Consider the following 275,000-nt stretch of genomic DNA (forward strand, 5'->3'; position numbering starts at 1 on the left):
TTTTTTCTTCTTTTGTATTAGTGTATATATATATATATACTAGCTGTTGGGGTGGCGCTTCGCGCCACCCCAACACCTAGTTGGTGGGGGCGCTTCGCGCCCCCCCCAAGCCCCCCCGCGCGCGTAAGTCGTTACGCGCCATAATAGTTACGCGCCATTGTAGTTGTGTCCCTATGTCCCACCTGTGAATATAGATAGATATATATATATATGGTTTTAACTACGTAAAACTTGCGAATATACAACATTCTTTGCTGTCCCATTGTCTTTGCATATAAATAGATTGTCAGGTTTACCGACTCTTGAACATGCAACATATAATGGTCCATGGGAAAACAATCTGTATTCAGATCTATACCTCATGATTCTAATGATTGCCCTTGAGCTTTGTTGATGGTGATTGCTAATCGACCATTCCCTGTCCCGGTGTCCCGGTCGTCATTTACATCCCCCTGTTTCCCCCGGTGTCCCCGTTGTAGTTGTGTCCCTGTGTCCCGGTCGTCATTTATATTCCCTGTGTCCCGGGTCCCGGTCGTCATTTGTATCCCGGTGTCCCGGTCTGTATATACATTCGTTTTTTAGTTTTGTTTTTCTCCTTTATTTTTTTCCTTTTTTTTTCTTTTTTAGCTTATTTAGATTTTTAGATTTTTTAGTTTTTTTATTAGTTTTTAGTTTTTTTTTCTTTTTAGTTTTTTTGTCCCGGTCGTCATTTATATCCCCCTGTTTCCCCCGGTGTCCCCGTTGTAGTTGTGTCCCTGTGTCCCGGTCGTCATTTATATTCCCTGTGTCCCGGTCGTCATTTGTATTTTTTTCCTTTTTTTTTCTTTTTTAGCTTATTTAGATTTTTAGATTTTTTAGTTTTTTTATTAGTTTTTAGTTTTTTTTTCTTTTTAGTTTTTTTGTCCCGGTCGTCATTTATATCCCCCTGTTTCCCCCGGGTCGTCATTTATACTCCCTGTGTCCCGGTGCTTTGTTGATTGCTAATCGAACATTCCTTTTGTCCTGGTCGCTTTCTCTTGAGTGTCGTCATTTATTTTTTTCTTTTTTAGTTCTTTTAGTTTTTACCTTTTTTAGTTTTTTTTTGTTTTTAGTTTTTTTAGTTTTTTACCTTTTTTTAGTTTTTTTAGTTTTTTTTAGTTTTTTAGCTTTTTTATTTTTTTATTAGTTTTTAGTTTTTTTGTAGTTTTTGCCTTTTTTTTAGTTTTTTTAGTTTTTTAGCTTTTTTATTAGTTTTTAGTTTTTTTTGTAGTTTTTGCCTTTTTTTAGTTTTTTTAGTTTTTTAGCTTTTTTATTTTTTTTATTAGTTTTTAGTTTTTTTTGTAGTTTTTGCCTTTTTTTTCTCTTTGAGTGTCGTCATTTATTAGTTTTTTCCTTTTTTTTTTAGTTTTTTATTGGTTTTTACCTTTATTTTAGCTTATTTTTCAGTTTTTTCCTTTTTTTTAGTTTTTTTTATTTTTTATTTTTTTTAGTTTTTTACCTTTTTTTAGTTTTTTTAGTTTTTTAGCTTTTTTACTTTTTTTATTAGTTTTTAGTTTTTTTTGTAGTTTTTGCCTTTTTTAGTTTTTTCAGTTTTTTTTTTAGTTTTTTATTGGTTTTTACCTTTATAGTTTTTTTAGTTTTTTAGCTTTTTTATTTTTTTTATTAGTTTTTAGTTTTTTTTGTAGTTTTTGCCTTTTTTTAGTTTTTTCAGTTTTGACGTCACCTGATCCAGTTTTTTCAAGTGACGTCACCTGACACATCCATCCATCCATCCATCCACAGACAACTTATTTTTATATATATAGATATATATATATATATATATATATATATATATATGTATATACACATATTTTCATATATCTATATATATAAAAATAAGTTGTCTGTGTGTGGATCTGTGGATGGATCAGGTGACGTCATGTTTGTCCGCATATGACGTCTGAATTATTTCACACTAATACAAAAGAAGAAAAAAACTAAAAAAGGTAAAAACTACAAAAAAACTAAAAGAAAAAAAACTAAAAAAGCTAAAAAACTAAAAAAACTAAAAAATGGTAAAAATCTAATAACTAAAAAAAAACTGAAAAAAATAAAAAAAGGCAAAAACTACAAAAAAAATAAAAACTAATAAAAAAACTAAAAAAGCTAAAAAACTAAAAAAACTAAAAAAAACTAAAAAAAAAGGTAAAAAACTAAAAAAAACTAAAAACTAAAAAAGAAAAAACTAAAAAAAAGGAAAAAACAGAAAAATAAAAGAGAAAAAGAAAACTAAAAAAATATGAATAAATATATATAAAAATAAGTTGTTTGTGGGTTATGTCTGTCTGTCTGTCTGTCGAGTGACGTCGTGTTTGTCCGCATATGACGTCTGAATTATTTCACACTAATACAAAAGAAGAAAAAAAACTAAAAAAGGTAAAAACTACAAAAAAAACTAAAAAGAAAAAAAACTAAAAAAGCTAAAAAACTAAAAAAAACTAAAAAAAGGTAAAAAACTAAAAACTAAAAAAAACTGTAAAAACTAAAAAAAGGCAAAAACTAAAAAAAAAATAAAAACTAATAAAAAAACTAAAAAAGCTAAAAAACTAAAAAAACTAAAAAAACTAAAAAAAGGTAATAATCAAAAAAAAACTAAAAACTAAAAAAGAAAAAACTAAAAAAAAGGAAAAAACTGAAAAATAAGAGAAAAAGAAAACTAAAAAAATATTAATAAATATAAAAAATCTATATATATAAAAATAAGTTGTCTGTGTGTGGATCTGTGGATCAGGTGACGTCATGTTTGTCCGCATATGACGTCTGAATTATTTCACACTAATACAAAAGAAGAAAAAAACTAAAAAAGGTAAAAACTACAAAAAAAACTAAAAAGAAAAAAAAACTAAAAAAGCTAAAAAACTAAAAAAAACTAAAAAAAAGGTAAAAATCTAATAACTAAAAAAAAACTGAAAAAAATAAAAAAAGGCAAAAACTACAAAAAAAATAAAAACTAATAAAAAAACTAAAAAAGCTAAAAAACTAAAAAAAACTAAAAGAAACTAAAAAAAGGTAAAAAACTAAAAAAAACTAAAAACTAAAAAAGAAAAAAAACTAAAAAAAGAAAAAACTGAAAAATAAAAGAGAAAAAGAAAACTAAAAAAAATATGAATAAATATATATAAAAATAAGTTGTTTGTGGGTTATGTCTGTCTGTCTGTCTGTCGAGTGACGTCGTGTTTGTCCGCATATGACGTCTGAATTATTTCACACTAATACAAAAGAAGAAAAAAAACTAAAAAAGGTAAAAACTACAAAAAAACTAAAAAGAAAAAAAACTAAAAAAGCTAAAAAACTAAAAAAAACTAAAAAAGATAAAAAACTAAAAACTAAAAAAAAACTAAAAAAAGGCAAAAACTAAAAAAAAAACTAAAAACTAATAAAAAAACTAAAAAAGCTAAAAAACTAAAAAACTAAAAAAACTAAAAAAAGGTAAAAAACAAAAAAAAACTAAAAACTAAAAAAGAAAAAACTAAAAAAAAGGAAAAAACTGAAAAATAAGAGAAAAAGAAAACTAAAAAAATATTAATAAATATAAAAAAGTAAAAAAATGGTAAAAACTACAAAAAAACTAAAAACTAATAAAAAAAACTAAAAATCTAAAAATCTAAATAAACTAAAAAAGAAAAAAAAGAAAAAAGGAAAAAAATAAAGGAGAAAAACAAAACTAAAAAACGAATGTATATACAGACCGGGACACCGGGATACAAATGACGACCGGGACACAGGGAATATAAATGACGACCGGGACACAGGGACACAACTACAATGGGGACGCCGGGGGGCACAGGGGGATATTAATGACGACCGGGACACCGGGACACAAGGAATATAAATGACGCCCGGGACACTCAAAGAGAAATCACAGACTGGAACTCCGGGACACAAATGACGACCGGGACACAGGGAATATAAATGACGACCGGGACACAGGGACATAACTACAAAGGGGACGCCGGGGTGCACAGGGGGATATATAAATGACGATGGCGACTCAGGGAATGGTCGATTAGCAATCACCATCAACAAAGCTCAAGGGCAATCATTAGAATCATGAGGTATAGATCTGAATACGGATTGTTTTCCCATGGACCATTATATGTTGCATGTTCAAGAGTCGGTAAACCTGACAATCTATTTATATGCACAGACAATGGGACAGAAAAGAATGTTGTATATTCGCAAGTTTTACGTAGTTAAAAACATATATATATATATATATATATATATATATATATATATATATATATATATATATATATATATATATATATATATATATATATATATATATATATATATATATATATATATATATATATATATATATATATATATATATATATATATATATATATATATATATATATATATAGCCTATATATATATATATATATATATATATATATATATCTATATATATAAAAATAAGTTGTCTGTGGATGGATGTGTGGATGGATGTGTGGATGGATGTGTCAGGTGACGTCACCTGAAAAAACTGGATTAGGTGACGTCAAAACTGAAAAAACTAAAAAAGGCAAAAACTACAAAAAAAACTAAAAACTAATAAAAAAAATAAAAAAGCTAAAAAACTAAAAAAACTATAAAGGTAAAAACCAATAAAAAACTAAAAAAAAACTGAAAAAACTAAAAAAAGGCAAAAACTACAAAAAAAAACTAAAAACTAATAAAAAAAGTAAAAAAGCTAAAAAACTAAAAAACTAAAAAAACTAAAAAAGGTAAAAAACTAAAAAAAAAATAAAAAATAAAAAAAAACTAAAAAAAAGGAAAAAACTGAAAAATAAGCTAAAATAAAGGTAAAAACCAATAAAAAACTAAAAAAAAAAGGAAAAAACTAATAAATGACGACACTCAAAGAGAAAGCGACCAGGACAAAAAACTAAAAAAAAAGGCAAAAACTACAAAAAAACTAAAAACTAATAAAAAAAATAAAAAGCTAAAAAACTAAAAAAACTAAAAAAAGGTAAAAAACTAAAAAAACTAAAAACTAAAAAAAAACTAAAAAAGGTAAAAACTAAAAGAACTAAAAAGAAAAAAATAAATGACGACACTCAAAGAGAAAGCGACCAGGACAAAAGGAATGTTCGATTAGCAATCAACAAAGCACCGGGACACAGGGAGTATAAATGACGACCAGGACACAAGTAAAAAAAAAAATTAACAAAACTAAAAAGAAGGTAAAAACTACAAAAAAACTAAAAGAAAAAAAAACTAAAAACTAATAAAAAAACTAAAAAATCTAAAAATCTAAATAAACTAAAAAAGAAAAAAAAAGGAAAAAAATAAAGGAGAAAAACAAAACTAAAAAACGAATGTATATACAGACCGGTACACCGGGATACAAATGACGACCGGGACACAGGGAATATAAATAACGACCGGGACACAGGGACACAACTACAACGGGGACACCGGGGGAAACAGGGGGATATAAATGACGACCGGGACAAAAAAACTAAAAAGAAATAAAAACTAAAAACTAATAAAAAAAACTAAAAAATCTAAAAATCTAAATAAGCTAAAAAAGAAAAAAAAAGGAAAAAAATAAAGGAGAAAAACAAAACTAAAAAACGAATGTATATACAGACCGGGACACCGGGATACAAATGATGACCGGGACCCGGGACACAGGGAATATAAATGACGACCGGGACACAGGGACACAACTACAACGGGGACACCGGGGGAAACAGGGGGATAACCTGACAATCTATTTATATGCAAAGACAATGGGACAGCAAAGAATGTTGTATATTCGCAAGTTTTACGTAGTTAAAACCATATATATATATATATCTATATTCACAGGTGGGACATAGGGACACAACTACAATGGCGCGTAACTATTATGGCGCGTAACGACTTACGCGCGCGGGGGGGCTTGGGGGGGGCGCGAAGCGCCCCCACCAACTAGGTGATATATTTTTATATATAAAAATAAGTTGTCTGTGGATCTGTGGATCTGTGGATCTGTGGATCAGGTGACGTCATGTTTGTTCGCATATGACGTCTGAATTATTTCACACTAATACAAAAGAAGAAAAAAACTAAAAAAGGTAAAAACTACAAAAAAAAACTAAAAAGAAAAAAAACTAAAAAAGCTAAAAAACTAAAAAAAAACTAAAAAAAGGTAAAAATCTAATAACTAAAAAAAAACTGAAAAAAATAAAAAAAGGCAAAAACTACAGAAAAAATAAAAACTAATAAAAAAACTAAAAAAGCTAAAAAACTAAAAAAACTAAAAAAAGGTAAAAAACTAAAAAAAACTAAAAACTAAAAAAGAAAAAAACTAAAAAAAAGGAAAAAACTGAAAAATAAAAGAGAAAAAGAAAACTAAAAAAATATGAATAAAAATACAAAAAAATAAAAAAGATAAAAAATACAAAAAAACTAAAAAGAAAAAACGAAAAAAAACTAAAAAAGGTAAAAAAATAAAAGAAGCAAAAATCTAAAGAAGGTAAAAACTACAAAAAAAAAAGAAAACAAAATAAAAAAATCTAAAAAAGCTTAAAAACTAAAAAAAAACAAAAAAAAAGATAAAAAACTAAAAAAAAAACTAAAAAAAGGAAAAAACCATAAAATAAACTAAAAACTAATAAAAAAAAATAAAAAAAGCTAAAAAACTAAAAAAACTAAAAAAAAACTAAAAAAGGTAAAAACTAAAAGAACTAAAAAAGAAAAAAAACTAAAAAAGGAAAAAACTGAAAAATAAAGGAGAAAAAGAAAACTAAAAAAATATAAATAAAAATAAAAAAACTAAAAAGATAAAAACTTCAAAAAAAAACTAAAAAGAAAAAAGAAAAAAACTAAAAAACCTAAAAAAGGTAAAAACCAATAAAAAAAAACTAAAAACAAAAAAAGGGAAAAAATTTAAAATTTATTTCATCATAAGTTTTCAACTGACGAAATTACAGACCGGGACATCGGGACACAAATGACGACCGGGACACCGGCACATAGGGAATATGAATGACGACACTCAAAGAGAAAGCGACCGGGACAAAAGGATCGTTCGATTAGCAATCAACAAAGCACCGGGACACAAATGACGACCGGGACACAGGGAGTATAAATAACGACCAGGATATAAGTAAAAAAAACTAAAAAAACTAAAAAAAAGGTAAAAACTACAAAAAAACTAAAAAGAAAAAAAAATAAAAACTAATAAAAAAACTAAAAATTCTAAAAATCTAAATAAACTAAAAAAGAAAAAAAATAAAAAAGGAAAAAAATAAAGGAGAAAAACAAAACTAAAAAACGAATGTATATACAGACCGGGACACCGGGATACAAATGACGACCGGGACACAGGGAATATAAATGACGACCGGGACACAGGGACACAACTACAACGGGGACGCCGGGGGGCACAGGGGGATATAAATGACGACCGAGACACCGGGACACATGGAATATAAATGACGCCCGGGACACTCAAAGAGAAATCACAGACTGGGACACCGGGACACAAATGACGACCTGGACACAGGGACAAAACTACAAAGGGGATGCCGGGGGGCACAAGGGGATATATAAATGACGATGGCGACACAGGGAATGGTAGATTAGCAATCACCATCAACAAAGCTCAAGGGCAATCATTAGAATCATGAGGTATAGATCTGAATACGGATTGTTTTCCCATGGACCATTATATGTTGCATTTTCAAGAGTCGGTAAACAATCTATTTATATGCACAGACAATGGGACAGCAAAGAATGTTGTATATTCGCAAGTTTTACGTAGTTAAAAACATATATATATATATATATCTATATTCACAGGTGGGACACAGGGACAGAACTACATTGGCGCGTAACTTATATGGCGCGTAACGACTTACGCGCGCGGGGGGGCTTGGGGGGGCGCGAAGCGCCCCCACCAACTAGGTGTTGGGGTGGCGCGAAGCGCCACCCCAACAGCTAGTATATATATATATATATATATATATACATATGATATATATATATATATATATATATATATATATATATATATATATATATATATATATATATATATATATATATATATATATATATATATTTATCTATATATATAAAAATAAGTTGTCTATCTGTGTGTCTGTCTGTCTGTCAGGTGACATCATGTTTCTGTGTCGACTGACGTCATGAAGTTAGTTGTCGTCATTTTTGCTATGACGGTGACGTCATTAATGGTATCTAAGACATGCGTTCACGGAAAAATGTTTAATTGTAAAATGACTGAAGAACCTACAATGGCAACAGCCGAGGAAGCTGCTCAAAGAGTCTATGCCAAAAAACTTGCTGCTGATAGAGAAAGTAAGAAAAGAAAGCGTGCCGAGGAATCACAAGAACAGCAAGAAAACAGGCTTGCAGCTGATAGAGAAAGTAAGAAAAGAAAGCGTGCCGAGGAATCACAAGAACAGCAAGAAAACAGGCTTGCGGCTAAAGAACGCAAAACCGCGCAGTTAGATGAAAATCCACCTGGAAAGCGAGAGTCAAAACATATCAAAACTGAAAATGATAGCGATGATGATTGGGTTTGGGATTTTGACTTGGATAAGGTCATCAATGCCTACCAGATTTAAGTTAAAAACAAAGGTTCGGCGATATGTACTTCATAGTGACGCTGAAAAATAAAGAAGAAAAAAAACTGAAAAAATGTAAAAAACTAAACAAAACTAAAAAGAAAAAACACTCAAAGATAAATTACAGACCGGGACACAAATGACGACCGACACAGAGGGAATATGAATGACGACCAGGAACCTCAAAGAAAAATTACAGACTGGGACACCCGGACACAAATCACGACCGGGAATATAAATGACGACCGGGACGCAGGGACACAACTACAACGGGGACGCCGGGGGCACAGGCGGGATATATAATTGACGACTGAGACACAGGGATTGTTTGAATAGAAATTACAGACCGGGACACCGGGACACAAATGACGACCGGGACACTGGGACACAGGGAATATAAATGACGACCGGGACACTCAAAGAGAAAATACAAACTGGGACACCAGGACACATATCGGTTCGGCGATATGTACTTCATAGTGACGCTGAAAAATAAAGAAGAAAAAAACTGAAAAAATGTAAAAAACTAAAAAAAAAACTAAAAAGAAAAAACACTCAAAGATAAATTACAGACCGGGACACAAATGACGACCGACACAGAGGGAATATAAATGACGACCAGGAACCTCAAAAAAAAATTACAGACTGGGACACCCGGACACAAATCACGACCGGGAATATAAATGACGACCGGGACGCAGGGACACAACTACAACGGGGACGCCGGGGGCACAGGCGGGATATATAATTGACGACTGAGACACAGGGACTGTTTGAATAGAAATTACAGACCGGGACACCGGGACACAAATGACGACCGGGACACTGGGACACAGGGAATATAAATGACGACCGGGACTCTCAAAGAGAAAATACAAACTGGGACACCAGGACACAAATGACGACCGGGACACAGGGAATATAAATGCTATTTATATGCACAGACAATGGGACAGCGAAGAATGTTGTATATTCGCATGTTTTACGTAGTTAAGAATATATATTTATATCTATATCTATTCACAGGTGGGACACAGGGACACAGCTACAATGACACGTAACTAATATGGCGCGTAACGACTTACGCGCGCGGGGGGGCTTGGGGGGGCGCGAAGAACCCCACCAACTAGGTGTTGGGGTGGCGCGAAGCGCCACCCCAACAGCTAGTATATATATATATATATATATATGATATATATATATATATATATATATATATATATATATATATATATATATATATATATATATATATATATATATATCATATATATATATATATACATACATATATATATATATATATATATATATATATATATATATATATATACATATATATATATATATATATATATATATATATATATATATATATATATATATATATATATATATATATATATATATATGTATATATATATATGATATATATATATATATATATATATATATATATATATATATATATATATATATATATATATATATATATATATATATATATTTAAATATATATATATATATATATATATATATATATATATATATATATATATATATATATATATATATATATATATATATATATATATATATATATATATATATATATATATATATATATATATATATATATATATATATATATATACATATCTTCTATATATATAAAAATAAGTTATCTGTCTGTCTGTCCGCATATAACGTCTGAATTATTTCATCATATACCAATTCAAAAACGAAAGTATTGAAGCCGCTGTAGCTGAGTTGGTAACGCGTTATGTTCCAGGCTCTAGGTTCGAGAGGTTCCAGGTTCGAACATTGACTTAGTATTAATACAACAGAAGAAAAAAACTAAAAAAAGGTAAAAACTACAAAAAAAAAAACAAAAAAAAAACTAAAAAGAAAAAAGAAAAAAAATAAAAAAGCTAAGAAAGGTAAAAACCAAAAATAAAATCAAAAAGAATAAAAAAGGAAAAAACAAAAAATTTATTTCATAACCTCCCATAACCCTCCCATCTCTCCCGACCAAGGCTTTCTTAATGTTTTAAATACTTTTCGCGTTGACTAAAATTAGAAGACCCTGAACACAAATGCATGAAAATCGCTTGCGTTCACTTTATTCATATTTCCTGGATATTAGTAATCTGACAGTATCGAACAGATTTATTAATAATCTTCACCTTATTTTTAAATATGTAATTTAAAAATTCAATCTTCGCTTTACATGAGGGAAAAATTTTCCATGAGGGATTTGTCTGGAGAGGAGAATTTTCCATGTGAGGCTGAGAGAAATATTTGGGGACAAATCTCTGTTAGGAAAATGTTGGGACAAATTTTTTTGCAAGTTGGAATTTTCTATAGGGGAAATTCTTTAAGCGGGGGAAGGAGTTTCCACGGGGTGGGGTTATTTCGAGGGTGAATTGTCTGAAAGAGGATTTTTCAACTACTTTAAATTAATACAACCGTTAAGGATACGCAAGCGAGGAGGCGGGAGGGGGGTTTGCCACGACAGAGAAATTTTGCATGGAGATTCTTGGATACCATTGATTTTTAGGTTACATTAACATATAAGAAATAAACTAGATCCAAAAAAAAAAACAGTAGTTTAAGCTAATAAAGTTTAAGCTGAAGAGTAAAATGAAAGAAATAGATCAAAGAATGTGCCGAAAAAAAACTCAATCGAATTCAATCGAAAAATATCTTATCAGTCATATTATAGTATTTGTTAAAGAGGCAAAATAAGTTATACTTAAACAGTCACCAACACGATTTTAAGGATATATGTTACCAAAACTTACTGTCTCATCTACTGTAGCAAATACTAACGGAATTGCAACAAAGCAGAGTTAACACGAAAAAAATAGTTGACAGAATAATATCATAAAACCTCAAAATACCTGCCCAGGATAACCTGAGAAAAACTAGAAAGTAAAGAAACATTGAAATCATCTCGTAAGCTTGGTTTGACAACCATTAGAAGACACAGTTTTATATTTTTATCTAAGGCAAACACTGATATCAGAGTAATTTATAGGGATGATTTCATGGATCTAACTGCACATCAAGTCTATTAATTATCAGTTCTGTCCGAATAACAAAAAAATGATAAAATTTTCTGGGATTTACTATAACTAAAAGGTTCTTTTTAATAGTCCACAAGACATTCAAGAATTACGCTGCGTAAGATCTGACAAATCCGGTTCCCCACTCTGAAATCGGTTATGATTTGCTTACTTAAAGTGAGAAAACGATGCAGTTATATTTTAATTAAATATTTATTATATTGATGGAGTTAGGGATTAGGTTAGGTTTTAATATTATGAGTTCTGCGCAATCCACTTTCCATAATTCCTTGTTGTAGTCTCCGCATTTTTGTTTCTAAAGTTTTATATTATCATCGTATTTTGGTATGTTTCATCGGGATTAACTTCACTTGTTAAGTGTGTTCTGGATTGTTAATAAGTACCAATTAGAATTCTAGAGATTCAGTAAGTTATTTAATATATTCTTTGTTTACTTTCTACTACTGCTAACTCATTGCAACACTAAGCCACATAGGCCAACTTAGCTACGTACACTCCCACTCCTTCCCATTATATTTAAAGCCACCATCTTTACACCATCCCACTAGGTTCATATTGTCTTTAGATCTTTCTTTACTGAATCATCCCAATCCCAACTTACACGGTGGGCCGAAAAGGACAATCTTTGGTAATCTTTCATCCGCAGAAATTGCTCTAGCCACCTCAACCTTTCTCTAATTGTAACTACGTTCTGAGACCATACTGGCTATGCATGACGTATGAAAACAAAGAAAGGAAAATAATAAATGAAAAGAGGAAAATAAAATAGGTGAAAAACGAGGATTTTATCAGCCAGAAGCAAAATATGAAAAACAAGCAAATATTTCGACAAGGACCTCCGCCAAGTCGTCCTCAGGGCTCAATTGTTTTTCCTCTCGTACAGTTCACTTAAAAAGGTTAGATTTTGTTGTTGTTTCTTATTTGTTTCTTTTTTTCCTCTTTCTTTTTTTTGAGCACTGAGGACGACTTGGTGGAGGTCCTTGTCGAAATATTTGCTTGTTTTTCATATTTTGTTATTGAAAAGATTTTCCTCTTTTCATTTATTATTTCCTTTCTCTGTTTTCATGCGTCTAATTGTAGCCCTAGAAAGTGGTATTGAACCACACTTTTCGTACAGCTTATTGTTTGAAATACTGTGCACGGTGCACGGAGTCACTGGCGCACCCACCCAAAACAATCCGCAGACAATTTCAAATGTGCAAGATACATTTGAGTGTGTTCCTTTTACGTTCAATAAATTTTATCTTTGTTTTCAGTCCTTTATTTAAACAACAAATACGTCTCGTCACTTTAAGAGCCCTTTATTAGAGAAAGAAGACCTTCCCACTCAAATTTCTTGCAAGAATCTCGATAAGTGCTTTCCTTTTATTGATTTTTTATCCTTATTATCAACCCTATTTACATCTGTAAGTTTCAATTGTAAGACTTTTAACTTTGATGTTTCTGAAATTAAACTTTTTACAAATTTTCAGATGTCTGCAATTACGATCTTCAGAATTCAGCGAATTAAACTTTTAATCAATTTGTGACAACAATTCTGTTTTTGATAGTAAATTCTTTACATTTAAAACATTTAATCCTTTTTTATTCATCTGGGCTTCCAAGATATTAAGTTTTCAGATTTATGCATCAAAACTCCTTAAAATTCAACCAATTCAGCATATGTATCACTTATGATATTCAATTAGCGTTCTAGTTTTCTCTTAATTCTCATTAATACTAGCTGTTGGTGTGGCGCAGACACACAGACAACTTATTTATATATATATATAGATATATATGTGTGTGTGTGTGTTTTTAACTACGTAAAACTTACGAATATACAACATTCTTCGCTGTCCCATTGTCTGTGCATATAAATAGATTGTCAGGTTTACCGACTCTTGAACATGCACCATATAATTGTCCATGGGAAAACAATCCGTATTCAGATCTATACCGCATTTTTCTAATGATTGCCCTTGGGCTTTGTTGATGGTAATTGCTAATCGAATATTCTCTGTGTCCCTGTCGTCATTTATATATCCTCCATGTGCCCTTCCGGCGTCCCCGTTGCAGTTGTGTCCCTGTGTCCCGGTCGTCATTTATATTCCCTGTGTACCGGTCGTCATTTGTGTCCCGGTGTCTCGGTCTGTAATTTGTCTTTGAGTGTCCCGGTCGTCATTTATATTCCCTGTGTCCTGCTTGTCATTTGTGTCCTGGTGTCCCGGTCTGTAATTTCTCTTTGAGTGTCCCGGTCGTTATATATATTCCTTGTGTCCCGGTGTCCCGGTCTGTAACAAACGACAATAGATCAATTGTGTTGTAACTTTGTTCACGACCCAATTCTACACATTCAGAAATAGAAGCAGTACGTTTAGGTGAAGGCATTCCCAAATTCTTGAGAGGTTTGTTTGCAATAGATAAGCACAAATCTTCAATCATAGCTAAAGTGCGGTTATAAATTTCTGTTGTAAAGTCCAAGGTCATTTCTAGCCGTATTCGATGGAGTATATTCTCGGCCATTTGCAATTTGTATTTCTCCCATAACTCTGTAGGAGATGAAGGAGAGCAACTTTTGCCGGAAGGCACGGGCCGTAATGTCATGTCTATGAACCGGCGATTGTCCAGGATGTAAAAGCTATTGTATCTAATCCCAAGATGGTTTATATATAAATGTAATAAATGACGAATCATTAATCTATAGGCATAATATTTCATTGCACTGCATTTCTTATCCATTTCTTTGTTAGTGGCTTGATTTATCAATTTAATATGAAAGTGATAGCCGTCGGCTCCATCTCAAAAAAATGATAGAATGTTGTAGGGTATCGTAGCATCGATGAGTTTAAAAAGAACTTCTCTTTGAAATGCTTTCTTATATACTTATAATGACGTCATATACAAAGCCTTTGACGTCATATAAAAAATCACCGGCAATAACGATTGCCACTTTGTTGATAGGTATCACTTTCAAATTGTTTGGTTTGTTTTACCTTGACTTGTCTTTCGTCACTATGAAACACATATCGCCGAATCTTTGTTTTTTTAACTAAAATCTGATAGGCATTAATGACCTTATCCAAGTCAAAATCCCAAACCCAATCATCATCGCTATCATTTTCAGTTTTGCTACGTTTCGACTCTCACTGTCCAGGTTGTTTCAGGTTGCTCTTGTGATTCCTCGGCACGCTTTCTTTTGGTGATTTCTCTTTGAGACACAAACCTGTTTTCACGCTGTTGTTGTGATTCCTCGGCACGATTTCTTTTCATACTTTCTCTATTAGGCGCAAGCCTGTTTTCACGCTGTTGTTGTGATTCCTCGGCACGCTTTCTTTTCTTACTTTCTCTATTAGCTGCAAGCCTTCTGGCATTAGCTCTTTGAGCAGCTTCCTCGGCTGTTTCTTCTGCCATTGAAGGTTCTTCTGTCATTTTAAGATCTATAGTAAAAATTTCTCTTTGATGTTGTGATTCCTCGGCAAGCTTTCTTTTCATACTTTCTCTTTTAACCGCAAGCCTGTTTTCACGCTGTTGTTGTGATTCCTTGGCACGCTTTCTTTTCTTACTTTCTCTATTAGCCGCAAGCCTTTTGGCATTAGCTCTTTGAGCAGCTTCCTCAGCTGTTTCTTCTGCCATTGTAGGTTCTTCTGTCATTTTAAGATCTATATTAAAAATTTCTCTCTGAAAGGCCTTCCTATATACTTATAATGACGTCATATATAAAGCCTTTGACGTCATAACAAACATGACGTCAGTCGACAAACAACTTCATGACGGCATAATGCTCAATCCTTTAATGACGTCATTCGAAAAACATGCATGGTGTCAGTCAACACACAACACACAAACAACTTATTTTTATATATGTAGACTAGCTGTTGGGGTGGCGCTTCGTGCCACCCCATAACCTAGTTGGTAGGGGCGCTTCGCGCCCCCAAAGCCTCCCCCCCCACGCGTAAATCCCTACGTGCCATCTTAGTTGCGCGCCATTGCAGTTGTGTCCCTGTGTCCCACGTGTGAATATATATATATATATATATATATATATATATATATATATATATATACTAGCTGTTGGGGTGGCGCTTCGCGCCACCCCAACACCTAGTTGGTGGGGCGCTTCGCGCCCCCCCAAGCCCCCCCGTGCGCGTAAGTCGTTACGCGCCATATTAGTTACGCGCCATTGTAGTTGTGTCCCTGTGTCCCACCTGTGAATATAGATAGATTTATATATGTGTTTCAAACTACGTAAAAATTGCGAATATACAACATTCTTGGCTTTCCCATTGTCTGTCCATATACAAAGCCGTATGTACTAATAATGACGACATATGCAAACGCTCTTTTTACAAACAAACAAACATGCATATACACAACTCGTTTTTATATAGATAGATAGATAGATAGATACAATACAAATTAACTACGTAAAACTTGTGAATATACAACAGTCTTCGCTGTCCCATTGTCTGTGCGTATAAATAGATTGTCAGGTTTACCGACCCTCAAAGATGCAACATACAATTGTACATTGGTAAAGCAATCTGTATTAAGATCTATACCGCATTTTTCTAGTGATTGCCCTTGAGCTTTGTTGATGGTGGTTGCAAATGCTAATCGAATTGGGAATTGCAATCTTTTAAATTGAAAAAGCAGATCCGTTGGAATCATGGGAATGCGAGGAATAAGAACAGCCTCACCCTCATAAGGCCCTGTCAAGATTGTGGCCTCTATTAGGTTTTCCATTGTTTTTTTTACGGCAAGTCACGTGCCATTGCAAAGCTTTGGTGGGTTGATATTTCTTAAAAGTATTATTGGTACGCCTATTTTTAGTTGTAGCACGTGTGGTGGAAACCCTGAAGGATCTATGGAATTTAAAAATTCAGATGGATAATTAACCGCTTCATTTGGTTCCAAAATACAAATTAACTGCGTAAAACTTGCGAATATACAACATTCTTCGCTGTCCAATTGTCGCTGCATATAAATAGATTGTCAGGCTTACCGACCCTCGAACATGCAACGTACAATTGTCCATGGGAAAAACAATCAGTATTAAGATCTATACCACATTTTTCTAATGATTGACCTTGAGCTTTGTTAATGGAGATTGCAAATGCTAATCGAATTGGGAATTGCAATCTTTTAAATTGAAAAGGCAGATCCGTTGGAATCATGGGAATGCGAGGAATAAGAATTTTTCTAGTGATTGCCCTTGAGCTTTGTTGATGGTGGTTGCAAATGCTAATCGAATTGGGAATTGCAATCTTTTAAATTGAAAAAGCAGATCCGTTGGAATCATGGGAATGCGAGGAATAAGAACAGCCTCATCCTCAAAAGGCCCTGTCAAGATTGTGGCCTCTATTAGGTTTTCCATTGTTTTTTTTTTTACGGCAAGTCGAGTGCCATTGTAAAGCTTTGGTGGGTTTATATTTCTTAAAAGTATTATTGGTACGCCTATTTTTAGTTGTAGCACGTGTGGTGGAAACCCTGAAAGATCTATGGAATTTAAAAATTCAGATGGATAATTAACCGCTTCATTTGGTTCCAAAACTGTGTCGACTGACTTGTAAAGGACTGCCTGGTCTCGAATCTTGGTCAAAACAATATTGTTGATTTCGTGGACGTCTATATTTTTGGGTGCGAGAATCGCTCTTTCACTTAGCCATTTATTATTTTTATAATTTTTTAGAATATTTGGAAATACTTTTTCAATCAATTCATTTTTGGACGTCACTAAATTACAGAAATCTGCAGGTAGTTGTATACGTCCTGAAATTGAGTCTACTGGGAGCTTTCCGTTTCCCATTGCCAGCAATTGATCTGAAAATGTTTGACCAGAGTCATCGTTTTGCAATCGGACACGCATATTTGTAGTTAATTTTAATGTTTTTACGTGTGCCCATAAATTAGAATTTTTCAGGCAAGCATTCATTTCGTCTGCAGGAGTTGATCTAGGTATTATAGGTAATGTTTGCCTGAAATCTCCCGCAAGCAATATTAATGTGCTGCCAAAGGGTTTCGACTTCCCTCGCAAATCTTTCAAGCATTGATCCAGAGACTCGAGCGATTTTTGTGTGCCATTGTGCACTCATCCCAAATAATAAGTTTGCATTGCTGCAATACTTTACCCATCCCAGATGATTTGGAAATATTGCACGTGGGAGTTTCTGTAGAATGCAAGTTCAGAGGCAATTTCAAAGCGGAATGAGCAGTTCTTCCACCAGGCAGCAATGTTGCGGCTATTCCGGACGACGCAATTGCCAACGCTATATTATTTTTTTATCGAATTGATGCCAGAATCAGTTTTATCACAAACGTTTTACCAGTACCTCCTGGCGCATCCAAAAAGAAAATTTCTCCAACGTTGTTATCGACACAATGCATTATCGTATCATAAATGTCTTTTTGTTCTGACGTTAACTTGGAAATGTTATTTTGTACATACGACAATAGATCACTCGTACTGTAACTTTGTTCACGATCCAATTCTACACATGTCGAAACAGCAGCGATACGGTTAGGTGAAGGCATTCCCAAATCCTGAAGAGGTTTGTTTGCCATACGTACGCACAAATCTTCTATAACAACTAAAGTGTAGTTATAAATTTCTGATGTAAAATCAAAAGTCATATCTGACGTCTCTAACTGTTTTCGATGGAGTATATCTTCGGACATTTTTGACTTATATTTTTCCCAAAACTCTGTAGGAGCTGATGGAGAGCAAGTTGTTAAAATGATGCAAAACAATGCACGAATTTGACTTGGCGTTGACGTTTCGCACGCGTCATTGATGCAGTTATCCCAGTGTTGGTCATTCTCCAATAAATTCAGAGCTTGGCATGCACTACGGTAAGTGTCATGTATAGTACCATTTACAGTCCTCAAATACTCAAAGGATGTCGGACCGGGTACATTCACCAAAAGCAGGCGTAGAAAGAAGCATTCATGTTGATTGGGGTGAACGGTGTAGAGTCTTCCTATCGTGGTATCTTTGAAGATGGTAGGTTGGCCGTCGACTGACTTACCCTGTTTTCGACGTTCAAATACTTTATTTTTAGTATTCCACGTGTAATACGAAGGCACTTCAGTATACAGCAGTTTTTTTTAAAAAGAATCATTTTTGCAAAGCGAAAAAAAAAGCTGTTAATGTTGTATCCGGTGGATTCAGGACTCTTTGTTGCACGTTGGTTTCCGTGAAATAAACACGTTGACCATTCTGTAAATGTACCGCTAAGTGAACAACAGCTGGACTACGTTCATTTATCGGAAATGAAAGAATTCGCCAAACAGCTTCATTACTGCTTATGTATCTTCCAGCCTGATATTGTACGATTTCATCGAAATCTTTGATTTCGGGCTGCAAGCCCAAAACTGCCATGTCACTGCCTTTGTTGACGTATTTACATATGTATTTGATTGCCTTTACGGAGTTACAGTATTCAACGTTTATGTGTGCATTAAATGTTTTTGATAATAATGGGGAATATGGAACAACCCACTGGTTATCTACTTCGATGGTGGTACCGTTACGCTTCTTTATTATTGCTGTTTTACCGCCATCTTCAGCAGATCTTCTTCTATATTGTGGGTAACCATCATTGCCAGTAATTGTGTTTGATACTAAAAGTCGAGGATATTGCTTTGTGCATCTTCCTTTGGCCATGCATGGTGAATTTTCATTCAGTGCACCGCAAGGTCCATGTATCATATTTTTTACAATAATATCATGTAACCCCTTATCGACATTTTTATCAGGTATTTCAGCGGAAATCACATCATCAATTTCGTTCGAAGTAATTTTTTTATGTAGCCAGATTAGTATATGTGCGTGTGGCAAACCTCGTTTTTGCCATTCCACTGAGTACATCCAGCATCGCACTGACCCAAACACTTCAAGTTTTACAATGTAGTTTATCAGTGATTTCAACTTTTGCCGGAAGACACGGGCCGTAATGTCATGCCTATGAACCGCCGATTGTCCTTGAAGTAAAAGCTGCAGTATCTCGTCCCAAGATTGATTACATGTAAATGTAATAAATAAATCTGGACGACCATAGAGACGAACATACGCAATAGCATCTTGAGCATATTCATGCATATGACGGGGACTGCCAGCATATGACGAAGGTAAAATTGTTAATCTTCCAACGTTTGGTGTTTTGTCAGCGGAAATAACAATTTTATGCGTATCAGTAGGCATCAAATCGATGGCTGTTTTGAACAGACGCACTAAATTATTATTTACGTGGAAAAGATGTTGCAATTGGGAAACGATTGTCCTTTCAACGTTGGGAGAAATTTCGCAACGTGCATTCAATTCAGAATTTCTATCACTGATGAAGTACAATTGTAAAAATTTATGATTCTCGCCTGAGAATGGTAGAAGGGACCCTGCTCTATGATAAATTTGCCCTTTTACTTTGAAAGTAGACATAAATTGATCTGGATATTGGGTTTGGGCTCCAAACGACGTCATTTGGAAACATGAGTTGTATTTTCTGATTTTTGACAAAAAACGCTTAGATTCTGACGTAGTTCCAGTAAGGAAAGTCTTCAATGGCTCTGGTGGTGCAGCCAATAGAGGAAGTTTAACTTTTCCTGGGGCGCAACACATTCCCATTGTTTCACCATTGAATTTCAAGGCCTTGCAATAGGGACAAATTTTAGACATTGTCCCGATTTGAACACATCTACTCAAGCTATAATCATCGACTGGGTTGTACCTGAATGCCAGGCGATAACTTTCAGGTTGCTCTGATGCCTCGGCACGCTTTCTTTTCTTATTTTCTCTATCAGCAGCAAGCCTTATTTCTTGCTGTTCTTGTGATTCCTCGGCACGCTTTCTTTTCTTACTTTCTCTATCAGCAGCAAGCCTGATTTCTTGCTGTTCTTGTAATTCCTCGGCACGCCTTCTTTTTTCACTTTCTCTTTTAGCAGCAAGTCTGCTTCCGCGTTGCTCTGGTAGTTCCTCGGCACGCTTTCTGTTCTTTCTTTCTCTATCAGCCTCAAGCCTGTTTCCTTGCTGTTCTTTTGATTCCTCGGCACGTTTTCTGTTCTTTCTTTCTCTATCAGCCTCAAGCCTGTTTCCTTGCTGTTCTTTTGATTCCTCGGCACGCCTTCTTTTTTCACTTTCTCTTTTAGCAGCAAGTCTGCTTCCGCGTTGCTCTGGTAGTTCCTCGGCACGCTTTCTGTTCTTTCTTTCTCTATCAGCCTCAAGCCTGTTTCCTTGCTGTTCTTTTGATTCCTCGGCACGCTTTCTGTTCTTTCTTTCTCTATCAGCCTCAAGCCTGTTTCCTTGCTGTTCTTTTGATTCCTCGGCACGCCTTCTTTTTTCACTTTCTCTTTTAGCAGCAAGTCTGCTTTCGCGTTGCTCTGGTAGTTCCTCGGCACGCTTTCTTTTCTGACTTTCTCTATCAGCAGCAAGTTTTTTGGCATAGACTCTTTGAGCATCTTCATCGGCTTTTGCCATGGTAAGTTCATCAGTCATTGTAAACTTAAACATTAATAGATTTCTACGTGAACATATGTCTTAAATATCTTGAATGACGTCACCGTCAAAGCAAAAATGACGACAACTAATTTCATGACGTCAGTCAACACAGAAACATGACGTCACCTGATCAACAGACAGACACACAGACAGACAACTTATTTATATATATATATATATATATATATATATATATATATATATATATATATATATATATATATATATATATATATATATATATATATATATATATATATATATATATATATATATATATATATATTGCGAATATACAACATTCTTCGCTGTCCCATTGTCTGTGCATATAAATAGATTGTCAGGTTTACCAACTCTTGAACATGCAGCATAATTGTCCATGGGAAAAACAATCCGTATTCAGATCTATACCACATTATTCTAATTATTGCCCTTGAGCTTTGTTGATTGCTAATCGAACATTCCCTGTGTCCCGGTCGTTATTTATATTTCCTGTGTCCCGGTCGTCATTTGTGTCCCGGTGTCCCAGTCTGTAATTTCTCTTTGAGTGTCCCGGTCGTCATTTATATTCCCTGTGTCCAGGTATTCATTTTTGTCCCGGTGTCCCGGTCTGTAATTTCTCTTTGAGTGTCCCGGTCGTCATTTATAGTCCCTGTGTCCATTTATATTCCCTGTGTCGCGCTGTCCCGGTCGTCATTTGTGCCCCGGTGTCCCGGTCTGTAATTTCTCTTTGAGTGTCCCGGTCGTCATTTTTATTCCCTGTGTCCCGGTCGTCATTTGTGTCCCGGTGTCCCGAGTCTGTAGTGTCATCTTATAATGATGTCATATACAAAGCCTTATATACTTATATCGCTGTCCCATTGTCTGTGCATATTAATAGATTGTCAGGTTTACCGACTCTTGAACATGCAACATGTAATTGTCCATTGGAAAACAATCCGTATTCAGATTTATACCCCATTATTCTAATGATCGCCCTTGAGCTTTGTTGATGGTGATTGCTAATCGAACATTCCCTGTGTCCCGGTCGTCATTTATATACCCCCCCCCCTTTGCCCCCCGGCGTCCCCGTTTTAGTTGTGTCCCTGTGTCCCGGTCGTTATTTATATTCCCTGTGTCCCGGTCGTTATTTGTGTCTCGGTGTCCCAGTCTGTAATTTCTCTTTTAGTATCCCGGTCGTCATTTATATCCCCTGTCTCCCAGTGTCCCGGTCGTCATTTGTGTCCCGGTGTCCCGGTCTGTAATTTCATCAGGCGACAAACATGACGTCAGTCGACAAACAACTTCATGACGGAATAATGCTCAATCCTCATAATGACGTCAGTCGACAAACATGACGTCAGTCGACAAACATGACGTCAGTCGACATACATGCATGACATCAGTCAACACACAAAGAAACAACTTATTTATATATTTATAGAAGATAGATAGATTAACAGGTTGCTGAAAATACTCAGCAGTATTTTATACTTCCCCCTGACAAATATGGGAGTACCTGAATTAGTAAGTTACATCCCTAATTTTGCACCCTGAAGGCCACAGACCGAATATAGAAGAATCTGCTTACCTGGTAGAAGGAGCTATCTTCATCGAGACGTTTTCTGATAACATGGTATCGTATATTGTTAAGTTCCTAGTGCCACGGATGTAGGCACCAAAAAGGAATAAAAGTAAAAATACCGCCCATACTCAATATTTTCTTCCCCATTTAAAACTTTCTATCTACCATCAATACTATCTTCGCATCCATTTCGCATCTAAACATGAAGCAATAAAATGACAAAATTCTCTGCAATTTATTCTTCAATGTGTAGGGGGGGGGGATTTCGCTACTTTTTCAGTCTTCTAAAATAAATACCCCAAAATAATATTTTTCAGTCAAATGCCCAAAACAAAGATATTTTTCGATATTTGCAAGTAGGGGGGAGGTAAAAAGCTAGGAAAGGGAAGAATTCTCCCAATTAACATTACTGCGTAGGAGGCAAATTGTTGGGCCACAAAACCATATATAATTGATCTTAGATTGACTTATCTCTAACACAGCAAAAGTTAACCTGATTACAGTGAACAAAGGGTACGCAAATTTGGAAAAATAGTTAATTAGTTTAATTCTAATTTTACATCTAGCTGGACAGTATTATTATTATGTATAGTAAAGTATGACACACGCCCCTACACTCCCCTCTACATTTCAAATAATGAGTTTTTTGGAGGGTGTTTAATTGAAAAATACATTTTTTTAAATTTTATTGTAAAAATTAAAAGAATATTTCAATTATGTCCCACCCTTTCTCTAGGTTTAGAAATTTAAAGTATGCCATCTCTAAATATTCATAAATTACCGCAACTGAAGATAAAAATAGATTCATACCCTGGTCAAATATCTTCCACTAATAGGTCAGTAAAGCATGCACTGGAGAGAGGCATGTTTTGGCTGGAGCACTCCCTCCGAAAATCTCGAAATTTTTATGATTCAATCTAAAATTTCTGGCATTTGTCATATAGTGGCAATATTTTTTTTTTTAATTGCTTTCCCTACTCCTTAATTCCTTCCTAAGAATACTCGCAAATGAGCCTGAACTGGAGCCTAAGAACACAAGGCCTATGAGCACACAGTTCTACTTTAAGTGGTTTAAAAACAACAATGATAAATGCAGCGACATATTATGCTTAATTATTTTATCTTTCTCAAGGGTTTCTGTCTTTCCCTCTTTCGTGACTGAAACAATAGTATTTTCTCGCGAAGTCGCACATTCTTTTCATGAATAAAGGAGTTGAAATATTTCTACATATGGGGCTTTCTTTTCTCTTCTGGCACAGCCTGATCTTCAGAAAATTGCAAGCATGATAAGCGCATTCTATCTTTTCGATTGGATTCAATTTTTCCCCCGCTCTTTTTGTCATTTCTCGCTTCGCCTTTCCGTTTCAATAAGATACTCATGCAAGGTTTTTTTCAAGAGAAATACCGAATTCGTTTTCATATTTTGTAAAGATTATTAATTAGGAGTTGTTCAAACCCAAAGCAGAACAGAATTCTTGGAACTTTGAGTGGCCCATCCCAGCATGTATTGCACCAACTTCTTCTTTTACATTCTTTTTACCTGTCTTTATTTTACCCTTCTTTATTTTTAAAAATTGTTCAAACTGATTTTCATTTTATCGCTTGATGCCGGTAGCTGGTTCTAGGGGGGGGGGCACTTTGGCCTCCTCTATTGCTTGTGCTGAGTTTGCCTCACAGTTTCTTACTCATATTTTTTTCTTCTTTTTTTTTGATAAGTTGTTCGGTGTGTGTACTAATTTTTTCACTACATGACTCGTATTTGAAAATAAAGCGTCCCCTAAAGGCTGCTCTATATATTCTCTGTTGAACATCATATTTGAAACATGCTTGATGTACTTGCACTTGTAAAAACAAATAAGCTGGAAATTTTATCGAGAGTTCAAGAAGACATGTTTAAAAGGTTGGCCAGCGTTGACTTTCATGGAAAATACTGCTACACGAAAAATACCCAAATTTATCTCTATTTACCCAGCGTTTACTTTCATGTTTAAGCATATTAATTTGGTTTCAGGAAATGGTAAGGGAGATCATCAATTGATTGAAAATGTTAACCAAGTTTTACCAACCAATTTACAACTATAGGTACAGACACTGTAACAGCAACAAATAATTTTAAATTCCCTTTCTAATGAGTATCTGGAACTATCTACGGGAAATACGAATGGAAATTATCCAGGGCTGGAGAGATTTTTCGCAAAGGGGAATACGCCAGGGGGAATATGCCTACACCCACAACATGCATAGACTACTAGTCAAAGCGCCAGATTCTGTATCTCGCATATTTCGATTAGTACCCATGCCGGAAGGTACAAAAATGTTATGGGTGAATACAATGGTAGGCGACCATGCTGAAAATGAATATCGTTGGAAACATGTTCGCCCTTGGGATTTTCTGAGATATAGGCCGAAAACGCCAAATTTGGCCTATAATGGGTTTGACGATTCTAAATTTTATTTTTTTTTTTACAGATAAGATTGGTCAAATCGAGCGTACTCTTACATCAACAGAAAGAAGAGACTTGGGGCTACACGAATAGGATTTTCGTTTATAAGAAAAAAGTACACCTTTTACTGCAGTTTAAAAAAAAATCAGATTTGTGTCAACAAATTTCTAACAGAAAAGCTTAAAAACTCGAAATTTTTTCAAGAAACAATATTTTTTTGAAATTGATTTGTCGATATTTAATCTAGAATAGTTGATACTTGCCGGAGAACAAGTAGTAAATGTGTTCGTGTTTGTTTTTGTACTTATTTAATAAAGTAGTCAAAATTACAACACAAAGTGGCCAAAGGTACATGGTCTATGTTGTACCTCTGACCAGTTAATGTATATTTTTTTTTTTTACCTGTATTTACTCTAAAAAAATTATGCAATACATGTACCAGAGATGAAATGTGTGTTTAAAGAATAAATATGTCTTTAAGAAACTTATCCCGTTTGTACCAGCTGGGTAGTGTCATTGAGCTATTCAGGACTTCATTGGCAAACAGTGCTAACGCGCGAACTGCACTTCAGGAGGCAAACGATATCTTAATCACTTTGGCTCCCATAATGAATGCCTTCGACAGCCTGCAAAATGCGTCACCCACGTTTGCTTTCTGGCGGCAGTTCTTGGAAATACTTAAAATAGTGATGCAATTCATTCATGCTGAACAAGACTGTGACTGGGAGTCTCATTTGACAGCAACTGCTCGGATGTTGCCATACTTGGCGGCGGCTGACCATCCTCAGTATACAAGATGTCTCACACAGTACCTATCAGAAATGCGAAGTTTACCACAAACCTTTCCTGATGTACACAGGAAGTTCGTGAAAGGATACTTGATGAAAAGAGAAGGCACACCAGGGTGTCTCATGAAAGGAGAACGCACACCAGGTTCACGGCCACCTGGTCCAATCAGATACTGGAATGTACAGTGAACAAGGATGCAAAAACGACGGCCGGAATAATAGGAGAACAAATGGATGAGAGACAGACTGGAGCTTTTATTCTTACCTTACCGATTTCCGCTGCCATCAGCAATGGTTTCCTGCAAGAAGTCAACGTATCCACAGAGACATTGAAACATCACGAAGACAATCAGTCGACGACGACGCGATTACAACTTTCGCGAGATAGAGTTCAAGATATTTTCACTCCATGTGGCAATCCGTTCAGCAGAGTGGACATCGACCTAGTGAAAATTCTGACGTCAGAAGTTGTGGACGATGAGAAGATTGTTTCTGATATTACTTCCGTAGCCACAAAAGGAAAAGAGGTGGTTGAGGAATTTCTGTGCAACAGGAAAGACTATGTAAAAAAGTTTGCATTCCAAACTTTCCCTTCAGAGAGAAAAACTCAGAAAATGAAGGGTGTCCCTAGAACCGGTCTCCTGAGCTCTGAAGTAAAAGCCTTTTAAGAGAATCATTACTACTGAGTTGAGCTACGGCGAAGAAAAGGAGAAGGCAGTTGCAAAGATCCTCACAAAAGAGATTCTTCCTTTCCCTCCATCCATTTTTGAACATCTTCCGTAACAATCAACCGAGACATCCTCTGGCTGGAAAATGAGGGCGGGGAACAAAGCTGTGGTGTTGAACCGCTTAAGAAAAAAAGGAGGACTTGCAGCTTGGCCGGTGACTTTGAAATCCAAAGAAACAACATCAGCTACAGCACACATCATTGACCTAATGTCCAAGATAAGGTCATATTGGCCAGCCAGGTTTGAAACAGTCAAATCCTTCGCGGAAAGATTGATTCTATCATTGCTGAGTGATCTTCCGGTGGGTATTCCGGAAGTCCACATTGTTGCAGATCGTACGACGGGCTATTTGGGAGGCTCACGGACACCGGAGAGTCGATCTCCTTGAAATCAGCATGCGCACTCCGACGAGGATAATTAATTATTAATTACAACAGGTCCCTAATCAGTTACTACTACCCAATTTTACGGGCAGGCCGAGTAAGACAACTCCAGATCACCGACTGAATTGATTTGTGAAGCAGAATTCTTTCATGTAGTAAATAGCTCAGTACTAGCAAATCAGGTCCCAAAAAGGTAATTGCAGACGCTTTAGTACAACAGAAAACATATTCGTCCATTCTAAAACAAAACACCTTTTTTAAGTCAATATTTTTTTTAAACCTATTTTTATTTTTAGGTAAAAGTTAAAAATTTTAAATAGTTAGGAAGTTTGAAGGATTCCTACCTTTTGAAGTTTAAAAAAACATTATGTCTCTTTTCACGATACGGCTAGTGATCATTTCAGTGACACTATAAAAAAAAATCGCAGACCTTTTAAGAATAAAAATAGCTTATATTTTTTACCTCAAATTTTACGGAATTGAATGAACTTTCTTTTCGAATATGAAAAAAAAATGTTTGTTGCCTTGAAGAAATTTCGAGTTTTTAGCCTTTCTTTGAGATATTTGTCGAATTTTATTGCACTTATTTTGAAACTGCAGTAAATAGAAAAAAAATGGCGTTTTTTTTTCAATTTAAAAATCATATTCTTGTAGATCTAGATATCTTCTTTCGATTGATACAACATTACGCCGGATTCCTCGACCCAATAATTCGCAAAAAAAAATGCTGGATCGTCACAGTTAGTTATAGGCTAAATTTGGCGTTTTTGGCTTATATCTCAGAAACGCCCCAACAGCTAGCATGCGTCCTGCGATATTCGTTTTCAGCATGGTTGACTACCCTAGGATCCATCCTCAGCATTTTTGTTCCATCCGGCAAGGGGGGGGGTGCACGACACAGAATATGGAGCCCTAACTATACGAATAAATTCATTAATTTCCACTATTTGAAACTTTTTCAATGTATGGAGTGTATAAACACTCCACATGGAGTGAATGTATATTATGGTGATATATATTTACTTTCAAGACTGACGTGCAGTTTTATTTATTTTTCGGTTTTGTTTACAGATGTATCTCAGGCTGCCCTTGTAAGCTGTCTTATTTCGTCCCCAGGTTACGGTAGTCAAACTCCAATGTAAAAATTTCCTCTATATGACACTTGAATTAGAGAGCTCGAACATAAAAAGTCGTCAAACCCCTAACGAATAATTATCTTTTTGATTAACCGCTTTGAGCCCAACCTCCATGGCTAAGTTCTAAGCCTTGTATCCAGAAGATGAGGGGACGGATAACCTTTTTATGGCACTTGGTATCTACCAAGTGACATATAGCGATCGCAAATACTGTTGGTCGGTCGCTAGTCTGTCTATCTGTCTGTCGGTCTGTCTGTCTGTCCCGATTTTGCTACTTTCGGTACTTCCAGGTAAGCTAGGACGATGAAATTTGGCTGGCGTATCAGGAACCAGACCAAATTAAAATATAAATTTTCATTTCCTGATTCGACCATCTGCGGGGAGCGGGGGGACGGTTCAATAAAAAAAATTAAAAAAATTGAGGTATTTTTAGCTTACGAACAGGTGATTGGATCTTAATGAAGTTTGATGTTTGGAAGGATATAATGTCTCAGAGCTCTTATTTTAAATCCCGACCGGATCCGGTGACTTTGGATGGAGTTGGGGGGGGGGACCTAAAATCCTGGAAAACGCTTAGAGTATAGGGATCGTGATGAAACTTAGCAGGAAAAATAATCACAAGCTTTAGATACGTAATTGACATAACCGAAACGGATCCGTTCTCTTTGGGGGAGTTGGGGGGAGGGTTAATTTTGAAAATTAGAAAAAATGAGGTGGTTTTAACTTACGAAGGAGTGATTGGATATTAATGAAATTTGATGTTTGGAAGGATATCGTGACTCAGAGCTCTTATTTCAAATCCCGACCGGATCCGGTGACATTGGGGGGGAGGGGTTAGGGGGGAACCTAAAATCTTGGAAAACGCTTAGAGTAAGGGGATCAGGATGAAACTTGGTGGGAAAAATAAGCAAAAAATCCTAGATAAGTCATTGACATAGCTGGAATGGATCCGCTCTCTTTAGGGGAGTTGGGGGGGGGGGGGGTTAATTCTAAAAAAATAGAAAAACGAGGTATTTTCAACTTACGAAGGAGTGATAGAATCTTATTGAAATTTCATATATAGAAGAACCTCGTAACTCAGATTTCTTATTTTAAATCCGACCGGATCCAATTTCATTGGGGGGGGGCGGAAATCTTGGAAAACGCTTAAAGCGGTGAGATCAGGATGAAACTTGGTGGGAAGAATAAGCACAGGTCCAAGATACGTGACTGATTTAACGGGACCAGATCCGCTCTCATTGGTGGAGTTGGAGGGTGGGGGTAATTCGGAAAAATTAGAAAAAATTAGGCATTTGTAACTTACGAACGGGTGATCAGATCTTAATAAAATTTGATATTTAGAAGCATCTTGTGCTTTAAAACTCTCTTTTTAAATCCCGACCAGATCCGGTGACGTTGGGGGGAATTGGAGGGAGAAACCGGAATTCTTGGAAAACTTGAAAATCGAGGTATCTTATGAATGGGTGATCGGATCTTCGTGAAACTTGATATATATAAAAATCTTATGTCTCAGATCAGATGCTCCATTTTCAATTTGAATCGAATCCTAGTACATAGAGGATTGAAGGGGGGAAACAGAAATCTTGGAAACCGGAAATCTTGAAAAAAATTTAGGTTGGAGAGACCGCGATGAAACTTGATAGGAAGAATAAACATTAGTTATAGATATGTGATTGACATAATTTGCAGAAATCTATTCTCTTTGGGGGAGCCGGGGGTTGTCAATTTGGAAAAATTAGAAAAACTGCGGTATTTTTAACTTATAAGTGGGTGATCGGATCTTAATGAATTTTGATATTTGGAAGGATCTCGTGACTCAGAGCTCTTAATTTAAATCTCGACCGGCATTAAGCCTCTGATTTTCTTTTTAAAGGAATCTATTGATTCTTAGTGTTTTTCTAGAGCTCATACTATATGAGCTCTTGGCTCTTCCGACCTCATCACTAGTGCCATACGAGCTCTTAGCTTTTCTTTTAGCCATTCTGTCAGTCAAGGCGGGTGATAGCATAGAAAATCCCAATGCGGCAAGATCAATCAAATGATATATCCTTTGAACTGATTTTCATAGTTTTTTGAGCAGGTAGGCTAAAATATTTTGAAGGACTGATTTTTCTAGAACTTAAATTTGACAATTCTGGTTCGATTAATAATAATAATAATAATAAAAAATAGAATACACGCTTATTGATTATGTAAGTCTCATTAAAACTGAATATCTATATATCAAGCTCAAATTAAAAAAAAAGGGTTTTTCTAACATATCTCGGATATTCTTTGTCGACCTTTAGTTTTCTTTCGTTTATTCAAATCTGTTATCCAAGTTCTACAAGTTATATCAAGGCCGTCACCATAATTCTAAATAGTTCGACCATAAAACGTTTATAATGAACGAGATAGTGCAATTCTTTGAAGTCTTGATGAGCCTTAATTAAACTAAAACACCTTTAAGGTACTTCAGATGGGAAATCTTCTAATCAAGGATTTATAATTTCGAGGCAAAGTAATTGGCTTGTTGAAACGAGAAAATTTTAAAGCCAGACGTTTGTAAAGCCGAAACATGGAAACGAAACCAATAAATTTGGAATCTTAAAGTACGAGAAAACAAGAATAGGCTTGCATAGTAAAAATATTAGGTATCGTCGGTATGGGTGTAAAAAATTAATTTCGAGTTTGTATTAGACCATTCAATGCTTCTAGTGTACTTCGCACTCATGGGCATTAGGAACTAAATAAGGAATAGTAATCCAGTTTCATACTACTCAGCACCATCTTTTCCATCCTTGCATCAACTTTCAACCCTAAGAAATTTTTTATTGCTCTATAAATAATATATTAAATATCAATGCAACAAATGTTGAATTTCACCACTTAGTTCTAGAAACCAATCTCTCCTAAGCTCATCAAGCATTGTCAAAGAATTCAATGTCCATTCTGAATACAGATAACCTTAATTTGAGTTTATTAAAAACAATCTTTTGTACGTTCTATTACATTAAGAAGTAAGTTATATTTTTCTCTATTTTTGTTATATGCTTTCTCCCTTGCCCCTGCCATTACTATGCCCCGATATAAGCTTGTCGGGTTGGAGCAAGATAGGCCATTCATCCAGTCGTTCCCTTAGCTTTTCAAACCCAAGTCCTTAATAAGAAAACAAGGATCAGAAGCAACACTAAAGCGTTGCCTATAGTAAAAGCAATAAGGCTTCAATGTTTTATCATTTGTTTATTTTTTCACAAAGGCGCTTCATATGAAGTTCGGTCACATAAACTTCAGAGGGAATTCACTCGATTGGAAATGGAAGAATACAGTGCCCTTTTTAAGAGTCATCAGAGATTGGAGGGCAACTATTCCCCCTTCCCACCCTTTTTTCCCAAAATGTGCCTGAAAAAAAAAATTATGATGGCCATTTTGTTAAACATAATTCAAAGATAAAATAGCAAAACTCCAAGGTCCTCCAGAGCCCAGGGAGAGGTATAGTAAGTTATGTCTAGGGGACACATAAGGTTTTTTAGAAGGTTTTTTAAAATAGTTCAAAGATAGGACAAAAATTAAAAAAAAATATTGAAGACGTGTTTCCAAAACTAAAGGGAGCTGACCAATTGCCCTCCATGACCTGACCCCCCAAAAACGTATTACGATATTTTATTCCTAACTTGTGGGATCTGACCCCTGGAAATTCACGGACCAAACCCCCACCCGAAAACTATATTAAAGATAGTTTATTTTAAAAAAAGAATGAGAACTAAACCCTGGCCCTCCAAGGCCGGACCTCTAAACAAAAACTAATAATTGATAACTTCTTCTGAAATTTTCTTGGGCTGACCCATGGCCCTCCAAAGCCCACCCCTCTCCATTAAGAAATTTTTATGAACGATCTTTTGTCACAAAATTAGAGGAGCTGACCCCTGGTTCTCCATGGCCCAACCCCCTCCCCCAAAAAGTCTATAAAGGAAGTGTTGTTCTCAAACTTAGGAGAGCAGACCTCTGTCCCTTAATCCCCCAAAATGTTAAGAACGTTTTATCAAAAAACTTATGAAAACTACCCCTGGCCCTCTATGCTCCCCCCCCCCAAAATGTTTTTTTGTTACAAACAATATGGGACCCAATCCCTTGCCTGAGTCTCCCCTTCCCACCAAAAAAATACTATACAGATTTTATTCCAGAACTAACGGAGGGCTGACCGCTTATCCTCCAAGGCCTGACCCCCTCCCCCCAAAAAATGAAGATAATTAATTCTATAACTTAAGGGACCTGACCCATTGCCCTCCAACAAGTGACACCCCTAGAAAATTAATAAAAATATTTGATTTCAAAACTTAATTGAGCTGTCTCCTTCCCCTCCATGATCCAAACCCCCCTCCCTCCTGGAAAAAATTAACGATATTTTATTTCAAAAAAATTTGACCGTTTCCCCTAGTGACCCTCACCCTCTATGGTCTGATATCCCCACTCAAAACAAAACTTAGAGGAGATAACACCTTGTTCTCTACTGTCCGACTTCCCCCCCCCCCAAAAAAAAAAAATAATCAATTGCTTATTCAAAACTTATTGGATCTGACCCATTGCCCTCCATGGCCTGACCCCCCCCCCAAAAAAAAAAAACTACCAATATAAACGATGCTTTACTTCAAACCTTATGAATACTGCCCCTGGCCCTCTATTGGCTGACACCCTCAGAAAAAAACTAAGATATTTTTTCTAAAATATATGGCACCTAACCTAAGGCTCTCCACGGCCCAAGCCCTCTCCCATCGAAAAAAAAGTCATTTTTCCATTTTTTATTCAAAACTTGTTGAGAGCTGACCCCTTTACCTCCATGGCCTTAACCCCCTCCAAAAATTTAATATTTCTTATTCCAAAACTTATACAAGCTGACAACCGGCCTTCCGTGCCCTAACCCCCCATAAAAAATTTGACAGTATTTTAGTGAAAACTATTAATATTAATAATAAATTATTATCAAAAAAAAATTATTATCCTAAAAACTTATATCCAAAAACTTATTTGAGCTGACCTCTGGCCCTCCATGTCCAAACACCTTCCACCAAAAAATACTTACGACATTTTATTACCACCACCCCCCACATAAAGAAACACAATTATGCAGGACATGATCCGAAAACCCTCCCCCAAAAATAACATTATTTTATTCCAAACTTTTGGGAGATGGTCCCCTCCTAAAAAAATTCATTTTCGATTATTAATTCTTTAACTTATTAGAACTTATCTATGACCCTCTATGGCCCGACCCCCCTCCAAAAAAGCTTTTTAATGGATTTTTTATCACAAGACTTATAAGAGCCGCTCATAGTCCTCTATGGACTGACACCCCCTCGCCCAACAAATAGTTAATGATACTTTATTCTAAAATATATTGGAAATAAAAAAAAATATTATTGACGTTTTATTCCTAACCTTAAGGAGGACAGGCCGCTTTCCCTTCATGGCCTGACCCCACCCAACCCCACCCTCACCAAAAATAAAATTAACGATGTTTAATTCCAAAACTTAAGCAAGCTGACTCCTGACTCTCCATGGCCTTATACCCCCCCCCCCCCCCGAAAAAAACAGTAATGATATTATATTCCATAAATAATGGAATTTAACCTCTGGCTCTCCATCGCCCGACCCCCTCCAAAACGAAAACCGATTCTTAACGACAATTTATTCAAAAATTAATGCGAGCTGACCCCTGGCCTTCCATCGCCCGATTCCCCACTTCCGAAAAGAATGCGTAGAGTGCCAGGACATTTGAAACTAGAATAAGAGCTTTTCACGAAACTGAGTCACCACCTGGGGTTGACATGGTACTGCCCTGTCTGCAAACAAAAGACCAGGAAACTACTCCTAAGGTGATTAGGAAGATTGTAACTGAATCTTTCACTGAATTTAAAACAGATTTGCATAATGGGCTGGAACTTAAATATCAAGCTCCACTGAAACTATTTGATGAAAAGACCTAGAAATTAAAGCAGAAATTGCCGATAAATGCTCAAAAGGCGAAGTAAAATTTGAAGTTATGCAGGAAATTTCAAAAGTAAAGGAAAGACTACGTGAAGATCCCTCGAGCACCCTAGTAAAGGCCTCTACACATTCCACTCAAGTAGTGCAACGTGAGCTCTGTGATATAATGCAAAAACAGAACAACCTTATACTGTTCGGATTAGAAGAAAAAGGGATGGCAAGTCAAAACTCCAAAATGAAGCTGATTTACAGTTCGTTAATGATGAAATGATGCAGAGCTATTCAGTTAATGTTCTTTTTTGGTGCGGTTGGGTCATTAAACAGGCTAACAGAAATAGACCAGTTAATTTAATAATTAAGTCACCAGTAGACTGTCATTCAGCCGCCTTCTTTTTTACCAACATCGAAGCTGAGCTTAAAGCGAAGATTCCGTATTTTTACATTGCGCATGACAGGAGTGATGCTGAGCTGGTATTGGTTGGAGGATTAGGATTCGCAGGAGTGAGCCGGAATTAGTTCAAGAATAACGGCCTTTTCGTCCCCAAGTCAAATTTGAAATATCGTTCTCATCACCTTTTGGTGCTTTACACTAACCCAGATTGTCTCTCCTCCAAATTTGCAGAATTTAGTGAGTTAGTTATTGAGTAGTTAACACATTATAGTTTAGTGTTTAACAAATCATCTTAAAGAGGGATTTATGTTTACATTCAAGAATCTTTAAAGATGTCTGTGGTAATTGGTCCATTAGTAGATTCAGTGCAAATATGTTTGGATTGATACCATACTACCTTGTCAAAGTAGTTATATGCGTATTGCTGTTTTTTATCGGAGTCCTACATCCAATTCTTACAAGCCCTATTAACAATGCTAATATTCTTGGGTGCCTTTCTCGTATTCCCAAATGTTTTTCCAAATTACTTATTTTGTGTGATTTTAACTTACCGTGCATAGATTGGAATGTCCATGGTACAAGTCAGCCAAGTCTGTCTTTTGAACAGCAGTTTTTACACAGAGTGGATAATCTTCACTTGTACCAGTACATTAATAGGCCAACTCGAGCCAGAAAGGATGCTGCCCCATCTATTTCGGACTTTTTATTTCTAAATTTGTAGATAATGTTTTACAGATGTTTAGACCAACTGCAGGTAAAAGTGATCATGTTGTCTTTGATATTTATATGAATACTAATCTTCATAGAGAGGGGGTTAACACTTCGAGGCGTAATTATATAAATGCAGATTATGAATCTTAATATCCATTTTAGTACCCAACAAAAATTTGATAAGCAAGTTTCAGCGATCATAAGAAATGCAAACTACCGTTTATCATCTTCGAAGAGAAGTTTCGGAAAATTCAATCTTAGAAATTTTCTTTTGCTTTATAAGTCTCTTGTTCTCCCACTTCTCGAGTATAATACTTCCATCTGGTTTCCTTTAAATGTAATGGATGAGTTTCACATAGAAAAGATACAAAGGAGGATGTCAAGGATGATTCCTTACCTTCAACATCTTTCAAACAGTTCGTGGTAACAAACTGTAGTAAGGAGCGACCCGGCTCAATAGTAACCAAACTCTAAAAAATGAAATTTTGATACCATTAGCTACATCAAAAGAATTGCATTTTAATGCTGATTTTAAATATATAAGTTTCATCAAGTTTAGTTTTACCCATCAAAAGTTAAGAGCCTGAGAAAATTTGCGTTATTTTAGAAAATTGGGGGAAACACCCGCTAAAAGTCATAGAATCTTAATAAAGATCACACAAATAGATTCAACGTATCAGAGAACTCTACTGTAGAAGTTTCAAGCTCCTATCTACAAAAATGTGGAATTTTGTATTTTTTGCCAGAAGGCAGATCACGGATGCGTGTTTATTTGTTTGTCTTTTGTTTTTGTTTTTTTTTTCCAGGGGTAATCTTATCGACCCAGTTGTCCTAGAATGTTGCAAGAGGGCTCATTCTAACGGAAATCAAAAGTTCTAGTGCCCTTTTAAGTGACCAAAAAAATTGGAGGGCACCTAGGCCCCTCCCACGCTAATTATTTTCCCAAAGTCAACGGATCAAAATTCTGAGATACCCATTTTGTTCAGCGTAGTCGAAAAACCTTATAACTATGTCTTTGGGGACGACTTACTCCCCCACAGCCCCCGTGGGAGGGTATACAAGTTACAAACATTGACCAGGGCTTACATTTAGTAATGGTTATTGGGACGTGTACAGGCGTTTTCAGGAGGATTTTTGGTTGGGGGAGGGCTTGAGAAGAGGGAGATATGCTGGGGTGACTTTTCATCGAGGAATTTGTCATGGGGAAAGAAAATTTCCATGAGGGGAGTGCAGGATTTATTAGCATTACTTAAAAAGAAACAATGAAAAAATAAATATGAAAAAGTTTTTTTCAGTTGGAAGTAAGGAGTAGCATTAAAAATTAAAACGAACAGAAATTATTACTCATATGAGGGGCTCACCTCCTCTTAATACCTCGCTCTTTACGCTAAAATATTTTTAGTAATTTCAACTATTTTTTCTACGGCTTTTGTGATTCAGGGGTCACTCTTAATGAATTGGGACAAAATTTAAGCTTTAGTGTAAAGAGCGAGGTACTGACGAGGGGGCGAACCCCCTCATATATGTAATAAAAATAAGAGAATACAAAAGTTCTTTACGAAAGCTAATTTATAAGTTACGTATATCTATTACTAATAAAAAGATTCGTAAAAAATTAAAAATTCTAGTTGCCTTTTTGATTAACTGAAAATCGGAGGGCAACTACGCTTCCTCCCCCACTCTTTTTTTCTCAAAAATCATTCGATCAAAGTTATGAGAAAGCCATTTAGACAAAAAAAATATGCAAATTTCGTATTAATTATTCCTCTGCGGAGAGCTAAAATTAAAACATGCATTGATTCAAAAACATTCAGAAATTAAATAAATAAAAAGTTTTTTTAACGGAAAGTAAGGAGTGACATTAAAACTTAAAACAAACAGAAATTACTTCGTATATGAAAGGGGCTGCTTCCTCATCAACGGCCCGCTCTTTACGCTAAAGTTTTTTACTGTTTTAAAAAGAAAAGTTGAAAGAAAGAGTCAAATTTTAGCGTAAAGAGCGGGGTGTTGATGCGAAAGCAGCCCCTTTCATATACGAAGTAATTTCTGTTCGTTTTAAGTTTTAATGTCGCTCCTTACTTTCAGTTAAAAAAACTTGTTTTTTTTATTTAATCCTACAAAGAGCGACTCCTTAGGTCTGGTATTCGGTCGTTACATTTCAGACGGTGTCACAGTGACCTTGACAACGTGTTCCGTATTATCAAAGGTATAGACGACGTCAATTTTGATTCATATTTCAAACACAGTCACTATCATTCAACCCACCAAAACCATTACAAACTGCACCATCCAAAATCAAGTAAGAAATTAGAATAATGTTCATTTTCCAGTAAGGTCGTTTCACCTTGGAGTAGTCAACCAGTTGAAGTCGTGGAAGCTGGGAATGTACAGATATTTAAACGTCCTTTAGTGGAGACACCTTTCTATTTTGTGAGTTTTTTATGTTTAGTTATTAGTTACAAGTTGATCTTTCAGTTATGAGTTTTAGTTTGGGTTTATGAGTTATGAGTTTTAGTTTGGGTTTATGAGTTTTGAGTTTTAGATGGAGTTTGGAGTTTTTTTTTTCCTTTCTTCTTCTAACATTTATAAGTGTTGCTAGTGTTGCTAATTAGCTTATATCTTGTTTTGTTTCTATAGCGACAAGCATTATTGCTTATTGTTTGATATATTAATAAATAAATGAATAAAAAAAATTTAATTAATTTCTGTTCGTTCTATATTTTCATAGTCTTCTTTAAGGAAAAAGAAAAAAATAGCTTATATCTTTTCAAATTTTCTTTAAAATTTATAATTTGGCTTGCTATTTGTATGCTGGAAAAACTTTTTCAACAGTTTTTAACAACAAACTACCTTTTAAATATCTGGACACAAATAGTAGTATTTAATTTAGCCGTATACTTCCTCTCGATGACCTGAAAAATAAAACTTGATATCATTTGCAAAACATTCAACCTATGCTCTTTGATATCTCGGATACACTTACACTCTTTTAGTTTAGTTAAATTTTAAGAGAAGAAATAGTAATAGAAGGAGCCCCCAAAGTTTGAACATAATACACTCAGTTGTTCATGGGATATTACCGAGATCTTGATGACCATTATAATATATACAATGCGTTTTGATTTAATCATTTAGTTTTGTTTTGTTTAGTTTAGTTTTAGGCAACATTTAGTTTTTGAAAACAAGTCAACTTAATATGCCCTTATTGTCATTAGCTAAAGCAACCGTAGAGGTAGTACTAAAAGTATTCACACAGTACTTTCTGTCTAGTTCAAAATTTGCTACAACTGAGTCTGAAAGGTCTAACTTAATAATATAAGCCATTATTTTGACATTGTTTTGTCACCCTTTCGACAATCTAAATGATCAGAGTTCCTTTTGATTTAGTTCGACATCCGCCTAAGTATTCATTGAAGGCTTTCCCGTATTGACCCTAGCTTGTGAAGTAGCAATAGTTGTAACAGCAATAGTAGGATTAGTACAGTATGCACATAGCACCTTTGTTCCTTTTTCACATGATGAAATTTTCAGCTTAATTCCATCAACTGGTCCTGAAGCATTGCTGATACAACCTCTTGACAGCATGTGTATAGATGAATTTCAGTACAGTTTCAATAGTGTCCAACATATTTGCCTTAATACCCTTAGGTGTATTAGCAGTAGTAGTAGCAACAGTAGTTATAATAGTAGCAGTAGGAGTAGAGTTAATAGCAGTAGTCTTATCTTTAGTAGTACTAGTAGTAGTAGCAGTAATAATAATAGTAGCAGTAGCAGTTGTTACAGTAGATGTAGTTGTATTATGATACACATATTGTCCTTTGGTTAGTTCAACATCCCCAACAACAAGCATTGTAAGTTTTAATTTGACACAAGAAACTGGTTCCTAATATATTGCTCATATGCTCTTTGAATACCTGCATACGGGTGGAATGTTTTCATACGTACAAGAGAAATTTTCAGAAATCTTTTTTTTGTCTTAATGATCTTAATCTTACAAGTAGCTGTGATAGAAGTAGTAGTTGGAGCAACAGTAACAGTAGCAGTAGAACTAGTAAATGTTGCAGTGGTAATAGTCTTAGTGAGCAAGTATTGTCTCTTGGTCAACGGATCTTTCCCTTTAAGCATGATCTGAGAGTTATAACCTAATACACAAATCAATTCTTCAGATACACTAGATACGCAGAAGGAATAATGGTAGTAGGCAGAGAATATTTCAACTCCATACCCTCAGTCAATTGGGGATATTGCTGAGATGTCTTACTGGTAACCAGCATACGCACATAACCATTTGGTTTCACTTTTAATTCTTAAAAAGGCCACTGAAAGTTTTAATTTCCAATCGAATTAATTCCTTTAAATGTTTCAATATACCCTTTTGAAAACCTGCATACACACAGTTTTTATCGTTTAATTGAAACTCTCCCTAAACGTTTCTTAAGGTTTCACCTTAGTATACTAAGCGTCAATAATTAGAGTAATCGTACTATCAGTATTAAAATTATACACTTAGTGCCTTCTGGCTGGTTCACAATCCACCTAAACTTACCCTGGAAAGCCTAACTTAATAATATAAGCATTTCTTGGGATAGTGCTTTGTCACCCTTCTGACAATCTACATACTCGTAGTTTGTTTTGATGCGGCTCATTATCCGCTTAAATATACTTTGAAAATTTCACTTTATTACCCTTAGCTTGCAGAGTAGTAACAATTATAGTTGCAGTAGCAGCATTAGGAGCAGTGTGCGCATAGCACCTTAAGTTTCCTTCAACAGACACAGATAGTTTCAGCTTAATACTAAGTAAAACAAAACAAGTGTTTTCAACTAAAAGTAAGGAGCAACGCTAAAGCATAAACGAATGAAAATTAGTGCGTGTAAGTGGGGGCTTCCCCCTCCCTCTTCAATACCTTTCTATGTATAATAAAGTTCAAATTTTGTTTTGAACCAATTCTTTAAGAATGACTCCTGAATAAAAAAAAGTCATTTAATTAGAATAAGTAGCTCTTTTGAATGTACTAAAAAACTTTAGCACAATTAGCAGGGTATTGAAGAGAGGGGGGCAAAACCCTAATGAATGAATGAATGAATGACCTTTATCACAGGGGCGCAATAAGCGTTATAAATCATGCACAAACGTGGTGGTTATAACGGCTTTTGTTTGGGGATATTTTTCCGTAAGTGACGCTTAGGTTTTTCACGGCTTGATTCATTAGGGATGAACAGGAGATGGAAAGTGTTGGACCGAAACACAGACCAAGCCAACTAACTAAAGAAGAATATGGCCGAACTGAAGACCCAGCAATGAATGGAGCGACAGCATAAGGGCAATGAAAACCAATAAACCCGCATTTAGACTAATTAACTGACAGTCCAATCTTAAACAGTTCATTGGTTAATTGATATTACTCATTGGCCATTCCAGGGAAGCAATCCACGGCGAGTCCAGGCAACAAGAAGAATGTTGTCAGTATATGCAACGGAAGACAAACCAATATTACCGTAAGAAACAGAACTTTAAAGGGGACGCATGCACGATGCAAACACGCATTTAAATAAACTAGGAGACAACACGGCCCCTTGCCGAACTCCCTTATTAATTTTTTTACCTGGTCAGATATTTGGCCATTCCAGGGAACTTGAATTTTAGACTTCGAATACCAAGAAGACAATAAACATAATACTGAAGGATTAACACCTGAAGACGCAAGGGAAAATAGAGCCTGAAAATGCACAATATTGTCGAAAGCCACAGAAATGTCAACAGTAAGACAGTATAAAGACATTTTAGTTTTACGGCATCTTTCATGAGTCGGCTTAAAACATGATGTGCATGGGAGCAACCGAAACTCATCCTAAAACCAAACTGAAAAGGCATAAAATCACAATTTGACTCAATTTCTGATAGTAATAAATGTTCAAGCAACTTACTTAAAAACTTAAAAAACACGATATTGTAATGGGACAATAATTTACGCATTACGTGGGGTCCTAGCCTCGCTTTTGAATAGACGCTACACAGCCACAAAGAAAACTATCAGGAACAAGTGACTGTGCTAAGCAAGACTGGAAAATATTTGCAGATGGTTAAGTAGAGCAGGAAAATCATGAGCAAAACATCATGAGTAAAGAAAACTATCGGTAAGAAAGGCCGTCACCATCAAGGCTATTTGAACGTTTGATTTTTCTTAAAGCTCGGCAAATTTCAGATACTGCTACAGCCTGGCCATAAGCCTGCATGAGACGGTATGGTAATAGCGTTTTAAGCAACTTATAATAAAAAGACTAAAGAAAACTATTAAATACACTGAACACACGCTTATAATGATCAACAAAATTAGCTAGCTGGAGACAAGATAGGGCGGATGGGGAACATTTCTCACTATTAATAACTTTATTCCAGGAGGCCTTATCGGTGGGGCCTGGCCATGCATTCAAGCGTGCTCTCTTCAAACTGGCCTTATATTCAAGTTTACACTTTTGTTTCACAGAGAACAAAGCTCCGAACGATGGTCGGTCACATGATATCCACATACGTAGCCAAAATTTGGTTTTTAGCTTAGCACGTTTTACTTCAGGATCAACATTCCAATTAGGCTTCCTTGTACCAATCCGAACTTTATCCACAGGCACTGCAGCTTTGGAAGCTGATTTAAGACAATGGACAATTTGATAATAATAACAATTTAGGTCAACTCCACTTGAAGGCGAGGAAACCGAAGTTTGCAGCAGGTGATATGGCCCTTTTATGGTCGACAGTAAAGCATTTAGCGTAGCAAGGGGACATTTAGTACGATCCCAGTTCAACTTCCTATGCCACTTCGGCTGAGCTGAAAGTGTTTTGCCAGATAGCTCACGGGATAAATTACGGCTAAGATTAAGGTGATCATCATAAATCTTCTCTTCGTCCACTCTGACAATCGATGATAATAAGCTGGAACGGGAAGTGATCACGTGATCCAGGTTCGACTTTGAACAGCCTCTGTTATGAATATACGTGAATGGGAGGCTCTTATCTGTGACGTGATGTCAGCTAGAAAGTGATTCTAGCAAGAGGGTTGACCTATCGGAGGTACCAAGAATGTCATAGTTAAGGTCACTAGCTAAAACCCAATTTAGGTCTTTTAAACGCAAACTTTCGAGTAGAGACCTTAAACTGGAGCAACATTTAGCGAAAGATGTGAACGATGCTATAGAACGTTGATCGCAAGGTAAATAAACGTTTATAAAGGCAGTACTGTCACATTGAATTGCTAAGATGTTATCATCACAATGAATTACAGAGGGCTTTGATGGGGAACGGAAGGCAATTGCTAGACCACCAGAAGAGCAGCCTCCAGTTTTCTTGGCCTTTTGCAAAAAAAAAATGGTGAACAGAAGATCACTTTAGGCTAGAAGCGATTGAATTGGTCAAAAGATGCTCTTGCAAGAACAGCATAACATGGACTAATAATTCGTTAATTAACAAGTCTTTGTCTTTTGTGCCGTTAATATTGAGGGAAGCGAAACTTAAAATTGTTGCTTGGTTCATTTTGGAGCAGAGTTCAGAGCGTGTTTGAACACTGGGCAATTCATACTATAGGAAACATGAGCTTCGCCGCAGTTGGCACGTTTCGGAGCCTCCAAGCAAGGATTGTCTATAGTATTGGAATAGCAACCAGAACATTTAGAGCACTTCATCTCATTCGGGGCTCATGGGCAGTGAGCTAACGAATGATGGATACTATGGAATCTAAGACATCATCTGCATAGTTCCTTGCATTCCGATATTTTAAAACACTTGTAACCCAAGCGCAGATCTGTAGTGATGGCATATTTTAGTGCAGCGAAATCAAGGAACTCTAAACGGAATGTATGAAAAGAGCCGATCTGGGTTGCATCAACAAGACCAAGAATAGCGGTGATGAGTATACTGCTAGAAACACTATTGGGAAGTCCCCTAATTGCTCCAAGAGGTTAGCGATCGATCACTTTAGCAAGAATATTTGGATAGTTCGCAACAGCAGAGGCGGCATGAGAATTGGCATAAACTTTATCCGCGTGATAACAACCCATGTTTTCCTTACCGGACCGGACTTTACCGACACATTTCTGTCATGTCCGGCAAAAGAATCAAGCTTTTCCTTGCGAGAAACGGGGTCTCTTAGTTCTGGAGAGGGATATTTCAGAACGACGGTGTACGAGGGTTTTGCGATTGGTAGCCTTACTATCTACGACCAAAGAACTATTTATAGACGTTGCTAGACTATTGAAGTGAGCAAGCGATTTTAGCTGATTAAGGCACTGGTTGACTTTGGCGGCAAGGATAGAATAAGCTGACACCAGAATACTGTGGACTTCAAATGGGGATTTGATCACTAACTCTGGAATATCAATATTTTCTGCAAAGCAGCAAGAAAGAGTAGCGATGTCCGACAATGAACTATTCTTAGCACTGGGTCCTGAACGACGAGGTATAGGCTCATCTGGGAAGCATTTGCTATATAAAAGTTTCGTAGTGCCAAGAACGTCTTCACAGGGGAAAAATAACTAACGTATCTCACAATCGACTGATGGTCCAATCCCTTATCGAGATTGTGCTGAACAAAGTTCAGAACAGGGCAATTACAAAGCGCACTGGTATTCCAATTGTCCATGATAAGCAAATCTTACTCACGACTCGGCATAAGTCCAAAAATAATTAAGCGAAAACGGTATATCCACAGAGAAATTCTCGATAAGCACAATTATGAAATGATGTGCATTGGCTGAATGAATGCAATAAGAATAAATAATAACTTATCTTTGAGTGGGGCAAGTAATCCAGTATTTTGCAAGTAATTGCAAGTAATCCAAGTATTTCAGTGCTCGACTCAGATGATAGTAGCGCTGAATAATAACTCAGAACCGTGTTTGGGGGTATAATGATTTTTATTCGTTTTAAGTTTTAATGTTACTTCTTTTTTTCAGTCGAAAAAAACTTACTTTTTTAATGTAATTCTTGATAATTTTTCAAATAATGCTAGAAAATACGCCCCCCCCCCCTTAATGGAAAATTTCATTCCCCATGAAAAATTCCTCCATGGAAAGATACTCCAAAGTATTCTCCAAAACAAATTCATTATGCCTTCTCTACAAGCTCCAAATTATTACCAACATTTATTCTTAAGATACGCCCTTTTGACAATCTGGAAGCATATAGTGTAATTTGATTTAATTCAAGCTCCCCATCTATACTCTGTTAAATTTTCACCTTCATACGCGTAGCCTTAATAGTAGTAGTATCGCATTAGTTATGGTAGTAGTAGAGCATTAGTAGCAGTAATAGTGTTGCATTAGTAGTAACAGTAGTAACAGTAGTAGCAACAGTATTAATAGCATCAGTAGCCAGTACATGTTGTCTTTTGGTCAGTTTAGCATCTATCTCGTTATACAACCGGACTATCAGTTTGATACTGTAAGCTGTTCAAAAAAAATTCTCAAAAAAATTCAAAAAGTCAGTGTTTTCAGCCTTGGTACTACTCGATACAGACACAGTAGTTTTAGTTATAGTAGCAGCAGTAGCATTAGTGGTAGCAGTAGCAATAGAGTAGTTGTAGTAATAGTGGTTGTAGCATAGGAATATTGCCTTTAGAGTCAATTGATCATCTTTATTATCATTTCGTATCATTTCTTACCATTTCCGAAAGTTCCAATATCAGTCATTCTAAGCTACAAAAGTTACGAAAAGTCAGTCATTCTCGAGTTACAACCTTTTGACAACCCGTATGAACATTAGGTGTTTTGATTTAGTTTCCCACTTCCCTCAAAATTCTCTGAAAGGCTCACTCGAATGTCCTTCGTCTTTTTAGAAAGTAATGGTCAAATATATTACCTTTCTCAGTAACATATACTATGTTTAGACAATGAGAAAATTGTATAACTTACATTGTAATAACTGTTAAATTGTAAAAACTGGACTCTTCAACAATGCTGAACAAAATAGCGGTCTTAAAATTTCTAATTATATGTGTTTTGTGCAAAGATGGACATGGAAGGGGTCTTGTTGAACTCCAATCATTTTTGACTCTAAAAGGGGCACGATAATTTCCAGCTTCCAATCGCATGAGTCCGGTTCGGAGCTTATTCGACCGCCCATTCCATAAAAGAAACGTTAGATACCCTTTGGGCATAACCTAAAACCCTCTCCCCTAGGCTCTAGGAAATTTTTTCAACCCCAAAGTCCTTACTATATAATATTTAGACTATTTTAAACAAAATAACTATCTTGAAATTTCTATCGAATGCTTTCGGGAAAAAGTTGGCGCGTTGGGGGGGACCTAGTTACCCTTCAATAGCGTTTGATCCTTTGAAAGGGCACATATACTTGCAGTTTTCGATTGAATGAGCAACTTTCGAAGTTCCTATGAAGAGTCCTTCTGCACGAAGTGCCCTGGTCCAAAAAATTGTACATTTTGCCCACATCTCTCTTTTTAGCAGGACGTTTCAGGCAGGGTTGGAATGGTCTGGGTGATTTGGGAGATTTTCCTCAGGAAAAATTTTCAATTGGGGAATTTCCTTCGGAGAGACTTTTCTTTGAGGGGGGGGTGCATTTTCTGCAGAATTTTCAAAATGACCAGAAATAAAATAAAAAGCAATTCTTTATTCAAATGAATGTATTCTAAGGGGAATTTTCTAGATAGAATAGTCCACAAGATATTTTCTGGGGGGGATTTTCAGCAAATATGGAATCACCCGAGGAGAAGAGCTTTCCATGAAGTAAATTTTTGTGGGGAGGGAGAATTTTCCCCAAAGAGGAGACGGATTTCCCGCTATTAATTGAAAAACGATTTTATATTAGCAGAAATTAACATGAGTAGGGCTCTAAACCCCTATGCCTTCCACAGGCCAGAATATAATTGGCACTACTGGAAAAAAAACAGAAAATTTAAATTTTTTTAATTTTATAACTTTAATAAATCAAATATAATTATTATTTTATGAAGTAAATATCTGCATTTGTATATTAAACCGACATTTTTTTTGTTTCTTTTTTTATTTTTTTTTATTTTTTAGTAAGGTGCATATTATATTCTGGGCTTGGAAAGGCATAGGGGTTTTGAGCCCTACTCATATTAATATCTGCTTGTTTTGGATTTGACTTGGTTATTGATTTTGTTTATTTATCGATGTTTATTTGTGGTAGTTTTACGCATGGTATATTATTTGATTCTATTTATGATAATGTTTGATTTAATGGAGCTCTTTACTTTTTTTTGAAATTCTACCCCACTATATCCAATAGTCGTTTTTCAACTTTGATTGTTCATCGTGCAGCTTCGCTATTCAACTTTTACATCTTCCTTATTTACACCCTGTTTGCCATATTTTCTTTTAATGTCGAAAATAATAAAAACAGACAGAAAAGTAAAAAGTAGACGAAGTGTTACAACAACCTTTATTTGAACGACATCAAAACAGTTACAGATGCGCCTGTATCGAGGCATTGATGCAAAGAAATACTATGATCCAAATAATCTTTATTTGAAGGACATCTAAATAGTATTATACGCAGGCATCCTACATACAACTTTAAAAGTATAATCTATACCATAAGTTGCATACCAATATCCACTATTCTGAATATAGCCAATAGAGTGACCGGTAAAATCATTTGGATACCAGTTGTCATAGCTTAGGGACGTGCCATCTACCCAGTATGTTGAATCATACGATTTACCTATCCAAGCTGGATTACCAAATTCCCGAACAAAAATATTTTCTTCGGATGAGTGAATTGAAACCATATCCCCACCCTCACTTCTACAAATTGCAATACCATCTCCCCAGAACATTTTTGATTTTACTGTATAGCAATAGCAAGTATTATCGTTAAAGCATTTTTCTGTGTAATTCTGGGGACAAGGGCCCAGTTGTGCTGTTGTTACTGATTGGACTTGTGGAACTATTTTACATACAACAGATGCAGCATCATTTGTGTGATTTGTTGCATACCAATATCCATTAGTTTTACTGATCAAGCCTGTGGAATAACTGGCATATGAAGAGGTCCATATGCTATAATCTGTACGTGAACCATCTACCCAGTAAGTGGAATTATACAAACGGCCGATCCAAGCATTATTCGGTATTATATCTTGAATATAATTATTTTCTTCACTAGAATGGATTGAAACCATATATGCCCCTTCACTTCTACAAATAGCTACACCGTCTCCCCAAATCATGCTCGGTTTCACCGAATAACAGTAGCAGACATTGTTTTCGAAGCATTTTTCTTTGTAGTTTTCAGGGCAGTTATTAACTTGTAAAGCTTTTACTGGTTGGGCATTTAATGTTTGTATTGGAAGGGGCTTCTCACACATTACTGGACGTAGTTCAGTACAAGGACTATGAGACCATTTGGATGGTTCAATGTAATCTTCGTCTTCATAGCCCACGTAATGAACACAATTTCCATAGCTGGCTCCATTCCTAGGTTTAGCATCATTCCAGCTTTCGTATCTCAAAGTCTTTCCATCTATCCCCACAAAAACTCTATTCTTACGCTTCAGTCCTATCCACGCACCATGCTTTACGTCACCTGACAATATGTAAATAAGGTTGTTCTTTCCTTCCGAATGGATAGATGGAAGATCTCCTCCCAAGCTCTGACATACCTTCTGAGCAATCTCAAAAGTAAAATTAGTGTCAACGTATTGAAAGCAGCTGCAGTCGTCTTTAGTACTGCAAATTAGCTTCCACTCACCAGCACAATATTCTCCATTGTCTGAAACCTGATTGTGAGGGTCTAAAAATGAAATACATCTTTAAAATCATATAATCAGCCAGATAATGGTTCCTTATAGACATAAAACATAAGATATAGCACATTTAATAACCAAAAAACATAATATATATTTTGCTCAAGTAAAAAAAAAACAGGATTTAAATTCAGTACTCAATAATTAAGTTTGAAAATAACAACAAAGTATAAAAAAGAAAAAAAGGATAATAAAAGAATTTTTATGTTTTTTGAAAAATATTACATTTTTTACATATAAAGTTTCGAATTTACTATGTTCCAGCAAAAACAATGCGAGTGATTCGATACCGGAACGTGTCTTCTATGGATCAAAACTCGGGGGCAGCAACTTGGAAGTTTGGATTCCCATAAAAATTAATTGTCTACAAAAATCAGGTATGCTAATTGGTAATTTCAGTGCCTATAAAAATCAATAAAATAATGTAGATAGCATAAAAGTGCATCTATTTCCCTGGGATCACTGCTTGCAAAGACCATCTAGCTAGGAAAGCATATGTCAGTAATATATATCTAAGAAAATACGGAACATGTATTCTTGTGTACAATAACCCCATATTTCCCATCTTAACAACCCCCCTAGACCAAGAAATGTAAGACCATAAAAATAAAGTATTTATGCTTGCAATAATGTATTTAAGTTTGTTTTCTAAAAGCAAGAATTGACACAATCGACTATACCAGATTTGGATGGTTTGGGGGTCTCAAACTTAATGAACTTCTAGAGCACTGGCCCTAGAACCAAGAACCTAATTTTAGTGAGAACCGTGACCCTGACTCTAAGGCAAACTGATTAGTTACAAAATTGGTTGTAATTGAACTATCGAGTGCCACTCTTATGATTGGAAGTGGGTCTATTTAAGTAAGAAACCTGAAGACTGAAACTTTTTTTGATAAAAACTGGATTACAATGAAAAGTTTCAACGTGAGGGCTCAATCACAATTTCATACAGATGGTGTACATCTTAGATATTTTAGTTCCTATGTAATCTTTAAATGATTAGAGAAGTAATTATTATAGGAAAAAGTATATTTATCAGTTTTCTTCTGGGGAAGCTGAACGTTTAATGAGTGCGTAGAGCGTAAGACCCAAAACAGAAATATAGTGAGAAAGATAAAAATATCATTGTGAAACCAAATTGCCTTGAAAAATAACCTTGAAAAACATATTTTAAACTAAATATAACCCAAAATAGCTAAGCAATTTTAGACAAAAAAGTCATGCATATGTTCCTTATATGACATTTTTAGTCATAGCAATAAAAAAATATTTCTTCATTCAGATTAATGTGTCCCTGTCTTAGTGCATTTTAATTTCAAGCTAATCAAGAAAAGTAAAGCCATTTTTAGTTCTCAGTTATAAATGCACCATTAATTATAAAAAAAACATTAACCACAATAATAGCCAATAATAATGCAAAAAGATTTGAATAATAAGCGCCCAAAAATTAAGAAAATTTATTATTTAAAAAGGAGAGGGGCCCCCACCAAGTACGTTCCCGATTGATTAATCAATTGTAATAAACCGTGATAAATTTTAATTACCATTAGCAAATAAGATCATTGTTATCACTTCGTTAAGCTCAGAAAAAAAAACCTTTCTAATTTAAAAATGAAGCCAAAAATACTATTTGCCATTCATTTCACTTTTGGCATGCCTTGTCGTCAATGAGCAATTAAACAGTTGCGCACTCAAAAATTTCGGAATTCTCTTCAGGACCCCAATGGAGGTGATTCTGATTTCTATTACTATGTATGTATTTAAGAGAATAAAAAGGTATCACAAACAATAGATATTTATTGTTACTGAAGTTTTAAAATATTTTATCTTCATTGAGTTTTACCCGGCCTTTTAAGTTCCCTGCCTTCAGTGACGTAACAAATTTCAGGTTCATATTTTAACTGTCATAGATCCAAGTTAGTTTCAATCATTCCGTGTTTTTTGACTATGTTAGTTTTCTTTCAATATTTTTTTCTTGAAGGCTTTGCTTTTTTTGCAATAATTAAAATCTAAAAGGGATCAAAGAAGAAGTTCAGTTTTGTTTCCTTATTAAATTCAAATTGCTGCATCATGTTTTAGTTGTATTTTAACCAGAATAAAAACGTTTTTCAACAAATTTTATGAAGGGCAAAAACTAAATATTCGTTATAGAACGAATACCAAGATTTAGACAACGGAGTTAAATACCTTATACAAAACTAAAAAGAACCCAGGAAATTACCCTGAGGAAAATCAGTTTTAACTTGAAAAACGCCAGAAGTAATAATATCAAAAAACAACAAAAAAAATGGTTGAACCTATACGAGGTTAAAAAGGTAATATCTTTATTATGAAAACTATTTCAAATAAGAGAATAACTGAATTGAACTAATCCACAATCTGAAAAAGTCATTGAAGTTTTTGATTATTTTAAAGGGGTTCACTTAAACTTAAAAGCAAATCTTATAAATTGTTCTCTAAAAACTTTAACTCGAAAGTGATAAGTGCCTATGAAAATTTTCCTTTTAGAATTAATAGTGCTTTAAGTATAGGTCAACTATCACTATTTTATAAGATTTAACAACTTAGACTATTTTGAAAGTTTCTAAAAAAATTCCCAAAATTTAGCCAAACTATATGAAAAACATGTAAATTAGGAGGGTTATGTCGAGGGAGTTTCCAAACAAAACACTAAAATAATTATAAAAGAAAAACTTTTTTTCTGTCTAGTTCTTAGGAAAGTCACGTAAATAGAAATATCGTTAACCCCAAAGATCAAGTTACCATCAAACCATGGCTTATTGGAGAAAAAGCTAAGACAGACAGTCTGAGTGATAGTCTCCCTTTTGGGGCCGTGAATCCTAATTCAGTTTCTTGAGCAGAGATAAACTAAGCCCTGACACATAAGTCGGTCTGGATTTTCAGTTATCATTTATCCAATGATACCCTAAGCCAGTGGTTCTTAAATTTATTTAGACACTGTTCCCCTTTTTACCCAAAAAAATAATTTAGGTACCCATTATCAGTTGCCGGCATAAAGTAAAATATAGCAAAAATATTAATAAAATTGCCAAACCTAGAGTTAAAGGGTTGTTTTATTTTATGTTGGCCTGCCACGTACACTCTAAAAATTTGCGCGAACTCCAAATGGGTACGCTTACCATAGTTTGAGAAACGCTGCCCGAAGTCATTATTTGAACACACTTTTTTTCTATAAAAGCAAAACACTAAGTTAAGTACCTAAGCATCGTAACTTACAAATTTACGCTTCTTAGAAGCTTGCTTGCGCACTTTCAAAATTCTTTCATTGACTCCATGATTCGAACAGCTCATTATTTTGCAACATAACATATCAGTTCAAACAAACAGTTTCCCTTGTTAACAAAAATAACTTTCTTTCTAATCAAATCAAACATGAGAGAAGCGAAAGACAGAACAAATAGTCCTGAAATATTTTTCTCTTCCTTTTCTTGCGCTTGCTTAATTAGACACCAATGCCTAGATACTAGGAGTGGCAACAGGTTCATGGGGCAAGTAAGGGCTACCAGGGTTTATTAGCCCCTCTTCTTTCCTAGAAGATCAAAGTTATTTATAAAATAGAGAATATAGTAACACTGACAAGAAACTCGGACGATTTTCAGGACAAAATATTTTGTAGCCTATAGTCCTCAGTATTTTTCGTCAACTTCAATTTTCACCTTCAGAAAATCTCGGAACATCATTTATGACCAAGTGGACTGTTTTACATAATTGAACAAGGGAATAAAATTTTCTAGTTGTTTTCTTAAGAACAAAAATAACCAGTTGTTGGTTTTAGTTTTAATTTTAAGGTCATTTCTTGTAAATTTAATTTATTTTTATTCATTCGTAGTGCTGACGACGGCTCCTAGGTATAGAGCCAATATGTTTATTTAGTTTCGTCTAGACTGCAAAGTCTGAAAATAATTGCTCGTTTTATTACCTTTTGTTGTTTGGGATTTTTTTTTTTTTTTTAATAGCAGCTATAGGTATTTTGGTAATGGTTGCGCAATGGTTTCTTAGAGTTTTTCTTAATCACTATCTCATTTATGGGGTTAAATGCATTTAAAACTACTAACTACAAAAGTTGAATGATAATAGTTTAGATTTCTTATATTTAACTTCAATTTTTGTAACTACCATTGTTCAAAATTTGGAAGAACTAATATATACACAAATGTAAATAATGATTGTAAAACATTAGGCGTGTTGCGAAACTGAAAATATTATTTTGGGTTTAGCACACAAAAAGCCTTTCAAAACTTTTTCCTTTTCTTTCGAAATACAAATAAGTGGAATCTTAGAAAAAACTAGCCATGAGTAAAGATCAAAATCCAAGTTTTCTGCTATGTTCTCTTTTTATCTTTTTAGACCTCAAGTTTCTACACCAAATATTTGAATACAGTTGCTAAACAAACCATGAGAGTAAACCGAAATATGACAAAAATTTTTTTTATCTTAGATTGCAACACTTTATTAGAAAAACAGCTAATGTTTTTTTCTTCCTTAATCAAATAAAAACCCATTAAAAATGCTTAAAGAAAAGTGGAGAGTGGAATCTAGTCCTCAAACTTAGAACAAAGAAAAATATTATGAATGAATAATCAGAACCTAAAACTAACAAAGAATAAAATGAACAATTAAATCAAATTTAAAACGACTAAAAATTAACACCATCTCGAACACTCTAAAACTAGATTGTTATTTGTTTTGTACTGAATAAGATTTACATCTTCAACAGATGGTTTTAAACAGCAATAACAAAAATAAAATCGCAATAACAATACTATCAAAGGCTAAGGCTGACAAATAAGAACAACCACAAACGAAACTTGGAGTATCGCCTCCTCAATGAGTTTTAAAAATCTAGTATCTTTTGCACTAGAATAGAATAGATTGGATAGATTGAATAGATTTTGAATATATCGGGATGGACGAGGAGCTTGCATAGCTGTGTTGGCTTCAGGTTGGTTGGTGCCAAGGTAAGTTGTTAGTAGTAGTTTTTACTCCACTGGAAATGATATTTCAAATATCCTGTTTCTTCTTAAAACAGCATTAACAAAGAAGACGAACAGACAAGAACATTTTTATTTTAACCGAAAAATTTATAAAGACAGAAAATAACAGATGGAAAATCACAACACTCATCAAGGATGCAGGAAAGAAATGAAATATTTTTAACAGTTTAAAAAGACTATCAATTTCATTATTTTAAAAGAACATTTTTTATTGAAAACCTTTGCTTTCCAGCCTATTTATTTCAAAAGAAAAGAAAATTGATACTTAAATGAAACTTTTAAAACAAACACTCACAATCCTGAAATACTCAGCTTAATTTGCTGGTGACATTTGATTCAAATGATTTGCAATCAATAATTTATATTTGAAATTTTACATATCTAAACTGAATATATTTGAAAATATGAATGTATTTACTGAAATTTATTTCATGCCCAAAATCCAAAAAATAAAACTAGATGAGGTTTTTATCCCAAAATATTATTTTGTGAATTAGATTCTCCCTAACCAAAAACCTAAAATTTTGAATCTGATTGAAAAATAACTGTATTACTATTTTTGCTTCTATTTCTTTATTTCTTTGCTTCTTCTTTCCACTGTGTTCCTTGGCTAAAGAAATGTCAGATATTATTCTCAAGTCAATGTCCTTCTTTCAGTACTAAGCATTGAAAACTTCTAGTCTTACTTAATTTTTTGTCTATAAGTGTTACCTTTTGTCCAGTAGCTTATGGGTATAGGTCTCAAGTCTTCGGAATAAAAATTAGTTTGGCCATTTCTCTAGTGTTCTTTTTAGGGGCTCTAAAATTTGTTTTAATATTCTGGCATTATACTTTTCTGATAAAAAATTTCTGGCCTTTTCCAGCTCTATTTTAAGAGTAATTTCTACCCCATTCTATTAATTTACCAGGAACACTTTATGGGAATCAAAATAGATATTCAATATTAGGCTCACATGGGCAAAGAGATGTAGATTTCATACCAATCGAAACGAAAATGTTCTTTGGTCTATTTCTGAGTCCTATTTTGGGAGGGAGAATACCCCTAGAAAACATTTCCATGGGGACCTTTGCTCTTTGTCGCTTATATTAGTGTTCATGAAAGAAATGTCTATAAAACAATAATAAAGGGAACACAACTTGCAAAAAAACGAAATTATGACCCGACAATCAGTTTTTGATATTTCTAATCTATCCCCCTTCTAATAAATATGTAAGGAGTTACCACTGGGTTATGTACGACAATCATTACAGAAGGAATGTCATACGAATTTTGAATTTCAATAAATATAGGGTTCGAAAGGAAACAAGTGACCTCCTTCACATTAAAGAAACTTTGGGACAAATAGCGCGTCGTGGTAAACCTTAATGGAAGAACGATTCTTACTACGAGAAGTTCGAACTTTGAAAGGCTAAGTTTTGGTTAAAATAATATGCAACAATGAATCTTGTTATCTATGACTACTTTAAATGTGTAAAACAAATTAATGTTTGAGTTTTTCACCAGAAGCTATTAGCAATTGCACCAGTTTAGAAACAAAAACCGAATCTCCCCTATAGCAAGATACCTGTGAAGAGAGCTAACTTTGAAAAATCACAAAAGTATGATCACATAATTTTTTAGATACCCCCTCCCCTTCAGAAATACCTTTAAGGAGAATAGTTAAATATTGTCACAAACTATAGGATGGAGAGGAAGAAGAGTACAAATCTTCATTAGAAGAGTTTTGAATCAATTACTTTAAATTCAAAACTATAAGCAAGGAAATACTATTATTATATTAACCGAAACTGTAAAAGCAAATTCCAGTTGTAATATTTACATCAACATAGTATTCTTTTCATACCATTTCTAAGATAAATTGATTCTGCAAAAGGTATCAGCATACACCTTTGTTTCCTTTTATTGGAAAATACGTTAATAATTTTCCGAAAGGGTTGCAATTCAGGTGAAAATTATATAATTTTCATAGTGAATGAAAATGTCATAATGAAAAATCATAGAGACACGGGCTACAAAAGTAATAAACTGTGCATTTTTAAATATAATGATGGTCAGACTTTTTTCGGGAGTAGGAGGAGGGAAGTAATTTTCGCGATGTCGGTAATTGTCTTATGGTTGTAGTTCGTTCAAACAAAATTTTAAGGATATACACCTATTTTAATGAAAAAATAGATAGTGCTGCGACAAAGCTGCCCGTTTTACCTAGCAATGCTTGTGAACAAAGGGCTGAAACCGGGTATATGTTGTACAAAATAAGAATTTTAGTCTGAGCAGGACTTAAATACCAATTGAGAAAAATTTCAGAACAGTTGGACTGGAGTCTAATATATTTATTTGGAAGGTTTAAGGATATCCAAACTTCACAAGGAAATTTTAAGGCTCATATTTTCGAAATGTATATGAAAGGTATATTATAGGAGGATGTTCATATACTCATCACAGAAATGTTCATATGAGAGTGATTAATATTAAACTGAATAAGAATCTCTTGCCTCTCTTCATTAGAAAGAATGTTTATATCGTAATATTTGAGTGGACATGCTTGGACATGACAGGCGTGTTCATATGAGTGCGATTAGTATTCAAGTGAATCGATATTCAATCTCTTGCCTCCCGTTATTAAAAAGAATATGTAGATAGGTGAATCTCAGAAGAAATATGCAACATAAGTGTTGAGGAGGGAAAATTTTTCCTCTTTCTGCAGAAACAACATGGAAGTCAGTTTCTTAATTTCATCGTAGTGCGATCAATTGTTGAGCTCAAACATAGAAAGTGGATATTTAACTCTCTTTCATTTTGCATAATTTTGTTCCAATTTAAAAAGCAAATTTGACTTATTTAACTCATTTCTTTATGTATTGTTATACAGAATAAAATTTAGCGTAAAATGTATGGCAATATCTATCTTCCTCATGTGACAATATCTTGATTTTCCTCATGTGGACGTTTTTAGTTAGTCTTCACCAGCCCTCAATAATTTTTTTTTTTTTTTAAATACTGTTGAATGCTAAAAATGGTTGAAACTGACAAATTTAGTGAAAAACTAAGCCAACTTACTTGGCAAATGAACCAATTCTTGGGACAGGATTTAAAATATAACAATCATAAAATTCTGCCACTAATCATTTGAAGTAGGAAGGCTTGTTATTTTCTAGATTCTTCGTATATGAAGGGGCTGCTTCCTCATCAACAGCCCACTTTTTACGCTAAAGTTTGACTCTTTGACTTAACTCTACTTTTTAAAACAGTAAGAAACAGTAAGAACGTTTTTGAATCAATGCATGTTTTGATTTTGGCTCTCTGCAGAGGAATAATTAAAACGAAATTTGCATTTTTTTTTATTTTTTTTTTTGCTAAATGGCATTCTCATAGTTTTGATTAAATGATTTTGAGAAAAAAGGAGTGGGGGAGGAAGCCTAGTTGCCCTCCGATTGTTTGGTCAAACAGTTCGTGGTAACAAACTGTAGTAAGGAGTGACCCGGCTCAATAGTAACCAAAACTCTAAAAACTCTGCCTTCTGGCAAAAAATACAAAATTCCTCATTTTTGTAGATAGGAGCTTGAAACTTCTACAGTAGGGTTCTCTGATACGTTGAATCTGATGGTGTGATTATTAAGATTCTATGACTTTTAGCGGGTATTTTATCCTATTTTCTAAAATAACGCGAATTTTCTCAGGCTCTTAACTTTTGATGGGTAAGACTAAACTTGATGAAACTTATATATTTAGAATCAGCATGAAAATTCGATTCTTTTGATGTAGCAATTGGTATCAAAATTCCATTTTTTAGAGTTTTGGTTACTATTGAGCCGGGTCGCTCCTTACTACAGTTCGTTACCACGAACTGTTTGATGTACCCAAGGCCCCTCCTTCATTTTAATGAAATGATAGAAGACACTTGTGATAACTGATAAGTCTTGGCTAGGTGCTAGGAGTTCTGAAGTGTTCAATTCTATAAGTCAGAATGCCATATTTACTATTTCAATAGATCTCCATAGAAGGCAATCCAGTTATACAATGAGGATATACGGTAATTTTTGTTCCTGGCTGTATCAATGCAATGTAAAGTATACCTGGTGGGGCCAGTGCTCCTTTATTATCGGATAAATACTCCTTTTCTCTTATACTTAGATCTACCTATAAAGTAATTTTATCTGCACGTTAAATTCTCATAGAGGCTAGCCTATGACCAATATAATAATTTCGTAATTGGGAATCAATTGGTCTGTACTGAAATTATATTTTAGTCTTTTCACGGGCTAGCTAAATCACATTGGAATATAATTTATGCGTAAAGTACGTTAAATTTTGTGTTCCCATTGATTTTATTGGCTCATGGTGTCACGTGACGGTGAAATAGGTGACGACTTTACCTCTTTTGTGTAAATACACTTTTAAGTTAGTTCCTGTTCAGAATTCAGCTGGTTGATATTGGGGTGATATTGATAATAAAAATGAGTTATTTTCCAAAACTGTATTATACTGTTTTCCCTGAACCCTTGTAGGGTTGGAGAAAGGTTATTGAGAGTAATCATGATTTTAGTATCCAACCGAGGACCAGTCTCCCTCCAAGAATATACTAATTAGTGGTTGTACAGATCGTGGCTTCTTGGGTCAAATGGTGTAGCTCTTACTCTCCCAGAGGTTGTACACTTTTTGTATCCATATTGGTTATAATATCGGCACGGGAAAAACTTATAAAACCCTTGACCCGTCTCGTCCGCAGCATCATTCCCTAGTACAACCAGACGTGGCACTGTTGGTGCCACTACAGATTTGGCATCCCCTAAAAGTCATCGAAATCACACGTCAGATTCAGCGTATCTGAGAACCCTTCTGTAGATGTTTCAAACTCCTATCTATAAAAATGTGGAACTTTATATTTTTTGCCAGAAGACATATCACAGATGCGTTTTTATCTGTTTGTTTATTTTTTGTTTGTTTTTCTGTTGTTTTTTTGTTGTTTTTTCCCCATGGGTGATGGTATTGACCCATTGGTCCTAGAATGTTGCAAGAGGGCTCATTCTAACAGAACTTAGAAGTTCTAGTGCCTTTTTTAAGTGACCAAAAAATTAGAGGGTACCTTGGCCCCCTCCTACGCTCATTTTTCCCAAAGTCACTGGATTAAAATTTTGAGAAAACCATTTTATTCAGCATAGTCAAAAAACCTAATAACTATGTTTATGGGGATAACTTAGTCCCCCACAGTCCCCGAGGGAGGGGCTGCAAGTTACAAGCTTTGATCAGTGTTTACAAATATTAATAGTTATTGGGAATGATACGGAAGTTTTCAGCGGGATATTTTGGTTCGGTGGGGGGTAAAGTGGAGGGGGTTATATAGGAGGATCTTTCCATGGGGGAAGAGAATTTCCATGAAGGGGGAGCGGAATTTCTAGCATTATCTAAAAAACAATGAAAAAATAAATATGAAAAAGTTTTTCAACTGACAGTAAGGAACAGCATTAAAACTTAAAACGAACAGAAATTATTATGCATATGAGGGGCTCACCTCCTCCTAATACCTCGCTCTTTATGGTAAAGTATTTTCAGTAATTTCAACTATTTATTCTACGAACTTTGTGATTCAAGGGTCAATCTTAAGGAATTGGGACAAAATTTAAGCTTTAGCGTAAAGAGCGAGGTATTGACGAGGGGGCAAACCCCCTCATATTCGTAATAAAAACATACGAATATAGAAGTTCGTTACGTAAGTTAATTCGTAAGTTACGGATATTTTTTACTAATAAAAACGTTCGTAAGAAAATAAAAGTTCTAGTTGCCTTTTTAAGTAACCAAAAAATTAGATGGCAAATAGGCCTCCTCCCACGCTCCATTTTTCTCAAAATCGTCCGATTAAAACTAGGAGAAAGCAATTTAGCAAAAAAAAAATGATGTGCAAATTTCGTTTTAATTATTCATGTGCGGAGAACCAAAATCAGAACATGAATTAATTCAAAAAAGTTCAGAAATTAAATTAGTTTTTTTACTGTTTTATAAAGTAGAGTTGAAAGAGTCACACTTTAGCGTAAAAAGCGGGGCATTTAGGAGGGAACAGCCCCTTCCGTATACCGAGTAATTTCTGTTCGCTTTAAGTTTTAATGTCGCTCGATACTTTCGGTTAAAATAACTTTTTTTTTTTTTAATTCATCTTAAAACTAGCAGAAATGAATTCCTATTATAATCCAAATTCAAAACGACCAGCAATTATTAATATATATGAAATGAAACCCAAAACGAATGGAAATTAAACACACAATCGGAAGAAAATATCTAGCAGAAATAAGTTTCTATGCTAATTTAAACTCAAAACGGACAGAAATTGCTATTAAAGAATAAAACAAACCCAAAACGAGCAGAAATTAAATAAAGAATAATAACAAACAAACAAACAGCAGGTACTAATATAAATGAATAATTAAGTTTCAAAGCGATTAAAAGATAAACTGAATGTGTAGATCAAGCTTAAAACAAACAAAGATCACTACAAACAATGAGTTTGGTTACTGCCCCCTTCACTAACTGTAAAAGTCTAAAGCCTATTGTGTCATTTCCGCTTTACTGAAAATCAATTATATTAGAAATTGTATTATCTTTTTTGGTTGAAATGCTGAAAATAAAAATAAAAATCACAATGAAATAGAATCTTCAATTGCTGAGCTTTCAGGAATTAACATCATTATTAATCAAATTTCATTTTCGTTTTACTAGTTCTTTCCAAGAACTGTTCAAAATACATATTGTTTTCATTAAAACGCAAATGACGCAGTATGCTTTAGACTTTTACAATTAGGAGAGGGGAAAAGGGGTAGTTACCAAACTCTATTTTGTAATGATTTTTACTCGCTTTAAGTTTCTTTTGAATATTCAGTTAAAGCTTTACCGGTTCTAAGATTTATTTATTCATCTATATTAGAACCTGTTATAGGTTTGTTTCTTACGATTGTTTATTTAATTTCTTTTCCTTTCGGGTTTCAATTATTCTTTATTAGTAATTTCGGATCATTTTGAGTTGGAATTATTATATTAATTTATTTCTGCTGGAGATTTTTTCTGATTATGTGTTTAATTTCGAATCGTTTTAGTTTTCATTTATTCATTAACTAGCTGTAACAACACCTAGTTGGTGGGGCGCTTTGCGCCCCCCCCCCCCCAAGCCCCCCCCGCGCGCGTAAGTCGTTACGCGCCATATTAGTTACGCGCCATTGTAGTTGTGTCCTTGTGTCCCACCTGTGAATAGAGATAGATATAAATATATATTTTTAACTACGTAAAACATGCGAATATACAACATTCTTCGCTGTCCCATTGTCTGTGCATATAAATAGATTGTCAGGTTTACTGACTCTTGAACATGCAACATATAATTGTCCATGGGAAAAGCAATCCGTATTCAGATCTATACCTCATTATTCTAATGATGTGTCCCTGTGTCCCGGTCGTCATTTATATTCCCTGTGTCCCGGTCGTCATTTGTGTCCCGTTGTCCCAGTTTGTAATTTCTCTTTGAGTTTCCCGGTCGTCATTTATATTCCCTGTGTCCCGGTGTCCCGGTCGTCATTTGTGTCCCGGTGTCCCGGTCTGTAATTTCTATTCAAACAATCCCTGTGTCCCGGTCGTCATTTATATATCCCGCCTGTCCCCCGGCGTCCCCGTTGTAGTTGTGTCCCTGTGTCCCGGTCATCATTTATATTCCCTGTGTCCCGGTCGTGATTTGTGTCCGGGTGTCCCAGTCTGTAATTTCTCTTTGAGGTTCCCGGTCGTCACTTATATTCCCTCTGTCTCGGTCGTCATTTGTGTCCCGGTCTGTAATTTCTCTTTGAGTGTTTTTTCTTTTTAGTTTTTTTTTTAGTTTTTTACCTTTTTTCTTTTTTCAGTTTTCTTTTTCTTCTTTATTTTTCAGCGTCACTATGAAGTACATATCGACGAACCTTTGTTTTTTTAACTTAAATCTGGTAGGCATTGATGACCTTATCCAAGTCAAAATCCCAAACCCAATCATCATCGCTATCATTTTCAGTTTTGATATGTTTTGACTCTCGCTGTCCAGGTGGATTTTCATCTAACTGCGCGGTTTTGCGTTCTTTAGCCGCAAGCCTGTTTTCTTGCTGTTCTTGTGATTCCTCGGAACGCTTTCTTTTCTTACTTTCTCTATCAGCAGCAAGTTTTTTGGCATAAACTCTTTGAGCAGCTTCCTCGGCTGTTGCCATTGTAGGTTCTTCAGTCATTTTACAATTAAACATTTTTCCGTGAACAAATGTCTTAAATACCGTTAATGACGTCACCGTCAAAGCAAAAATGACGACAACTAATTTCATGACGTCAGTCAACACAGAAACATGACGTCACCTGATCCACAGACAGACACACAGACAGACAACTTATTTTTATATATATAGAAGATAGCAATTTATGGTCGTTTTGAGATTGAATTATTATAGGAATTTACTTTTGCTGGTCTTAAAATTAATACGGCACGTAACTTCCTGTGAAAAACTTCATTTTCAGAATTGTTTTTTTTTTAATTAATAGTTTTAAAAGATTGAAAAGACTTCAATTCAATTTATTCAAATAAATAAAAAACATAACACCAATAATAATAAAGATCCTGGAAGCGAACTTGTTGAGGACCATAACAACAAAAAATTGAAAATGAAGAAGAGAGAAAAAAAGAGAGAAAACATGGGTAATTAAAGCAAATTGAATAAGAATTTAGATAATTATAATATCAAAATTTTAGTACATTGTTATACAGCGTGCGAAAACTTGTGGATAGCTCAACACTGGAGGGTATTATATTCCATTGAAGTATAGATTTATAAATGGGCGATCGCTGGGCAGAACTAGACACACTTGGGGAGACTGAAGGAACGGTTGGATGAACGGAGACAGAGGCCTTCAGAATTATTACTATTAAAATAAGATAATAATCGGGGAGTAAGATTTTTATGGTAAGCGGAGTATGCAAGAGATACATTTAATTTTTTGATGATTTGTTCAAAAGGGATAATACCAAAATCGGAGTACAAGCCCTGGGTGGGATATAGTCGTGGCAACCGAAAAACTGCTTTGACGGCGCGGTTTTGGGCAGATTTTAATTTATTGGTAACTGAAGGATAAGTGTTGCTCCAAACAGATCCGCAGTATGAGATATATGGGTAAATAAAAGAGTAATAAAGGCTGACAAGGATATCGAGAGGAAGAAAATAATTCACACGATTAATTATACTTACCTGTTGCAAGATTATGGCTCTGATGTAGGACACATGTGTTGCAAATGATAGGGAGGAGTCTATGTGGACACCAAGAAACTTGGCAACTTCGACCTGTGGGAGGAGATTGGTAGAATATTTTAGGCCAAGCGCTTGCTGAGCTTCATTTTTTTTTTTTTTTTTTTTTTTTTTGTAAGGGGTTCGAAATAATACAACCTGACTTTTCTTGCTGTTAATGGTCATGCAGTTAACGAGACACCACTCCTGTACTCTATTCAGAAGGGTTTGAGCAGAGGCGACGACGGATGGTAAATTAGGACCGGTGATGAAAAAGTTGCTATCGTCAGCAAAAAGTACTGGGTACACTGATGGACCCAGGTCCGTAACCAAATCATTAATATAAAGGAAAAAAAGTATTGGACCAAGAACAGAGCCCTGTGGGACGCCCCTCCGGACAGGTAGGGGATGTGAAGTCACCCCGCCCAGACTCATATTCTGTACTCTACCAGATAGATAAGAGCCAAACCATGAGAAAGGAACTCCACGAATCCCTAAGTTGTTGAGTTTACTTAATAAAACACTGTGATCAACCATATCAAAGGCCTTAGAAAAATCCAGAAATAAGCCCAATACAGTATTTTTTAAGGTCAAGTTGGGAACGTATAAATTGTGTGGCGTCTATTAGTGCATGAGCAGTTGAAAATTTGGAACGGAAGCCATATTGATGAGGAGAAATCAACGAATCTTAAGAATGAGTCCCAAATAAAAAGGGAGAAAGACGTCGGAATATAATTATCTCGAGCACTTTAGATATAACTGGGAGAAGTGAGATTGGACGATAATTACTTATCTCAGACAGATCGCCTTTTTTATGAATCGAAATAACAATTGCTGATTTAAATATTTTTGGGAAGACTCCATTGGTCATAGACAGGTTTGCTATGTGCACAATGGGTTCACAAACAAAGGAAGATACAGTCCTAAGAAGCTTATTACTTATGCCAAAGAAGTCAGGTGTACTACTATTAGAGAGACATTTGATAACTTGAAGCACCTCTTCACGATCAGTTGGAGAGAAAAACATGGATCCAGGATTCTTGCTAGAGTGTACTGACTGGGAGAAGGAACAGGATTTAGCATTTGGAATATTAGTGAAATGATTATTAAAAGCATCCGGTACTGAAAATGGGTCAATTAATCTGCCACTGATGTCCTTAAGGTTAATAGGTACAGATCTTGAATTCCTTTTTTTGAAAGAATTTCATTTATTGTGGACCAAATTTTTTGCAAGTTCCCTTTGCAATGAGAGATTTTTGAGTAATAATAATTTTTTTTGCTTCCCGGACGAGTTTGGTATATAAGTTTTTGTATTTTTTATAATTAGTCAGGTCAGTAACGTTACTGGTTTTGCATAGCTAATATAGGTCATTTTATCGGTATGATGAGATTATCAGGCTATTAGACATCCAGGGGCGTATATGGGTAGTTTTTCGGTTTGATTTACGAACTGGAAAGGTTGAACTGATAAGATCACTCAGTCCCTGTGTAAAACCGTTTGTGGCTGAATTAACATCCTGACAATCCAAAACCTTGGACCAGTCGAAGGATTTCAAACGATCCGTGAACTGGTTCATATTCACAGTATTATATATTCTATTATGCGTAGGGGTATTAGTTCTAGAGGGTTGAGTAGCTGGTAGGGAGGGTAGGGAGAGATAGATTGGAAAGTGATCTGATAGGTCAGAAAATATTATTTTGGAGGACAGGTGGTTTCCCAGGGAAGTGGATACAAAAATGTTGTCAATTACAGTTGCTGTAGACCTCATAGGATCAACTCTAGTAGGAAAAAGGATTGTGGGAAGAAGACCACTTGAGGTGAATGTTTCAAAGAAGGTATCAAATCATTATTATTGCCAACATTTGGTAAATTACAATTGAAGTCCCCAGAAACTATTGCCTTCTTTTGTGGTAAATTAATAAAACTAGAAAAATCATCAAACAGATTACAAAAGAAAGGTGTCGGAAATGAGGGTGGTTTATAAAATAAAGAAAAAATAAAAGAATTCTCGTCTACACTTATGTCGACGATTATTGAATAAATGCATGTATTATTTATAGGTTGCAAGAATAAGGATTCACAGTCTAATAGCCGGGTGAATTGCAGACTTGACCGGATGTACAGAGAAATGCCGCCAGAGGCCTTGGTTAATTTTCTTTCAATATGAATAGCTTGAAAGCCAGGGAGGGAAAATTCATTATTATTATTATCAATTTCTGAAAGCCACGTTTCCGTTATTCCAATTACGTCGAAAGGGCAGTAACCATTAATTAAAATTAAGTCTTTAAAATTAGCCCACTTATCCGGTATACTTCTGATGTTAAAGCAAATTACATTAAGTTTGGGCTCTTCCATTAGCTTAGGTTTCACATTTTTCACAAAATCAAAAGGGTCGAGATATTCACAGTTAATTTGGTTTAAAGGGCTATCGGGGCTAGCTAAGGGGCTGGTTGGCAAATTATTTTGGTCATCGTAATAGTTAAAAACAACATTATTGCACATTGATAAATTCGTGAGAAACGTAAAATCTTGTATAGTACACATTTAAATATCCATTGAGGTCTGAGTTTCATCATCTCCTTGATTAGAATATTGGAAATCTTCTTCAGCCGACGAAATATCATTGGTGGTAATTTTGGACTGGGATGGAAAGTTTGCTGTTTTTTTCTTAGATTTCTTGCCTTTGACTAGGGCAGTGGCACCAACTACCGTCTTGGGGGTTGTGGCATTGTCAGAGCCTATATTAATTTGATTTGTTGTTGAGTCTATAGGCTTAACTAGCTTTGATGTAGAATCTATGTCCTTTTTCATGGAGGATAATTGAGCTATAGCTGTTTGTAAGATGTCATCACCTAGGAGTTTAGTGATAGCCTTCTTCTTGAGAATATCTTTGATTTCCTCAGCTTCATTACTAACCTCAATTAAGTGACTGACTGTGAGAAAAGTTGCAAGTCTTTGCTATTCTTGGCTAATTTTAGATGAATCTTTTGGAGGACAGGATGTTGAAGTAAACTTAGGTAAGGGATGGGGGGACTGACTAGAACCTTGAGTATGAACATTATTTGCCTCTTTTAGAAATGATACTGTCTTTTCATCTTCTACAGCAACTGTTGCTTGGCTTCTACTGGGCCGATGGGGTGTGGGTTGCCAAGGGATTTTCGCAGCTACAACTGAGTAGGGTACGTTCATTTTATCAGATGTTCTAAGGATTACGACTCGTTTTTGGTGAGACGGGCAAGATTGTTTTTGAAGGGCTGTGTGTCCCTTACGGTTATAATTTCTGCAGAAAGGGTCTGACTCAGGGCATTCACTAATTGCGTGGCCTGTTTTCCCTCACTTAAGGCAAGATGGATGGGACTGTTTGCAGTGTTTTTTGCTGTGGCCGTGGGCCAGCCAGGTGGATCATTGTAGGGGCTTGGGCTTATAAATCTTGTAAGAAAGGGACATACCGTACAAGAATATTTCTCTACTTAGGTCAACTTTGCAGGAAATGAGGATTGAACGGCTTGGGTGAAAAAAACCTTCTTTGTTTACAACTTAACCTTATAGCAGTTGAAGGATTGGTGAGAAGGCCTGAAGAATCTATTAGTTCAGTTTGTATTTCCTCCACTTTTAAAAGGTATCAACAACATACAGCACATACTTGTGTAACTTTCCCACATCTTTTTTTGTGGCTAAAATTTTTGAGCCATCAAGAATTATTTCTTTGGATTTCGACAGGAGATGGTCTGCCGCCTGAGAAGACGTAAAGTAAATATTGAGTAAATATCAAAGTAAAGTAAAATTTACCTTGGTGATCAGAAAGATAGCTTTCCTAGTTTCCATTATTCGATCTTTTGAAAAGGGTTGGCCATTGGTTTTCTTGATTGAGACAGTGTAATAATTGGGGTAATCGTTAGCAGTATTTTCTTGGACACTTGAATAGAGGGGTTACACTATCACTGGCGAACGAATTTCATCCTTTTACCTCTTTTTGCCAGGCGTCTCACCTCTTTCATTGGAGTTAGTTTTGGCTAAGGCCTGAATTCCTGACAAGTGGCTAACTGTTTTTGATCGCGTAGTTGGGGGAGTTCTAGGAAGAGTTTTAGAGGTAGGTTGGAATGGCGACTGGCTAAGGGTTTCAGTGGGAGTATCCTTCTCGGGTGGTAGCCTTAGGGGCTTTTTTCCTGTCAATTATTCCGACGAGACACTGTAGATTCACGAACTGTTAATCAGTCTTAATTCAATGTTACTTGACCAAAAGTAATTATGACAGTTTTAATCAGCGATAACACCAATATATTCAATTAGGACTATGATAATTAATAACTCACTTTATACGAAGTGAGCAATCCCTCACAATTAAATCCGCAAGTTAATTGCGCGATCTAACACAGTACAGTACAAAAAATAATCCGATTAGATTCATAAGCTAGTTCCTTTTAGTTCAAATTAAATAAAAAAACAAGTTTTTTTAACTGAAAGTAAGGAGCGATATTAAAACTTAAAACGCACAGAAATTACTTCGTATATGAAAGAGGCTGCTTCCTCATCAGCGCCCCGTTCTTTACGCTAAAGTTTGACTCTTTCTCTCAATTCTTCTTTTTAAAACAGTAAAAAACTTTAGCGTAAAGAGCGGGGCGTTGATGAGGAAGCAGCCTCTTTCATATACGAAGTAATTTCTGTGCGTTTTAAGTTTTAATGTCGCTCCTTACTTTCAGTTAAAAAAACTTTTTTTTTATTTAATTTCTGAACGTTTTTGAATCAATGCATGCATGTTTTGATTTTGGCTCTCCACAGAGGAATAATCAAAACGAAATTTGCATATTTTTTTTTTTTTTTTTTGGCTAAATGGCTTTCTCATAATTTTGATCGAATGATTGTGAGAATAAAAGAGAGGGGGACGAAGCCTAGTTGCCCTCTGATTTTTTGGTTAATTAAAAAGGCAACTAGAACTTTTAATTTTTTACGAATCTTTTTATTGGTAAAAGATATACGTAACTTATAAATTAGCTTACGTAAAGAACTTTTGTATTCTCATGTTTTTATTACATATATGAGGGGATTCGCCCCATCGTCAGTACCTCGCTCTTTACACTAAAGCTTAAATTTTATCCCAATTCATTAAGAATGACCCCTGAATCACAAAAGCCGTAGAATAAATAGTTGAAATTACTAAAAATACTTTAGCGTAAAGAGCGAGGTATGAGAAGGAGGTGAGCCCCACATATGGGTAATAATTTCTGTTTGTTTTAAGTTTTATTGCTGTTCCTTACTTCCAGCTGAAAAAGCTTTTTCACATTTATTTTTAATTGTTTTTTTTTAGTAATGCTAGTAAATCCTGCTCTCCCTTCATGGAAATTTTCTTCTCCCATGACAAATTCTCGATGGAAAGTTCCCCCAGCATATCCCCCTCTTCTCAACCCCTCCCCCAACCAAAAAAAGCCTCCTGAAAACGCCTGTATACTTCCCAATAACCATTACTATATGTGAGCACAGTTCAAAGTTTGTAACTTGTTGCCCCTCCCACGGGAACTGTGGGGGAGTAAGTCGTCCCCAAAGACATAGTTTTAAGGTTTTTCGACTACGGTGAATAAAATGACTATCTCAGAATTTTGATTTGTTGACTTTGGGAAAATAATTAGCGTGGGAGGGGGCCGAGGTGCCCTCCAATTTTTTTGGTCACTTATACTGAACTCATACTGATAACTCATGACTAAGGTCTTGGGTTCTGATATTGTGGTAAATGAGTTTTGAAATACGTTGGATGTGAAGTTGGAGATAAACTACTAAACGTTTCGAATAGGGTTTCTTGAGAACGGAGGCGCCTAGTGATTATAGGAAAATTTAATTAAGCTCAATTATGAGAAAGAAGATAAGAGTGAGCGTGACAATAATTTATAGAGGCATTAATCTGATATAATAGCTTGGGGTAACGAACCTAAAGTAAGGAGCGACGCTCCTCAATAGCAATAGAAACTCTAAAAAAAAATTATGTCAATAGATATATTAAAAAGAAAGACCAGTTATGTTGATTCCAAATATAATATGTTGATTCCAAAGATTCATTAAATTTAGTGTTACCCATCAAAAGCAAAGAAACTGAGAAACATTTCCTGAAAAGAAAATTTTCAAAAATGGAGGGAAACACCCCTTAGAGTCAAGGAATCTTATCAAACATCACACCATCAGATTCAGTGTATCCAAGAACTCTATTGTAGAAGTTCCAGCTCTGGAGAAGGGCAACTAGCCCTCATCCCATCCCCATTTTTCCTCAAAGTCGTTTGATCAACATTTTGAGACAGTAAATTTTGTTCAGCATAGTTGAAAAACCCAGTAATTATGCCTTTAGGGATAGCTTGATCCTCCAAAGCCCCTGGGGAAAAGTCTACAAGTCATGAAATTTCCCCGTTATTTACGTATAGTATTTGTTATTGAGAAGTATACAGACAATTTTTGGGGGGAGATTTTCTGCAGGAGGGATTTTCCTCAGCGACAATATTCCTTAGTGAGAGAAATTTCTGGGGCTGACCTTTCCAAAGGAAATTTTACACTGGGGGAATTTGCCAGAATTCCTATACAAAGTTTTTTTTTTTATTTTTCTTATTTTCTCTTTGCCGACTCAATTTTACATGTGGGTTTTTACAGACTCGATTTTACAAATGTTAAGGGTAATTGTCCGTGGTGAAATGTTTACTGTGCTGGAACAGAATATCTATCCGTAGGTGAGGGAGATTTTCCACTGGAACAATTCTTCGTGGGGGTGTTTTCCACGTGATAAATTCTCCAGAGGGATTTTTTTTGTGGGAACAAATTTCTACTAAAGGCGGGGGGGAGGGGTATTTGCGGAATTTATTTTTCAGTGAGAGGAGGAATTCTGGCATGATTTTAAAGCAAACTAAAGGTCTTTTCCAAATGAAAGTGTGCTAACAAAAAATTTTCAGCCGGAATCATCCGCAAGAAATTTCCTGGGGGTAATTTTCAGCTAGAATGGAACTTTCTGAGGGGAATTTTTCTGGTGGGGAGAATATTTTACGTAAAAATAATTTCCACGGAGGTACTTTCCATGGGGGGAAGGAATTTACCATGGAGGAGGGGGGCTGGATTTCCCAGCATTAAAACGACAGAAATTAAATATGTAAAACAACTGAGGTAAAAGAATTAAATAAAGACTATATTTAACTGAAAGTAAGGACCAATATCAAAAATCAAAATGAGCAGAAATTATTGCGTGGATGAGGGGGGCTGCTCCTTCCTCAATAATTTGCTCCTTACACAAATTTATTTTAGAGGTTTCAAGCAAGCTTATTATTCTACTTAAACGGCCTTTGTATTTCAGTAGTCATCCTTCAAGAATTAGGACAAAAAGTCAAACTTCAGTCGGAAGAAAAGATTCAATAAAGGTCGTGAAGTCTTTAAGTGAAGGTCAGACAGTTGTCTGGTATCATCAGACCAGATTGTCTGGATATCAGACAACAACAATAACGACGATCAGTGCTATGTGTGACAATATTATGGCTGTTGTTGAGGTTAGAAGTGAGGCTGGTACCCGGTTTGGCGTTGATTCGGGTGCTACACAGAGTTATGTCCTATTTCGATTTACACGGATTGTTTTGATGGATGTTGCTCTAATAAACGCGACAGAGGCTATACGAGACCATGGGATCCAGACATCCTTAGAGAATTGGGACAAAAAGTCAAACTTTAGCGCAAGGAGCGAATTATTCAGGAGCGGTCAACCGTCTCAATAACGTAATAATTTCTGTTCGTTTTCAATTTTTTGATAATGCTCCTTAATTCAGCTGAAAAAACTTGTTTTCTCTCTCTAAAGGAATATAAGTACTTAGTATGTAATACTCATTAGACTAGGATTTTATGTAGTTGTCTACATAGATTATAGACTGTTCTCTTAAGTTATATGCAAACATTTCATTCAGCCGGTAGAAAAGCTTCAATGAAGGTCTTGAAGTCCGTGAAGTCTTTAAGTGAAGGTCAGTCAGTTTTCTGGTATAGTACATCAGACAACAATATTAACGACGATCAGTGCTTTGTGTAACAACATTATTGCTGTTGTTGAGGTTAGAAGTGAGGTTTGTGCCTGGTTTGGCGTTGAATTAGGTGTTAGACAGAGTTATGTCCTATTTTGGTTTAGACGGATTTTTTTTCATGGATTTTGCCCTAATGAACACGAATAAGGCTATACGAAAGCACGGAATCCAGTTAGAAGGTAAAAATCTCATGAATTCAGGTTATGCAGATGATTTGAGTATCCTAGATGAAACTATTTTTAAAATGAATGGGGCCTTAGGTTTTTGAAATTTCAAGGTCGAAGAATAGGTTTGAAGACTAATATTAAGAATAGTAGGTTGCTTAAACTATGATCGATTAAATAGATAGGTTTATTTAAGTAAAGTAAAACTCACGCAGTAAAACTAATAAAGATAGTGGTTGAAGTGAAGATGTAAAAGAAGAATAACCGAGATGGAAGGTCTTTTTGTCTCAGATGAAAATAGTTTGGAACAATAGGAAGACAAGTCTACGAACTTTGATTAGAATGTTGGAAACTAAGGTAATAGTAGAGGTATGGCACTAATGAGTATACAGGAATGGCTCTGAAACCGAAGATTTTTGAAAGGTAAAAGAAAAGAGGTTAAATTTTATCCGGAATGATTGTCTTAGGAAAGATGTAGTTACCCATTTGACTGACCGTTCGTCAAACATCAAACTGTACTGAAAATGTGAGTCAATCCCACTTTAAAGGGTTTAAATTAAGATAGTTTGAGATCATGGATGACAGATTGTTAAATATTATTCATTTTGGCTGTCTAGTGTTGCCAAAAACAGCGTGATTGTCTCAAAAGGGGTGAGAAAAAGCTATAAGGATGGATTTGAAAGAAATTGCAACTTCACGGGAGGGGAGAAGAGTAAAGCTATGAATAGATCTGGGCGAAGGAGTACCATGTGCCACCGTAAATTCCTTTCGAAAAGGAGTTACACAAAATGAGGTCTTTCCCAAAAAATTTTCATAGCATTTAGGGTAGCCCTAGACAATGCATTAAATTAAAAGAAATTAAATTTAAAAAAAATTCAAATCAAAGAGAGCAACAAATAGCCTACTTGGAAATAAATAGAAACTTTTAAGTATGTAACTTAGGCTGATAATTTTGAAAATCTCCACTTTTCGAACTAAATTTTGACTTTATCCCCAATGCGTAAGAACAAATGTTAAAAGACAAGGGCAATTGGAATGGAATAACAAGTATTTTTCACAATACCTCAAGAATTGGAGAACTCACTCATTTGCATTTATTCATACGTAATAGTAAATAAATAGTCATTACAATGATATGGGTTTGAAATTACCATTGAAGTTGCCCATTAACTACACTTTTTACGCTCATGAATAATTTCTGCATAGTGCTATAGTACTTTAGTATATAAATCAAGGGGGAGGAGGGTAACCACAGTCATATAATGAATAATTTATATTTGCTTTTATTATTGATGCCACTCTTTCCTGTGACTTAAAAACAAACCTGGTTTAAATTTAAAGTTTTTTCATGGTCTAACCCAAAAAAATGAGCCTTAACCCTTTTGAGTGAAAGGAAAACTATGTGACAATATTGTCGATTTTTTTTTTAGTTTTTAGTTCGCCTTAAGACATAAAATATTTATCTTGCCCATCAAGTATATAATAAATAAACAGAAGAAAAACAATAAATAAAATGTAGACCATAAATAAATATATTTATACAAACTATACATATGGTAAACTATATTTGATATAAAGTATGAACTATATAAATATATATATATATATATATATATATATATATATATATATATATATATATATATATATATATATATATATATATATATATATATATATATATATATATAAACAATAAATATAATATTAAAAGACTGTAAGTTAAAGCAGAATAAAAAAAAAGTTTCAGATACCTGATTGTGCTGAAGAAAATACAGCAAAAGGTAAGAAAAGGAAGACAGGCAACATTTTAAACGATTCCTTGACAATCTACAGTAAAGACAGTTTTATATGCGAAATCTTATCTAAAACAAACACTTTTGGCTTTAGAAATCAATCTTTAGGTCAAATATAGTCGAGTGCTGTCAATTTTTCAAAATTACGAATGCATCTAAAAACGTAGACAATAACAAAACAGATTTTGGAAGAGAAGCAGATTTTCTCTAGAGAATATGGTGAACAAATAAATCATGGAAAATTTGAGGGAGTATTGTCAAATCTTCCCCATTAGTTACACAATAGATGTAATAGTCTATCAATGAACTTCCGTAAAAAATGAAATTGCCTGATTTTGCCGAATTAATAAAATCAAAAACCAAGCTCATAAATGCAGGGAGAATTCTTAATGATCATATTTGACAGTAATTACTTTTAATATTTTTTGGTTGCACATGGTTTCTGTTGGTTTTCCTTATTACTTAACTTTATATGGTGATATAGATCCAGTCTGTATATAGGTTCCATAGTATCTTAAAGTTCAAAAATATTTTTTGAGAGAAAATCAATGTGCAAGTTCTACGAAGAGAAAAATCAACATGCAACAAATTTCAAGAACAAAAATCAGCACACAACAAGTTCCATAAATAAAAATCAGTACGTCACCAATTCCATGAACAAAATCAGTATAACGAGAAGAAAAACTAATGCACAAGTTTCACGAAGAGAAAAATTAATATGCTACTAAGTTTCACGAACAAAAATCAGCAGGCAAAAGTTTCAGGAATAAAAATTAGCACGCAACAAGTTCCACGAACAAAATCAGTTCGACGAGGAGAAAAATCAAAGCACAGGTTTCATGAAGACGAAATTGGACAAACAACAAGTTTCAGGAACAAAAAATCAGCACGCCAAAGGCTCCACTAGCGTAAAATCAGCACGCAACAAATTCCATGAACAAAGTCAGTTTCACGAGGAGAAAAAATCAACATGCAACAAGTTTCATGAACAAAATCAGTTTCACGAGCAGAAAAAGTTTGTACAAGCTTCACGAAGAGAAAAATGGAACGTACATCATGTTTCACGAACAAAAATCAGCACACCATAGGTTCCACGAACAATAATCAACACGCAACAAGTTCCATAAACGAAATCAGTTTCACCCGGAGAGAAAGTCAATATACAAGTTTCATGAAGAGAAAAATCAACAAGCAACAAGTTTGACGAGCAAAAATAAGCACGCAACTGATTCCAGGAACACAAATCAGCACATAACAAATTCCATGAATAAAATCAATTTCAAGATGAGAAAAAAATCACTGTATAAGTTTCACAAAGAGAAACATCAACATGCAACACGTTTCATAAGCTAAATCAGCACGCAGTAAGTTCCACGAGCAAAAAAAATCAGCTAGTGATGAGCTCCAGAAACAAAATTGGTCTCACGAGGAGAAAAATCAATGTAGAAGTTTCACGAAGAGAAAAATGAACATGCAACAAAGTTTGCAAACAAAACTCAGAATGAAACAAATTCCACGAACAAAATTCAGCACTCAACGAGTTCCATGAGTGAAATCGGTTTCACAAGGAGAAAAATCAATGTAATTTTACGAAGAAAAAAAAAATCAAGATGCAAGAAGTTTCACGAACAAAAATCAGCACGCTACAAGCTCCAAGAACAAAATCAGTTTCATGAGTGGAAAAATCAATGTAAAAGTTTCACGAAGAGAAAAAATCCAGCGTGTTTCACGAACAAAAATAAGAATGCGATAAGTTCCATGAACACACTTTAAAATTCCACAATGCGTTTCAGTTTCATGAATCCAAGGATAAAAAACAGGAGATCGGGAAAAATGACAAAATTTAACTTACGAAGATTATTCTTAAGCCTATTTAGCCTCAACCAATAATGAAACCTATTTACATTGTATTTCATCGATGTCAAGAGTAATTCTTCCATCTTAGCAGTCTAAATACCTAACTGAGCTAAACCAATCAAAGCAAAACCCAGGAGGGAAATACTGGCCACATTTTAAACAATTAATTTTGCACTCTTCAGTAGGCAGAGTCGTATAGTCAAACCTCTTTATCTAAAATAAACATTGTCTCTGGTGTTTATTAGGGATAAATTCAGTTCGATTAATAGGCACTAGTATTTTGCATAACATTAATCCGTCGGAAGACACAAGTATAATAAAGTTTTACCATCGGCAAATAATGATGTCATCGTATCTTTTATGATAATTGTTTTAGTCAAACTTAGCCAACAATTCTTAATCATTTTCAAAAGCCAAATATAAGTAAAGCATGGAAGCGTTTTGAAGTTTTTTCAAACAGTTCGTGGTAACGAGATGTAGTAAGGAGCGACCCGGCTCAATAGTAACCAAAACTCTAAAAAATGGTATTTTGATACCAATAGCTACATAAAAAGAATCACATTTTGATGCTGATTTAAAATATATAAGTTTCATCAAGTTTAGTCTTACCTATCAAAGTTACGAGCCTGCAAAAAATTTGCCTTATTTTTTAAAAATAGGGGGAAACACTCCCTATAAGTCACAGAATCTTAATGAAAATAACACAATCAGATTCAGCGTATCAGAGAAGCCTATTGCAGAAGTTCAAGCTCCTATTTACAAAAATGTGGAATTTTGTATTTTTTGCCAGAAGGCAGATCACGGATGCGTGTTTATTTGTTTGTTTTTTGTTTTGTTTTTTGCCAGGGGTGATCGTATCGACCCAGTGGTCCAAGAATGTTGCGAGAGGGCTCATTCTAATGGAAATGAAAAGTTCTAGTCCCCCTTTAATGACCAAAAAATTGGAGGGCACCAAGGCCCCTTCCAACGCTAATTATTTTCCCAGAGTCACCAGATCACAATTCTGAGATAGCCATTTTACTCAGCGTAGTCGAAAAACCTTATAATTATGTCTTTGGGGGCCACTTACTCCCCCACAGTCCCTGTGGGAGGGGCTACAAGTTACAAACTTTGAACAGTGCTTACATATAGTAATGGTTATTGGGAAGTGTACAAACGTTTTCAGGGGGATTTTTTGGTTGGGGAAGGGTTTGAGAAGAGGCGAATATGTTGGGGGAGCTTTCCATCGAGGAATTTGTCATGGGGGAAGAAAATTTCCATGAAGGGAGCGCAGGATTTTCTAGCATTATTAAAAAAAAACAATGAAAAAATATATATGAAAAACTGCTTTCAACTGGAAGTAAGGAGCATCATTAAAACTTAAAACGAACAGAATTGTTACGCATATGAGGGGCTCACCTCCTCCTAATACTTCGTTCTTTACGCTAAAGTATTTTTAGTAATTTCAACTATTTATTCTACGGCTTTTGTGATTCAGGGGTCATTCTTAATGAATTTGGACAAAATTTAAGCTTTAGTGTAAAGAGCAAGGTACTGACGAGGGGGTGAACCTCCTCATCTATATATATAAAAATAAGTTGTCTGTGGATGGATGGATGGATGGATGTGTCAGGTGACGTCACCTGAAAAAACTGGATCAGGTGACGTCAAAACTGAAAAAACTAAAAAAAGGCAAAAACTACAAAAAAACTAAAAACTAATAAAAAAAATAAAAAAGCTAAAAAACTAAAAAAACTATAAAGGTAAAAACCAATAAAAAACTAAAAAAAAAACTGAAAAAACTAAAAAAAGGCAAAAACTACAAAAAAAACTAAAAACTAATAAAAAAAAGTAAAAAAGCTAAAAAACTAAAAAAACTAAAAAAAGGTAAAAAACTAAAAAAAATAAAAAATAAAAAAAACTAAAAAAAGGAAAAAACTGAAAAATAAGCTAAAATAAAGGTAAAAACCAATAAAAAACTAAAAAAAAAGGAAAAAACTAATAAATGACGACACTCAAAGAGAAAAAAAAGGCAAAAACTACAAAAAAAACTAAAAACTAATAAAAAAAATAAAAAAGCTAAAAAACTAAAAAAACTAAAAAAAGGCAAAAACTACAAAAAAAACTAAAAACTAATAAAAAAGCTAAAAAACTAAAAAAACTAAAAAAAAGGCAAAAACTACAAAAAAACTAAAAACTAATAAAAAAAATAAAAAAGCTAAAAAACTAAAAAAAACTAAAAAAACTAAAAAAAGGTAAAAAACTAAAAAAACTAAAAACTAAAAAAAACTAAAAAAGGTAAAAACTAAAAGAACTAAAAAAGAAAAAAATAAATGACGACACTCAAAGAGAAAGCGACCAGGACAAAAGGAATGTTCGATTAGCAATCAACAAAGCACCGGGACACAGGGAGTATAAATGACGACCCGGGGGAAACAGGGGGATATAAATGACGACCGGGACAAAAAAACTAAAAAGAAAAAAAAACTAAAAACTAATAAAAAAACTAAAAAATCTAAAAATCTAAATAAGCTAAAAAAGAAAAAAAAAGGAAAAAAATAAAGGAGAAAAACAAAACTAAAAAACGAATGTATATACAGACCGGGACACCGGGATACAAATGACGACCGGGACCCGGGACACAGGGAATATAAATGACGACCGGGACACAGGGACACAACTCCGGTACACCGGGATACAAATGACGACCGGGACACAGGGAATATAAATGACGACCGGGACACAGGGACACAACTACAACGGGGACACCGGGGGAAACAGGGGGATATAAATGACGACCGGGACAAAAAAACTAAAAAGAAAAAAAAACTAAAAACTAATAAAAAAACTAAAAAATCTAAAAATCTAAATAAGCTAAAAAAGAAAAAAAAAGGAAAAAAATAAAGGAGAAAAACAAAACTAAAAAACGAATGTATATACAGACCGGGACACCGGGATACAAATGACGACCGGGACCCGGGACACAGGGAATATAAATGACGACCGGGACACAGGGACACAACTACAACGGGGACACCGGGGGAAACAGGGGGATGTAAATGACGACCGGGACACCGGGACAGGGAATGGTCGATTAGCAATCACCATCAACAAAGCTCAAGGGCAATCATTAGAATCATGAGGTATAGATCTGAATACAGATTGTTTTCCCATGGACCATTATATGTTGCATGTTCAAGAGTCGGTAAACCTGACAATCTATTTATATGCAAAGACAATGGGACAGCAAAGAATGTTGTATATTCGCAAGTTTTACGTAGTTAAAACCATATATATATATCTATCTATATTCACAGGTGGGACATAGGGACACAACTACAATGGCGCGTAACTATTATGGCGCGTAACGACTTACGCGCGCGGGGGGGCTTGGGGGGGGCGCGAAGCGCCCCCACCAACTAGGTGTTGGGGTGGCGCGAAGCGCCACCCCAACAGCTAGTATATGTAATAAAAACATGAAAATACAAAAGTTCGTTACGTAAGCTAATTTATAAGTTACGTATATCTTTCACTAATAAAAACATTCGTAAAAAATTAGAAGTTCTAGTTGCCTTTTTAAATAACCAAAAAATCGGAGGGAAACTAGGCTTGCTCCCCACTCCTTTTTTTCTCAAAATCATTCGATCAAAATTATGAGAAAGCCATTTAGCCAAAAAAAAAAAAAAATGCAAATTTCGTTTCAATTATTCCTCTGCGGAGAGCCAAAATCAAAACATGCATTTATTCAAAAACGTTCAGAAATTAAATAAAAAAAAAACAAGTTGTTTTAACTGAAAATAAGGAGCGACATTAAAACTTAAAACGAACAGTTATTCCATATACGAAAGGGGCTGCTTCCTCATCAACGTCCCGCTCTTTACGCTATAGTTTTTTACTGTTTTAAACAGTAGAGTTGAGAGAAAGAGTCAAACTTTAGCGCCAAGAGCGGGCGTTGATGAGGAAGCAGCCCCTTTCATATACGGAGTAATTTCTGTTCGTTTTAAGTTTTAATGTCGCTTCTTACTTTTAGTTAAAAAAAAAACTTGTATTTTTATTTAATAATAAATGGGAAAGACAGCAAATTTCTTGAGTTATTGTTATACCACCGCTTATGTGAAGGTTTCTCATGTTGTTTCGCATGCTAAATCATGGTGTAATGAGATTGTTATTAAGGCTTACTGTCTTCTACAGGGTTTCCATGGCGGTCAGTTTTTCAAGTGCTGCAATTGCCCAAATTTCCATACTACACAGTGACTTTTGGTACTACCGTAAAAAATTGACTGAAATAGTGCTAAAATAGCAATTCCGCACTACAGGTGGCTACCCTGAGAGTTTGTTACAGTGCTACACACAATCAAATAGTGTTTAATAGCACTTTTGAGCTAAATCTGGCAACCCTGGTCTTCACACTGTAACTTGATACATTATTTTGGTGAAGTTTTGATGTTTCAAATTCAATGAAACCATTACATAGAAACAGTGGCAACAGGCTTTTGTATTCTTTAACTATATTTTTAATTGATCAATAAGTTCTTGCATTTTCTGATTATATTTTTGAATAAAGCATACATTGTTGAAAAAATTGAAGTAGTCAAATTTGTAATTCAAAATATATTTCCGTCAACTAGATAAACGCCTGCCCAGCTGATTGTACAAACGTATTTTGACTTCATTATCGATTTAAAAACTACTGGAGCTAATAATCTGTAATTTATTTTTCAACCAGCCTCACTGCTTTTCACTTTATTGAAAGCAAAATATTGCTTACTTAATCCTCATGCCCAGGTTGGCGTTGAGAGCGTCGTCAACCTCCTCCACGAAGGGCGGTCAGCAGTAAGGGCATTTGCATTAGACAGCAAAGTTCCAGCATGGTCCAGGAATTTCCTAAAAATGTCATTACCCGGAAGTGAAACTTGATTTGAAAGAGACTAAGCTGGTCTTTAAGTAAGAGGCTAAGGTGGAATATGTCGACATTAATGGGGTTTGAGCGAAGTTTCAGGTTTGAATTCGTCGTCTATTAATGGATAATTTCAACGCAATTCTGTAATTGTTATTGAAATAGCTATTACTAACTTGTCTCCCTTACACTATGCGAGACTCTTAGGGCTGAACAGGCGTAAAAAATGCACTTTTATACCACTTAATCAAATTCATAGCTTTAAAATTTACTAGATATCAGATTTTGTGAGCAAAGAGTCAAAGCCGTCAATAGTAATCTGATACTTATCTGCTGTTGCTTGTATGGCTAAGGGAAAACTAATATGATCATTAAATACATGCATGGTCGGTATTGAAACATATTTGAACATTAATATGCATCAAATTTCATCCTACACATTTATTAATTATTTTTATGTTAATTAAAGATTGTACCATTAAGTAAAGTCTGATAAAAAGTTCCTAAATAGGCCTAACTTGTGAATTTTGAATTCCTTTTCCAGATTAAAGATTATTTTCTCAGCTGTGATGGTCCAGCTACTGCTCAAAGGTAATCTGCTACTTAAATCTCTTTCCCTTCTTTCCTTTTTTTCTCTCTCTCTTTCATCTTTCTTCTTCGTTTTCCTCCCTCTTTCTCTCCACCGTTTTTATGTGCTAAAATTACACTTTCAATACTCTATTTGAAATTTGTGAAACAAAAATATACGAGGGGATTCAAATTGAGATTACACAATTAGAACTAACACAGTAATCAGTCAACCAATATATGTTGTTTTAATGCATCCACGTGCGCAACTAGAATAACAAGTACCCAAGTTCTCATAATACCCAAGAGGACAACCAGCTGAGTCCTGTGAATTAAAAATATATTGCCACTGCCACTATTTCACCAAAATAGCAAAGTTACTAGTTTCAAACAAAATGCTCAAAGCAAGAATCGAATCCTGGCCGGCTCGATGAGAGCTAGCTATCCTAACCATTAGACGATATGAGGTCAATATTCATCAGTTATTTATTTTTATAATCTTTGAAAATACAGAGCTCAGGCAAGCCTTATGAAAATTCAACGGAACTTGAATATGGCCCTAAAGACAGGTACCAATGAGAATTGTTTTGCTTACTGAATGCCGAGAATCTCCAGCAGTTATAATGTTCGGGCTATATACAATACTATAGAATTTCTTGAAACTTTTGAGTGCAGATCAAAGCAAGGAAACATCAATTTAGTTCAAGAAGGCTAATGGCAGTACTGTAAATTTGGAGGGGGGGGGTAGTTTATCTGTATTTTGCTGGTAAAAAAAATATGAACCGTAAGGCACACTAATTCCTTGCTGCTCTTACACATTCTACTTATGAAGAGACTGAAGACAAAAGGGGCGAAGTTCAAACCCAATTTTGGAGTAACTAAGATCAGCGGAAAAACAGAAAACCTAATAAAATGCAGCTACTGTCGGCCTTGTGATTTGGTGAAACTTATTTTATTGACATTGAGTTTATGTGTCTAATAAAGCCCAAGGCCTGTCCCCATATTAGCTCATGGTCGTTGCTGTTCAAAATGATAGCTCAAGGGTATTCACACAAAGTTTCATAAAAAAAAGGAAATTTGTAAAATGCCAAAATCATATTTTGAAATATAATTTTTATCTAGGGGGGGGGGGGGTTAGAAAACTGAAAATGTTACGAGTCAAGATTAAATGAGATTTGCATCGAAGGCTAGCTTTGAAGACCACTCAAAGACTGTATTCATGCACTTTTTAGGTTGAAATTTTGCACTTGATTTTCCTCTAAATTCTACAACTATTTTTAATGTTTCTGAATTGTTTACTTTTTTAGCTAATCTTATCGTATTTGTTTTTTACTGTAATTTTTTTTTTACTCTGAAATGTGACTTCAGCTCATCTTCTGAGAGTCATTTTTTGGAAATGAACCTTTTCTAACGTGATAGTTTTCCAGATTTTGCCTGTATCCATACCAAAAAATTCCCGGTAATATTAAAACATCAGGATTATGATTTAGGAATTCTGGGAAATTCAGAAAAGACTGTTTTTTTTACTCGGGCTAAAGACTTATTATCCCATTCCTAAAATACATAAAGAAGATATCATTTAAAATATACCAGGAGTACTATCTAGCATAGGCACGTAGAGCTTCAACCGGGAGGGGAATATCAGAGGGTTTTACCTTGGGGGGGGAGAAAAAATGGTGCACATGAATTTCCTCCACTCCTGTCTCTTCCTATACACGAATATCAGGTTCTTTAACTGCATAAGTCTCAAAGGTATTATTAGACGGTCTCACGGTATTGATGTTTGATTGTTGAGCGCAACTAATAAAGTACACTTTAGGTATGATGTATTATCTAGAATATTAGTCAGAGTTGCAACCATTTAATTTATTGATACTAATTTGATGAACCAGAAAATATATTCAAATTTTAACTATAGGGAACAAGATAGTCAAACAGTTCGTGGTAACGAACTGTAGTAAGGAGCGATCCGGCTCAATAGGAACCAAAACTCTAAAAAATTGAATTTTGATATCAATAGCTACATCAAAAGAATCGCATTTTAATGCTGATTTTAAATATATAAGTTTCATCAAGTTTAGTCTTAGCCATCAAAAGTTACGAGCCTGAGAAAATTTGCCTTATTTAGAAAAATAGGGGGAAACACCCCCTAAAAGTCGTAGGATCTTAACGAAAATGACACCATCAGATTCAGCGTATCAGAGAACCCTACTGTAGAAGTTTCAAGGTCCTATCTACAAAAATGTGGAATTTTGCATTTTTTGCCAGAAGACAAATCACGGGTGCGTGTTTATTTGTTTGTTTTTTTTTGTTTTTTGTTTTTTTCCCAGGGGTCATCGTATCGACCAAGTTGTCCTAGAATGTCGCAAGAGGGCTCATTCTAACGGAAATGAAAAGTTCTAGTGCCCTTTTTAAGTGACCAAAAAAATTGGAGGGCATCTAGGCCCCCTCCCACGCTCATTTGTTTCCCAAAGTCAACGGATCAAAATTTTGAGATAGCCATTTTGCTTAGCATAGTCGAAAATCATGATAACTATGTTTTTGGGGATGACTTACTCCCCCACAGTCCCTGGGGGAGGGGTTGCAAGTTACAAACTTCAACCAGTGTTTACATATAATAATGGTTATTGGGAAGTGTACAGACGTTTTCAGGGGGATTTTTTTGGTTTTGGGGGTAGGGTTGAGGGAGGGGGCTATGTGGGAGGATCTTTCCTAGGAGAAATATGCCATGGGGGAAAAATTCAATGAAAAGGGCGCAGGACGAATGTGGTCACGTTAGAAAAAAACGTCAAATTAAGAGCTTAACATACAATGCTGGGTGTTCGGAGCCTCTCTATTATGGAGTATAATTTGAAAATAACACAACTATACGAGCGATAAAACATATATACCACAACCATAACTCAACTAACGAAAGAACTGCTAAGAGATAACACAACTATAAAGCGAAAACAGGTGAAAAATAACGGGAAAATAAACGAACTAAGAGGTGGAAGGGGCCCTGAGAAAAAATATAATCCTTTTTCAATTTTGAGCCTAACTTCCGCAAAGGAGTAATAATGTTAGAAGCCCCGAAATACCGAATTATTTTCTTTTCAAACAGTTCGTGGTAAGGAACTGTAGTAAGGGGCGACCCGGCTGAATAGTAAACGAAATTCTAAAAAACGGAATTTTGATGCTAAAAGATACATCAAAAGAATCGAATTTTTACGCTGATTCTAAATATATAAGTTTCAATTAATTTAGTCTTTGTCATCAAAAGTTACGAGCTTGAGAAAATTTGTCCTATTTTGGAAAAAAGGGGGAAACATCCCCTAAAAGTCATAGAATCTTAACGAAAATCACACTATCGCATTCGGTATATCAGAGAACTCTATAGCAAAAATTTCAAGCTCCTATCTAAAAAATGTGGAATTTTGTATTTCTTGCCAGAAGACAAATCACGGGTGCGTGTTTATTTGTTTGTTTGTTTTTTTTCCAGGGGTCATCTTATCGACCAAGTGGTCCTAGGATGTCGCGAGAGGGCTCATTCTAACGGAAATGAAAAGTTCTAGTGTCCTTTTTAAGTGACCAAAAAAATTGGAGGGCAAATAGGCCCCCTCCCATGCTCATTTTTTTCCAAAAGTCAACATATTAAAATTTTAAGATAGCCATTTTGTTCAGCATAGTCAAAAACCATAATTACTATGTCTTTGGGAATGACTTACTCCCCCACAATCCCTGAGGGAGGGGCTGCAAGTTACAAACTTTGACCAATGTTTACATATAGTAATGGTTATTGGGAAGTGTACAGACGTTTTCATGGGGATTTTTTGGTTTGGGGGGTGGGGTTGATGGGAGAGGGTTTTGTGGGAGGATCTTTCCTTTGAGGAATATGTCATGGGGGAAGAAAAATTCAATGAAAAGGGCGCAGGATTTTCTAGCATTACTATAAAAAAACAATGAAAAAAATAAACATGAAAACGTTTTTTCAAATGAGAGTAAGGAATAGCATTGAAATTTAAAACGAACAGAGATTATTACGCATATGAGGGGTTCTAAAAATACTTTAGCATAAAGAGCGAGGTATTTAGGAGGAGATAAATACCTCGCTCTTTATGCTAAGATATTTTTAGTGATTTCAACTATTTATTCTACGGCCTTTTTGATTCAGGGGTCATTCTTAAAGAATTGGGACAAAACTTACGATTTAGTGTTAAGAGCGAGGTATTAACGAGGGTATAAACCCCCTCGTACACATAATAAAAATATAAGAATAAAAAAGTTTGTTACGTAAGTTAATTCTTAAGTTACGTATATTTTTTACTAATAAAAACGTTCGTTGAATATTAAAAGTTCTAGTAGCCTTTTTAAGTAACCGAAAAATTGGAGGACAGCTAGGCCTCCTTCCCCACCCCTTATTTCTCAAAATCGTTTGATCAAAACTAAGAGAAAGCCATTTAGCCAAAAAAAAAAATTAATATACTAATTTCATTTCAATAATTTATGTGCGGAGAGCCAAAATAAAACATGCATTAATTCAAAAACGTTCAGAAATAAAATAAAAAAAAACTAGTTTTTTTAACTGAAAGTAAGGAGCGACATTAAAACTTAAAACGAACAGAAATTACTCCGTATATGAAATGGGTTGTCCCCTCCGCAGTCCCACGCTCTTTACGCTAAAGTTTTTAATTGTTTTAAAAAGTAGAATTGTGGCAAAGAGTCAAACTTTAGCGTAAAGAGCGAGGGACTGCGGAGGGGACAACCCATTTCATATACGGAGTAATTTCTGTTCGTTTTAAGTTTTAATGTCGCTCCTTACTTTCAGTTAAAAAAACTAGTTTTTTTTTATTTTATTTCTAAAAGCCCTCTTAACGGAAGTTCATTTCAATGTGGTTCTAAAAAATTCAGGGAACTGATTTGATTTTATTAATTCTTGATTGATTTAAGGTGAGTTAAAAACACATTAGATGTAATATCGAAGGGTTTCCAAGGGAAACTGATACTCAAAAGGCTATCTTTATTCGAACAAGTTTCAACTATTGCATATCAATAAAATACAACAAAGCTGCTTCGATGATAATTTCACCAATTCCATAAAACAATAAGAAGAAAATTGTCTATTTTTTTTTTTCTTGTGCCCCCTAAAGAAATACAAGACTGTTTGTGCATTTCCCTATCCCTTTAGTAGGATGTATATCAAACAGTCCGTGGTAATGAACTGTAGTAAGGGGCGACCCGGCTCAATGGCAATCAAATATTTTTGATTGAATTTTGATACTAATAGATACATCAAAAGAATCAGATTTTTATGCAGATTTTAAATATACAAGGTTCATCAAATTTTACCCATCAAAAGATACGAGCCTGAGAAAACTTGCCTTATTTTGGAAAATAGGGGGAAACACCCCCTAAAAGTAATAGAAGTTTCACTGTTGAAGTTTCAAGCTCCTATCTACAAAAATATGGAACTTCGTATTTTTTTGCCAGAAGAGCGATCACGGGTGCGTGTTTATTTTTCGTATCGAGTTTGGCTAAGGGAAACACTAACGTGTTTATCATATCGAGCCATTGGTCCTAGAATGTTGCGAGAGGCCTTATCATAATAGAAACTAAAAGTTCTAGTGCCCATTTTAAGTGACCAAAAAATTGGAGGCCCCCTCCCACGCTCATTTTTTCCAAAGTCAATGGATTAAAATTTTGAAATAGCAATTTTGTTCCGCATAGTCGAAAAACATAATAACTATGTCTTTTTTGGGGACGACTTACTCCTCCACAGTCCCCAGGGGAGGGGCTGCAAGTTACAAACTTTGACTAGTGTTTACAGAAAGTAATGGTTATTGGGAAGTGTACAGACGTTTTCAGGTGGATTTTTTTTTGGTTGAGGGGGGAAAGGGGAGGGAGCTATGTGGAAGGATCTTTCCTTGGAGGAACTTGTCCTGGGGGAAGAGACATTCCATGAAGGGGGCGCAGGATTTTGTATCATTATTCAAAACAAAAAAAAACAATGGAAAAATAAATCTGAAAAAGCTTTTTTCCAACTGAAAGTAAGGATCAGCATTAAAACTTACAACGAACAGAAAATGTTAGATATATAAGGGGGTTCGTCTCTTCACAATACCTTGCTCTTTACGCTGAAGTATTTTTAGTAATTTCAACTATTTACTCTACGGCCTTTGTTATTCAGGGGTCATTCTTAAAGAACTAGGACAAAATTCAAGCTTTAGTGTAAAGAGCGAGGTATTGGCGAGGGGGCAAACCCCTTCATATACGTGATAAAAATATACAAATATAGAAGTTCGTTAGGTAGGATAATTCGTAAGTTTCGTGTATTTATAAAAACATTCGTAAACACAAGTTCTAGTTCCGTTTTTAAGCAGCCAAAAATTCGAGGGTAACTAAGGCTCCTCTCCCACCTCTTATTTTATCAAAATCGTCCGATCAAAACCATGAGAAAGTCGTTTAGCCAAAAAAATTAATTTGTAAATTTCGTTTTAATTATTCATGTAGTGAGCCAAAATCAAAACATACATTAATTCAAAAAAGTTCAGAAATTAAATATAAAAACAAGAGCTAAGAGCTCATATGGCACTTGTGACGAGGCCAGAAGAGCTAAGAGCCAAGAGCTCATATGGTATGAGCTCTAACAAAATTCTAAGAATCAATAGATTGATTTAAAAGGAAAATCAGAGGCTTAATGCCGGTCGGGATTGAAAATAAGAGCTCTGAGTCACGATGTCCTTCTAAATATCAAATTTCATTAAGATCCGATCACCCACTCGTAAGTTACAAATACCTAATTTTTTTAATTTTTCCTCTCCCTTTAGCCCCCCAGATGGTCGAATCTGGGAAAACGACTTTATCAAGTCAATTTGTACAGCTCCCTGACACGCCTACCAATGTTCATCGTCCTAACGCGTCCAGAAGCACCAAACTCATCAAAGCACTGAACCCCTCCCCCCAACTCCCCCAAAGAGACCGAATCCAGTACATTTGAGTCAATCACGTATCCGATTTTCCCCTCCAAATCCCCCCAATGTCAACAGATCTGGTCGAGATTTAAAATAAGAGCTCTGAGAAATGAATTTCTTCTAAATATCAAATTTCATTAAGATCCGATCACCCACTCGTAAGTTACAAATTCCTAATTTTTTCTAATTTTTCCTCTCCCTTTAGCCCCCCAGATGGTCGAATCTGGGAAAACGACTTTATCAAGTCAATTTGTACAGCTCCCTGACACGCCTACCAATGTTCATCGTCCTAACGCGTCCAGAAGCACCAAACTCATCAAAGCACTGAACCCCTCCCCCCAACTCCCCCAAAGAGAGCGAATCCAGTACATTTGAGTCAATCACGTATCCGATTTTCCCCTCCAAATCCCCCCAATGTCAACAGATCTGGTCGAGATTTAAAATAAGAGCTCTGAGAAATGAATTTCTTCTAAATATCAAATTTCATTAAGATCCGGTCACCTGTTCTTAAGTTAAAATACCTCAATTTTTCTAATTTTGGCAAATTAACACACACACCCCCCCCAGCTCCTCCAAAGAGAAAGGATCCGTTCCAATTATGTCAATCACGTATCTAGAACTTTTGCTTATTCTTCCCGTCAAGTTTCATCGCGATCTCTCCACTCTAAGCGTTTTCCAAGATTTCTGTTTCCCTCCTCCAACCCCCTGTGTCCCCGGATCCAATTCGAGTCGAAAATGGAGCATCTGAGACATAAGATCCTTCTACACATCAACTTTATCCAGTCCGGTTATGTCATTCACGTATCTTAAACCTGTTTTTATTCTTCCCGTCCAGTTTCATCCTGATCTCTCCGCTTAAAGTATTTTCTAAGATTTCCAGTCCCCCCCCCCAATGACGCTGGATCCGGTTAAGATTTAAAATAAGAGATCTGAGTTACGAGATCCTTCTATATATGAAGTTTCATGAAGATCCGATCACCCCTTCGGAAGTTAAAAATATGAAATTTTTTCTAATTTGCAGAGTTCCCCCCCCCCCAAATAGAGCGGATCTGTTCCAATTATGTCAATCACGTATCTATGACTTCTGTTTATTTTTCCCACCAAGTTGCATCCCGATCCCTCCACTCTAAGCGTTTTCCATCATTTTATGTTCCCCCCTCCAAACTCCCCCAATGTCGCCAGATGCGGTCGGGATTTTAAATAAGAGCTTTGAGACACGATATCCTTCTAAATATCAAATTTCATTGAGATCCTATCACCCGTTCGTAAGTTAAAAATACCTTATTTTTTCCAATTTTCAGAATCAACTCCCCCCCAACTACCCCAAAGAGAGCAGATCTGTTTCGTTTATGTCAGTAATGTATCTAGGACTTGTGCTTATTTTTCCCACCAAGTTTCATCCCGATCCCTCCCCTCTAAGTGTTTTCCAAGATTTTATGTTTCCCCCTCCCAACTTCCCCCCCCCCCAATGTCACCAGATCCAGACGGGATACGAAAAAAAGAGCTCGAAGACACGATATCCTTCCAAACATCAAATTTCATTAATATCTGATGAACCGTTCGTAAGTTAAAAATACTTCATTTTTTCTATTTTTCCAAATTAACCGCCCCCGCCCCCCTAGACGGTCAAATCGGGAAAACGACTATTTTTAATTTAATCTGGTTCAGTCCCTGATACGCCTGCCAAATTTCATCGTCCTAGCTTACCTGGAAGTGCCTCAAGTAGCAAAACCGGGACCGACAGACAGACCGACAGAATTTGCGATTGCTTTATGTCACAATACCAAGTGCTATAAAAAACAAGTTTTCTTTAACTGCAAGTAAGGAGCGACATTAAAACTTAAAATTAACAGAAATTATTCCGTAAATTAAATAAAAAACTATTTTTTTTATATAATTTCTATTTAGAATGAACCTGATCCAATTGGTTGGTTGAAAAATTATTTAGAACTTGGTGACAAAAAGTTTCTTGCACTTTTATAAAAAAAAAATTATCTAGATTCTTAAAAGAATTTGATATGCTCGCAGCTATATAAATTTAGGAAAAAATTCGTTGGTATTTGATGGCAAAATGTTGGTTTTACGCGGTTTAGTAAAAGTTTTTAGTTCAATAGAATATTTTCCTGATTATACTCATATCATGGTTGCGCCAGTAGCTGCACCTCAACAAAGGATGAACGACGGTCCATAGTAACCAAAAATTAAAAACGATTTTTAAAACAGTGACTGGTGAGGAAAATTTTCATTTGCTGCCACTTCAAAATTCAAAATATAGCCTTATATTCCTTAGAATAGCTTCGGATCGAAGCAACAAAAATATCATTGGAATTTTCACGACCAAAAACCTTAAACAAGAAACTTATGGCTTGAACACCAACGAAAATCACGTTTTTCCGTGGTAAAGTTAAGAGTCAATTAGGCACTTTTACATTTAACAGTTTCTGAAAATTGTGTCAGAAAGATACAGGTAGTAACAAAACTTTTAGTCCAAGTTGGACAAATGAAGCATAAACAAACCTAAAGATTCTACTTTTTGACCACCCTTTGGAGCCAAGCGAAAAGAAGGCCACCTCTGAATAAACTGAGAAGAGGTAACAAGAAAACATTATAAAAATTGCAATTTGAAAGGGCAGAGAGTGAGCTTTTGAATTAATTAGGGCAGGGAAAAATTGCAGGCATATGTGTTGGCCTCCGACGGCTTAGAGCCACAAATTATTAGGATCAGTAGCAGTAGTATTTATTGATATACGCTTTTTCACTGAAAACCACTCGGCAGATCAAGAAAAAACTTGTGAAGAAGATTTGAAGGTCTCAAGGTCGCAAATATAATCCCCAATTTTCGCCCTATGTTTGTTAGTTTATCGTAGAAAAAGTTCTTGCGGATGTATAAAGTTAACAGAAAAAGTGTGAAATTATGTAATGGTAAAATAAAGGTAAAAAAATAAAGTACCTTACCTACCCCGGATTTGTCCAGTACGGATTGAGAGCAGGGTTGATTCTAGCTAAGCTTACCGAAGTTACACCACAACTCTAATTCCAAACCAAATAATCGGCAACACTAGGACTCGAACCCATCTCCCAAAGGTTATAGCATAACAAATCTCGGACAGTAGCCACTCGGTTATAGCGGCAAGAACTTTGTTTTAAGCTTACTTAACTAAGAAGATATTCTCTTAACTATATCTAGTTAAGATACAAATTACTTATTTTTGATGACAAAAAGTTTGTATTAAATAAGTTTGTTAGTTTAAAATAATCTTCCTCGATTAAAAGTAGCCGTGTGCTATCATCACTGTAGATACCAAGAAGAAGATCTTAAACAAGATCTAAGTTTGATCATGAGAAAATTCTTGGTTTACCTAAAATCTTTGTTCAAATTTTACTTTGTCCTTTATTATAACGAAAATGCTTATTACAAGAATTCAGTTGGACTGACTGTTCAAAAAGATCTTACAATAATTTCAAGCAAAGGAAAAAGAAAACGTCAGAAAAAAGTATTTTGTCAAATAATTAACTTAAAACACCAAAATGACAACTCCACACATAATTGCACGGACTACAGAAAAGAATCTAGGCACTAATAGACGGCACTTGTCAACTACCTTTTTTGAAGGTTCTGTTGCATTGCAACAAACCGTTCATTAAATTGCATCCTCACTGCGTCGCTTTGAAACATATCTTTATACACTTGAACAATGGCTGGGTTGTGCACCACTGGTAAGCTCATACGCAACATTTGTAAATAATTTGGAGGAAGTCCGGGTCGAAGAATCAGTCCTGGAGCGAAAGGTACAACCGGGGTGCTTTGAGGTTGATAGGGCAGCCTATGATTTGGTATTTTACGCTCTTCAAATTTAGGCGGCTGCGCACTTTCAATTGGATGGATCGTTATTGCTTTCTTTTTAGTCAAATCCAGAACTTCTGGCATTTCTCCAGAATAATTTATTTCCCCTTTTGATCTATGAACACCATTTTTCTCGGGTATTTGGACTGGCTTAACCTCAACTTTAAGATCAGGACGGTTCAGTAGCATATTCACATTCGAGATCAATTCACTTGCCTCTTTTTGAGTTTTTTCAATACTAATCAGCGGTGGAACTGGCCTCTTCTCCGGTTTCTTAGTCACGACAGGTGTTATTGAGAATCCACTTCCTAAGTTCTTCAAATACGACATGGATACCTTGGAATTAACATCCCCCGCAGATAAAAGCCCTGTCCTTGAATCAAACACTGCTCCCGTTTTAGTTTCCACTTTAGCACGTTTGAGTGGTCTATCAATCTCAGTAGATACTCGTTGTGACGATTTTTGAATATCTACAGATATTTGTTTCACAGGTTTTTCAATTTCTAAAGTTTTCTTATTTAAATTCTCAAGGGCAGATCGGCCATCAATGCCAGTAGAGATCTTTGTTCCGTCAGCAGCCACTATGGAAATGTTTAGCTCAGACAGCGTCTTCAGAGCAGGCAGAATGTCAGCTGGTAAATTCTGATGAACACCCGGACGAGGTACGTGCACATGACTAGTTGCTTTTACAGCTATTGGCTTGACACTTGTAGAACTTGGACCCGCCAACTGCACAACCTGTAAAATAAAGCGGTCCATTATATCTAACGGTCCAATATTCATTCATTATATCTACTGCTTCTAACTCACAGTTAGAGTTTGATTGTAAATGCTCTTGAGATACAAGTTCATAGGTCTTACATTTGCATATTATCGTAGACACAGACAAGTATGATCCTAAGCAGGGGGAGGGATAAGTGGTAATGGGGTCAAAAGTACAAAAATAGTTTAGCCGATGTTTTTTGAGTCCTAAAGAGACCTTCATCTTCACTTAAGTAAGCTATGATAATCATGTCCAGTTAGATTTTTCGAATAGGACAAAAAAAAATAAAATAAAACTTACAGGTCTTAAGAATCTTTTTTAGGAATGGTTTATGTTTTCTTTTCATTGGCAAGTGTGTAATTTACTTTCGATGATGCTTTTAATGCTTTAAAGGAGACGACTGGGGGGTCGGAACTCCCCGTCCCCCTATCCCAAGCTATGCCACTACAAATTCTAAATGAACTGATAATATTTCTGGGATCAACCAATCGATGGAAAACAACCTTAGACCATAGAGTGGATGATATTCTTGAATAGCTTCCTTCCAAAGTGGAAAAGAGGTCTGGACACGCTTAGGCACAACTTGACAGATTTCAAATACCAATCGTCCCTTTCAGGCAGAATTAATGGCAATAAGTTAGAAACAACAGTTAATAGCAAAATCAGGGGTAACGTTACAAAAATTACGCGCGAACCCACATTAAATTTTTCCCATAGAGCGGCGCAATTCTGCATAGTTTTATAAGGCGAGAGAGGGGACAAAGTTTCCAAAAAAGGGGGGTTTACCAGAAAGGCATCATGTTTTTTTTAACTTTAAAATATTTATCACTCTTTCAATATTTTCGTTTTTTTAGGAATATAATGATGTGCCCTTTCAGGCAAAGAGGTCATCAGCACTTAAAACAGCAGTTGATAGCAATATCAGTTGTTTGCGTTTAAGAATACACAAACATACGCGTATTAAATTTCCCAGAGAGTGGTGCTTTCCTGCATAATTTTCTGCAGTGAGAGAGGGGATGACATTTCCAGAAAAGTGGGTTTCACCAGAAAAACATCATGTTTTTCTTACATAATATTCTAAACTTTTAGTATTTTAAGTTAAACTAAAAAATTAATTTTATTTTTAAATATATATTACTCTCTATTACTTATCAGTAACATATTTATAACTTATCAGCATTTAAAAACAACAGTTAATAGCAATATCAGGGTTTCGCGTTGAAAATACACAAGCATACCAGCATTAAATTTCCCAGTGACGCAACCCTGCATAATTTTATGCGGTGGGAGAGGGGGTAATATTTCCAAAAAAGGGGCTTTACCAGAAAAGTATTATGTTTTTTTTAACATTGAAATATTTCACACTCTTTCTGTATTTTCAGTTTTTCATAAATATACAAATATGCCTTTTCGGGTACAGAGGTCATCAGCACTTAAAAACAACAGTTAACAGAAATATCAGGGGTTCGCGTTGAAAAACAAACAAGCATACCAGCAATATATTTCCCAGAGAGTGGCGCAATCCTGCATAATTTTCTAAGGTTGGAGAGGGGGTGAAGTTTTCCAAAAAGGGATTTTAAAAGAAAAGCATCACGCGTTTCTGTGAAAATACATTAAATATGAAAAAATTAATTAAACTAATTTTTTAGTTAAATTAAAAATTAATTATTTTTTTAATATTTATTACTCTCCATATTTTCGGCTTTTCAGAAACAAACAAGCTAAAAAAAATATATATATTTGTCACCATCGCCCATAACAGGTAGCCTACAAATTTACGGTGGCCGGCGTTTACCCCCCCCCCCCCCGAGGAAAATGCCCCCCAGGAAAGTACCCACCATGGAAAATACATCCCCACCCAAGCCCGCAGAAAATACTCCCGGTAAATACCCACCCCCCTGGAAAATAAAGCTTTCCAAATTTGAGATTTTTGTTTGATTTTTTTTTCCATAGGGGGAAAGAATTTAGGTACTTGTGTATCCTACGCCCCTAACTCAAGCTTACATTGTGTAAAACTCGAGAAGAAACCGGTTTCTTCGTTAGTTTCTTTTAGCTTAGCGTGAGACAATACAAAGACAAGTAACAGAATAGATTGGAAACATATAATTTGGGATATATATTTGCAAATGCGGGGAGGGGGGTAAAGTATTCGGACAGTTTGAAGTCAGAAAACAATTTTTACTTCATAATATGCAGAATAATTGAACCTAACGTATTTTAATGCAGACCCGCTATACTTTAACCCCCCCCCCTAATATGTGAATATATAGCCCTAATTTGTTTCTAAGTAACAAGAAACTAACAAGAAACCGGTTTGTTTTCGAATTTTACGCATCGTAAACTTGACTGAGCGGCGTATAATATACAAGTACTGGATTTTTTTGTGAGAGAGCCAGATTCCCCGGTATTTTTTTTAAAAAACAATCAGAAATTAAATTTAAAAAAAAACAAGTTTGTTCAACTGAAAGTGAGGAGCAACATCAAAACTTAAAACCAACAGAAATTATTAGGTATATAAAAGGAGTTGTCCCTTCCACAAGACCTTGCTCTTTTAGCTAATTTTTTAACTCTTTGTCCTTAATTCTTTAAGGATGATTCCCGAAACACACTGGCCGTTTAATAATAATAAGCTTTGTTTTAAAATTAAAAAAAAAAAATCTTTAGCGTAAGTTTCGTTATCTTCGTTAGTTTCTTTGTTATTTTTGAAACCAATTTGTCTTATATATTTGCAAATTAGGGGGGGGGGGGTAACGTATAGCGGTTCTGCATGCAAAATGTGTTGGGTACAATTATTCTGCCTATTGTGAACTAAGAATTGTTTTTTGACTTTAAACTGCCCAAATATTTTACCCCCCCCCCCTTTATGTGCAAATATTTAGTTCAAGCTATATATATTTCCCATCTGTTCTGTCACTTGTCTTTGTCTTGTCTCACGCTAAGCTGAAAGAAACAAACGAAGAAACCGGTTTGTTCTCAAGTTTTCAACAGCGTAAACCTGAGTGAGTGGCGTATAATATACAAGTACCAAAACTCCTTCCTCCCACGGAAAATAAAAAACAAAGCTCAAATAAAATTTTCAAATTTGGAAAGCCTTATTTTCCACGGGAGGGGGGTATTTTCCAAGGGAGGGGGAAATTTTCCATGGGAGGGTATTTTACAGGGGGTAAACGCCTAAAACCAAATTTACAAAGTCATATTTTAATAGAGATAAATATTTGAATCCTTGCAATCAGCAATTGACTAGAGACAGGCATATCAAATAAAATTATTTGATTTTCACCTAAAATGTAGGAGATTTGTAGACAATGTAGACATTGCGGCGTATAATGTAATAGAAGTAACCTTTTGGTAATAAAGAAGCTGGGAAGGTTGGTTGGTGTGGATGTTTCATAGATCAACCATTTTGTTAATTGGTTTATTTAGATGAGAATCAAGATTTTTTTTTTTTTAAACTTATAAGGAAATGAATTACTACATTACTCATGGCCTATAAAGGCTTTTAGTGTTAATAAACGTTATTCATATCACGAGATATATTTCCTCCATGTTGGCATAGTTGTCGTTTTATGTGACTTAAGGATGTATTGATACGTTTTTTTCTGGTTTGGAAAAAAAATAACGTAAGTAACTACAAGTTCAAATTTGTTATCCAAAAAGTACTAATTGGGTTTTCAATGCAATAAATTTCTCTTTTTTTTTATTCCAAAAAGATGCAAATGCATCCACGAGATGAAGCCACTGGGAATAAAATCTTCTACCTCTTTTCTCTCCCCCTCTTTTTCCTCAGACAAGAAAGGACATTAAAATTAGCAAAATTTTACGTTTTTCTAATTTATTACGGACCATTTATTATAACGTAGAGCATTGTGAGTGGAAGTTTTTTCTTTACTTTATTTTTTTCTTTTTTGCAGAAAAGTAATGCCGAAGCAAACTTTTGGTTTAAGTCTATTCCCACTTTCTCTTCCTCTCTTTTTTTTCTTTTTCTTTAGTGGTTGCAGATGACAAAAGAGAGGCGGGATGCACTTTCAAGAGAAATATTGAAAAAAGTCCTCGTTTTCTGATGTTCTTCTTCTTATTATAGCAGGACCAGCGCTTTCAAACCTCAACTGAGATTCAGAAGTTACTTGGGAATTTGCTTAACCATAAGCTTGCGAGATTCAAGGTGATCTACTTATGAAAAACAGATAATCTAGACTTATATATGCTTACCAATTGCTTACCAAAAGCAATCGCGAGCATGCTGCATACTTCTGAACTAAAGCAAAGTAAAAAGCAGGCAAAGCCTAACCAACAAAGAAGCATATGAATTTAAGCATAAGCCCTAAGTTCCTCTACTGTACAAATTCTTAGTTAACCCACTATGACCAGAAATATAACACACACAACTGTGAATCCACTATCACGATGGCAAGTTCCAGTTTGGCTAAAGTTTGAATATTTTGTCTAATGCTTGTTATTATCTGAGGATTTTTGTTAATGTTGTCTGAAGATTTTGGTTATAAATAATGTTTGAAAATTTTGGCTAATATTTTTAGTATTCGAAGATTTTGAATAAGAGTAATATTGAGTCAAAGACAAAATAATGGCTTCGCCAAAAGGACACAATAAATATGTATTCTTTTTTTTTCAACTGTGCAAGCTTCTGCACAAAAGCTCAGCCTTATACTTTCGTCCCGGTCTGTAATTTATCTTTGAGTGTCCCGGTCGTCATTTATATCTCCCGGTCGTTATTTGTGTCCCAGTGTCCCAGTCTGTAATTTCTCTTTGAGTGTCCCGGTTGTCATTTATATTCCCTGTGTCCCGATTTTTAGTTTTCTTTTTCTCCTTTATTTTTCAGTTTTTTTCCTTTTTTTATTTTTTTTTCTTTTTCAGTTTTTAGTTTTTTTAGTTTTTTTATTAGTTTTTAGTTTTTTTTCTTTTTAGTTTTTACCTTTTTTTTAGTTTTATTTTCTTTTTTAGTTTTTAGTTTTTTACCTATTTTTGTTTTTTAGCTTTTTTAGTTTTTTTTAGTATTTTCTTTTTAGTTTTTTTTGTAGTTTTTACCTTTTTTAGTTTTTTTTCATCTTTTGTATTAATGCTAAAGCCAAGGTTCGAACCTGGAACCTCTCGGACCTGGAACCTGGAACATAACGCTTTACCAACTCAGCTACTTCGGCTTGAATACATTCGTTTTTGAATTGGTATATGATGAAAAAATTCAGACGTCATATAATGACGTCACTCGACAGACAGACAGACAGACAACTTATCTATATATATAAAAATAAGTTGTCTGTGGATGGATGGATGGATGTGTCAGGTGACGTCACCTGAAAAAACTGGATCAGGTGACGTCAAAACTGAAAAAACTAAAAAAAGGCAAAAACTACAAAAAAACTAAAAACTAATAAAAAAAATAAAAAAGCTAAAAAACTAAAAAAACTATAAAGGTAAAAACCAATAAAAAACTAAAAAAAAAACTGAAAAAACTAAAAAAAGGCAAAAACTACAAAAAAAACTAAAAACTAATAAAAAAAGTAAAAAAGCTAAAAAACTAAAAAAACTAAAAAAAAGGTAAAAAACTAAAAAAAATAAAAAATAAAAAAAACTAAAAAAAAGGAAAAAACTGAAAAATAAGCTAAAATAAAGGTAAAAACCAATAAAAAACTAAAAAAAAAAAGGAAAAAACTAATAAATGACGACACTCAAAGAGAAAAAAAAGGCAAAAACTACAAAAAAAACTAAAAACTAATAAAAAAAATAAAAAAGCTAAAAAACTAAAAAAACTAAAAAAAGGCAAAAACTACAAAAAAAACTAAAAACTAATAAAAAAGCTAAAAAACTAAAAAAACTAAAAAAAAGGCAAAAACTACAAAAAAACTAAAAACTAATAAAAAAAATAAAAAAGCTAAAAAACTAAAAAAAACTAAAAAAACTAAAAAAAGGTAAAAAACTAAAAAAACTAAAAACTAAAAAAAACTAAAAAAGGTAAAAACTAAAAGAACTAAAAAAGAAAAAAATAAATGACGACACTCAAAGAGAAAGCGACCAGGACAAAAGGAATGTTCGATTAGCAATCAACAAAGCACCGGGACACAGGGAGTATAAATGACGACCCGGGGGAAACAGGGGGATATAAATGACGACCGGGACAAAAAAACTAAAAAGAAAAAAAAACTAAAAACTAATAAAAAAACTAAAAAATCTAAAAATCTAAATAAGCTAAAAAAGAAAAAAAAAGGAAAAAAATAAAGGAGAAAAACAAAACTAAAAAACGAATGTATATACAGACCGGGACACCGGGATACAAATGACGACCGGGACCCGGGACACAGGGAATATAAATGACGACCGGGACACAGGGACACAACTCCGGTACACCGGGATACAAATGACGACCGGGACACAGGGAATATAAATGACGACCGGGACACAGGGACACAACTACAACGGGGACACCGGGGGAAACAGGGGGATATAAATGACGACCGGGACAAAAAAACTAAAAAGAAAAAAAAACTAAAAACTAATAAAAAAACTAAAAAATCTAAAAATCTAAATAAGCTAAAAAAGAAAAAAAAAAGGAAAAAAATAAAGGAGAAAAACAAAACTAAAAAACGAATGTATATACAGACCGGGACACCGGGATACAAATGACGACCGGGACCCGGGACACAGGGAATATAAATGACGACCGGGACACAGGGACACAACTACAACGGGGACACCGGGGGAAACAGGGGGATGTAAATGACGACCGGGACACCGGGACAGGGAATGGTCGATTAGCAATCACCATCAACAAAGCTCAAGGGCAATCATTAGAATCATGAGGTATAGATCTGAATACAGATTGTTTTCCCATGGACCATTATATGTTGCATGTTCAAGAGTCGGTAAACCTGACAATCTATTTATATGCAAAGACAATGGGACAGCAAAGAATGTTGTATATTCGCAAGTTTTACGTAGTTAAAACCATATATATATATCTATCTATATTCACAGGTGGGACACAGGGACACAACTACAATGGCGCGTAACTATTATGGCGCGTAACGACTTACGCGCGCGGGGGGGCTTGGGGGGGGGCGCGAAGCACCCCCACCAACTAGGTGTTGGGGTGGCGCGAAGCGCCACCCCAACAGCTAGTTTTTATATAAATAGATATTTTATATATATAGATTAGCATATTTCAAACAATTTCATGACTTTATATTTTGGAAGTTTTTGGGTTTCATGACGCTAAAAAAAAAAACAACTAATTTTCGTGTCACAACATGGTAATTTCTTGGTACTACTGCAGGGTTTCGGCTCCTCTGAAGAAAACACTATAAAAAAGAATAGTACGATTGGATATTTTATTGAAGCATTTATTAAATATCATATTCGCTTTTCTACCAGCCCCCCTTGCCCCTAATAGTCCCAAGTATGGCCTTTATCCCCCCCCCCTAAAAAATATAGTCCCATGAACAAAAATCATGGATATGTCCGTACCTGGCTTTGAATATTTTTTCTTAGTCCTATGGATCAAATTTCAGTGCAAAAAAAAAAAAAAAAAAAAAAAAAAATCAAAATGTTAGCAAACAAATACAGAGAAGCAAGCAAAGACTCGATTTAAGATATTGACAATTAAACTGACGATGCCAAGATCTCCTTAGCAATTAAACCAAGCAAATTTTATAATTTATTCCAAGAAGACGAAAGCAAATCAGCTTTAGTAGCTTAAAAGGCTGTAAGTTACAACCAAGGCCGTATCCAGAATTTTCGTTGGGAGGGGGGGGGGGCACAAAAAGGAACTTTACAAAACGAATCAAAATTTGTTTATATACATTTTTCTTATTTTATACGAGTCGGACAAGCATTCCGGGGAAGGGGAAAATCGGGAAGCCCCCCCCTCTAGATACAGCTAGGGCTATATTGCCCAACCCAGGACATAAATCCAATTTATTGGAAAGTGACAACACAAAAAAATACCTGTTGTTTTTTATCGTTATTAACAAATGAAAGATCTCTTTTCCATCTTTAAGACAAGACAAAACAATTCCAAAATTTCAACTATTTTTGCATTTGAGAAAAACAGATATAACGCATTTAAAAGAAAAAGAAATTCCAATAAATCTTATAATTAAAATTAAAAAAAATATTTCAAAAACAGGTAGAACTTTAAAACTAAAAAACTAATCACTGTTCACTTTGTACATTTAAGCTGTTTAAGAAAGTTTGCGTAGTCTGAAAAATTGTTTATTAATAATTACTGAGACCCAGCGAAGCTATAGGAAATTTGATTAAATCAATTGATCGAGGATGTAAAATTAACAATATCACTCTAACAAAAAGCGTCACATAACACCTTTGGAATTACTGCACCCAAAATCCCGGACACACCCAATGAGTTACCTGTTCCTTTGGTACGGTTATAGCCATATTAAAGCTCCCATTAGCTGTTTTAAGAGATGCTTCTACAGAACCTCTGTTAACAGCTTTAGGTGATGTTTCTACTGGGGTTCCATCGATTGGTTTAGGAATTTCTTTCACAGCCTTTTCTCCCAATTGAGTGCTTTGCTTAATCTGAGGTGTAATGGGGTGTATCTGGGGTGTACTATCAATTTCATCAATATTTACTTTAGCAACTGAGCAACTCGTTTCTGTCTCTTGCTCCAGGTTTTCTTTCTCCAATTTAGTTGGATTTTTATTTTTCCTTCTTCGTTTTCGGCCGAGATATGGACTGCTATTGCGTGTTGATCGGGTTGATAGTTGTGGACCATTTGAAGTCAGGCTTCCGTTCTATAGAAAACGGCTTTCAAACTAAAGAGCATTCGACTACGAAGCACAAATAAAGGCAATGCACATTCAAAAATAGTAATGCAAGCAACGACTAAATAAAAATAATACATAAACTATATAATATAAATAAAATGTAAAATAAATATAGTAAATAATACATTGAACAATAAAATAAATAAAACAATAATAATAAATAATAAACTATTAACCAAAAAGAATAGGACAATTTATAAGATTTGGACCTTCAGCGAAATGTATAGGGAAAATAGGGGTTAAGAAAAGACTAGAGCCAATCACAGTGTATGCGTCTGGCGAATTTACTAGATGCGTAGAAATTTGAAAGAAAATTATATATTTGACATGGTTATTATACAATAGAACATAATTAAAATGGAATTTTCTCGTTCAATAATAATTATTGAGCCTTTTTCACTTTCAAGAATTAATTAGTTTCATTTCAGCTCATATTTGATTTCTAAAAATTTTCTTAACTTTCAATGTAAATTTATGTTATCATTCAGAATCAAGTTCTGAATCAGTCCCAGAAATGAACATGATTACCACTTTTTAGACAAGGCTAGAACAAAGGTGTCCATTTAGTTTTTGCTCTTCAAAAAACCTTAGGTTTCTCCATAATTTGATTACTTTTTCTTTTCTTTTATTACTTTTGACTACTTGTCCTATTCTTCTTAAAAATGTGTGGAAACTATCAAGGCTTTCAGAAGTCTGTTAAAATTTTGTAGACAAGTGTAAAATATCAAGGCTCTGGAAAGACTACTAAAATTTCAAAGACGCGTGTTAATTGAAAATTTGAAGGCATTCGAGAATTTGTGGTTGATTTATGACATCTACTTTGAAGTAATTAAAAAATAGATGGCATTATTGTATATTATAGAAAAAGATTAAAAAACTTCAGAGTGTGCACTTCAAAATGGTGAAGCTCCAACCAGTATATCTTAACGATTCGAAAGGAGCATTTACGTACTCAAGAGGTGACTGGTAATAGGGAGAAATCATTTGACTAAAGACTTAGCCCCTTTATTTATGAGATGCCAAAATTTACAATATATATAAATGACAAACGTCATGTACTCAAAGGCTCACTGAAGGTATTTCAGATCTTTGTATAGCAGGAAATTATAAGAAATGAAGTTGAGACTTTAGCCAACATCTCTTCCTCCCTCCTATATTTCGAAGAGCTACTCTTTTCGCATTGCATCGAAAAAACTCTTTTTATTGTTTTTTCATTGAAAAAAAAAATTCCCCCAGATTTAAAAAAAATTATTTTGAACCCCCTCCCCCACCCAAAAAAAAATATCGTGAGTTGATCTCAATTCATATTTTTAGCCATATAGCACATAGTTGAAGTTTTTTACTCGATAATTCCGAATTTCCGCTAGAACCTTTTCAGGTCACTGTCGACTTATCAATATGAACTATGCATTATATTTAAACATTTACGCGAACTGGAATTATCAGAGCTGACTGTTGGGAGTAAAATCATATTCATAAATTGAAACCATATTCTAAAGTTCGTTTATCGAATTATTCACATTAACTTTCATTAGAATAAATTATTTTTGGTTCAAAATAATATGCATTTTCACTTCTTTCACACTATCGCACATTAGATTAATTAAAGTTGTCACTCTTAATCTGCCGATGAAGAGGAAACTCATCAAGAAGCTTAAAAATTTTGCTTTGCTGAATACATTCAGTGGCATCAATTTACGAAAAAGTTGGGTTGGGGGCAAAATACGTTTCTCAAAATATGGAGTGAGGATTTGTTTTTTTCCGTGTGAAAATAAAAAAGGGCGCTTTTCAGTGGAAATATCAGATAAATATTTGTTTTTCTATAAATCGAAGGGGGCGGGCAAGAAATCTTGGCGTGGGGGACTAACACCCCCTCGCTCAATTACCAACACTAAACACATCCAGCTCATTAAAGCTTAAAAATTCTATAGTTTTTCATTTGCCAAATACATTCAGTGGCATCGACTCCCAAAAAGGTTGGGTGAAGGAGGGGGTACAAAATGTTTTTTTTTTTATGTAAAGGAGAAGTAATCCTGCCTTAGCAATGAGATAATAAAGAAAAATGTTTCATTTTCGATGAAAATACCAAAGAAAGTTTTTTTTTGAAAAATGGGGTTATGGCAAGAAATTTAGCTGTGGGGACATACACCCCATCATCCAATTGGCACCACTGAATAAATGCAGCACTGAAAAACTCGATAACTTTTTATTTGCTTGATACATTCAGTGGCAAAACTTGCGAAAAGGTTGGGTGGCAAAAGGGGTAAGATGCATTTTTCAAAATATAGGAGAAGATTTATTTTTTCAATGAGAAAACCAAAAAAGGATGTTTTTGAATGAAAATACAAAAGAAAGGTTTTCAAAATATGGGGAGGGGGCGAGAAATCTAGAAGTACGGGCAAAAGCTCCCTCTCCCAATTGGCGCCACTGAATACACTGAATATATACAACACGTTTTATAGTCTCTCTCTTTGACAAGACCAAATTAGCCTTCACTCAGGTTGCTCACAGTGAGCTTTTTGAGCTTCATGCTTTGTTTGTAAAGAATAAATAAGTCGACTGAATAACAAACCTTAACATTGATTATTTTTTTTACTAGAGATGACTCTTCGTTCTGATTTTTTTTTTCTAGCTTTGTCATTTTCATCCGCATAATGGACCTTATTTACTTTTTATTATTCTTTTTGCGCTGAGGACACCTGGCCACTGAGCTGACCACAATGTTTTGATACTTTGCCATGACGGTACGGCCAAAATATTTTTTTAATGGCTGTGAATTAACTAATTTTTTCTTTGTTCTTTGCTTTCTTGTAGTGTAAAATATTTATTATAACCAGAGTTTTGTTCAAGGGTAGGGGCAGGATCACCTGCATAAAACCTAATTAGAGTGGCACAAGACAGGATTGAGATACATATTCTTATAGACCAACAGCGCGGTCAGAAACTTAGTTTCTTTATTATAGGGCCTGATAAAGCGAACCCATCGTTTAGTAAATAGGTTTAACGCCCGTAAAATTGGGTATTTAGACATTAGGTTATACAATGTTTCGAGTTTGAACAAATAAAACGGCAACCCTCTCAATCTTTCCCCACTCCACATCGTAATAGCATACTAAAACAAAATAACTACTTAAAAAGTATCAATAAAGCAGCAAAACTAAACACAGCTTTTTCTTCAGAGAATTTATCAGGCTTAAGAAAACTGTGCACATGCACTAAACTGTCTGTTTAGCAGAAAAAATTAACAAATAAATAGAAAATATAGGACTATAACTAGAAGACAAAGAGGAGAGATGGAGAGAGGTTATGAAAACGGGAGAGAAAGGCTAAAAAGGCAAGAGAGGCTAAAAAAAAGGAGATAAAGGCTAAGAAAAAAAGAGAGAGGCTAAGAAAAAAGTAGAGAGAAGCTAAGTAAAAAAGAAGAGAGGGGCTAAGAAAAAAGGAGAAAGGAGCTAAGATAAAAGGAGAGAGGCTAAGTAAAAAGAAGACAGGGGCTAAGAAAAAAGGAGAGGGGCTAAGATAAAGGAGAGAGAGGCTAGAAAGAAGGGAGAGAGAGACTACGAAAAAAGGAGAGAGTGGCTGAGAAAAAGGACAGATGGGTGCAAGGAAAAGTAGAGATGAGAACAGGGACAGCGAAGAATAAAGATAACAAGAGAACTTTAAAAGAATGAAGATTTTAGAAAGAGACTTGAAAGTTTTTTTTTGATAAAACCAAATTAAGCCGAACAGACGGACATACCTGTTTAGGCTTAGGCTGTTGTAAACTGGGGCTTTTTGTTGAATTGGACTTTTCAGCATCAAGTGATTGACTAATCATATGTCGTTCAAATGGAAGTAAAAATCTAAAAGATAATAAGGGTACAGGATCAATACAATACAGAACATTAGATTGGAAAATGTATACTGCTAGTAATCCATAGACTACATTTTAGACTATTATATGCACCAGACAGGAGGGAGGGGGAGAGGATTAAGAAGTGAGGTGTAGGCTATTATTGAACGTAGGCTTAAGAAAAATTGACTGTCGATTTTGTGGTTCTCAATTAATCCTGGGACGAAACGACGTAAAGCGTGCTTTTGATTCCCATCGATCCATACTGCCCTCTGATTTCAAACCACATCGAGTAAGACCCGCAAGAGCAGTGGCAGAAGCTGTACCTCGTATACAGCCAATCAATGTGTCTTGAAACACATTTGAAAAGCTTTGTTCCCTCATTTGTCAAGTTTTATAACGTTACTGCTAGTAAGCAAGAATAGCAGTAGCTATAGTTCGTTAGTTATATTATATTTTGACTAGTCAGTTATTGTATATTAATTTTAACTGGACAATTGGATTTATTTCAAATTATCTCATAATTGTTGACTATAGATTGTACATGTATTTGTGTTTTGACGACTAAAACGTATATTTGTCTTGTCTGCTGCTTTAATTTGGTACTTATATTTTATTATAGTTTGGCTAGTCAATTATTGTGTACTGATTTTAAGTGGATGATCAGAATTATTTTAAATTATTTCATAAGTGTTGACTATAGATTATATACATATTTATGTTTTAACGGCTAAACAAATATTCGGCTTGTCCGCTGCCATTTTGGAAATAAATTGGATTGAATTGAAATTGATTCCCGTATTCATATCACTAGGTGGTGGTATGGAAATTTCACCGTCTTAACCATCCCTCTTTTCCAGGTAATTTCGATACATGAACATATTCCAGGAACCAAAGAACAGGTTTTATGGCACTTGGTATCTACCAAGTGACATATAGCGATCTCAAATTCTGTCGGTCGGTCTGTCTGTCTGTCCCGTTTTGCTAGTTCAGGCACTTCCAGGTAAGCTAGGACGATGAAATTGGGCAGGCGTATCACGAAACAGACAAGATTAAATTAGAAATTGTCGTTTCCCCATCTGCGGGGGAGTGGGGGGACGGTTAAATCGGAAAAATTAGGAAAAATGAGGTAATTTTGACTTACGAACGGGTGATCGGATCTTAATGAAATTTGATATTTAGAATAATATCGTGTCTCGGAGCTCTTATTTTAAATCTCGATCGGATTCGGTGATATTGGGGGGAGTTGGGGGGAACCTAAAATCTTGGAAAACGCTTAGAGTGGAGGGATCAGGATGAAACTTGGTGGGGAAAATAAGCAGAAGTCCTAGATACGTGATTGACATAACCGGAACGGATCCGCTCTATTTGGGGGAGTTGTTGGGGGTGGGGGGTAATTCCGAAAAATTAGAAAAAATTGAGGTATTTCTAACTTACGAAGGAGTGATCGAATCTTAATGAAATTTCATATTTAGAAGGACCTCGTAATTCAGATCTCTTAATTTAAATCCCGACCGGATCTAGCGTCATTGGGAGGGGGGACTTTTTCTGGCATGACCAAAATAGACCATCAATTTTGGGAGATTCGTTTAGAGCCTTAATTTTGGAAAAACATTTTTCATTTAAACGACGTCACATTCATATGCGTTTATTATTCTTCTATTTCCTTTTGATCTACAAGCCTCCTTCGCGAGAGGAATAGTGCATCCGATAGCGCATCGGACTTGCAATTCGAAGATCGCGGGTTCAGGCCTTGTAGTGTCGTATTCTTCACTAGTATGTTTTCTGTATATTCGAATTTTTCCAATATTTTTCATATGAGTGACGTCCCAAATACTTGGAATAGTTAAAATAACTTTTGCTGAAGATGGGTGTCTGTGCGGAACACTACAATTTGATTGTCTGTGGTATAGAATAATGGTTAGTATAAATGGACCAAAAGTCTGGCGCACAAAATAAAATGAAATTAAAATTGCTTTAAAAATGTCTTTTTATTCATCGAGCATGCTTTTTAGAAAATGTTGTTAAGAACAGTTTTTGCAAAATATTTGTCATAATTTCAATAGTCTTTAATATCATTGTAACTGCAAGTATATTGACGTTAAAACGTTTTAGAAGCGCCCTTTTTTAATTTTGGTTACAATGGGCTACTTTTGCCTTTTGTGGCCCGATTAAGGGCTAAAGATGGAATCCCCCCAGAATCGATAATCAAACTACTAAAGAGCATAATAGAACACATCAAGTGATGTATTCATTTTCATCCTGGCTAAATTGTGTTGAAAACTGGTAAATAAATCCATATCAAATGCTGAAATTCTAAAAAAAAAGCTTTGAAGTAACAAGAATATCAAAATAAAACAATTTTTGCCCCCCTGAAGCCATCTTAGATCTATTCACACCTGAAAACCACAATTTTACAAGATTTTTCTTTTAAATATTTATAAATACTGAAACTTTAGAGCAGTATACCATTTTAGTCAGTGCTGCCATGCTCAATCGTTAAAAGAAATAAGCTAAACCAATTCATTAAATTTGAAAACACTTTTAGCCATACGCATTAAAGCACTAACAATCTATTGATTCCCAAAACGCAACTATCAAGCAGTTCGTGGTAACGAACTGTAAGTAAGGAGCTAAGCGGCTCAATAATAGCCGAAACTGTAGGAAACAGTCTCGATAATAATAGATGCATCAAAATAATCGAATTTTGATGCTTATTCAAACTATATAAACTCACCAAGTTTAATGTTACCCATCAAAAGTTACGAGTTTGAGAAAATTTGCCTAATTTTTGAAAAAGGGGGAAACATCCCTTAAAAATCAAGTAATCTTAATATAAAATCACACCATGAGATTAAGGATATTAGAGAACCATACTGTAGAGGTTTCAAGCTCCTTTATACAAGAATGTGATTTTTTTTTTTTTTTTTTTTTTTTTTTTTTTTTTTTTTTTTTTTTTTTTTTTTTTTTTTTTTTTTTTTTTTTTTTTTTTTTTTTTTTTTAAGGGGTGATCGTATCGAACTAGATATCCTAGAAGATTAGGAGAGGGCTCATTTGACCAGAAATCAAAATTTTCATCGCCCTTTCTAAGTGACTAAAAATACTGGAGGGCAGCTACCCCCCCCCTCCAACCCCCATTTTTTAGCAAAATTGTCCAATCAAAATTTTGAGATAGCCATTTTTTTCAGCATGGTCGAGAGATCTAAAAATTATGTCTTTGAGGATGACTTGACCCCCCAAAGCCTCCAGGGGAAGGACTGCAATTTATGAATTTTGCCCATTGCTTACATATAAAATTGGTTATTGGGAAGAATAAAGATATTTTCTGGGGGGAGGAGATTCTCTGGTGGGGGAGAATTTTTCCATGGATAAGTTTTGTGGGGGGAAGAGAATTTTCCATGGGAGGAGAAGCTGGATTTCCCAGCATTAATTGAAAAATTATTAGAAATTAAACAAAAAAGTCAAGTTTTTTCAACTGAAAGTAAGGAGCAACCTAATAGACAACTACCTGAATTTTTCATGGAGAGACAGCCGGATTTCCCGGTTTTTTTTTAAAAAAAACGATCAGAAATTATATTTAAAGAAAATAAGTTTTTTTCAACTGAAAGTAAGAAGCAATAACAAAAATTAAAACGAACAGAAACTATTTACTATATGAAGGGGTTGCCCCCTCCTCAGTACCTCGCTCTTTACACTAAAGTGTTTTTGAATTTGTAAAAAGCTTATAATTCTATTTAAACGGTTCTTGTGTATCAGGAGTCATTCTTAAATAATTGTAATAAAGTCAAACTTTAGCGTAAAGAGAGGTACTGAGGAAGGGGCAATCCCCTCATATACGTAATAATTTCTGTTCGTTTTAAGCTTTAATGTTGCTCCTTAATTTCAGTGGAAAAAAAACTTTTTTTTTTTTAACCTTCAAAAAACACTACAGGTTCTTAAACTGCGTAGTGCCATATTCTTAGCTTATTTGTTTGCTCAGTTTTTGACGTTTTTTGGCTTATTTGTTATACGCAAAAGAAGCAAAAATTACTCAACTACATACGGATTCTTTTTGCCTCTATTCATTTTTTTTACCCCATTATTACATTACAAGGCAATAGTGCTAGATGTCATTCACTCAACAATGAAGGAATGTGAACGATTTGTTGTAGACAATCATGAAAGAGAAAAGTCTTATACCATATTGATCAAAAATTTGTTAGACCCACTAGTGTGCCCAGTGGAGCCAATTCGCTGAAATTTGAGAAAGGGTGATTTCTTTAATGAAGATTAAAAAAAAATCAAAAATGATAAAACCAACCAAGTCATACTTTAAAATTAAGGGAAGCAATAGCCCCTCCGACCTCCAGTTGACACCCCTGTATTAGCCATTCAAATTTACCCAACTTACTTCCAGAAAGAAGTGTATAAACTTTGCTTACCTTTCATACTGCTTCCTAGTTGCCGTTGCTGCAGCATTATTACTGCAATACCCTCCCATTTCTAAATATAAACGCCGCCAAAGTCGTTTTGTCCCAACAGCATCGTATCCACCAACCTTCTTCACGACTGTGTAGAATTTGTACAAGTTCACTAAAAATGATGAACAACTTAGAAGTAACATTCAAAATTAATAAAGTAGTATCTACCACGTGTCTTCTACCTTTTACAGTAGGATTTCCTCTATTTTGGAGGAAGGGATAGAAATTAGAGGCTTTTTACAGAGACGGTGAGGGAATCAGTTATTTTCTTTGTTTATCCATTCACTTAGATAGAGCTGACAGAGTAACGAATACACATGAAAATGGAACTTACATAAAACAAAAGCTAGTTTTAGCTATTTCTGATGGATAATTATTATACCACCCACACATGTCTAAGTTCTGAGCTAAACTAGTTTTTAATCTTTCCCTCGAAGGACAATTTAATTTCCAAACTTGGCTTTTCGGGCGTCAAAAAAGGTGAAAAAAAGTCGAGGAAGTGCTTTCTAATGCAACTTTTTGAGCTCAATTACAAAATCTAATGAGATTAATTCTAGTAACCACAATTTTTGCACTATAATTCCCTTTTTTTGTGCTAAACTTTAGAAAAAATAACACAAAATTCACTGCCAAAAAAAACACCTTGAAAATTTTTTCAACTTCTGTATAAAGATTACATAAAGAAATTATCTATAAACACTTATGCTTTCTTTAAAGTCCATAGCAACCGAACTTCCAAAAAACGGAGAAGAACAAAGGCAAAAAAAACATTACAGCACAAGAGAAATATTTTAAGAATCACAAGATATAACTATAGAAGTAACAATAATCACAACTGAACAGGGTTTCCACTCCAAAAGCCAAAATCCAAATTATCCAAAAAAAATATATTTATGTTGCTGAATTGATAAAGTGCGTTTTTGCAGTAAAGCGTCAACAGTCTTCTTTCAGATAGGTATTTAAAGAATCGTTTTCTTTCGAGAGAATTTCAACGAAGATATTAGAGTTTCAGTTTCCATTGGATACACGAATTGTCATTAGCAGATATTTAAGCTTTTTTTTTTACAAATGTTAGAGGTAAAACCATGGGGTCATTGAGCCCCCTTTCGGATTGGAGTAAAATACATTAAACAGTCCAGTCAATTTTCCATTGAAATATTCAGAAAAACAGCAGATTCGAAATTCCTCTAAATTATCCCAAAAGGTTTGTAGAAATTGATAAGTTCGAAATACAAAACAAAGAAAAATAACATAAGTAGTTTCTTCCATGTGACAGTTCCTGTCTTGAAGAACATTCCTTCAACTGGAAAAAGTAAAAACAACTTCTTTTCTCTTTTCTTCATTTTTCTCTCTTTCTAAACAAATGTCATAGTTTAAAGGATTCCCTTAAATTGTAAAAAAAATACAAAAACAAAACGAGTTATTTGAACAGATCAAATAAATCCCATCACTTAGCTTTCTTTTGGCATAGAAAAAAAGGGGGGGTAGTCTTCAGATCTATTTGGTCAATTTTGGGCAATTTTTTAATGAGTTATATATAGAACATTTTCCCGCTGATGACAGCTATTCAAAAAGTAGGTAGTCATGTCACTACTCAGTTTCAGTAAAGTTTTTTTTTTTTTTTTGTTGGATAATAAAGACCTTCATTGGCTTCTACCATTTCAGAAATTTGAAAATTTTTAATGTTTTCAAAATCAGCAGAAAATGTGTCAACCAATATATTAAACTGATCTCATTCGCACGTTTTTTTTAACAATCCCATTTGTAAATTGAATTTTAAAATTCTTATCTATTTTAAACATCCGAATTGAAGATTTTGTGAACAAGGCGCCTATTTCCGCATGTCTACTGTAAGTAGTCGCATCTCGGACTGAAATACATTCTGGACAAGAGTCAGGCTGCTTCGCATAGTGGCCACATGGACTGGCCACAGTGACCACTTCGAACTGTGGCAAAAATTGTCTCTGATCAAATATTTTACCAATAGTTTTTTTGATCAACTGACTTTTTTTCTTAACCAAGTTTTTGACCAATCATAGGTAAAATTTGTAAAACACGACCGCATGTTCGACAAAAGTTTAATTTGCTTTTCTTCTTGTTTGGATTAATATGTATACGCTTTTGCATAATCTCAGCATCGGAATCAAATCCACAGCCTAGCTCTGTGCTGCTAAAACTGAGTTATAACTCTGGGCCCTTTATTACCAACCTGAACTAATTCACTGCGCCATTACTGGGCAAAAGAGTTACAGATGAAAAATTATGACATTATTTTATAGCACTCAGGCTATAGTAATCATTGGTATAGCAAAATGGGTGCAGGAGGGAGCTAATATCCTCCGATCCCTTTTGACTTTTAAAAACGACTCTAAACTTTCCATTTGTCACAGAACGAATTTCCTCTAAACTCTTTACAGTAATCTAAATGTTTCTCTTCAATCTAAAGCGGTCGAAGAAAAAATAACACATCTTTACTTGGGCGGCGCTACAGAGTTGCCTCAGAAAACTTTTGCAGAAAGAACTTTAAAGCAAAGATAAAGCTGTTTTCTAGTGTCGCCTGTAAAACAGGTTGGTTGAGAAGATAATACATCTTTTTTTATGGGGGGGGGGGGGTAAATAGATCAAAAAATTTGTCAGAATTAGGAAATTTGCCTTTGTGGTAAGTTTTGAGAAAAAAGGAACATTAAGATTTAAATAAACAAAAAATTCTGAATAATGCATGCCAAATACCGATTTAGATGTACTTTTTTGTTCATTTTGAGTGTTTTGTTTAGTTTTCTTATATTTCAAGCTTTTCCTGTGTATTTGTTTTGTTCAGCACAGCATCAGAGCCGATGTGACATATTTTGTTCTACTTAAGAAATTTCCAAAGAATTCCTTAAAAGAAGTATGCAAATAGAAAATATCTTTATTATGCTATTTCAACTGTTTTTTTTTTTTTTTTTTTTTTACCATTAAATGTTTTTCCCGTTCCTTTTCTTTGGCTTGTTGTACGATCAAACCTTACCTTACTCGTTTGATAAAATATAAAATAAAGCATCATTTGTGAAGCCTTATATGTTTCTTTATTATAATGTTTTTGAATGGTATTTTTTCTTGTTTCAATTGTTTTGCTCAGTCGTTTAATTGACTCTCTTAATAGCTTATGTATGTTGTTCTTTTTTTCTTTTTTTTTGTAGCCATGGCCCTGCATGTTTTTGTGTGTCAAATATACTGTAGGCAACTATACTACACTTGTTATTTTACGTGGATACGTTGAAAACCACTTACACTTCTCTGTGCCAATTACTGGGAGTCTATCAATAGGAGTACCTCGACTCTTCATGAATTTGTAAAGCTTCTCCAAGAAGGTCTGTTCAGCTAATGCTGCTGCACTTAATTTCAGTGACCGTGGAGGCAAATCAGGAATAATCGGTAGAACTTTGGGTTTTGCAGGCGACCCCACTGCCAGTGGCCTATGACAGGGCTGAAAATAAAATTTGGTAATATAGTAAAATTTGATCAAATTCTATCTGATTAAGAAACAAAAATTATTTTTGACAGGTAGACATGACACCATTTCTGATTGTAACCACAACTGCGATTAAAAAAAAAATATTGCAGTCTTAGCAAAACAGATACAGTATTTGTTTTTTTACACGTACGTATGTTCTAAATAGAGGCTAGTTTCTATTAAAAATTTTCGCTTGGTAGGAAACGAAAGTACCATAACTATTCCCCCTCTCCCCGAATAGTCTCTTCTTTTGCATTGATTTATCCTAGATAGATGCGACCGTCGATCATAATTTCAGCTCGGTGAGAGACAAAAGGTGCCAAATCTCGAACCACCGCCGCTGAGCTAATTGTCCTTCCTATCCTAATCTGAAGTAATTTGACAGCTTTGAGAGTTCCCTACTGCTCTACCTGCCATGATTAAAAATCTTGCCGACACAAGATGCATATTATTTATGATGTATTTACATTGAATATAAAGCGCTTCGCATATCAATTAGTAACAGATCATATGTTTTCTTTTTTTCAAACTAGACTTACCTCAGCTTTTCAATCTGTGGACATATTTGACGTCCCGCATATTTGGGAGTTCCGCAAGGAAAATAATGGATCGTTTGTCTTTGGAATGGTCAGTTGAGGCTGAGTTTTCACAAAATAATTTATAGGTTTCGAATATGTTTAAAGACTTTCTAGTAAATACAATCTCGAAAAGCATTACTATCCATGACCTTTTCAAAATCGCTATTTGAAACTTCAGAAAATACACGTTAAATAATATATTACGATAAAGCAACCTTAGGCAGCAATGGTAACAAGGTTGACATGCTTAAGTTATATGAAACATAATTTTCATGTCACATAAGCTATATGACAAAAATCTTAACAAGGCTAAGATCCTTAAACTCAACTAATATGTGGCAACAATGGTAACAAAATTAAGAGCCTTAAGCTCTTCTGAAATACTATGAGAAGTAATAACAATTAATGGAGAAACAATATGACAAATAATAAAGTAACAAACTAAAAATACTTAATAAACATACTAAATATACAAAACATACAAAAACATACCAAAAATACAAAAATAAATAAACATATTTAGGTAGCAACTGAAACAAGACTAAGATGCTTAAGCTATTCTCAAATAAAACGACAAATTGCGAGAAAATATCTAAGGCATTAGTATTAGTAGTTGTTTTTATGAAAAAGTTTAAAAACATCTGATAAAAAAAAAGACAAAATAGATGGCGTTTATGACTGCAAATAAATTTACTTTAATTTACTTTTTATTATTTTTTCAAGTGAAATAAAAAATTTTACTAGACTTCCGTTGACATTGACTTTAAAAGTATCTCAAATGGAAGTAAGGGATTTTTGAAAGACACGACATAACTTAAAAATCGTATGTAAAAGTTCAAAACATTGCTATCTTTAGTTTATATTTTGAGTAGCATATGGTTCAGTTTAAAGCGAGAAAAGAATTCAGTTTTCTATTTAAAGCCGAATTTTTAAAATAAATCCTCATAATTCCAAAACCTAGTTATTTGGTGTTTTTAATCAGAAACAAGAGTACCATATAAAAACAAAAAAACTGGGCTTAAAATTCCGCGATATTTTTACTGGAATAAAAAATTCGATAAATTTAGGTTCTTCTCGAAATTCCCTAGAAACTCTAAATTCAGTTTATGATTCAACTTAAAGTGAAAAAAGAATTTAGTCTTCTATTTAAAGCCAAACTTTCTAAGTAAATCCTCATAAAGCCAAAACCTGGTTATTCAGTGGGTTTTTAATCAGAAACAAGAGCACCATATAAAAAAAAAAAAGCTGGGCTTGAAATTTCGTGCAATTTTTGCTTGAATAAAAAATTTGATTAAGTTAGATTTCTCTGGAAATTCCCTAGAAATTCTAAATTCAGTTTATGGTTTAGTTTAAAGTTAGAAAAGGATTCAGTCTTCTATTTAAAGCCACATTTTTTATGTAAATCCTCACAAAACCAAGATCTTGTTATTTAATGTCTTTGAATCAGAAACAAGAACACCATATAAAAGCGAAAAAACTGGGCTTAAAATTTCGCAAAATTCTTCCTGTAATAAAAATTCAATAAATTTAGGTTCATCTGGAAATTCCAAATTCATCTCAACAACATCTTATCATTTCTTTTACAATCCTTAGTGCTATAGCCTCAGACGGGTCCAGTCAAAAGTGATAATTTTGAGTCAAAACGTATTTAATCTCCTATTTGGAGATTAAAATAAGAATATATTTATGACCAAACGATGCTCTTTAAAAAAGGTAAAGAATACAGCATCGGATTTTATAATCCCTATTGGCTGTGCTGATCTGTTTCATGGCCCTACAGCAAGGAAATTCAATAGGGTTGGAGTCTAGCCATCCTGTGCTTCCACACACTCTTCCTGTTTACCTTCCCCAGATTTTTCCAGGTACCAATTTAGAGCTGGGTCGACTCTGACTCAGCTTACCGAGTCGCGCCACTGACCCCCCGTTTAATCCAAGTAACAAGCAGCAACACCAAATCTAGCGCGCTAACCAATCGGCTATCTCTTTAAAAACTAGTTTAACACTCATATATTATTAATACTGGAAGATCTTCATTCAAAATAAATCGATGATAGTCTGATGCCGTTTTGTTACTGTAGCTCAAACTAGCCTAGCTTAGAAGATCCAAACATGCTAGCCTACTAATTGAAAAGATTACCTTGATTAGGGATTGGCGCCTTGGAATTTCTTCCTCTAACTCTTCTACTTTTGCTTCAATTGCTTTCATTGGAATTGGTTTCACTTCTATTTTTATTTGTTCATTTTTCGGCGGCGTCTTCCTAGGTTTTTTATTGGGAAACTTGGGAGCTTAAAAAAAAAGATAAATAACCAAAAATAAAATGATTTCAAAGAAATACAAATATAAACATATGGACACAACCTTCTCGAACTTGGCTTTAGATTTCAGTAGGCTAAAAAACGCATCTTCATGTAATCTTAATATTTTTTTTTGTCCAAAAAACGCATCTTCATGTAATCTTAATATTTTTTTTTGTCCAGATTCTTCAAAACTAAGTAAATTACCATCCCCATCCCTCTTACCGATTGGGGACAAACTTAAACAATGCTATTGCAATATACGAAAATAGAGGCATTTTTAGGAGTTAGTTTGGGCCATACCCCACCATTTGAGTTTTTTTTGTTTGTTTTTTTAGCACCATAAAAGACACAAAAACCGTGCAAAGAATTCGCCTAAAAGGCCAAGCGTTAGTCGTAGTAAAGGATTAAAAAATGCGTAGATTACATAAGAGTTATGGAAATTAAATAGTTATTATATTAATTATATTATTGTTGTTATTATATTGAATTTTTTTATATTTACATATTAGAATTCATACGTGGTATTCTGGTATTTCAAGTTACATATAAAAACATTATATTACATGTTATTTATCGCATATTATTATTATTACATATATACACATTTCTAATAGTTATTATACTACATTATTGTTTTAAAAGATGACAAATCAATTGAGAAATATGTTTTCGTTGGTGTTGATAAGACCAACGCAATTTTAAGGTAAAAAATCTTCATATCAAATTATATTTGGAGATAAATGAACGGAAATACAAAGAAAAAGGAGATATAACAAGTTTTGGAAAACAAATTCAAATAAAAAATTATTTTGAGATCCAAATCATCAAGTAGAAAGCGGATTCGATCAATGTTTTGAGCATAGGTCGCTTAATAAGTAATCAATCAATCAAGTAATAATCAAGTAATCAATTAATTAATCAAGTAATTAATCAATAAATACTACCGAGACACGTAGTGTCAAATGGCATGCCGTTGAGTTGTTCAATTTCAAGAACAGTAAACAATGGCATACACTTTACATTTGTTAAGTGTTTATTTTGTAAAATTAATTTTAATTTACTGACCAAAATACCGAATTTTATTTGAGCACAGTAAAATACCTATCATCATTATAGCTTGCATTATTTCCAATCCTGCTATCCCATCCGTTTCTGCAATCCCATTATCACAACAGTTATGCAGGAGGACAGGATATAGTCGTAACCCTGTCAGTTTAAAATTCCAATAGGAATCATCTTACGTTTTTAAAGGAAAAAATATGAATAAGCAACAACATTTCAGAAAACTTTTTTTTTTCACTTCAGAATATAAATAACTGTATAGACTATTGTAGGTATTAAAAAGTCAGAATTTTTATTTGGAAACCCCGTGGACCATTGGCTTGGACTGGTAGGGACGCCACCAAATAAATTTTTCGCAATCTTTATATTTTACAGTCTGCTTGAAACAGTTTAGTAACTGAAACAACTGGAATTTTAGCCATACACTCTTTTAATTTGGCAAGGTGAAGAACAGTGGCACACTTTCAGACCTAACTTTTCAAGGGGTCAAAACGGCAATAAAATTTGAGGTAATATTTTAAAATAAGTAAAGTATAGAAAAACAGTGCTTTAGAACTGAATAGGTCAACTAAAAACTTATTTAAAACACACAGATATAAACATGCCTAACACCACGGGGGTACTCCTTAAACTGGTCCAAAAGACATCTCATCGCACTCTTCTTTCAAACTTGACTTAGGTATCGGAAAATAATAGTCTAACACTAAATTTATTCCACGTTTTACCCCTCCTCCAGCCAGAAAATCCTTTGAAATCATTCCTCAATCCAAGGGTCGGCCAGGTAGACGCCAATGCTCAATAATACGAGACGAAATCATGCAATACAGGTTCTCATCAGAACTTCCGTTCTCATTCAACTTCACTTTCTTTATTCAACTTTTTTTTTCCATTTTTATTCAACTTCGAGACAAAAATAACGACAAAACACAAACACACGGGTAAGAGCACCTCTTCCCCACCTCAAACTCATCGGAAATATTAGAAAATTGGGTTAAAAATAAGTTTATTCCGTGTTTTACACCCCCACCTACCCCAACCAGGAGGAATTCTTTGGACCTTTACTCACCCCAAGGGTCGGGCAAGTAGATGGCTATACTTAAGAATGCAAGACGAAATCATGCAATCCACGTTCTCATCACAAGTTCTATGTTTTTCAATGTCACTTTCGGTAATTGCAGTCAAACGACAACATAAACTTCAAATATCAATTTAATTTTAATAATTTAATAATTAAATTAATAATTAATTTAAAATTTAATAATAATCCATAATATAAATATACAAGAATACATTACGGCATAAAACATATTGTAAAAACTCCTTGCAGAGTATTATTTTTCTGTCAATGGGTCGTTCAACTATAAATGACCAAATTTTGGAGACTGCAGGCCGAATTATCCAAACGTCATGTTCATTTCAGAAAAAAAGAGAAGAAGTTTCATGACCTCATTGAAGGGATGGTATTGGTCCCCCAAGTACACCAGTTGGGGAAGTTGACGGAAGGGCAATTGCCACCACCTAGATTTTCAAAACACATTTTCCTGTATTTTCGTTAAAAAAAATTTACTCGCCCCCCATTGATTGTGAAAAAATACCTTTTTGTACCTTTATCCCCTCTTCTTTTACACGAACTGGCATTACTATAGTCCCCCTTCGCCCACCTCTGTTTAATTAAACCAAGTGCATAGCAAACTCAACTTGAAGAGCACTTACCTAAATAGTTACACAGCAATTCATGACCTTCTAATTCAGGGTATTCAAAGGTGTCCTTGCAGAAAAGAACTCTTGTATTTTCCCTGGGAACTGCAAATCCCCCAAGGGCCATCACCATTGCATTGGCAAACGCACTCTTATTGCCTTTGAATCTCTGTAATGCACCGCGGAACCGACAATAGGAGGCGTAGTTGACCACAATAACCTGTGATGTTAAACAATCTGCACCTATAACGAAAAACAGTTGAAAGATCAACGTTAATCAAAGTTAATTCTACGTTCAACGTTTCAACGTTAATTCTACGCTTCAATGTTAATTCTGTTGCAGAAAGCTATTTCGTTTCAACCCTTGTCTGAAAAAACAATGACACACACACACACTAATATTTTTTTTTTCTTGATTTTTTTTAATTACTGAGCTTGCTTAAATAGTAATATTATTTTCTGAAATGACAAACTTTTATCAAATATTTTTTTTTAAACGTAATAGTCGACTATAACCGTATCATACGGTAACATATAATATAATAAAGTTGAAAGATTGAGCTGCCAAATCAGTTCTATTGCATAATGCTTATTTGTTTTTACCCTTGCTTAATGAAATAATAAATGGAACCAACAAACACAAAAAAAAGAAAAAAGCTCAAAATGGCAAAAAAAAGTAAAATGCCTTTTCTATTTTTTTTTCCTTTGCTTAAACAAATACAAAAAGAAAAGAAAATAAGAGAACAACAAAAATGAAATAAAAATAAAAACCGAACTTGTTTGGTTTCAATTGTTTAATCCTTTCTAATGCACTGCAGAATATAGCGTTGTCATCGAAGATTTTAATATAGGTTTTGATTATATCAATGTAAAAACTATTTTAATGGAACTAATTTAAATATATAAATTATGTTGATTTAACTATACAATTTAATTACGTAACCATTTTGATTATTTTAAATTACTTGATTACGCTAAACAGATTTTAACAGACATTAATGTGATTCTGATGAGCTATGTTTGATTGTTTTGTCAAGAGAGCTTGAAAAACTTTATTGCAGCTCAACCCAAGAGTGAAGGAATTTATTTTATTTCTTTCTTTTTCTTTTTTAGCCATTCACTGCATCCTGCCGTAATCCAGTGAGGTTGTAATCCGTAAGTAGTTTTATTTTTTATTCAAAAACTACATACAAAGAAAAAATAACAATAAAAATGGTAACGATTTGTAACAATTTTTTTCTGTTTCAGCTTTCCAATCTTCTGTCCGAAACGTATAAATAGCCATGATGACGAAACTGTTTTTGTTGATGGTTGAAATTACACTGCAATGGAAATTCTTTAAAAAAAACCTTTCATTTCCTCTCCGTTGAAGCCTTACTCATAGCAATGAAAAATTAAACAAAATTAAAAATAACAAAACAAAAGCAAAAAAACGAAAAAAAAAAAAGAGTAAGTACAAGTAATCTAGAATATATCTTATTTTTAACGACACAAAAAAATTATCTGACAAAAAAAGAAATGAAAAGTAGAAATATGTAGCTTAAAATTTCTTTTTTACTTATTTTCTTTTCTTGTGTGTGGGCTTTCCGGTCCTTTCCAGAACAAGGAAAATATAAACTTTTGGTGTATTATTCGAAATAAATTGAAAGTTAAAATACGTTGATAATATGTAAAAAGGAGTTGCAATATGTGCGTCGAAAAAAAATGGCCCTCCTAAAATTTTTAGACAAAATGGCTGTTTGCCTCTTAATTCAAAATTTAAGAAAAAAAAAATCGAAAACACATCGAAAACAAACTTTAATTCTGCTATTTGTTACAGCGTTTAGTCACAAATGGCAATGTACTGAAATTATAACTCCCAAGTTGTTGTTTTTTTTTTACTTCGTTTCACTTTTAACATAGAAATGACACATAAAACTTAAATAGAGACAAAAAGACCAAAAAATTCGCAAACTGGCTATTTTCGGTTTTTGGCTTGCAATTTCCAATCTTGTATCCAAAACTCGTAAATAGCTTTGACAACGAAACTGCCTCCCATCATGCAAAGGAAGACATAAAACAAAAAAAAAACGGAAACGTAACTTCTTCGCAGTCTTGCAAAAAAATAGCACTATTTCTTATTTGTCTCTAAATTCTTTGCTTTTCCAAACCTTGCGCCATTATACCATTTTTTTAAAGTTGTAAAAAACCGTTTTCTTGTTCTTTACAGCAAACGCTGCAATTTGAAGATAGATTTCTAGCGATTAGGATTCACGTAAGTATATTCTAGGTTTTTTTCCATTAAAAAAATTGGAATTCTGGTCAAAACAAATAATTCGCTCGCAAGGAAATACATTTTTTTACAATCTATCATTGCTTTGATAATAGTTATCTCTAAACATTTTTATACTAAATATACTACAGGTAGGGGCGTCCAAAAATTAGAATGCAAGAGGGGGGGAGGGAAGTATTTTTTAAAATCTAGCAGGGGCAATTTTGTTGGGTTTCTTTTTTTTCAATAAAATATAAAAAATCGAGTATTTTTCAATGAAAATACCTTATTAAAACTATGGGGGGAGGGCAAAAAACAAGGGAGGCAATTAATGCCCCACAAACGGCGTACCTGACCCAATGGGTCTATACAGTCACACTTGAGAGTCAAAATGGCATAAGATTTAGGGCCTTGCCTAAGTCAAATGGTAATTACTGTTTTCTATTGAAGGTACACTGCCTCGGTTACGTGTGCATCTGAATGCTTATTAAGTTTGTTTTAATTTGTTATTACGTTATTTAGATTCACTAGATACCTCCTTATATTTTACAGTATTCTCGTTTTTGATTCTACCTTCTGATTGTTTTTCGTCGGTGTCCTCTTTTGCATTTGATTCTTATCCAAATTATAAAAAAGTATCAACTATAGTTGAACTGTATAGAAACAGAAAAGACTACAGGAGAAATCATTAAAACATTAATTTTCATAGAGCGGTTTTTCACTAGTTATTTATTTCCGGTCAACAAATCTGAGACCAGAAATCACTAAACGCTTTAATTAAAGAACATGTTTACCCCCTCCCCCCTCCGTCATCTATTAAATCAATAAACTACTTTAATAGAACTGCCTACCAAAGTTCGCCAATGAAGAGTTAAAATCAACTTATTAATGAGTTGATCGTGTTTTTCAAATACTTGGAGATGATGAGAACTGTCTCGTTAAAATTATTAATGCATACATAAGTAAAACATCACAAGAAATGTTTTACCAACATTTCATATATTCCGGTCATCTCAAGAAATGTAGCACACTTCACAAACACCAGCAGTGGGCGGGTGGCAAGAGGGCAATGTCTCTCTTACTGGAAAATAATGCCTTTGGTATTTAAAATACCAAATAATGGAGGAAGAGAAACATACAATTTAAACAATTGCATTTCAGGTCAAAGACTTCGACCCAAATATAAATGGGTATATTTCCCTTCTTCCATTCTTTTGGTATTTTTCAATACCAAATACCAGGAACTTTAACTCAAAGTTCCCGATAGCCATTTACTGTTGGAGAATTTCCTGGTGGCTTTTGTAATGCTACTATTATCAAAATAAAACATAGAAATATTAATGTAAGATATAATATTATAATTCATATTATAAAAATTCAACAGTGCAATCTCCTAGTTGAATGGGCAGGAGCGGACCCGTGGAGGGGGTATTTTTAGGGGAGCGTGCCCCCTCAGAAGGTCAAAAATTGCAATAATTACGGGGTCATACATAACCTCCAAAAACCTACTAAAATAGTACATCCGCTCCATCTAGCACTCCTAACAAATTAGACCACTTCTTAACTTGACAATACCAGAAAAACACAAGGTTCCGAACAAATCGCAATCAATCCTACCAGTTTCTGAAGTGTTGCCACGTCAGTTTTACCAATATTGCATATCGCAGTATAATCAGCCTGTGTTTGGAATGTATGACAAGTGTGACAAGGGCAATGTTAGCCCCTGTCGTCAGGGCCACATCCAAGATTTTTTTCTGGAACGGAGCGGGTTGCAAAATGATTTTTCCGGAGGTTTCACAAAAAAACTTTAAAAAACTCATCAAAATTTTTTCTATTTTTTACGTTTTTACGAGTTGGGCAAACATTTCAGGAGGGGTTCAAAGCACCTGCCCCCCCCCCCCTGTATATGACCTTGCCTGTCATACTTGTGTCCAGAATCCAGTCTTTCTCGACATATAATTATTATCCTATAGAAAAACTACGCTAATTTTTGATGTCCTGCCTAAACCCGTTTAAGGTCCACTATTGTACCCCAGATTCTAGATTGAGAACGATAATCTAAAGTATATCCCCTCAAAGAAGAAAAAAAAATCAAATTTCATTCCAGAAATTCCAAAAAGCAGATTTTAGGCTACTTACTTAGTTTTTGCAGTCTTGTAGACTGGCCGCATGAGGAGAGGGCCGCTACCCCAAAGTATGATATGGCTGCGGAAACCTAACTTTTGCTACCCAAGGAAAGTAAATATTTCAATTAAAATGTTGGAAATTATAGTAGCATTTGTGTATGAATGGGTAGAGTCAATATGTTTTTTTTTAGCATAAAATCTAATTTTACTCTAATTGGTTTAATTTTTACTTTCGTTAGTTAACAAACTCAGTATATATTTGCTTTATTTAGCTGATTTACTTCCTTTGTTTCAAGTGTTGTTTTTTTTTTTTTTTTGGTTTTTTTATATTACTATAAAGGTCAGCGAACACAAATTGTTATTTGAACGCTAAGTCGCACTTGCATTTAAATGACATTTTATATACATATATCAAAAAAAAATCTACACCAGATTAGAAAACACTCTTTAATAACACAATTTGACAAAATGAAATACATTATAACAAAATAGTCAAGTCTCGTCGGATGTTTAATCAGCCTTATCAATCAGATAAAAACATAAAGACCTTTTTATATATTACGGCATAAAGGGCAAACAAAAAAATTTCATTAAATGTAAATTCAAAGATGAGAGCCTATTACTTTAACTTTAAAATTGGCCTTTTTGGAATAACTTCAATAATAATAAAGAATACCTAATTTCATTATTCAAGTTTGGGATTAATGTAGGGCCGCATTTAGGGGGGACAAAGGAGACAAGCGTTTCGGGCGACACGCCCAGGTGGCGGCAAAACAAGCTAAAATTATAATCTTTATGGGCAAAAATTGTAATGTTTTACAGTATTAATCGTGCAGCAGGGGGCGTCGAAGTCAACATCCCCCCCCCCAGAAAAGCCTAACTCTGGCTCTGGATCAATGTGAGGGATAAGTACTAAACTATACCAAGCCCTGTTTTCCAAAATATTTAACGTATCCAGTACCTATTATTTAAAAGATATTGGTACTCAAATTGCAAATTATGTTTTATTCAAAAAATTGCAACAGTTGCTTTAATGATCATTCCTGATTTTAGGTTAGTCACAACGAGCTAAATCTATGTGATGGTTTTTTTCTCTATTTTTTTTTTTTTTTTTTTTTTTTTTGAAAATCGGCAGCTGACATGCCGATCAAACATATTAAGACAAAAAATTAAACTTCGGTATTATAGCTTTAGCTTTAGCAACCTGAAATTTATTTTTAGAGCCAAAACAAACGCAATCTACTCGGTTAATTTTTGTTCATGGATAACAGGCTAAAGGTACTATACTAAAAAAAGCGAGATGTTCAATTTTGGTTGACTAGATTGGAGAGTCTACAATCTGAAAGTCGCTTTTCTCAATTTTAATCAAATTTAACATTCATTCCTCTATATACAACTATACTGAAAACATATTAAAAACGGGTAAAATTATTGATAATACAAAAAAATAATTTTTAATACAGAAATAACAATAAAAGTTAAGAGTATTTCGGCTTGACATCCGGAAGCCTTTATCAACCGAAAAAAAAACTTCTGGTAAACCAGAAGATAGTTGAGGCGTATAATAGTATAGGTATAGCAGACATCTTGTCTTGTGCTTTCTTTGTTAGGTTTTTTTTTTAATATATTTTTTAAAGGCTCTTTTTTTTATAAAGCCTTCTTTATGTGAATACAAAAATATTCGGACTTTGATTATGATTTTATATTAAACACATTTTTATTATATATATATTGGTTTCAATTGTAAACGGAAATGCAGTGTTCTAAGAAATTATTTTCTTCTAAAATAAACTTCTGTGGTACAATTTTAATGATCAAAGGGCAAACTTGCCTCATTTCCCAGGTAAAATTTGGTAATCAATATTTTAAGGAAAGGGTAAAAATACTAGTTTTAAATTTCTTTAGAAGCCCAGTGAAAAATCGCAGATTAAGTTGGGTTGTTAAAATTTGTTGTTACAAAAAGTAGAAAAAGTTAATGGTTAGGCTCAGGGTAGTATCCAGGGGGCTGGGTAGAGGATTTGAACTCCCTCCCCTCTCTAAATGTTTGTCCAACTCGTAAAACGTAACAAAATGGATATTAACCAATTTTTGACGCAGTTTTTCAAGCTTTTTGTAACCCTCCATCCAAAAAATTCTTGGCCAACCATCTGGAGCCAAACGAAGAGTAAGATGTCCTTGAAAAGATGGAACCCCACCATCTCAACCTCCATACTAAGCTTTAATTTTCGCATAACAATGCTTAAAAAGAACGGTTCATTCAACTGTATCTGCTTTACAAAATATAAAGGAAACTCCCTAAAGGAAAGAGGAAGAGAACTGGAACTGCACAAAAGGGAGTAAAGGATGAAGTTTTGAACAAATTAGATTAAAGGAAGAGCGTGCACAGTTGTGTTGATCTCAAGCAGGCTGGTGCTGAAATGTTGGCAGTAGTAGCAACAGTACTAGGAATTCATTTACGAGAGATGGGGGTTCTAGCTGCAAACCAGCCAAAATGATGACTCATAAAGCAGGTGGAATCATCAAAAAAGACTGTGAGGCCAGAAAAGCTGCAAATCAATCTGGTTTCTAATGGTGTTTCATCAAAACTGAATATTTCTGTCTTCAGCGCACAACGTGAGAAAATAACTGAGTTTTCGAAAATTTCTGGAGAAAAAGGCGTCAGCCTTTAGTTTTCTGTCATTTGTTTGCAACTCTTATCCAAAATCTACAAGTTAAGACCGCCATTTCAATTCTAAGCAGTTTGTCCACACAAATTAAAATAGTTTATAATGGACGAAACAGGGTGATCTTTTAAGGCATTGGTTCTCAAACTTATTTAGACATTGAACCCCTATTAACCCACGAGATTTATATTACCCCTTCTCAGTTACTGGTACTAAGTAGACTATAACTAAATTTTGAGAAAAATTGCCAGTTCTTGAGTTAAAAGGTTGTTTTATTTTTTGTTAGCCGACCGCGTACCCCCTAAAAATTGTTGCGCACCCCCAAGGGATACACCTACCTCAGTTTGAGAACCACTGCTTTAAGGTGTCGAGTATAATTAACTTTGCTAAGTTTTGTATTAATTTTGTTGTTGATAGGTGAACCAAGTCATTTAATTTCGCTCAGTTTTCACTTATTTTTATACGGATCTTATTAACAGAAAGAAACTTAGATTAAGAATAAGAAATATTGCTTGTTTAAAAATACACATAGTGAACTAGCCATTTTGGCTAATTGCCAAATTGCCATTTTGAAAATTGCCATTTTGGAGCATATGTTTCGACAAAATTCAAAATTCAAAAATTAAAATTAACAAAACACCAAGTTTCAATGTTTTGAAACACGAAAAATCTGATGGAGGAGATACTCTATCCCCTTGGCCTTCCTACACCCTTGACAGTGCATGTAGATTAATGTTGACAACAGACATTAAGGCCGATTAATATAGTGCTAAAAAAAGAACTATAACTACCGAGCAATTTCTTCTGTTTCCTAATATTCTTCATGCACAATACTCCATTCATTTTGCATGAATAGGGTGGATTATAGTCCTTTATGGGTCCAAGGTTTTCAGAGTTCACAATATGTCCTGGTTCTAATGCAGTTCCAATCCTTCCATGTTGCCATTGATACGTTTCCGGAACTAAAGATATCAGGTCATCGATCCGAATAATCACATTTTCAGACATAGAAATTACTTCGTCCTAAAATTAAACATATACTTAGCAAAGCAAAAATACAGGTTACGATTTATGTCGAAAACCTATTTTGACTACCAAGGGCGGTGAAAATTAAACACGAGTTTTTGAATTATTTATAAGAAATATTCATATGTTTTGGGAGATAATTGAAGAAAATCTTCATGTTTCAGTGGAAAAGACTTCAACATAAAATAAGGAAGTTTTCGCTTCTAGCGTCCGTCAAATTAAAAAAAAAAAAAATATGGGTGAAAAACAAGCTAAAATTACATGACCTCAAACAGATTATGGAATTGTAGCTTTACTTTGAAGGTGTAGTTGTCTTTGAGATCACCAGATTTTTAAAATTTCGATTTTTTACGGAAAAACTGCATTGTCAAATTAAGCGAATTATTGTTACTTATTTATTTTGTAATCTAACGTAGTAACACTGACAAAATGTGGTATTGGCCTAAAAACCTGATAATTTTTAAACAATAATAAGAAAAAACCATAGAAAATCGGGGTAGGCATGAATAGACATGACATGGGTCCGCAGAACAAAAAATTACTATGAATGAACGCCCTCTTCCCCTCCTCTGTCTAAAAAACGTATCTTATGTACAGTGGGTTTTAAAATTGTACTTCAAAAGGGGTTAGACATTTTTCTTGCTTTTATTTACCCCGAATTCCGGTTAGGTCCTTCCCAAAAAACTTAAAAATTTATTAATCAGCAAACAACTGAAGACACGGGCTTGCTTATCATTTGCTATTAATTTCTTTGTACAAGAGAGAAAGGCAGCGTGACCTTCGCAATTTTTTATTTACTAAGCGAAGAATGTAGAAAAGCAATATGGAGTAAGCAAAGACGTATCCAGAATTGTTTTTCGAGGGAGGGGGCTACAAAACAAAACTTTACAAAACACATAAAAAAGTTGTTCAAAGTATTTGTGTTATCTTTTTTACGATACGGACGAAAATTTAGGAGGGAGTTCCAAACCCTGTAGCCCCCTGTCCTCTGGATACGGCCTTGAGAGTAAGATTGGGACATATATTTATTAACTTAATCAATAAGAGACAAAATAAAAATAGTATTGCAATGCGCGAGCAGGTAAACAGCTAACAGACATCTAACCTACCCCCTAGGAATTTCTGTTCAACCCTAAAAACATAATACAATACATATTAAGAAATTTTGATACGCTTCTTAAAGCTTCTTAAACTTTGTGTTGGTTATAAAGTCATTAGCTTCCAAAGTTGTGCATTGCGTATGAGGATACTCAAACATAACAAAAAAAAAATTCAGTGACATAAATTTTGATTCTGGGTTATTCCTTATAAAACTTAATAAATCAACACTACTCCGTTTATTTGTCACACAAAATCGTGGTAACAACCAAAGAATTGTTTACAGCAATGCAGGCAAAATGATATTACAAACAGCTGCAGGATCTCTTTTTTTATATTAAGATATAAAGACTTTGCACATTTTGCTATACACAATCTATATCTAGTATTATAATAACCACTCGTCCAATTTTATACTACTTCTTCTACCGCTGACATCTCATTGCAATACCAAACCACTTGAGTTCAGTAGAGCAGTGTATGCCCCTCCTCCACCACAGTAATTTCTAAAGTTATTTAAAGCTCAAACCGTGGCGCATTGACATATTTGATTTCAAGTAATAAAAAAAAAGCTCGGAACTCGGGAACCTACATCAGAAAACGACCTCCTTCATGAAATATCCGATTGTGAATTTTTGCAGTTTCCTATAATCTGCAATTCTTTCGTTTTGTGGAATTTGGTAAATATGCCCCCCCCCCCCTCAAATAGAAAATTAATCTATACTTGGATCTATATGCTACGATAAGAACATCTTTCTTTCCTCAGTCTTTCCCGCGGAAAGACTTTGTGTTCTCATGAATGAAAGCGTTTGTGTTTGAATTTTAAAGTTTTTTTCTGTTTTTCTTTTAGGCTAATATTTTTGGCAGCACAAATTATGCGGTCTGACAATAGCTAAGCGCGAAAAACATTGGACCATCTTTATGGAGAACATTATCGAATAACACGATAAATCTTAGCTTCGAAAGACAGATTTACGAATTCCAGAATTAGGGAAAAGCAAGCAAAAGAAGAAATACGGTTGAAGCATGAATATAAAAAGAGTGATAGTACAAATATAAAGAAATGTGTTGCTGCCCTAGAGAGGCAGGAGACCTAGGTTGTTGAGGGTTGCTATTCAAAAAGGACTTAACTTAGTAATTGTTAAATACAGATTCTATTGAATAGGGGGCCCTCTCTCTAAGTTGTTCGAATTAGACATATAGTCGGAATTTCACCAGGGAGAGGAGGGGGTTTATAAAATACTACGAAGAAAGAGTGGAATTAGAAGAAAACCTTTTGGGAAATCATTAATATCTCATAAAAAAGTTTTCTGATAAATATTCGTGACGAGCATCCTGATTTTTTTTTCTTTTTACGGTAGGCCTATGGTCCAAGATTATTTCAAGGTAGTCAGAATAAGCTTCTGTATTTCTCAACTAAAACTTCACGTAAATGCTGCTCTTTAGCTTTCCATCTGTAAAAATTATAAATGAGTCGAAGCAAAATGCTATAGGTTGACAATAAAGGCTGACAAAAAGAGCTACCATAAACAAGAGCACGGCAATCCCCTCCACCCTTCAAACGCTATAAAAGGCTTCAGTGTAGTGTTAGGCGATAATTTGATGAATCAATATATCGATAATTTTACTTTCGATATTCGATAATCGACACATCGATTTCGATATTTCTGATCAGTCTTTTGCTCAGGTTAACTTTAGGTTTTGGCAAAATTCAATGACAAAATTTGTAGTTAAAGAGTATTTTGCACGATTATTTCCAAATTTTGAATAAAATACATAAAAAACTTCTATTACATGAACGAATGTTACAAAAACCATGATTTGGAATTACTCGGGCTCAGGGTAAAGAAAAATATGCTACTGGCGATTTTTGGCTATTCAAATCAGCAACATGTCAATATTTTTTCCAGAGAATTGGTTCAGCATTTCAGTGATAAATTAAAAAAAAAAATTTTCAATTGTAGTGTATTCTCCTGATGAGCCCTTGTGTTGGGTTGTTGCCTCTGAATTATTTGTCTTTTTTACTGTTTTTAATATTTGGTAAATGACGACTTATACTTACTGAAGACACGATGCCTGTCCATGGATTATTCTTTATGGTTGATTGTGTATGGCTATGCTGTTTGACCTATGTAATTGTGTGGATGAGTAGGGTTAAGACCTCATTCAAGTACTGGTCTATATTAATTACTAATGTAGGAAAACAGTCTTCCTTTTCTCCTTCTCTCTTTTTTTACGTGTTTGTGCTGCTGCATTGGTGATTTCTTTTTTCATTCTATACATATATGTATGAATATATATAATAATTCATGAGGAACCTTGTTCCTAGAAACTTGTCAAGAGTCCTGCTTTTGGGTATAGTTAATTCTTAAAAAAATTCCCCCCCCCCCCGTAAACACTTAGAATCACATTTTTCTATTAATAAATACAACACTACCCTTCGTGGTGAGCTAAGCAGCTTTCCGCAATCACGAGAAGTAATGCCAGCTCTGTTTCTTCTTGAAAAGATCGATATTGTATGTTTAAGCTATCTTTCCAGTGTCAAGAAATTCATGAAGCTTTTAAGGCTATATGGCAATTTTCCGGCGTCCTTCGAAGATCAGTTTAAAGGCCTTTTTTGAAAAAAAAATCTGACCTCGTTTAAACTTTGTTTTCAAGCTTCATTTTAAAAATATGGAAGTCATGACCGTGTAGGGGCATTTGACTCCACCCATAATTTCTCTAGAGAAACTTCCTGAAAAACATCAGTCAACACATACTTTTCGACACCTTTACTGCTTTCACTGAGAAAATATCCTAATCCCTGTAGGCCTACTATCGAAGTCAATGCGTGTGCACCTACGATTAAACTTATAAACGAAAATTTCTTAAACTTAAATTTTGAAGTGACTTGAACAAATCATTCTTGGCAATTCTCCAAAGTTACCACATGGACTATATTTTTAGTAAAAATGAATATCTATGTCCCAAATTTTAGTTTTGGAAGGAAATAAAAGAAAATTTTCCATCTGATTTTTAAAGACAGGTTACACGCATAGTTTACATTTCTTTTAGTAAACCATTAATACAAGAGCTAAGAGCTCATATGGCAGTTGTGACGAGGCAAGAAGAGCTAGGAGCCAAGAGCTCATATGGTATGAGCTCTAACAAAATTCTAAGAAACAATAGATTGATTTAAAAGGAAAATCAGAGGCTTAATGCCGGTCAGGATTTAAAATAAGAGCTCTGAGTCACGATGTCCTTCTAAATATAAAAATTCATTAAGATCCGATCACCCACTCGTAATTTACAAACACCTAATTTTTACTAATTTTTCCTCTCTCTTTAACCCCCCAGATGGTCGAATCTGGGAAAACGACTTTATCAAGTCAATTTGTGCAGCTCCCTGACACGCCTACCAATTTTCATCACCCTAGCACGTCCAGAAGCACCAAACTCGCCAAATCACTGAACCCCTCCCCCCCCAACTCCCCAAAGAGAGCGAATTAGGTACGGTTACGTCAATCACGTATCAAGGACATTTGCTTATTCTATCCACTAAGCTTTATCCCGATTCCTCCACTCCAAGTGTTTTCCAAGATTTCCCCCTCCAACTCCCCCCAATGTCAAACGATCTGGTCGGAATTTGACATAAAAGCTCTGAGACATGGATTCCTTCTAAATATCAAATTTCATTAAGATCCGATCACCTATTCGTAAGATAAAAATACCCCAATTTTCACGTTTTCCAAGAATTCCGGTTTCCTCATCCAGCTCCCCCCAATGTCACAGGATCAGTCACAGAATTTAAAATTATAGCTTTAAAGCACAAGTTCCTCATAAATATCAAAATTTCATTAAGATCTAGTCCCCCTTTCGTAAGTTACAAATACCTCATTTTTCCAAGTTACCCCCCCCCCAACTCCACCAAAGAGAGCAGATCCGGTTCGATTATGTCAGTCACGTATCTTAGACAGGTTTTTAGTCTTCCCATCCAGTTTCATCCTGATCTCTCCGCTTTCAGTATTTTCTAAGATTTCCGGCCCCCCCAATGACGCTGGATCCGGTTGAGATTTAAAATAAGAGATCTGAGTTACGAGGTCGTTCTAAATATGAAGTTTCATGAAGATCCGATCACTCCTTCGTAAGTTAAAAATACGTCATTTTTTCTAAATTTTCAGAATTAACCCCCCCCCCCCCAAAAAAAAAAGAGCTGATCAATTCCAATTATGTAAATCACGTATCGAAGACTTCTGCTTATTTTTCCCACCAAGTTTCATCCCGATCCCTCCAATCTAAGCGTTTTCCATGATTTTAGGTTCCCCCACCCCAAACTCCACACAATGTCACCAGATCCGGTCGGGATTTAAAATAAGAGCTTTGAGACAAGATATCCTTCTAAATGTCAGATTCCCTTGAGATCCGATCACCCGTTCGTAAGTTAAAATCCCTCATTTTTTTTTATTTTTCAGAATTAACCCCCCCCCCCAATTACCCCAAAGAGAGCGGATCCGTTTCGGTTATGTCAATCATGTATCTAGGACTTGTGCTTATTTTTCCCACCAAGTTTCATCCCGATCCCTCCACTCTAAATGTTTTCCAAGATTTTAGGTTCTCCCCTCCCAACTCCCCCCAAGGTCACCAGATCCGGTCGGGATTTAAAATAACAGCTCTGAAACACGACATCCTTCCAAACATCAAATTTCATTTAGATCTGATCAACCGTTCGTAAGTTAAAATACTTATTTTTTCTATTTCTTCCGAATTAACGGGCTCCCAACCTCCCCCCCCCCCCAGATGGTCAAATCGAGAAAACGATTTTAGGTTTCTCCCTCCAGAATCCCCCCCCCAATGTCCTCAGATCCGGTCGGGATTTAAAATAACAGCTCTGAGACACAATATCATTCCAAACATAAAATTTCACTAAAATCTGATCAAACATTCGTAAGTTAAAATTACTTCAATTTTTCTATTTTTTTCGAATTAACGGGCCCCCCACTCCCCCCCAGATGGTCAAATCGGAAAAACGACTATTTCTAATTTAATCTGGTCCGGTCCCTGATACGCTTGCCAAATTTCATCGTCCTAGCTTACCTGGAAGTGCCTTAAGTAGCAAAACCGGGACCGATAGACCGTCAGAATTTGCGATTGCTATATGTCACTTGGTTAATAACAAGTGCCATAAAAATGTAGATTCGTGCGAGTTGAAACTTTTACGTAAAGGACCGAATATTACATAGACATGTTTTTAGCCGGTTTCATAGAATTTATTAGAGAAATGTGATGGCAATCCTGCTGGTCTCAGGTTATTAACCTCGCTTGGAGACAAAACTGAGAAGTAAAGGCAAATAGGTCTCGCCAAGCAATACCACTTATTAAATTTTGTAAAACGGAAAGCTTTGAAGATAAAATTGCTATTTACTTTTCTTCAATGCTACTTTGAGCTGCTAATTTGTTCAATACATAATGTACAGATATAAACAGGGTTGCGTACAGATGCGACAATTAAGGGGACATGGATAAAACTTGAGTGTTTTGACAATTCTATTGTGAAGGGTCTGCGCTACGATATTCCCGGGAGCGCAAAACCGCGCAGTTAGATGAAAATCCACCAGGAAAGCGAGAGTCAAAACATATCAAAACTGAAAATGATAGCGATGATGATTGGGTTTGGGATTTTAACTTGGATAAGGTCATCAATACCTACCAGATTTAAGTTAAAAAACAAAGGTTCGGCGATATGTACTTCATAGTGACGCTGAAAAATAAAGAAGAAAAAAAAAATGAAAAATGTAAAAAACTAAAAAGAAAAAACACTCAAAGATAAATTACAGACCGGGACACAAATGACGACCGACAAAGAGGGAATATAAATGACGAACGGGAACCTCAAAGAAAAATTACAGACTGGGACACCCGGACACAAATCACGACCGGGAATATAAATGACGACCGGGACACAGAGACACAACTACAACGGGGACACCGGGGGCACAGGCGGGATATATAATTGACGACTGAGACACAGGGATTGTTTGAATAGAAATTACTGACCGGCACACAAATGACGACCGGGACACTGGGACACAGGGAATATAAATGACGACCGGGACACTCAAAGAGAAATTACAAACTGGGACACCAGGACACAAATGACGACCGGGACACAGGGAATATAAATGCTATTTATATGCACAGACAATGGGACAGCGAAGAATGTTGTATATTCGCATGTTTTACGTAGTTAAAAATATATATTTATATCTATCTCTATTCACAGGTGGGACACAGGGACACAGCTACAATGGCGCGTAACTAATATGGCGCGTAACGACTTACGCGCGCGGGGGGGCTTGGGGGGAGGCGCGAAGCGCCCCACCAACTAGGTGGGGCGCTACCACCCACAGCTAGTATATATATATATATATATATATATATATATATATATATATATATATATATATATATATATATATATATATATATATAACGACAGAAGGGAACTTCGGGATACAATCAGAATAACATACAATTTCATCTCATTGAAACTTGACAAAACTAGAGGTTCGTCAATTGGATCAGATGTTGCTTTTAAACGTATATTTCTTAACTCATGAAAAAAAAAACAAGTTATGGAGTACTCGAATATATATTATGACATCAGTAGTTAATATTCCACGCCAACACAAAAGCTTACTACACGATAGATGATAGATGACAAGAATGTATTGTATTCAAGCATATAAAAATAAAATTCTTCGATAAATAAATAAGTAATCCAAGAGGAGATTAATCTTATCTTTAGTTCGGTTTGTATAAACCTCTACCTCAATATCATTAGAAACTTCAGAATTTAAAAAAAAAACATTATATTCATAAAGATAAATCGTCTCTTTTAACTTACAAACAAAACAAGTATTAATTTAACTATTATCAATTAACTGCTCGCTGATTGAAGCTCTTCGCTTTATACTTAACGGCAACACATCAGAGCAAAATTTGACGGCCGCAAGATAACGGTCCCTCTTCTAGGAGTTCATAGCTTAAAGTTGGTGCCAGGCTTATCTCCCCGGGAAAATCCCCTGGCAGAAAATTCTGCCCGTGGAAAATTCCCCCAAAATGCAAAATTGAGGAGAGAAAGTATGACAAATAAAAATAATGAAGAAAAACACGAAATTTTTGAATATACTGCCGGTATTCCAAAATACAGGCGGAATAAGTGGGTAGAATGTCTTACTTATAGAATTTATTACTTAATTTTTATTTTTGTTCTTTTTCCCTGTATCTGGGGAATTGGCTATCATAGGAGGGTAAGATAAAATTTGACACTGGGGCTGCGGGGGTGAAGTCAATCCCACAGGCAAAGTTATTAGACATTTTAAACATTTTGAACGAAACAGATTCGAAATTTGATTCGATACCACCAGACAACAGAAAAGTAACTATGTGCCCTATGGTGGTTTTTGGCCTTTAAAAGGAACCCAAATACTTTCAATTTTCAGTCGAATGATCTTCTAAAACAGCCCCTTCCATTTAAAGTGAGTGGGGGAAAAGTTTTTGACACATTTCTAGCCCTTTTCTAGGATGCATCTTCAAAGGAAGCAATATTTTTTTTCTATTTTCCTTCTGTATTGGGGTCCCCTTAGCCTAAATTTCGTATAAGTTCCAGGCCCATCATAAAAACTAGACACTTTTATGAACCCCCTATGTAAGAAGGGGGGCCAATTTAAAAGAAACCAGTCCTTTGAATAGCTTCTTGTACATTAGTGCCCTTAGCCTAAGGACTTACGGCCGTAAGTTTCAAACTGACCAGTAAAAAAGTTTTGGTGGCTCAATTCTAGGCCCCTACCTCCTCCCCTGCCCACGGCAGAACTTCAATGATCTTTCTGACCAAGAAAACAATCCTTGAAGGTTTCACGCCATTGGACCCCCAAAATCAAACATGCAACCCTTTTTCCACTATAAGTATATCTGTTAAAATTGAAAGTTAGCATAATTCACGACCCTTATCCCAGGGGTTCTGGGGGTTATGTCATCCTTGGATGCAAATTTATTGATATTGTCAATTGTCCTGAACAAAGCGAGTACCCTGAAATGTTAATCAGATGTCCCAAAGGGCTACAAAAGGACTGGATATCAAAAATGGTTCTAAGACAGGGGCTGGTTGTTCTTCCAGTCACATTTGACTTATAAAAATAAAAGAGGGTATCCTCCTCCTTGTAAAATAAATTTTACTCATTTAGGGGGTAATGTTAGTGTTTACAATTGCAAGAACGGAGTAAACCAGAAATATTCCCGGAAATCAAGAGAGATTAGACACAATTTCCACCCCCTCCTTGGGATTAAATTCTACATTTATCTGAAGGTTTACGGAGAGTTAAGATATTTAAACATTAAAATGCACTGTCTGAGGCACCCCACAGCCTCAGCCTAAAAATGATCCACCCCCCCCCCCTTTCTTCATAATAACTGATCCGCACTTACACATCATTGCATCCAATTTTACAGAAAATGAAAAAAAATCAGTTTGGTAAAATGAAGCTTCAAAATAAATGTCGAACCTTTTTCTGCAACTACAAGGGGGAAGGCGCTCTTCTAGGCATCTGGCAACCCACCCGCCTACACAATGACCCACCGCCCCTCCTTCAAAATGAATAATTATACACTTTTCTTTTTTCTTCTTATTTGTCTTAATTTCCCTTCGGCTGCTCAGTTTATACTTGCAGAGAATTTTCCAGGGGTGTAATTGTGGCGGGGGGGGATTTTCCGTGGGGACAATTTTCCGGGGATATTTTCTGCAGGGAAAAATTTTCGGGGGGTAAAGAGTGAAGGGGAAGGAGTCTCCTCCCTTAACAGGATAATTTCTGTTCTTTCTATTTTTTAGATTTTAATGCTGCTCTTTAATTTCATTTTTTAACTGTTTTCCAGATTTAATATCTGTTTGGTTTTAACGACATCCATGGTATTTGGGGCGATGGGCTTTAAAAACATAGTTTTATAAATCCATCTTTCGCACTGGAATAACTATACTTTCAATACTTTCAGTCTCACATCATGTTTTGCCACGACGGAACACATGATAAACATCCAAGACCACTGGTTCGATTTTAACAGCCCTAATAGTGACCATATTTTTGGGAGACAGTAAAGAGGAACAGAATGTCAAGTCCTTCAACCATACAGGAGTGTATCTGCCACCAATCTTCAATTCAATTTGTTGCAACGTATTCACCTCCAAAAGTTTATCTTTTATCTCTTGGGCCTATAATAAAGCATTTCCATAATTTGTTCACTTGCATAAAAAGGGAAGGGGTTAAGGATCCACAACTGTTTTTAAAACTTAGAAAATCCATGTTCCATCCAAATCTAAACAAGGAAAACTTGTGAAACACCTCACAAGATCCTCAGCTAGACAATATGTGATATGAAAAGCCTAGATTTATTCGAAAACTTATTCACAGATCCTTTCAAGTTAAATTAGCAATTCTTCAAAAACTTGGGCCCTTGCCCCGTGGGCTGCATGAGTAGCACTAAATTTTGAGCCGTATTTTTTGTTTAACCATTTTGGTCAAAAAGGTTACCTTGAAATATTAATACTACGCTATAGAGGCCTGGGGCTACAGTATCACGAGAGGAGGAGTATTTGTGCTCCTATCGGTTTTGTTCCTTTAAAAGGACATTAGAACTTACGGTCTCCGAAGCAATGAAACCCTTCTAGTAATTTTATGACCATTGGCTCGATACGATCATCAGGGTTGCCTCCCGGTAAGAAAAAATCACTAGATTTTATTGATTTTTTGGTTGATTTTTATGTGTTCCTTCAATAATCTAGTAATTCATGTGCTGATTTAGAGATTTTTGTGTTTAGGCAATAAAAAAATAACCTGTAATAGGGATACATCACTAGGAGTGGCAACCCTTACGATCACCCCGGTGACAAAAGCCAACAAACAAATAAACACGTACCGTACTGGTGACACGCACAAAATACGTCACGTAGTTTGGGCCTTGAAAATTCTGTATGCTCTTGAGCATACAGAATATGAGAAATCAGTTGCATCAAGACCAGGCCAACTTTGAGGGGTAGCCCTTATCAACTTTTTCTTGAAACCATTCAAATTTACCTTTGTTAATAACATTCGATGAGTATCTTTAAACTTAATTGACTTTACATATTTCTAAACCCCGTAAAATGTTTGTTCTTTGGATAATTATTGTCTCCAAAAATTACTCTTTTTTACAGGTTTCGATTGCGATTGGCATGGGCCCTTCTTTACTTACAGTTAAATACCACTAAACTGTTAATCTGCGTGACGTTACTAAATATTAACTTTGTCCATTAGAATTTTAAGTCTAAAGGGTTTGAAAAACACAAAGGTACAATCATAGCTACCCTTCACGGGAATTCCCGAAGATTGACCAGAGGGAAGAACAGTAAAACAAAACAAACTTTTACAACAACAAAACAAACCTAAAGCAAACTTTTTAAGACACAAGGCCCTATTGAGAATTATCCTGACCCCTACCAAAAGCGGGAATCTGTGTGAATAATACTCACCGATAGGAACGTACGATATGTATGAGGTCTAGAAAATCTCATAATGATAGAAATGCAATTGAATATGGGCAGATTCTTAGAAAAAAATTCTGCCAGGATTTATTCTGCTTTCCTGCAGACTTTATGTATACTCTTATCTTTCTTAGGATCCTGAAAGCAAACTCATAACTCTTGGTTCATAGATACAATTCTGGTTATGGGTACGCCCAAAGAGCATGAGAGTAGAACTGGCGCTAGTGTCGCAAAAAAACAGCATTATGTAGCGTTTGGAGACACTTGCCATTTTTTCCAAGCTTTGTATTCGATTTTTGGTAAGGAACTGAGATCAGATACTATTATTACACTAATGCAACAAACTACAAAATTTGAATCAATTATTCGGAGTATTACACGTAACTAAAAATTCCATGGGTCGCCAAACGCAAGATGGCATTGAGGGTTTCTTTTCGTCGACATTGGCACCAGTTCCCACTCTTGTAAAGTACCCTTAGCCAACTCTTTAGTTAGGCCCAAATGAAAAAAGGAAACTAATATGAATAATTCCAGTTTCAAAACGAAAATAGATAAAAAGCAATGAGTTTGCGTGAGACCTTTCGAGCATTTAGGTCTGACCTCTATGTGGTAAGTGGAAAAGGGTCTTTAAATTTTTGCCATGAGAATATCTAGCAGAAGGGATTATCGGATCTCACAAGGATATAAGGAAAGTTGAATGTCATGGTGCTCTGAAACACCGTATTCTATGTAGGGGATAGGAGTTGTCCTTAAATTTACCACATTAGGGCATGGATAGGAAACATGTGACATCTCAACCAAACTCAACCAAACAATGTACCTTAGCCCTTTTTACCGTCTGTGGTGGGAGGGAATCTCTAAATCCTTGTCATCAGATCTAGCAGAATGGGTTACGAGATCTTTATCAAAAATCGGAAGGATGTAGGAGTAATGCAAAGTTTAGCCGCAAAAGATTTTGTCACTATTTTCAACTTGAAATATTTTCAGCATATTCTATAAGTTTTTTTCTCTACAGCTAAACCATCATTAAGGTTTTCCTAACAACCTTATAGGATAAAGTAAGCAAGTAAGACGGCACTAGACCCTTAAGGTCCAAACCGGCGGTGCTAATCTCCGTTTCATGGCCCTTCAGCCAGGAAGTGCAGTGAGGGGTTGGGGGCCAACCATCCAGTGCTTTCGCAAGCCCTTCCTGCTTACCTTCCCCAGATTTCTCCAGGTACCCATTTAGAGCTGGGTCGACTCTGGCTGAGCTTACAGAGTCACGCCACTGACCCCCGTTCCAAACTAAATAGCTGGTCACAACTGGGATTGAACCCGTGTAGAATTCCCTCTGCACGGGAATTCCCTCTGCTCTGTGTCCAACTCATCTGTGTTGGACACAGAATTCCCAGATCAGCGCGCCAACCGCTCAGCCAGGACGGCTTATAGGATAGCTTCATCATATTTCAAATTGAAAATAGCGACCAATATCCGTAGAAAATTTCTATGCGTCAAACCTAGCCGAAGTGTCCTAATTCAGCATTACGGTAAATCGTACGTAATCCAGCCTGTTTGAGGGTAGGGTTCCTTGAATTCTTGTCATAAGAGCTTTAACAAGAAGAGGGTATCTGATCTTGAAGAAACTTTGTGGGAGCAAGAAGTACAAGCAAGTGTCATAGTCTTACTATTTGAGGATCAGGACCTCAGATGTCTTTTGTAAAAGAGGGAAATGAAGTGGGTATCCTAAATGGTTGTCATTACGATGTATAGCAGAAGGAATCATTGGATTTGAAACAAACTTAGTCAAGAACAAGAATAGATGTTCTACTCGAACTTATTTGGAGATCTGTGTACGAGCCTCTTTGAGGAGAAGAGGTCCCTAAAGTTTTGTCATCACGACGTCAACTACAACGATATCGGATCTCAACCAAGCTAGGTTGGTAGCAGAAGTAGTGTCCTAGTTCTGTCTTTTGGGAGTTTGTAGGTCATTATGACACCTACCAGAACAGATTGTCAGATATAAACTCAAGTCAGTGGGAAGTAAGAGCTAGAGTCTCACTTGTGCTATTTTTACAGTCCCGGTTCGATCACTGTGAATAAGAGAAGGAGAGGGTGGTAAATCCTCGGAAACAGGACATCTACCAGAATGTGTCAAATTACATTATGTAACACAAAGCATTTGGCAACATAAAAAGTACAATGTACCTTTTTGGGATCTCAACACGAGCCAACCCTTTTAGAGGCTGGATCTAAACTTAATGCGAAGTAAATATTAATGTACTAACTTTGTTTATGTGGGGTTTGAGATCAGCATACAAATATGGGAGGGGTAAGGGGTACCTATACTCTCATCTCCATTGAATCTATCTCAGAATATTATTGGGTCTAGGTCAAACTTAGTTGGAAATAACAGTTAACTTCATAGTCAACTTACAACAATTAATTTACTGAGAAATAAGAACTAAGCTATTAGGTATGCCTCTCAACGATATGCAGTAAGCCGATATCTATCGGAGGGGGGATTTCAATTCATCCTCCTAAAGAAACTACTATGCGGGTCGACAGAATTTCTTCAACACAAACTAGCCAACAGCTGGTTATAGTCTCGGGTGTCCTTGTTTTATAGAATCCATATACATAAGAAAGCTCTATTGGATCTAAATTAAGCTTGGTAAGGATTAGCATCTAGGGCTTGTGCGGTGTGTTCAGATGGTTCAAGTTCAATCGGATAGACATTATCGCTTGTGGGACTCGGGCAAGCAGTAGCATATCGGCACAGTCTGTGGAACACTTCACATGGCATTGACACTGATGATCTTAATTTGTCCTGTCTCTTCAGCTATATCGAAGTAATCATATACGCAAAATCAAGTAACCACGTTTCCCCTTACAGAGTACCACGTCACTCTTGGTTGGGAATTAAATACAAAAAAAACAAGTTTTTTCAACTGAAAGTAAGGAGTGACATCAAAACTTAAAACGCACAGAAATTACTTCGTATATGAAAGAGGCTGCTTCCTCATCAACGCCCCGCTCTTTACGCTAAAGTTTTTTACTGTTTTAGAAAGAAGAATTGAGAGAAAGAGTCAAACTTTAGCGTAAAGAGCGGGGCGTTGATGAGGAAGCAGCCTCTTTCATATACGAAGTAATTTCTGTGCGTTTTAAGTTTTGATGTCACTCCTTACTTTCAGTTGAAAAAACTTGTTTTTTTTTTGTATTTAATTTCTGAACGTTTTTGAATCAATGCATGTTTTGATTTTGGCTCTCCGCAGAGGAATAATCAAAACGAAATTTGAATATTTTTTTGGGGGGGGGCTAAATGGCTTTCTCATAATTTTGATCGAATGATTTTGAGAAAAAAAGAGCGGGGGCGAAGCCTAGTTGCCCTCCGATTTTTTGGTTAATTAAAAATGCAACTAGAGCTTTAAATTTTTTACGAATCTTTTTATTGGTAAAAGATTTACGTAGCTTATAAATTAATTTACGTAAAGAACTTTTGTATTCTCATGTTTTTATTACATATATGAGGGGATTCGCCCCATCGTCAGTACCTCGCTCTTTACACTAAAGCTTAAATTTTATCCCAATTCATTAAGAATGACCCCTGAATCACAAAAGCCGTAGAATAAATAGTTGAAATTACTAAAAATACTTTAGCGTAAAGAGCTAGGTATCATAAGGAGGTGAGCCCCTTATATGGGTAATAATTTCTGTTTGTTTTAAGTTTTATTGCTGTTCCTTACTTCAAGCTGAAAAAGCTTTTTCACATTTATTTTTATTTTTTTTTAAATAATGCTAGTAAATCCTGCTCTCCCTTCATGGAAGTTTTCTTTTCCCATGACAAATTCTCGATGGAAAGTTCCCCCAGCATATCCCCCTCTTCTCAACCCCTCCCCCCAACCAAAAAAATCCTCCTGAAAACGCCTGTATACTTCCCAATAACCATTACTATATGTAAGCACAGGTCAAAGTTTGTAACTTGTTGCCCCTCCCACGGGGACTGTGGGGGAGTAAGTCGTCCCCAAAGACATAGTTATAAGGTTTTTCGACTACGCTGAATAAAATGGCTATCTCAGAATTTTGATCCGTTGACTTTGGGAAAATAATTAGCGTGGGAGGGGGCCTAGGTGCCCTCCAATTTTTTTGGTCACTTAAAAAGGGCACTAGAACTTTTCATTTCCGTTAGAATGAGCCCTCTTGCAACATTCTAGGACAACTGGGTCGATACGATCACCCCTGGGGAAAAAAAACAAATAAACAAATAAACACGCATCCGTGATCTGCCTTCTGGCAAAAAATGCAAAATTCCACATTTTTGTAGATAGGAGCTCGAAACTTCTACAATAGGGTTCTCTGATACGCTGAATCTGATGGTGTGATTTTCGTTAAGATTCTATGACTTTTAGGGGGTGTTTCCCCCTATTTTCTAAAATAACGCAAATTTTCTCAGGCTCGTAACTTTTGATGGGTAAAACTAAACTTGATGAAACTTATATATTTAAAACCAGCATTAAAATGCGATTCTTTTGATATAGCTATTGGTATCAAAATTCCATTTTTTAGAGTTTTGGTTACTATTGAGCCGGGTCGCTCCTTACTACAGTTCGTTACCACGAACTGTTTGACTAGTCAATATTTCTGCCACAATTGAACTTTATCTTGCAGACCCTAATTCCGCTTTAGACACATTTAAAGCTTAATTTTGTGTCTAAATAAGGTTTCCACGAGAATATAAATTACAAGTCGACATACCAGCTTGAAATTAAAGCTTTGGGGGATCAGAGATGTGTTCCTGGGAGGGAGAAGGATGATGATATCCAGCAGTCCATTTGAGGTCAAAATCAAGTCTTGACTTACCTACCTATTAGAGTATTTCTTGACATTATTCCCCAAGGTCAAATCCCATGAAGACTAGTGTGTCCTATATCGTCAATAACTTTGATAGACATGATCTTTCATTAATCAGAATGCCCAATATTATGATAATTGGATTTAGCTTGCTGACAAGAAAGTATTCTGGCAAGACAGGAAAGCAGTTTTTGGCTCAAGAACGTTTCTTTGTGCTTCTAGTGCAATTTAGAGCTCAATTAAAAATAGGATCAAAACTTTGCCATAACCAGATGTTTTTGCGCAATTGTTTCTATGTTTAGTTTATTCACGAAATCTTTATTTTCTGAAGATTGTTGCCTATGAGAAGAGAATTTAAAGTTTTATGTCTGAATTTATAGAATGTAAGAAAAGAACAAGAGCTAAGAGCTCATATGACACTTGTGACGAGGCGAGAAGAGCTAAGAGCCAAGAGATCATATGGTATGAGCTCTAACAAAATTCTATGAATCAATAGATTGATTTAAAAAGGAAAATAAGAGGCTTAATGCCGGTCAGGATTTAAAATAAGAGCTCTGAGTCACGATGTCCTTCTAAATATCAAAATTCATTAAGATCCGATCACCCACTCGTAAGTTATAAATGCCTCATTTTTTCTAATTTTCCTCTCCCTTTAGCCCCCCAGATGGTCGAATCTGGGAAAACGACTTTATCAAGTCAAATTGTGCAGCTCCCTGACACGCCTACCAATTTTCATCGTCCTAGCACGTCCAGAAGCACCAAACTCGCCAAATTACTGAACACCTCCCCCCAACTCCTCCAAAGAGAACGAATCCAGTACGATTCTGTCAATCACGTATCAAGGACATTTGTTTAATCTATCCACCAAGCTTCATCCCGATTCCTCCACTCCAAGTGTTTTTCCAAGATTTCCCCCTCCAACTCCCCCCAATATCAAAAGATCTGGTCGGGATTTGACATAAGAGCTCTGAGACATGAATTCCTTCTAAAAATCAAATTTCATTAAGATCCGATCATCAGTTCGCAAGATAAAAATACCCCAATTTTCACATTTTCCAAGAATTCCGGTTTCCCCCTCCAACTCTCCCCAATGTCACAGGATTTGGTCGGAATTTAGAATTAGAACTTTAAAGCACAAGATCCTTCTAAATATCAATGTCATTAAGATCTGGTCACCCTTTCGTAAGTTACAAATACCTCAATTTTCAAAATTACCCCCCCCCCCAATTCCACCAAAGAGAGCAGATCCGGTCCGGTTATGTCAGTCACGTATCTTAGACGGGTTTCTATTCTTCCCATGCATTTTCATCCAGATCTCGCCGCTTTAAGTATTTTCTAAGATTTCCGGCCCCCCTCAACCGCCCCCCCCCCAATTACGCTTGATCCGGTTGAGATTTAAAATAAGACATCTGAGTTACGAGGTCCTTCTAAATATGAAGTGTCATGAAGATCCGATCACTCCTTCGCAAGTTAAAAACACGCAATTTTTTCTTATTTTTCAGAATTAACCCTCCCCCCCCCCCAATAGAGCGGATCCGTTCCAATTATGTAAATCACGTATGTAAGACTTCTGCTTATTTTTCCCACCAAATTTCATCCCGATCCCTCCACTCTAAGTGTTTTCCAAGTTTTAGGTTTCCCCCTCCCAACTCCCCCCCCCCAATGTCACCAGATCCGGTCGGGTTTAAAATAAGAGCTCTGAGACAAGATATCCTTCTAAATATCAATTTTCATTGAGATCCGATCACCCGTTCATAAGTTAAAAATACCTCATTTTTTAATTTTTCAGAATTACCCCCCCCCCCCAACCACCCTAAAGAGAGCGGATCTGTTCCGGTTATGTCAATCATGTATCTAGGACTTGTGCTTATTTTTCCCACCAAGTTTCATCCCGATCCCTCCACTCTAAGTGTTTTCCAAGATTTTAGGTTTCCCCCTCCCATATCCCCCCCGATGTTACCAGATCCTGTCGGGATTTAAAATAACAGCTCTGAGACACGATATCCTTCCAAACATCAAATTTCATTAAGATCTCATCGACAGTTCGGATTAAAAATACTTCAATTTTTCTATTTTTTCGAATTAACCAGCCCCCACTCCCCCCCCCAGATGGTCAAATTGGGAAAACGACTATTTTTAATTTAAGCTGCTCCCGTCCCTGATATGCCTGCCAAATTTCATCGTCCTAGCTTACCTGGAAGTGCCTAAAGTAGCAAAACCGGGACCGACAGACCGACAGAATTGGCGATTGTTATATGTCACTTGGTTAATATCAAGTGCCATAAAAATCAAAATTCTATTGAAATGCCATATTCACTCTATCCTTATAATATTTATTCAAAATCACCAGAAAATTTAATTTTTCGGGAATTAATATTGCTAGGAATTCAAATTTTCGGTTCGACTTCAACGGGTCTTCATAACCAAATTTGATGAGTTGAATCTCCGACTTTTTTCGCCTGTGGTATTGGGCATTGGTACTTTTTGTTACAAAGGTTTAGGACAAAACCCTTACAGCAAAAAAAAGTTGGGAGAAAAGTTGGGCTTCAAATCCATACGAAATTCTAATATTGTGACGGTGAACGATTAGGACGGAAAAAGCTGCCGGGTTTTTCCGATTTAGTACTTGAACCGTGAGATTTTCGTGGCACCAAATGGCTAACAAAAATTCCACTGAATACGAAACGCCCTCTATGGATATTCTAGAAAAACTGCCGATGGTTAATGAATTATAAAAGAGTTAGTAGACACACAGGATGAGAAGTATAGACCAGTATATTCCTTAGCAGGATTGCCACCACCGTCAGTTCCTGAAGCGCTAAAATTGCCCAAATTTACGTGCAACACAGCGATTTTTGGTGTTGCAATCAAGAAACTGACCAAAGTAAGTTTCGTGCTATTTGAGCACTATTTTGGCCGCCCTGAGCACGTGCTACAGTGCTATAACTAATAAAATAGTGCTCATTACGCACTTTCGTGCTATAGGTAGCAACCCTGTCCTTAGTCTGCTATCAGAGACAATAGTCTAGCGTTGCTTGTTGTACACAGCCATAACCCTTCAGTTTGTTATATTTTTTTATCAGTTTTTTTTCCCCAGAGCTACTTTACATGGAAGGGGTGGTCGTAAGGACTTCGGGGGGGTGGAGCTCATTCGATTGGGCACTTGCAAAAAATAGTATTTTCGTATTGTCAAACTCATTACAAATTATAAGCATCATAAGTCACGAGTTTAATCAGTTTGGGGAAATAAGAATCGCCATCAAGGAGGCTTCATAAGTCACGAGTTTAATCAGTTTGGGGAAATAAGAATCGCCATCAAGGAGGCACACTCGTGCCTCTTTAAAGAGGCGAACCACGACAATGTTAAGCGATCTTCGGTTCCAGTTTCCTTCATGGGGAAAATCTGGCCGAAAGTTTCGACCACCCAACCCCACCCCCCTTTAACGTTGTCCGATCGGGCTGAAATTCACAAGTTAAGGTCCCCTAGGGCCCAGGAGCTTATCCGCGAAATTTCAGCTCGATCCGATAACTCCTTCCCTGTTTTCCAGAAACCACGCATAGCCACTTAATGTTCATATTCTCCTTTTGTTTTTTTTTCTGCCACGCCTACAGGTCACAGCCGACATCGGATCTGGGTGTACGAAGACTCATTCGGCGCGGAATTCTCCGAGTAATTTTCCTGGAAAGTTTCGTCGGAAAATCTTAACCCCCCGATTTTCTAACTTAGAAAAACCCATTTCCCCATAAGAGCCCATGTTAATTTTTGAAATTCTTAAAAGTTATTTAAAAGTTATATTTATACACATGCAGGTATTTCGACTTCAAACATGCCCGGTTAGCTCAGTCGGTAGAGCGTGGGACTTTTAATCCTAAGGTCAAGGGTTCAAGTCCCTTATCGGGCGGTTTTTTGTCACAAAATATGAAAAAAACTTCGTTTTCTTAAAGAGTCAAAGAGGCTGCGTCCCAAAGTCGAACCTTAAAACGTACAGGAATTAGGAGAGGCAGTTGGGGGGCTGCCGCCCCCAAACCCCCCGCTTTTAAAGACTCTTTTGTACAGGTTTTTTTGTTGTGGGGGCTGCCACCCCCCTAACCCCCCGCTCTTGGCTTCGGAAAGGCCCTCTTTTAATTAACAAAACAAAAAACCTGTACAAAAGAGTCTTTAAAAGCGGGGGGTTTGGGGGGAGGTAGCCCCCCAACTGCCTCTCCTAATTCCTGTACGTTTTAAGGTTCGACTTTGGGACGCAGCCTCTTTAACTCTTTAAGAAAACGAAGTTTTTTTCATATAATTTTTTAATAATAAAATGAAAAATGTTCTAACTGAAAGTAAGGAGCAAAATTAAAACAAAAAAGAAATTACTCTGTATATGATGAGGTTTGCTCCTCCTACATCCCACACTCTTTACGTTAATATCTTAAAAGTTCTTTGAAGATATGTTTCATTCAAGCCTAACGGATCTTGTGTTTGAGCAGCCTTTCTTATAGAATTGTAACAAAAAGTCAGACTTCAACGTAAAGAGCGAGGAATGAGGAAGGGGCATCCCTCTTCATATACAGAATAAGTTCAGTTCGTTTTAAGTTTCAATTTGCTCCTTACGCAAACAATTGAAAGAAAAACTTGTTCGTTTTTTATTTAATTTCTGACCATTTTTCAAATCATGTCAGGAAATCCCCCCGTGTAAAATTTCCCCTGGAAGACTCCCCGAAAAATTCTCCTCGTGAACGCCCCCCCCTCCGCAAAAAATTCCACCCAGAATTTTTTTTATAAATTTTCCAATAACAAATACTGTATATAAACGACGGGGCAAATTCCATAGCTTACATCCCTTTCTCCAGGGGATGTCATCCTCAGAGGTAATAGTTATTGGACCTTTTAACTATGCTGAATCAAACTTCCATTGCAAATTTTGATTAGATGTCTTTGGAGAAAAAAGAGGTGTTGGAGGGGGGCTAGTTCTCCTCTAAAATTTTTAGTCACTTAAAAGGTGCACTAGAGCTTTTGATTTCCGTCCAAAAGAGTCCTATTTCAATCTTCTAGGACCATTGGTTCGACACTATCACCCCTGGAAAAAAAATAAACACATCCATGATCTTTCTTCTGGAAAAAAATACAAAATTCCATATTTTTGTAGATAGGAGCTTATAACCTTTACAGTAGAGCTCTCTAATAAGCTGGATCTGATGGTAAAATTTCATTAAGTTTACTTGACTTTTTGGGGGTGCTTTGCTCCATTTTGGAAAATAAGCCAAAATTTCTTAGGTTCGTAGCTTTTGATGGGTAACATTAAACTTAATAATTTTTTTTTATTTTTGGAATCAGCATACAAATTCAATTCTTTTGATGTATTGAGTGTTATCAAAATTCCTTTTTAAGAGTTTTGATTCTTATCGGGCCGAATCGAGCCACTTCGTTACCACAAACTTTTTGATAGTAGAAAATGTGCAAATATGCATAAAAACACAGATATTTAGACCAAAAATACAATTTTCCAGAAAAAGAAGTCAGATTTGAAGGAAACAAGCTTCTAGTTTTAGCTAAATTACATTTTAATGCATTGCAAAGCAGTTATTAGGGACCAGGAAGCTGAGAGTAAGGACAAGGCACTTCTCAACATATTTCTTTGTGAATCCCCATCCTCTATTTTTTAATTCAGAATTACACTTTTAATGCAAGTTTCAGCACTATAAAAACAGCAAAAGCTTACACTCGGTCCATTAAGGTCTTGAGCTGCAAGGATTGGGCCCCTTTCCCCTCTCGATATGGCCTTAGCCATAGCAAACTAAGAGAGCCGTGTAAAAGCTTAAATTCCCCCAATATTGGGGGAAATAATTCCTTTAATAGTCAGAAAAAAGTACATTTTGCAAAGCCCCCCCCCCAACATTTTCATGAATCAATGGCATTGAATTCCTCCTATGAAGTCTTCTGGCCCGTCAACTCTATAAGTGCCACATATGAGTGTAACACGCACGCTTACTATTGATGCACCAATTATAAACAATTGGAAAGAAAATCCTTGAAACAATTCTTTTTCAGAAGATAACAGAAATGAATATTGTAAAACTTTTCTTTCATGATATTAAGTCCCGTGTGCGTCCCTTCGTCTGATTCCCCATTTTCTATTCCAGGGAAACAAAAGGACAAGACGACAAATGATCTACAAGCATTGTCCACTGAAAGAGTTTCTAATTAATTGTATATTGTCTAATATTTAATTCTTAGTTTTTTATAATATTGATTTTTTTAAACATTTTAGGGAAATCTTTCAAGGATAAGTAAAGGGTAATATCAAGACATAGGACGAGCAGAACAAACTCATATACGTGAGTCAAACTTTAAAAATCAGAAATTATTATAAATGATTAAATGAAACCTAAATTAAGAGAAATAAAAATCAATAATCACGTCAAAAGGAAAACGTGCAGATACTACTATGAATAAGTTGATGAAACTGTGTTTTGGCTTGTCCTAGGTTTAAACATGGTTCTTTACATTTCTTTGAAAAACTTCTTTCTTGGAAATCGTATTTTCAATTTATATTTGCTCGTTTTTAACTGCCATAGTTTTATTATAGTCTAATATAAAGAATATTTGTAATTTTTTTCTTTTTAGTTTTTCTCCGAAAAAATTAAAATGTTGGATTGTTATCTTAATTTTCTATAAATGTATAAAATTGAATATAGTCAAAATTTTCGGCAATAGCAATTTTTCCCGCAAATGTTATTAAGGTGGTTACATGTTATAGCGACCATACTTTGTTCTTGATCTGTAATGAAACCAGTTTTCTGTGTCCGCTCGAGATAATCAGTTTAGCCTGAGCAAGATAAACGGTATCCATTCAGGTACAGTAACCGAAAGTCTAAAAAACAGAATTTTTATAAAAATAGTTACATCAAAAGAATCGCATTTTAATGCTGATTTTAAATACATAAGTTTCATTAAGTTTAGACTTACTCATCAAAAGTTACGAGCCTGAGCAGATTTGCCTTATTTAGAAAATAGGGGGAAACACCCCTTAAAAGTAATTTTAACGAAAATAGCACCATCAGATTCAGCATATCAGAGAACCATACAGTAGAAGTGTCAGGATCCTATAAATAAAAATGTGGAATTTTGCATTTTTTGCCACAAGACAGATCACGGATGCGCGTTTATTTGTTTATTTTTTTGTTTTTGTTTTTTTTCCCCAAGGGTGATCGTATCGACTCAGTGATCCAAGACTGTCGTGAGAGGGCTCATTCTAACGGAAATTAAAAGTTCTAGTGCCCTTTTTCAATGACAAAAAAAAGGAGGGCACCTAGGCCCCCTCCCATGCTCATTTTTCCCCAAAGTGACCGGATCAAAATTCTGAGATAGCCATTTTTTTCAGCACAGTCAAAAAACCTAATAACTATATCTTTGGGGACAATTTACTCCCCCACAGTCCCCGTGGAACCGACTGCAAGTTACAAACTTTGACCAGTTTTTGCATATAGTATTGGTTCTTGGGAAATGTACACACGCTTTCAGGGGGATTTTTCGGTTGGGGGAAGGTTTGAGGGGAGGAGGTTATGCGGGGGGAACTTCCCATGAAGGAATTTGTCATGGGAGAAGAGAATTTCCATGAAGGGGTGCAGGATTTTTTAGCATTTTTTTAAATAACAATGAAAAATAAATATGAAAAAGTTTTTTCAACTAAAAGGAAGGAGTAGCATTAAGACTTAAAACGAACAGAAATTTTTACGCATATGAGGGGTTCACCTACTCCTAATACCTCGCTCTTTACGCTAAAGTGATTGTATTAATTCCTACTATTTATTCGACGGGCTTGGTGATTCAGGGGTCATTTTTAAGGAATTGGGACAAAATTTAAGCTTTAGTGTAAAGAGCGAGGTACTGACGAGAGGGTGAATTCCCTCATATACGTAATAAAAACATACGAATATAGAAGTTCGTTACGTAAGTTAATTCATAAGTTACGTATTTTTACTAATAAAAACGTTCGTAAAAAATTAAAAGTTCTAGTTGCCTTTTTAAATAATCAAAAAATTGGAGGTTAACTAGGCCTACTCCCCCACTCCTTTTTTCTCAAAATCGTCCGAACAAAACTATGAAAAAGGCATTTAGCCATAAAAATAAATTAATATGCAAATTTCGTTTTAATTATTCATGTGCGGAGAGCCAAAATCAAAACATGCATTAATTCAAAAACGTTCAGAAATTAAATAAAGAAAACAATTTTTTTAACTGAAAGTAAGGAGCAATATTAAAACTTGAAACGAACAGAAATTACTCCTTATATGAAAGGGGCTGCTCCCTCCTCAACGCTAACGTTCTTACGCTAACGTTTTTTACTGTTTTAAAAACTAGAGTTGAGAGATAGAGTCAAACTTCAGCGTAAAGAGCGGGGCGTTGCCCCTTTCAGCCCCTTTCATATACGGAGTAATCTCTGTTCGTTTCAATTTTCAATATTGTCCCTTACTTTCAGTTAAAAAAAACTTTTTTTTATTTAATATTACTTAAGTATTATATTTTCCCCATATATTGGTATATTCCATTGTGATTAACCTAACTTCCCTTTTCTGGTGTGGTCGCTATAAACGTAAGTACAGTTACCAATTTTCGACGCAGAATGTTGGGGGGATGAGGAGGGGGATTATTGTTCAAATGGGTTGAAAATCTGCGTGATTGTTGGTTTTCTACGGGACTTCCTCGTGTTTGTTGGACACCCCTTGTCTTTGTATAGTCATTGCACAGTTGGGATCGAGCCCCTGTCTCCTCCAACTCGGAGTATCCTTGTACCGAATCACGGTTTAGCTTATTTTGCAATGGGTCTGAACTTAGCTCATATTTGCACGAAATAACACAAATTATGTGGCTTGGACTTGGATCATTTTTGCACCGAGGCCAGACTAAGCTTGCCTTATGCTAAATTAGTCTGTAGTCATGCTACAAAATTATGTAGCTTGGACTAGACTTATTTTTTTTTTTTTTTACATCAGATCAGACAGCAGCTTTGACCAAACTCCTTTTGAACGGGCTTAACTTGGATCATTTGCATAATTTAGAGCCCTTGTCTCTGTAGTGGCGTGGGTTATATTTGTAGGCAGTTTCTGGAACTTCGGTAATTTTGAGTAAAATGGTTATTTCAAGATTTTGATCTGATCAAATAGCGGTAACGGGGGTACGCGAGAAAAAAAGATGCACGAGATTGCAACGACATTGCCTATTAAAACCACGAAACTCAGAAAACTATAGAAAGGCCTAAGGATAGATCTGAGATAAATAGTAACCACAGAAATATCATAAACAAGATATCTTCAATAACAATAATAGGAAAATAATATTACCTGGCCATGGATTAAAGTCCGTCCTTCAGAAGTATGCTCTGGTAAAAAATAAAGTTTAATACTTGAAAAATTTCCGTTTTGAATTCGGTCATACCAGCACAATTGAAGTTCAGCAATAGCTGCTGTCTCTTCTTCTGGCCATATTTTCACAAGTATAAATTCACCTAGCAATACAACCTCCAATTTGCCAGACCTTTTAAACTTGAATCCCTTATAGAAGGTGTATTGGCCTTGTTGACTCAAAGAAGGTCCGAAAAATTCTACATTGCCATTTATCTTCATCCTGAAATTAATAAATACGTACTTTTAGCTTAGAAGGAAGAAATATAAATCAATATTGATAACACCTCACATCACAAGAAAAGGTCTGCAGAACAGCGCGCCCCTCATCTTACTTTATTTAAATTTTCACTCACTTTCATGAATTCCTACTTGCTTTCGGTCTTTGTAAGGCCTCTTCCTACCCCATTACCGAACGTCTTCACAAAGCATTCCAGAAATTCACTAAGTCGTTCATATAAGTTAATAAAGGCTTCTGCTGACTTTCTTAAAGCCCTTTATCACCACAGTTGGGTATAATCCTTCCCCAAATCATTCTCTTCGGGGCTCCACTCCTTAATGTCTCCCTCCCAGGAAGTTCCTGCTTGATTTAAAGCATTTTCAGGCCTCTTACCACCTCATTCAAAAACGTTCTCCGATATATGAAGGAAATCCACTAAATCGTTCATTAAATTAATAAAAACATTTCATAAAGCTCCTTATGGTGTTTGAAAGTAGCACAGTTGTGCATGCTCCAACTCCATCCTACTCTCTTCACGGCTCCACACTTTACTCCCTCCCAGGAATTTTTTACTTGATTTAAAAATTTTAAGGCCTCTTCTCATCCTATTTGAGGATATCTCCTTACATGGCGTTAATGGCATTCAATAATTCGTAAATAAAGTTGTCAAAATCTTGTGATAACTTTCTTAAAACACCCTAGGGTATTTGAGACCAACGAAGTTGTGCATGCTCTTCCTTCACTCCCTACTCTTCAGGGATCCACTCTTTAATATCTCACTTGAAGTTCCTACTTGACTTAAATCATTTTAAGGCCTCTTTGCGCCTCATTCAAGGACATCTCAAACGGCGTTCATGACATATATAGCTAATTCATAAGTAAGGGAAATCCTATGTTAACTTTCTTGAAGTGCTTAATGGTGCTTCAGACCAATGCAGGTGTACATACTCCTCCCCCACCCAACTTTCTTCAAAATTTTACTCCTTATTCCCTACCATGAAACCTACTTTATTTAAACCATTATCAGGCATCTTCCCGCCTCGTTCGAGACAACACAAGGCATTAATGCACAGCATTAAGTCGTTCATAAACTGAAAAGAGTCAAGAGTTTACAGTTAACTTTCTTAAAACACTTAATTGTGCCCCAAAAGGAGTCAGACTGGGCTTAATTTTGTCTATTAAGTCAATATAGTGGAGAAATTAATAGAGGAGAAACAAGGACGGATTTCAGAATGAATATAAAAAAAAGAATATATTGAAGCTGAATAATTGCCTTTTATTTAATGTAAGTGAACTGAACGCACATAACCTTCAAGAAAATAATATTCCTTTTCATAGACTATTTAAATTGTTTGCATTAAAAATTTGAACTGTTGGCTAAAAAAAAATCCATAAAGTCAAAAAGCCAAAACCGTTATCTCAAATCTCGATCATTTCTTTTAACAGTTCCACGACAGGTTGCAAGGCCAATATTTCCCAATAATCTAGCAGGGGGAGGGTAGACATTTAAGCAAGAATTTGTTTGGGTGAGGGGCAATATTTTTGTGGGAGATTAACTCTTTGAAACATCGTGTGAAACCTATAAAAATATACAAACAACATTTTTTAAAATGGCAAAATATTAGGGAAAGGTTCATGTCCCGGGAACCTCTTCCCTGTGTGAGCGTCTGAGGCAAGACATATACATAGACCTAAAATTCCTTATCATTGTTAAAACTGACATTTTGCAAGGCTTTCAGACCGTTTTAAATAGCTAGTCATGTGCATGCCCCCCCCCCAGTTAAGTGCACATGATTGCTCTTCAGACATATATTTGCCAAAAATCCTATAGATTGGAAACTATTCTAATGATTTGAATTCTATTCACATCCCCCCTCTCCTGCTGTAAAGTGATAACCCGCTAACTAATGAACTTGTGCAATTATTGCTGTCACTTAAATGTAACACATGCTCGTATAAAATGTCTGTCCCATCATACACCTTAGCAAAAACTTCCATCAAAGGATTATGCATACAAGCGCGTAATAACAAATAGAATAAAACTTAGATTGTTGGCATTTCATACATGGCAATACGAAGTTATCTCCATAAAAGATTACTAATCTTGAAAGTATAGTTTGAATAATGCCAACAAGTCCAATTCCGATAGGAAGTGATGTTACGTATGAGTAATTTCCCATCTGCTGCGGTACATACATTTTCAGTACATTCAAATGATGAAAACGCAATAACTTTGATAATTTAGCAGTGAATCAATCATTTCTAAGGGTTAAGTTAGCCAAAAATACCAAGATGAGAAAGGTTTTAAAAACAGGTGTCTCCTGAAAAGTTTAATTTTTTTAAGTTGTTGCAGAAATTTGCGCCTTCTGGGTATTTCTGGTCTTATAAGGGGGAGAGAGAAAAACTGATCGACATCCCCCAGGGCTAAAATAGAACTTTCGTGCTATTTTAGCAACCCTGAGCACATGCTACAGTGCTAAGCCTAATAAAATAGTGCTAATCTAGTACTTTCGTGCTATTGGTGGCAACCCAGTCCTTAATCTGCTATTAGAGACAATACACTAGCGTTACCTATTGTACACAGCCATAACCCTTCAATATTTTATCTGTTTATTTATCTATTTTCCCCATAGCTACTTTATATGGAAAGGGTGGTTGGTGAGACTTTGGGAGGAAGTCATTCGATTGGGTACTTGCGAAAAATAGTATTCTCCCATTGCCAAACCCATTTCAAATTCTAAGCATCATAAATCACGATTTTAATAAGTTTCACTTAGTTTAATAAGTTTCACAATTTCTGGTCATCTAAGGGGGAGGGTGAAAAATTCGGATCTACATCCCTCAGGGATAAAATAGAAATTTCGCGTTATTCCAGCAGCCCTGAGCACGTGCTATACCTAATAAAATAGTACTAATTTAGCACTTTCGTGCTATAGGCAACTCTGTCTTTCTACATTCCCCATAAGGTGAATTATGTTGGTTCGTGATTTTTCAGCAATGCTTGCGTTCACATGTATACCTTACACACGTACCTTAAGCTAGATTTTTGGGTGGGGGGAAGAGGTCCGATGCCACAAACATAACCATGTTTCCGAAAATTCCTGGGGAGTGAATCCTTCTAACTAACTTTTTGGATGCTCTCATTCCACTACCTGTAGTAGAATTTCAAAATAAAAACTTGGCATTTCTGAGATACGAACCAAGCAAGACCTCTAGACACTACGCCCCCGCCCCCGAAGCTAGGTCAGCTGCGAGTAATCCAAAAGATGCATAGTTATAATTCATACATTTTCCAAAAGAACAAAATTTTAGGTGATTTTCGTCGAAAAATAACACGTGAGAGGATATTTTTTTTTTTTTTTTAATCTCGAGAAGGTGAAGGCACTCATTTGTACATATCAGGACTATATTTTCAAATATTTTTGAAAGCAATAAAGGGAGATAGGCTAAGTTGTATTATGTAAAAAAAAAATTAAGTTTTAAACATCCCGAGAACCAAATGAGGTACAAGAAAACAATATGAACCATTTTATGCAGTGTGATCAGTTCAGTATCACGTAGACTATAGAGTATAGACTGTGGTACATTTTTCTGCAGCTGCATCTGATATTCAGATCAATGCTTTCTGCTGTTTCTGCTGCAGAGTCTCTAAAAGATAAGGCGATTGTGAGTCTGTTTTATAGTCGCTTTTTGTCGAGAGATCTAGCTGGTCGAGGGACACGAACCTAGCTAGGTTACGGTGGGAGAGCCAGGGACGCTGGGAGGGATGAGTTGATACTTCCGAAGAATAGAAGAAGGTATGTGAATAATAATTTTTGAATGTGTAAAGACTACTTAGTGGAGGAGTAATCACTCCTTAATGTCGCATACCTGAATCCTTGTCATATAGATGCATGTCATATCCTTAGTGGAGCCTTCCCTGAAGCACGTTAGATTTCCCCTCCGAAATCAAGCTTTCGCCAAGCACAGCTTATTAAGTGAAAAAAGATTATCCAATATAGGCCTACATTATAATATATTTTGCGGACTGGACAGTTAATGTATTCTGTATTAGGAAATTTTAGGGACACAAATGTAAGCATGATCTTCACTGGGGAAGGGAACAACATTCTTATGGTGTAATAGGACATGCAGTCGATTTTTTTTTTTACATTGGAGAGGGCTCCATACTCCTTCGAAATCTGGAGTAGTGTATGCAAAAAGTTACAACGGCTAAATGGCTATGGACAGCCGTGCTTTTTTTTTCTTTCAAACAGTTGAATAATTTCGGAATTAAAAAAAGAAAAGGGTTTAGTGGGTTGTAATAACTCTGGTGCATTTAGGGCTGTTCTTCTAGTGCGTGAAAGAAAGAAAATTACGGTACTTTCTTTTGATTAAAAGTGAGGCATTGTCTTCAAACTACATAGATTATCATATTAATTCAGTTTTTGCACATACCCGCTCAGGGTTAGTTTCTAGGACCGAATCAAATCACAGATTTTTATCTCATTTCTTCAGAAGCCATGCTATGTGTGCATAAATTGCTAAATCGGCGTCAAAACACGGCTACTTCAGGGGGCTTATGGGAGGAAGTTAAAAAAGCAATTTAAGAAAACTAATGGGGTCAAATGTGCATAAGGTTAGGCACACAAAAAGTGAGCCCTCAGATTAGTGCTCCTCATTTGAGATATCACTATTTTTACTACTAAAAAATGTTTACGTAAAGCCAAAAAAAGGAAAATAGTAAAAACGACGGCATCCTGTTACAAAATTGATTGTATTCTAATGGTTTACAATTAGGTAGGAGATAGCTATGAATGTATTTGGAAGAGGTCCTAGCAAGAAAATATTAACAGAAACTGAGACTTTTATTGTATCTTTAAGCATTTTGAGAAGGGAGGGAGAGCCCACACTCCCAGATATGCTTTTTCTCCTTTTTGCGTGCGTATGTATATATATATATCTAGACAGCTTAACTGTGCCAGCTGAAAAGAGAGTTTTTTACATGACATATTTTTTCTAAAAGAGTGGAAAACTGAAAAGTACATTTTAGGTAGTTTCTTTTTTTCCAGTGATTATATGTTCCCTCTAAAACCAGCGATTTTGCGACAAGTCTGCACCTGCAATTTGTATCAAAAGGACAAGATACTTCCATCATTGGATAGGTTAGTCTTAAATTTATTCACCGACCCAGACTTATAATACTACTTATAGTTATCCACGAGGAAGGATATAAACTTACTTAAAAAGTGGAAAAATTTTCCTTTTTACAACTAATTTTAAACGTATTTCCAATCTGAAAAACTATTTACACTAAATTTTATAAATTTAATTCAGCAGTTGTTTAGACCCGAATCTCACCTATGGAATGATATCAAATATGCCGTCCTTCGTTGATAACATTAAAACGAGAGCAGAAACATAACACACTAAAAATTGCACAGGGAACATAAACCTTAACATTCTACCCAAAAAGTAAGGATAACTTATAAAAGTGGGAACTGGCGCTAGTGTCGACAAAGAGTAACAATTAATGCCATCTAGCGTCGGGCGATACTTGGAATTTTTTAAACTTTATAATCATTATCCTGTCAGGAACTGAGACCAGACCCTTATTAATGCCCTAATTTTACCAATTACACTCATTAAATTAATTATTCTCACTATTTCACTAAAAAATGTCCAGCATCGCCAGACACAAGATGGCGTTGACAGTTTTTTGTCGACACTTGCGCCAGTTCCCACTCTTATAAGTTACCCATACTGTTCGACTCTATTAGCATGTACAGGGTGCTGTTTTACGCCTCCAAAATATGATGAAAGATTTGTTAAAGGTCTAGCTGCTAACTGTTTCTGTTTTGCCTACAAGGAAAGGAAACATTAACCTAATGCATGTTTTATTTTAAACTAGAAGTTTCGAGTTATCTTTAAAGCCCAATAATATTCGGCAAATGAATTGAGCCTGTAGGGTTTTTGGACATGGGCACTACATATCACCTTTCAGATTAACATAGCTTAAAGGGGACTTAGTAGTGTTACAAACAGTACGGTGGACTGTTCGCCCGATCGCTCACTCACTCTACCTCCGTTCCCCTTAATGTACACGAAAGTGTCCAGGGAGTCCCCACTGCTGAAGGTATCATCGTTATTATATTTTTGATAATAATGCCCCTATCAAGCCAGTCTGCTGGATTCCTCCCCAGAGCTTTCGTCGTCAATATAATTGGTGACGTGATTTGAAAAAGGCGTATTCAACAATGAAAAACTGTTTTCACATTAATTCGCCAATTGATAATTATAAAATAATTTTCAGATTCAGGAGGGAAATTTCAAACCAAGTACCCCTCCATGCCTAGGTGAGGTCTCGAATCATTCTTGAAACCAGCTTTTTTTAAACAGCAATTATACATACTCAGAGCTTTGGTGTGTTAACTCCTGTTTGCTGTACTTACTTTTGCAAAATAGTGGGTATTTGTCCTTTTATCATTGACCTGTATATATATTATTCACACACAAGTTATAATAAATGCAAACACCAATTTTGTGATTGATTTGATATTTATTTACACTGAGCAATGGTGACAAGCTAAATCAATTCAGTGATAAGAGAAAAATCCATTATTTAAAGCATCTTAATTAGTACATGTAACAATAAACTTTCTATTTTTCATTCCTGTTTCCGCCCATGACCTATCATATTTCATAGATTTCCTGACAGTGTTGCCACCAACCTTTTTCTAAATTTTCCATATACTTCGATGACCTTTAAACGAATGTTAATATCCTTCAAAATACAAATTTATTTTATGCATAACCTATTTAACTTATCTAAATTATATTGCATAGCATGCCATTACATCAATCATAGAGACATTCCTCCACACTGAAGATGCTAGGGCATACGGCCACCAGGGGATCACCCCTAGGGTTCCAAAAAGACCCTAAGGGAAAATAAACAAAGATCTCCCTGAAAGTGCAATTCTTTGTACTTTAACCAAGCCCCTCCGGACAAATCGTTTGACTCCATATTGGGCTGCATTAGATGGTACATCATTTATAATTTCAATGGTACATAATATACATTAGTTAATGTAATCCAAGTTTAAAATAACACACTTTGATCATCACATGTGCACACTACAAAAATTTGAAGGGTTAAGAAATGAATATCAGCAGATTTTTTCAACGGAGAGGGGGTGAGAGTGAAATCCCTAAAACAAAATTATGTCTATGTCACTATTCTCCCTTTCTCGGAGGCAGAACGAGTGGGGTCTTTATAGCACCACCCCCCCCCCAAACACAAGTGTATACGGCAATATATGTTTAGATTACCAGAAAAATGAGTGAGGCTGCCACTCTCTAAATCTTAAAAATGTCAAAGTGTTTCAAACGATTTACTGGAAACAAGAGGGAGGGGGTAGCGCCACTCTTATTTGTAAGTCTTGACAGCTCTCGCCTTTATAATGCTTAGGGGGCGGTAGTCCTATTCCTGTTTGTACGTAATTTGTTTGTCTTTGGTTTGATTTGAATATTCAACGTAATTTCTGCTCGTTTGGTGATTCATTTCTTCATCTATAGCGTAAGATCTTACCTTCACATTTGATGGGATTATTCATTTTAATTTATGTTCGTATTGGGTTTCATTGATATTAATTTATGTTCGTTTTAAGTTTGAGCTGTTATATGACTTATTTCTGTTCGTCATTAGTTTTAATATGACTCTTTACTTTTCTCTGAAAAACTTCTATGTAGAAAAAACTTTTAAAAACTAATAGCATGAATAAGATAGTAACCAACATATTTGTTACATCTTATTCCTACTCATTTCAAAGATGTTGATCGTTACTCTTTTTCGGAAAACCTCAGCCCTACCTTAAACAGTTTTTACGCCAAATTTCTATAATCGTCTAAAATAGAAAAAGAAGTTTCCAACACGTTTAAAGCGACAAGAATGACATCAGGCGGCAACAATGCTTACCGCCGGACGGAATTACAAACATAATTTTAATTTACCTGAAAAACATACGATCACAAGTTGGGAGAAACAGCTGATACCAATTCAAGTTTCAAAACGAAATTTTAGCTCTCGTCGAAGTCAAAGAATAATTCAAATTGTGGGTTAAATTGAAAAACAATTTCTTTTATCTTTAGTCTACTTACGGTACCCCATTATTGATTTTATAGATGAGACAGGAAAACGTAAACATATCTAAAGGGGACATTCATTTAGTAAATTATGAATCCATAGCTAAAACTCATGTATTTCGTAATGTTTTCAAATTATAAATTAGCTTGACCGTAAATAAGACAATAAGCTGCGTAACAAATGTAGGCTAGTCCGATCCTACTTACTAGGGCTACAATGAAAGGAAGATTATAATGGGCTACAAGGTTATAATATTGCCGAAAATTAGTGAAGGACTACAAGGTAACACTATTTCAGAAAATTGTATCTTTTGACCATCCCACTGGGACAAAACAAATAAGAGATCGTAGCCGAATGGGGCGAGAAGAGGTCATAGGAAAGAGCTTAATCAAACTGAAAGTTCATGGAAGGGGATAACGAGTAAAGCTTTAAAACTAATGCCACAGATAAGGAGCATGCGGAGCTTTTAGGGTCTTGGACCGATTGAGGCTGCAATGGGTTGTTAGTAGTAGAAGTTAGGGACCGAGAATTTAAATACAGACAATGAAAAAAGTTTGATCCTGTTTAATCATACACGTATAGGGTGGCAGCCCCAATACTGCTGCCAAAAAGTCCACGTTCAGTCTTCTAGCCCCTTAAACAGTACAAATACTCTAACCCCTTCCAGTGTGTACATACGTATACCAGAATGCAGAAAGGGGGAGGGGGCCATATCTTCCTTAAAATTGTGGCCATAAAAGGACTGTGTTGTGTTTGAGCTCTCCCTGGGAAAATTATCTAGATTCTACCATATGTGAATTGCAATCAGTAATTACTATAAAGGCTTAACCATAATTTCAAAAACGAAAAAAGCAGTAGTTACAAAAACATTTCACTCCAAGTAGGGTAAACCCGAAAGGTTGCCCATTCTCAGCCACCTGATGAGGACAATTTTTGAAAGTGAGTGATCCAGAGCTGTTCAAGGGGGAGGGGACGGCCAGGGCAGCTGCCCCAGGCACCGTGACTAGGGAGCAGCTGAGGGGTTGCCCAATTTGAGCAAATTTTTCACTTTGAATCAGTTTTTTGGATATATTTGAGTCGGGAGGGGAAGCTGTAATTAATTTTTCTCCAGGCACCACCAACTCTAGGAACGGCTCAGGAGTGACCCCTTAGTATAGTCCCAGCCTAAAAGAAAATTTCCAAGTCTTCCTTTGAATAGAACTAAATGTTATATAAGAAACAAAAATGACTTATAGTAAAAAAGATTTTGTGGATTATTTTAGAGTCCAATCCCAGACCACTCAGCCTCCCGCCCTGGCAAGTAGCTGATACGGGGAATGCTTATTTTGAAACTACTATCGTAAGTTTACCATACAAAACATATAGCTCGGTTTAGTAGGGATATATCAAAAATATTTGTGGTAGGGGCACCGAAAGCCATGAAATTACATGTCTAAGCAATAATCGACTTCACCGATTTTTGGATGAAAAAGCTTACCTGTTTCATAGCATCTATTTCGAACGTCATCAAAAACATTTCACGGGAACAATTATTTCAGATTTGGACAAACCCCGGGAGGGAAAGGAGGTTGCAAGGTTGAGCTAGCGGACATATTCTGAATGTAATTTGATTTGACGTGTGAGGCTGTTATCATGGCTGGAAATTACCATATCAATTAAAGGGGTCACAATTTCCGGTTTTCTTTTTAAAATATAAAAGTTTAAAGAAGAGTATAAGATAATCATGTTTGTACAATACCAAAAACGATATCAGTTTGAAATAATAATACAGATACTAGCACAACCATAGTCGATGCTATTATTTGAAACACTACCCCTCACCCAATTTTCTATCCAGGATTTTTGTTGGGGGGGAGAGGGTAGAAAAAAACTTTACAAAACGCATGACAAATTTGTTTATGTGCATTTTTGTTTCTTTTGTAGGAGTCGGGCGAAAATTTCGGGGGATGGGGCGGGAGGTTAACTGGGTAGCCCCCTGGATAAGGCCGTGCTTCCCCCCACACAAAAACTAAAAATTACGCAACAAAATGGGTGAGTTTCCCTAAAAGGGCATTGAAAGAGGTTTACTTGAGAAGCAGCCTTGCTTCAAGAGGGCCACAGGAAAAAGAAAGCAGACAGCTAACAGTCGAACCCTCGGAAAGGTAACATCTAGACAGCATATCTAATAAAAAATGGTCACTCTTATCTTACACTTCACCCCCAATAATTTTAGTCAAACCCCCGAAAAGGCCAAATCTATAAAGCACCTCTAAAAACTAGTTTCATTCTCTTAGAGCAACACCATCACTGATATTTGGCAAAGCACCAGATGAAATTCAGTTTTTACACTACCTTGTCTGTTATTTTACTACTAGATTTAGACAGCAACAATAAGAAATGCAACATTGAATTAGGATTTACTTTAACTATTCCAGCACAGTCCAGCTAAATAATGACGTTGCAATAAGAAAATCCTAGGGTAACGATATAGGCCTACCTGAACCCTCGGAATGGGCTGAATAATACACTTCTATGTAATTTCCCAGTAGATCAACAGTTTTGCTACAGGATGTCAAACTAACGTAGTTTGGCTTAGCTAACTACTTGTGCACTACCCCTAACTTACACTCAAGTGGACAGTGAACTTTGGTCTTTGGCACAAGATCGGTCAAGTTGGAGGTCAACCGTCGCTGCCCTATGTACCCCAAGGTGTAGGGGGATCTAAGTAAGTACTAAGTAAGGGCAGTTATCGTCATGCTAATTATAAGTACAATTACAAAGAACCAATAGTTTAGTTTGATTCACATTCTGGGATAAGCCTATACCTAGAGACGCTATTTCCAGAAGCATCACGGACGCGGAAGAGGAATAGCCCCCCATCCAACATTTGGGTAAGTGACGTTAATGGTCATTTCGTGTCTTCAAGGGGGGTGCCAATTAAGACCACATGGTGTGCATCTTAGATCATTACTTGTTCAGCCATGTTTGTCCCACTCCCATTGAATCGCGACTTTTTGCGCCATACATGACACAACTCGCGCCATGCGTTTGCTCATTTTTTTCATCTTTTCCCAGGAGTGCCAAGACTGAAGAAATACCCAATTCTTATCTCACTTTTAGATGATTAATGAGAGAAAAAAAGTTTTAGCATATCCCGGGAAGGTTCATAATAAACCTATCTACGGGCTTTTTATCAATTTTACCATCCATAAGTGCCATATAGCGCAAAAAACGGCACGTTTGGTGCCACATCTATAAGTGGAAGAGTTTGGAAGCATAAAACGGTACCATTGCGATAATTATGATCCAAAGCCCTTAAGTGGAATTTTATAAGAGCTCCTCACATATACACCACTTCCAGACCATCTCAGTAAGTTTCATAGACCGCCTACTCATCTTAAAAGTAAAAGATAATTGTGAAAACAAATTAACAAAAGCTAAAAACATTTCAACAAAAAATCTACCAAAACTTAAGCTTGAATGATCACCAGTTTTGAATTGAACCTTCAAACTTCACTCTGTAATGAAGCCTGTGTGTTAGTTCTAACGGTGGTAACTGAGGGGAAGGAACGTCCTTCCCCCCTTAGTTTTTTGCCGCCCCTGCCTAGGCTTTGAAAAACACCTTCTTTTGATCATTTCATTAGAAAAAGATGTTTTTTTCATTAGAAAAAAAATGGGGGAAACAATCGAAAATGCACTTTGTCGGAAAGTCCTATCAAGTGAAATTCATAAAAAGCGATTAGGTATAAATATAAGCTCTTAAACAGCTCTCTTTCATTACGTTGGGCTTCCAGTTTCTGCTAGTCAGTAGGCAATTTATAAAGCCCTATCTTCATTATGGATTTTTCAGGCGAAGTCGGCCGAGTAATAACAGCTTTTGGTTCATCAAAAAACAAATATTCCTTTAAAAAATGTATTGTTATGCGAATTATGGATAATAAACTTTATGTTATAGACTGAAAGTTTTTCGTAGCTGTCAAGGTTGGCTGCAGTATTTTCTAGAGGTGTCTTATCTCCCATGGATCGGTGATAATTAGAGTTTATATTAAAAATAAGTTTTCAACTGAAACTAAGGAGTGACATTAAAACTTAAAACGAATATATATTATCCCGTATAAATAAAAAAAGACCATGGGAGCGCTGTTTCTACATTAAATTTTAATCAAAACGAACAAAGATTAATTAAAAAACAAAGTTTTTTCTCCAAGGGAAGTAAAGAGTGAAGTTGAAAATTAAAACGGACAGAAATTATTAATTCACAGCCTGTCTAATATATATCAATGAAACAAATAAGCCAACTAGTTATGTTTCCCTATATTTCTAGGATTATAGAACACTAGAACTTTACTGAAAACACAAAACAATGTAGGAGTTTTTGGTACAGTATAAGTAAACCAACTAAGAACACTTTTTACAGAATAAAAATATTGTCAATCTCTTTTAGGGTCTATCCCTTTTAAGATAAAGCAACAATCATTTTTAGGATTGTTGCTTTATCTTTTTTCGTTTAATTTGGTATCACTTCTGCATAATGGCTCAGTTCAATGACTGGCTCTCGTTTTGGTTCTGAAAAGGACATACCATGATTAATTTGTAGACAAGTTCAAAGTAAAGCCATCTTGATAGTATTAGGACTACAGACTAGCTTTAGAATTTGTATCATAGCTTGACATTCACTGTTGTATAGAGAGAAATAACCGGATTTACGAGTTCGTATTATGTCTTATTTGATCTTCATTTCAAGAAATACTAAAGCATATTTCTTACAATTTAAGATTCTATATAACCGACTATTGGTATTAAAGCTGGCGAGACCAAAATGCTACCTGATGAATCAATCCGATATTTCTGTATTCTGTTAAATTACTTTGCGATTATTAAAACAAATATTTAATTTTACGATATGTTTTTAAAACAATTTTAATTGCATACTGAAAGTTACTGTGTCACAATTGGTACAAAAATATGCAAATCTTGATAGATTAGTCTATTGTTGTCAGGGTACATCCTCAGTTTTGACTCCAAGTCAATATTCCTGTTTTTATAGTTGACTTCTGTGTTTTCAGTGAGGCGCTAGTTTTCACCAATCTTAGAAACACAGGGAAATATAATTAGTGGGTTTTAGGCTGTGAAGTAATAATTTTGTCCATTATAAGTTTCAACTTCGGTCTTTACTTCCCTCGGAAAAACTTTTTTTTTCAAATTCATTTTTTTTTTCATCGGTATCAGATGGCAATTTTTTTCAGGAGTTTTTGGCAATTTTTTTGCAGGAATGTAGTGCATTCCTGCAGCGTGATTCGATCTCTGGGTCCCGTATTACCAAGCTAAGGTCAAATCCACTGCGCCACCACAGGACACAAAAGGATAAATGACATTATAAAAACATTTCAAAAATTTTGGGAAGAATTGATTTCTACAGAACTGTTTTCATTTGTCTTTCTTCCTCTTTGGATACACAATCTTATGCATGTAGATGATATTACGACGAAAATGTTAAGTAAATAATTGGAATAATTAAATATAATAATAAGTAATCCTTCTTTTAATATACAACTTTTGAGTGGTTCAAGAAACACAAGCCTACGTGACAATAGGATGGGTCAGGGACGTAAATTGCTATGAGACAGAGGAGGCAACTGTCCCTCGCTGACCTCAGTTTTCCCCAGACCAAAGTTTTCACACACACACCCCCCCCCCAGGGAAGAATTTAGTTTCTCCAAATGTTGTCAAAACTAAGATAAGTCTATTATTATATAGCTCGTTGTCACTTAACTTGATTTGGGAAAAATTGGCTCCAACTTTGACCCCCCCCCCCGAGGATTTTGACAAAATTACGTCATTCGTTGAGGTATGGATTTAGTGATCTGCTAAGAATATCGTTAATAACCATGAACTAGATGACCTCTATTCTCTTTTGAATAAACATGCTTGACAATATACCTTCCCGGAACATGCTTTAAAAAATGAGTACATCACATTTACACAATTTACTTAGTGAAAATTATCTTATATTAAAAATAATCATATAAGGGGCAAAACAGTGATAAAAAAACCAAGTGGGAAATAATTTGATATATTGGTGTTTGTACATTAATTACGTAGCTTATTAATGGGGCTTAGAGGAGGAACATATGGGAGGTGTTCTTGCAAACCTCCAGTTAAGAATTTTGGACCATAATGATTACAAAGATACTGCTTTATAGTTCCAAACTTTTCTACTTAAGAAGAGAAACCAAAAGTGTTTCTTAGTGCTATATCACACTTACGAATGGTAGAATTGACAAACATCACGTAGATATAAGCAATAGCTTTCAAATGAGTCATTAAACATAACTCTTAGCCCCAGCTTTTCCACTTGAGACATGGGACCAAAAGTGCTGTTTTTAGTGCAATTTGGAACTTGCTGATGTTGGTATTTATAGGAAGGATGTAGATATAAGCAGTATCTTTTATATATAAAAAATCTGTCTATGATGTTCTAGTAGCCTGCTAGTGCCGCTACCTGAGACATCGCACAAAAAGTGCCATAAGGCACTTGTTGATGGCGTAATTTATAAAAAGCACGTAGATATGAGAAATGGGTTTTGAATGAGCCATTAAGCATCTCTCTATGATGTTCTGGTAGCCCGCTGAAAAAAAAGAAGAAAAAAACAAAAAAGAGGAGATAGATCAGTGCTACCGTTGCAAAAAACGATTTTCCTTGTTGTTCAAGGAGGGGGACTTTATTTTTCCTGTTTAAGGTTTTCGACAACGCTGATTCCAATGAAACACTTTCCCTTTTGATCTGGCGCAATTTTCGAGGGGTTTCAGGCTTTTTTCGAAATCACCATCAGATTTCTTTTCGCAATAAACTTTTACTTTTAAGACAAACAGATGTAATAGTGACCATTCCTGACTCAGTGTCAGAGGGCAATGTTTTTCAGTAGACAGATTCTTCCAAAATGCATTTTTTTACTTTTGGTTACTATGGGTTGTGGTTCGTTCTTTACTAGGTTGCAGCTACTGCTGCAACCATGATTCGTTTGGTCTATATTTTACGTTTTGGATCTTAATTACTCCTTTTTTACCCCCAAAATATGTACCAATGCACCGTAAACACTTACATCAATAGTGTCGGCAAATCCATGAATGGTTCCAGACACATCTGCGTATACGGAAGACAGGGGTGATTCCCTCCAGATCGGTCCGCATAGCCTTCATAGAATGGTGGAGAATCGCCCCCTGTGTCCTCTGCTGGTATACCGTTGCATATTTCAGGATTATGTTTTAATATTATGTAAATATGAATTCATTATGATATAAGGTATGTTGTTTTCTTTTTCGTTTCTATTCTTTGTTTTCCGTTCGCGTATATCTTGTTGGTTGACTTAAAGCCATTTTTTTTCTTATTTACTTTCATAGGTTTTTGTGTCACCTTTTCTGTTGTATGCAGAACTTACTGTAAGCATTTCTTTGCAAACAGTGAATAAAATAAACAAATAAATATTTTCTAATTCATAAACAAAACGATACGCGTCCTTTCAGCAAGTGGTATATTTTCCTTTGTTTCTAGCCAAATTTACCTGAGCACCCTGCTTACCTACGCTATAGAGAAGCACAAAAATAATAAATTAGAGAAAAACAATTCCGCTTTGACTGAATATATTCAAACATTACATTTTAATAGCCCAGCGGTGCATCAAAAGGAAAAACAAATACAATGTTAATGAACAAGAGCCCGAAGTAATAGAATCATTCTTGACGTTCAAGTCGAAAAGTTAGTTTTCTGTAATTTTCTTTCCGAATCGATTTCAAGCACTGACGTCAGTGATGTTTCGTATTTTTAAACCTTCCTACCCCTTCCCCTATAAAGGGGAAAAAATACTTAAACATATATATTTTTCACTGTATGTGCATAAAAAGGAATAAGTGGGGAATGCCGCCTGAAATTGGCCAAAAGAAATGGACAACCCTTGGAAATTTTTGAAGTCGACAAAGGGGGCACTTTCCCGGCCCTCCGGGAAATCTGTTCTGATACCCCCACCACTACTACACTGTGGATCCGAACTAAGTACATGTGTTTATTTAATTTGTCTATTAAATCTCCCATCCCTCGAATAAAACTCGAAGCTACAGGCCTTATTTTAGATCAGATAAGATAAATGCTATTTCTATCTATTTTCTTTTGAAAAAGGTTACCATTTCATCAATCCTATTCTTTTTACACAAATCCAAGGCCATACTTTAAAATGGACAATCAATGAGTAGAGTCCTAACATATGAAAACGACAAATAATTACCGAACACGAAATCAATAAAAAACGAAGGAACGCCACTGCATTTTCATGCACCAAGAAATTCCAGTTTGAGGAATAGCTTCAACGCACAATTAGCTTCGATAGGAAGATTTTCAAAAAGGAAACAATTAAATATTGTCGTCTGGGAAGTCAGTAATATTATAAAAAAAATACTATTAACATAACTATTAATTTTAAAGTAGTATACTTTCAAATAAAAGTCATTAAATTTATGCAATAATTAAATAACGGTACCTTCGTATTCCCAAACTATACGTGATAAACTTTGCGAAAATATAGCTATATGAACATTAGACATTGAGATTTATTCAATTTACGCCTTAAAACTGTTATTAAATTTAGGAATAGTTTCTTATTTCTGTATTAGAAATTAAGTGAGGGGTTATCCACTCTACGTTAGTAGTGTGTACAACTTTCCATCTCTGGTCCCACATCTGTGATTTTCAACACTGTGTTCAGTTTTACGTCTACAACCTTAGTACATTTAAAGCAACTGCAGCTAAGGGTAGAGGAACTTCCCATTGGATTTCCTGAATGGAAAAAATAGGCTAGAAATCGATGAGGGGCTCCCTGGAATTCAGTGACGTCATTTAGGGGGAGGGGCAAGGGGGGCAGTTGCTCCCCTTTAATGTGGAAAAAATATATGGCCCGCACCCATTGGCTCTCCAAATGTAGACCCCTCTTGCCCCCCACCCAATAATAATGCTGGAGCTACACCCTTGCTGGTATCGCAAGGGGTCTAGTGGCTTACGCCTCAAACCCTACGATCGCTATGCTTCTTTGTGAACAAGATAGTCCTGTCAATCCTTACTCAAGAAAAACATCTGTGTAAGACAGGCACGTACATGAGGTTAAGAGGGACAAGACCCTCACTATTTACATGTTTTAACTAATTTATTGTGCTCTACTGATATACGGTTTGACTATTTTTTTGCTTTTTTCTCGAAAAGCAAAATCCTGCCCACGTGGTTCGAAATTTACTTAGCCCAGCAACAATTTAGCATTTTCACTGGTACACTTACAAATAAGACTAGCCTGCTCACTATGACAATTACTATTTAGCTATTACTCATATACTCCACGTCAAGCACTTGAGGTTCATTTTGGGGGAGAAGGGTTTGTAAAAAATAGCCAAAAACAGGAAAGAATCAAAGGCCTAAGCGACTTGACTAAGGAAAGTATTAGGCGGGTCTGAATTTAGGGTCCTGGAGGTCCCCTGGGCACATGCCTGCTACAGGTTATTCATCATTCAACTCTGTAAGATATCAAAATACTATAATATTTAATAATTTATAGCATTAGAAATAAAATGAGAACTAAAAAGCACAATAGATTCCTTTAAAAACATACTTCTTATGTCTCATCCCACTTAAATTAATACCCACTATAGGCCTAGTCCAATTATTTCAACTATTCCAAAGGAGATATAGTAAATAGCCTTTATTTTTAAATACAAAAATTGAAAAAAAAAACTCGAACATATATTTTCTAAATAAATAGCCTAATACTGAATTATTATGATTAATGTTCATTTCGAAACCATTAAAATTAGGTCTACAAACAACAACACATATCGCAATATATTTAACACAAAAAAAAAATTAAATTCACGTTTTTTGTTCCTTTACCAAAATCAATAGCCCGTTTCCGTGCACTCTAGAATCTCACCAAGGCCAAATTACACACTTTATATATTTTCTATAATATCTCCACAATTATTCACTTAAATTTAATGAAACTTACCTTACTAGAATCCTTAAAATTTATACTGTAAACTATATAATTTTTATCCTAATTGGCCTCGATTGAACGAGGTAATAATTAAAATTTCCCAAGATATATAATATCAAACATGACTTGATAAAGAACTGAAAACTACGGAATGGAGACTTTCGTTGTACGCGCACATTGGCTCAAGAGATTATAAAAACACCCTCCAGGCGCCCAATGTTAATTATCCTCTTTTTTTATCAATAAGGAATAAATATTTAACGAGTCATTTTTAATGTTAAAAAGGTGTCAATCTCATAATATATTAATATATGGAATAAAAAATATGCAAAAGTTAAAAGGATAGGCAGAGACAATGAAAATCAAGTCTGGAATTATTTTTCTTTTTCCTGGATTTATCACCTGCATGACGAGAGTAAGAGGAAGTTGTGGGATGTTGTACTAATACTGCTACCAATTATTTTGAATATATCATAGTCTTAATAATATATATATATATATATATATATATATATATATATATATATATATATATATATATATATATATATATATATATATATATATATATATATTTATGTATTCTACGCAGCATATATAAATGTGCAAAGTAGTTTGTATACAACGCAAATGCAACAGGACAGGCCGGTGAATGATAACTTATTTCAGAAAAAAAGGAGAGTGAGTATTTGGGGGGGGGCTAGGATCTAAGAAATGCGTGAATTGTATAAAAAAAGGAAAATTATAAAAGATATTGTCATATATATATATATATATATATATATATATATATATATATATATATATATATATATATATATATATATATATATATATATATATATATATATATATATATATATATATATATATATATATATATATATATATATATATATATATATATATATATATATATATATATATATATATATATATATATATATATATATTGGGGGAAGGGAGTTGGGGGCTTGGGGCTATATATATATATATATATATATATATATATATATATATATATATATATATATATATATATATATATATATATATATATATATATATATACTACGGGGAGGAAGTCAGGGGTTTGGGGCCTCCACCCAATGTACATACCTGTACCAATGTTTAACGATTAAGTTAATGATATATATATATATACATATATATATATATATATATATATATATATATATATCATTAACTTAATCGTTAAACATTGGTACAGGTATGTACATTGGGTGGAGGCCCCAAACCCCTGACTTCCTCCCCGTAGTATATATATGTATATATATATATATATATATATATATATATATATATATATATATATATATATATATATATATATATATATATATATATATATATATATATATATATATATATATATATATATACATATATATACTACGGGGAGGAAGTCAGGGGTTTGGGGCCTCCACCCAATGTACATACCTGTACCAATGTTTAACGATTAAGTTAATGATATATATATATACATATATATATATATATATATATATATATATATATATATATATATATATATATATATATATATATATATATATATATATATATATATATATATCTTTAGGCTCGAATTTTTTTTCTTTTTTTTATTATATTATGTATATTTTTTTATCTTTAGGTATTTTTTTTTATCTGTAGACTAGAATAATTGCGGTGTTAGCCCAGCGAGCAACCTTGGGAAATTGACATGATTTAAGTAATCAAGCTTATAGAATCATGGGTGTCCACTGTCCACAGATACTTATCTGGGAGGGTAGAGGTGCTCAAAAGCGTTCAGGGGTAAAGCTTTGAATAAAGATCACGGAAAGTGCCATATTCCGTGTTCATTTTTTGTCTGTCATTAGGGAGGGGCGAACTGTATCTCCGTGCATGTGGGTATGACACAGGTTTACAGCTTTTCATCCTGCGGGTATGGGTCGTTTGAGAATCATTTACCTATGATACGATGGGAAAAGGCCCAGCACATTAGAGATAGATAGAGAGAGAGGAGAGGGATAGATCACTTATCAACGAGCAATTAGATATTTCGGACTAATTTCAGCCCATTTCGGGGAAAAATACTTTGACCCAAGGGGGTGGGGAGAGGTCTGAACGAACTCCTGCTTCTAAGAAAAGATTGACAACTTTGGTGCAAAAATGAACTTTCTACAGGGTTTTCAACTCAGTAAAACCTTTGATGACCCACTAATGAATAGAACCGAACCTGGATGTGTAACCCTGCCTAGGGGTATTTTTCTTAATCACGTTCAATAAACAACGTAATATTTTTGTTTAAAGAATTTATGAAAATGAATAGCCTTCTAATATGATACGCAGACGCGTGAATCTGTTGTACTTGTATTAAGCTAAATTATTTACGATAGGTAGCTTCCAGTAACGTTTTAATCTCTACTGGGCTGTCCAAGGAGTTGCATACTATATTGCTTCACGTAAATCCAACCTATGAGTCAAAGAACAGATGCAAAGGAACAGGTATGGATGTAAAACGAGTATCTATATTGTTAATGTAGGTCTATCCCTAGGGGTAATCAATAGTTTTGCAAATTTAAATGACCTTTTTTCTCGAATAAATATCAATGAAAATAAACATAATACAAGCAAGTAATTTGAGCAGACCTTAACATAACGAAGACAGTGAAAATCAAATGTTTGAATTGGTTAATTTACGCAACCATATATATATTAAAAAATAAGGAAAACCAAAATTTCATTATTTAACGAAAACGACCTCCATATACAGGTCTGTGATTTTTGGAAGTACCGGGTGTTAAAATAAAAAAAAACTTTGTGAAAAATGAGCCAAAATAAGTTAAAAACACATGGCACCAAACACCTTAAGAAGGTGTAACACCCTTTGAAAGTGTTAGGGAGTCAACAGAGTGTTAACGTTTGGGTTTTTGCAGGCGCTGTCAAATTCAATAAATTGGATTGGCTTTTTCATTTTCTCAATTCAATGTGGCAACACTGACAAAAATTGATACTGCCCTAGAACCTTCATATTTTGTAACAGCCAAAATATCGTAGGAAATTGCGACTTTAAGACCTAAGACGGGTTCAGGGGGAGGGGGTACTTTAATATTCTTGGTTCTTTTAAAGAGGTACACAGGCGGCATTGGGCTAGCAATCTTATGAGTAGCTGAATCACAAGATCAGTTATGGTTTTCAAGCATTTCAACAAAACATTCTCAAGCCCATACTACTAAAAGGAGAAAACAGGCTTACTTATCAAACAGTTCGTGGTAACGAACGTAGTAAGGAGCGACCCGGCTCAATAGTGACCGAAACTCTAAAAAATAGAATTTTGATATCAATAGTTACATCAAAAGAATCGCATTTTAATGCTGATTTTAAATATATAAATTTCATCAAGATCAGTTATACCCATCGAAAGTTACGAGCCTGAGAAAATGTGCCTCATTTTAGAAAATAGGGAGAAACACCTCCTAAAAGTCATACAATCTTAACGAAATCACACCATCAGATTTCAGCGTATCAGAGAACCGTATTATAGAATTTTCAAGCTCCTGTCTACAAAAATGTGGAATTTCGCATTTTTTGCCACAAGACAGATCACGGATGCGTGTTTATTTATTTTTTATTTTTTTTTTTTCCAGGGGTGATGGTATCGACTGAGAGGTCCTATAGTGTCACGAGAGGGCTCATTCCAACGGAAATGAAAAGTTCTAGTGCCCTTTTTAAGTGACTAGAAAAATTGGAGGGCACCTAGGCCCCCTCCCACGCTCATTTTCCCCAAAAGTCACCGGATCAAAATTCTGAGACAGCCATTTTGTTCAGCATAGTCGAAAAACCTAATAACTATGTCTTTAGGGACAACTTATTCCCCCGCAGTCCTCGTGGGAGGGGCTGCAAGTTACAAACTTTGACCTGTGTTTACATATAGTAATGGTTACTGGGAAGTGTACAGACTTTTTCAGGGAGATTTTTTTGGTTTAGGGGGGGAGAGTTTACGGGGGGTTATATGGGAGGATATTTCCATGGAGGAACTTTTCATGGGGGAAGAGAATTTCAATGAAGGGGGCGCGGGATTTTCTAGCATTATTTAAAAAAAAAGAAAAAATAAATATGAAAAGTTTTTTCTACTGAAATTAAGGAGCAGCATTAAAACTTACAACGAAAAAAAATTATTACGCATGTGAGGGGTTTACCTCCTCGTTATATTTCACTCTTTACGCTATTTTTTTTAGTAATTTCAACTATTTATTCTACGGCCTTTTTAATTCAGAGGTCATTCTTAAGGAACTGGGACATTTAAGCTTTAGTGTAAAGAGGGAGGTATCGACGAGGGTTGAACCCCCTCATATACGCAATAAAAACATACGAATATAGAAGTTCGTTACGTAAGTTAATTCGTAAGTTAAGCATAATTTTTGCCAATGAAAACGTTTGTAAGAAATTAAAAGTTCTACTTGCCTTTTTAAGTAATCAAAAAATTGGAGGGAAACTAGGCCTCCTCCTTCACTCCTTTTTTCTCAAAGTCTTCCGATAATTGCAATTAATTGATACACAAATTTTGTTTTAATTATTTATGCGCGGAGAGCCAAGATCAAAACATGCATTAATTCAAAAACGGCCAGAAATTAAATAGAAAAAAAACAAGTTTTTTTTTTAAATGAAAGTTAGGAGCAACATTAAAACTTAAAACGAACAGAAATTACTGCGTATACAAAAGGGGCTTTCCTCCTCAACGCCCCGCTCTTTACGCTTAAGTTTCTTACTGTTTTAAAAAGTAGAGTTAAGAGAAAGAGTCAAACTTTAGCGTAAAGAGCGGGGCGTTGAGGAGGAAAAGCCCCTTTCATACACAGAGTAATTTCTGTTCGTTTTTAAGTTTTAATGTTGCTCCTTACTTTCATTTAAAAAAACTTGTTTCTTTCTATTTAATTAAAATATAGCAACCAATGATGTGTGTTCATAGGTTTCTACCTCCGAGGCAATATCTGTGCTTTAGTTCGTGTCACGTTCAGTATATGTAAAATAACATCCAGAGCCGTTCAAAGGGGGGTAAAACTGGGGTAATCTGCCCCGGACACCGTGGCTGGGAGAAGGAGGGCTGCGGCTGGAGGTTTCCCTCTTTCATCAACTTTTTCACTCTGATTCGGTCTGTTTTGCTTATATTTCAGCGGGAGACGGACGCTGTAAATTTTTCCTGGGTGCCATCAACCCTAGGAACGGCTCTAATAACATTTACGTTCAGAATTCCGGCACCCGCTTCCCTAATCGTATTACATCTTCCCAGCCTAGCCTGGAATAGCATACTGACCTTTGATCTAAGACATTTCTATCATTTAAAAATAGAGTCTAGTGTAGTTTAATATGAGGCAAATAGCCTAGTGAATATTTTAAAGATATACAAATAATGCACCCCAACACATGTTTGTTTTAACCAATGAAACTGAATTTACTGTTAAATATTGGATTGCGTTTATCGCTCAGTCTGATTCTGTCTTCCAGTTTGGAACGCCTTTGTCCTTGGGAAGTGTACTTGGTTGTGAACACCTGTACATTATTTCGAAAGTTACTTTCCGTTATGGAGACAACTTAACGTTGAATTGGATATTCTCTGGGATGACTTTCCATATATACAACTATAAGAAAAGCTCAAAAATTGTTCGAAATCAAGACACATGCTAGTTCCAAAACAAGAAAGAAGGAGCACAACTAGTCTCACTATACCAGGCCTTTTTGCCACACAAGACAAACCATGCCACCCATGGTAGACTTCTGTCATGCGTGGCATGAGTCAACTGATGTACAATAATTTTGAAAGTGGGAGACCCCTTAATAAGATCACTGGTTAACTGAAAATTAGACCTTATTATTAAATAACCTGAAAATGTAATAAGTGTCTAGCAATTAGCAATTAACTAATCCTTATTTTTAGGCAAATGTTGCTCTTTTTACGCAAGGTGACAATGAATCCATGAGCACTTGATAAAGTTCTGATTAGGGATGATAGGGGTAACTCATCCCGAAATTCCATTTTGTTGCTGCTTCATTGATTTTTCTATACCGTAAAATGAACTTACGTAACGCGGAAATTCTGGTGTAGAGCTCGAGTCTACTTGGCACCCTCTACGTTACAGACGAAATTTGCTCAATAAGGTTACATAACGTAAAGTAGCCTTGAATTATTGTAGAGCGAAAGGTTTTATGAGGTAGCGTGAAAGAACAATAATACTTCCGCTCTTAAAGTGTAAGAAATACCTTCATAATCCGAACCAAACAGATAAATTCACTAAAAAAAAATCTTAAGACTTAATCCACTTCCTCCCTCTTTTACAATAATTCCATGAGGGTTTACTTGCTGGTGAGCACAGGAAAAAGATTCGGCTAGTTACTTAAGGCTCGTCGATTCAACTCCTACACCCTCTCCCCAAAATGTTTGTCCAACTTGTAACAAGAGCTAAGAGCTCATATGGCACTTGTGACAAGCTCGGAAGAGCCAAGAACTTATATGCTATAAGCTCTAGCAAAATTCTAAGAATAGATTGCTTTAAAAGGAAAATCGGAGGCTTAATGCCGGTCGGGATTTAAAATAAGAGCTCTGAGTTACGAGGTCCTTCTAACTATCAAAATTCATCAAGATCCGATCACCCATTCGTAAGATACGTCGTTTTTCACGTTTTCCAAGAATTCCAGTTTCCCCCTCCAACTCCCATCAATGTCACCGGATCTGGTCGGGATTTAAAATGAGGGTTCTAAAACACAAGATCCTCCTATATTTCAAACTTCATTAAGATCTGATCACCCGTTCGTAAGTTCCAAATACCTCATTTTTCTAAATTTCCCAAATTACTCCCCCCCCCACTCCACCAAAGAGAGCGGATCCGGTCCGGTTATGTCAGTCACCTATCTTGGACTTATGCATATTCTTTCTACCAACTTTAATCCTGATCTCTCCGCTTTAAGCGTTTTCTGAGATTTCTGGTCCCCCCCCCCTAACGACACTGGATCCGGTCAGGATATAAAATAAGAGATCTGAATTTCGTGGTCCTTCTAAATATGAAATTTCATTAAGATACGATCACTCCTTCGTAATTTAAAAATACCTCATTTTTTCTAATTTTTCAGAACTGACCCTCCCCCCAAGTCCCCCAAACAGATCAGATCCGTTCCGATTATTTCAATCATGTATCTAAGACTTCTGCTTATTTTTCCCACCAAGTTTGATCCCGATCCCTCCACTCCAAGCGTTTTCCAAGATTTTAGGTTCCCCCCCTCCAACTCCCCCAATGTCACCGGATTTGGTAGGCATTTAAAATAAGAGCTCTGAGATACGATATCCTTCCAAACATCAAATTTCAATAAGATCCCATCACCTGTTCGTAAGTTAAAAATACCTCATTTTTTTTATTTTTCAGAATTACCCCTCCCCCCCCCCAACCACCCCAAACAGAGCGGATCCGTTCCGGTTATGTCAATCCGAGTTATTTTTATAATTCGGCCACCCGAAATATTTTTTTATTTTTTCCGAATTAATCGGCCACCCACACCCCCCCCCCAGATGGTCAAATCGGGAAAATGACTATTTCTAATTTAATCTGGTCCAATCCCTGATACACCTGCCAAATTTCATCGTCCTAGCTTACCTGGAAGTGCCTAAAGTAGCAAAACTGGGAAAGACAGACCGACAGAAATTGCGATCGCTATATGTCACTTGGTTAATACCAAGTGCCATAAAAACGTAAAAAATACATATACACAAATTTTTTATGAGCTTTAAAAAAAATTTTGAATCCCCCCAAATAAAAATCCTGGATACGGCCTGATGGTATCTTATACAAGCCTATACAACTGCTACTACTAACAACTCATTGCAGCATCAAGCCCCCTGAGCCAAACATACCTACACATGTTCTTCCCCCGTCACAATCTATTCAAAGCCTCCCTTTTTACACCCACCCAAAAAGAAATAATTTTTGCTTAAATAGTCCCATTTGGGGACGACCTGCTTTTCGTTCGGCCCAAGGCGGCTGGCCTATATGGACTACCTTTGGCAATCTGTCATCCTTGATCCACAGAACGTGTCCTAGCCATCTAAACCTTTCTCTCATTATAGCCCTAAAAAGCGGGATTGAACTACATCTTTCCTACAACTTACTGTTTGAGATACGGTCAGTCAGGCAGGGACTCAAAACAATTTCTCTGGAAAACATGTTCCAAATCCTCTTCCGTCTTTTGGACCACCCACGGTACAGAACCATACTATATCACTGTGACCACTGTAACTACCAATATTTTAATCTTAGCACGCAGATTTATCTTCTTTTCGTCTATACGTGTTACCACCTGTGAAGAAAACTCCATCGGCCTTGGAACTTCCATTTTAACATCGTTACTGCACTTACCATCTTTACTGGTCTTTACTGCGCTTACCATCATAAGACTAACTTGGTAAATGAAGCTGTCCACTTGATCGATATTTTCGTTACCCAACATCATCTCTTCACCCTCACATACCTATTCTAAGCGACTTAGTCTTTTAAACAGCAATTTTCAAACGTATTCTTGCACCCTGAACTCGCAAAGCCCCCATTGCCAGCGTCAAAAAGATCCACATAAATTGGATAGGCCGAAACTCTGCTTAACTCCTGGTTTAACACAAAACCATCTACCGACCTAATTTCAACATCTACCAAGCACTAATCACTGTAATGCGTTTATCTGGTGTACCCTACAAGAATAGGACCTTCGGTGAAAACTCTTCTATCAGCTGAATCAAGCACTTGCTTCTAAAATAGCGACGAAGACCACACTGCCTTTCCATAACAAACAAATAAAAAGTAGAAACAATAGGGAAAATCTTTTCAAGACAGTGGAAATCAGTTCTGTGAATATTTCGGCCCTAAGTCCAAGGGCCGTCTTCAGCACAATACGAGAACAAGAGAGAAAATATGTATATATAAATAAACTTACATTAAATTGTGAGAATTAAAACTAAATAATTTTTTTTATAACTTTTCTAAGAACAGCCCTAGCATCCTTACTTCAACGAAGTTCAACCAGGACTGTCAAAAAGAATGAAGTGAGAATATAAATTCATTCAAACTAAAGAAAACAAAGTGATTAAATGCAATTTCTCAGAGCCAACCTTGCTTTTTTAGCAGCCTGTCTCAGGCTGCTAAAAAACTGTTATCAAAGAGTAAAAAATTTAGTAAACACATCCTCTCACCTTCCTAAAGCCAGACTTTTCTTCTCTTAAAACTTTATCTACAGCAGTAGTGAAAGCCCTCTGTTTTCTGAACACCCATAGGGGGTAAACCCGAAGTTGCTAGCCCCTCAAAACGTTAATGCGCATACCTATGTCTTGCGCAACACTGTAGTTCACCTGTAATGGCATAGTACACCTATTTCGTAAGGAACATTTTCTAAACGAAGCGTGTGTCAATTACTTAAAAACCCAAGGGTGTAGGGAAAACCCTCAGAGACCGGCTAAATCTGGATTTATTTGGTTATTAGGTCATAGAGTTTGGGTGTTCCATAATAGAGTATTTAAAAAACCTTTAGGGACCAGGAAAATTTTGATTTCTTTGGTTAGTACATAATAGTATTTGGGACGTTACATAATAGAGAATGTTCTTTTTCTTAAAAACCTGCAAGGGCCAGGGCTTATTTACATCATGATTTCTTTGGTTGTTACGTCATTCGGTTTGCTTCCTATATAATACAGAGCGTTAAAAAACTTACGAGGGCCAGGAAAAAACCTTCAGGGTTACTCTCAATGAAGGCCATGGCCCTTACATCCACCAATATTTTCGTGCTTTACACTTACACAGACATTTCGTATCAGCAAACAATGAAATTATCCGCCGTGTTTTTTGAGCAGGACCGTTACAGAGACTAGATGTCTATTAATTTTCATGGAACAAATGTTTGTTAGGAAACATAAGGTGTACCATGGTTTCCGGGAAAACAGAAGCGCCGCATGATCCGCTATTCTTCTAATGGGAATCGAATAATTTTCCGTTGTCCTTGGGGAGGGGTATGAAAACGGGCACTAGAACGGAAATTCATCAGTCTTGTATGGGATTTTGAACGTACAACTTGATTTTTTTAAATGGATGTCTCAAAGATACCAACAGGTAAACCTCTATCTACATACCCCTCACCAAAAGGCACATACCCAAATTTGGGCAACTATAATTCTCTATATTGGATAAATACCTAAGAAACCCCTCTCTCCTGCTATTGAATGGTTCTCACAGTGATACATGTATCTTATTTTTAACATGTCAAAATATTCTTTACTGTAAGAGCCACGACTCCTATTAAACCGCTTTGAAACGTATTCTAGCAGGTGGGTAAAAAAGACAACAGATATTTGCGCTAACCCTTAATGACAACTTCCGATAATTGAGTGAAAGGGTCCATTCTACCAGCTGGTAAATTTGAATTCTCTCACATTATGAACGTTTCGTAATTTAGAAATATTTTCCTAGTCAAATTGACCGACATATGGTTAAAAAACGGAGATGCAGATGCTTAATCCAGATTTACATAATTTTGAGGTCGTTTTAGGGATGGAATGGGTAGTATTTTGAATAGGGTGCCACTAAGCCACTAGTGTCACTAATAGGGTGCCACTAAGCCACTAAGACATATTTGGATGATTTGGTACTTAATGGGGGCGGGGAGGGGCAGTTTCTTAAAGTAGACTTTATCTGTTTAAAGGGGCAATATCCTGTAATACTTAATGGAATAGACGTTTATGAGAGGGCAAATCAGCATTTAAATATTGAAGTTTCAGTGTTCCAGTACGATACAGAAAATGAAGATGATAACCTTAAAGATAAAAAGCGGGTAAAATATTCCGCAAAGGCTCTGTCCATTGAATCAGTGAAACACTGGGTATGGCTTTTCTAAGATTCTGTCAAAGACCCTAATTAAATTCGACATTTCTTTCCTCTCCCCTACATAGTCTTGTTTTTAATGAGGGTAAAAACTATCATAAAAGGAGAACCTGCTAGTATTGTCCAAAGTGCCTGTCTAGATTCTATACCTCAAGATTCAAAATTAAAACGCCACTTAAGGCACTGTAAGAGTCTTGGGTACCAGTCCGTGGAAACGGTTTCGGGCGACAATGAAATCTTGCGGTTAAAAATTTTTTAGAATTAGACAGCAAGGCCCAACTCATGGATGTGTACGATTCATCAAACTTGAATCGTGTTAAAGAACATGAAACCATTGCAGTCTCTTTTGGGTATGCTCAAAGAGACTCGAGTAATACCATGTAATTGGTAGAGGTATTTGAGGCACTGGGTGGGGATGACTGTGTAGGAACAGCTGTGGTTGCACTTATTAAAACAGCTAATATGTCAATTTCACGGCTCCGCAACGTAAACTATTCAATTATTCTATCACCAGAAGACGAGTTTGCAATTAAAAATAAAGATATGTGTTGGGTTTGCAAGAAAAAATTTGTTGAAAGTAGTGGGGAAATGTCAGTCCGCGCCATGACCACTTAAGTAATCCAATTTTATCGGTAGGAGTAACTTTCATGGACTGGCACATAAATCTTGTAATTTAAACGTTAAACAGCAATATTTTATTACCAGCGTTGGCAAGATTGCAGAAAGGTAAAGTTGTAGATGACACATCGGTAGATGGTTTTTTTCATATAACATCATACCAAATCATATGAGAAGTAGCTGCTCTTAGATTTCAAAAGGAAAACATATGAAAATAATAATAGGTACTTGAATAAAATTGGTTTTTTAAATTCCTATAGTTTCTTCCCCCAGTCCCTATGTATATTGTTTCAAAAAGAGAAAAGCGATTTTAATAGTGCCCTCCCTCCGCAAAGAGTACTTTCTAGATAATAAAACTTATTATTTATTAACGTTTAGGGCATATACCCGTATGAGTTCTACAACTCCGTCTCGAGGCTATGTGAGGAAAACTTGCCGCCCATTGAAGCTTTTAATGATTTACTTCATGATCGACAATGCACCACTGCCGACTATGAATTTACTAAGAAAGTTAGGACCAAGTAGTAAAATAAGCAATAACAAAATATGTCTGATCACCGACGTGGATAAGCACTTATTCGTAGAGATCCATGTAAGGAGGGTATGTTTTCAACGAGGATCGTATCCTGGAAACTGATCCGACAGGACAAAGCACCGGTAAAAAGTCAAATGCAGTTTTCCTGGATATGAACTCCCTTTATAGGTCAGCAATGTTTCACTTATCTTTGCAGTGTGGGAATTACAAATGGCTGGAAAATTCTTCTGCTCCAAATTTCCCCGACATTTCCACTTTTGACGTTCAAAGGAAATGTCATTGATAAACATCAAAGTTCACCCCAAGCACCAGCACCACCGAAACAGGAACAAGATTTATCTAGGGTTTCATAAAGTGTTGTTGACCTAATGACTCATTCGTATCCTGAGCAAAGTAAAAGACACTTGCCTTATCTCGCTGAAAATGGCCATAAGCAGATTGACGACAAAAGTAATGAAGTTCTAATCCACGGCAAGATTTACAATTTAATTAATTTAATAGATCATATGGTGACAAATCGTAAAAAACTAGAATCATATGATAGTCATTTGCATAAATTTTTAAAGTCATCAAATTTCCAAGAAGTCCTATTAAGAAAAAACTCGTTTTAAAACGATAAAGGGAATATGGGGAAATATCAAAAGATATTTTTGAACCATTTTCGGAAAGCACGCCAAGCGGGGTGATGTTTTACTTGCAATCATTGTTTTTAGTCGCTATGCATATGCCATTCCATTGTGTTCAAAGAGAAGCCATGAAGTTGCTAGAGGCCTGGAATCTTATCTTTGAACAAGATTCTTATAGAAAATTCTAACCGATCGAGGAAGTGAATTTGTTGATCCACATGTAAAAAAGGCTTTATCGAAGTATAATACAATACTATATCATAGTAATCGTCCAATAAAGGACACTGAACGATTGATAAGAACAATTCGACTTTTAGTCTCGAGATATTGTACATTAAAAAATACGGTTGTTTTTATTCACGATTTAGATAAAATCATGTTGATTTACAATCAACGTCCTCATCGATATCTTCCCAATCTTAGTCCTTTTGAAGTTCATCACAGTAACAATAAACTTGAACTTTTTCTTAAACAGCATTCCAGTGAAAAGGTTGTGAAGGAGAAGATATTTAATGCTGGTAAAACAGTTCGAAACAATCGAAAAAGTAATATTTTTGAAAAAGAGAACTACTTGTTGTCCACACAACTTTTAAAGTGTCAAAAGTCTTAGACATTACACTTGTAACGTAATGTCTAGGTGATATGAAAGATGACGAGATTCTTGGTGGTTTTCACTAGTATGAATTGCAAAAAGTTAAAACTACTGGAATGTATCAAATTGAAAAGATATTAAAGAGTCGAACTCTCAAGGAAAAGAGGCAGTTGCTTGTTCGTTGACTAGGATACAACTCTGATTTTGATTCTTCCATTGCCGCTGAAGATGTTCACAATGCCTAACGATTTTATATGACATTTATGTCCTATTTTTCTGACCAATTCTATGATAATTTGAAAATAACAAGCAATCTTAGGACAAAACTCTACCACGCCATTAAATACGAAGGGGAAATGACGTTACTCTTGTTGTTTATATTCCTAAAAATACATATGATATAAAAGTTAAACCTTTTGACTTCTCCGACAAGGGTTTAGTGGCAAACTTTGACTCTGATGGTTACACCTTTGCCATCAAAACCTAAGAGGAATACCACAGTATATATGCGCTGTGTCGAGTTATCAACAAAAAAAAGTCGAAAAAAGCGTGGCTTCACATCCAACTATCGAACAGAACAGAGGAGAACTTACATTCCCAATCCATTTGAGAATAAAAGAATTTTCCTCAATGAGGATTTACGTGAGGTTCTCGGTTTTAAAAATCGTACTATTAAAGTTCGAAAATTTCAGTGGCAAAGATCATGTTATCTATGCAGATTATACATCCGACTTCTCTTTGAACACAATGGAATGGCATATGCATAGCGACTAAAAACACTGATTGCAAGTAGAAGATACTCGTAGAGACTATTGTAACGCCTTTGAATATCGCCTAGAGTCAAAAGATTTGTTTGGTGGATGTATCCAGCTAAAAAGTTAAAAAATTAAAAATCGAATATCTACCAAATAAAGAATCTCTTCCTTCACTTAACTCATTTCTAAATCTTTTCCATGCAAAAAATGTAAATGAGTGTAAAGTGTGGTTACTATGAACAATTTTATCCGTAACAACCGCTCTGAAAACGTACATTTTCAAATTTATTCCAGAGAAGATTATTTCATAGATTTGACTCCACATTTATAGATTTATATGTCATTGTGAAAAAATCTAACGATGAAAAAGCAGGTGCAGCCACGTGGTTATCCTATGAAAATTGTGTCGAAATTTTTTTTAAACAAATAAGCGTCTGCATAACTGGAACTTTGGTGAGAAGAAGCTATAATCTTTCAAATTATGCAAGTTATATATAATTCACGTTGATGACTCTAATGGCCTATTAGCTATTGAGAGGTTTGGCTATTTGCTATGAATATAAAACGGACACTGACACTAGCAATATACTTAAAGACGTGACAGGATTTACACTTGGTGGGGAAAATTTATCTCAAAGGTTGCCTCCCAACGTTAAGATTGATACAAAGCTACAACTCGCATCGTCCAATTTTATTTTCCGAGAAGTAGCTCGCACCGAACCGGATACAACAGTCTCTCTCTCCTTGGCAATACTTTATGTACAAAAACATCAGGTTATGAGTTCTGTAGCTTTGGTAATCGAGAAATTAAGAGCTAGTGGAAATAATATCAAACTGTTCGTTCTTCATACAATCACTAATCAACGACATATTGTTACGGGTACCTAAACCGATTGATACACGTACCTACACCAATTTGTCATTTACCAATGGCGAAATTCCTTCAAAATTCACTTTGGCCTTTGTAAAAAGTGCCAGTGCCGTTGGTTCATGGACAAATTTTCAACATAAATTTGAAATGTTCGAATTTTCATCTCTTGTATGTAAAGTAAATGGCATTCCACTATACAAATTATCCTTTGATGAATCCTAGAGGACCTTATATGAATTGACAATGCAATCCCTGGATCGAGATTCAAAATTATTTGAAAACGGTTTAAGCAATAATGTTTGCAAAAGCTCATGGTACCATTGCATTGGACTTTTCCGGTACTCCAGCTATGACTATTGTCCGAACGGACACAGTACCTTTAGAGTGTATTTTTTCCAAACCATTGAAGGAGTATAGCATTAATCTCGCTAAATCAATTTGAAACCTGCTGGGAAATTATTCCTTATGGTAGTGTTCTATTAGACTTGGCACTATGAACACAAATCAAATAATCAATGTATTCAATTTGGACCACTACATATCCAGATACAAATCCTATCATATACCCTCGGATTTCCTGGAGCATAATCAAAGCATTAACAAAGCGATGTCGTAAATACCAGACTCTCTTATTATTCCAGCGATTGAAGCGTAGACCGAGTTCTTCCTCCCAAAGCAATTTAAAATCACGACAAGACCAGTCTCTTATAAATAAACTGAAATCACGTTTAGGGATTTTGCAATTATGCCAGGGTAAGAATTTTCCTATTGATCACATTATAGCGAAAATTGGAAGAGAGGAAACCTGTAGTATGAGAGTCACAAATCTCTCCATGACAGAAATTGCAGTCTTTAATTTGCACTGCATATCCTCTATGCAATATCAACGGCTTGCGTAATCTATACTTTTTATTATAGTCATCAACAATAGTACAATTCACACAGGATGACTAACTGCTCAATGTATACAAACATAATGGAGATATGTAAAACATTTTTTCGATGTAGACTGTCTCACTTCCAAAACGAAACTGACTCGCGATCAGTAAAACGAATGTCTTCTAGGAGCAACACAAAAAGATTGACATCACAAAACTTGTTTAGACAAGATTTCTCGACTTACTTCTTATTGCCTTGCAAAATGGCCGTCTAGGTAGTGGTTAAAAGAAAACCCAAAATATCATTTTATTTTCTTTCTATTAACAGGTCAATAAATTGAGTAGATACATCTGAACCACTACGTAAAAGTTTTATGCAATAGTCCAAAGACGGAGAATAGTTTCTCATTACATCATTAAGCATTTTTGAGAAAATATTCTACTTTGAAGAGGATACATCATCTAGAATCAAACATTTCTCCAAAGTCGCTAGATTTTGTATGATTTTTTGGTTCTCAAATCCAGTCATTTTGAATCCTGACATTCACTACCAATTATAGACTAATGATAATTCTTTCTCGTTAGTAACTAACTTACTCCTTTTTTATAGATTGATTCAGATTGATGTCTTCAGTATATTTCACTAATGCATTTAATCCGTCTTGTAATCTGTGTATATACATTATATGCACCTTTAATGCAAAGCATAACTGTTTTTCCGACTTGAATTTGCTTAATGATATTGCATATCGTGCCTGCATCTCGTCTCATTCTAGAGTTAGCCGGGAACCTTAGACACTATTAAATGGTGATCTTTACTTTTAACATCAATAAAAGCCCTTTTATATACCCTAGTATCTTGTTTCGATACAGCCAGTTTTTGGTTTACAACAGCATAATCGATAAGGTTAGCTGTCTTACCACCATCATACGGAAGCCACGTAAACTTATGGGTCATTTTACGACTAGGCACTGTATTAGTTATAAGTAGATTGTTATATTCACAAATTTGCAGCACATTGTACCCATTACTGTTACATTTTCCTACGCCAAATTTACCTAGGCTGGGATACTATCCATCCCTATTTCTACCGACCAGGACACTAAAATCTCCTGATAAAAATACCATATTTTTATCCGAAACCCTGTCTGTTTGTTCCTGTAGTTGTAAGTAAAAACAAGAGCTAAGAGCTCATATGGCATTTGTGACGGGCCGGAAGAGCCAAGAGCTCATATGGTAAGAGCTCTAGCAAAATTCCAAGAATCAATAGATTGATTTAAAAGGAAAATCAGAGGCTTAATGCCGGTCGGGATTTGAAATAAGAGCTCTGAGTCACTATGTCCTTCTAAATATCAAAATTCATTAAGAGCCGATCACCCACTCGTAAGTTATAAATACCTCATTTTTTTCTAATTTTTCCTCTCCCTTCAGCCCCCCAGATGGTCGAACCGGGGAAAACGACTTTATCAAGTCAATTATTGCAGCTCCCTGACACGCCTACCAATTTTCATCGTCCAGCACGTCCAGAAGAACGAAAATCGTCAAAGCACTGAACCCCACCCCCTAACTCCCCCAAAGAGAGTGAATCCAGTATGGTTACGTCAATCACGTATCTATGACATTTGCTTATTCTACCCGCCAAGTTTCATCCCGATTCCTCCACTATAAGCGTTTTTCAAGATTTCCAATTTCCTCCTCCAACTACCCCCAATGGCAGCAGATCAGGTCGGGATTCGAAATAAGAGCTCTGAGATATGAGTTCTTCCTTCTAAATATAAAATTTAATTAAGATCCGGTCACCCATCCTTAAGTTAAAAATACCTCAATTTTTTAAAATTTTTCCAAATGAACAGCCCCCAGCTCCTCCAAAGAGAACGGATCCGTTCCGATTATGTCAATCACGTATCTAGAACTTGTGATTATTCTTTCCATCGAGGTTCATCCCAATCTCTCCACTCTAAGCGTTTTCCAAGATTTCTGTTTCCCCTCCTGCAACCCCCATGCCCCCGAATCCCATTCGAGTCGAAGATGGAGCATCTGAGACATAAGATCCGTCTTTAAATCAAGTTTCATTAAGGTCCGATCACCTATCCGTAAGATAAAGATACCCAATTTTCACGTTTTCCAAGAATTCCGGTTTACCCCCCTCCAACACCCCCCCCCCATGTCACAGGATCTGGTTGGAATTTAAAATAAGAGCCCTGAAGAACAAGATCCTTCTAAATATCAAATTTCATTAAGATCTAATCACCCGTTTGTAAGTTACAAATACCTCATTTTTTCTAATTTTTTCGAATTATTCCCCTCTCCCCAATTCCACCAAAGAGAGCAGATCCGGTGCGGTTACGTCATTCACGCATCTTGGACTTGTTTTTATTCTTCCCATCCAGTTTCATCCTGATCTCTCCGCAAGTATTTTCCAATTTCCCCCCCCCAACCCCCCAACTGCCCCCGCCCCTCAATGACGCTGGATCCGGTCGGGATTTAAAATAAGAGATCTGAAATACGAGGTCCTTCTAAATATAAAGTTTCATTAAGATCCGATCACTCCTTCGTAAGTTAAAAATACGTCACTTTTTCTAAAGTTCAGAATTAACCCTCCCCCAACTCTCCCAAATAGAGCGGATTCGTTCCGATTATGTCAATCACGTATCTAGGACTTCTGCTAATTTTTCCCACCATGTTTCTTCCCGATCCCTCTACTCTAAGCGTTTTCCAAGATTTAAGGTCCCCCCAATGTCACCGGATCCGGTCGTCATCTAAAATAAGAGCTCTGAGACACGATATCCTTCTAATGTCAAATTTCATTGAGATCCGATCATCCGTTAGTCAGTTAAAAATACCTAATTTTTTCTAATTTTTCAGAATTAACCCTCCCCCCACTCCCCAGTTGGTCAAATCGGGAAAACTATTTCCAATTTAATCTGGTCCGTCCCTGATATGCCTGCCGAATTCCATCGTCCTAGCTTACCTGGAAGTGCCTAAAGTAGCAAAACCGGGACAGACGGACAGACAGACAGGCCGACAGAATTTGCGATCGCTACATGTCACTTGGTTAATACCAAGTGCCATAAACATCTGAGTCATTACTGTCTTTATTAGCTGGCTCTATAGGGGTACATTCCACTACGGATACAATCAGGAATTCAATTTTTAACCTCTATATGTAGTTAAAAAAAATTTTGAAGGTAGCAGGTGCAAAACTTAAAAAAGAAAAGTAGGTAAAATCCAGGAAAAAATAAGCTAAAGGCAGATGGCACCAAAAGCCAAAAAAGGTGTATTTTTTCTTTGAATATATGTTTGTCTTCGAGATTCGAAAGATTTTTAGCGACTGAATTTTAGCGGACGAAAAGTATTGGCAAATGTAACTTGTTGTTTTTCTTTTTTACTTAATTTCACGGTTCAACGTGGCAAAACTGACGAATATGTTGCACTATCCAAAGAAATTATAATTTAAAAACAAGAGAAAAAAAATATAGAAAATTATGGTTGTCATGGATAGATCTAAGATTGGCCCGGGGGGGGGGGGGCAAAACGGTTTATTTTTACCTCCTTTGTACTTAACATTAGAAGCACATTTCCCTTCTGTTAATGGCAATACCGTATCTTGGGGGAGGTACCAGGTTTAACCCCCCCCCCCGCCCGAATTTTTTATCCAACCCGTAAAAAAGTAGCAAATATGTATTTAAACAAATTTTTTACGGGTTTTGGAAAGATTTCTTTGTACCCCCCCCCCCCCAAAAAAAAAAAAAAAACAAAAAAAACAAAAAAAAATCTAGATATGCTTTTGATTGATAGTATCTGAGCAAGGAACATTGGGAAAGTACTTTCCAGACAAATGGAAAGTCCACAAAGGTTTCACTAGCCTTTCCAGTATACCAATTGTGTAATATCGGGTTCATTCAATGCCTGTTCGACTAAATGATAAACGCAACCCAGGGGCATATTTCTTTTTATAACTCGCAAAAAAAAATAAGTAATTTAGACACATTAGAATGCTGAAAGTGTATCAAATCAAAACGAAAAACAAAAAAGGGAGCCAAATAAGGGCTATTTTATTTACTCAGAAATAGAGCAACAGCAATTCTCAATATCAAAATGATTTTTTAAAAGCTATGTTTTTCCGATAGAATAAAGAACAAAGTTGAAACTTAAATTGAACAAAATTACTGCTTTGCAGAATATACAGGATATATTTAAGGATATACTAGCTGAAATAAGCTGACTTGTGAGTCATGATATCCCTATTATTTGTAGAATCCTTAAAACTAGAAACAAAAAAAATCGACGCAAAAGCTGCAGAAAACATATAAGTTTATAAGGCTCTCAAATAGTATTTCACTGGTCATGATATCCATAACTTTTAGCATACAATAATAATTTCTTTAAAAAAAAGAAAAAGTCTAACAGCTCAGTTTTCAGTAAAGTACTAGTTTTTAGGGTTTTAATAAATGTAGGGAAATATAACGAGTCACTTTATTCGACCAAGTTATGTAGTCTTGCATGATTGACAATGCAACAATTTTTTTTTTATTTTAAATTATCACTTTTCTCTTATTTTCCGTAAGAAACGCCTTGTTTTATTAAATTGATTTTGTTCATTTTTGTTTTTTTTAAGTAAGCCTAGACGATAGTAAGACTTAAAAAAAAATTTTCAAAACAGAGCATTGAATAAATTTTATTTATCCCCGATTCAGGGCCATATCTAGGATTTTTGCTCGAGGGCATTATTTTTAGGAGTGGGTTGGAATACAAAAGAACTTCTAAAGAATTCATCGAAAATGTCTTTATATGCATTTTTGCTACGTTTTTAGGTGTCAGACAAACATTTCTAGAGGGGGGCCAAACCCCCTGCCCCTCTGAGCACGACATGGTCCCTGTTTAACTTTCCCGCGAGATATGTGCAATTTGTCACCACTTTTGATAGGTGGTTGGTTTTCTTTACAAAACACATTTTTTAGTTTTCACTTACTAAGAAGGCCAAGAAGGAGAGTTAATTTCCGTACCCTTGTTATGCTTCCCAGGATTTCCACTTTAGAAATGTCACCAAAAAGTATCATTTTGGTGGTGGAATGATTATCAAGACGATCGGAGACACGTAGATATAATAAGTAGTTTGTAAATGATCCATTAAACATGTCAAGGCGATCTTTTTGTAGCTTGGTAGCCCGGTGGATAAAAGATAAAAAATAAGAGACCCATCAATGCTAACTTTGCAAAACAGGGGCGAATCTTAAGCAAAATCTTGGAGGAGGCCAAATATGACAATGGTGCCAATGAGCAAAACCTTGGAGGGGGGGGGAATGTGACAACGGTGCCTATAACTGACCAAATTGACAAATTTATTCTAAAAAAAAGTAAAAAAAGGAAAAACAACGAGGAACAGGGGCACCAGAAAATCTTGAGGGCCTGCACCCCCTGGATCTGCCACTGGCAAAAGAGAAATGTTTATTTTTTTCAATAGAGTGAGGTCAAAACATCCAGTGTAGGGTTTTAGACCATGGGGAATCAATTAGCCACCTTATGTAGTCACATGCATACGAATATTTTTAGGGGGCACAGTAATAATAATAAAAAATTACAATTTGAATAAGAAGTTCCCATAAATTCAGGAAAATTTACAATTTCAAAAAGGCAGACCCTGAGGCAAATCCCTCAGAGTACATTCCTTTTCATAATTTTAATTCCATTATATTTTAGTCTCTTTGGCGCAAAAATTTATATTTTGTGCTGCAAAATGGCAGATAACGGCAACCTGCTCTGGTATGACCTCATTTATCAGAACAATGCTATAGCGTTGCCTATAGTAAAGGCCATGTGACTCTAATGTTTTATTATAATTTTTTTTTCGAGAGACACTTCATATGGAAGGGGTGGTCATATAAGCTTACGAGGGGGCTCATTTGATTGAAAATCGGAAGTTCTAGTGCCCTTTTTAAGACGCAAGTGATTGGAGGGTAACTAGCCCTGATGCACTTTTTCTCCAAATATATAAAAAAAATTGAGATAGCCATTTTGTTAAAAATAGTTCAAAGATCATATAAAAAAAAACTCCGAGGTCAACCCAGCCCCCAAGAACCGGGGGCAAGCGTTGTAAGTTATGCCCCGGGGGCATATATGGTTCTTATAGAAGGGATGCTCGTATAAATTTCAAAGAGGGTTAATTTGATTGAAAATTGAATGTCCTAGTTCACTTTTAAGATTCGAAAGAGATCAGAGGGGAACTAGCCCCCCACGCCCTTTTTCCCCAAACCGATTCGATGAAAATTCTGAGATAGCAATTTTGTTAAAAATAGTTCAAGCATCAGATAATAAAAACTCCTGGGCCACCACAACCCCCAGGGCCCAGGGGAAGGCATCGTAAATTATGCCCTGGGGTATATATGGTTCTTATAGAAGGAATGGTCGTCTAAAGTTCAGAAAAGGGCTCATTTGATTGGAAATTGAAAGTTCTAGCAAGTAAAGTAGCAAGGCATCTAGCCCCCCCCCAAGCCCTTTTTTACCAAACTCATCCGATAAAATTTGATATAGCCATCTTGTTCAAAATAGATAAAACATCAAATAATAAAAACTCCAGGGTCAACACGAGCCCCCAGAGCCCAGGGCAATTGTTCTAAGGCGTGGCCCGGGGCATGTAATGTTTTTATGTTCCATTGATTCGAAATCCATTGGTTCGTCCATTGGATTGATTCAATCCAATGAAATCCATTGATTCATGCTTTTACAAGTACCCTTCTTGCATTTTAGATATGGCTCTTAAATTTAAATTACTTGTTAGCTTTAGCTGAACATTTGATCTATTGTAATCTATTTTGTCTTCAATTTTACTTTTCATTATTGTTTAAAAGGGACATAGAATTTAAAACATTACTTCAATGGGCTCCCCCTTATTTCCATTGATTTTGTAAAAATTGCCTGCCCTGTGACATTCCTGTGGTACATATTGCCATTCCTAAGGCATTTCTCAGATATTTTCATTTTAACAATTTACTTTGAATCCATTAATTCGTGTTTTCGCAAAGCCACTCCTCCTTGCATTTTAGAAATGGCTCTTAAGTTTGAATATTGCTCCTTAGCTTTAGCAAAACAATTAATCTGTTGCAATATGTTTTGTCTTTAATTTAATATTTAATTATTGTTTAAAAAGGACATAAAATTTAATGAGCCTTACCTAATCATCCCTAAGACATTCTCAGATATTTTCTTGAAAAAAAAATGCTTGCTTGGTGCTTTCGTAGGCCATCCCCTCATGACACACAATGTCAATTCACGCCACTGTGGCAATTTGTGACTAGCCTGTGACATCCCTGTGATACATATTATAATTCATAAGGCATTTTTCAGACATTTTCTTGATGAAAATTATGCTTTAAACCCAATAGTTTGTGTTTTGGCAAGTCACCCCCTCGTGATACACCATGTCAATTCGCGCTACCGTGGAAATATGTGGCTAGCTTGTGACATCCCTGTGATACATAATATAATTCCTAAGAATTTTTTTTGATTTTTCATTGATAAAAATTATGCTTTAAATTCATTGCAATGTGTTTTCTGCAAGCCACCCCCTTGGGATGCACCATGTTAATATGTTGCTAGCCTGTGACATCCCTTAGATAAGTATCACAGGAATTTTAGGCTAACTTAACCTACTAGCATCTAACCTAACTAACCTAACCTAATTGCACCATCTAATCTAACATAACCTAAACTACCATTTGTAGGTTTGGTGAACCTAACCTACTAGCATGTAAGAAAAAGGCTGAATCCTTAAAAAACGGTATAAGTTTGTATGAAATATCCCCATGTGAATCTTATTGTTTTTCTAGCTGTTAAAACATGTTGGCTGCAGGTATCTGAGGTGCAATATGTTGGTTGCAGGTACATGAGTTAGTTATAGGTGGGTTGCAGGTACCCATGCTGTGGAAGGTGATATTTTTAGTGTCAGGAACTATTTTCCTATGTTTTGGTAAGCTTTGAATATTCTCTAAGAGAACATCTCTAAACATTCTCTAAGAAGGAATGTTTTCCTATTTTGAGCAAGTTTATATCATTCTCTAAGAAAATATCTCTAAAAATTAACTAAGAAGGACCATTTTCCTATGTTTTGAGCAAGTTTAGATCATACTGTGAGAAAACAACTGTAAAGATTCTCTAAGAAGGACGTTTCCTATGTTTTGAGCAAGTTTATATCATTCTCTAAGTAAATATCTCCAAACATTCTCTATAAAGAACTATTTTTCTATGTTTTGAGCAAGTTAATATCATTCTCTAAGGAAAATCTTTAAACATTCTCTAAGAAGGACTATTTTACTATGTTTTGAGCAAGTTTATAACATTTTCAATAAAAATATCTCACAACATTCTCTAAGAATGACTATTTTCCTATGTTTTAAGCAAGTTTATAACATTCTCTAAGAAAATATCTCTAAACACTATCTATGAAGGACTATTTTCCTTATGTTTTGAGTGTGTTTATATCATTCTCTTAGAAAATATCTCTAAAAATTCTCCAAGAAGGACTATTTCCTTATATTTTGAGCAAGCTTAGATCATTCTCCAAGAATATATCTCTAAAAATTCACTAAGAAGGACTACTTTCCTATTTTTTGAGCAAGCTTAGATCACTCTGAAAAAAGTCTGACACCCCTTGAAAATGGTGTCAGATCAAAATGAAAATGTATCATTGGAATCAGCATAGTGGAATCAGGAAATTACAACCCCCTACCTTGATCAATAAGGAAAATGACATTTTTGCATGGGAAGCACTGATCTGTCTCCTGTTTTTTTTTTTTTTTTTTTTTTTTTTTTTTTTTTTTTTTTTTTTTTTTTTTTTTTTTTTTTTTTTTTTTTTTTTTTTTTTTTTTTTTTCAGGGCTAGCAGCTTACCAGAACATCTAGAGAAATGGTTAATACTACTACTATTACCACTAACAACTCAGTAAAGCACCAAGCCGCCTGAGGCCAACACAGTTATACATGCTCCTCCTCCATCCCAATCTATTCAAAGCCTCCCTCTTTACACTATCTGGGAAGTTCTCATTTCCTTTAAATCTCTGTTTATGACATCATTCCATCCCAGATGAGGTCTGGAGGGACAGTTGCCCCCTTTTTGTTATAGCAAATTACATATCTGATCCCAACATCTTGCCACTTAGGGGCTGAAGAAGTGTAGTCATGTTGTTCTGGAGCCACTCAAAGTTGAATATTAAAAGAAGGCAAGACTGTATCCAGGGAGTAGGGGGTTTGAACCCATCACCCCCTGATATGTTTTTTGAACTTTTAAAAACATAAAAAAAACTGAATATAACCAAATTTTGTATGTTTTTTTGTGATACCCCCCCCCCCCCCAATAAAAATATCCTGGATATCACCCTGGAATAAGGATTACTTATTATTGCAATGAAATATTCAAATTATTTACCTATTTTTACTATTAAACAGACAGGAAAAAACTATTTGTAATGTATAGCCAATAGAAAAATCATGGTAGCCTACTAAAAACCTATTTGCATTTTTTTCAGTGATATTTTTTAGTAGTGAGGTCACATTCCAACTTTTTTTGCTTATGGCTATTCTACACCTGTAGGTCTAAAGTTTTGTAGTTTAGCAGAGGGGAGGGGGGGGGGGTGTTTAGTGAAGTAAGCTAGAGATGTATGAGCAGTCCATCATATAAGGAGACATGTTAAACAAACAATTCTTACTTAATAATATGCACAATAGTTCTAGTTAATTTATTTTGCAGCAGGAAAATCTTCATCTTTGCTTTTTTCCTTGTTTTTCTAAGAAATTCATGAATTTCTTAGAATCTATATATTAACAGTGTATACTCCACCCAACTAATATGCAAACATATACCCCCAAATTCTATTCTGAATCCAAATAAAACCCTTATTTGCATTACAAATGCATTTTACCCCACCCTTAAATATATCCAAATCAGGGTATATATTTGCACATAGTGGGTGTGGGGGCATAAACTATGTTAATATATACATTCTAAGAAATTCATGAATTTCTTAAAAAACTGGAAAAACAAGGAAAAAATTGAAGATAATGGTTATTCTGCAGCAAAATATGGTAAAATTCTAGAGGACCCTCTAGAGGGAGAGGGAGTGGAGTTAGGTACTTCAAAATACCTTCCCAGGACATACTTTAGCCTTTAGGCCCATCCATGAAAGTTTCATTTTCCTAACCTAAACCCTTTCTGAGAGAGCCAAAAGTCACTAAACTAGAATTTTACCCAAAATATATTAGCTAGGATTATTGTGCATATTATGAAGTAGGCTAAGAATTGTTTTCTTAATATGCCTCCTTATGTGGTGGACTGCTCAAAAATCTATACCCTATATGATTTTGTTTTCAATAAAGCACTAGTTTTCTGTAATCCTACAAACATAGGGAAATACCACCAGCAACTTTATTTACACTAGTTTTATAAATATATAGCCAACATTAAATAGGCTGTGAAGTAATAATTTTTGTTTGATTTGAGTTTCAACTTTGCTCTTTACTTTATTTAGAGAAACTTTGTTTTTTAAAATAAAATTTTTGAAGGTCAGTGCCCTCTAGAGAGAGGAGTGGAGGTAGAAAGGCTACTTCAAATTACCTTCCTGGGACACACTTTAGTCTGTAGAACCATCCCTGAAAGTTTCATTTTCCTAACCTTATATCTTTCCAAGATAGCAGAAAGTAGTTTGTCTGAAATTTTATCTTCAGTCTATCCAGTCTTTCAAATAGCCAACCATCTTGACAAAGAGTGAGAACAGAAACAATGGAGGTTTGACTGGGAGTCATCAACTGAAGAGAACTATATGTCTCGAAGACCTTAAAGCTCTTAAATGGATTAAGATAAGGTAGTTGTAAAAGGCAAGACACTGTTCAAGCATTAGGGGTGTTAGCTAGCCTACTGATGTACAATCGTAGCTTAAACTTTTCTAAAGCCCAAGATCATACTCACCTAGTATAGTTACAAATAGCTTTATTTTTGTCAAAACATTTTGACAACTTTTTTGGCAAAATCATATTCAAATGGATTTGTTTTGCTCAATCCTGTAGAAATTACTTTTCCCCAATTTTGTGCCATGTTCTTATTTTTAGAATTTTTAACAACTTTGTAGTGGCATCTAGAAAAGTGTATCATGTACGGAATAGAACTAGAGGGCAGAACAAAGCTAGAGAGCTAAAAAACTGCCTTTAGAGGGCGATCTTCGCGATTTGGAAAGCAAATCTTGAATCACTTACCATGTGTTTTCAAGAGATGAAGACAGATGTAATGAATTTCCATTAGGTTTTTGCGGCTGGAAACAATTTCCACTTCTTTGGAAAGTGAATCTGGAAACGATTATTCTGGCGTAATTTTCAAACAGGCGGAAGAACATGTAAGTATATGGCTACATCAGAATTGAATAAAATGGCTTCGTTAGAGAAAGAAGATTATTTTGGCACGAATGAAGAGGGATAACTCAAATTAAAGGTAAGCTAGATAGTGGCCCTGAATTCAAAACTTGGAATTCAGGAATCTGGAAAATCCAGGATATGAAGTGCCAGCCTTTCTGGTCGAGTAGGTCGGCTTTTGTATCACCCACGACAACTCTTACTTGAATTACTTACATCCATGTGAAATATATTAAAATTTTTAAGCTATAACAGACATATTCCGCTTGATTTTGCGCTACAAGAGTCGTCTTTTCTTCCCATTTTTTCGTTTTTGCCTTCCAGCAGTTTTTGATACGTACAATCGATCAAGAAAAAAGCAATTATCATAATCTGTTAAACACATTTTGTGCACCAGAATAGTTTTCTTGCAATATAACATAAAAGTGATCTTATAATCACATATAAGCTTTGAAACTTGCCGAAAATATTATTAGCTTACATAAATGGATGAAAAAGTCAAGAATTTCCTATTCGGAAAAGAAGGAACTGCAGATTACTGAGCTCTGAAGCAAATTGAGTATGTTATTTATTTGCTCATTGATCGGTTCTGATTCCTTAAATGGATTTCGATCGGTGCTTTTGAACTTAATTCAGTATTGCAGTTGCCTATTAAACTCGAAATATTATGAAATCAATCGTAATAACCTAATTGACCATAAGGCAGACCTTGACTGTGACAATAGTTTGATGAGCAACTTTCTTCGTTTCTTTAATTACCTCGATGAACATTGTCCTAATTTTTACAGGACCTTCCGCACGTTATACCTGTTGGATGCCCCCATATTTGCTTAAATTTAATGGATAATTTGTGTTGGTGAGCAGCAACTACGAAGAAGAACAGAACATAAGCGTTTACATGATTCAAATTGGTTCTACCATTTGTTTGATTGGCTTCCGGATTTCAAAGTTGGTTTTTTGGGCATCTAGATCGAGCAGGTACTCAATTTTTTCTTCTTTTTTGGGGGGGAGGATTGGGTGGAATAGGGGTTCCGAAGGAGTTCTATAAACGGATAAATTATTTGAAAAATACATGAAATGAAACGATAAATCGTTCAAAACCTTGAAAATTTTTGGGGGAGGGATTAGGTACCCCCCCCCCCCCCAGTGGCTAACTTTCCAAGTAACAAGGAGTCCTTGCACCATTATTTAAAATTTCGATTCATTAGGAAAAAGGTAACAAAAAAAAGATTACTGACTCATACAATTTCAAATCTTATGCAGCAGTTCGCGATGTTTTTCGCAACCAAATTGAAAAAAAAAGTGAGTCTCAGAAACTGTATAAAGGTACAATGGTTATTTCCAGTATATTTGGAAATAGCCATAAGGGCTGGAAGAGAAAAGGACAGGTTTTCCAGTGTTCACAGAAAACTCCATTAAAAAATAGACATCCCTTTTCAAGATTTATGTGAAAAATTAAAATCACTTTTCTGTCAATAGGTAGCATAGCAATGGAGTACACCAAGTATTTTGACGACAGATAATATCAGTCCTGTTTCTTCAAGATAAAAATCACCCCCCCCCCCTGAAATTGTGTGGCCCTATGCCCGGACCTAATGGGCCTATCGACAAATCCAGGACTACATGAGCTATATACAAAAATTCTACAAATTATTTCTACAGGGGGTATTTTCCGGGGGGACATTTTTCCCGCCGGGGTATTTTCCGGGGGGGGGGGGGGTTAAACGCATGGAACCTAATAAACACAGGAGTTAAGCAGCTGCCAATAAAAGGAAACATAATCTCCATAAAAATTGATATGATTGGATTAAACTAATTAAAATAAACTGACAGTGACATTAATTACTGGAAATAATAGTACCTCAAAATCGAGGGTGTATATAGTATTTGCCGGCCACCGGTTTTTCTAGCCATTACCAATAAACTATGGGCCTAATCTCTGTAAGTATTTCTCATTTGATGCACAGTGTGCATCACAGTAATACTACTGAAGTACCTCTATATAAAATAATCAGTTTACCACGGGAGACTGATCATATTAGGTTTTTAAGTTTTAATATGAAAAGGAGCCCCTTATATGTGCATTAATATCAGGATTGAGGCTGGAAGTTATCCATATTTAAATTTTTTTCTACTCCTAGCCAGCCGACACAGGAGGTGCTGACCACTAGTGGGTCCAGAGAGGGGGCAGGGGCGACCCCCCAAAGATTGTTTCTGGCACCCTTATTCATGTTTTTTGCTGTTTTCACTCTTTTTTTAAACACATTTATCAATTTGGTCGGTTATTTGCCCTCTTTCACATTGCCCCCCCCCATGTTTTTTGCTTATTGGCGTCCTTGTCAATTTGCACTTTCCCTCCTCCTTCCCCCGAAAGAATTTGCTCTAGAGCCACCCCTGGTGCTCAAGCCTGCTATTTTAATTGTGAGCTACTATGTAGGAGGCTATAATATTCTTTTATCTACGGTGTTGTGTAATTTAGCATGCTAGGACATTTATCTGCTATATAAAGTAGCGTGTCCTAGTTAGTTCGAAAACACTAGTTAGTGTATAACGCACTAAAGGGCTGTTTTTCGCGAGCCTGCTAATGAAGATTTCTTTGCTTTCAGTCTTGACAGTTCTTCACAAAAGCACCCATCATAGAGCTAAAGACTTTTGATCTTGGATAGTCACGATTAGTCGCTCATCTTTACCTTTGCGAAACAGTGATAATACCACGCATAAGATGTAAAGGAGCATCTTGTATGTGCATTAGCTCCCAAAATATAGCTGAGAGGATTCCTTTTTCAAATTTTTATATATCAATCATATTCTGTATTTAAATTTTTTAGTTACAATATACGACGTTTCAATATGCTGTTCATCCTTGGTATTGTGTAGGCTAATTTAGTGTGCAAGGGTTACTTATCCGCTATATAAGTTAGCGTTGGATATTTTGGTAGTACTGTGACTCAGGATGGGAGCTGTGTGATTCAAGTTATGCTTCTCATAGAATACGAATAGTTTAGTGTTTATTCGCGCTTAAAGTCCATGGCAAAATATAGAAAACAAAGAACAGTTATGCATAAATTAAAAAAAATACAAACAAAATCCAAGCTCAATGAATCATCGCGAGACAGAGGAATCGTGGCAAATTTCTTACATCCTTAAAATATTTATCCTCACATACTCTCACCAACCACTGAAAATTAAAATCCTTCAATTGTCCAAATTCTCCAATAAAAACACTCCAATTCTCCCATCATTTACTTCTTCACATTCACACATCAAGCTATATACACATTCATTTAAACCTCCACACATAGCAAAACAGTATGGAAAAACTTTTGACCATTTCCTCCGGATAAACTTTCTTCTTTGGCCCAGTGGCAAACTGTCAGCCCTCATTTCAATTAATAAATTTACTTCCTGTTTATTCAAACCCAACTTAAAAATAAAAATTCACTCACCATCTCTTTTGACCGACAATTAAGACCCAAAGGAGCCGAAAGCGACTACTGGGCCTGCCATGCGTGTATTTCCTGGTCCTTCTAACTAATTCTTATACTTGATCCTCTTATCCTCAAGTCCTAATCTATCCCCTCAAAATGACTTAATCCACACTGATCTAATATACTCTTAACTTGGTACGGCCAACCCCTACATGAAACATCAGTGTCTGTGATAAGCATCCTAATCATGTTAATTAGCCTATGACCTATTAAAGACAACAAACCAAAATCACCTCTAACTACCAAACTATTTGTATGCTTACTTATCCCTAGCCACCTCTTATAATATCCTAGCTACACTGCTTCTAGCCGATGTCCTTTCACAAAACCCAAACCTCAGATTCATAGTGCATAACACTTAAAATCTTAGTCCTGAAAACCTCTTTAATTGCATAGGTCTTTTTAATATCCCTGAGCTTACTTCTTAATATAATATTTCATCCTACCTTACCCTTTTCAATCTTTTTTTCAATCTAGTGCAGAACATATTTCAATAATTTGACTAGAAAGACTTGTCACCAGGTTTTAGAGATCTTCAAATAAATGATCAAAGTTGAGCGACATTAGATTAACCTTTTTCTACAGTTTCCTAATTTGCCAATATTAATTGGGTTGCTTCTAATTGATTGTTCCTTAGAATTCGTCAGCAATATGCTCTAGCACTAAAGCTAGTGAGTGGATCCTGATTTGGACAAATCAGTGCTCAGGGCACAGTGTTGACATCAGGGAATTGAACAATTTTCTATAATTGAATCAGCAGGATTTTTTGACGAAAAGTTATTTGTGCAATCAATAACAATGCAAAAGATAATCCGTTTGGATTCAAAAGCTTACTCTTCCTAGTTCAAAGATTAAACGAAGAGTGATCTAGCAATGATATAGATATTAAGATGTAGTATTTTTTTTCTGTCAAGTTATGCTGCTTGCAGATTCTTAAACATCTTCCCAAATTCTGAGTTTCATTTTCGCTATAATTCAGACTCTTTAGTAATAATGAACTCTCTGTACTTTCGAATAGACGCAAGTCATGGAGCCTTTCAGAACTCGGGAGACGATTTCCCAGTTTCGAAACAAATACTTATGTAGTATCTTTACAGTTCACTGGACCAACAGAGCGACAAATGTCCAGATAAATCCATATATATATATATATATATATATATATATATATATATATATATATATATATATATATATATATATATATATATATATATATATACGTAATTGAGGATTAATCAACTCTTAATTGTATTGGGATAGTGTTTCTACAATTTTTTCAATGATTAAGATACCGTTTGCCTTGCTAATCAAGTATTCACCATTGCCCACTTAGGAAAAACGTTTTCTCCTGTATATTTATTGTGCGGAGATATACCACGCTTTACAATATGCAGTACAATATTACAATATGTATTACAATACATATATTGTAATATACGCTTAATAATATAGTAACACAAGCTTTACAATATGCAGTAAAAAAAAAAGAATGTGCATTGTCAGTTTAATATACATATGCTCATATCTATTCCCTAAAATCTTAATAGTTTCGATTTATTAAAGTTATAAAAGTGAAAATATTAAAAAACAAAAAAAAACAGCAAAGTGCAAATTATGTTCTGGCCTCGAAAGGGCATAGGGGTTGTGAGCCCTAATCATGTTAATTTCAGCTCGTTTTGAGTTAGAATCTATTATTTATTGTAATTTATGTTTGTTTTGGGCTTCATTTATTTATTGATACTGAGCACTAACACTTCTAATTACCAATCCAATGAAACTCTCCAAAGTATATATGACCACACTTTGTATAAAAAACCCTATATACCCCCAGGGGATAACTTGCAACCCATGCCCTGAGGACTGTGGGGTGGTTGTCACCCTAGAATAATCGGAAAAGTGAAGTGCTTGGTAGGGAAGACTTTCGTTTTGAGGGGCTGGTGAGACTGTGTGAGGATGAATGTATTAAGGGTGTAAGCGGATGAAGGTGTATGGTGGATAAGTAACCCTTGTACGCTAAATTACGCAATACCATAAGTAAAGAGCATATTAAAACGTCCTCAATTGCAAATCAAAAATTAAAATAGTGAATATGATAACTATCTAAAAATTAGAAAAAGGAATTCTCTCAGTTGTATTTTGGAAGATAATATAGGCATAGATACTCCTTTAACATCTTATGTGTTGCATTATCGCTGTTTCGCAAAGGTAAATATGAGGGACTAGTCATGAATATCCCAGGATCGAAAGTCTTTAGCTCAATGATTGGTGCTTTTGCGAAGAACTGTCAAAATTATATTGAAAGCTAAGATGGCTTCATTAGCAAGCTAGCGAATGACATCCCTTTAGTCTGTTATACACTAACCAACTAGGACACGCTAACTCATATAGCAGATAAATGGTCTCGCATGCTAAATCACGCAATACTTTAGATAAAAGAAATACTATATTGTAGCTCAAAATTAAAATAGCGGGCGTGAGCATCTTCTGTGTCTACTGGCTTGGAATACAAAAAAATAACCCAAGGAGTACTTCCAGTGCGCATACTAATGCCCGTCTCAGGTGTTGATTAATCAGTCACGGAGACTAATTAAAAATTAAGAAATTAATGACTTCTTCACATTACGTCTTGTTAACTAACATTATCAAGGGATTTACAAATTACAGTCACCGGTCAAAGTCCCTAGATTTTTTTTTCACAAACATCAGAAAAGTTCTGTCGAATTATTCTGGAGAAATATGTGTTTATTAGTATTAATTTCTAATCATTAAATAATGTCTAAAATCTAGCAATGGCTTATAATTAAGTAAATGACGGAGATAGACTGGATACCGAGTATTTTATTAAATAATTTGGTCGTCATTTTGAATAGTTGATGTTATGTCCCCTAAGTAACTTGGGCTTTGAGATCAGTTATATGGTGAGATATTATCTGGTTACAGAGATTGTGGTGAAAGTAGAAGGTGTCAAGATGGGGGCCTAAGGTGATTAACTTGGTTGCAGAGCAAGTAAATATTGAGTTTGGGGACGATTCTGATACTTTGATCTCTACCTCTTCGAATACCATCATAAATATCACAACTGCTAAAACATTCTAAAGCGAAGTTCCTTAAAAATACAGCTATTAAATTAAACATAATATCCTTATAGTTATTGTAAACCTCTTACTTCTTTGGCGCAACTGTGAAAAAAAAACTATAGCGATTTCAAACACAATATCTAACAGACGCAGGGACCTCAGTAGTCAAGAAACATCGTTAATCTAACTACTGCTCCTACTTACACAATATCTAATGCTAGCAATTAGTGATCAAACTCAATCGTCATTGAAAAAGAAAAAAATAAAATATATCCTATATGAACCAAGATTTCAAAAACTTTGATATTATTACCATTCCTTTATTAACATAATCGAGAAAAATATTATAAAATTTGCTGTTTAGCAAGATACAGTCATAAAAATATTTATTTAATGAAAACCAAAGCACATGTACTGAAGCTTAAGCAACTTAGAACTGAATTAATAATCGCTCAGTGTATTTTCACTATCTGACAGCTGTTATTTCTTAGATCTAAGTCTATAATTGCTGCTTTACCTCAATTTTTGATTGTCCTGAAATTAATTTTAAAGCAGCGTCTTACATGTATATATCACTGCAACACCAAAAACACCTAACTTTTCCAAGAAGAAGCATACTAAATCAGCTTTCTACGAGATTGGTCCAAGCGACACTCCTGAAAAAAATGGCATAAATGTGGATTTGAGTTTGTTTTCTTGCAAAAAAAAATTCAGCTTAGAAGTTACCATAGTACTTAGATTTTCATTGATAATTGCTCAAAGTGCTGAAAGGCATCATTTATTCTTTTATTCGTCTGAAATAGCCAAAACCAATTTTCCTCTCGCACCACCTTCATGGCTTAAAACATTTGCATGAGCATCTTGCACGGCCTCCATTTGGTAATCTTTATCGATTACTGGTACTAAGTAGCCTGTCTCCACTCCTGATATCACAGCAGCGGCCGTTTCTTTCCATTCCGCCTGAAATAAAAACATTTCAACTGTAATGTTAAGGTAATCTAAAATTTATGGTAAACTTAAGCATAATGTAAAGTAAAGTTAAGGCAAAGGATGTGCGCAGGGAGGAACCTTGGAGCCCGCTTCTCCCCTCCCACCAACTCCAAGGTTTTTTTTTTCCGCATTTCTGGTTGCTTCTTATTCAAAATAACCAAATTAACGTTTCACTTTTTAAAATGGAAAAAAACTCTTCATGTGATATATTTAGCTACCATTTGGAATAATCCTTCACTTTGGATCAAACCACTTTGATTAGCTTCAGCAGAGACTCTCCCTCGGGAGTCTTATGCATAGACTAAGCCCTATCTGTTTTCAAGAATATGTCACAGAGGTCTATTTTTGGGAGAATTCAAAGAGTACTTTGAAATCAGAATCATGACAATCATAAAACCGGTCAAAGATACATAGGAACGATTTTGTGGCTACAAAAATTTGCTGCAACGACTGCGTAAAATGGTATTTTTTCAAGTTTATTCAGAAGTAGATATTCTTTCTGGTCACTTTTAAGCTGTAGAGTTACGCTGGCCACTTTTAAGCTGACCACTTTATCTGTAGAGTATCTGTAGAATACCTAGAGTGAGCCTGGCGTATTTAAGTGTGTTTTCAATAGATCAATATGTGTTAAATTATTTAAACAAGAAGTGCAACATTCTTAATTTCAGTCGAAGGTGTTGGAATATCAAAGGATTTTTCTTGCCGCGTAGGCTCTCTTTAATGTTTGCCGCTTGCTACTACTACTGGTGCTAATAAGTAATTGGAGCACCAAGATGCTTGAAGCTAACAAAGCAGAAGACACTCCTTTTGAGTCCCAGTCTACTGAAAACTTCACTCTACCCTCTCAACAATGGAGATAGAATTTCCTTTAAGTCTTTTCTTTGGCTTCTTCCTAACCCATTTAAGGAAAACCTGCTTTTTATTTGGCTGTAGATGGATGACCAAAAAGAAATCTCTTAGTAATTTATCATCCGTCACCCAAGTATAATAACCTTTTTACGGCCCTAAAAAACGGGATCAAACCACAGGTTGTTGTCCGATATAAAGTCGGTTAAAAATTACCTACAACTATGCTTATGCGATTCCTTTCAAAAATATCGACCATATTTTCCTTCACCTTTTAAAACACGTCTGTTTAAGAGCCATATGTCATTGCCGTTGCTTCTAAATCTCTAATACTAGCTTCTAGACTTATTTTTCTACTGTCCCAAACTTTTTGAGCTGCCAAGGAACACGATGCTCCAATTTTGGATGTTCTACTTTTTACATCTAAATAGAAGAATTTATTAATTACTAGGAACTTGAAATTCTTTATTTTGGGGAAGGACAGCCTTGCAAGGGAAGTTTCATTACAAAGAGACAACATTTTTTTTTTAGTTTGGTAGCTCCACCCGGTTTTAATAAGGTCGCAATCAAGTCGGAACCTTCAAGAGGTTTTTTTCTTGGGGGAGGAGGAGTAAGGAAGCTCGGAGTTCTTTATCTTTGGGGAGTGGGCTACCTTTTTCCTCTGGTCATCTCAAAGAGTATATGCTCCCTTTTTTTTCCTTGTATGGTAGTGGTCTGACAGGCTCTTAGGGTGATAAATACATAAAATATTCACGAATAAAACACAAGAGCAATGAATATTTTATGAGAATCAATTCCTTAAAAAAATTGTCTCGTTGCTTAACATCACGTCTTCAGTATCATTTATTAATATCTTAAGCTATATAATGTAGGCAAACAAACGCGTTTCAGAAGTTTATTAGAGGATCAAACCACTTTATTCAGTAAGTTTCATTCAGACATCAATTTTCTGACATCAACGAACGTAACAAACGTAATTACTCAACGAACTTTATTACTCTAAGAAACATTTTACCCTACATTGTATCGATAGTATTGTTTTTTTCTACTTTTTTGTTAATGATTTGACAAATGAACCACACAAAACATATATCATTTTAATCTACGCGTTTTTTCCAATAAAGTGTAAATGACATTTGCTTTTAAAAGCAGGGTTGCCACCCTAGTGATTTATTACTATTTCTAGTGATTTTTTTTTTTTTTGCGTAGTGTTTTTTTTTGGCTTGTGTGTTTCTTGTGATATTAATTCTAAACTATTTATTTTTTCTAAGTCTAGTGATTTCCTAAGTTGTAGTATGTGAAGGGTAAATTCAAGTGAATAAATCATCCAGGAAGCTAATTATCGAAAGCAAAAGTTATGCTCTAGTAAAAAGTTAGTAACAGCCAATAAAACCCAAAACCTCTCTATGTTCTGTCTCAGAAAACATAGTTAACCAAATCGAGAGAAATTATCCTGACAAAATTTGTAAGCACAAATTTCCACAAATTAGAATTACATAGCCGATGTGCAAAGAAAGATTAATCGAAATTGATTGTTTTTTTTTAGCTTTGACATTTAGTCGTTAGCATATTGTAAACTTGGGCAGACCCAGTGTAAAGTTTTTCCTTTGGTTAGTTAGAAAAGCACCCCCTCTTCGATCCTTTCATTATTCATTACATTTCATTATTATCAGATTTCATATTCATTATTATAGAATTCATTTCATTATTATCATTTCTATATTCAATTGAAACAAAAATCTACCAAAAAAGGTTGCAATTTGTTCAGACAGTTAAAAATAAAATAAAACATTTCAACACAAAAATAAAACTGAAAGTTCAAGTATTTTGGCTTCACACCTCGAAGCCATTATGAACGTCAAAAAACATAAGGAGAAAAAAAAGAGCTTCAACAAAACATGGAAAAAAGAATAAAGAAAAAAACTATACTAAAAACAAAAGAATGACGAAAAGAAATACATATTTAAACAAAATCAAGTCACGCAACAATGCAAAAGGCATATGCCAGCCCGTTATGTAAAATAAATAGAGTATTTTTATTTAAAAATCTTACGTATGTTCAAGGTCGATTCAATTAAAAACCAACTACAGATAAAGAAACTATTGTGCTTGATAAATTTAATGAGCCTTTTTCGTTTCTAAATAAGCTGATTTATTTTTTAAAAGTCTATTTTATCTTACATTTTAAAATCAAACTGATATGACGCTGATTTTGCATAAAGTTTTAGCTTGTGTTTTTTTTTTTGTTTGTTAAACTATAATAAATTGAATTTGAATAAATTAAATTGACATTCGTCTCTATCTCTACTAACACCGTGATACATAATTGTCTTAATTTAATTTCTATAATGTCACAAAGACTTTGTAAAAGCCTAATACAGTTACTAATTAATTTTGCTTCATCGAACGCAGTACTTTGGTGTGGAAGATCGAACAAACGCTCAAAAGGTTTCTAATTAATTATTTAAAAGAAAAAATCATACCTTATGCAATAACATAGACTATTGGAATATCGTACTGTCGGAGTTTAGTTTCAAATATTTTGGATTTCTTCAAACATAGTATTTTCCACATGAACAAGTTAGTCTATTTGTTCCACTTTATAAGTTTTTTTTATTACTTCTTTGCCCAATTTTACAATTAAATGCCCAATTAAAATTTCTAAATGGTTTCTAAATGTATAGGAAAAATTTCTAATAAGAAAAAGTAAATATTTCGGTTAAATCACCGCTTGCCAACATTCACAAATTGAGGAAATAAGCAAAGGGCGCCAATTCAGGTAAATATGGGTGGTGGAGCGAGGATTGTCTCTATTCCTTTTATAAGGGTACAAAAAGGAACTGATCAGGTGTACAGCTTCACTTGTCTTGGTAGCAATATTAGTAAAGACAGTGGGAGCAGTGAAGATGGTAAAAGTAAAATAGCCAAAGCTCACGGTGTTTTTTCACTGTTAAAAAAAGTTTGGAAGAATAGGGAGATAAATCAACAAACCAGATTAGAATATTAGAAGCTACAGTGATGACAGTGGTCAAATATGGCTCTGAAGCATGGGCACTCCGAAAAGCAGATGAAAATTTACTAGATGTTTTCCAGAGAAATTGCCTATGGATTATTCTGGATACCCAGCTTACTGAGCGTATTTCAAACAGTAGGCTGTACGAAAAATGTGGTTCAATCCCGCTTTCTGGGGCTATAACGAAAGAAAGGTTAAGATGGCTTGGGCACATTCTGCGATTGAAGGATGACAGATTGCCGAAGATTGTCCTTTTCGGCCAAACGTCTAGGGCTAAACGGAAAGCAGATCGTCCGCGGTTAGGATGGGAGATTTAAAGGAAATGGAAACTTCCTGGGAGGGCGTAAAGAGGAAGGATAGGAATAGACTGGGATGGAGTAGGAACATGCGTAGCTGTGTTGGCCTCAGTCGGCTTGGGGCTGCGGTGAGTTGTCAGTAGTATTAATAGTTTATTTTTATGCCATTAACTGTATAATTAACTGATGGAGTGCATTTTCTAGGCATAGAAGGGTATTTTAAGAAAATATGGATCAAATAGGAGGTCGTTGAAAAATTATCTGAAAATTAACTCTGTATAGGAATAGTTCCCATCTTTTTTTTATGCTTGATAAGTTAGTTAATGTTGCTGTTTAATTGGCAGCGCTTGATTACGCAACTAGGCATGTACGCTGTTTTTTAAGATTATATATATATATATATATATATATATATATATATATATATATATATATATATATATATATATATATATATATATATATATATATATGTGTTTAAAGGAAAACGTTTTAATTTAAACGAACACTTTCATGATCTTGTATACCCGTTACTTTAAAATTCAAATTTTTAAAAATGTCTTAGAGCCAGGGTCAAATCGAGGAGGGGTACCCGGTTTGACCACCCTCCATCCTGAAACTTTTGCCTAACTCATACAAAAGTAACAAAAACATATATGAACAAATTTGTATTGCGTTTCAGTTTTCTTGTTAATACCCCTTCCTTCCCCCTCGAATAATAATCCTGGATACGGCCGTACCTGGAGACCACTTGGTACTCTTCTTCAAGATGTACCACTTTTCTCCCTCGCTATACTACTGATATGCATCCTTCAGTTCTCAGTGTAATAGTTACAATTCAGCCGAAAGCAAAATATTCAAATCTGGTCCGTGTTATCGGCAAGGTACCAAAAACTGTAGATTCAAAAGGCAATCAAAGTGGCTTGACACTAAGTGGCACTTGGTTGCCCACTGACTTCCGTTTAAACTATTTTATTATTTTAAGACTTGGGGATGGATATTAACAGACTATGAACTGTCTGGAGGTCTGCTTATTTAAGGGCCCGAAAGTTCTTGTTGTGAAGCTAGTTTTTTGGCGTGTGACAAATAGTTAGATCCACACTAGAAGGGCTGATCCTCTCTCGTCTGCTACGCGTATTTATCCTGGTTTGCGAGAACATATCTATTTCCGACCAACACTTCATTAATTTTTGGAGGAAAAATAAATTTAAGCATTTATATTATTTGAATATTCTTTTTAGTTAGATTATTTTTTTTTTTTTAGCTCACACTTTGTACTTAAATAGCTGATCACTGATTAAATTTTTATAATATAAAATCGGTTGCTTACAGGTGTTGAACGGAAGAGAGCACAGCCAATAATTGATGCTTCTTCGGTCATAAGGAACCTAGGACTTATTTCTACGTTGCCACGATTTCCAACAACCTGCAAAACATAAATATAGTTAGGCACGTCAAGTCTCTAAGATCTAAATTTCATCTATGCCGAGTAGAAGCAACATAAATATGAATGGAGTGAGTACATTTTTTTCCGCTTGCCTTGCTGTGTCACCTTCCCCCATCCCCTCTCTCTCTCTATGTATTGTCGTCTATTTACTTTACAATCTCATGTTTTGGTGCTGAAGGAATTAATAAAATGAAATTGCTTGAAGAGTCAGTAAGATTGTTGATGGGTTCACTTAAGTCAAGAGTGGGATTTCAATTGGACTTGATATCGCTTTAGGGGGCTTCAGAATTCCATATGGAATATCCCAGTTTTATTTTAATTGCCACTGCTTGAAGATTTATGCCGCAGCAATCAAATGAAAGATCTGCCATCTAGAGCGATCAGCAAGATTAAATTCCATATTCACTTTCAAACTGAAAAATGTTTACGAGAGGAAAATCTTTAAAATCATTGATGTTATTATATCTGTACTGACTTTGAAAGGTCATTTTTTATTATCTACGCATGTTATTGTTCAATCGGTAACTTTTAGCCAATCAGTAATATTCAACCATGAAACAACGACGTGTGACGTTGAACAACGGCCACTAGAAGGGAGTAGTTCTCATTGCCCCCCAGCTTTCTTCTAAGCTCCTCCCAAAATCATGAGTTTCCACAACTTTTGGGAGCTTCTTATTCAAATTTTCAATGAAAATTCGTATTTAGAATATCTCCCCCAACCTAAAAAAAACTGAGAACGTTTCTGATGACATTTTTTTCCTATGGCTTCAGCCCGACTGGATGTGCTGCTTGCTTGTCAATAGCAAAACAAGATGGACATATTCCCCCTAACTATATTCTCTCATGTTTCTAAAATCAGGAGGTGTTGTGAAAAATTTTATATTCTTGACTGAAGGAAAGAGCAATGTTTAAACTTAAAACAGCCAGAAGCTACCCTAGGCATGAATTAGGTTGTAATAACCAATAGTTTGTATGTGCAATAACATATATTCTACCATGTTCTTTACCCTCTTTTCTCTCTCAAAAATTTCGATTCGATTCACGAACTTATGGATTACACATAACATCTGTCAGAACAACCAATTACTTTCATGGCTTAATGTGAAATTTAAACCTAGAAAAAAGGACTGACTTATCCATTTATTTTTCAAAATTCCAGTAAACTTTATTTTTGCTAAAATTGTACGAATAGTATACTAATCAGGCTATTTTTTCATCATAAATTAGTGCCAAGACATACCCTACTGACACATGTGAAAATGCTCTCCACGCTTTCGAAGTTGGAATGCTGGTCTCGTTTATCTCATGAGTTTTCAGTAAAGCATTCAAAACACTAAAACATACAGGATCGAAATTAGAGTTGATGTTCTACTGTTTACTCAGGATAGCTGTTATATTCGAGTATGTCTATATCGAAGAAAATGTTATTAAGTAAGGACAAATATATATTCTAAATAATGAGCCAATTATATTCTGGTTAGATATGGAACCTCCAGATAAAACTAGTAAAGAAAGTGTAACTCCATTTCCTGTGGAGGTTTCTGATGCTTTGGTAGTAAAATCTAAAATAAAAAGCCTGAAAAAATAAATAAGAAGATACAAACCTTCGGACACGACCTTCGTAAAGCATTTTTTTTTTTAGATAGCTTCGGATGTTTTAAGAATTCAACCCCAAATTTTCTCGATTTTTGTGCTTCATAACTTTTAATTCATTTGTTTAACAGCTTCTGTTATCTAAAGAAGCCTTTAGACTGCTTTTTAAATAGGCCGGCCTTCAAAGTACAACACTTCAAGTAAAAGATTACTCAAAATTGGCATAAAAAATACTAATTCAGAAAATAAATTTTTTTCATTTTCCCAAAGCTTGTGTGGGCATTAACTGCTCGTTCTGGAGGCATGTAATTTTTGGAGGATTATGTAAATAACTCATGCAAAAGTAGCAAAAAAGGCAAGCTTAGTCAAAACCTACTGTAAATCGCTCACTTACACCTCTTTGAATTATGGTTAAAGCAAGTACTTTTTTTCATGGTTGCCACGATGGCTTTAATCTAGTAGAGAATCTAACTTTTAGAATCCATGTTGTTCTTTTTGTCAGCGCTTCCTTCCCTTAGAGGAATACGAAGCTTCCTGAATTTAAATAACAGTTTTTGCAGATTGTAGACGTCATGACAAGTTTTATGAGCTAAGCTTTTTCTTCACAATTACTACAGAATATTTTGCCTGTTTTTCCATCATCTCATTAAATATAAAGAAATTTTGTTCAGAAACCATATAAGGCTCCCAAGAAATTTTTTTTATCAAATATTTACGATTACACAAAGAAAATTTCTAGAATTCGTACTATGAATTGCAAATAAATTGCAGCTATTCAAATTGCAGCGAGATTTATAATCAAAGATTAAACCACTCACGATAATCCGAGCTCTTGGACCAATAACTGTTAAGTCTGATCCCAAGTTAATATCTGAAGCATTTTCAATAATAACATCAAAGCCTTCGCCACCAACAGCTTCAGCTGCCTTCTCCAAATATCCCTTCTCTCTGAAAATAGAAATATATCATATTATTATAATATTTACCTATATTGCTATAACACATAATATATATAATATTTACCCATTTATGGTTCAAATCATGCATTTGCACTCTTCTCTACTTTAAATTCTCAGACACATGGCATAGCTATTATTAATCATAGTTAGCAATAGGAAGTAGATGGAAATCCTCAGGAAGGTAGTAAGTATCTGCAATAGCCTCGTATTAAGAAGGAGAATCTGTTCCCAGGTACTCGCCTCTGTTCTAAGTAATCCTAATCATAATGAAGCTAAAATTGGTACTTAAACCAAAGAATAATACTGGGAGCCTGAAGACCTTCCACGGGCAGAATCACAGTCAGAAGAGCTCCGCATGAAGAAAGCACAAAGAAAAGCTGAAAGTCAGCGCAAGCTAGACACGAATATCCTGCTGGTTAAACTATACATTTATTGCCACATTCAAACTGATCAATGCAGGTCGAAGAATGTTTGAATGATAAGCTTTCGAATAGGATTATATTAAAAACTACGTAATTTTTACAGAAAATCTAGGGTGACATTAAAAAATAAAACCAGCATAAATTAGTACATATAAATAAATTCAAAACGAGAAAAATTACTGTTAATGAAGTTAATGAAGAAATCAAACATACCACAAATATGAGTTGCAACTAATAATAGAGTCAGCCGCAGAAATTATCATAAATAAAAGGCTTACAAGCCAACATAAATGACTGCAGCAAAAGCCAACAAGAATCTTGGCAATAACGAAGAGAGCATTGAGCTCTAGATCATCAGCTATTACCACCAAGCTTCTAAAAGGCATAATACGACAAAAATATAAACTTGGAATATACGTTGCCATCATGCTCAATGAGTTGGATCAATCGGCTTAAGAATCGATAGACAACAAAATGTGTCAGGAGTGTTCAAGATTCATTATGTCGAATTAGCCTCCGAGAACAGAAAAAAACATCCCTCACATACTTTAGTAAGCGTAAAGATTTGTCGACAACTTTGAAGCTGCTCTGTGACCAAATGCTATACCAAACCTGCTCCAGTTAGACAATTCTTCGACAACTTCGACTCTATATGATGCACCTAAGACCAAAATGCGTAACCAGTTTTTCCCCAACCCGTTGCCCGGCCGACTTGCCCTATTTGTTCAGCTAAACAATAATTTTTACTCCTTGTGATAAAGCTCCCATATTATTTGGTGAAAAGGAGTGATACAAAAAGTCATGGTGCACAGTTTAGAGTGTACAAAATGAGATGAACCACTATCACAACAATGGGTCTTAGAGCACTTATCCTTGTCAAACGCAATCAAAGGCAATTTTAGCAGAAAACTCTGAATAATTATAGAAATATCAAACGAACCTAGAAAAATCAGGAATTCTCTTTGATAAGACGAAGATTTCTTTAGCCTTATGACTGTAATCATCTACTTTTGCAGTAATGTTCCCTGTGAGGGAATTTATTTAGATGAAGAGGAAATCAATTAAAACAATAAAAAGCAGACAAATAAAAAAAAAAACAAGATAAGCTGCTAAGCAAATCTTCCAGCCTCCTCGTAAAGGGGGGTCCCCCTCCTTACAAGCGGACCTACATGTGGTCACAAGTGCCTACCCCTAGTTGGCCAGAGTCAATCCTCAAACACACTGCTTGTGGAAAGTGAACAACCCAAACAGGTTAATAAATAATCTTTTTATGTTGTATATCAGGTTTCATGTACTATTAAGCATATTTCCATTTAAAATCAAAATTTTACCTTTGTAAATTCTAGCAAATTGCTAAATTTTGGCAAATCCAAGACGAAGAGTTCTAATGATATCCTAAGCCTTCAAAAAATACCCCTTCGATCGCTTTCCGTTTCTTTAGTAGTTTTTCTGACAGTTGAAAGAAAAAACTAATATCATTGAAAATATAGGTTTATTTTAATTCATACAATATTAGCATGATTTTTTCAAAGGAATTATCATATTTGCGTGTCAAATTTGTCTGTGGCATATGTGTACCTAGTTCCTAGTTCAATTTTTTAAAAAATAAATTTAAGAGGAATTCAGCATAAGAAATTAGGACACAGTTTTATGGACAAAAATTATATTAATTTATCTTCACATTAAAAGATTCAAGGTACTTCAACCTTTCCCAGAGAACAAGTTCGATTCTTGCAAAAATTGTACTTGATAAAAGGGACCCAAGGAGCCATCTTTGACAGATAAATTCAATAGCACGTGTCATTCCTCCTCCTCTGTTTGGATAGGTGTACATCCTACCATACATATTTCTATTTCTTTTAAATATGACATAGCTATCAGTTATCAGTTATGTGGTGACATAGGCCATTAGGTATCAATTACTTATCAGTTATATGGTATATCAATTATATGAGCATATTTATTAGAAATTTAGCTTCTGAGCTAAAACTTTATGGGAGGGGATTACAATCCCTCTAGAAAAGTCTTAGCATCCAATAAACTTTGCCCAGAGGTGACTATGCTCAAATGCTAGTTTCAAAAAGTTCTTCAAGTCTAATCCTCTTTGCGGATACTGAAGTTGAGCTTGGCGTCCTGCAAGGTTTAGTTCTAGGGCCAGTTATGTTCTTGAGTTATGTTAATGACGTTGATTTGGTACAGATGTCAGAAATGAGTCTAATATCCGTGTCAAAATTTATTAATTTGTTTGAGACGGTTATTCTTTGTTTCGATGCTAAATACTTGCCCTGAATCTTGACTAGTCAAACTTCCTGATCTTTTTTTTTTTTTTTTACAGGTTTCTCAGGTTGTCTGAAATTCCTCTTCCAGGGGGCTCTTTTATTAGACCGAAAGAGCGGAATGTCCACTTTCTTAGTTTTCTTCTTAATCAAAACTCCTCCTTCAAAAATCCCATCAGTCTAATAAAAATAAAACAACCAAGCTTTGTGACCTGCTTTGAAAGAATTGAAAAGTATTTTGTTTAGCTTGCAAACATATTATTAAACTAAAGAAGGAATTTAAAGAAGTGTATAAATTTGGTTAAACCTGTGATTAAAAACAAACAGAGCTCCATTTTTCTTGACTAGATCCATTCCTTGTTGAGTTCCGGCAGTGCCGACAACCACATTTCCATTTGCTCGAGCCCACTGAGTTACAGCCAAGCCAACAGCACCACTTGCACCGTGAACCAGAACTTTCTCAGCTGGCTTAGCTCCACCTCTAGAAAATAAAATGATATTAATATCAAATGTAGTATAAATTATATTAAACAATTATCGACAGTACTAGTTACACCATAAACAGGACTATTTCAGCTAATTTACCACAATCTCAAACTATACTGTAAATGATATTAAACAAGCTCCACTTAAACCATGAACTAGAATTTTTTCACCTGGCTTACTGCCATCTCGGTAATATCTAAGGGTTTAACTATATAACATCACTAAATATTAACAGTACTCGCACAATGAGCCAGAATTTTTATAGCTGGCACAACACAACCTCTCTGATATCAATTGATATTGATACTAAATGTAATACAATTAGTGTAGGTTTGATAAATAAATTTTTTTTAATAGTGACTTCAAGTTAAAATTTTAATAGCATTTTTTTCCAACTGTATTTTGGTAATTCAAATAGAGCAATAAAATCTAATTGTAATGCTAGTTTTTTGGATATATAACTAATTATTAATGTCGAAGTAACAAGTACAAACGACCTATGTTAGAAATTATCTCTACGACCCAATGCGCTGACAAATCTTTTTGACAAATTCCTTTCCATTGTTCCAAACATATTAGCTAATACAGGGTCATTTAAAAGAAAGAGAGGGGGCTACCGCTGCAAGAATTATCCGAAGGCCAATGGCGAGGACTATTATTATTTTTTATTTATGTTTGAGTCGGTATCCGGATGAGGCGTAATTACTTTTGCCCCGGGCACCACCAACCCTAGGAACAGCCCTGAGTTTATGATAGACTACAGTGATTGATTTGGTCAGCTCGTTGCACCTCTTCTTCCACGACATAGCAAAGGTTCCTTACAGTGTTTGAAATAGGCAGAACGGTTATTCTTATTGTTTTTCAATTACCATTACTTGATATCAGTCTTGTTAGTTGTTTATCTGATCGCCTATTGCAGCAATTTTCCCATATAATCTGGCAGCCTATTCAGGTAATCAATCTATGCTACAAACTTTAAAAGGCTATTATATTATGGATCAAAGTTTAGGGGAGAGATTTTCGACATTAAAAACGACAAAAATGTTAATACAAAACAATTAGTCTTTCTATTAAATTTTAAAACTTCAAACCATGCAATCAAATTCTCTCTCACAACAAGTTCTGACTTCATACTGTTCATTCTTTCGCTATATTAAGACAAGTTTTTTTCAACTGAAAGTAAGAAGCAACATTAACACATAGGAAAAAAGATATTATCACGCATATGAGGGGGACTACCCCCTCCTCAACACCTCACTCTACATATTAAATTTTTTTTGAACTTGTCGTTTTTTAAAAACTGTCAGAAAATCTGACTGGTTTCTCAACGGTAAAATTCCTCACAGAAAAGCTCCTCACAGAGAAATACTCTAGACAATTTAATCCCGGTGAAAATTTACCCTGGACAATTATCCTTAACATCTCCATGCGTAAAATTGAGTTGGCAAAGAGAAAGCAAAACAAACAAAAGAATTTTGTATAGGAATTCTGGCAGATTCCTCCAGTGTAAAATTTCACCTTAAATGCTCACCCCCTGGAAACTTTCCTCCCCACGGAAACTTTTCCCCGTGGAAAACCCCCTAGCAGGAGATTCATACCCCCCCCCCAACCAAAAAATGTATGCACACTTTCCAGTAACAAATACTGTATGTAAACAATGGGCGAATTTTACAGCTTAAAAACCTTCTCCCTGGGACTTTTGGGGGTCATGTTAGCTCCAAAAGCACAGTAATTGGGCCTTTCAACCATGAAGAACAAAATGGCTGTCCCAAAGTTTCTATCGGACTATTTTTGTGAAAAAGGGGCGTGGGAAAGGGCTTTGCCCACCAGTCTTTTTAGTCACTTAAAAATTTCACTAAAACATTTCCGTTCAAATGAACCCTCTCCTGTATATTTTAGGTCCACTGAGTCAGTACGATTACCGCTGGGGAAAAATAGACACACATCCATTATCTTTCTTCTGGCTTCCATATTTTTGCAGATAGGATTTTGAAACCTCTACAATACTGTGTTACTCTACGTACTGTGTTACGCTGAATCTAATTGTGTGATTTTCATTAACATTATTTGACTTTTAGAGGGTGTTTCCTCCTTTTTCAAAAATCAGGCAAATTTTCTCGGGCTCGTAGCCTTTGATGAGTAACACCAAACTAAATGAAACTTATATATTTGGAATAAACATAATAAGCTGATTCTTTTGATATATCAATTGGTTTCAAAATTCCGTTTTTAGAGTTTTGGTTACTATTGAGCCGGGTCGCTCCTTACTTACAGTTCATTACCACGAACTGTTTGAAAGTACCTGTTAAAGACTACGTTTCTGTCCAAAACACATTTCCAAAAATTATAACTAATCGAGGAGAGGGCATACCCCCTCCTCAACACTTCCCTCTTTACGATAAAGACTTTGTGTCCCAATTCTTTAAAAACTACTCGTGAAACACAAGGGTCATTTAATTAAAATAAGAGGCTTTGTTTAAGTACAACATTTAGCGTGAAGAGCGGGGTATTGAGGAGGGGGCATCCCCCTAATACATGGAACAATTTCAGTTCGTTTTGAGTTTTAATGTTGCTCCTTAGTTTTAGTTATAAAACTTTTTCCTTTTTTTTATTTAACTGCAAAGGAAATCAATGAAGTTTGAATCCACTCTAGCAGAAATTATGTATTCAAGGCAATATTTTGTTTCAAGTAAACTTATAAATTACAAATAATATAACGTACGGTGATTAGAAGGCCAGAAAAAATAAAACGGGAAGAAGTATGTGCATCAGCCAAGGCCGTTTCCGGGGGGCGATAGGGGGTTTTATTTTCTGGCGTTTCTTTGTCGTTGCTAATCTTTGGTTTGTTTTAACACATTTAAAAAAAAAAAAAAAAAACTTGGCCACTCGTACCACTAAGCCCACCACGGTAAACAATAAATATTAAAACAAACATAATCACTTTATCTCCAGGAACTACATATCAACAAAATCCCTATAAAATGAATCTAAACTAAAAAAAAAAAAAAAAAAAAAAAAAACAATGTTCTTCTACTTATTTTGCTAAGGTCGGTTTTGCAATCGACAGTGATTGGATATAAATTCATGTAAGTTTTATCTTTATTATATTGAAATGTGGATTCAAAATTGTGCAGACGAAATGCGGTCTACAATTGAAATTTATTGTTTATTTAAATGCCTGAGTAAAAAAAAAAAAAAAAGATATTGGTCTGTTTTTTCTTAGCCCCTCAAATGTGCTATGTGTAGAACATGCTACATCCATATTCCCAAGTAATTAACCAGGATTTCTATATGATTTTTGTTGTTTTAAATTTACATAATTGCCCATCGGGAAGAGAGTAAAGTTTCTTTATTGAACACAAATGAAGCCTACATTTAATTGGGTAGTCTTGATCAAACAGTGTAATAGATAATAAACATTTTGGACTGCTAATACGATATTTAATTACAGAAATTATTTCCTTTCTATATCTTTTACACACTACTGCGTAAAGTTTTTTTCTTTGTTATAATAAGCTACAAACCCCTATTAGAATATCTGCAAAAACACAGCATGCACTACAATTCCCGTCTTCAATATAATATTATTTCAATGGTAAATAAAGTCATCATTCTTTTGCTTGAATCGCATGATGATCATGCAAGACTTACCACGCCCTTGCCATTGGGTCGAAATTACTTTCTCTACCGAAGCGATTTAAAAGTTTTGCGAGTCATGACGAACGATGTAAATTTTAATAAAATACTAGTTACAAACCATTTTTAGCTTTTGACTCAGTAAAAAGTAGGTTAAGCAGTGAAGTGTAATTCATAATGAACCAAGTTAAAAATTTTAAAAGATCGCCCTTTACATTTTTGAGGAAGCATTCTTCGCTTGAATTTTTCCTTTTCTACAGAAGAATATTTCATCTTAAATTAATTTTACCACAGAAAAGCGATTCGTAATTGGGGCTCATTCAAAGTATCCTACTTTCGAACGTCACATTTATAACCGCCAGGGAAGGAGCTTCATGGCCGTACACTCAATCCCAACATCTTAAGATTCTTTAGTATTTCGATTATAAGTTCGTATATTTTCCTCCCCAATTGATGGTTCTTACACGTTTGTTCCCACCCCCCAGAAATGCACCCACCGAGGACCGGATTTAGATCTTTGGGCCCCGAGGCTGAAGCATTATGGCGCCCCTAGGCCCAAGCAATTTTTTTCGGGGATATACAGAGAATTACGGGGAAATACCCAAAATCCACAGATAGTGGAAGCCCTGAACAGAAGGCAAGTGATGGGCGATGAGCCAAAAATAATTCAAGACAGGGTTGATACCAAGTTCTCAGCTGCCATTCTTGGGAGACATCTGACAGTTTATAAGCGGCTACTGAATTCCTCTGTTGTTTTAAAATCACTTTTCTATGAATAGGCAGCGCAGCTGCATAGTCCACCTGGCACTTTGACAATAAATCACACCAGTCCAGTTTTTGTTAAGAAAAAAAATGTCAGTTTATTTTTTACGTCCCTTGGCATTGCACGCCTCTTGGCCCAGATCTATGCATAAATCCTGGCCTGCCCCCACCTCCAGCAAAAAGTTCCTGCATGCGCACTAATTTATAAATCGTCTTATTTTATTCCTAAATTTTCGGCACCAAATATTTTTAAATATCTGATTTGCCACTAGTCTTTTACATCGCTTCATCAAGAGGTCTTTTATGGGTTTTGAACCTACTATTCACAAGTCAACTGAGAAACAAATGACGAAAACAAATAGCCAACAAAGGGCCGAGGGACTACAAAGGCCAGTGAATTCGTCGTATGGGGAACAGGGCAGAATCACCTTTGCTAGTCTTTGCCATTGGAGCTTATCTTCCGGCATAGGTAGTACCAATACCGAATTTGGAGCAGATATTTCCCTGGCGAGTCCCACCATTCAATTTGTGGAACGATATTGATAAAAAGGGGACATCACGATACTCTGACCTTTAATTTGACCTATTGTAATATCTGGCCTATAATCCAGCTTATTATATTATCTGGCCTATCATAGTCTATTATCAAACTGTTCATGGCAATGAACATTACGTAAAAGACGACTCCTGTCGAAATTAAATAAAAAACAGGTTTTTTTAACGGAAAGCAAGGAGCGGCATTAAGACTTAAAACGAACAGAAATTACTTCGTACATGAAAGGGGCTGCTTCCTCATCAAGGCCCCGCTCTTTACGCTAGAGTTTGAGTCTTTCTCTTAACTCTACTTTTTAAAACAGTAAAAAACTGTAGCGTAAAGAGCGGGGCGTTGATGAGGAAGCAACCCCTTTAATATACGAAGCAATTTCTGTTCGTTTTAAGTTTTAATGCCGCTCCTTACTTGAAAACTTGTTTTTTTATTTAATTTCTGAACGTTTTTGAATCAATGCATGTTTGGATTTTGGCTCACCACAGATGAATAATTAAAACGAAATTTGCATATCTATTTTTTTGGCTAAATGGCTTTCTCATAGTTTTGATCAAATGACTTTGAGAAAAAAAGGAGCGGGAGAGGAGGCCTAGTTGCCCTCCGATTTTTTGGTTACTTAAAAAGGCAACTAGAACTTTCAATTTTTTACGAATGTTTTTATTAGTAAAAGATATACGTAACTTACAAATTACCTTACGGAACGAAATTCTATATTCTCATGTCTTTATTACGTATATGAGGAGTTTCACCCCCCCCCCGTCAGTACCTCGGTCTTTACACTAAAGCTTAAATTTTGTCCCAATTTCTTAAGAATGACCCCAGAATAACAAAAGCCGTAGAATAAATAGTTGAAATTACTAAAAATACTTTAGCGTAAAGAGCGGGGTATTAGGAGGAGGTGAGGCCATCATATGCGTAATAATTTCTGTTCATTTAAAGTTTTAATGCTTCTCCTTACTTTCAGTTGAAAAAACTTTTTCATATTTATTTTTTCATTGTTTTTTTTTTAAATAATGCTAGAAAATCCTGCGCTCCCTTCATGAAAATTTTCTTCCCCCATGACAAATTCCTCCAAGGAAAGCTCCCCCAACATATCCCCCTCTTCTCAACCCCCCCCCCCAACCTAATAATCCCCCTGAAAACGTCTGTACACTTCCCAATAACCATTACTATATGTAAGCACTGGTCAAAGTTTGTAACTTGTAGCCCCTCCCACGGGGACTCTGGGGGAGTAAATCATCCCCAAAGACATAGTTATAAGGTTTTTCGACTACGTTGAATAAAATGGCTATTTCAGAATTCTGATCCGGTGACTTTGGGAAAATAATTAGCGTGGGAGGGGGCCTAGGTGCCCTCCAATTTTTCGGTCACTTCAAAAGGGCACTAGAACTTTTCATTTTCGTTAGAATGAGCCAATCTCGCAAGATTCTAGGACCACTGGGTCGATACGACCACCCCTGAAAAAAAAAAAAAAAAAAAAATGAACACGCATCCGTGATCTGCCTTCTGGCAAAAAAAAAAATTACAAAATTCCACATTTTTGTAGATAGGAGCTTGAAACTTTTACAACGGGGTTCTCTGATACGCTGAATCTGATGGTATGATTTTCGTTAAGATTCTATGGCTTTTAGGGGTTGTTTCCCCCTATTTTCTAAAACAAGGCAAATTTCTTCTCAGGCTCGTAGCTTTTGATGGGTAAAAATAAACTTGATGAAACTTATATATTTAAAATCAGCGTTAAAATGTAATTCTTTTGATGTAACTGTTGGTATAAAAATTCCAGTTTTTTGAGTTTTGGCTACTATTGAGCCGGGTCGCTCCTTACTACAGTTCGTTACCACAAACTGTTTGATAATCCAAAACTCTGAAACCCCAAATTCAAAACCGCCAATAAAGGGAAAGCTAATTATTTGCAATAATTTAAAAATCTTAGAGTAAAAAAGTTAAAAAAATATGGCATTGGACTTTACAGTCCCTACTGGTGGTGCTGATTTCTGCTTTATGGCCCTTCAACCAGGAAGTGCGATGGAAGGGTTGGGAGCCAGCCATCTTCTACTTTCCCACACCCTTCCTACTTACCTTCCCCGAGTTTCTTCAGGTCCTCCTTTAGAGCCGGCTCGAGTCTTTACGCTAAAGTTTTTTATTGTTTTAAAAAATAGAGTTGTGAGAAAGAGTCAAACTTTAGCGTAAAGAGCGAGGCGTTGAGGAGGGGACAACCCCTTTCATATACGAAATAATTTCTGTTCGTTTTAAGTTTTAACGTCACTCCTTACCTGCAGTTAATATTTAATTTTTTTATTTAATCACTTTTTAGGAATGGCGCGCCTGCGCACAGTCGATGCGCATGTGCATGTATGGTGGGTATTAAAAGAAGGACCACAAGTGTCAAATTAGATCCAACAGGATCATAAAACTTTGGTTTGGCTGAATATACGATTGTTTTCACTGTTTGTCAGAGACGTTTTTACTGAAGGCATAAAATACCCCATTCCCTTTCAATAACTTTTGCGTCAATGGAAAAGACTTCTTATTAATCGAAAGTGATGTCACGCGATCATCTTCATGTAATCAAAGCCCATTTTGCAATCCTTCTGGCTTGAATTCTGCTTTTTTGGCACAATTTGTAATACCCGCCATACAATCATGCGCATTGACATTGCGCATGTGGACTGATCCACAACAGCGATATTTGGGCGTTACGCAATCGTGACTTGTGGACCACGTTTGCCAGCTTGTTTTTTTAGGATTAGGACAAGAAACACTAAAGAAAGCTATAGGCTTATTAAAATAAGCTTCTTTTATTTATGTAATTTTTACCCACGTACGCATTGACAGTACACAAGCGCAATGATCCAAAATAGCGATACTTGTGGGTTTCATTTCAAGGCGACTGTGATACTTGTGGAATGTGGACTTCGTTCACTACCCTGAAAAAACCTGCTGGCACGAATAATATGCAAATTATATCCTCACCCTCATGTCCTGTAGGTTTTTCTAACTGCGAAACAGTTGTCTGGTCTCCATTGCAATATCCTTCAATCCCGCCAGAGAAAACCTTTTAAATGAAGGAATTTTAATCTCTTGGATAAGTTATTACATTATTGAAAAATAAAAATACTTGAGTATCCCTTTTTGTATATTTATTTCTGGTGAAACAACACAAAATTAGTTCGACTGATTTTAGCCTACATTCAGAAGACTCTCTGGTGGCGAATTGGGTTTCATCTCAGCTTGAGAATACAGTGAAGGGCCGAGGCAAGGATCTTAGTTGTCAAGAACCGTCGTTAATCCAATACATACTTTTAAGAATTTAAGGTTACAAATAATTGTAACATAATTGTTCGTACATTTAAATGGTGTGAAGTTACCTATCTGATAGCAAAAATAATATTTCTGAGGGGTCACTGACTTTCCTAAACCTAGTGTACATCTCGGAGCGCTATCCGTGCCACACAATTCTGCCACACTTGGCACAGTTCCCCCACGGTAGTCAAAGTTCCCAAAATACTTGACACAGTCCAGTTATGCCTGGCATGCACCACCAGTTGTACATGATTTACGAGAGCAAGTGACCCCTCAAACACTTCCTGGTGTACACTTACTTGATAAAAAGTGCTCGGTATGCTGTGAAGTAAGGCACCCCAAGAGCAGCCCCTTGTGAAAATGAAAGCCGATTGGACAAAGGGAACACACTGTGGGCTTCACATGAGACATATTCGGCATAAGATCCAGATGCACCACTAAAGAACACACGATCACCCGGCTGAAAACATGATAAGAGTGGTAAAAACAATCATTATCCGCTGAAAACTGAGCAAGAGCTGTAAGCTAATCATTCCTCGTTGAAACTATTAACGACTGAAAATACAGAAGTTAGGTAATTTAATCATTATCTGCTGAAAATAGCAAGAATGGTAAATTAATATTACTTGTTGAGAATACACTATGAGGAGAAAATTAATCATTACCCACTGAAAATATAGCAAGAGCGGTGAATCGATTAACTTTTGAAATCGTTACCGCTTCAAATAGAGCAACAGTGGTAAATTAATCCTTGTCAGCTCAAAATATAACTACTTCTGATACTACTAACAAATCACAGCAGTACTAAGCTCCCTGAGGTCAAAACAGCAACGCACGCTCCTCTTCCATCCTTATCTATTCAAAGCCTCGCTTTTTGCACCCTCACAGGAAGCTCCCATTTCCCTTAACTTTTCCTTACGACCTCCTCCCACCCAAACCGAGGATGACCTACTTTCTGTTTAGCCCTTGACGATTGCTCCAAAAGGACGTCATCCTTCATCCGCAGAACGTGCCGTAGCCATCTAAACCTTTCTCTCATTATGGGCCTGGAAGGCGGGATTGAACCTCACTTTTCTCGTGGCTTATTGTTTGAAATACGGTCAGTCAGTCGGGTACCAAAAACAATCTGTACGCAATTTCTCTGGAAAACATCTAACAAATCTCCCTCTGTGTTTCGAAACAGCCATGCTCCAGAACCATATTTGACCACTGTCATCACTTTAACTTCAAATATTTTAATCTTGGTTCACAGACTTACCTTCGTATTCTTCCAAATTTTTTCAGCTTTGAACAAATCCTGGGCCTTGGCTATTGTACTTTTAACATCTAAACTGCACCCACCGTCTTTACTTATAATACTACCAAGGTAAGTGAAACTGTCCACTTGATGTATCTTTTCTCTACCAAACGTCATCTTTTCATATACACTTATTCCTAGCCTTCGCGACTTGGTATTCTTAACATTAATTTTTAACCTATTCTAGCACTCTGAACTCTGAATTTTCGAACCTTATGTAGTACCCTAAACTCGCAAAACCTCTAAAAGTTCATTCATTTTGCTCACATTTTAATCTATGATGCTTAAATCATCAGCATAATCTAAGTCCAGAAAAGTTTTTCTTCCCCATTTGATTCTATGTTCTCCCATTGCCTATCCTGTGCTCCTTTACACAATGCACATCAAAATGACCCATAGAAGTTGGGATAGAACACAACCTTTTAATACGAAATCACCTACTAATCTCATTTCCTACTGCAGCAGTGTTATTCTCCTACATAGCACTAATCACTTTAATGTATTTGCCTGGTCTACCATACAATGAGAAGACCTCCTATCAGCTGGATTGAATACTTTCCCATAACCTATAAAACTGGGGACTAAAGGTGTTTGATAACTTGGGCACTTTTCTATTATTAAACTAAGAGTGAAAATTTGGTCGACACATCCTCTACCTCTTCTAAAATCGCAATGTTCTTCCCTTAAAACTTTTTCTGCAGCATCTCTAAGTCTGTAGCCATCACTGTTTTCTTTTCCTACACCAAATTTACCTAGACTAAGCTACAGTCTGTCCCTATTTCTACCGACCTGAGCGTTACAATTTCCTAATAAAAAATACCATATTTCTTCCTAGTACCCTGTCTATTTCCTCCTGTAACTCTAAGTAAATGTCATCTGAGTCACTACTATGTCCATCAGTCGGTTTTATGACACTACTATGACTGATACTCTACACTTTTTAGTCACAAAATGAGCGACTAGTATTATATTATTAATACCTTCCTCACCTTAATAAGACTTGGCCGATTTCTTATTTATCATGAGCCCTACTTCTTTTCTATGTACCCCATCCTTCCTGCCTGAGTAAATAAATTCAATATCACCTAATTTCGCGTTTCCTATCCCTGGGATATGAGTTTGTGAAACTCCTAATAGGTCCAGTTCAAAGCGTCTGAATTTGTCAGTGAAAATGTCGAAACGGTAGTTATGTTTGAACTTAGTAACATTCCAAGTTGCAATTTTCATATTCTTTAAATCATTAAAATTATTTTAGCCTTAGAAAAAGCAATATTTCTGGAATCAGTGCTGAACGGGAACCAAGACATCTCAGGTCTACACCCAAGCGCTTAACTGGCTTAGAACCAGACAACAAGGAGTTACAAGAGCGGTAAATTAATCATTACTTGCTAAAAGTATAATATGAGCAGAAAACTAATCAATATTCCCTGAAAATTTAGCAAGAGGAGTTAGTTAATCTTTACCAGCTCAAAATATGGCAAGAGTGCTAAATTAGTCACTAACTGCTGAAAACCAAGCATCAGCGGAAAGCTAATCATTATCCCAAGAAACTATAGCAAAAATCGTAAATGAGCCGTTACCCACTGTAAGTAAAGTAAGAGCAGTAATTAATTATTCCCCCTTGAAATTATAACAAAAGGGAAAAACCAAGCAAGATAAAATAATGTTTTATTAATAAAAAAAAAACTATCACAGGCTAATGAAGATTAATTTCCTTTCTGGGTCCAACAACATGAAGCAAGGGCATAAGATGATAAAACTCAGATAAAATTTAAAAAGAAATGAAATGAATAAAAAGCCTACTAGGTATGCTAAAATTTTCTTTTTAGTAATATAAAATAGAAAAGGATGCGAAGCTATCCGAAAAGAAGCAAAATCTCCTTTGGCCTTTTTATGTGAGTGGATATTTGCTCTTATTTGACCGATTATAGTCAGTAAAATTTTTAGTGTTACAGAAGATAAAAAATGGTGTTTTTCAAAATTTCTTGGTATTTCGATAAAACATTTCTAGACGAATCGTTTCATGCAACCTTCTGATGTATTTCGATTTTCCATCTTTTTTGACCGATTGAAGTTGGCAAATTTTCGTTGCATTAACACAGGATAATAGAAATTAGGTTTTTAAGCATTTCTTGCAATTTCTTGAAATAAGTTGTCACTCAGAAAAACCGGGACGAATCTCCTCTGACCTGTTGATGTAGATGGATCCTATACCTGTTTAACCGATTGCGTTCGATGAGATTTTGGACATTATTACAGGAGAGTAGAAATAAAGTCCCGAAGCATTTCTTAATATTTCTAGAAATAAGCTGCTACTAAAAAAAAAAACAAAAAAAAAAACTAGATGAACCCCCTTTGATCTGTGTAGGTTGATACTAGATCTATCTAACTAACTGCAGTTGGCGAAGCTTTGTACGTTGGTAGACGAGAGTAGAAATAGATTTCTAAAGAACTGTCTTGGAAAACATAGGAATAGTCTTACTTCTCTTCGGTGTATTGGGCATGAAATTGCTTCTAGTTCTAGTAGTCTTTGAGCTAGAAACAAGGCTGTATTTAAAGGGGTGGGGTTAAAAAGAGTTTACTTTTTAAAATATAACGAATGAAAAAATTTTCTTTCATTTGGCTTGCTTAAAACTCCATCCAAGAAAACTCTTTTTTTGCTTTGTTTTTACCGACTCAGAATTCAATATAGCGTCAAGAAGTAAATACAGTAATGGGTAAAAGGTGAGGTTGTTTGACTTCCCTTTTTGACATGCGCTTAAAGACTACCGTGATTGGCTAAAAAATGTGACGATTGACGTCATAAAAAGAAATCAATGGAATTAAGGCAAACGTTCTAATCTGGATGGAAAGGATAGAAATTTCTCTCTCTCTCTCTCTCTCTCTCTATTGAGTGTTACTTTTAGCAACCATTGGATTCATAATAAAGATGATTTTGGGATACAAATACAGTAGAAAGATTTTTGGCTCCAAACGCTTAATTATCAAAATATTTCTGAAAAGAAGACATTACAAATTTTGGCAAAGAAAAGCAGAAACTTCTAATTGAACCTGACCTGATGACAAGACATCATGAAGAAGTTCACAATATCTGCAGTTAGAAGACAAGCGAGAATAATTCGAATTTTTCCAAGATTGGTTGTACCGAAGCTATGGCGACGCCATTACATCAAAAGGAAGTTCACAATGTCTGTGATTAGAAGACATTCGATGAAGTTCATATTGAATGCGGTTAGAAGACAAGCAACGAAGTTCACATTGTCTGCGGTTAGAAAACAAGCGACAATGAGAATCAATATATACAAGCCTGCCGCGTCGAAATCGGCTACATAGTTTTTTTTCTTCTTAAAACTGGCATATTAACATTTCTGGCCTAAAAGATTTCTGGACACAAAAGATATAAATTGGTCACAACTTTAAGGAAAAATTCATATTTTTCCCAGAGTGGTTGTAAAGGAGCTATGGTGATGCCATTACATTATGAAGAAGTTCACATTGTTGCGACTAGAAGACAAGCAACGAAGTGCACATTGTCAGCAGTTAGAAGACAAGCGACAATGAAATCAATCTACACAAGCCTGCCGCGCAGCCGTACTGGGGCCCACCAACGAATATATAAGTGCATAGTTCATTAGCACCAGTTCGGTGCGTATCCGTCCAGGGCGCTAGCTTCTGAGTAAGAGAACCCACAGCTAAGATCGGATCAAAGGGCTCGCACTTAAAAAGAATGTAGATACAAAAGAATTACATATACGAATTACATATAATAAGATAAGAATTGAATAAGAATTTTACATATAACTATGTATTCGGCAAAACTTTCAATATGGTATATATTAAAAAAGGTTATTGTTTTTAACGACAAAGGACGCTATATAATTGATTGTCATACATTTTTTCCTTATGGAGAGGAGGAAGAGAGTCATCTGTTATGGATTTTGGCAATGCATGGGCTTTACATGTCATTAATTTACAAAAACAAGTCTTTCCGAGGGAAGTAAAGAGCGAAGTTGAAACTTAAAATGGACAAAGAATTATTACTTCACAGCCTATCTAGTATACACATCAATAAAACTGGTAAGAATAAAACAACTAATTATGTTTCCCTATATTTCTAGGGTTATTGAAAACTAGCGCTTTACTGAAAAAACTAAAGCGAAGTATAAAAAACAGGAATATTGATTTGGGAGTCAAAAGTGAGGATGTAGCCTGACAACAATTAACTAATTTATAAAGCTTTTCATAGTCTTACACCAGCTGTGATGTCAATAACTTTCAGTATACAATTAAAATTATTTTAAAAACATAGCGTAAAATTAAATATTGTCTTAATAACCGCAAAGTAATTGAACAGCATACAGGAATATTGGATTGATTTATCAGGTAGTATTTTTGGTCTCGCCAGCTCTAACACTAATAGTGAGTAAATACAATCTTATAATGTAAGAGTTGTGCTTTGATATTACTTGAGATAAAAATCAAATAAAACCTAATATGAACTCTGGAGATCCGGTTATTTCTCTCTACATAATAGTGAATTTCAAGCTATGATACAAATTCCAAAGCTAGTCTATAGTCCTAATACTATCAAGATAGCTTTACTTCGAAATTGTCTACAAACGAATCATGACATGTCCTTTTCAGAACCAAAACGAGAGCCAGTCATTTAACTGAGCCATTGTGCAGAAGTGATACCTAATTAAACGGAAAAAAAAATAAAGCAACAATCCTAAAATGCTATATTTTTATTCTGTAAAAAGTGTCCTTAATTGGTTCGCTTTTACCGTACCAAAACTCCTACATAATTTTGTGTTTTCAGTAAAGCGCTAATTTTCTATAATCCTAGAAACATAGGAAACCATAATTATTTGTTTTATTTGTACTAGTTTTATTGATATATATATATTAGATAGGCTGTGAAGTAGCAGTTTTTGTCCGTTTTAAGTTTCAACTTTGCTCCTTACTTCCTCGGAAAAAATTGTTTGTTTTTTTTTTTAAATTAATCGTTGCTCGTTTTGATTAAAATTTAATGTAGAAACAACACCGCCACTATCTTTTTTATTTATATGGAATAATTTCTGTTCGTTTTAAGTTTTACTGTCACTTCTTAGTTTCAGTTGAAAACTTATTTTTTAATATAATTCCTAATCATTACCGATCTAGGGGAGGTAAGATACCTCTAGAAAATACTGCAGACAAACTTGACAGCTACGAAAACTTCCGGGTTATAACAAAAAGTTTACTATCCATACTTTACAAAACAATACATTTTTTTCAGGAATGTTTGTTTTTCGATGAGCAAAAAGTTGTTTTTACTCGGTTGATTTCGCCTGAAAAAGCCACTTTGAAGATGGGACTTTGTAAATCGCCTAATGACTAGCAGATACTAGAAGGCTGCTGTAGAAAAAGGAGCTGTTTAAGGGCTCATTTAAAAAATCTTATTTTTTACCTAATCACTTTTTATAAATTTGACTTGATAGCACATTCCCATAAAGTATAATTTTGGTTGTTTCCGCCTTTTTTTTTTAACTGGAAAAAGTGCCTTTTCCACTCAAATGACCACAAAAAGGTGTTTTTCAAAACCTAGACAGGAGAAAGACACTAAGGGGCAAGGACGTCTCTTCCTCTCAATTACCGCCGTTAGAACTAGCACAGAGGCTTCATCGCAGAGTGAAGTTTGAAGGTTCAGTTCAAAACTATTATAGATTCAAGCTTATTTTTTTGCTAGATTTTTAGTTGAAAAGTTTTCAGTTTTAGTTAATTTGTTTTCACAATAATCTGTTACTTTTAAGATGATTTTCGAGGGGTTTCAGGTTTTTTTTTCGAAATCACCATTAATTTCTTTTCGCAACAAACTTTTACTTTTAAGACGAACTGAAATAATGGTTACTTGATGTTCGTGATGTCTTGTAAATGCCTTCTTTTAAAGAAATTTTTCTGATCCACCCGTTTAAGTATTCTGATATAATATTCCCTTTACCAGTTGCGGGTATTTATTTTTCCAACATAAAAGTTTTGATGTTTCATCGTAAGGCAGTGGTTTGCTATAATTTAATAGCTGAGGTTCAGCTTCATCCATTTACCGAATTATACTGCTGAAATTTAAATTGTATTTTTGTTTTAAAAAAACAAATATCGTCTGTAGGCTTGTCACAAAATCTCTTTTTCCACAGGGAATATAAATTATAGTCGAACTGGACCAAAAATTTGGAATTAAGTTCTAACCATAACTAGAAATCGTGCTAGTGATAAGCATTTTTTTTTACATCTAGTTAGAAAAACCATGGAACATTTATAGGTAAATTTTGAGAACCTAGAGGTCTTGGACAGTAAATCCAAAGCTGTCTCTCCTAAAAACATTTCAGCCACAACAAACTGACCTAACTATTAAACGCAGAACCTTTTTGGCAGTCAGATTCTAACCGGAGTGAATTACATGTGTACTTTAACCTAATGACGAACAAGTGACTAGTTTTAATGTTCGAACTACCTTTAAAGTTTGAACTTTTGAACCAACTTCTACAACTCTTCCAGCTCCATCTCTTCCAGGGATATAAGGTAAAGGTGGCAAGTTTGCAAATAAGCCCATTCGTATATAAGTGTCAACAGGGTTTACGCCAGCAGATCCAACCTTGATGACTACTTGCGTTTCTGTGTGCTTCGGTACTGGTACATCTGTTTCAACTCTTAGCACATTGGGACCACCAAATTCATTCACACGGACAGCTTTCATTACGTTTGGAATTTTAGAAGTCCTGGTGGAAAGATTAAACGTTAATACAATAAAAACAAAAAGGCATGTTTCTGTAGTCCCAATTGGGGCCAAAAGACGTTGGGGCCACCAAATTCGTTAAAGCGAATAAATTTTATTACGCCTGAAATCTTAGAAGTCCTGGTAGACAGATTAAACGTTAACACAACAATAAAAAAGCGTGTTTCTGTTGTCCCAATTGGGGCCGAAAAACATTGGGGCTACCACGTTCGTTAGAATAAATAGCTTTCATTATGCTTTAAATTTTGGAAGAACTGGTAGAAAGATTAAACGAGTCATTAGCCATTAGTCTACAGCTATTAATATATATTATCAATTTATATATTAATCATTAGCCGATGTGTACGAGCATAATTTATCATTTACATATGAGCCTTTAGCCAGAAGCCATCTCGTTACAAATTTAGTCTACGCATTGGAGCAGAATAGCCAAATACAGCACTAGCCATCTATTTGCAAACTTAATCCACAATAACGAGGATAATTTAATCATTTACTCGACGTATCAGCCATTAACCATTAATTCACCACACGTACCAGCATAACTTATCCATTGAGACGTAGGCCATTAGCCATTTAGCCCATTTGCTTAGGTTTTTTTTTTCTTTCTTGGAGAGGGAAGGGTTTTTTTTCTTTCTTGGAGAGGGAGGGGTTTGGCAAAAATAAGGTCACTTTAATTTTCTTCTTTAAATTAAGAAAACTGGGTGAGGAGATAAATCCACAAGAAGATAATATAGGAACAATATAGGTAGTATTAGGGATGCGAAGAAGCAAATCCGTGAGTTGATGCACCAGTGAATTTGCTTTGGAAAAAAAGAGGATCGGCAGGATTGGAAAGACGAACTTGAAAAGATAAGTATATGTATAAAGGTGGCGAAGTTACTGTTCTGTTGCTTTTTTTGTTCATGCTTTCGTTCTTGTTTCCGATTTCTGTAACCATGGCCCAGTTGGCTCTACTTTTGAATTTTTCATATCGTATGGCAAAAGAGTAAGCTAGGCCACGCTTTTCTGATATACGATTCCTGATTGTGAAACACTGTGCTTTTTGACAACCAATCTAGGGTCAAGCAAAAAGTAGATTGTGCCCAAATAAGGTGGCAAGAGGTCATAAGAATGGATTTAAAGGATTAGAACTTCATTGGAGGGGTTAAAGAGTGGGGCTTTGAATAGGTCGGGTGAAGGAGCGTGTGAAGCTATTTTGGCCTCAGGCTGCTTGGTGCTGCAATGAGTGAGTATTAGTAGCAGCAATAGTAGTAGTAGTACTATAATTGTTGCAATGAGTACTTACATTTTAGTGGATACTTTCGTACTGTAATCTTTCTGCTCCAATTGTTTGTTGACGAAGGAGCTGAAATAAAATCATAAATTAGTAGCACAGTCAGCAAGTGTCTGTTAGCTTAATCTTCATAATAGAGCTCCCATAAATAAATACACGACAGGCAGAGCTGTTCGTAGGGTTGGTGGTGCCCGGGGCAAAATTTATTACAACTCCCTCCCGACTCCAATATGAGCAAAAAAGAACAGAATCAATGTGAAAAATTGATCGAAGTAGGAGACCCTTCGGGAGCGCCCAAGCTCCGGAACTCGGTGCAGCTAACCTGGTTGACCCCCCCCCCCCTAGAACGGCTCTGACAACAGGATGGGTAATTCAAAAGGCAACGTGCTATAAAACATGAATTTTTGCGACAGAAACTTTTTTGATTGTTTTTTGATTGTTATTAAAGAACAATTTTTAATCTAGCGCTTTTCTTTTAATCAAGACTTACAGATAAAAATAAGACATAATACTGATATTGAAGGTACAAGACCCTTATGCTTCTGTATTTAGGAGGAGGTACAGCTCGCTTAAAAAGTTAAGAAATACTTTGAAGCTAAAACTTATAAAACATGACCTTATCAGCTGACCCTCCAAGAAGACAAAGGAAAGCAGATAAAACCAATTGAGCGAGCGTGCATTATCTAGTGGGGGAGAAGGATATAGAGATAGCTTAGACAAAAATATCGCATCTTGATTTTGAAATAACCAAACCAACATGTTTTGTATGCTTTATTGAAACTGCGGTCCAAGGTTGGAACTTGTCCTACCTTGGAAAGCGGCTGAGTTGGATAATGAAACTTTTAGGAATGGATCAAGATTCTCAAAAGTTTTTCAGCAAGACATTTTGAAGTATTTACGTCCATCCCTTCCCTTCAAAAGGAACTTGACCTTAGAAAATTTCTGCGTAATAAATATGTAACCTTTTGCAGCGTTACATAATAAATATGTAAACTCTTTAAAGCATTTCAAGCCTCAAACCTTTCCTTAATCCTAATTCATAAAGGTTTAAAAACTTGTAAGCTATTTCTTAAATCTAGAAAAAAACTCAATATATCTTAAAATCCCGGTGAGACCCTACGAATGGTATTTTAAATCTTAGAGCCAAAGAAAAAGAAACTAAAACCCAAAATTAAGGTCAAACATTTTTTTAATCAAAATCTAAATAGGTGTTGACTTGTTTTCTATACAGTCCTCTAACCCCTAGAAAAAAGGAAAGATTATAGATATTTGTTTGAAAACGCCTTACTGGGGTAAATTTCTGACCTTAGATTCATCTCTGAGTTTGATTTAGCTAATTACAAGATATTAAAGCACCCCTCTTGAAAACTTTACCAAAACTTCTTGTAATAAATTTTTGTCCAAAGCATGTGTAATAAACAAAAAGAATCTCACTAGCTCTACCACAAGGCAGGTGAGGGAGTTGGCTACTATTTGGTCATGGCAAGTGCAAAATTTTCTTCCCATTCAAATTCTTAGGAGTTCCATTTTGAAAATTCTTATTTTTAATAGTCAACTCGCCATTTATGCCCTTTTCAACTGTTTCCATTGGATTTTATCACAAGATAGTATTTCACGGCTAAAAGTGTGTTTTAAAGGTTGTGTTCCAATTCTCAAAGAATTAAGGTCAAGTTTGGCAACACTGATCCTTCTTTTCAAGGGATCATTTTATAAAGAAAACCATTGAGAATATTTTCTTGTATTACCATACAGTAAACAACTAAATTATCCAAGTTTCAATAATGCTGCACAATTTTTTTGCGTTTAACAACCCATCTTTAAGAGAGACTAAGAGAATAGTTTGGCAGCATTATTGAAAAATTCTAATTACGGAGAGATTGTCGAGCTATAAGGCAAAAAAGAACCAGTCTTTCCATTGGAGAAACAGGTTTGTTCTATAGAACAATCAACCTTGTGGCACCTTCCCTTTTTCATTTTTTTTTACATAAAAATTGTAAAAATCTACGTTTTTAATATCATAAACTTAAAGTATTTGTAAATTTGAAATATATTGTGGCGTCTATGTCAAGAATCAAATCAACCACAGTCTACTAACATGCTTCAATAAAACTAGTACAAACAAGCCAACTAATTATATTTCGCAATGTTTGTAGGATTATAGAAAACTAGAGCTTTACTGAAAACACAAAACAATATAGGAGTTTTGGTACAGTAAAAAAGCATTTAGGACTGTTGCTTTTTTTCGTTTAATTTGGTATCACTTCTGCACAATGGATCAGTCAAATGATTGTTCTGTTTTTAAAAGTACATTTCATGATTACTTTGTTGACAAGTCCAAAGTGAAGCCATCTTGATAGTATTAGGACTATAGACCAGCTTTTGAATTGGTATCATAATCTGAAATTTTCTGTTGTATAGAGAGAGATAACTGGATTTCTAGAGTTCATGTTATGGCTTATTTGATCTTCATTTCAAGCAACACTAAAGCGTGTTCCTTATCATTTAAAATTGTATATTACTCACTATTGGTATTATATCAGTTGATACCAAATGTTACCTGATAAATCAGTCCATTATTCCTATATGCTGCGCAATAACTTTTTGGCTATTAAAACATATTTATTTTTCTCTTTATGTTTTAAGATAATTTTGCTCCAGGCTATACTCAAAGTTACTGGTATCACAGCTGGTGTAAGACCGGCTATATTCTTGTTTTTATTCTTGGATTATGTGTTTTCAGTAAAGCGCTAGCTTTCTATCTCTCATGATCTTTTTTCGGAAGTGGGAGGATCTCCCTCATATGAGGAGCTATTTCTGTTCTAAAACCTTACTTTCAATTGAAAAAAAATGTTTTTTTTATTTCATTTCTGATTCATAGGGGAGATACGACACCCCTAGAGAATGCTGCAAACAGCTTCGACAGTTACGAAACACTTTGACTTTACAACAAAAAGTTAATTATCCATACTAAAAACAAGTGCATCACGTTTACAAAAATAGTGAATTATCTGAAAACTAATCACAAAGAAAACACAATCCATGATTAAAAAAATACACGATAAGGACTTGTGCCAAGACATTCTGATTCAAAGTTTATCGCTCTACTAACTGAACTGCGACGACAGGTAATCAAATTTAATCTATTGCTTTTTGTAGAACCATAATTGCATAGCTTACAGCCTTTTTCCCAGGGACATAGGAGGGTCATGTTATCTACCAAAAGCGTAGTTATCGGACCTTATTCAGCAAATGCTTTTGTAATTGGCTATTATAAAACGTTGAGTTAACTAAATTTTCTATTGTAAAGAATGAGAACATTAAACTATTTTTGGTAAAGCTGAACTTTCGCAAACAGGAGAAGGAGAGGTCTATAATAAATCCAATTATTCTGTGAATTTCCTCTTATTAAGAACATTCGATATCTTAAAATCATTTTACGAGGCTCATCGTTGACTAACCGTATTCACAGCAAATTCTCCCGACGGAATAGATAACATTAAAAGCCATGAAATCTACCAGATGGCGGAATTTGTAAAAACATGTATAGGAGCAATAGCTTTTAAATAAGCCATTAGACATTTTTTAACGATGGTGTGGTAGCATCCTAACCCTTTTAACGTTGCCGTAGGCTGCTGATGAGCAGACGATTTTTGGAAATTACTAAGGGGACTGGGAGGGAGAACGTACGAGAGGGGTTTTTGTAACCTCCTGTTAAGGATTTCGGACCATAATTATTACAATGGTACCGCTTTATATTTCCAAGCTTTTCCACTTAAGAAATGGTACCAAAAGTGGAGCCGTTCTGCTACATGGCATTTAAGGGTGGTAGAATTGATGAAAAGTACGTGAATATGAGCAATAACTTTTGTATGAGCTAATAAACATCTGTCTACGATGTTCTGATGGCCCGCTTGCCCTACACCTTGAGAAATGGCATAGCGTCATTTATAGGCCATATGAGACATACAGATTGCTGGTGGAATTTATAGAAACCACGTAGGTATGAAAAATAACTTATAAATGAGCCATTAAGGATCTCTCTATGCGTAAAAAAGTGACTTTTCTTGCTGTTCAAGGTGGGGGCCCGGAATTCCCTTAAGTTTTCGTCCATGCTGATTCTAATTATGCAACTTTTGTTTCGATCTAACGCCATTTTTTTGGGGGGGGGGAGGGTTTCAGGATTTTTTCGAAATTACCCCAATTTGTTTTTTTTCACAATAAACTTTTACTTTTAAGATAAACTGAAACAATAGTTACCTTTCACAAGTCATTGTCATATGGAAGAAATTTTTCTCAATAGGCAGTTTTTTTTTTTTTTAAACACGTCTTTAACTTTTGGTTGCTATTAGCTATTGTTCTCTCTTTAGCTGCAACCATGATTAATATGACAAGCAAAGTATCACTGCTAATTCTTATTATCTGATTATCGCTGTACATGTTCAATGAATTAGAGTTTAAAATATGCGGCATAATCACGGAAAAGAGTGGCGTTCACACATAAGGCCATTTCTGGCAAACAAATCGTTCATCAACAATGTTGATCAACGATCGCAAGAACAGATTTAATTATAAACAGTCGTGAGGTTATTACTATTGGAAATGAATGACAATATTTTTAAAATCAATTGGACATTATTTTACTATTTTCAGTCAAAATCATGCTTACTCCTGTAATTTTTGCTGTTTATAAACCTTTTCGCTGTCTGATCAAATTATGAATCTTTCTAGTTTCTATAAAACACAGCAAGATTTATTCACTGCCCTTTGGAAGAAAAGGGATAGGTAATTTCAAAGAAAGTACCTTATAATGTCTTATTCTGTGCAAGAGATCAAGTTAAGAATATGTGCAAAACCTTTATAAAAACTAATTGTTTTTCCCGTAGATTTGCCCAATAAAATTGAAAAAGAAACAATGATTTCAATCGTGGGTCAGTTTCATCCATATTGTGGGTCAACAAAACCTTTTATGGTCCCTAGAAGAAGGTTGCTGATCAACAATCTCGTCGAAAAAGGCCTATAGATTCAACAAGACTTTCTTGCCTTAGCTATACTTACTTAGGCATGGAAGTAAGCCAGACTCTCGGGTGAACGTCATACAAAACCACAGATAGTAAAGCGACAAAAAAGTGTTTTGATTAGTCCTAGATGAAAATATTAGCAAAATAAATGACATTTTGGAGGTTTTAAGAGTTCAGGATGCAAGAATAGGTTCGAAAATTCAAGTTAAGACGACTAAGTTGCTAAGACTGGGAATTAATGAAGGTAAAGAGGTTATGTTGTGTAACAAGATCAATCAAGCGGACAGCTTCACTTACGTAGGTGGTATTATTAGTGTAGAGAGTGGTTGTGGTGAAGATGTTAGAAATAGAATAAACAAGGGCCAATTTTTTTTCATGGTTAAAAAAAAGTGTGGAAGAAAAACAAGATAAGTCTACGAACCAAGAATAGTATATTTAAGGATACATTGATGACAGTGGTAAAGTATGGTTTTGAAACATGTGCACTCCGGAGGACGGAGGAGGATTTGTTAGATATTTTCCAGAGAAATTGTCGACGGAAGGTTTTCGGTACCCATCGGACTAACTGTATTTCAAATAGTAAGCTGTTCGAAAAATGTGGCTTTATCCTGCTGTCTACGACAATAATGAAAGAAAGGTTGAGATGGCTAGTACAGCTTGTGTGGATGAAAGATAACAGATTACCAAAGATCGTCCTTTTCAGCTAACAATATAGGGTCAAACTAAAAGCACGGTGTTCTCAATTGGGGTGAAATGAGGTCGTAAAGAAAGGTTTAAGGGAAATTGGGACTTTTTGAAAGGTTGCAAAGAGTAAGGCTTTGAATAGATTGTGATGGAGGAAGAGCATGCACATCTGTGTTGGCTTCAGGCAGCTTGGGACTGCAGTCGGTTGTCAGTAGCAGTAGTAGTTTGATTTATATCAAGACTTCACCGGTAGGGAGCTAGGATTTTCTACTCTGACCCAAAGTAAAATAGATGAAATTGCTCGCCCATTAAAGATTAACCGATTCAAACACGGAATCTGACTCCCGTAATGAAACTCAATTTCTGTCAACACCTGTCAAAGCCTTAACTGACCGGTATTTTAATTAAAGCAAATCTTTCAAAAACCAATCTGATCATGAAGGATTGACTATCATGATTGTGAATCTTGGAATTTATTTTTTATTTTTTAGACCAAAGCCTCTGAAATCACTATTACATCACAAAGAAGGAAATAAATTTTACGCGGATGAAAATCAAACCTCACAGTCAAAATTTTCTTATGCTAATGAATTTGAAGCGGAAATTAAAAGCTAATGAAAGAAATATTTGGAAATAGCATAAAAATTATAAATTCTGATGCTCAGTATATTAAGCAATCAGACCTCTATTCTTTACTTTATAGTTTCAATTATTAGTGACCAAAGTCACTCTATAACTAGCCTTAACTAGGAATGGATGAGCATAGAGAGGTAAAATTAGGTAATGAGGAGATTGATCAACTGAAGAGTTTCACTTAAAGAGGTAGTATTATAAGCAAGGAGGTCGGTAATCTGGAAGACCTCAAATCCTTTCTAGGATGATAAATAAAATTTCGAATAGGTACATAAATTCTTTTGAAAGACAGTGATAATAACATTTACAAAAGGGTGGATGGGATGAAGATATAAAAAGTAAATCGGAATGTTCTTTGCAGGATGCGAAATGTGCAGCCTGTTTAATCGAAGTTAGAAAATGCTTGGATGAATTCGGTTGAAACTTACTCCTCAAACGAACGTTAGGATAATAGAAGTCACAGCATTGATAATCACTGTCACAAGGTCAGTGTGGTTTCGAAAAGTGGCTGCTTTAACAAAATTTGAAATATGTGATAATTCGTACTTCAGAGGCATTCTGTAAGGGCGGTTTTAGGCAAATGTTTGACGACCGTTGTGTCAAACAATAAGCTATAAGAAAGGTCTACTCTGATCCCACTTTTCAATGGCTATAACCAAAGATCAGCCAAGGACACGTTTTACGGATAGGCTGTTGAAAATCAAGCAAATTGGCCAATGACTTAAGACCAAACGGAAAACAAAACATCCTCGAACGGGTTGGGAGGGGTCGTAAGAAACCGAAGTTGTTAACACCCACCAATTGTAAGTTCGTGTGGTGGAGTGAAGCGCGGAGTTTTGGAAATATTGGAGTGGAGGAGGAATGCTCATCTTAAGTGATTTGGCGGTGTGACGAGCTATTTATAGTGACAGAAGAAGTTGTTATACACTTAAGAAATGTATGATTTCTTGGTGTACCTATAGTCTATTCATCTGAACAACTTCCCTTTCAATCCTCAAAAGAGTTCAGTGAAAAACCCATGTTCCTGAATAAACCATAGCCCGTGGTAATGCTAAGGGGAAGAATGATTAAAAGAATTACTCTGTATGGCAGCACTGACTGAACTAGAATCTGGTTCGTTAGAGTTGATACCATTCACTAAAGATAACTTGCCAAAGATATCTTTGGCAAGAAAGACTTTTGCTTAAAGCAAAAGATAACTTGCCCGCCTGGAATAGTATTGAGATAAAAATAAATCTCCGTCAAATTGTGGACACGGTTTTTGCTTTTTAATGAAATATATTGTAATATGTTGCATACTTTGATATTATTGTAGAGTTAGGCCCAATAAAAGAGAAACATTGCAAAATTTCGGAAAATATTTTAAAAAATTCTAAAATACTTACTAATATCATTCTTGAAGCCGCCTCACTTTACTCAACGGAATTAAGAATGATTTTAGGAAAATCTTAAACACCTGTATAAGAAAGATGATAAGAGTGAGTGTCGTAATTATTGAGGCATTGGTCTGGTCTCTGTAGGTAGCAAATTACTTAGTAATATGATACTTTTTAGACTGAGAGATGATGTAGACAAAGTTTTAAGAGAAGAACAGTGCGGTTTTAGAAAAGGTAGAGGATGTTTCGACCACATTTTCTCTCTTAGGTTAATAATTAAGAAGTGCCTTAGTTGTTAAAACCTTTGGTTCCCAGTTTTATGGATTATAAGCAAGCGTTCGATTCTATTGATAGAAGAGCTTTAGCATAGCTTATACTTGTACGGTATATCAGACATATACATTAAAGTAATTAGTAATATGTGCTATGTACAAAATCACTAATCATGTACTAATTAGTACTATGTACGAAAATCACTGCTGCGGTTAGGTTCGCAGCTGGTTTAGTATTAAATCGAGAGTTAAGGGGGGGTTGTGTTCAGTCCCGCTTTATATGGATCATTTTGATGAACTTTGTCTTAAGGAGCACAGGAAAGGCGATGGGAGACCATGGAATCAAATGGGGAGGAAAAAATCTCCTTGACTTAAATTATGCTGATGATTTAAGCATCCTAGATGAAAGTATCAGCCAAATGAATGAACTTTTGGAGGTTTCGCGAGTTCAGGGTACTAGATAAGGTTTGAAAATTAAGAAGACTAAGTCACTTAGGCTAGGAATAAGTGAAGATGAAAAGGTGACGTTGGGTGCCGAAAAGATTGATGAGAGGGGCAGCTTCACTTACCTTGGCAGCTTCACTTACCACAGGGAGGCAGCTTCACTTACCACTTACCTGCGGGGTGGGGGGAAAAATTAATTGAAGTGATTTTAGGAATGATATAAGCAAGTTTTTTAAGATGTTTTAAAGTTGTTTACGAAATTTTACAGTGTTTCCTTTTGAGTGGGCCTAACTTACAGCATTGCTTAGGATTTTTTTTATACTAGAATAAAATGGAAAAAATCATCTTCCCAATTGCGCAAATTCGGGCTAATCTTACCTTTCTTTTATGTTGTACTAATGTTAAATATATGCATTTTTTCATTTTGCTGATTTTCATAAACGATTAATTTCACTAGCCTAATTGGATAAGGTTTATATTGACGGGCTATTCAGGTAGCTAAGAAATAAACTTACCTCTAAAGTCATAATTGCATACTGAATCCAAATTTAACATTCATTTGTGTCGATAATCAGCTTTACCCCCACCTCTATATATACCTATTCTGGGTATATTCCAGTTCAAGGTATATATTTGCACGTTAGGGAGGTGGAGTAAAGTTCATTTCTGATGCTAATGAATGTTGAATTTGGATTTAGGATGCAATTCTGAATGTAGAGGTAAGTTTATTTCTTAGCTACCTGAATAGCCCGTCAATATAAACCTTATCCAATTAGGCTAGTAAAATTGATCGTTTATCTGATTTGCAAATATATACCCCGACTTGGTATATATAAGGGTTGGGATAAAATTCTTACCTCTACATTCAGAATTGCATCCTGAATCCAAATCTAACATTCATTTGTGTTGGAAATGAACTTTACCCCAACCCTTATATATACAAATTCAGGGTATGTATTTGCATATCAGGGCGGGGGGGGTGGGTGGGTTGTATAGTTCAAACTTTTCTCTATAGTCAGGATTACATCCTGAATCAAAATTCACCATTCATTAGCATCAGAAACAACTTTAGTCCACCTCCCTAACGTGCAAATATATACCTTGAACTGGAATATACCCAGAATAGGTATATATAGAGGTTAAAGCTCATTATCGACACAAATGAATGTTAAATTTGGATTCAGTATGCAATTCTGACTTTAGAGGTAAGTTTATTTCTTAGCTACCTGAATAGTCTGTTAATATAAACCTTAGCCGCCTAATTAGTGGAAATTAACCCAATATTACAACACCAGTTCCAGACGGAACAGAATAGGAAACTTGGCTCCAATTAGAAAAACGAAACCCGTAACAAATACTTATACACTAAAAAGAAGAATGTTATAAGGCTATAAAAAACCATAATTCCAATAAAATCAAATTAAATACAGGAATTAATCAAGAAATAAACATTACCAAAGAAATTGAATGATGTAACTCACTTCGGGTCTTATTCCTCACAGTGTCAAAAATAAACTAGGCTTGGATTAGTTGCGGTTAAAGTTTTCTGAAACTGGGTTACGTCCAAAGAAGCAGAGTCGCGAATCCTATCATCCATGAATAACTTTCACTATCTACAACATTTACGTGTATTGCTCAAAAATAACCAAAGCCCGGTCGACGTTGTAAGTGTTCAAAATGGTCACGACAATCAATTATTCCGCTTCTTTTAAAGTTGACACTGATTATTTTGTGTTTATTTTCAATTTCGAGGGGTATTAATTGGGTTAACCCCCCCACCCTGTTAAAAAAAAATCCCGGCAGAAACTAGACTAACAAATATATGTATCATTTTTTAATTATGCATATTTCTGAAATTAAATTTTAGATTATCTTTATGAATAAAAAAAAAAAAAAACTTAAGTGATTATTTCAGACAATCACAAACGCGTAGGGGGAAATCTTTCGAAATAATTCCTCTCCTGGATTCACCAGTATTTTCACAATTTTCGTTACAATTTCTTCTTTCATATTTTTTTCTATTTTTTTTTTGTCTTTAGCCCCCCCCCCCACCATGAAAAAATATCCTGAATACTTGTCTTTAGTAGATACAAAATGAGCTAAAAAAGTTTTTTTTATTCTAAGTTTAAACGCTGAAAACAACCGCAAAACGCTCCTAGTGCAGGTTTTAGAAAACCAAACCACAAAATAATACGCCGATAGTCCCTAGAGATTCATCCATCAATCTCCAATCAAAAGCAACAACCAGAACTTGAAGCACTTGATCTATGGAATGAATACTAACAGTAGCTAATTTTTCCCCCACCCCAGATTGCTATTTAAGGGATCTTTTCTTGTGCCGGGTTCGGCCCTTAACATATCCAGTGGAAATGACCTCCCTCCCCCGGGAAACACTTTAGTTACCATAACTGGCTTCAATGATCCAATCTGGTCAGCATTTTCTAAAATGCCCTGCCTCATGATTAGATGCTGAGCAGGATGGTCATTAGCAGAAAGGTGACTAAAATCAGCAGTAACACTAGATCCCTATTTGTACCTATTACTCTCAGGCGGACCTTGAGAAGGTTGTCACATCTACCCCCAAACCAGATGTAAGAAAAATTCGGGTTGTTTCTCAGCCAAGAGCACCCCTTCCTAATACGCTATACCACTAAATCAGTCTATGGGACATCTACTGACCACCAAAGTCAGATCTAAGAAATTTTGACGTAAGCAGTGATCTTTTTCCCGGCACACATTATAGTCACATTCGTGGAAAAAATCAAATTTTCCCATAACTGCGGCGCCACTTATGTTCCAAATCCATAATCTCTAATGTTGTTAAATATTTAAACCTCTAACCAAAAAATGTAGAGTTGCCCAATCGATTCGAATAGATTCCTATCCGAAACTAAACAGAAAAAAAACAAGTTTTTTCAACTGAATTTAAGGAGCAACATTAAAACCTAAAACTAACATAAATTATTCTATATATGATGGGGCTGCCCCTTCCTCAACCCTCGCTTTTACACTTACGTCTTTAAGTTCTTTAAGATTACTTCTCATACGAAATGGACGACCGTTGTGTTTGAGCAGTCGTTCCTAAAGAATAAGGATAAAAAGTCATAACTTTAGCGCGAAGAGCGAGGGTTGAGGAAGCGGCAGTCCTCTCATATACAGAATAATTTCTGTCCCTTTAGGTTTTAATTTTGCTCCTTACTTTCAGTTGAAAAAAACTTTTATTATTTAATTTCTGACAGTTTTTGAATTCCAGCCCGGAAATCTCCTTCCCTTCTCTGGTTTCTGCTGAGCCCCCTCTCCCCCGAAAACTTTCCTCCCCATACAAATTTTCGTGGGGAGGAAAACTAATTTCTTCTCGTTTCGATTGTCCACCACTGTAGTACAAGTGTGGCGTTAAGATCAAGAAAAAACACACAGGACAGGAAGCCTAAGTAAAGAGCAATATGGCTTAAATGTATTATTCATCTTATTTATTTTCCCCGGCCATTTTGTATGGAAGCAGTTGTCGCAGAAACTATAGAAGGAGGTCATTCAATTGGAAATTGTAAGTTCTAGTGACCTTGTTAAGAGTCAACAATAGCTAAGAGCTCATATGACACTTGTGACGAGGCAAGAAGAGCTAAGAGCCAAGAGCTCATATTGTATGAGCTCTGACAAAATTCTAAGAATCAATAAGTTAATTTAAAAGGAAAATCAGAGGCTTAATGCCGGTCAGGATTTAAAATAAGAGCTCTGAGTCACGATGTCCTTCTAAATATCAAAATTCATTAAGATCCGATCACCCACTCGTAAGTTATAAATACCTCATTTTTTCTAATTTTTCCTCTCCCTTTAGCCCCCTAGATGGTTGAATCTGGGAAAACGACTTTATCAAGTCAATTTGTGCAGCTCCCTGACACACCTACCAACTTTCATCGTCCTAGCATGCCCAGAAGCACCAAACTCGCCAAATCACTGAACCCCTCCCCCCAACTCCCCCAAAGAGAGCAAATCCAGTACGGTTGCGACAATCACGTATCAAGGACATTTGCTTATTATATCCACTAAGCTTCATCCCGATTCCTCCACTCCAAGTGTTTTCCAAGATTTCCCCTCCAACTCCCCCCAATGTCAAAAGATCTGGTCGGGACTTGAAATAAGAGCTCTGAGACATGAATCTAAATATCCAATTTCATTAAGATCTGGTCACCCTTTCGTAAGTTACAAATACCTCATTTTTCCAAATTACCCCCCCCCCCAACTCCACCAAAGAGAGCAGATCTGGTTCGGTTATGTCAGTCACGTATCTTAGACAGGTTTTTATTATTCCCATCCAGTTTCATCCTGATCTCTCCGTTTTAAGAGTTTTCTAAGATTTCCGCCCCCCCCCAATGGTGCTGGATCCGGTTGAGATTTAAAATAGGAGATCTGAGTTACGAGGTCCTTCTAAATATGAAATTTCAGGAAGATCCGATCACTCCTTTGTAAGTTAAAAATACGTAATTTTTTCGAATTTTTCAGAATTAGCCCACCCCAATAGAGTGGATTCCTTCCAATTATGTAAATCACGTATCTAAGACTTCTGCTTATTTTTCCCACCTAGTTTCATCCCGATGCCTCCAATCTAAGCGTTTTCCATCATTTTAGGTCCCCCCCAAACTCCACCCAATGTCACCAGATCTTGTCGGGATTTAAAATAAGAGCTCTGAGACACGATATCCTTCTAAATATCAAATTTCATTGAGATCCGATCATCCGTTCGTAAGTTAAAAATACCTCATTTTTTCTAATTTTTCAGAATTAACCCCTCCCCCAACTACCCCATAGAGAGCGGATCCGTTCCGGTTATGTCAATCATGTATCTAGGACTTGTGCTTATTTTCCCCACCAAGTTTCATCCCGATGCCTCCACTCTAAGTGTTTTACAAGATTTTAGGTTTCCTTCTCCCAACTCCCCCCCCCCAATGTCACCAGATCCGGTCAGGATTTAAAATAACAGCTCTGAGACACGATATCCTTCCAAACATCAAATTTCATTAAGATCTGTTCAACCGTTCGTAAGTTAAAAATACCTCATTTTTTTCTATTTTTCCGAATAACCGGGTCCCGCACTCCTCCCCCCAGATGATCAAATCGGGAAAACGACTATTTCTAATTTAATCTGGTCCGGTCCCTGATACGCCTGCCAAATTTCATCGTCCTAGCCTACCTGAAAGTGCCTAAAGTAGCAAAACCGGGACCGACAGAATTTGCGATTGCTATATGGCACTTGGTTAATACCAAGTGACGTAAAAATGACTATAGGTCAACCAGCCCCCCTCCCACGTCTTGTTTTAGCTGAATTTCCCCCAAAGACCATATTGAAATTTTGGGTTAGCCAATTTATTCAAAATTATGTTATTGGGCATTTAGTTTGGATATTTGAACATCAAAATACACTCTTTGAGCCACATGGCCCCAACCTACAAAATGACCAGCTGTCCCTCTATCAGAATAGCTGATGCACACTTGCACATCAATGTATATAATTTTACGAAATATGAAGCAATTAAGTTTCGTTGAATAAAACTTAAAAAATGTCAAACATTTCACTGTAACAAGAAGGGAGATATCACCCCATAGCGCCCTTGTTCAGGGTTAGTCTAGAGGGAGATTAGTGATTGATTCCTACCTCCCTTGAAATGTGCTTTGTACAATTAAATATCACTAAACATAATTTCATGAAAAATCAACTGAATCAACTTAGCTAAAGTGATCATTAAAATAAATACCCATATTAAGTATTTATCTTGTACGGACTGCGGAATTTTTCACGAATGAATGCGGTACCACGTAGCATTCCTTCCTCTACAACTGGGAACAGTTTTTTGGTACTTTTAATTCGATTGGGTTAGCCAATTTATTCAAAATTATGTTATTGGGCATTTAGTTTGGATATTTGAACATCAAAATACACTCTTTGAGCCACATGGCCCCAACCTACAAAATGACCAGCTGTCCCTCTATCAGAATAGCTGATGCACACTTGCACATCAATGTATATAATTTTACGAAATATGAAGAAATTAAGTTTCGTTGAATAAAACTTAAAAAATGTCAAACATTTCACTGTAACAAGAAGGGAGATATCACCCCATAGCGCCCTTGTTCAGGGTTAGTCTAGAGGGAGATATTAAGTATTTATCTTGTACGGACTGCGGAATTTTTCACGAATGAATGCGGTACCACGTAGCATTCCTTCCTCTACAACTGGGAACAGTTTTTTGGTACTTTTAATTCGATTGATTATTATTGAAATTTCAATCGATAACAAGTCCTCATTGGGGGGAAATCGTAGTCTGGTGCCACAATATGGCAGGAAACACCGTTTTCTCGAGCTAAAATATTTTTGGTCACTTAAAAAGGGCACTCAAGGTTTTAAGTTCGAATGAAATCTTCCCATCCTCTCTTAACCATTGGTTCGATGCAATACCCCCGGAGAAAAAAAAGAAAAAAAAAAAAACAAAGAGTAAAGAAATCAACAAAAATAAGCACGCATTCATAATCTTTCACCTGACAAAAAGTGCAAAGTTCGGCATTTTGTGGATAGTTGCTTGAGATCTCTACAGTCTATGTTATGCTGCACCTAATGGTGTGATTTTCATTTATTAGCTTTAATTTTGGGATGTATTTCCTCCTTGTTGGAAATCGGGCAATTTTCTCGCAGGCTCATAACTTTTGATGGGTAATATTAAATTATATTTTCACTATTTTCACTATATCTTAGCGATAGCTAAGGGTATTAAGTTAAAGCTTTCAGGGCACGTTGAGAAGGATTTAGAACTAACCAGAAGACGTTATAAGCATAAAAAGTAAGTAAATAAGTAAGACGGCACTAGACCCTTAAGGTCCAAACCGGCGGTGCTGATCTCCGTTTCGTGGCCCTTCAGCCAGGAAGTGCAATGGGGGGTTGGGGGTCAACCATCCTGTGCTTTCACACGCCCTTCCTGCTTACCTTTCCCTAGATTTCTCCAGGTACCCATCTAGAGCTGGGTCGACTCTGGATGAGCTTACAGAGTCAAGCCACTGACCCCCGTCCCAAACTAAATAACTGGTCACAACTGGGATTGAACCCGTGCCGCTTGGACAAAGAATTCCCACGCCAGCGCGCCAACCACTCAGCCAGGACGGGTTATAAGCATCCAGGCTTTCAAAAGGACAAATCTGCAATATCTTAAAAAATGGCTACGGGTATTAAATGAAAACTGTAGAGGTACGCTGAAGAGGATTTAAAACTAATTCGAAAGACACTAGACACCTAGAAAACTAAATCCAAGGTACCTCCCCCCAAAAAAAAATATCTCAGGAAAATCTGAGGGTATTAAGTTTAAACTTTCAGAGCATGTTGAGGAGGATGACGAACCAATCAAGCGACACCATGTGCGTCAAGTTTATCAAAATAGCGTACCTGTAATATTCTGGGAATGGCTAAGGGTATTAAGCTGAGATTTTCAGAGAATGTTGAGGGGCATGTTGAAATAACTCAAACTATATGCAACCAGGTTATTAAGAGGACATATTTGCAATATCTTGAGAGCGAGTAAGGGTATTGATTTGAAACTTTAAGTTTAAACCGTGGGGGATTTAAAACTATATCAGAAGATACTATGTTCATGTTGGTTGTCAAAAGGGTGTATCCACAATACCTTAAGAACGGCTGTGGGTATTAAATTGAAACTTCTAGGGAGTGTTGAGGGAGACGTTGAACTAAATAAAACGACACTATGCGTATTCAGGTCATCATAATGGCTTATCTGCAATACCCAAAAAATTGGCTAAGGGTATTAGGGTGCAACTGCATTTTGAAGGGAGTGTTGAACTAAATCAGAAGACATTATTTGCAAAAAGACACTATTTGTATCCACGTTTTCAAGTGGCATGTATATTAGGGTGAATGTCCGAAATAACTTTTTTTTCTCCTTGGATTTAGTCAGCGTTGCCAGTCAACTTTTTCAGTTTTATGCAAGGTTTGATGGTGACAGGTTGGATTAGGTTTTTAACACATTCCTGAGATTTATAACCTAATTTGATCTAACCTAATCCACCCTAACCTAGTTTTGACTTTTACCATCAAAGCTTGCATAAGACTTAAAAAGATGATTCGCAGAACTAATTGAACCCAAGCAGAGAAAAAGAATTTCAGACATTCAGCGGTGAATGTCGACATTAACCAGATTTCAGACATTCACAGCAACAAATACACAATATCGTAGAAAGAGCTAAGGGTTTTACGTTGAAACTTTCAGGCATATTCAACTAAATCAAAGGATATTAGGCGCATTTAAGTTGTCAAAAGGTTGCACCTGTCATAATTCCAGAGCGGCTAAGTGTATTAAGTTGAAACTTTCATGGTAGCCTGTGTAGAACTAAATCGAAAGACATTCTGTGCACCCAAATTGCGTACCTGCAATATTTCGTAACGGCATATTGTTTTAAGTTGAAACTTTCAGTGCATGTTGAGATAAACTAAAACACACATTTCCAAAAGGGTGTATCTGCAAAATCAAAGGAATAGCTAAGGACATTAATTTGAAACTTTCTTCGAATAGTGAGGGGGAGATTGAAGTAAATCTTAACATCCTATGTGCATCCAGGCTGTCAAAAGGGCATATTTACAATACCTCAGGAATTTCAAATGTTATTAAGTTGAAACTTTCACAGAATTTCGAGAAGGTTGGTGAAAAAAATAAAAAGACACTATCGACATCACTGTCGTAAAAAGGCACATTCGTATTAGTGCAGGAATGGCAAAGAATATTAAGTTGGAAGTTTTAGGAATATTAAACTAAAGTAAAGACATTAAGTGCACTAAGGTTGTCAAAATGGTAAATATGTAATATCTTAGGAACTTCTAAGGGTATTAAGTTGGTACTATCAGTCAGCGGTTAGGTGGGCGCTATAACGAGGTATATGAGGTGGGGACAAATAACAAGACATTGTGTATATTCAATTGATCAAAAGGTCGCCTCTTCAAAATACTAGGAACGTCTAAGGCTATTTAGTTGAAACCTTGAGAGGATGCTGAACTAAATCAAGAGACACCAAGTGCATCCATGTCGTCAAAATGGTGTGCATGCAATACTGAATGAACATCTAAGGGCGTTAAGCTTAAACTTTCAGTACAAGTTAAGACAAATGAGAACACATGTTGTCAAAAGGGCGTATCTGCAGCCCCCCAGGGTCAGTTAAGGATAGTAAGTTAAAACTTTCAGGGAATATTAAGAGGGATAATGAACTAAATCATAATACAATATTTGCACATAGATTGTCAAAATGACATACGTGCAATATCTTCTAAAGGTATTAAGTTGAACCTTTCCGGGAACGGTGAGGGGCGTAACAAAACTAGAGACACGGTATGCATCAAGGTTATAACAAAGGTGCATTTGTAATGTACTCTCAGAAATGGCTCAGGGTATTAAGTTCAGACTTCAAGGGAATGTCTTTTGAGATATTGAACTAAATTAAAGGACAATTAATGCATTAAGGTTGTCTAAAAGTATATATGCAAAAGCTCAGAAGAAGCTAAGGGTATTAAATAGAACTTTTAGGGGAAGTTGAGGGGGATATTTAACTAAATATTAGAAACCATGTGCACCTAAGTTGTCAAAAGGGCATATATGTTATAGTCGAGGACCTTCTATATTTGTTAAGTTGAAAGTTTGAGGGGATGACAAGAAGGGATCTGAACGATATCAAAATGAGCTATGTGCACCAATGTCATAAAAAAGGTGCATTTGAAATATATCAGGAACAGCTAAGGGTATTAATTTGAAATTCCCAGAGAATGTCGAAGGAGATATTGAACTAGCTCAAAAGACTCTTAAGTGCATCATGGCTGTCAAAATGGTATATGTGCAATTACTCAGGAACAGCTAAGTGTAAAAGTTGTGATTTTTAAGGAAGTCAAAGGGAATGTTGAAATAAATCAAAGGACATTTTGTGCATCTGGGTTATCAACCCAGACAAAATACACTTATGACTAAGTATAGTATGTTAAATCTTTCGGAGAATGCCGAGGGGGTTGTTGAACTAAATTCAAAGAAATATAAGCATCCTGGTTTTCAAACTGATGAATGTGCAACATTTCAGTAAGAATTAAGGCTTAAATCGAGTCTTCCTGGAAACAGAACTAAATCAAAAGATGCTATGTGCATCTAGGTGGTCAGGACGGCAGATCTGCAATATCTCAGGCACGGAAAAGTGGCATAAATTAACGGTTTCAGGGGCCTAACTGAAAACGTGAGGAAATATTGGAAGGGGATATTAAGTAGATTCTAAGTTTTGACTTGTGGGGATCAAGGGACGCTCATTAAGGAAAAAAATGTTTGCAAAAAATACGGTTGTATTGATTTTTAGTATGAAATGCTCTTTCTTACGATGATCTGATAAAAATTTGGCCGTGAAGACAGTTCAATTAATGTTTCAGAACAATGGAACCACGACTAATAACAAACCTGGTTGCTTTGATTCTTGATTCAACATTTTTGTTTTCAATAGCAAACCAAAGTTTTTAAAATTGATTAGCTCAAAATAGAAAACAAGGAATTTAGGCAAATTTCCCACAATAAGATTCTTATATTGGAACGGTCGATCCATATATTTTTTTTTTACTTGTCTTACCCCCCCCCCTGTCTTTGGGAGGCTAAGGAGGCATTATCTCTACTCTTGTTTGTGGTAGTTTTCTGTTCATTTTAAATTTGGCTTAATCATTTACTGTATTTTCTGTTTGTATTGGGTTTGCTATTCATTTTTTAATAGTGATTTAAGTTTGTTTTATGCTGGAATTGTTATTTGACTTTATTTATGCCTGTCTTTAGTTTAATGTAGCTCTTTACTTTTCTTTAAAAACTTCTTTTATTCATAAATCTTGGCATTTCAATTGGGAGTTGTGACTGTAACTAAGCATCGGCACTGTTTCTGTTTTTGAGAAAAACAGAAACAGAAAAAAACAGTTAGAAAAAAAACAGAACAGAAACAGAAACAGGTCAAACAAAAACAGGCGACCTGTTTCTGTAATCTGTTCTGTTTTTCGAAAAAACAGAAAACAGCTGTTTAAAAATAAAAAACAGCTGTTTTAACAGCTGTTTTTCCTTACTTCTTCTATTTCTAATAGGAAAGAAAACATCTTCTTGTTAAATCCTTGTAGTCACATACAAAAGATGAGCAACTTCGTGTAATTCAACACACTAGCGTATTTTTAGGGGGGGGGGGCGAAATTTGTCATAAAATGTGTCCAATCGGGTGATACCAACGCTATATTCCTTTCAAGCTTAAATGTCATTTATAATTGACAATTTACCCTAGTTGCTCTTAGACCGTTGCTTTAGCGGTAAACCATTGCTCAAAGCATATACCAACACTATATTCACTGCTTAACGCACGGATGCTTTCAAGCCGAGGCTACTTAGACCGCTGCTTGCTAATATATACCAGACAGACACAGAGTCATCCCATCTAGCTTATGTCCACCGCTTAAGTTAGAGGTTATTTAAACCGTCGCTATAGCGGTAACCCATTGCTCTAAGCAAATACCAACGCTCTATAACGCTCTATGGTTAGACCATTGCTCAAGTGGTAATAACCCTCCGCTACACACATACCAAGGTGTCTAGGTTCACCGCTTAAAGTACGGATGCCTTCAAGCCGTGGCTTGTTGGATCGCTGTTCTAGCGGTAACCCATTGCTCTAAGTAAATACCAACGCTATATTCCTCTTTTATATGGGATTTCATTGAGCCCATGTTTGCCGCTTAAAGCACGAATCCTTAAAGCCGTCAATGGTTAGACCGTTGCTCAAGCGGTAATAGCCATCCGCTACACATATACCAACAGTAGAGACATTGTCATATGGGGTTCCCATCTAGCCCATGTCCACTGTATAGCGTTCAAGCTTCTCTCTCTTTCTCTATCTCTCTCTTTCGCTCAGATTTACCCCGCCGTGAATTAGCATGAGAGGTTGACTCTAGTTGAGCATTGTGGAGTGACATGCATGAGAGGAAAATTTTCAAGTAGTCAACCCGTAGTCAACGGGTTGACTCTATTTTGGCATTGTCAAGGGACATGCATGCACGGAGAGGTGTAGCATAAATGGGAGACAGTCACAACGGCAATCAAAGGGGTAAAATTAACCTTGACTGGGTTGCCCACTTAATTGGACAATCTGTCTTAGCTTTTTTCTACAATTGGCCATGACTTTGACTTTTCCCACAACTATTCCCTTTTTGTTTAAATTCAAAAATCAACGGTATCATGGTATCATGCCCGCTAGATGTGCGTTTCGGTACGGTAGGCACGGGTAGGTATCATGCGTTTCGGGATCATGCCCGCTAGATAGCGCGGAATTTGAAAAAAAAAAAAAAAGGAAAAAAAAACAGAAAACAGATAAAAAAAAAACAGAAACGGAAAAAAACAGATGAAAAAAAAACAGAACAGAAACAGAAACAGGTAAAACAAAAACAGGTAGCCTGTTTCTGTTTTCTGTTCTGTTTTTTGTAAAAACAGAAACAGAAACAGGCAGAAACAGGCAAGAAAAAACAGAAACAGAAACAGAAAACAGAAACACTGCCGATGCATAACTGTAACATGGCTCAGGTACTTGTTCACGCCAACAAGTCCTTTAATTTTTGAATTAAAATCAAATTGCCATCAAGCCATGGCTAATTGAAGATAAAGCCAAGACAGAAAGTCTGAGTGAGAGGCATGAGCCTTTTTGAATGAGTAAACCCAGGAAAAATAAAAGTCAACTTACATAAGAAACGCACAACAAAAGTTTACATGATTTGAAGTTACAAGAAAATTAAAACTCTGACAGGTTCAATTTTCCTTGATCACTTTCAAAAGATATGCGACTGTGAATCACCTTGCTTAACGCTTCAAAAGAGAGTAAAAGGGATTATTATGCGAAACTAATATGAATCACTTAGCTAATTGAATCAACTGAGAATCAGCTTGCTTAGCACTTGAAAAGGTGAATAAAAGGGATTATTATGCATATCTAATTTCAACATAATGATAAGAAAATTGAATTTGAAGTACAGATTGCAAATTTCCTTATCATGGCATCTTGTTCTCTCTCCTTAGAAAAGAATGTCGAAACAAGATCTTTTTTCGCAGCCTGGAACCATAGGTTCATGCCTGAAAACTTCGATTCTACATTTTTTTTTCTTTTGTTTTTGTCCATAATTGTGAAGTTTTTATAGCAATATCACGTTTTCATATTCGTTACCACATTGAATTGTGCAATATATAAACGTAACTATTTAATTAAATTTGACAACACTTTTCGTCCAAAAAAAAAAAAAAAACAAAAACCAAAACACTAACAATCTGTTGATTTTCGAAGAATGGTTACATCTTGTGAAGATATTTCGGGGTGTCATATTTTTTCAAATCATTTTTTGCTGATTTGTCATCCAGGTTTCTTTTTTTCTGAATTGGCTCTCGCTACTATGAAAAACTGCATAACTCCATACAGAGGTCTTTATCATATAAATTGACTTCTCAATATTTTTTAATTTTTAATATGTATACGGTTGTTTAAGCTTCCATTTAACCAATTCAAACAATCATGTTTCATTTTCAGTATCCTTGGTCCTTTAAATAGAACTAGTTTGATTTTGTAAGACAACCAATTATGTCCAAAGAAATTTAAACTTACTTAAGAAATAAAGGTTAATATAGAGATAATTAGAGGTCGTTTCTTTCATAAACGTTCGTGACGATCGACAAGTGTGCATCCAGGATTTTTATTCCAAGAGAGAGGGGATGTTTTCACGGGAAGTGGTACAAAAACTTTAAAAAACGTATCAAAAATTAGTTTATTTGCATTTTTGTTACTGTTTTGCCAATCAGACAAAATTTTGGGGGGTTTGAACCCGGTAACCACTCCCCTTGAATACGACCTTGCCGATCGATAGAAATCATATGCTAAAACAGAATATTTTATTCAACTTCTAAGGCTAATACATCTTTTAAAAATTACAAACGTTGGAGAATCTCATTTTTCTCGACAATTTTGGTTTCCTGTCCATCGCTCCTTAGTTTTGTCGTGCTTTTTTTTCGGAAGAGAATACAAATTGAAAATGGCTTATAAGAATTCCGTGAAATGTTGTAAATTCGTCCCTTAAAGGCCCATTCGTCTTCCACAGTGCTCCCCAAAGTACGATAACGTATCTCCAGGGGTAAATGAAGAGTTTGGTGGTGGTAAGCTTTGCACTGAAGTTTGGTAGGTGTAAGTGTTGCACCGGAATTTGTTGGATGTACCTACACCGCGGAACAGGCTATTGGTAAGTGGACCATTTTTTAAATAAATAAACAGAAAATCAAATTATGATGAACTGTCATTTTATCATTTATAAGTTCATTATTTTCTTTAACACAAATAAACATTATCCACAATATAGATTTTACTCGTGTTTCATTATGAATAATTGCATTTCCCTTTATTATAATGTCTTGTCACAAGTCGTAATAGAGAATTTAAATTGACAAAAATGCCGATATTTTCTATAATGTTTGGGATAATTTTCCGTACCTGAAATGCGGTCTACAGCCCACTATAGGATACTAAGTTTTTAGAGGTAGGCTACCAGCTATTCAAGAGGTACAAATATTGGATAATTTCACTTTTCTCAAGTATTTTTACACAGTAACCCATTAATCATTACGTCGTTTCATGACTTCTGTTATTTTCTGACTCCACAAACTGAAACAGGGTTGCTAAGAAATAAACAACAATAGAAATTGTGCTTGTTAGAATATTACTACGATTCAATACAAAATAGTTTCACTAAAAACTTCAATAAATAAACCCAACCCACATTTTACTTTGTAAAATTGGTGAGTTTCCGTTAGACCTAGCCAACCATGTGAGGGTACGGCCGTATCCAGGATTTTAGTTCGGGTGAGGGGGTACACAAGAAGAACTTCTTTTTGTTATGTTTTTACGTGTCGGACAAACATTTCGAGGGAAGGACCCTTCACCTGCATAAGGCCTTGCAAGAGGGTAGGTCCTACAAGGAAGGTGTCTGAAGTAATATTTTTCCTAAGTAATCTCACAATTCGGGTCTACTTTGTTTCCGGTCATCACAAGAGAATACTCTGCTTTGTCTTCCGGCCGAGGATCGAGTTAAAACTTTCAGTGATTTTTTTTTTTTTAAGGGGGTTCGAATAACAAGTTTACATGTGGGAAAGAGGAGCAGAATGACTTTAATGGTCTTAAAAAAAGTATATGTTAAGCAGGAGCAAGGAGTGGGTCTTGGCTGGCCCCAAAACCCTTAGTTTTGTGAATCGCTGGCCACTTTTTATACATAGTACAAAACAGAATTTGTTTTTTTTTCTCCCCACTTCACGCAGCCGAAAAAAAAATCCTGCGTACTTGCATAATAGTATTGTTCTATATGAATATTTCGACTATACAGCTAAGATTTTAATACAATGAAAAAAAAGTGACTAAAAAAACAAATATAACTCACAATGAAAGATTGGTCAATAAAATTCAGCTTTAAGGTATTATCGAAAATTAAAGAAGTCTTGGGGTCACTACTTCCTATAAGTTTGGCTAAGACTGACAAAGATTTTATTCGTTGAAGCAATATGAAAATTTAATTTAAATAAATAAATATATATATATATATATATATATATATATATATATATATATATATATATATATATATATATATATATATATATATAGGTTCAAATTAATTTAGGATCTCTTTTAATTGAAATCATTGAATTATATGTTACTTATACCGATCACAAAAGGAACTGATATAGTGTTGGGAGGAGAGTGGTGAAGCATTCTCGTACCCTCTTTATGCCTTTAGTCACACAGCAGAATCATAAAGAGATCCAATCATAATGATGAAAACAGGTTATAAAGGTACAGCATTACACTTAGGTGTAAAAAGCAAAGTTGCTAAGCGAACAAACACCAAATTGTAGCATGCTGGAAAAATTCAGAATTTTCAAAAAATTCGATTGATTCGCCAACAACTGGTACCATAGCTTACTGATGAAGTGGCTGAAAAGTGAGAGGCCAATGAAACTCCACCAAGAAATAAGATACCAATGAATGAAACTTTCTCCAAAAACCTAGACAGTGGCTTCAAACACTGCAGATGCTAGAAGCCTTCAATGTTTCATATTTTGGGGTGACGATTTTTTTGAGGTATCGACGACTTTTAAAGCTTGGAAGTCCGTAACCGGCTTTAAAGAAAAAAAAAAACAAAAAAAAACAGTGTCTGAATTTCTTGTCGGAGATCACCATTTCTATAGCTCTGTGGCGGAAAAATCTCAAACGAACTTACTCATATACTGAAAGGCTTGAAGATGGTCCCTTTACACCTTGGAAGTCTATCCCATCTGTTCCCCCAGCCCAAGATACTTACCCGTAAGTCAAAATTCGATCAGATTCACAAAATATTCCTCAACCTTTCTGCTGAAAAGTCGGCGATTGGGTCGTGTTGGAGGAGCACTGGTCCAGGTAAATCTCAGGCCCTCATTGTGGCTCCAAACAAATTGAAAGTCATTAGATAATTTTGGGCTAAAACGTTGGCTAACCTTGCAAAATAGATCTTCTGCTTATTTGAAGTACAGCAAAATTGGGTAAAATTCTAGTTAATTGACTTCTTGCTATCTCGGAAAGGGTTTAGGTTTGGAAAATGAAACTTTCAGGGTTCGGTCTACGGGCTAAAGTATGTCCCGGGAAGGTATTTCGAAGTACCTGCTTCCACTCCTTCTCCCTCTAGAGGTCCCTGACCTTTGATGACCTTTAAAAATATGTGTGATATAAAAGTGAGACCTTACAAAATAGATCTTCTGCTTAATTGAAGTACAACAAAATTGTTTTCAGCTTCATAACTTTGCTCAATCCCATTTTATAAGGTTTTAAAGATATGCAAATACATTTTCTAAATTTTGAAAAAAATATTGATATGGCTCAAAATTCAACTCAAATAACAGGAATTGCATTTTCAGAACTAAAAGCAGAGAAAAAGCAACTAGTAACTGAAAATTAAGGTAAAATGTTGTTTTGTCAAAATTTCAATAGGTACAGACCTGCCATGTAGGCAAATTTCAGGGCCCTCTAGAGGGAGACGGAGTGGAGGTGGGTACTTTAAAATTGTGTGGCATCTACAGATGTTTCATAATGCCAAATAGGCCTAAAGCTAATTTCAAAGAAGTAACCAAGTCAGCAAATTCATATATTGCCTCTACCTAAGGCTATATTAGGGGCGGGGTATAGTATACTATTGGTTAATTATGCACCTTCATTACCAGGTTGAAGAAAAAAACAAAATACCTCCCCCCACCCCCCGGATGAAGGGCCAAAATACCTTCCCGGGACATACTTTAGCCTGTAGACCCATCACTGAAATTTTCATTTTCCTAACCTAAACCCTTTCCGAGATAGTAAGAAGTCAATTACCTAGAACTTTACCCAAAATACCTTCCCGGGACATACTCTAGCCTTTAGACTCATCCCTGAAAGTTTCATTTTCCTAGCCTAACCTCTTTCCGAGATAGCCAAAAGTCAATCAACTAGAATTTTACCCAAATATATTTTTATACTGCATATACGAAGTTATTACTTTTAGTAATGTTATAAATAAAATTAAAGCCTAAATACATCAAAATAATTAGTGAAAATATTATCAAATACCTGGTCAGTTCGTTATTCTCAGTTAGTTTATCATAAATATCCATTTGAAACCAAGCATTATAATCACTTTCTCCTTTCTCTTTGAGAGAGCCTTCTGTCTTTCTTTTTTTTGGCATGGTTCTTAAATTTTTTTTTCTCTTAATATCGCGAGACCGCTCGCCAAAACACTAATTCTAACTTAATTTTTCAGTCCTAGTCAACGTAAGGTCCACGTATTATGGCTGTGCATGCATCTGGATTATCACCATGCTTTTATGCCTTTATTATACCGAAAGAAACTGGCTAGTTATAAACTTATTAACAGCCAAATTAAAAGTGGTAATTGAAAAGGTGGTATATTGCGCATTATTAATTCGACAGGAGGAAAAAACAAGAGCTAAGAGCTCATATGGCACTTGTGACGAGGCGAGAAGAGCTAAGAGCCAAGAGATCATATGGTATGAGCTCTAACAAAATTCTATGAATCAATAGATTGATTTAAAAAGAAAAATAAGAGGCTTAATGCCGGTCAAGATTTAAAATAAGAGCTCTGAGTCACAAAGTCCTTCTAAATATCAAAATTCATTAAGATCCGATCACCCACTCGTAAGTTATAAATACCAAATTTTTTCTAATTTTTCCTCTCCCTTTTGCCCCCCAGATGGTCGAATCTGGGAAAACGACTTTATCAAGTCAAATTGTGCAGCTCCCTGACACGCCTACCAATTTTCATCACCCTAGCACGTCCAGAAGCACCGAACTCGCCAAATCACTGAACCCCTCCCCCCAACTCCCCCAAAGAGAGCGAATCCAGTACGATTCTGTCAATCACGTATCAAGGACATTTGTTTATTCTATCCACCAAGCTTCATCCCGATTCCTACACTCCAAGTGTTTTTCCAAGATTTCCCCCTCCAAATCCCCACAATGTCAAAAGATCTGGTCGGGATTTGAAATAAGAGCTCTGAGACATGAATTCCTTCTAAAAATCAAATTTCATTACGATCCGATCATCTATTCGTAAGATATAAATACTCCAATTTTCATGTTTTCCAAGAATTCCGGTTCCCCCTCCAACTCCCCCGAATGTCACAGGATCTGGTCGGAATTTGAAATTAGAACTTTAAAGCACAAGATCTTCTAAATATCAAATTTCATTAAGATCTGGTCACCCTTTCGTAAGTTACAAATGCCTCAGTTTTCAATATTACCCCCCCCCCCAATTCCACCAAAGAGAGCAGATCCGGTCCAGTTATGTCAGTCACGTATCTTAGACAGGTTTCTATTCTTCCCATTCAGTTTCATCCTGATCTCACCGCTTTAAGTATTTTCTAAGATTTCCGGTCCCTCCAACTGCCCCCCCCCCCAATTACGCTTGATCCGGTTGAGATTTAAAATACGATATCGGAGTTACGAGGTCCTTCTAAATATGAAGTTTCATGAAGATCCGATCACTCCTTCGTAAGTTAAAAATACGTCATTTTTCTTATTTTTCAGAATTACCCCCCCCCCCCGCAATTGAGCGGATCCGTTCCAATTATGTAAATCACGTATGCAAGACTTCTGCTTATTTTTCCAACCAAGTTTCATCCCAACCCCTCCAATCTAAGCGTTTCCCATCATTTTAGGTTTCCTCACCCCAAACTTCCCCCAATGTCACCAGATCCGGTCAGGATTTAAAATAAGAGCTTGGAGACACGATATCCTTCTAAAAATTAAATTTCATGGAGATCCAGTCACCCGTTCGTAAATTAAAAATACCTCATTTTTTCTAATTTTTCAGAATTAACCCCCCCCCCCAACTACCCCAAAGAGAGCGGATCCGTTCTGGTTATGTCAATCATGTATCTAGGACTCGTGTTTTTTTTCCACCAAGTTTCATCCCGATCCCTCCACTCTAAGTGTTTTCCAATTTTTAGGTTTCTCCCTCCCAACTCCCCCCCAATGTCACCAAATCCGGTCGGGTTTAAAATAAAAGCTCTGAGCCAAGATATCCTTCTAAATATCAAATTTCATTGAGATCCGATCACCCGTTCGTACGTTAAAAATACCTAATTTTTTTTATTTTTCAGAAATACCCCCCCCCCCAACTACCCAAAAGAGAGCGGATCCGTTCCGTTTATGTCAATCATCTATCTAGGACTTGTGTTTATTTTTCCCACCATGTTTCATCCCGATCCCTCCACTCTAAGTGTTTTCCAAGTTTTAGGTTTCCCCCTCCCAACTCCCCGCCCCCATCACCAGATCCGGTCGGGATTTAAAATAAGAGCTCTAAGACACGATATCCTTCTAAACATCAAATTTCATTGAGATCCGATCACCCGTTCGTAAGTTGAAAATACCTCATTTTTCTAATTTTTAAGAATTACTCCCCCCCCCCAACTACCCCAAAGAGAGCAAATTAGTTCCGATTATGTCAATCATGTATCTGGGACTTGTGCTTATTTTTCCCATCAAGTTTCATCCCGATCCCTCCACTCTAAGTGTTTTCCAAGATTTTAGGTTCCCCCCTCCAACTCCCCCCAATGTCATCAGACCCTGTCGGGATTTAAAATAAGAGCTCTGAGACACAATATCATTCCAAACATCAAATTTCATTAAGATCCAATCACCCGCTCATAAGTTAAAAATACTTCATTTTTTCTATTTTTTTCCGAATTAACCGGCCCCCACTCCCCCCCCCAGATGGTCAAATCGGGAAAACGACTATTTCTAATTTAATCTGGTCCGGTCCCTGATACGCTTGCCAAATTTCATCGTCCTAGCTTACCTTGAAGTGCCTAAAGTAGCAAAACCGGGACTGTAGGTTTTCCCCCTCCAACTCCCCCCAATGTCATCAGATCCGGTCGGGATTTAAAATAAGAGCTCTGAGACACAATATCATTCCAAACATCAAATTTCATTAAGATCCAATTACCCGCTGATAAGTTAAAAATACTTCATTTTTTCTATTGTTTTGCGAATTAACCGGGCCCCCACTCCCCCCAGATGGTCAAATCGGGAAAACGACTATTTCTAATTTAATCTGGTCCGGTCTCTGATACGCTTGCCAAATTTCATCGTCCTAGCTTACCTGGAAGTGCCTAAAGTAGCAAAACCGGGACCGACAGACCGACAGAATTGGCGACTGCTATATGTCACTTGGTTAATACCAAGTGCCATAAAAAAGAAATTATAAGTATATCACGGATTTTACGATCGTTATTGACAAACAGAGATTTGGAAAACAATGTTTTCTATCTAATCTTGAGGATAAGGGAAAACCAATGTCAATATTTCAAATCCGCAATTCCAATTATTCTTAGATTTTAGAAAAGGAGATATACCTCCGATTATTGCTTACTACTATTACTTACATTACAGCACCAAGACAACTGAGACCAATAGAGCTAATTACGCTCCTCCCAGAGGCCCCAGTCAGGAGGGGGGACTGTTTCCCCCTAGTTTTTGAAAGTACTGGCTTTGTATTTTCATAGAAAGAAATCACCCCCCCCCTCCAGCCCTAAATTCTGAAAATACGTTTCCTGTAACTTCATCGAAAAAGATACAAAAGGATTTTTGACCCCGCAAAAAATCGTGAACTGTCTTCACCGGATCCTCCTCTACCCAAATCTGTCCAAAGCCTCGACTTTACCCCCTCCCATACCGTTCTAATTATTTCCTGAAGGAGCACTACTCCCCAAGGTCACTGGAGCGTTTTTTGAAGCCAAGATTCTATTTAGGAAAACCTGTGAAAGGTTCACTCTGAAGCGAATAAGAGGCTACACAAGTCGGACTTGGCTTCCGGAGATATGGACAAAGGAGAAAAGCTTAGGGGCCCAACGAGGATGTGTTGAGTTGAACTGACGTTTACCTCCTATCTTCGAGAAAAAAAAATTTGTTCAACAGAAAGATGGATTGCTCCATCCAGTTTGTCTGGACTCAGGGCAGGGTCAAGCCACTTCAACAGAAGATGGACGATATGAGGATGGAAGCAAAAATATACTATCATTGAACAGATATAGCACGAAAACCTAGGTTTACGTGGATGCTTGATTTTCATCCAGCTCTCATGCTAGTGAAAATAGGCCTTATGACATATAACTATGATAAAGACATAAACGTATTAATATAGTAGGTGCCAGACAGCATGGGATTTCGCAACTTCTGCGACTTTTCTTCTTTTCTCCAGTTTACGGAGCAGTTTTCAAAGAATCTTCGTGGAGAGTGGCTGTATCCATGTAGGTCTATGTTTGTATCATGAGGAACAGCAGCTAATTTTACACATTAAATGTACATGAAAATAAGTTCAATACTTAATAACACACAGACTTATCAGATAAAACTACGCGATATCGCCACAGCGTTTTTCAGACAATATTTCCAACACAACACCATCGTGACTCTGTAGCAGACTGTTTCCGCCGCCAAAAATTGCTTCCCACCAGTCGCGTTTTGCAAACTCTTTTGTAGTTAAAATGCCACATCTATGAGTAAATAGCCTAAACCCTCTCATAGCAACAAAACAGGCCCGGGCTTTTAGATAGCCCGTTCTTGTCAGGGAATATAACAAGTTCTTGGAACGACAAAAATTCCTCATCGTGTTGAAACCCGATTTAAAAACAGGAATGTAAATTAAAATGATAAACGTTTCCTATTTCTTTTAGAGGACGGGTTATAAATGCCCCTTGGACGTAAGGTCCTACTACGCTTCATAAACTAAAAAATAGAAACCATCTAAATCGTTGTTTCTTTGTTATTTTCGTTAGTGACCAAAGATTTTCACAAAAATGGTTTATTTAGGCATTCAAAATACGCCAAAAACTTTTATTTTCAGCCCTCTAGATTTTCTTGAGCACTATATAAGCGATGAGAAAATGGAACATAAGAGGTCGCTTATTTAAAAGAGCTGAACCGTAAATCTAAGTTTAAAATTTTTTTTTTACAGAACCAAAGGTATTTCCGTCATACCCTAATCTCTATATGCACTTTCAAAATTAGAAAAAAAAAACAACAACTCCGAATTCATGCTAAAAACCTTATTCTGCGACTAGAGAAAGAAGAAGAAAAAACACAAAGAAATATCAGAAAGCTGGGATAAGGGACCGCCACTTTTTTGACAAACTGAAACTAAAACATTTTCTCTTGATAGGGGGGGGGAGGGGTTAAATAGCATAGACGGGATGAGTAAAAAAAACAGATTCCCCTAACAATTAATTTCTAAAAAATCATTCTTTCCTCCGACTTCGTTTTTTTACCTGCATCACAAGCACTTCTCTATTTTCCCCACAGCATCACTCCGCAGGTATTAATCTAAAACAAAAACTCCTCTTTCGTAAAAAAACCCTCTATCTCAAATCGTCACTAATTATATGACTTTTCCTCCATTTGTACATATTTTTCCGTATATCATTCCTACATGTTTGTTCCACTTTTTGTGTTCTTTTTTGGCTTTACTCGACCGACTTTTTTTGGTTTACCTTTTTCTTTCTACTTTAGAATTTTTGTTTATTCGAGGTTTACCCTTTTCTTTCTACTTTGGCCTTTTTGTTTATTCAAAAACCCAAATTCAAACCCTTAAGGGTTTGTGATTACCATTTCTCAATTAAGTTGGTAGCCATCTACCTTCTATTCTAGACTCTTTAATACTGAGCCCTCCATCTTAACCTTGCAAGCTGAAAACATAACATTAGTTTTTAAACAATAAAAAGTTTATAATAGATTCTGCTAAATAGTGTTGAAAGAACAGAATAAAATAAATAAAAATATAAAAAGGATAAAAAATCATATCAACAAGGAGAAAAACAAAAGGGACACTTTTTGTGGTGCAAGACATAAGGTTCCCATTCTTCAGTTTCCATAACTTGTCCGCACTCATGACAAGTTGATAAAGACATTGTAGGCAGCATTAGACGGAAAAATTTCAATCTATTCCGTTGTTCAGTTATTATCACTTCGTGAAATTTTAGATTTCTTAAAATGTCCCTTGTTGCAACTATTGGAATGTATTCAGTGGCCTTCTGACCTTGGAACTTTGCCAACTGTGGCATAAAAGGATCATCAATATCATCAATAATTTCTTGGATTTGATTTATAGGAGTACCGTTATTTTTACTGTATTTCGTTTCCATTCTAATCAATTCTGTAGCTTCTAATCGGTCAATACCCTTTTCAAGCTCAAATTCAACAAGAGGTAGAATTTCGTAAGAACAAGGTGATAAAACAAAGGGGTGTAAGCAAGCAACACAACAATTTCCGGAATCTCCTAAAACAGGGTTGCTAAACGAACAGCGAAAACACAATGGCAATAATGCATCTGAATCTTTTGGAGGTTTCGACCTAATATTAACAGCTAACTTTGCAACGTTCTCTTTCATTGATATTGGAATTCGCAAATTCGAGAGATTTTGTAGCATTTGTTGTGCAGTCTTATGCGCGCCAAGAAATTGTGCCTGTTTACAAAATGTATATATTGTTAGAACTTGAGATATTTTATGCTTCATATATTCATAGTCTTTCAAACTGCACAAAACTAGCCGTGCAGCATTAAACAAAGTTTCAGGCAGATAACCACTTAAAGGCTCATTCACGTATTCTTGAACTAAAGAAAATGCGTGCATAACCCAACATAAAGAATAATACTCAGTAAACAATCTGTCATTACTGCATGTTTTCCCCAGTAACCAATAACACTCAGCAACCTTCTTATAATCTTTGATTTCCAAACTAATCTCTAGCTGATTCTTTATCAAAGATGCTGCTTCACTAAATTTTCCAGCTTCTGACAACACTGCTTGAGCTTGTTTTACATCACCTCTCATAGCTAGGAGATTAGCATAAGGTGGTAATATTAAATCTGACAATTCTGGTCTATTATTTAATATTGTTATGGCTTCAGACCAGTTATCTGTTTGGATTAACAGCATTGCAAGACATTGCCAATCTTCAGCTCTTTTTAGTAAACGGCATGCAGCTTCAACTTCTCCAATTTCTTGGAGTTTTTCGGCAACAAATTTCATAAGGGTTTTCCCAGTTAATTTTTCACTTAGCTCAATCAGCATTTGATTCATGCCACCTTCAACCATGGCAACTACCGCTTTCTCAGTTTCGCCTGCTTCAAGTAAGAAATTCACTGCTGATTTTGGATCATTAGACGACTTTGCCCAGTCTGCCTTAGCCCGTATAATATCATTCCTAGACTCGGCATAATTCTGTGCAAGATCAAAGAATTTCATGTCAGTTAGTAGTTTACAGGCCAAATCGTTTCTTGATGTTTTGGCATAAAGTTTGGCCGATTCTTCAAATTTTCCGCCATCTGCCAAGATCTCAGCCAAGCAATAAATAGCCTCTTTGCGATGTGAAGCAATATTTCGTATAAGCGAAAGCTTCTGCAAATCTTTCACCTTTAAATACGCCTTTTTGGCAACTTGTAGATCTAAACTGGCTAAAGCTTTCTCTGCTAGGCAATACCAATCCATCTCAGTAACTCCTTGACATGCTATAGCATAAGCCTCTGAAAAGAGTCCCCGTTCTATATACTGATACACAGGAGCGGACAAAGGAACATCCAAGGTTGTCATACTATACCCTTGCAAGCAGAATAATTTTGAGCCATGAAATCCAACTACAAAACCACTAAAGCTTTGCTGATGTGATGGAAAATCTATAACTTTGATTGACAGCATACCTAGTCCTGAATAGCATATGAGGTGCTCACAATTTGCATTCCACGCGACACTGGCCGCTCCAATTTCCTACAAAATGAAATAAATTTGTACGGAATTTTCTGATTAAATATTGCTGCTAACGTCTGATTAACGCTGACCAACGTCTAACGGTCGTATCAGACATTTTCATGTTTCTGACATAATTTCCAAAAAACATTTGCTAAGCTGTTCTCAAAGGGAGGACAAACAGAGAAATTAGATCAAAATAATCAAAGTTGGATAAAACATACATTGTTTCACTGATCCACCCTTTGAAAACAGCTTCAGGGCAGCGAACGTGGTCCGCCAGTCATCATTTGAATAACCCTCACTGTCTCTAATTTAAACCATCCGTATTAACTTTGAGACTATCTGTTTCAAATTGAAACCAATGGTGGTGAGGAATTTTGATTTTTGTCTTGAAAGTGGTCTTCATTGGGCGCCAGTGACGCTTTGACTATAGACATAAAATACAACATTCCCTGTTAATTACTTCGCGTCACTGAAGAAAAACTTCAGATAAGTTAAAAGTAACGTCATGCAATCACTTTCATCTAATCAAAGCCCGTTCCAAGCTACTGTTGGTTCAAATTTAAGACAGATAGCACAGTTTTTTGCACCCCCTTACAACGCCTGCACATTGGCAGTGGGCAAGTGCATTGGTTCAGAAAAGCGATACTAGGGGGCTAGGTTTTTGTAATTATCTTGACCTGTATGGACCCCGTTCGCTACCCTGAGTTTAGCAAACGATTTTTAGCAGTAATCTCAGAACTGTGACCAAGCTAGCCAACCGATGAAAAAAAAAAAAACAAACACTAATTTTTTTAATTTTTTAGTTGATTGAGTGTTTCCTTTTTACTGATTTTTTAGCGTTTTCCTTCTACAGTTTAGTGATTTATGTGCTAATTTAGTGATTTTTTAAGGTAATATAAAACATCACTATAAATAGTGATAAATCCCTAGGGTTGGCAACACTGAGTACGACAGCGGCAAAATAAATACAAGAAAAGAAAACATGGCACTAAAACATTCCAGGGGAATAAGTAGTCGCTTTATTGAATACTGAATCTTTAAATATTCTTAGTGTGTATTGCCAGAAGACTTTATTCTAAAAGATATTCCTATTAATTAAATCTGACCTGAAATATTCTTTTGACCTTACTTTAATCTGAAAGATTAAAGGCTCAGCACCCCGCCTATCCTCAGAATACGGGCAAAAAATAAGCGTCAATAGCTAATATGGTAAGAAGTACGTCCAAATGATGGCTCCATATGGCGCAATCGGACAGATACTACTTATTTGCTTAGTTTCCATTCTCGATAGACAATTTTCAATTAGACATTAAATAGAAGGCAGTTTATTACTTTTGATTAAAACCAAACAATTTCCTATCATTCAGTTATTACTCAACCTTAAACAATGTATTGTACACAATGTATGCAAAGTAATCCATAGAATGACTGAGGACAGTGACATGTAATTTTTTATAAGCTCTTTTCAGAATTGCTCTAAATTAGTTTTATTAAGCTCTTATTTTAAATAGTACAAAGACTGTTTCATATTAAAATCCTGAATTTAATTTTGAAATATTAAAATTTATACGTGTCGCTCGTACCATTTATGTTGAGAATGCTATAAATATATATATAAAAAAAAAACAATGGACAGGGCATTTTTCTTACAGATGTAAATTTAGCAATGGGAGGGGGATATATCAACTTCGTGAATTATCTTTTAAGCACTCTCCTCATGGGAATCAAGGGAACCGGCTGAAAATTTTCAAGGGGGGAGGTAAACGTCAAAATATCAGTGGTGGTTGGGTGACAAGGAATATATTTCAGGAACTTTTTTGGTAGGAATAAGTTTATTTTAAATACTATTAGGAAAAAACTCTCAAATAAAAAGAGCGATTAAATTGCATGCAAAATGAAACAAAATACAGTAAATTTTAAACGAAAAGGATTCCTGGTAAAGGAATCAATTTATTTCATCAATATTATGTTTAATTATTATGCATTTAATCTTAAAAGAAAATCAAACTCAAACCAAAATTACTGAAATATTTATTACCTCCGTAGATTATAACAGATGTAGAGTTGTCTTTATACAACTTCCTACACCTTAGAAAAAATGTAAAATGAAATTAGAAATGTAAAATGACCTCTTTTAAAATAGGACAGTCCCCCCTCGAACTTAAATCCCTTATATATTCAGACATTACAAAATTAGAATAGCGAAAGAAAAACAAAATTTAAACTTACTACCCAGCTGTCAAATTAACCTTCTTTGTTTTTATTTTCCTATTCAACTAAATAAACTGAACAGAACTGGAAGTAAAAAGTGAATCGGACCAATATTCACTAAAACTAGAAAACGGAATTATCGTGACAATTACTACGCCGGCAGTGTTGGCTTTTTATACTACTACTACTACTACTAATAACTCACTGCAGCACCAAGCCGCCTGAGGCCAACACAGCTACGCACGCTCCTCCTCCAACCTAATCTATTTAAAGCCTCCCTCTTTACACCCTCCCAGGAAGTTCCCATTTCCTTTAAATCCTTATTTATGACATCCTCCCAACCCAGACAAGGACGACCTGCTTTCCGTGTAGCCCCAGACGGTTGGCCAAAAAGGACAATCTTCGGTAATCTGTCATCCTTCATCCGTAGAACGTGGCCTAGCCATCTCAACCTTTCTTTCATTATAGCCCCAGAAAGCGGGATTGAACCACACTTTTCGTACAACCTACTGTTTGAAATACGGTCAGTCAGCCGGGTACCCAGAACAATCCGTAGGCAATTTCTCTGGAAAACATCTAGTAAATTTTCATCTGCTTTTCGGAGTGTCCATGCTTCAGAGCCATATTTGACCACTGTCATCACTGTAGCTTCCAATATTCTAATCTTGGTTTGTAGGCTTATCTTTCTATTCTTCCAAACTTTTTTTAACTGTGAAAAAACACCCTGAGCTTTAGCTATTCTACTTTTAACATCTTCACTGCTCCCACCATCTTTACTAATAATACTACCAAGGTAACTGAAGCTCCCAACCTGATCAATCTTTTCGTTACCTAAGGTCACCTGTTCATCTTCACTTATTCCTAACCTTAGTGACTTAGTCTTCTTAACATTAATTTTCAAGCCTATTTTAGCACCCTGAACTCGTAAAACCTCTAAAAATTCATTCATTTTGCTCACACTTTCATCTAATATGCTTAAATCATCAGCATAATCTAAGTCCAGGAGCGTTCTTCCTCCCCATTTGATTCCATGGTCTCCAATTGCCTTTCCTGTGCTCCTTAAGACGAAGTCCATCAAAATGATCCATATAAAGGGGGATAGAACACAACCCTGCTTAACTCCTGATTTAATACAAAACCAGTTGCTAACCTCATTTCCTACCTTAACCGCAGCAGTATTATTCTCGTACATAGCGCAAATCACTTTAATGTATTTTTCTGGTATACCATATAACGATAAGACCTTTGTTAACGCTGTTCTATCAACAGAATCGAAAGCTTGCTCATAATCGATAAAACTAAGGACCAAAGGTTTTTTATGCTGATTCAAAATATATATAATGCTTTTAGTTTATTGATACCCACCCCAAACCAAAAACCTGAGAAAATTTGCAAGATTTTTGAAAAAAAGGGACCCCCCCCCCCAAAAAAAAAAACAAGCGATCTTATTGAAAATCCCTTTATTAGATACATCATATAAGAGAACCCTACCATAGAGGTTTCAACCTCAAGCTTCAATCTTCAAAGTGTGGAATTTCGCTTTTTTCAGAAGAAACATCGTAGATGCATGTTTATTGGTTTTTTTTTTCTCATGGGTGATTGTATCAAAACAAAGGTCCAAGATAATTGGGGGGGGGGGGGGAGCTCATTGAAACGTAAATTTAAAGCTCTTTTGTAAGTGATCATACAGATCAGGTCAGGGGAAAGTCTTATTTTGTGCCATTTTAGGGCATAAACTTCGATTTTATACCAAAGAAGAAGAATTTGCAATCAATTTAAAATTCGGAAAAGCTAATTGATTTAAAAGTATCAATAACTATAATTTAGGCTTCCCAGTTACAAAAGAAGTCATGCCACACGGTGGCAGTACTGGATTCAACCAAGTTGATTCGCTTTATTCGTAACGAAATTAGGCCGTGTTTGGTGATTGTAAGTGCGTAACAGCTATAATGAGAGGGGGTGAGTAATTGCTTAGATTAAGGGTAGGGTAGATTCCTAAAAAGAACATTTTAATGGACAAACTACTTACTCTTCATGATGTTTCAGTTAAATGTTGAAAGAGGATAGGCGGGAGCAGGAATGAGTTTAAATTATTTCTCTATACTGCTAAAATGTTACATTCTCTGCCTACCAGTACAGAGGTGGAAAAGGCAAGGCAGGTCATCATCAGCTCCGCCAGAAAACTTCTTTGGGATGGCAAATACTGCTAGTAACTTAGTTTTCGGCAATTTTAAACGGCGTTATTTTCTTTTCTATTTGTATGAAGTACTTTAATGTAGTTAAAGAAATGTATGCAATACATTTATCGACAAGAAAATCCTCTTGTAGAGGTTGTGATGACTTCAGTTATGTAGAAGATCCATCCATACTAAAAATAATACTCCTTTTCATCCAACCAAAATTCTTTAGTAGTAATATTAACAAGGATTTTTTGCCAAAATTACAATTCACCGCCAATTTTTAAGTATATTAAAATGTTACCCAAAATTGATATCAGCGTATAATTACTGATTTACACATTTTGAAAGTAATTAATCAGGGATTTAACAAACCGGTACCTCAAATTATATCTTGGTTAGGCCTGGGTATGATTTGGAAAACAATTAGAAATTAAATAAAAATAAAAAGTATTTTAAATGAAAGGAACAGATTTGAAACATATTTGAAATGATTTTTCTTTATATGAAGGGGCTATCTCCTCCGTAACTCCAAACTCTTTACTGTGAAGTTTGGCATTTTTCAGATTTTTAAAAAAATTTGCAATTGGAAAGATAAGATTTTTCAAAGCAATAAAAACCTTTTGCTTAATGAGCAAGGTGTTGAGAAAGGGGCAGTCCTCCTTATATACAGAGTAATTTATATTTGTTTTAAGTTCTAAACTTGTTCCTTACTTTATTTCAAAAACCTTTTCTATTTGTTTAATCACATATTATGTGAGGTAAGGAACTGTGAGGAGCGATTCAATAGTAACCGAAACTTAAAAAAACAGAATTTTGATACCAATAGATATATCAAAAGAATTGGCTTAATGTGCTGATTCCAAACATATAAGTTTAATTAAGTTTAGTCTTATCCACCAAAAGCTACGAGCCTCAGAAAATTTGTCTAATTTTCGAAAAAAGGCGGAAAGACCCTATTAAAATCACACCATCGGATTCAGTGTATCAAAGAACCCTACTGTAGAGGTTTCAAGCTTCATCAACAAAAAATATGGAATTTTGTAATTTTTGCCAGAAGAAAGCTCACGGATGCCTGTTTTTTCTTCAGGGGTGATCGTATCGACCCACTGGGCCTAAAACGTCGAAAGAGGGTTCATTCTAACGGAAATAAAAAGTACTAGTGCCCTATTCAAGTGGCCAAAAAATTGGAGGGCAACTAGGCCTCCTCCCACGCCAAAATCCATCCCATCAAAATTTTGAGACAGCTTTTTTCACCATAGTCGAAAAGCCCGATAACTATGCCTTTAGAAATAAAATAATTTTCTAATGGGAGGATTTTGCACGGGGAGAATTTTCCATGGAGAGGGAAATTTCCAGGGGGTGAACTTTTCAAGGGAAGTTTTACACTGAGTGAATTTGCCAAAATTTCTCTACGAAACTTCTTTATATGTCTTGCTTTCTCTTTGTCGATTCAATTTTAGGCGTGGAGATGTTAGGGTAATTGTCCGGTGTAAATTTTCATCTGGATTGAATTGCCCAGTGAATATTTCTTTGAGGAGGAGGATTTTTCCGTGGAAATGGAGCCAGGTATCCCGGCCTTATTAAAAAAAAACGTTCAGAAATTAAATATAAAAATAAGTTTTTTCAACATTAACACTTAAAACGAACAAAATTATTACGTATATGAGACTGGTTGTCCCCTCCTCAACACTTCGCTCTTTATGGCTAAAGTTCAAATTTTGTCCCAATTATTTACAAACAACTCCTGAAACACAAGGGTTTAATTAAACAATAAGTAACTTAATAATTTAATTAAAACAATAAGTAACTCTTTTATAGTGCCGAAAAACTGAAGAGCGAGGTGTTGAGGAGGGGGCAACCGCTTTCGTATATGTAATGATTTCTGTTCGTTTTCAGTTTTAATGTTGGTTCTTATTTTCAGTTGAAAAAACCTGTTATTTTTTATTTCATGAAGCTTAGAGACAAATATATTTCTGATGGCAATGGAAAAAGTATGTCAATTAAAGAAAAAGTATATAAAAATGAAAAACAGTAATTAATTACAAAACATATACAAAACAACAGCCTATTTACAAAAACTAAGATATAAACCCCCAGCATTCAGTTCTGTTGAACAATGCCGAGGCGTTAAACGGATATTTTCTACCAATATCGACAATTTTGAATTGGTTATAAAACACCAAAATATTTAATGCCTTTAGACTCAATTGTTTATAAGAAGTGACGTAATATCAAAGCAGTTTTATTAAAAGTAAAATAAAGAAAATCAAATAAAGCTTTTTAATTCGATATTTTTAATCTAATTTCGAATACCAAAAACCAATATATTCGACTAGTCTTTATACTTCATAGCTGTAAAAAAAAAATAAAGTCTTTTTCAAAGTGACAACTTGATAAATACAATAACTCCTGGAAAAAAATTATAATAAAAAGCAAAAAAAAGGTAATCGTTCAGAGGGAAAATATAGAAATTCCCAGCATTCAGCATTCAAGTATCCAGGGGATACTTGAGAGTATCCCCATGGATACTCTTGCAATGCAAGCAAAAGTTGACCGCATATTTTAACCGAAATTACTCCTTATTAAGTTGTTTTCCTTGTGTTTTCTGTAATTATATGAACTTTCTTGTGTACTAATAACTGCACTAATTACTTATAAACAAATGCATATTTAGGATCACCATAAAAAGCTGATTCTTTGATTGAATGTTATCATTAGTTAGGCTCTTGTACTTTCGGTATTGACAAGGATCGTTATTATACTGTTCGTACCTTTCGTTACTATGAAAAATTTTTTTTTTTTTTGCTCCAACCAAATTATATAGAAAAATGTTTCTATATAATATAGAAACATTATAATATAAGAAACATTATATATAATAAGAAATTTAAAAGATAACTCATGCCCCGGAAGAGGAGGGGGGAGGGCATGCCTTACAGATTTAATGTTTTTCAAGTTTCTTGATAATAATAGATATTTGACAAAAAATATTTGCTGTTGAATCCTTATTTGTTTGCTATTTTTAAATTTATACAGATTTAACCTTTGTCTGCGGTATTTTTCCAATAGATACTTTGGAAAAAACAAATTTATTAAAGTTAATCTCTCCGACACCGAAGGGGGGGGGGGGAGCAAATTTCGTGCCTTTAAACTGTCTCAATGGTAATGAATACCCATAAAAAAAGATTTGACCTACACTGTTTATTTTCTAAATATCTAGTATTGCTGATACTAATGGAACACCCCCTGCATATAAATTAATATACTTAAATCTATGTATCCAAGGCTTGCAAAAAAAAACAAAAAACAAAACAAAAAAAAAAACAAAAAAAACCACAAAAATTAATAAATATTCAGATTTATTTAATAGCCATAATTATAAAATTTGTTATCATCAATGGTAAAACAGCAACTATCGCTTGCCGAGCAAATCCACATTAGTTCCATGA

At 35.4% G+C, this 275,000-nt stretch overlaps 4 protein-coding genes and 2 long non-coding RNA genes across 18 annotated transcripts in view; 2 read left to right on the top strand and 4 right to left on the bottom strand.

The window, feature by feature from the left end:
• Positions 1 to 2,035: 2,035 nt before the first annotated feature.
• LOC136026327 (uncharacterized) lies at positions 2,036 to 3,200 on the top strand. The gene is made up of 2 exons (XR_010617267.1): positions 2,036 to 2,397; positions 2,828 to 3,200. It is a non-coding gene; the product is annotated as an uncharacterized LOC136026327 (long non-coding RNA).
• Positions 3,201 to 11,920: 8,720 nt separating this feature from the next.
• Positions 11,921 to 48,424, top strand: LOC136026329 (uncharacterized). Its single transcript, XR_010617269.1, has 3 exons — positions 11,921 to 12,106; positions 37,613 to 37,712; positions 48,325 to 48,424. It is a non-coding gene; the product is annotated as an uncharacterized LOC136026329 (long non-coding RNA).
• Positions 46,681 to 72,941, bottom strand: LOC136026328 (C-type mannose receptor 2-like). 3 transcript variants are annotated; one of them, XR_010617268.1, is made up of 3 exons: positions 72,289 to 72,941; positions 51,298 to 51,610; positions 46,681 to 48,047 (listed from the first exon to the last, which is right to left on the bottom strand). XR_010617268.1 is itself a non-coding variant. In XM_065702751.1 (3 exons), the coding sequence occupies exons 1-3, from the start codon at positions 72,341 to 72,343 to the stop codon at positions 46,792 to 46,794; spliced, it is 1,404 nt and encodes a 467-aa protein (XP_065558823.1). In that variant the 5' UTR covers positions 72,344 to 72,358; the 3' UTR covers positions 46,681 to 46,791. The 3 variants fall into 3 exon arrangements, 2 of the variants coding, with proteins under 2 accessions (XP_065558823.1, XP_065558824.1); XM_065702751.1 differs by lacking the exon at positions 51,298 to 51,610 and adding an exon at positions 62,307 to 62,399 and having other exon boundaries at positions 72,289 to 72,358; XM_065702752.1 differs by lacking the exon at positions 51,298 to 51,610 and having other exon boundaries at positions 72,289 to 72,403.
• Positions 72,942 to 89,947: 17,006 nt separating this feature from the next.
• Positions 89,948 to 196,580, bottom strand: LOC136026330 (AT-rich interactive domain-containing protein 5B-like). 5 transcript variants are annotated; one of them, XM_065702756.1, is made up of 10 exons: positions 196,423 to 196,580; positions 151,272 to 151,554; positions 125,239 to 125,470; positions 117,423 to 117,650; positions 114,487 to 114,635; positions 111,549 to 111,744; positions 108,240 to 108,390; positions 103,726 to 103,828; positions 99,792 to 99,953; positions 89,948 to 91,162 (listed from the first exon to the last, which is right to left on the bottom strand). In XM_065702756.1, the coding sequence occupies exons 1-10, from the start codon at positions 196,485 to 196,487 to the stop codon at positions 90,179 to 90,181; spliced, it is 2,553 nt and encodes an 850-aa protein (XP_065558828.1). In that variant the 5' UTR covers positions 196,488 to 196,580; the 3' UTR covers positions 89,948 to 90,178. The 5 variants fall into 5 exon arrangements, with proteins under 5 accessions (XP_065558828.1, XP_065558826.1, XP_065558827.1 ...); XM_065702754.1 differs by having other exon boundaries at positions 99,567 to 99,953; XM_065702755.1 differs by lacking the exon at positions 196,423 to 196,580 and adding an exon at positions 169,696 to 169,842 and having other exon boundaries at positions 99,567 to 99,953.
• A 7,146-nt stretch (positions 196,581 to 203,726) lies between these two features.
• Positions 203,727 to 259,775, bottom strand: LOC136026332 (quinone oxidoreductase-like). 7 transcript variants are annotated; one of them, XM_065702759.1, is made up of 8 exons: positions 259,464 to 259,775; positions 233,361 to 233,420; positions 231,791 to 232,055; positions 224,303 to 224,463; positions 215,577 to 215,750; positions 212,431 to 212,560; positions 209,903 to 209,998; positions 203,727 to 204,387 (listed from the first exon to the last, which is right to left on the bottom strand). In XM_065702759.1, the coding sequence occupies exons 1-8, from the start codon at positions 259,577 to 259,579 to the stop codon at positions 204,214 to 204,216; spliced, it is 1,176 nt and encodes a 391-aa protein (XP_065558831.1). In that variant the 5' UTR covers positions 259,580 to 259,775; the 3' UTR covers positions 203,727 to 204,213. The 7 variants fall into 7 exon arrangements, with proteins under 7 accessions (XP_065558831.1, XP_065558835.1, XP_065558836.1 ...); XM_065702763.1 differs by lacking the exon at positions 259,464 to 259,775 and adding an exon at positions 254,544 to 254,768; XM_065702764.1 differs by lacking the exon at positions 259,464 to 259,775 and adding an exon at positions 254,655 to 254,673.
• A 5,339-nt stretch (positions 259,776 to 265,114) lies between these two features.
• Positions 265,115 to 275,000, bottom strand: part of LOC136026334 (intraflagellar transport protein 122 homolog) — an 87,945-nt gene continuing 78,059 nt past the window's right edge. The window contains 1 exon segment of the mRNA XM_065702767.1: positions 265,115 to 267,175. Coding sequence (XP_065558839.1) covers positions 265,211 to 267,175 — 1,965 coding nt within the window. The 3' untranslated portion in view covers positions 265,115 to 265,210.

This window comes from Artemia franciscana, chromosome 4, assembly GCF_032884065.1.
Source record: "Artemia franciscana chromosome 4, ASM3288406v1, whole genome shotgun sequence".
Classification (NCBI taxonomy): domain Eukaryota; kingdom Metazoa; phylum Arthropoda; class Branchiopoda; order Anostraca; family Artemiidae; genus Artemia; species Artemia franciscana.

Coding starts and splice junctions, on each gene's coding strand:
- LOC136026328 (XM_065702751.1), bottom strand. CDS start 72,343: ATGTTGCCTGTCTTCCTTTTCTTACCTTTTGCTGTATTTTCTTCAGCA. Junction 62,400..72,288: donor ATTTTCTTCAGCACAATCAG/GTATCTGAAACT, acceptor CTCCTCCCACAG/GTCGAAGTTGCCAAGTTTCT. Junction 48,048..62,306: donor GAGCCATAATCTTGCAACAG/GTAAGTATAATT, acceptor TTTCATTTTTAG/ACCCTCACAATCAGGTTTCA.
- LOC136026330 (XM_065702754.1), bottom strand. CDS start 196,487: ATGATTTTGCCAAAAAAGTTGTCAAAATGTTTTGACAAAAATAAAGCT. Junction 125,471..151,271: donor GGACTTTAATCCATGGCCAG/GTAATATTATTT, acceptor GTTTAATTTTAG/GACGAAGTAATTTCTATGTC. Junction 114,636..117,422: donor ATTGCTGTGTAACTATTTAG/GTAAGTGCTCTT, acceptor TTTTTTTTTAAG/CTCCCAAGTTTCCCAATAAA.
- LOC136026332 (XM_065702759.1), bottom strand. CDS start 259,579: ATGCCAAAAAAAAGAAAGACAGAAGGCTCTCTCAAAGAGAAAGGAGAA. Junction 224,464..231,790: donor CAAAAGTTCAAACTTTAAAG/GTAGTTCGAACA, acceptor TCATGTTTTCAG/CCGGGTGATCGTGTGTTCTT. Junction 215,751..224,302: donor TACCGAGCACTTTTTATCAA/GTAAGTGTACAC, acceptor TTTATTTTCTAG/AGGTGGAGCTAAGCCAGCTG.